The sequence below is a fragment of the Anoplopoma fimbria genome, chromosome 1 (assembly GCF_027596085.1).
Source record: "Anoplopoma fimbria isolate UVic2021 breed Golden Eagle Sablefish chromosome 1, Afim_UVic_2022, whole genome shotgun sequence".
NCBI classification, from domain to species: Eukaryota; Metazoa; Chordata; class Actinopteri; order Perciformes; family Anoplopomatidae; genus Anoplopoma; species Anoplopoma fimbria.
Window position 1 is genome coordinate 21,848,677 of NC_072449.1, and position 206,762 is coordinate 22,055,438.

At 39.2% G+C, this 206,762-nt stretch overlaps 10 protein-coding genes across 21 annotated transcripts; 4 read left to right on the forward strand and 6 right to left on the reverse strand.

The window, feature by feature from the left end:
* The first annotated feature begins 5,372 nt into the window (after nt 1-5,372).
* Nucleotides 5,373-24,700, forward strand: picalmb (phosphatidylinositol binding clathrin assembly protein b). Of its 8 annotated transcripts, XM_054596109.1 has the most exons (23): nt 5,373-5,967; nt 11,461-11,603; nt 11,699-11,774; nt 11,869-11,971; nt 12,891-12,984; nt 13,159-13,270; nt 13,370-13,476; nt 13,617-13,658; nt 14,786-14,871; nt 15,153-15,276; nt 15,369-15,502; nt 16,708-16,808; nt 16,984-17,136; nt 17,471-17,554; nt 18,069-18,161; nt 18,387-18,497; nt 19,754-19,870; nt 19,990-20,020; nt 20,216-20,315; nt 20,452-20,511; nt 21,353-21,505; nt 21,861-21,966; nt 23,234-24,700. In XM_054596109.1, exons 1-22 carry the CDS (start codon nt 5,838-5,840, stop codon nt 21,951-21,953), a joined length of 2,247 nt encoding a protein of 748 aa, XP_054452084.1. In that variant the 5' UTR covers nt 5,373-5,837; the 3' UTR covers nt 21,954-21,966; nt 23,234-24,700. The 8 variants fall into 8 exon arrangements, with proteins under 8 accessions (XP_054452084.1, XP_054452034.1, XP_054452050.1 ...); XM_054596059.1 differs by lacking the exons at nt 16,984-17,136; nt 17,471-17,554; XM_054596075.1 differs by lacking the exons at nt 16,984-17,136; nt 17,471-17,554 and having other exon boundaries at nt 21,353-21,457.
* A 21,082-nt stretch (nt 24,701-45,782) lies between these two features.
* si:dkey-4p15.5 (zona pellucida-like domain-containing protein 1) lies at nt 45,783-49,198 on the reverse strand. Its single transcript, XM_054604585.1, has 10 exons — nt 49,099-49,198; nt 48,781-49,007; nt 48,334-48,518; nt 48,172-48,244; nt 47,984-48,081; nt 47,819-47,899; nt 47,529-47,700; nt 47,309-47,408; nt 46,039-46,068; nt 45,783-45,919 (listed from the first exon to the last, which is right to left on the reverse strand). The coding sequence occupies exons 1-10, from the start codon at nt 49,196-49,198 to the stop codon at nt 45,783-45,785; spliced, it is 1,203 nt and encodes a 400-aa protein (XP_054460560.1).
* A 6,377-nt stretch (nt 49,199-55,575) lies between these two features.
* hspa8b (heat shock protein family A (Hsp70) member 8b) lies at nt 55,576-61,242 on the forward strand. The gene is made up of 9 exons (XM_054596907.1): nt 55,576-55,701; nt 57,690-57,899; nt 57,987-58,192; nt 58,320-58,472; nt 59,339-59,894; nt 60,007-60,209; nt 60,313-60,511; nt 60,604-60,836; nt 60,947-61,242. The coding sequence occupies exons 2-9, from the start codon at nt 57,695-57,697 to the stop codon at nt 61,154-61,156; spliced, it is 1,965 nt and encodes a 654-aa protein (XP_054452882.1). The 5' UTR covers nt 55,576-55,701; nt 57,690-57,694; the 3' UTR covers nt 61,157-61,242.
* A 1,427-nt stretch (nt 61,243-62,669) lies between these two features.
* On the reverse strand, nt 62,670-63,808 carry lim2.3 (lens intrinsic membrane protein 2.3). Its single transcript, XM_054604212.1, has 4 exons — nt 63,634-63,808; nt 63,062-63,211; nt 62,839-62,973; nt 62,670-62,753 (listed from the first exon to the last, which is right to left on the reverse strand). The coding sequence occupies exons 1-4, from the start codon at nt 63,806-63,808 to the stop codon at nt 62,692-62,694; spliced, it is 522 nt and encodes a 173-aa protein (XP_054460187.1). The 3' UTR covers nt 62,670-62,691.
* Nucleotides 63,809-69,885: 6,077 nt separating this feature from the next.
* zgc:77784 (uncharacterized protein LOC402947 homolog) lies at nt 69,886-118,096 on the reverse strand. 4 transcript variants are annotated; one of them, XM_054602449.1, is made up of 26 exons: nt 117,929-118,096; nt 108,057-108,383; nt 98,210-98,367; nt 96,751-96,871; nt 96,535-96,673; nt 94,793-94,920; nt 91,531-91,655; nt 89,690-89,861; nt 89,080-89,285; nt 86,855-86,936; nt 86,406-86,574; nt 83,931-84,097; nt 83,478-83,599; nt 83,120-83,336; nt 82,441-82,559; nt 80,031-80,208; nt 78,938-79,150; nt 77,091-77,133; nt 76,868-77,004; nt 76,489-76,773; nt 75,221-75,356; nt 73,638-73,969; nt 72,691-72,807; nt 71,907-72,086; nt 71,451-71,572; nt 69,886-70,309 (listed from the first exon to the last, which is right to left on the reverse strand). In XM_054602449.1, exons 1-26 carry the CDS (start codon nt 117,981-117,983, stop codon nt 70,298-70,300), a joined length of 4,062 nt encoding a protein of 1,353 aa, XP_054458424.1. In that variant the 5' UTR covers nt 117,984-118,096; the 3' UTR covers nt 69,886-70,297. The 4 variants fall into 4 exon arrangements, with proteins under 4 accessions (XP_054458424.1, XP_054458506.1, XP_054458588.1 ...); XM_054602531.1 differs by having other exon boundaries at nt 73,644-73,969; nt 76,489-76,776; XM_054602613.1 differs by having other exon boundaries at nt 71,907-72,068; nt 76,489-76,776.
* A 14,917-nt stretch (nt 118,097-133,013) lies between these two features.
* On the forward strand, nt 133,014-169,935 carry esamb (endothelial cell adhesion molecule b). Its single transcript, XM_054602739.1, has 7 exons — nt 133,014-133,218; nt 160,554-160,699; nt 161,901-162,102; nt 162,527-162,682; nt 167,469-167,591; nt 167,686-167,815; nt 168,788-169,935. The coding sequence occupies exons 1-7, from the start codon at nt 133,164-133,166 to the stop codon at nt 169,257-169,259; spliced, it is 1,284 nt and encodes a 427-aa protein (XP_054458714.1). The 5' UTR covers nt 133,014-133,163; the 3' UTR covers nt 169,260-169,935.
* Nucleotides 169,936-170,896: 961 nt separating this feature from the next.
* On the reverse strand, nt 170,897-175,368 carry acad8 (acyl-CoA dehydrogenase family, member 8). 2 transcript variants are annotated; one of them, XM_054600874.1, is made up of 11 exons: nt 175,238-175,368; nt 174,809-174,909; nt 174,397-174,566; nt 173,886-173,995; nt 173,623-173,699; nt 173,393-173,530; nt 173,137-173,272; nt 172,556-172,653; nt 172,295-172,447; nt 172,105-172,207; nt 170,897-171,957 (listed from the first exon to the last, which is right to left on the reverse strand). In XM_054600874.1, the coding sequence occupies exons 1-11, from the start codon at nt 175,353-175,355 to the stop codon at nt 171,902-171,904; spliced, it is 1,260 nt and encodes a 419-aa protein (XP_054456849.1). In that variant the 5' UTR covers nt 175,356-175,368; the 3' UTR covers nt 170,897-171,901. The 2 variants fall into 2 exon arrangements, with proteins under 2 accessions (XP_054456849.1, XP_054456850.1); XM_054600875.1 differs by lacking the exon at nt 175,238-175,368 and having other exon boundaries at nt 170,899-171,957; nt 174,397-174,592; nt 174,809-174,890.
* Nucleotides 175,369-176,283: 915 nt separating this feature from the next.
* thyn1 (thymocyte nuclear protein 1) lies at nt 176,284-180,090 on the forward strand. The gene is made up of 9 exons (XM_054602457.1): nt 176,284-176,321; nt 176,371-176,424; nt 178,323-178,381; nt 178,463-178,620; nt 178,720-178,788; nt 178,959-179,051; nt 179,505-179,600; nt 179,687-179,837; nt 179,931-180,090. The coding sequence occupies exons 3-9, from the start codon at nt 178,333-178,335 to the stop codon at nt 179,975-179,977; spliced, it is 663 nt and encodes a 220-aa protein (XP_054458432.1). The 5' UTR covers nt 176,284-176,321; nt 176,371-176,424; nt 178,323-178,332; the 3' UTR covers nt 179,978-180,090.
* Nucleotides 180,091-182,849: 2,759 nt separating this feature from the next.
* vps26b (VPS26, retromer complex component B) lies at nt 182,850-188,714 on the reverse strand. Its single transcript, XM_054597620.1, has 6 exons — nt 188,022-188,714; nt 186,716-186,872; nt 186,357-186,521; nt 185,209-185,384; nt 184,955-185,097; nt 182,850-183,964 (listed from the first exon to the last, which is right to left on the reverse strand). Exons 1-6 carry the CDS (start codon nt 188,242-188,244, stop codon nt 183,827-183,829), a joined length of 1,002 nt encoding a protein of 333 aa, XP_054453595.1. The 5' UTR covers nt 188,245-188,714; the 3' UTR covers nt 182,850-183,826.
* A 1,931-nt stretch (nt 188,715-190,645) lies between these two features.
* On the reverse strand, nt 190,646-199,940 carry jam3a (junctional adhesion molecule 3a). The gene is given in 10 exon segments (XM_054602904.1): nt 190,646-191,716; nt 191,831-191,882; nt 191,994-192,015; nt 192,018-192,122; nt 192,390-192,489; nt 192,979-193,181; nt 194,009-194,161; nt 194,370-194,483; nt 194,563-194,634; nt 199,795-199,940. Coding segments are annotated over 10 exon segments (906 nt in total). The 5' UTR covers nt 199,844-199,940; the 3' UTR covers nt 190,646-191,680.
* Between the last annotated feature and the right edge of the window lie 6,822 nt (nt 199,941-206,762).

The window sequence follows — 206,762 nt, forward strand, 5'->3', positions numbered from 1 at the left end:
TCTCAAGGTCCTCTAGTGGTTGCAGTGAAGGTCTGTTTATAAGCTTTTTCTTGAGCTTCGTATCACATTGTATGGTACCACACGTTCTTCCACTGCAGATGGAGTTTCAGAGTTTCTTTTTTCTTAATTGTCTTCATTCTCTTATGTAGTCTGAAAAACAGTTGTAACATTAGACATATCAGCAGGACCAAGGCTGAATTAAAAACCAAGCAAAATAGGCATCTCCCCCAAGGCCTCAAGCTGTCTGGATGACAAATACTTTTAGTAAATTTGTTTAGTTACAAATCTTTAGGTAATTTGCATTTGAGAAAACACATGACTGGAATGTTACAGGCCCTTATGAGGCTCCAGCTTTTTGCCTTTGTTTTTTTTTTTACCTTTTTAGTCTTTAATGCCCTGTCTCGTAGAGAGGCAACTACAATGATTTGTCAAGGTTAGGAAAATATTGTGGATAATCACAAATAATCACAAATTAACTAACACAGTAGAAAATCTGGGCCAAAAAACATGCCTTTATCACTGAAGACACTTTGGCATATACCAGTAGGAAGAATGCATGTGTAAATGATACAATTAATGATGGCTGAGCTGCGTTTAGCTGGTTCAGTTTCAGGTTCCTGGTTTTGTGAATGCTGCCCTTTCTATATACCTTTTTACATGCATTTTCAATTTTCACATAAAGAAATAAAAACCTCAGTGGAGAGCAGATGGAAAGTCGAAACAGACATAAATTATTAATTTAAGCACACGAAGCACGTGACTAAAACGTCACTCAGTGTTCCACTGAGACGAACTGCTGGGACTGTAACTAATACATTTCATATTTCATATTTCCTTAATGTTTTCCACATTGTTCTCCATTGTAAGATGTTTTACTGGCTCTTTTAATTACATCATCTGGTTGCATTGTCTTATAGCCAAACAACAACAGTGGATGCAATCAATTTGCAATTGTTTAAAGGAAAAGTGTGTAGGATTAAGGGGGTTTTATTGGCTGAAATGGAATGTAATATTCTTAAATTTGTTTTATTGGCGTATAATCACCTGAAACTAAGAGTTGCTGTGTTTTCGTTCCTCTTCACAGAGTCATGACATGTTGCACCTCAATGTTTCCACAGCAGCCCAGAACGGACAAACTAAACACTAGCTCTAGGGAGGGGCTTTCGTGTTTTAACGTTACCTTAAAGCCGCCGTAGTTTTCCAACACCCTTTGACAAGTTGGGGTGAGTAGAGGGGTACCAGTTGGATTTAATCTGCAACCTCACTGCTAGATGCCACTAAATCCTACACACTGCTCCTTTAAATTTTGTGTTAAATTTGAATGGAAACTTCTGTCATGGTTTACTAGGACGCTTAAATAGAACAATACCATTGTCTTTGCTATTAGTTTGTGCTTGTGCTTTTCACACTATGGCAAGTCCAAATGTCTGCAGTGATAAGGCCTATTATTGAGAAATAATGGTTTTATTTTGTAGCTCTGGGCAAAATGGTTTGGGGGAATGTTTGTGGGTGTGGGAAGCGCACAGCTCATTTGCCCTCGGGCCTTCCTGCGGATCGATCTGTACAATTGCATCTTTCTAAAAAAATGTTTTATCTGTGTATATTTATTAATAAAAAAGATATAATAGAGAACATAGGAAGAATATATGCTTGTATTGGTGTTCCATTCCCACCAATGATACAATTGCCTTTATCAAAAACATCATGTGTGTCATCAATCATCATGTTGCCGAGCAGATCTGGATTTGAAGCCAAACAGACACCTCATGGCCCTGCAGAGCTCTGAGAAACACAGCTGGCTGCAGGTGTTTGCTATTCACTGCTGCTGACCTGCCCCTCTGATGAGGTAGGGCTGAAATCAAATATGAAACGCTTACAAGCAGACAAGTGCCATTCGGAGCAAACAGGATCAGATGGCCACATACACATGAAATGAATACATATGGTGAACCCATTACCATCCTGCTTATTTTACACATCCCACCCAGCACGTGACCTATTTAGCCAATGTATAGCCTACTTTTGTGCTTGTGTTTCAGTCACATGATTTTCTTTTATATATAAGGTGAAATCATACACTTATGGGTCTGTGAAGAAAAGCATTTGCACATACACCCAAAACAATTGTCAATGTCTTGTGTATCATGTTGATTATCATAGTGGTTAATTTGTCATTCAAACTATTGCTAGATCCACTAGAAGCTCCCTTATTTCACCTTATGTTAGACTTCATCCCCCACTTGTCATGTTTTTAGGGAATAACTTTCTTTATCACACACCTCTGTTCAACCCTCCTGAGTTTTGTGAATGTTTCCCGCAGGTCGTTGTGCTCAGATACTTTTAATGGCTCAGGAGCGACCGCCACACTTAGATCTGTCTGATAGAGCCGTCTCTATCTGATCAGCCTGAGACATCCAGACTCAACAAACAGACATTCAAATCACACAATCTGGGCTGCATCACAAAACCCGTGAGAGTGCCAGCTGTAATATGACGCTCCAGTTTTAACATTGGCAGGAAAGTGAAGCCCTCATCAAAGGCTTCGCTGCGACTTGATCCTCAGTGCATAATGTTTCCAAAAGTGAGAAACCTCGATTTTAAGATTGTTTATTTGTTGCCCTATATGATACTTGTGGCACAGTTTATTAGACACAGATTATTAAAAGAACAGTGTTTGTTCTCAAGGTGATTTACATTAAATAAACTTGTTGCATTTTAAAGTGAGAGGATTTTTTTTCTTGAAGTCTCCGTCTGCATCTTTTGGCGGGCTGGAAACTTTGGAAAATTCCCAGGTGAGAAGGAAAAACAACAGACTGGCTCATTGTTTATGTATGAGACCTACCCCGTATTAATAAAGCGACAAATGAGGAGCACTGTTTTTCTTTAACTTGACCTTCAGAGGCAACTGTAGATATTTGTTATATTTCACACAGTTCACGTATCAACATGCATTGACTGAGGAATTCAAGATGAGTTTCAGAATAATAGATAAAGTATCCAAAAAGTAAACAAAATAAGTCAAGTGAAAACTGAATTTGGTTTAAATTAATATTCAAGCAGAAAATAAAGATCAAAATCAAAGAAATAACTGGAATGTTTTTAATTATTTAGTGTACATTCTCTTTCACATAATTTATTCTGAATTTGAGAGTCAGTTTCATTAATACATGAAGTTTGACAAGTTGATCCAATCCACAATACAGAAGTGAGCAAAATGACAGACTTTATGTTAGGAGATGATCGTGGCACTGTGCTGCCCCCCTGTGCTCACTGTGTCACGCTGCAGAACATCTGACAGCTTTCCCGGCTCAAATTAAGAATACACAATATAATCAAGTTATAAATGATGATGTATTATTATAGATTAGAATATAAAGTAGTTACAGTTAGCGCCACCTTTTCCAAATGAAACATTAAAGGTATGCTTACACATCAATGCATAAATAATAACAATCCAATGATTCTGAAATGGGTCATTCTGCATTGCAAGTACTTTAGTGACTTTAGGTACATTTTGAACACTATTGTAATTTGATGCAGAACTTTTACTTGTAACAGAGTAACTGCTCTTACTTTCGTTGAGATCTGAGTATTTTTTGCACTGGTTTCAAGTCAAACTGAATTTTATGTTTGGTGCCAACGGAAATTGTGTTTGCATTTTAAATGTTTTACATTATTGAGTTTATTGTAACCTGCTTATATAAAGGCTAAATCAATCTGATGTAAAATACAATGTATTTAGACATTCATTCAGCATTACAGTAATGTTTTTATTACAATTTTAAATGCCACTGCTCTGCTTCCATTTCCCATTTGCCTCATTTTGTTCTTATGGACTGTTCTAACTTAATGCATTAGAAGAATCAACATATTTTAAAACTTTTTTTTACTTGACAGTAAATCAAAGTAAATGTCAAAAATGTCTGTCCTGGAAGACTAGATATAGTTTTAATCTTGAATTATTTAGATCTTCACTATAATCTAAGGGTGACATTTTTCATATTAGGGTGTATGAGGCACCTGATATACTTTAAAAAACACATATCAAAACAATCAAATAACAGAGATGATTGGGTCTAAAGGAAGAGGTTTGATACATTTAAAATAGACACATGCATGGAATAGAAAGCCCACTAACATCAAAACCAAGCATAGAGACTCATATGCATCTACTTTCTATAGAATAAATTGTAGCTGTCTCAGAATCCTGGTTGTTTCCAAATGGTATTGTGTTTTTGGGAAGATTTTTATTTTCTTTGTTAATTTTCTAATTAACACTGTGATACAAGGAAGCATGAAGCATCTTATATAAGCAAACATACCCATGAACATATAAAATATCTGATTAACAGACATTGTCCACTCAGTCTGGAGTACTATTAGACTTCACTTTACTGAAAAAAAATGATGTCAAACATAATAGTACCACAAAAAACCCTCTTTGATTGCATATATTTTGGAAGGACACTGTATTATGGTAAAGGTTAGTCCCTATCTTTATTTAGCTTATAGTGTCATGTACGTAAGAAGTCTCAATATACTTTAACCTCCCCCCTATAGAACTTTCTTTAAATCGAACACCTGTCTTTCTCGTCGTTATAGACTTAAATGTCTCTGTTTAGGATCACCAGGACAGTTTTGATTAAGTTGTTCAGACATCATATATGTATCCACTACATCATTTTTTTTGTGTAAGGATTATTTTTCTTTGGACTATTGTGACACCAGGATGTATGAGCAGCTTTTTTTACCAGGAAACAAGGCTGCAAACATGTCGAAATTCTGGTTGATATTCTTTATTACAGTATTATTAGGGTGATTTCAAGGGGAATGTGAGATGCTTCAAATCCACATCACTATGAAGTAATATCAAAACATCCAATAAGTCTCATTGCTTCACTCTGTCAGGCCTGTTGCAGCCTGCTCTGACTTCATCATGTCTCCACTCCTCAATCAACACAGGCTTCATCCTCACATCCAGGCCTCTGGCGCTCCTGTGACTGAGCATTTGTGCATTTTTTCTCTCTCTCCCTCTCCCTCCAGCTGGCCTGCGGTCAGTTCGTGTACACCTGCACCACAACAGACTCAAGTGGCGCTCAGCGGTGTAACATCTGATTCAGGCTCTGCAGGGGCGGTGTTGTGTGTTGTGTGTTGTGTGTGCATCCCTCTCTCTCTCTCTCCTCCACCCAAAGAGCTCAGCATAGCAGGCCCGCCATTTCCCCTCTCCTCGGTGGTCTTTTCCCCCCTTTGGTAGCGCTTTAAAGCGGAGCAGCGGCGGCAGGAGGAGGAGGAGGAGGAGGAGGAGGAGGAAGAAGAAGAAGAAGAAGAAGAAGAAGAAGAAGAAGAAGAAGAAGAAGAAGCAGCGGCTGGCGACGACTGGCGGAGCGGCGGAGGTAGGCAGGCAGGAGGAGAGACGCAGGGATCCGGTGTGCCACATTCGGGGATGAGAGCTAGACACAGACCCGGGTCGGATGAGTCAGCGAGCGGACCCCGCAATCACGGCAGCGCCGAAATCTGACTGACGGAGCCGAGAGAGGCAACACAAAAAAAACCCCGAAACAATCTAACATTTTCTGATTGTTGTTGTCGGATTTCCGCTTCTCTTTATTCCGCCCTCCCCTGGTCCGCGTCTGCCATAGCCTAGTTTTGATTTTTCTTTATATATTTTCCACTAAGGTGGGGGAAAGAAGTGGGGCCAGTGGGGGTCCGACAAGGTTGCGGAGGAGGTGGAGGTTTTATTTTACTTTTATACAAGAGCTCGCACCCGAAAATAAACCAGGACTACATTTTTATTAAAGCTCTTTTGTTGCGTTGAGTGAGAGAGAGAGAGAGAGAAGATGTCGGGGCAGAGCATTACAGACAGGATAACTGCAGCCCAGCACAGTGTAACGGGATCCGCCGTGTCCAAAACAGTATGCAAGGCCACCACTCACGAAGTCATGGGCCCGAAGAAGAAACATTTGGATTGTGAGTATAAAAAAAACAAACCACAGAAACACAAGTGTTAAATCACCGCTGAAAACACCGCTGTGGCTGGCTGATGTGTAGCGGTGGAGGGGCTACAAGGCCTCAAAAGCCTCCTGAGAGGCTACATGCTACATGCTACCTCTGCTTCATGTCAGGGAGATTATATTGTTATAACATGCAGCTCAGGCCTTGTTGACACAGAGCTACTCACAGCTAAGAAGGGAGCTTCACCCTTTTATTGAGGCTTATAAATGATTTTCTTTACATGTTTTTTTTTTGTCATAAATAGCTGTCAAAGTAGCTTGTCTAGCTGTCTGGTTTTGTCCCCCCCCTCTTTCACTCTTGTCATTCTCACATCTACTCTTTGGTTTAGGGTTTGAATGTTTAGCCTATATAGCAACACAGCTGGATACATGTTTATTTGAGCCTTATGTAGCAATTACACCTTTTAAAATCAGTGTTAGCAAGTGGGCCTCTGCTTCTCACAGGCCCTGGTATTAACATTTACAGGAATCCAGTTTCATCTCCCATCTTGGTGCACCTGCAGCAGGACAAGTGTCAGTTTCAGGCCAGCGATAGAGTAATGTGATAACCTGCTGTGTCTCATGGTTGGGGTCATGATGCTTCTCACACTGGTGAAATCACTGTTTGTGGTTGAGATCTGTGAGTTTCCTTCCTCCAAACTCACACACTTGTGCATGTTGGCTGACGTAAGCATAAGGGCTTAAATCCTTGTGTGATCATTAATCAGATGCACTCACAGTTAGAGGAGTCACCGTCCTCCTGTACTTGGAGATGCATTGGTAGATTTCCTGCATATCGATCTGATAAGTGTTTTTTTTTTTTTTTTTTTTTATGAAGGCCCTGCATCATCATAAGAGTTCAATAATAGTCCAGGAAATAGGTGGACACTGTATTTTCAGACTCATTGTGGTTTTTGGAGTGTAAAAGAGCAAATATCTGATTTCCTAAATAGGAATGATGGTAACTTGTGGTGCATATTTTGAGTTTGATGTTAAAAGGTTGCAGGTTCCACACCTGTTGTGGTGTGCTGCTCAGGCGACTCCCCCGAGGTGAAATGAGTGAAAGTTGGCAGAGTGACACTCTGTTGGCTCATCCCAACACAGCCAGCTATCCAAAGTGACGGACGTGTCTCAGTACACAACAGAACAGAGGACGTATGTGTACATAGATAATAACACGGTGTCGTCCACTTTTATGTTAAAACATAATGACTCTTTGTTTTTTGTAGTTTATTGTATGCTTTTAGAAATATTTTTTTTTTTTTTTTATTCTTCAATGTATAATAATGTTTATTTATGGCCATTTTATGCCTTTAGTAGAGAGTTAGGAGTAGAGAGATGACATACTGTAAATGAAGAGAGTGAGAGAACAACCAGAGCTTAAAGAAAGTATTGGAAGTATAGGAATGCATAATTATAGTTGAATATGCTTAAAACGTTTTGATATTAGTGCCAGTACAACACATAAGTTCCTGTCCTTTTGTCATTATCTTTCTGTGGGAATTAGAAAAAGTGTTTTTTATTACTAACTTAACACTTCTTTCATTTAACAAAACAAGCTAAGATTCTCAAATGTAAAATGTTTTCTAAACAAAAGCAGTTGTACAAGACTTTTCAGGAATTGGCTAAATCTTTAAATCAGGAAAATGAATATAGTTCGTTAAATAATATTCAGATTTTTAAACTCTCAAATGTCAATATTGCAACAGCATCCTAAATCCTGTATTGGTCAGGCTAAAGGTCTACTACCTGCTGCATCTGACTTATTTTGAAGTTGGAATCCCAACCTTATGAATAATAAGGGCTGGGCAGTTATTCAGTATTATCAATCATATATAAACATAAATAGAATCCAGGGCTGCAACTAACGGTGATTGTTATTTATTAATAATCTGCCAAATACTTTCAGGATTTATCATTTGGACATAGGTGAAGGTAAAGTCTTTAAAATGTTTGCTTCTGTTAAACCCACAGTCTGAAACCTAAAGATGTTCAGTTTACCGTCCCATAAATCAAAGAAAAGCATTAATCCCTCAGATTTCAGAAGTTTGAACAAGGGAATATTTGTCATTTTTGCTTGAAAAATTTCTTCCAAGGTTAACCGATTTCTGTCTGCGTTTTGCTACCAATAACAAAACAATATTTGCATGTTACTTGACTTTGAAACACGTAAACACATTTTTGTAAAAAAAACTTTTTCTATTTAACAAAGGACGCCAAAGTTCTTTATTGTTAAAAGTTGTCTTTAATAGTTCTTTGAGAATTTAGCCAAAAAATGCTCCAAAATTGTCAACATTTTCATTGAAATTAGAGAAAAGTTTTCTTATGAACAAACAAAAGTTTCACTACATTTCCTTCCCTCATTTCCAAAGCCAATTTTTGGAAACATTTTTGATCCATCATTGTTTACATCGATGTTTACTAGCTTGCGGTATTCTTCTTCCCGTCCTTTCCTGGCACATTGCTGTGTATCTTCTCATGTTACCGCCACCTGTTACTGTTGATCCATGGAATAGTGTCAAAAACCCCACATGGACTTTCAAACTTTCTAAATAAGATTGTGAATAAGTGCTACAAATACATTTTGTTACCAAAACAGTATTACGGTTTGATACCCAGCCCTACACATATTTAGTGCTGCTGTGTGATAAATCCATATTTGATACTTTTATAAACTATTATATCAACTTTGAGATTAGAGTGGTATTATGACACTATGATCATACTACAGTATTTTTTGTCCATGAAATAATCTCTAGATCAATAATTTCAAGCAAATTAAAGAGACACAATGTTAGTTTTGGATCTAAAAAAGTGTTGTATTAATCAATGCTATGCAGTGCAACACATCATTACATTTAGTTTTACATGTATCATATATTTGAAAAATATTCCCTTGAAAAAATAACACATTTTCCAGAATTAATTTGAACACATTTTAATAATGACATCCTGAATGAATTAATTGTGCTGTATATTGATCCCCATTATAACCCAGCCTTAATGGCGATTAACACACATGAACACATTTGTGTCCCATGAATGAATTGCAATAGAAATCATTAATGTCAACCACTGTGAATATTTAGCGGGCTGATTGTAACATGACAGTGCTGTCAGTGAATCCTCGTCCTCGTCCTCCTCCTCATCCTAACTCCTACTTGTCTCCTCTCCGTCATCTTCTTCTCTGGGCAGTTCAGCCACCCATGCTAACTGCTGCTGCTGCTGCTGCTGCTCTGGAAGGTTGTCCTGTCCTACTTAAAGTCCCCCCCGCCTTTTGAAAAGTCAAATATAGGACAGAAAGGGAGGCCCAATTACCCCTTCAGTCTGATCACCGCTGTGAATGGCAGGGTCATTAGCACTTTGACTAACGTCATTCAAGCAGCACGGCGATGTAGGAGAGACGGTGGGGCAGAACATGTATGGTTAACATGTTAAAGCCCTGCTCTTCGTGTTGCTTTTCAAAAGCATGCTATGTTGCCGTTGACGATTAAAATGAATGATATCAGTATCTCCTTCTGCTACAGGGAACTTTGATTGCATTGATGGTGATTTGCTGTTTATTATGTTAATTTTATGCAGAAATTGTCCTTTCTTTAACACACTGTTGCAGCATTTTACTTTGAGTAGAATAATTGCTTTATTGTGACTCAAATATTTTATGTAGTAAGCAAGCACTAATGATAACGTTTATTGTCTTTTAATCTGTCGGTTATCTTTTTTTATTAGTAGATAAATCATTTAGACAATGAAATGTCAGAGAAAAGTGAATAATGGCCATTACAGCTACCTTTGGGAACACTGACGTCATGTCTGCTCTGCAGTAGTATTTTTAATACATTTTGGTGATTCATGATGACATGAAGAGTTAAATTCTATAATTACATACATATTACACATTTCAATTTTTTTTAACACATTACTCTAATTTTGTTTGATAGAGAAAAACTGTTAAATGAATAAATACAATTTGTAATATACTATATTAGTTTACAGTTGTATAAAATGGAGAAAAGCAGCAACTCCTCACATTTTATAACCTTTAAGCAACAAATGTTTGTCGTTACTTAAATAGTCAAAAGGTTTTCAAATTAGTTGCTGAATAATTTTCTGTTGATCGACTTATTAATTAATCAACTAATTGCCTCAGCCCTAAGTGCAGTTTCCAACTGAACTGATTGTGTTGTGAGGTAAAGATGTCCACAATTTTGTTTAGTAGATTGGAGCTACATTTTTGAATCCATTGAACATCCATTGTGAAATATCCAGTCAAAGATGGTAATGAAAAACGGTCTTTTGAGATTCTGTTGCTCCTGCTTACGGGTTACCAAACTGCACATATGTGACCTGTACTGGAGGTCACAAGCATGAGACACATCAGAGACCTTTTCTGTTCAGACTTCCAAAAATTGGTTTGTGCATCTGTGGTAGTTTTGTACTTTGTCAGCGTTAGCAGCAGGTGTTTGTCTGCTCACCTGCTCAACATGACATATCGACTCAAATTAAATTTATCTTGAATAAAGTTTAAATTTGTATCGCCCTAAAAAATACAGTATATCAGATAAATCTGCCTGCTTTGTCAGCTCTATACACAATGGTGCAAGGTTTGACGTTGACTCAACACCTCAATATTCATTACAAAAGGAGGTTTTAGCTATGACTGTTTGTGTTCCACACAATATCTGATCTGAACTAGGTTGGTGATTTAATAAAAGATCAATAAATCAGTCAAATCCCCAAAAGTAGGTGATCAAAGTTTATTATCAATGTTTAAACATTTAAATAACTTTGGATATCTAATGTCCCCCGATGCTTCAACAGTAAGATACCACATTCAAGTTACAGTATATCCTACCAAGATGACCAATATCCCAATAACATATTTGTATTATATATTTAGGGCTGCTGCTAACAATAATTAGCATTATCAATTCATCTGCTGAGAGTTTTCTTGATAAATCAGTTAATCATTTGTTTTATAACATGTTAGGAAAAAAAGGGAATAATGGCCACAATTTAGAACGGCGTAATTTTACACTTCAAATAGTTTGTTTTGTCAAAAGATTTAAAATGTTACAGAAGGCCAAAAAACAGTAAATATCGGAGTTGGGAATCTTGAAGTAGTACTTTTTGAGATTTTTTTCTTCTTAAAAAATGACTTAGATGATTACTTGATTATCCAACAAGTTGCTGATTAATACTTGATCAACTGATTAATTCACTAATTGTTCTATCATAATAAAAAAAAATTTTTCTAGCAGCAGCCCTGCATATGTTGAGTTTTATCAGCAGTTACATTAAAAATATTTGCAGCACGATATATCGAAGAAGAGCTGCGCATCTTATGACATTTTTATGCACTTGTTTTGCAGCACAGGACAATTAACACATTTATTATGATAGATTATTACAAATACACTGCCTTCTAAAGATCAGCTGGACCTCATGAACTTCTTCTCTTTTGCCTCAGATTTGATCCATTGCACCAACGAGATGAACGTGAACATTCCCCAACTGGCTGACTCGCTGTTTGAGAGGACCACCAACACCAGCTGGGTGGTTGTGTTTAAGTCACTTATCACCACACACCACCTCATGGTCTATGGCAACGAGGTGAGACGCTTCAGCAAATACCAGCAGATTGTTTAAACATTAATGTATTACTAATTAATAGTCTGGTGTTAACCATTCTTTCCCTTTTCTTGTAGCGTTTTGTCCAGTACTTGGCTTCAAGGAATACACTATTTAACCTCAGTAATTTTTTGGACAAAAGTGGGTTACAAGGTAAGAATGTTATGCCGGTTTTTGACTTCAGTTCCAAGTCATTCTTAATTTATGCACGGTGTAAAAAAGTTCATTTTTCCTTCTTCCGTTTTAGGATATGACATGTCAACATTTATCAGGAGGTATAGTCGATACCTGAACGAGAAAGCAGTTTCATACAGACAGGTTGCATTTGACTTCACAAAAGTTAAACGCGGGTAAGGAGTTATTATATTCTTCTTCTTATTATTATTATTATTATTATTATTCTACTGTATTATGTATTTCCCCTTTTTTATAAATCTGAAAAATGAAAGGTAATGTTTAAGCCTGCAACAAACTATCATGTGGATTATTGATAAACATCATCAGTAGTTTTATGATTCATCAGCTTATCGTTTAGCCTGAAAAATGTCAGAAAATAGTCAATTATATCAATTACAATTTTCAAGAGTCCAAGGTGATGTCTTTAAATTACTTGTTGTGTTTGACCAACTGTCCAATATCCAAAAATATTCAGTTTACAATGATAAATAACTGAGAAATGCAGAATATTTGAAGAGGCAGGAAACAGCATTTTAATTTCATTCACTTTGATAAATGACTTCAAAGATTGTCGGTTATCAAAATTGTCAAACATGTTTATTGTAGATAGGCTAATTGATTTATTATCTAATTTTAGCCCTTATATGTCCAAATATTTGTGTGACAAATGCCCAAATTTATAATTGCAAATAGCAAGTGGCATTTTGGTGATTTGTTTTTAGATTTAAATGCAAAAGATCAATTGATTAGAGCTGCAACGATTAATCGATAAATTATAGAAACAATTTTATTTATCAAATAGTCGTTTTAGCCTTTTTAGTAAGCAAAAATGCTTAACATATTCTGGTTCTTGCTTCTCAGATGTGAGGATTCGGTGCTGTTCTTATGTAAACTGAAAATCTTTTGTGGATTGGGACTGTTGTTCAGAATAAACCGGACACCTGAAGACGTTCAGGACATATAAGGGAACATTAATTCTGTTATTGTGTTTTCAGAGCTACACTGCTTGCTCATCCATCTCTGTTTCTCCTCTCTCTCTTCCCTCTCTCCTCGGTGCCCTCTCCTGCCCCCTCTCCCCATGTGTCCACACAGAGTGGACGGCGTAATGAGGACCATGAATACAGAGAAGCTGCTCAAAACTATCCCCATTATTCAGAACCAGATGGACGCACTCCTCGATTTCAATGTGAGTTTAAGGTGAAGCCTCCCGCAGCTCTGCAGCTCGTGTAGTAAAACAAGCTGCCAGTCTGGAGCGTTCTGATCGCACAGAGGCTGCATTATCCTAGTTCACAGGCTTCGTTTTTCTACGTCAACAAACCGCTGTGGAGAAACTGTAAGATAAATTATTGCTTTCCCTCAGGTCAATGCCAACGAGCTGACTAATGGAGTCATCAATGCAGCCTTCATGCTCCTCTTCAAAGACTCCATCAGGCTCTTCGCTGCTTATAATGAAGGCATTATCAACCTGCTTGGTAAGATCACTTTTCGCTTTCAGCCTTCTCTTTTTCTCTTTCATTTTGTCCCAATATTTCGTGGTTGGTCATTCCAATTTCTATTTTGTCACCAAATAGAGAAATACTTTGACATGAAGAAGACTCAGTGTAAAGAAGGTTTGGATATTTACAAGAAGTTTCTCACCAGAATGACCCGGATATCAGAGTTCCTCAAAGTAGCAGAGGTAAATTGGACTAAATGTTTGTTGTTTTTCACAGATACACCTGCTGTCATAAATAAATGATTCTCTCAGTCAGCAGTCAACTGTGCAGCTCAATGCTGCTGAGACACCATTGTAATTTGATTTTCTTTCTCGTTTAACAGCAGGTGGGCATCGATCGAGGAGACATTCCAGATCTGTCACAGGTAAGCACCGACACCGTCAAAACAATCTGAAATCACAGGTTGTCCCTCTCGTTATAGGAAGCCTTCACTTGCTCTCTTTCTCTTATTTCCAGCTTTAATTGCTCTTTTATCAGCAGTTGTCTTTGTCAAACTAGAGAGTAGTACACCCAACACAAATGCTCTTTAAGATAAGACACTTTGCATGATTTCCTTCTCAAGCGCATGTTTGCCAGAGGAGTTGTTCTTCTCCTGTTTCTTCTTCTTCTTCTTCTCCTTTTACTCCCTTTCTTCTTTCCCTTCGCTACTCCTCCCTCTTTCTACAGTAAATAAAGGTGTTGTCCACATTAAATGTATTAAAGTAATCCCAGTAATTGCAATCCACCCAGGAAATCTGCACAGTGTGACAGTTAGAAGTTTCCTACTTTAAAAATAAATTGCACATACCGGAGTTTGGTGCTGTGGGTAACAGAAATATTTTTCCATGGAGAACTGCAACTAAAACGCATTCCCCGTCTGACTGTCACCACCTTTATATTCTGTATTTTCCCCTTTTATCTTTCCACTTTAGTTCACAGTTTGTGTAAGTACTATCATTTCACTCTTCTTCTATGTCCGTGACTTGCTTCAGTGTTGTCTTTTTGCATGCCTCTGCTCTGACTCTGTCTCCTACATGATGGTGAAAAACAGTTGAAGGAAAAAACACTCGCTGTGGTAAACTCTGACCACATTGGTCACGTCATTGAGGTGTGAACCAGTGGAGCTCATCTTTTGTAAAAATGTGGCTGCCCCGTTGTGCGTAGACACGGCCGATTCAACAACGCCCAGGTTGTTGAAAGTGCCGTAGTGCAGTACGTCATCCCACACATAGTTTACTCTCATCCAAAGTAGCTTTTTTGGCTTGAATGCAATGCAGTAATCGATCAGTGGTGGGGAAACTGACAGTCCAAAGCTGGTCGTTTAACTTTGGGGAGCAAAATTGAACCTCCTATTGAAAGACATGAATTGTCTATCTGGTCTATGTCATAGTGTGTAGTGTTTTCTGCATTGTCTTGGTTACCCACCACTGTCCTTTATGGTCTTGATGTCCATGTAGACTACATTTTCTGTGTCTCAGGAAGTTGCTGACTGTGTGTTTTCTGTCACGGCAGGCTCCCAGTAGCCTACTTGAAGCTCTGGAGCAGCACTTGGCCTCGTTAGAGGGCAAGAAGGTCAAAGACTCAACTGCAGCTAGCAGGTACATCAATCCTCCCGTCACTATATATGAATTCCTGAATTTCTTGAATGTCAGAGAATGCCTTTCCATTTATATTGCTCAAACTTTTAAAGTTGTATTTGATCATGCTGCATCTAGTCAATAAATCAGTCAAACCCTTCTGACAAGCTGATGATGAGACAAACAGGAAAACAATTTGAGACTATTGCACGCAAGAGATAAAAAGGATGGAGATGTAATAATAAAAACCAATATAATGGATAAATCAATCAATCTAGAGTGAATTTGTGTCTTTCCTGCAGGGCCAGCACTCTGTCAAATGCAGTGTCATCACTGGCTAGCACGGGGATGTCTTTCACTAAAGTGGATGAGCGAGAGAAGCAGGCAGCTCTCGAAGAGGAACAGGCTCGACTCAAAGCTCTGAAGGTGGATTTGTTGTTTTAAATAAAGAGGCTGCACACTTAAAGATGCATTGATGTTTGTCTGTATCTTTGAATATGAGTTTCTATCTCACTCAGGAACAGCGGCTCAAAGAGCTTTCCAAGAGGCCCTCCTTCGCTACCACTGACACATCGCCGATCTCCACCACAGGGGGCACTATCAGCACCGCACCAGCCATCGACCTCTTCTCTACACCCAGCTGCTCTAACGGGTCCGCTTACATTTACATCTGCAGTATATCCCCTCTCTAGATATGAAATATGTTTTTCAATATCATTCTGAACTGTGTTATACCCATGCTCCTATTTTTTAGTCCCGTTACATCCATCTCCTTTTGATTATTGCTGCTTTAAGATTAGTAAATGTATCTTACCTGACACTGTCTGAAAGGTTAACATATACATTCTGTATTGGCTTGTTCCAGCTCTTCATTGAAGCTATATGATTTTTACTCACAGTGGAAACTAGGGCAGAAACCATCGATCAATTTCTCTAATTTGGTATTAAAACTTTGAAATCTGTCAAAACTGTCTGAGGAGTGCCTGCAAAACACAACAGTTAAAATATGTTAGTAAAAAATGTGGAAATTAAACATGCAGACAAGAAGAGCACCGATATGTAAACCATGTTTGTATCTCTGCAAATACATTTTAGTGTCTGTCAGAGTGCAGGCGAATCTGATTTGTTTCTCAAATCAGATCTTTAGGGCGGACTGTCTGCACTGTTATTTGCAAGTGATCAGATAGGATTTGTATGTCCAGACATTACCAACCTATCTACCTTGTTCTGTTGCTCTGGTAACAGTGTAGGCGCCAGTAACTATGTAGCTACGCTTGTGACACGCCTTTCTAATGAGGAAACATTTGCCCTTGAAAGGATCCGACTGTTAAGTAGCTGTGCAGAACATTTCGATGTAAGGAGGAAGCAGCAGAAAGTGACAGCAAAAGTAAAAAGGCCAGCAGACATTTGATTATATTCAGTTGTTGTCCTCCATGTTGTCCTCTGTTGCGCGTGCGTGAGCAGCAGCATGAATTCTGCTCAGCTTCCACACTTTGAAATCCAGTTTCAGCAGCTAGAATGTTTGGACTGACACACAAGTGTAGACATCCAATTGGAATCATATTTCAAACCTCTAGATGTGGTTTGGATCCTTTTGGCAAAAATCACATTTCATGTTTTGTATATTTTGCTGTCCGGACATTCCAAGATCAATCTAGATACAATCTTGATATGCGAAAAAACGGATTTGGGCTGGTAGTCTGAACAAGGCCTCTGACTTCTTTATTTTTTTTACCTTTAACCCCAAAGACTTTGTCACCATTTTACTTTGGATTTATTTTTCAGACTTTTGCACAAAAAAGGTCTGTGCTTGTAAAGGGGTTTAACAATTATTTGGCTTTCTTTTTCTGTCTACAGTGCAGTGAAGATGGAGAGCGACCTTTTTGACCTGCAGTCAACTTTCCAGCCCTCCATGCAGTCAGGCTCAACAGGGCTTCCAGTGGCAACAGCGTGGGCAGGTAAAGAGCTGCCCCCTCAACGCCTCCAGACAACATCTGTGTTCCTGGACTCTCTGGACCTTTTTCTGCATGCTCTCCTACTTTTGTTGTTGTCTGACTCTGATGCCCGCCTCTTCCTCTCCACTCTCTTCTGTCTTTGTCTTTTTCTCTGTCTCTCTTTCCTCTGCCTGCCTAGATCCTTTCACCTCTGCTGAAGCTGGGGATGAATCCATGCCAAACCTTAACCCTTTCCTCTCAAAAATCGTTGTCGATGCCACTCACTTACCTGTCGTGTCTTCAGACGGTGTTAGCTTTTCCTCTAGGACATCCGGTCATGAAATGTTTGGTGGTAACGACTCATTTTGTTTCTCCTCAAAAGTCTTGTCGCACTTGTTCATTTCTCTGTTGTCACTTATAAGCATGACTTAGCTTGCATGTTTACTGTGTGTGTTAAATCTCTGTCTGTTTCTACAATGATCCTCATTGCAGTTCATACCAAGCTAGAGCACCTCTTAACCTCCGATGCCCTCCATGTCCCACTATAGAGGCCATACAACCATTTTTGCTTCACAGCTCATCCTCTCTTTTAATGATTGTTGTTCTGATGTAATACAGACATGCCTTAGAGTTTTTTAAGTTGAAACCTGTTTCTACTTTTACCAACCTTATTTTTGATTCTCCAGATCGTTACAATCCCTTTATTGACACAAACTCATCCGTTTCAACCAATTACAAACGCACAGTGCGGATAGAACACTCCATCTCAGGTACTATGATGGATCACCATCTCAGCCTATGTTTCCTGAGCCCTGGCAAACATAGGATCCTATAAAATACCCCTAGGGCTCTTATTTTGATATGTATTGTAGAAATGTGATCATAAATTTATAGAAAGGAAAATGTTGACATTTTTGGAAGATACAGTTATTTTCTGTCTTGCCTAGAGTTAGAAGGGAAGATTAGTAACCCTTATATATGTTTTTTTTAAGCTAGTTAAAAATGTCCCAAAATGTCAAACTATTCCTTTAATCCCTTCCTCTTGGTAGCTACAATACTGTTCTGCACTATTTTATACTTCTACATTTCTTAACCTTAACTTAAAACACACAGAGTTTAACAACTACTAAAGTGTTAGACATGTTAGCTGTCTTCTTCCTGCCTGTATTGCATCATTTCCAACCTGTCACTCTGGCTCGGCCTTGAAACGCCTTTTACTTTTGCTCTCTTTCTTCCTCTCTCTCTCTCTTTGTCTACCTCATCCTGCTTCCTGTGGCGTGTCAGACTCCTTCTGTGGTCCAGTGTCCATTGCCCAGCACCTCCCACACCAGGCTCCCTTCCCCACTGAGCCCTCTACTGTAGCAGGTCTATTCAGAGGTACTGAAGGCTCACTCCAGCTCATTCAGCAGAAGATCGATTGCTAGTTTTCTGTTCTGTGAAGAAAGTGGTGGTATTCAACTCTGTTTAATTAAACAGTGATTGATATATAGACACTGTACTTACACGGGCCAGTGCAGAAACCAAAAGTCCCAAGCGGTGGTGAGTTTTGACCTCATGTAACTTCTGTAACTGCAACTGTCTTCTCTCTCATCTCTAATGAAGGATACTCGACGCCACAGGCTCCTCCACAACAGTCAGCAGGGGGACTCCAAGTGGACTTTGAGTCTGTTTTCGGAGCCAAAGCCGCAGGCAGCAACAGCCTCGATTCTGATGGTGAGGATATTGTATTTACATACAAGTGAACATGCAATACCTGTGCAATAAGTGTCTTGTGTTTAACCGCGGTATACGTAGTATGTGTACTGTGCAAATGATTAACCAGTCTTTCATGAAGCCTTGTTCCAATGTTTGACAAGAAACTACATCAAATAAAAGTCACTCAGCTGAGAAAAGGGAGAAAAAGAGTCATGCAGAAAAAAAGTCAAACATAAAAGCTTTTAAGAAACAAATTAATTTGGCCCAGTGATTTTATGACTGACGAAATAGCACAGATAGGTACACAACAATATGTTTCAAGGCGCTGTATCTTGTCCTGACATCAGATATAGCTGAAACATCTGCACTAGCGGCTCTGACTTGTAAGTCGCCACTACAAAAAAGGCTGTCATCCTCCCTGCACTATTTTTTACCACCTCTGCAAACAGCCCAAAATTATACAATGTCACCATTTAATGCTGACTAATCTCATCTCAAACCATTGTTGGATGGCAGAAGAATCTATAACAAGTTATTTAGTTGATTGTTGAACATTGCTAATAGAGCTTTCAGACTACACCTTGTCAACTCTGTTTCATTTACTTATGTCTCATTTCCTTACAAATAGAATTAAATAAACCTTGCTCACTTGCAAAGTAGCTCTCTAAACACTTTTGTTTTTGTAACATCCAGCTCTTGTTTAAATGCACTTATTGTAAGTCATTTTGAACAAAAGCCAAATTAATTTAATGTAATAGTGATATTATGCAACCATTCCAAAACAAAAAGGCATTTTTATTTATTTATTTATTTTGATATTGTAGCAGTATGCCTATTCCGTCTTCAAAATCTATGTCATTTTCTAGAAGACAAATCCTGAAACACAGGAACATCAGAGTTTCTTCCCCACTGACTGATTTTCTTTAGTTTTTAATAAAAGAAGTCTTGAAGAAGAAATATGAGACCAGTTAACTTATTAAAACTGATGTTTTTGCAGTGTAGCATTACAGACTGAGCACTGATATCCAAAACAGTCGAGGGGCGTTCACCATCACTCTCTCCCTTCATTTCTTGTCTCATCCAACAGTTGGTTATCTAATAAAGGCATAGAATGCGCAAAAGATAATACAATACAAAAAAACATACCAAACTCTGTCAGGGACAGAAAGATAAAGCCCTAGACATATTTCTATCTTTTTTTTTATTGTGAAACTACAACTGACAAAAATACCGAATGCCTTCAATAGGTTTATTATCTCTGTATGTCTTGTCAGATATTACCGGGGGCATCCTGAAACCGACTCTTGCCGGCTCCAACCAGGCGTCCGGTCAGCTGCCAGACAGGCTGGTGTCAGATGACCTTGACTCCTCTCTGGCCAACCTTGTCGGCAGTGAGTGTGATGCTCTGCTCTTTGTCTACACAAATTAAAGCACGTGTTTATTAAGGCACAAAAATGACAAAATATTTGAGGACAGGCAGCTAACACCTATATATTGTCCTTCCTTTTAGACCTCGGCATTGGGAACGGTACTATGAAAAAGTAAGTGATGCATTAGCGCTCTGTGGCTTAAAAACACACACACACGCGCACACACACACACACACACACACACACACACACACACGCGCACACACACACACACACACACACACTCTGCTGCACAGAAACAGCAGCAGCTTTGTGCTTTCAGGGCAGTCACAAGCTGGTGCTAACATCAACTGTCTTAATCTACAGTGACATGCACTGGAGCCAGCCGGGGGAGAAGAGGATGACCGGCGGCACCGGCTGGCAGCCCAAAGCAGCGCCGTCCACGACCTGGAACCCCGTTTCCATGGTGACACACATATTTCTAACTATAGTGCTCATGATTTCTACTATATTTCTGTCTAATTTTACTGCGAAATAATTGGCCTGCTGCTATTGTTTCAGAGGTCATTTGTGTTCTGACTGGACTGTTTGTGTCTCTTCAGCCATCGTCAGTTATGGCGTTCCCTGCTACCACACCCACAGGCATGATGGGATATGGCATGGTCAGTATGACGACAAATATATCTGTGTATAGTCTGTGTAGCTCATGTTCAGTCCTTATCTGTTTTGAAAAATAGTTCAGCTGATATTACATTGGGAATGTTGCTAAAACAGTTAATTTCAGATAAATGCGTTTAGTTTTTCACCTGCTCTTTTTTTATTTAGAGAATTAATAGAATGCCTTTAAACTGGGTCAAGTGAGCCGTTGTTTTGCTCTCATGAATATTCATTGAAGTTTTATAAATAAAATGAAAAGGTGGAATATTCTCAATAGTTTTTATTTAAAGCACATTCAGCTTATAAATATTACAATTAAGACAAGGTTGTCTTAATTATAATTTTGGGGGATTTTAAAATAACTTGTGGAAGGTAAACATATGCCTAATCACTTGGGACTAATAGTCATCAATGCTGCTTAAATGATGTTGATTGAAAAGCGAGTATGTGTAGAGTTTGAGTTTGAGAAACAAATGGTTGAGTTTGGTGCCCCCTAGTGGTCTATAAACATTTATAAATCAACAGATGAAGCTGAAACAATTAAGTACTTTTTTTCCATTCCAGCTTCACAAATTTGCCTTTTTTTTTTCTTATTCATCCTTAATAATACAGTGAATATTGTTGGGTTTAGGACAAAACAAGCAATTTAAATATGTAATCTTGGGCTCTGAGAAGAAATGATAAATCAATAAATCTCACAAATAATCAGCAGATTAATGATGGAACAGTTAAAATAATCTTTTCACATATAAATTCAACACATAGTGCCTTTACATTTGTAAAGCAATTGACTTGAATCCAGCATCACTGAAATGACGTCTTTCTTTTCATCTCAACACGCTGCAGCCTCCACAAATGGGCTCCATGGGGATGATGAATCCACCCACCATGATGTACTCCCAGCCTGTGATGAGGCCACCCAACCCCTTCGGCTCCGTGTCTAGTGCTCAGGTGGGTGCACGGCAGTCTGACCACGCCACCGAGCTGATGCACGATGAAGTCAGTATCTATTTGCGCAGTTATCGGGTTGGGTAAATAGGTGTTTCCATTGTGCTGTGACGTGTACCATAATTAGTCACTGTGTAAGCGTTGTTGTCGGTGTGAATACTGCTGAAGACGATGACAGTTTTAACAATGGACCCTTCACTCTCATGAGCTGAAAGGGACAAAACTGTGAATCACCTCCCTTGTCTTGACTCCCTGTCTCCCCATCCCCCAACAACTCCTTTTTTATTAACCCTTCTTTCATTCATAACAGCCTCTCCAAACTAATCTCATCCCTCCTTCAGTCTCTGTACTGACTCTCTGACTTTTCCTCTGGTCCTCCTACTTCCTTTATTTCTTCCCGAAATAGCCCTCCGCAGCCTCTAGTCCTTCCAGCCAGAGTCCTCTCCGAGCCCCTGGACAGGACCCGTTTGCACACCTCTCTCTCAAGGATTTCTTGTAGAGCATCTTTTTAGGTACAGCATGCTCATTGCTAGAGAGTGCACCTGCATGTGTTGCATGCCAAGTGCTAATACCCTTCTTTGTTTCTTTCTTGTCTTTATATACTCTTTCTTGTCTTTATATACTCTATTCTTTATATATGCCTACAACATCTGATTAGATGCTATGTATTTTTTCTCATTTATTCCGTTTTATTTTAACCTTCCTTGCTTGGATTTCTTGCTTGTTTTGACAGATCTGCTGCGTCTTGCTCATGGCCAGACTCATTCTGACCCCTTTTGTCTTCACTGTCATCATTCATTGTTCAAACCTGCTTCCTGCGAAACTTGTAGCCGTGGCTGAATTTAACTAATTGATTTTTTGCTAAGCTTTGTCAGTAAAGCTTTCTGCTCTCACATTGCACGTATGCGGTTTATTATGATAAAGATGGCTCTTTTTTTTTTTTTTCATAAAAAATAGGTTTAATATTTAAAACAAAGTAATGTGAAATTAAATGAAAACTGATGCGAACAGATTTTTATCAGTTATAGCTATCTATTTATATGTTCATTATCTCTGTGGCTGAAATATGTTAAGATTTTAGCTGACTCGTTTTAAAACAAGGAAAAAAAGGGTGTTGAATATGCACTTGATGGCTGCATGATACCATGATAGACGACAAAGGCTGAACCTAACAGATCCCAGGGAAAGATCCCAGTTGGGGGTCGCTGTAAAAAGAAACACCTCTGTTCTTGTATTGCAGTATTGATAGTCTATTATAGAATGATAGTAGAGACGACATTCCCTTTTGAAACAACATAGCTGGATGGTCAGAGTAGCAGCCATTTTTATGTATACCATTGCTTCTACAAAATGCACATTTTTAATTGTAATACAGGCAGATGTGTGTCTGTGATGAACATGATGGTAAAGAAAACTGTTAAGATTAAAAACGAAAGTTTCCGTCCAAAATTCCCGTCCAAAATCCAAGAAAGCAATAGGTTTCCTCTGAGCGCCGTTTTCTTGAACTAGCAAACATTTCAATGTCCGTTCTACTCTCATTCTAGTGCTATAGTAGAGCTAATTAGCCCTGAAAGTATGATGAGGAAACACAACACAACCTGCCGATGATCATCCCATGAACACCACTTCAACATACATTCAAAGCTGCCGTGCCTTGTTGTGGTTGCTAAAGCTGTGATTGTTTCTGGGGAAGAGTTTAACGAACTGTCAATTGAAGTTTTAATTATTTCTACTTACAGTTTAGCCTTTCATTAACGTAGCCTGTTGCTTCTCTTTCAGATGCAGTTCATGTAATTTGAAGAAAAGTGTCTCTCCTGAAAGATGAAGCACTTTGCAGCGAAGCTTTGTCCTCTTGCAGTCTAACTCTTCAGAGAAACATTCACACACACCCAAATACAGACACAAGAACACAACGGTGCAGCGACTGTCAGAAACCATGGTAACCATGTCCAAGTGACGTTTTGGCGATAGCTCACACCCATTATTCTGTAACTTGTCCGAGACGTGGAGTGATGCTGCTGTCTAAACCCCCCTAAAAGAGGATTCCTTATCCATTTTACAGTGTAATCTGTAAAGATAGATATGGGTGCCGAGAAACTTTGATGTTATGTATTTGGAAATGCTGTGGATGGATGTAAAAGGCTTGATGTTCAGCGGGGAGGGGGTGGAAGGAGAAAAGGAGAGCGGTCCCTCCCTTTCTTGATCCGATCATCAGTCATCCACTCCCTACAGTTATTTAACTGTCACTAAGTAGTGATGCTAATGGCGTTTACACCTGTTTAGTTTTTGTCTTTTTTACAGTGTTTACAGTAGACATTCCTTGTGTGTTGTTTGTATTTATTTATGATTATTGGTTTAAGATTGGGAGGATAAAAAAAATAATGTAAAATCTACCGTACATTGAACACCTGTGGGAGTGCTTCAGCATTAAACAAGGATCTCAGACTATCATTGAGAGGTAGAGTTAAAAATAGCTATTATATAAATTACACCTATTAAGCGGAATGATAGAGCACTAAATATTCTACGAGTTTTGTGTTAAGAAACTTTTTTACTAGAGGAAAGATTTCACAATCCCCATTGTACTTAAAGTGCAGGGGCTAGAGTACGAGTCAGTTACCAGTGTATAGTCGATTCTGTGCCTAGGGTTTTTTGCAATGGATCGGTCTCCTGTCTAGTTGAAAAAAACACTTCATCCACGAATCTGAAGCGTCACACCGGGTGGTGGGCTCCATTTGCTTTAAGCTTGGCATGCCGTTGACTCACTGACCGTATTCAAGGCTGCCTTTACTCTGAATGTGGAAGAGTTGTCTTCATGTTGCACACATCTTTCCACACTACAGTTCCTCAGCGGGAGTGGGAGCGGGTGGGTCGGGGTCGGGGGTTTGAGGAGACGGAGTATGTCTGCTTGTTGGTTAGCTGTCGCTACGCTAACGGGAAAAATGGTCAAAGATTTGATGTAAATTAATTGTATAAAAAGATCCAGAGGACCAGGGTGGAGTGGAGGAGCACTGTTGATCGGTGCTCCATGTATATAAAAAAAAAACTGACTGTTCTTCGAGTTACAAAAGTGAAAGATGTATGAAATATGAAAGCAATTCAATCAAATTTGACTCTACCTAAGTTTGATTCAGGATATTCTCTGCGTTTGTCTCCGCAGATATTTTCTTTATGTAATTAGAACGTGTAGCAGACAATGACTGAAGTCTTTTCTTTCTTTTACAAATAAAGAGCAGCTTCCACAAACCGTTGTTCAGTATTTTTATTTCTTTACTCAATGTGAATGTTAAATCGATTGAATTTGAACTGCAAACACTGCGGCAGAGAGGGAGTTTTGATAAATGATGAACCTGGACATTCTTTTTTCTTTGGTTTTGTAACTTTATAGACAATTTATAAACCAGTCACATTTAGAGCACACTACTAATCATTTAAGGAACTGTAAATACATGGTACTACATAAGGCACTTTTTGCCTTTGAATGTAGTTTTCAACTTTGGGGTTTGACATGGCTCTGTGGCCCTAGATCAAAAATGAGCTCTTGGGCCCCACCTAACCCCCCTCTGAGTGTACACTGAACATTCTTACTGAATACTGAATGGGTCCTGGTTTGTTGTGTGGTGATTAAATACAAAGTAATTCAGGAAACTGCACCTTGACAAATAGCTGAAATAACTCAAGCCTTAAAACTATCAAGACAAGACACGACCCACTTACAGGATCTCACCGAGTCATTTGATATTCTGCTGTAGTGGTGCAGATTGCCGTATCTTCCTAGACACAGCTAAAATGAATCAAATTAAAAAGTACCATACTTGGAGTTTATGAGGGCCCTTGGAGTCCTGGTTTGTTAATCCAGCCTTTCTGAGGAGTTACAAGATGATTACATTAATATATTTATATAGACTGGATTAATTGTGAGTTGTGTGGTATAACAACAGAAAACTATTAAAATTGCCAAATACAATTACCCAGAGCCCAAGGTTATGTATTTATTTTGTCCGACTTACAGAGCAAAACCCCAAAATGTGTTAAATGTACAATGTTAAGACAAGAAAAAGCAAAAACATTTGGAAGCTCACGCAAAACTAAGTTTAAAATTTCCCTTGAAAAATGATTAGGTTTATGAAAAAGAAAATCGCAGTTGACCAATCAATGCACTTCTACTACTTTCACCACCTCAAGCTTCTTAAAATCTAATGTAATAATCGGAGAGGAAAAATTCTCTCCTTGTAGTCCACATAAAGGACACGACATGTCCGTAGTACACAATGGTACTAATATGCGGTCACAAGCCAAAAATGATAAAGTTTTCATGTTTTTAACCACTTGCACAGTCAGCCAGCAGCATCATCCATGGTCCATTTATCCAACAACAAACCAAAAGGGAACAACCTGATGTTTAAACCATGTAGTTGCCCCGAGGGTCACACTGGGAATTTGATATTTCCCTTTTAAGAGCTTTGAACTTCTTGTTCTTTGTATTGTGAACGTGTTATTGCTGTTTGACACACGTCAGGTTCCTCTGGCCTTCCTGTGTCCACACCCTTTTGTCAAACACACACTGATGATGTCAAACATGGACTGTACAGAACGTCATCAACGCGTGGAAACTGAGGACACCTGCTGGACGCCGCCTGCCATTACAGCACAGAGGACACAAAAAAAACTATGTAACTGCTCAGCTGGCGGCACATGTCAGGTCCACCCCATCCACACACACACACACACACACACACACACACACACACACACACACACACACACACACACACACACACACAGAATCCATCCGTCTCTCTTCAGCTCCTGACAGGGGAGTCCAGCACATCCAACAGCAGCAGCAGTTCTTTAAACGAGGCCAACACTTCCACACCTATTCCACCTTTTTCCCTTTTTTGTTTGTTTGTTAACCGACACATCAGGATGGGGAGTTACTGGAGCTGTTAGTGAGAAGCCTGCAGGCGTCCTCTAAGGAAGGCGACACACTCTGACTCAAGGTATTTCTTTTTTTAACAAACGTTTCATTGTCGCATTATAAAGTATAATAACTATAATGTTTGTCTTATTTGTAACCGTTGCTTTTGTCAATACATTTACTAGAACCTAGTAGAAGTCTAACTATTATATATATTCCCTTTTATTTAAGGTAGAGATTTCAAATGTAACTCTTAAGAAACATAATAAATCGATTTAGCTCGCCACTTGTAAACATGGATACATAAAAAAAAAAAACAGAAGTCTTTATCTACTTGAATGGCTGACAGGTATGCTAAGGTGGAAGGTGAAATTGATAACTTGGTGCAAATCAATACGCTGAAAACAAATAAATATTTCAGCATGAAGGGAGACAGTGTGCGGGAGTGCTTCTTCTCATTGATTGAGAAAAGAAAAACATTAGCAGCAGTGTCCTGCAGCAGGGATCTGCAGCAGCCCAAAGACATGTTGGACTCAGACATTGTATCGTTTTTACAAGTATTTTATAAGTACTTCATAACAAAGTCAAAGTGTTGTTGCTTTCATAGAAGAAATGTCAGTGAGTGTGTCTCTGGAGCTCCTACCTGATGTGTCAACAAATAGATCCTTAAATAAACATGCAAAAGGAGTACACAAGATACATGTATGGTGTAAAAGTAGTGATTTTGGTAGTTTACATAATTCCTTCTGAAAAGATAAACAAAATAGACATTGCCTACTCAAGTAAAGTACCTCTAATTTGTACTTTTTCTTAAGTGAATGTTCTTATTTACTTTCCAATTCTGTTCCTAAACAGATTCAGATGCCACAGTGATCAACGGGTCACATTACAATCAGTTAGTGCTATTTTTCAGATATTGCAGATGTTTCTGATTCAAATAGAGCTGATTGATTAATTCTCCATCCTTAATTAGAGGCCTGTTGTTTGGAAGTCACTGTAGTGGTTGTGTAAGAATGGCATGCTGTGGTTTTGGTCACTTATTTTTTAGAAACAGCTCACCAAACAACAGTGAAAGTTAAGTAATTCATACCTTTATGATTTATTTATATTCATATTTACTGGACATTAACAACTTTAACAGATGTGACAATGTGAATTTGTTGCCCTGCGATTTGCCTGACAGCGACAGACTCAGCTGGTTGCTCCCTGCTTGCTGAGCGTTTCCACACCTGAAGGCAGAGAGAAGCGGGAGGAGGAACCATGATTGACCTGAGCTACCTGACGGAGGAGGAGCAAGGGGTGATAATGACGGTGCTGAGGAGGGACACCGAACTGAAGAAGGCTGAGGAGGAGAGAATCAGGTAGAAAAATATTTTTTTTTTTATGTGGTTAATGCTTCAGATGAAAATGGCATCCAACTCTGATTATTTTACATGAGCAGAAAGGTTTAGGCCAGCATTTAAGCTGATTTCATGTTATTCAGCTAATGTAATTTTAATGATTAAATAAGTACTCCAATCCATTGCCTGTTTGGTGAGAAGAGGCCTTTGTGGGACAGTCAAAATAATACTTCTCTGGCCATAATAGAATAACACAATAACAGCTTGGCTGGATACAGACGCCATTGCTGAGAAGCCTCCATGTGAGATGGGCAATTAGATTACAGCCAAGATGAAGTCCACACATGGGAGAGGGTCATGCTGCCCTGATGGACAAGAATAGCAACCCTCATAGGCCTCAGTGATGAAAGACACCTCAACTGTGAAGAGCGTGATGCCTCATATTGCCTCCTTTCAGAAAAACATTTAAAATCAGCTGTTAAGCTCTCCATTGAACCTTTGGGAGGGGTCAAACATTCCTCTCAGTGTATATTCAAGGCTTGTTAAGACAAACAAAAGGCCCAGTATTTTTTCTGATCCCTCCCATGTGTAGGAATAAAAGGAGAAACCTCTATTTTCCTATTAAAAATGCATTTATGCATGAGAACTGACAAAAAAAAGTCCTCTTTGAAGATGTGTTTAATTTATTTTACATGAGTCAAGAATATAATGGAACAATGTGCTTTTTCATTGGGAGTTTAATGGAGTTGGCCGGCCAACTTATTTTTCTTATATCAGCGGGAGGCTGAATGCTCGCTGTGTCTTTTTCGGTCTGCTGTAAAAGGATTAAGCCAACAGCCTGTAATAATGTGCTACCCTTTTTCCACATGACCGCTGTGTTTCTCCATGAAGAGGAAAGATAAGTTGGAGCGCTCATTTTCTCTTTGATTCGATTTGAACTTGATGGGAATGTTTTCCGAATTCTTTCCTTTATATAGATCATGTGCAACTGTAATTGCAGTGAAGCGGAGTAAACATCTTACCTTCTTAAACTGAGTCCATAATACCTCAGGAGATAAAAAAAAAAGCTGCATATGATTGAAAACAGTCATTGTTTATGCAATATGTTAATCCTAGTTGAGTGGCACGTCAATGAATGACCGTACAGAAAAACCTCTTGACTTAAGCATTTGTACATTTCTACTTTCTGTTTCCAATCCAGGAAAATGGAGAAAGTACTTGACAGCGGCTCGCAGTTAGACACCGAGCTGAAGTACCGGACTGGAGAGTGGTTTTATGAGGCCAAGTCCCGCAGACACATGGACAAGATCCACGGCTCGGAGATCATCCTGGCCTCCATGGATAAGAGGAGAGCTGGTTTAGGTGTGTTCGTCCTACACTGTTGACAAAGGGCTTGTTTTAAAGCACATGTTTTAGCTCCATTTGTGACCCCAGCACTCCTGACATCTTTTTTTTTTTACCTGTAATCCAGCAGCTGGTTCTATCTTCATTGGTATTTTCACAATCCCTCAGATGTCTTCTGTCTGCCTTGAAGGATCAAATGTTTTCCCAGAGCGAAACCAAAGTTTAAATCCAACCTTTTCAGATGCCTTTGTGTATATTATAGAAGGGAACAAGATCAGAGTAAAGTGACACAGTTAGTCAAAGTATTGGATTTAAACATTGTTTTTCCCCTTGCAAAAATGTATCCTTCAGTGCAGATTTTTGGCATCTGTGGGTTCACAAACACACTTTGGAGGATAAAACATTTTGATTTTCCCTCAAAGGTTTGCTAAGGTAGTAAAATACAGAGTGCTGGGGTCATAAATTGGGAAGAACTAAACCTAAACATCTGCTCTGTATCAACATACGGCATCATATCATTTAAAACTGAATATTTTCATTGTTGTTATTCATAAGCGGCTGTAAACCATTTCTGCTCATTTCTGTTGCAGATGGTTCTCTGAGAATTGAAAGATCGAAGACACCCAGCAGTCGAGGTTCAGACATCGCCGCTCCACCAAAACCAGCCAGATGTTTGGAAGCACTACAGCGGCAGGAGATCAAGTACAGACTCCTTTCTTATTCATAGATTTACCGATCTGCCTGTCTTTAACCTCTACATTTATTGTCTTCAGGTTTTTTTAAAAGAAATGACTCGATCAATTTAAAACACTGGAGCAGCTCCTCTCTCGCTCTCATTCTCACTCTGTCAGTGTATACACTATGTGTGTGTGTCTTGTGACTAAGGCTGTGCAAACATAGGTGGTGCTTACTGGGAATATGTCTGTTTTATAGCCCAGCAGCAGCTACTGCTCATAACATTGCTGGATGTGGTTTGACATATTGAGGGATTAACTCCATAGAGCTCTGAGCATAATGATAATGTATAAGAGGTTACAGGGGTTGTTATTTCTGGAATGAAATTCCACCAAAAAGATCAGGATGTTCATATCCATTATTATGCCAGGAGGGTTTTTTTGTCAAATATTTTAACAGTGTGAAACTTACTCCTGTGGAGGATAATTTGTATTCAACATGTTTCTATTACAAGTTAGGTCAATATTTGATTTTGCCAAGCTGTACTTCGTGGAGAGGGATACACATTCCCTAAACACACAATACACTCAAGAATGTAACTGCCTGACCTCTGTTTTTAGCCTGATAGTTCTACTGTAGTTTTTTTGGATGCATTTTAAATGCAATCAATCAATTACCTAAAGATTTGCCTTCCCGTAATACAAATCCTCTTATTCAGCCACATAATGCCAGAACTTATGGGATGCTCTCTTACTTTCGGTTGATATTCCAGTTGATTAGCTTGGCTAGAGTTCTTAGTCTTTGATACCAGCGATATTTACGAGTCAGCAAGCAAGAAATCTTTGCTGCTGAGACGTTTTTCAGCAGGCAGATCAAGTTAAATTGCACTGCATCTAATGCTTTATAGTGCTTTTATTTCCTTTAAGGTCACCTTCCTAACTTAATATTTTAATGTTTTTTTCCACAGTGATGCAGAAAAAGAGAATATAAATTCAGCGGTGCATTCTCCAAGAGCGGTAGGCATATGTGTTACAAAACAGATCAGCCTTTTTCTGTTTTTCCTTTCTTTGCAACCTTATTACCGTCACATTGAAACTATTGTAATGTCAATCATTAATTATATTTAATTTCCTTTAAGCCAAGGCACAACCCTTTCAACCGCACTTCCCTTATTGTTGTTGAGCCACCTGAAAATAATGATGACATGTCAACCAGTCGGGACCAGGAGTCATCTGAGACAGGTTTGAACTCAGACTTAAAACGCTTTTGTGAGGTTCTGAAATACAGATTGGCCACAATACAGAAACATCAATGTGCAAAGCGTTAGCAGAGCGATATTGAATGTATAATCTAGACTGGGCCTTTCTTCCGTTGTTTCCCTCAGAGCCTATATCTCCACTGAAGAGCCATCCAGTAGAGAGCAGTCATACTTCAGGGGGCTCCATCACATCAGAGGGCTCCTCTTTAGGTTACAGGCCAGTGCCAAAGAAGAGGACATTCCTCTCAAGACGTACCTCCAGTCAGTCAGACAGCAACAGCCTGACGTTAGACCTTCAGGGAGGGACAACTGGGATTGTTCCAACCCCAAGACGGAGCCTCCAGCGATGGTCCAGTGAGAGCTCTAACCAGTCTTACATGAAGGGTCAAGATGAAATACCGCAGAAAAATGTAGTTTCTTATCAAGAATCTCATTCAGCTCAGCCATCCAAACCTCTAGATGAAAACTCCAAGCAGCCACTCTGTGATGCATCTCAGCTTTCGTCTAATTCCAGTCTGAAGAGAGACAGAAACCCGCCTTCCACAACAAGAGACAGGTCAGTGGACGATTCCTCCAACAACTCTGACTCCAACATTTTAATCAAGCTCTCTCATGCTTTAACTGCATCTCACAACCTGCCTAATTTCAGACCTGCCACATACACCAGGAGTGATGCATCCACTGACAGAATCCCACAAAAGAGCGATGAACAAGATGAGGATGTCGTCCTGCACACAGGCAGCATTCAGGATTCAGACAGAGAAAACAAAAGCAGTGTGGGAACAGCAATGAGGCAGGAAGATCTGAGTCTGCCCCAAAGCACTGTGGGTGAGTTAAGTTACAAGGGATAACTCTAATTACTGTAGTTAAAGGTATGATTATTTGAACTAGTCATCAATTTTCAACTTAAGCAGTGGTTCCTAACCTTTGGATCTTAAAATGAAGCAACAGCTACTTGAGAGCTGTGAGATATTCAACTTCAGAGTAACTTTTTCTTCAGAGATTTTTATTGAAAGTTTTACAGAAATTTGCAGTATTCCAAAGAAAATGCAAGACTTTTGGTAACAAAATTTTGTTGTGACCCTTCTGAGAAGAATGGTGAGCGAGGAGTAAGCAGGCAGTCAATGGCATAAAAAACAGATAAGACAAGGTGTTTTGAGAAAGTGTGAGTCACCGCAACAATAAGGAGGTCCTTGAGCATCAGACAGATTTTGTTTTTAGTAAAATACACCTTGACATTGAAGTCAAAGGCCAGAGAATTAAGAAAAAAGCAACTGGTGGTGTTAGTAACTACAGCATCCACAGTTAGAGTCCTCATTGGAGACTAATAGCATTCACATTGGCCTAAGCTGTGTCTATTGCTAACTAGCAAATTGTAGCATGATGACAAACTAAACTAAGATCTGAATGTGGTAAACATAATTAAACATAATACCCCTAAACATCAGCATGTTACCATTCTGACGTTAGCGTTTAGTTTAAAGTACAGCTTCACAGAGCAGCTAGCATGGCTAACTCTTAGTCTTGTTAATAAAACAGCGGGCCCCTTGGAGAGCACAGACATCAGTACTTTCTCAATACATTAAGATGTATTTATACTTTTTATATACCTTTCTTTTCAGATCCAGATCCCCCAGTGTCTTATGATCTCAACTTCATTGATAAGTCTGATCAGCAAGAGCAGAAGAAATCAAATCAAAAACACGCATTTCAATTATCCACTCAGGCCACCAGTCCCACTGGTGACGAGGAGGACTCCATCGCTAAGGTGCTGGACTGGTTTAACCGCAGCACAGACAGCCTTGATTGGCCAAAGAAAGAAGATGGTCCAAAGGCCAATCAGAGCTTTGATAAACATACAGAAAGTAGCAAATCAAGAGGTGAAGGTTCATTTAGAAAAGATGCTGGGGATATTGTAAGTGACAGAAAGAATGAAACTCTTAAAATGAGAAGACAGTCCAATGAGGCTAAAGAGTTAAGAGCCACGGACAGAGACACACAAGAAACCCAAGAAGAGATAGAGAAGGATACCAGAACAAGAATGTGTTCACAGGAAGTTAAAGATAATTACGTTGAAAGCCAACCACCCCAAATATCTGATCTGAAGTCATTCTGGGAGAAAAACAACACGGGACATAAAATACTTATCAGCAACTTAATCACGCCCGGCGACAGAGGACAAAAACCTGATCATATCTCAGCGGAGAAGGACATGGACAAAGTAAACAAACCACACATGGCACCTGATTTTCCAACTGTGCCTGGAATTTACAACGGGAAGGGGATTTATGATGAGTCCACTTCAAATCCTGGGGATATAAGAGAACAACAGAAAGATACTGGACACAGTCAGGTGATGAATGCTTCAACTCAGAGGAACAACAATGACTCAAGAAGTACCTCAGATTTTTTGAAGTTAGCAGCCAGTCCCCAAGTAGCTGACGAAAGAGGTTCAGACACTGAATTTGTATCTGTAAGCAGACTTAGTCCAAAACCAAAGATACCCATCCAGTCCAGTGGACAACCTGACAGTATTTCACAATCTAGGGAAACCTCAATGCAAGACGACCTGTTTAAGACTATTCCTGTGTCTCACCTGGATACAGATCCAGACTCTGAGAAGCTCTATTTGTCCAGAAACAGCCCATTTATGGAAGACAAGCAAGGTATTAAGCAAATCACCCCTAAAACACAAATGCGTAGAGGTTCAAGTGAGGATGTACAGACCTGGGATGGTGAGGATAAAAGCATGCAATCGAGCATGTCTTCTAAACAAAAGGAGGATACGTCTAACAAAGACAGAAATAATAGCTCTCACGCAAACAGGCAAGGTCTACCACATCAAGAAAGTACTGCAGAGAAGATAAAGCAGCTGAAGTCGTTCTGGGAACAGGAGTGGAAAAAGCCTCCATTTTACACCGGCAAACCCAAACCTCTTGGTGATGGTAAAGTTGCTCGTGGTGCAAATCAAGCAAAACTGAATAAAAGATTTACAAAGTCGGAGTATGATCTGACGTCAATTGGAAATGATTCAGGCAGCGATGACGGACACTCTGACAGAAATTATCACAATTTTACTGTTCTTCCTTTGAATCAGACGATAGACAAGTTGTCCCCTACCCTAAGCACAAGCCGAGCACAATTTCATAATCTGCGTGAGTTCTGGGGCGAAGCCACGTCAGATGGCAAGGGATCGTCTTCCATCAATAAACCCAAAAGCCCCAAAAAGAAAGAGCCAATAAGTGCCCAGCTGTCATATCAGGAGTTAAAGTGCGGTAACCCTGAGATTAACTGCGTATCAGAGAAACAAAGACCTGCTGCCGGGAAATCATCTCCACCTCTTCAGAATCGATCACAGTCACCTCATGATAGACAGACAGGGTCAAAAGTAGCCAATGATGGCAAAAACAACCTGTCAAATTATACGACAGAGTCCAAAAAGAGTTCAAAAGACTCTAATAGAGAGGACAAATCCCCAAGCAGATCAGGAAAAGAGATTCGTTCTCCAAAGAACATAAAAGGCAGCTTTGGCAAATCGGGCAGTCGTGGAAGCTCCATGCGTCGCGCCACTAGCATGTTTTCTCTGAGTGATCCTGAAGAAAAAGAGCTTAAAAGGGACGTAAGTCTTGTCCGCTCCCAGAGCAGAAAGCAGAGGCAGAACGCCGAGAAAGGTGCCTCGCCAAGAAGATCACCTGATGAAACTGAGACTCAGACTCCACGTGCTCGGGCTTATGTTCCCAAAGACTACCGGCATTACCTGGGCATGACAGACGAGACTAGCGTTCACACCTCTCTCACCCCGTTTGTGAAGGGTGAAGGGTCAGAAGGAAAGTCTGGGTATGACTTTGATCTGGATGGGCCGATGAGAGCCAGCACACCGGTGAGCTTAGAAGAGCGTTACAGCAGAGGGGGCGCCAAGACGAGTCAGCGTCCCATGAGAGCAAACTACAGCAGTTCAGACGCAGGTCAGGAATCATCCGTGAGCTGCACGTCAGAACCATGGTCCAGTTCGAGGAACAGTTCAAACCGTGAGCACCAACTGCAATTTTTTATTAACAGGGCGAAACACAGTGACGGCGCCAAAGATTTTCTTTTGCTAGTGCTATGGGGTTGCTTGAATTCTGAGTGAGGGTGCTGGGAAATTTAGGGTTTTCCATGAATGTGCCTGTTTGCCACAGTTTAATTCCTACGTCAACACCCCTGACAGACGTACACACACGTGTGCATGCACACCCAGTCGTGTCAATGTCGTTCTTTGTAAAACACAAGGCAAGATATTCAGTTCAAGTGATAAAGATGAAACTTTCACAAGGCTACAATCCGTTTCTGTCCAGCAAGACAGTGTCCGAAATGAATCAGCAGTTTTTTGTTCCATAGACCATACGTTATACTAATAAGCATCACAGTGTTTGTGTCGCGTCTGACTGTGGTATTAAACCAGAGACAGAGACAGAGAGAGATAGAGAAAAAAGATAAGTCAGTTTTATAAAGATGTTGTTTTACAATGTAAATAGAAAAGATATTCTAAAAAGTAAAAACTTTCCAAGAACTACCACACAGAACCACGAAACAAGAAAGCGCATATTAAAAAAGCAGAAAGAATATTCCTTGAAATTCATATAATTTTACATAAATTTAAATGTATTTTTTGTGAAAAAGAAACCTTTAATGTTTTTTTTTAGTTGTTTTTTTTAAGTTGTTTCCCATCAGTAAATCTGTTTCATTTATTATTTATCAAGAATTAAGAAGCTGGGTATTAAAATACAGAATTATATTAAGTTCGGATAACAAAAAGCGGGTAGTAAATGCTGAGAACACAACAAGTTTAAGTCAAGAGCGAACAAACTTGTAGATCTCCTATATAGTCAACATCTAACAGAAATTTACGTTTGCATTTTCTCCGTTTTATAAAATTCAAACACATAATTTTAACAATGTCTTGAAAGTATATATTTTTTGAATTGAACTAAAGTAGTCCAACTCCTGTTGTCTGTTTGCAGACTCATGAAGGATTATTATCACTATGGGTTGTATCCAGCAGTATCCTTGATATCATGTCCTTGTGGAGTTATCCGTGTTGGCAGAAGCAAATACACTGTGTGTGCCTGCAGTCAGCTGCCCATGTTTAATTTGTGGGATGGGCAATATGTTCCTATTACTTCACTGACACAGAGAAAAATGAACCTTCAATTAAAGCAGCCTCATGTCAGCTTTCTTTAACAGTAGATTTAAAAGCTTGAGGCGAGGGCTGTACCTATATCCCTCAGACAAGTACATAAGTTTTCAACTGTCACAATTATTTGGCTATTATGCACAACATTTTATGTGAGCAAATGTCGAGACATTTTTACCAGAACACAAATAGCAACTTATATCTAACAACGTGAACTTTATAGTATACAAGTACCATTCATTATCTGCATTTTCCTTCAGTTCCTACCCTTGCTGCTAGGAATACCTTGACTTCTTATAGTTTTTACATTTATTAACTTATTATATATAGAGCTGCAATGATTATCCGATTAATCGATCAAATGAAAATGTATCTTCAATTATAAGTTATTTTTCTGCAAAAATCAGGATCCAGGATTTCAATCACTGGTCTTTGATTATTTATAGACAAACAAGTTGTGTGAGCAATAAACTTCCTTAAGGAAAATATTCTCTGCATTTAGATCAATGTATAGCTCAAAATTACAACTCGTTACTCAGATTTTTACCAAAAATAACTTTAAACAAATACTCATCAACCAATTTGAGCATGAAAACTGCCCATACTGTAAGCCTGTAAGTTGAATTTTCTTTCCAATACGTACTGTAGGTGAGAATGATGTTGAGAGCCAAAACCTTGTAAGGAAAGCATTGCGAAGAGCAGAAGCAAGGCCGAAAAATCTGGCTAAAAGTTTGGAGGACATCACAGCATCTTCTTCACCACGTAAGCATGTCCTAAACTTCCAAGTCAGATTGTCCATATATGCAGATAATTTTAGGGGACTGTGATTTCTTTGTTTTGTTTTTCACAGGACAAGAAACAAGGCAAGACCCAACTGCTGACATCAGACGTATTAGTGATGGTAAAAAAAAGCCTGATCTTTTCCATTATTGACATGTTTGCAAGATAAATTGGTTGAGATTTGGATCTTCTGCTTCCCAATCCACCACTCTTCAGCTTCATCCATCCCGTCGGCGTCCTCGTCCTTATTTTCGGATCCGGACCACCTGAAGAAGATGAGCAAATCGGTTCCTTCGTTTTTACAGAAGGAGGTAAAGCCACCCCTGCATGTTTATGTCCATTAGGTCAAAACCTGCTCTGCATCCCTGTGCACAGAGCTCTCTGTACCTGCTCTCTGTGTTTCAGGACGTTGGCAGAGACACTGAGTCCACCTTCGATGACAGTGACCAACCAGGAAGACGGTTGACGGGCAGCTCTTTGAATAACCTCAGCGGCTCCTCTGGCATGACGTCTTTGTCTTCTGTATGTTCACACTAATGCATGAGCATGCTTAACACCCCTCTCTTAAACTGCACTGCTCGTTGGCTTTTAAAATTAAATTGTGTCCGTCAGACATTGACATTAACCTAATTATTTGTTTTTTGTTATGAGTGGTATCACATGTTTGGCCGTTTTAAACGATGGGCTTCCTATCCCCATTAGACTCATGGTAGGGTTCAGATGGTCAGGCAAAACCATAAAAAAGAAGGGATAAAAAACGATGCTGAAGGAAATATTATCTTTTTTTATGCCCTGCATTGCTTTTAATTGACAAAACCAAGCACCTACATTGCCCAAAATGCAACTCAGCTACTGTCAGTTTGTTCGGGGATTCGGAAGTCTTATGCTAGTAGGAGCTAATGTTCCCTCAAGGGGGTCAGCTCCATGTTTCCTCAGCATCATCTTTGGCCCATGTAAAAATCTGTCTACTTTGTTGTGATTATAGTAACAATAATCACTAAGACACGAGCAGTGTGGCTAGAATCCTCTTTTGTTTAGGTTTAGGCATGACGAGTAAGATTGGTTATGTTAGGGTAGGAAATCTCAGGGTGAGCCAATCGGAGGCACAGTAGGGAAGGTCATGCCTTGCCATAGTAGAGAAAAAATGATTGTGACGTAGCCATTTGCTTCTGTTTGTTCTTTGGACCAATGGACCTTCAGAATACAGAGTGTTGGTTTTCAGTATAACAGGCTGTCGGACAAATGGGCTTTCGGTCCAAAGGGACATGTTTTGGACTATTGAGGCTTTGAAATAACAGGCCGTTGGAACAATGACATGGCATCGGCGGGGGTACTGATCCGAGGGAATGTAGACACACTCTTTCTTCAAGCTGTCAGCCTCAAGCAGAAAAGAGGAGCCGTCTACAGAGACCCTCCATTTGTTTTCATTTTCAAACGTAAAGTCTTCATTACAAATCAACGCTGCCTCAAGTGACATGGTTTGAGGCAATCAAATATCATGCAGACTTCATACAACGTATTTCATATTTGTACTAGTCCTCCCTAAGATATGAAAAATCGGTGGAGTTCCCCTTTAAAGTGGCACCAGTTAGCTCTGTCCTCAACTTTTATCTCAAGGAGATGGATTGGATTTTCAGAAAGCCAAAACCACAAACAATCCAATAAATAATATGTATGATTACATATGATTGATTATGTCAAATGTTTGCCTGCTTGTTTGTGTGTGCTCCTAGCTGAGTGGAAGTGTGATGACCATGGATTTTGGGAATGTGGAGGTTCAGGGAAATATCCAGTTCTCCATCAACTACGTCCAGAGGCTCAGAGAGTTTCACATCTTTGTGATTGAATGCCAAGACCTGGCTGCAGTCGACCCAAAGAGGGGCCGCTCTGATCCGTGAGTACTGTACTATTAGATATTCTATCGTCATATTTCTCTACTGTATGAACTGTTTATTATCTGCTAAATCAACCACTGAACCACTGAAAGTATTAAAGCTGCACTCTAGTATGCCCCTTTGATCATAGTCAGGATGTTTACATGAACAGAGCATAGAGTGAAACTTGGTGAAAATGTACTACATACAAGTATAAAACAAAAAGCCACAAACGTTGCCTATATTAGAAGCATAATTCCAGTTTAACATTACCCAGGTAGGTTTCTGGTTGTGTTGGCTTGTTGTTGTGTTTGTTAGTTTGTTTGTTTCTAACCCTTAATCAGCATTGTTTTCTCTATGCGTAACAAACTGGGCCCACTAAATAAGGAGGTAATCCTTTAATTAATGCAAGCTTTTTTCTACGATGTGTAAGCGCTATACCACTATACAGTAGAACTGAAAATGCGTGTGAATTAGAAAGTATATATATTATTTTCTACATGGTATTACATACTGAGGGTGTATATTTTTGTTTTTGAAGGTATGTCAAAAGCTACCTGGTTCCTGACAAAGGTAATCTGGGAAAGAGGAAAACATCTGTGAAAAAGAAGACACTAAATCCAACTTTCAACGAGATACTCCGAGTAAGAATCCACAGAAATAGTGCCAATATTACTAGACAAACACAGGCGCTTTCCCACACTGTGATGCATAATACTTGGAATTCATGATAATCAACAAACAAAAGCAGCTTACTCTTCCCTGTCCTTACAGTATCGAGTTCGCATGGAGTACCTCAGAACCCAGACGCTCATTCTCTCTGTTTGGCATCACGACACATTTAGCAGGAACAGTTTCCTGGGCGAAGTAGACGTGGACCTCTCCAAGTGGGACTTTGACCACGCCCAGATGAACTACTTAGCCCTGAAAGCAAGGGTAAAAAGAAAAAAACATGCTCACAGGCTTGCTTTATCCACAGCGGTTGTTTTCTCATCAAATAACAGCGGATTATCTAAGAATGTGGTCCGCCTCCCCAGAGTCTATTTGAGCTTGTGATATCACATGCACTTGTTTAACCTGTGCACAAAGGAATTTTTGGATCTACTGTTTATGTAATTAATACTCTGTTTAACTTTTCAGACCGCACCCACTCTGGCACCATCACATGGTCATGGAGAGATGAGACTAGCCATACGTTTCCTGCCAGAGATCATCCACAGTGAAGGTCTGCACACAGTTTTATTCTGTTATTTAAAAACAGGTTTCGTTTTCTGATGTACAATTTAGTTAACTGCAATCCCACCCATTGTATAAAAAAGGTTCTTTTAATATTTTGTGTATATTTTGTCATTTTTTCGTCAAAGGATTAGTTAAGGAGGGTCCAAACACCGGAGAAGTTCACATTTGGGTGAAAGAATGCAGGAACTTGCCTCCAATCAGGGCCACCATCGACCCATATGTTAAGTGGTATGCATATTACGTTCATATTAAGTTAAAGATATTGTTTGGCATTCTGGGAAAAACTCATGTTTTTCTCTCTTTTTTTTGCCAAGAGTTCCACCCAAGTTTATCTGTTAAGCATAAAGCTAAAACCAGCATCAGGTTAGCTTAGCTTAGCATAAAGACTGGAAGCTGGCTGTGACCAGGCACAGTGATATCTTGGTGTCTCCACTGAACTCTGGGTAAAACAACAGTCTTACACAAAATGTAGTATGTTAATTATTTCGCATTTTGTTGAGCCACCGTTTCATCCTGTTCCCACTCCTCATGCTAAGCTAAGCTAACTCTTTCCTAGCTGTGACATTTCATATTGAACATCCAGAAGTAAGATCAGTATTGATATCCTCATTTAACTCTCTGCCAGAAAGAGATTAGGTACTCTCTCAAAATGACTTCTTCCTCAGTTAAAGTACCTGGTTTAGCAGTAAAGATGTTTCCTCTTCCCCCTCACCCCTCAAGCTTTGTACTGCCGGACACAAGCAGGAAGAGTCGCCAGAAGACGCGTGTACTGCGGAGGACAGTAGACCCAGCATTTAACCACACGATGGTGTACGACGGCATCAGACAGGTTGATCTACCAGAAGCCTGCCTGGAGCTCACTGTCTGGGACCAAGACAGGCTGGCCAGCAACCTGCTGGGGGGCCTGAGGCTTGGATCTGGAAAAGGTACTGGTGACTAAACAAATCTGACTGGTGTTAAAGAAGTGATCATCAGCTGGAGCATTGATTTGTTATAGATATCAACTTGAAAACTGCACTTTCTGGAGCAAATACGCTGTCACTGCTGTGATATTAAAACAATATATATGAATGAAACTATATTATTTGGTACTATTTATTTTTCAGGCTTTTCTCTAACTTTAATCGTGAAAATATTGGATAATTTGAAGTCTTTGGGCCTCAAACACCAACTTAAATGAACCCACCTGAGAAATGCTTGTGTTTAAATTCTTGTGTTTCTATGTCTTCCCGTAGGCAGAAGTTATGGAGCAGTGGTGGAATGGATGGACTCAACTCCTTATGAGGCGGCCCTTTGGGAGCGCATGATGACCACCCCAAATGAATGGGTGGAGGACGTACTCCCATTAAGAGTGCTGAGCTCTGCAAAAACTAGCTTCAAATAACTAAAAGTACTGCAAAGACAGTATAAAAACATTGTCAATTACCAGTTTTAAAGATTTAAATTCAGTCAGGAAAAGCTTTCTACGCTTTTCAAATGCCTGCCTGTCCCTGTGCTTGCTTTTGTCTAGTGACAAGGATATGACAGACAAAAAGAAGCCCTGAGGCACACAGGAAAATGTCATCAGAAAACCATACATCAATTAAAGTACAATAAACCCATAATAAAAACATGAGACACATATAACCAGGCAAGTCTAGAAGACATTTGTTGATGCTTTAATTGATATGCACACAAGGATGTGAATAAAGGGTTAATACCCACAGTTGTACCAAAATCTAGAAAGTGTCCACCATTTTGATAGTTGCTCCCAATGTGTGATACCCATGTATACACCCTAAATATCTCATGAGCCAAATTATAAAGGTTGTTATGTAAGGCTAATATTAACCAAAATGTGTTAGCAAACAGCAGTAAAAATAAAAAAGGTAAACGTAATAATTCACTTCAGCAGCTGTATCTTGTCAAAATAACTCTTATTTCGACAGTATTGTTCTAAATTTAATTTGAAGGCACATGTGACATCATTCGATGAACTGTTGCACGTATTCATATTAAAAACAAGTGGGATTAAAGGAATTAAATACAGAAGTCCATTTTTTTTATCATTTGACATTATGATGATTAAATTCAAGGGGGATTTTGTGGAGCAAATGTCCTACAGATTGTCACTTTTTATTAAGTGCCATTATTGATTCAAGTGTTTGACAGATACATTAATTTATTAATCCCAGTAGAACATGTTACTTTAAAAAAAAAAAAAAATCAAGGGGATTAGAAGAAACAAAAAACACAGAAAGTTACAAAAGCGGAACTAATGGTGAACATGGTGAACAATATACCTGCTAAAGAATTATCATACTTGATCGATCATTTTGCCATCTGTACAATGTTCAAAACAATAATCCCCCAAAAAGCTATAATGTATGATCAATTCCACTTTCATTAGTAGTTGTTATTGTCTATGCTCTCTCATTTTAATACATATCCAGATAGTGAAATTTGGATCCTAGATCTGTGTTTATGGAACCTCTTCTCATGCGACCTCTTTCAAGCCAACCATGCTTGGTGTAAAAAAGTCATTTTTCATAAACATGACTCAAAAGCATGGCTGTCATTCTCTCTCCTCGCCTCTCAACTCTCATTTGAGGAGAGTTTGCACAAAATACTAACCTGCTGCATCCATGTGAAATAATATAAGAGCTTGTTTAGCTAATGGCCTTATCTGTTTTTATGCAGAATATGAACAGGCTTCCAGTCGTGATGCCTTGTAATTTAATTTGTAAAAGTAGGCTATTACAAAAATTGTCCATCTGATGGATTTATGGACATAAAGTCCCTTCACTGGATCTGACTATGTCAGCTTGCTTAAAAAAAAGAAATGTGGGTAGATGTGTAGGCCTTGTCTAAAGTATTTTAAACACTTGTTTTAAAAATAAAAAAAACACATTAATGCCTTTTTGCTCTTGTGGTTATGGTCATTTTCTTCAAAATAGGATCGGTTTTGTTGTTAGTTCAACAACAATAGTTTATTTCTGTATAAACATAGGATGCTTTTATCTTTTGGGCTCGACACTGTTAGGATTTGCTCATCAGAGTTATTGCTTTATACGTGATCTCTAAAACATTGTGAAATTAGATCATGAGGTTTGTGAAAACCGGCTCAAAATCAAGTAAATATCCACAAAACTGAGCGAAATAAGTTTTAGTGATAAAGCATAACTTTAAGTGTGAAGCGACTTTTGTGAAGTAACTCACAGGCATAAATCTGCTGAATGAGGACACCTCACATAGCCTGGTGACACAGTGCAGGTAGAAAGTGGAAACTGAATTATTGTGCTCCACGAATCTGAAGGCCTCAAAGGAGAAGTGTGCCTTCTGAGACTCCCTATTGAGCTCCACCTTCGTTTGTGTGTCACGTTCACACCTTGGGTGAAAAGTAGATGGGTAATGTGACTACACATTTGGATAAAATACAAAGAGGTAGCTTGGAGTTGAGTGTCAAAGGAAAAAACTCACTCTACAAAGAGGTCATGAGCATGGGATATGGATGTGTTGTTGTGTAGCATCTGCCAGCAGCACCTTGAACCTGCGAGGACAGACAGGTGGATCTTAAGTGTTATTTATTAATATTTTTGTGTTACTTATGGAAAACTGCATGCACACACAAAGTTCAAACATTTGGCAAATACAAGTAAAAATGAGAAGATCGATAACACTCTAGTATCATATGATTGTTTAAAACACAGCTAGAGTCAGCAGCCCGTTAGCTTAGCATAGCATAGACATACACAAGACTGGAAACAGCTAACTTGGCTCTAAAGGTGTGAGCTATCCACCTATCTCATTATTAAAAGATAATATCTTGTTTGATTTATTTCTACAACAAAAAAAAAAGAAGGAAAAAAACTTATTTTCTGTGTTTTCAGTCTCTAGGCTTAGCTAAACTAACAGGCTGCTGGCAATAGCCTCATATTTGTGGTATCTATCTTCTAATCAAACTCTCTGCAATAAAGTGAATAAGCATATCTCCCAAAAATTTCAAACTATTCCTTTTAATACCTGTCTGTTAGATCTGTAGCTTTAACTGCAACATAAATCCTGGTCTTGGGGTTGACTCCTGTTTGGGGGATAGTAAGTGTCTCTCTGTACAGTTCATCCTGTTTCACAGTTTAAGTAAGAACAAAAACAAAATGGGTTATTGCCATGATAAAATTAAAAACAAATATATGTATAAATTCTGAAAGCTAGATCAGGTCTTACTTTGTTCAGCTGCATACTCAGTGTGCTGACAAAGCTACCATTGTTGTCTTGTATGGCAAGAGTCCCACCTGAACTATATTGAATGAAAAGAAACTTGGATGAATCAAATTCATAATTTCACATGCGGCATAAGTGTCTATCAATAAAACAGTACTTTCACGCCCAGTTGAGTGTTGTTTATGAAATACTGCATGGGTAGAAGCAGGAGAACTTGGAGTGGATTATTCATTTAAAGTAGAGTAACATTCAAAATACTCAAGTAAAGTGCAAGTACCTCAAAATATTATTTAATTAGCCTACACTTCAGTAAACGTATTTGGTTACCCACCACTGCAGCAGACGGATACACTTAGGGACTGGTGAACATAGTCAAGTATTTGCTAAAGAGGCAAACTTCTTTAAGGAGTTGGTGGAGACCAAAAACGGAGCTAAAATGGTGAGAACCGCGTAAACATTTGACTTATATTTCAGGTGGCCAGAAACATGACTCCAAATGTGTTAATGTTGATCAGTAACTGCTGAATGTTGATAAATAAGCAACTGTTTGATAAAACGTTTGCCATATCACCTTAAAAGGTGATATAAAAATGTTCATAACTTTTTCCGCTGCCCCATCACTTAGTGCAGGTTTAAAGCTGTACCATGTAAAGTTTATGTTAACTGATATAGTAGAGGTCTTAAAACTTATAGATTTTGACTCGGAATGCCTCTCTATAAGAAAGGCTATCAAGATTGGGTAGAAATACAGGAGCTACCTCAGGGTCTTTACAATTACATTTTTTGTTGTGCTTAAATGGTGAATATTACCAACTAGTTTTGTAATTAATAAAATTACACAAAGTAAATGACACACAGATAACACAGAGCTTTGGGCTGAGCATGGGGAACACAGTCTTGTCTATATACAACAGTATATTAAAGGTATTGGCCATCTATACCAATTATATATATTAATGTAATTCAAAGTAATTGAAAACCGGGAAAGGAGTTCAGCAAAAACTGTTGTTTAGATCTGTACAATCTATATGCATTCAGCCAAACAGTAAGACACAGTCAGAATTTTTTCATTTTTAGTTTATTAATGTATTATCAAAGAATAAAGCATGAGTACTTTCTTCGTCATTCTTATTGAAAACATTGTAAAAGTAAACCACCTCTAACTGATTACTAAAGATACCACCATATATTAAATATTACAATATGACTCTGAGAACATGATTAAAACTAACACATAATTATAATACATAATTATAGTACACATTCTGTGCCCTTATCTCCACATTATTAAACTAAGTGATTTGTAATGATTATAAAATTGTGGGTACAGATTACAGCCAAACCACCTTGTTATAATGCTGTTTGTGAAATGGAAAATAATAGGAAGACAGTATGATATTTATTATTTGTCATGACTTGTTTTACTATCTCTGCAGCTACAGTAATGGCCATGCATTTTAGATGAGGATGCACTAAACTGTCAGTTTGGTAGACAAGTGAAGAGAATACATTCTCAGTCAGAGTATGTTACTGGATGATTGGTTTTCTTCTGCTGATGTACAACGTAAAGTACGCAGCCATGGCGACAAGGATAATAGCTAAGATGACAATGCAGACAATAACAGCCACCACTGGGCCGCTGTAGTTAGCCTCAGATGACAAGCCTGTGTGAGCAGAGAAAAAGAGAGGCTTGATGATATCACACAGTATTATCCCTTCTGGGTATATTAATTGATGTTGCTAATTACTGACTGAGAAAGTAGTGAACAACCAAGATTCTTACCGTTAGAAGCAGAGAGAGTTTGAGCTTCTCCTGAAAAATGTAACCAAAACTTTAGTTGATAAATGACAGGATTCACTTTTTTGTGTTATTATTGATCAATTAACTGAGTAAATTTTGACATTTTGAGGAAAACGCTAATTTACACGAATCAGAGGTGGAATTGATACCACTTTGATGTGTGCATGCAAAATATTAAGCTACCGTCAGCTAAGATTATCATAAAAAAGAGGGGGAAACAGCTAGCCTTAATAATGAACATGTTTGCAATATCTTCTTTGTACAAATGAATAAAAAAACTTTTTTTTTTCCATTTTCCAGTCTTTATGCTAGGCTAAGGTAACCGGCAACTGGCTTTTCTTATGTAGCGTACAGATGAGATAGGACAAATAGGACATTTTCTCATCTAACTCTTGGCAATGAAGCAAATGAGCACATTTCCCAAAATGTCTAGCTTTTCTTTTAAGAAAAGATACCACAAGGAAAGATGTTCATTATGGCCCTGGTTAATGTTGTGCGTCCTCCAAAGGAGAACAACAGTGTAAGTTGTTTCAGTAAGTGCCCTAAAAATTAAGGAGCAAAGGAGGAAGCAAGGTATTTTAAACAAAATGATGATAACATTTTTGTCATTTTGTACCTTAAACTAACTTAACAGCGTTTTGACATTATAAAACTTTTAAAACATTTCAACAATGCTTTTTAACGGTTTTGGAAGGCACAAATAAATGATATTGTCTTATTGATAGGTAACCTGACCCACCAGATGGTTTGATATAGAGAACAATCTGTGAAGCTGTCATTGGAAACTGTTTGGAAAAGGGCAGGCACTTTCAAGAATTACTTGGCAGGTGACTGGATGAACCATCTATCAATCAAATTTTTGCCGAAGACAGTTGCCAGAAGAGTGAAAACGTCTTTTCCATCAAGAAAAGACTTCAGTGCCATTCTTTGCTCCTCTTTCAATGATAAAATACTCCAGCTCTGTTAAACTGATGTATGTTGCTTAATTTGGAGGACTTGTTTACTTTAGATATCATATTTTACTAATAATATGGATTATCTAGTAAAAAGATACATAAAGTGTATACGTATAAAATTATTCATCATGTTTAAACAAGAATACCCCCTCAGATTGAATTAACCAAGTAAATACGCATTTGCACATTTTATGGTAATATACTTAACCATTTGTATATTTATTCACTATGTAAATTGTTATAGCGTTAGGATAAAGGATTATCTTTGATTGTTGAATTCTGCCCCAACTACGCACCAGTGCGTTGTTTCCTGACGACAATGATAGGCGAGGTGATTGTAGCGTTGGCCGACTCATCCGGTGCCTCTCTCTTTCTCCTCGCGGCCAATCCACAGTCCTGTTCAAAATTAATAAGGAAATACAAAAATGAATCAAAACTCTGAAGTATGAATTAAGTATGGTAACCACCTATTTGTGACATCAAAGGACTCTTTAAGGAACTCTTGTGTCTACTCACCGGCAGCAATTGGCTGCACGAGGACACCTCACAGAGCCTGGTGATGCAGTGCAGGTAGAAAGTGGAAACCGTCTGGTTTTTATGCTGCACAAATCTGAAGGCCTCAAAAGAGAAGTGTGCGTTCTGGGACTCCCCATTGAGTTCCACCTTAGTTTGAGCGTCACGTTCACAGCTTGCGTGAAAAGGAGAAAGGTAATGTTACTGCCCATGTGGAAGTACAAAGAGCTAGCCTTCAGTTGAGTGGAAGAGTGGAAGGTATTATATACTGTGGTTATATATATGAAACTTACCCTACAAAGAGGTCATAATGGGTGTTGAGCACGGGATATGGACTTGTTGTTGCATAACATCTGTCCAGCAGCACGTTGAACCTGAAAAGACAGACAGGTGGATTTTAAGTGTTGTTTCTTATTTATGTAACTTGTGGTAACTGTAAACTGTCAAAACTTAAATACCTGTCGGTAAGGTTGGTAGCCTTAACCGCAACATAAATCTTGGTCTTAAGGTTCAGTCCTGTTTGTGGGATAACAAGTTCCTCTAGGTAGAGCTCATCCTGTTCACAGAAAAGTATCAAAAAAGTTATAAAATGTAAAAAAACAAAAAACTGTCCAATCCTTAAAAGCCACTGTGGAGCAGGTCTTACTTGGTAGAGCTGCATACTCAGTGTGCTGATGAAGCTACCATTGTTGTCTCGTATGGCAAGATTCACACCTGATCTGTATTAAATGAAAAGAAACCTGGATGAATCAAAATGTTCAATCAATTCCACTTATTTCACATGCAGTGTTATTCATGGCATACTCACACAGCCAGTTGGGTGTTGTTCATGAGATACTGCATCGGGTAGAAGCAGGAGAACTTGTACAGGATCTGCGAGCGATAGGTGATCATAGCCACAGAGGGGTCTATAGAGGTAACAGTGCCAGAGATGTTGACGAACTGGACGTTTGAGAAGTCAGAAAACTCTCCAGTCCCGACCTTGTTTGTTATCTATTGAAAAACAGATATATTTCACTGAAATCACTTTAAATCAGTTTACCGATCAATTTGAGACATAATGACTTTCATTTCCTTGGTTTTCTTTTAATGCCATTCAATTTTATCCAAATGTACTAAAAGCAGAATTTTACTACAAGGCACTAAAATCCTCTTAACCGTCATAGCTTGATATCTACCAATAAAACATATTGATAAAGTACCTTAATTGATGTATTCTTTGAAAAAAAGTTGTTAAAGCTATTGTGAAGAATACCTTAAAGTTATTATTGCAGGATGAGATAGAACTGTCATTCAGGGGGAATCTGAATTTTAAAACTGGTGGGTCCACAGTCCAGTCAGGAGTCCCATAACACTCCGGTGTGGTTATCTGATCATTGAGGACCATCTGAGACTCATTATAAAGAGCTTGGTACATCGGACAAAGGTAGATGCTCAGGTCCATATACTCCGTGCCGCAAACCACGGTTATGTCAGAGTTTTCTGGGAGGGATAAAAAAATAATAATGAGGATATAAATGGAAGTGTGAAAATAACTGTAATTAAAGAACATATGAAAGAAAATGGCACAAACCTGGAGGTCTGTTTGTATCGCTAACAATGCATGCGTCTGGTATCTGGGCCTCGATCCTCAGAATGAAGCAAAGCTGGCATAAAATAATTACCAGTCTCATTGTTCTGTGAGTGGACCTGTGAGAAAACAGAAAGACAGTGAGATCAAAGGCATTCCCCATCGTCTTCCAAAGAAAAGTGCTTTGAAAAGATCTGAAAATTGAAACATGAAATTGCAAATATCCTTGAATTCAGTTGCATCTTTAAAAAAAAAAAAAATTAAGACACAATTATAAATATAATACAAAATACTAGCTGTACTTCCTTATTAACATAACCTGCATTGTGCATATCAAGATAATTTGAAATAATCTGCCATTACTGAAAACATAAAGAATAATATCTCATATATCAAATTTGATTTAAAGAACCAAATTAATCAAGAGACAAAATTACAGTATTTGAAAACTGCCTTTTAAAGTATAAAGTAATTAAGTATTGCCGTTTTCATACAATGCATTATAAATAAATAAAGCCTACACAATCGAACAACAAGGAAAAAGAGGTGATAAAGAAATTGCAGGGACTCACCTGTAGGTCTTCATTTTTTGTCCTGCTATCGGCTACCTGGTGGATCTCTCCATTTATACTGTCTCACCCACAGGGGCGTGTGAGGGAGTCTCAGACGATGGTGTAACACGAGTTGGGCTTCTTACGTCATTGATTTCTTTTTCTGAATATTTTACATGTATGTTGTATTTGGATAACAATGAATTTAAAATAAGCCTGTGTTTTTCACACAGTTAAAGATGTCACCTCTAGTTTATCTTCTGTTGATTTTAACTGGTAGTTTTTTATAGCTTTTTTTAAGGCCACGGCCAGCTCTCAGCCACAATTAACTGGTTTAAGGTTATTTGTGTTAATAATAAGAAATATTGTTTGTTTCTCTACATTCATAAGTAAAGCAGAATTTGTCTTAAGTCATTTGTCGCTTGTTGCAAACAGTTTTCTGAGATAAGGATTTCTTAAGTCATGGCATTTACAACAAATAATTTGTTTCTCGGATGTACAAAAGCAGAAATGGTACAATCCATAGTTATTATCTATTACCTATTATCATGTATAATGTACTGGAATAGGGATGTTTATCAGCAGGGTGACAGACTGATTCTGTCTTTGTCTCTTCTTGTTGCCACATTTACAGCAGTCAGCTTTAAACTTCCAGTAATGCATTAGCAACCATCTCACATTTATACTGGCATTAAATAGAACTTTATATGTAGGGCAATGCAAGGTTAATGGATGATATTGATGCTGTGCAATGGAAAACACTTGACTGCTGTCTTGGGTATGGGCAGGGTGAGCGTCGCACAGGAAACCATAATGTATACACATAAACAGAGTTTTATTATTCTTTTGACTATGAAAGAGCAGGATCAGTGATCTGATCACAAATTTTCTCTTTAGAGATCTTATGATGTGATAAAAGTCTCATTATTGTTCTTCCGAGAGCAAGTTTTGTAATGGATCAGTTTTTGTTATGGCCTCAGGCTGTAAACTGTAAATAGAAAATTTCAGTGCTGTTTTGTACAGTCTGCGGATAAAAGACACACCTATCTGAGAGAAATACAAAGTCTTTTGTGAAGCACCACGACACGAAAGGGACTCCTGAGTAATTTGGGTCCCTGAAGAACACCACCATAATACACCATGACGATACAGCCTGAAAAAGGTGCCTGTTAGATTACTTTAGATGTATCCAATGTCAAATGCCAGTTTTAATCTCCCCTTTGTTGTCCAAATAAGCATTTGTCTGCAAGCTGTGCCCTCAGTGTTACTGAGGGCACATTGCAAAACTCGGACCCGAGGCAGTAAATGTGGCCACCCTTGGGGAATAACTATAGTAACCTGGTACAAGCCTGTGGCAGATTTAGGTCAGGAGCCATAATCAAAAACACAAGTGTTTCATATTTAATGAAGACAGAATAAAGTTGTGTTTAATGAAGATTTGTTTCAATACAAAATTCTAAAATCTGACTCAAGACTTAGGCTGCATTTGAAAAACAATAACTTTGACTGTTTGAGGATTAATTTATCCTCAATTCGTACCTGAATTAGTAAAAAAATACACAAGATAGGATGACCCTGTACAGTATCCCTGTGTGGGTTGCTGGAAATAAAGTAAACCAGGAGCATGTATTGTTAGCTTTGCTGTGAGGCATGGAAGGTAAAGCCCGGCTCATCCCAGATGTATCAGTATCAGCAAATATGTCGGTCAATAAGTAACAAGAAATTGTAGTACAGCAATGACAAAGATATGTTTCAGGTAATTTAAGTGTATCCACTGTACACCCACTGTCCACTACTGGCTCAGCACCAAAAAGCAGACAGACACAGTTGGCAACAAGCTGGTGAACATAGTGGAGCATTTAGCAGCTAAAGAGACAGACATCTCCCTCATGTGTTGGTGGAGACCAAAAACAGAGCTAAAAGAGAGTGAATATTGGACTGGCATTCATTAGTTGGCCAGAAACAAGACTCAAACTGAATGATAATTTTGCTATGTAACTACAACAGCTCGATGTGTAAATAAACAAATGTTAGTTAGTCAGTCAGTTACTGTAGGCCTAATTAGTTAGATTTAAAGGGCACATTTTTAACCTTGTGGCTGTTTCCCCATTTTGTTTCCCCAAATACTTATAAATGATTTGTATCAATGCTTGCTTATGTAATGGTTTTGTGTTAAAAAAAAAATTACTCTCAAATAACAATACTGACATTGGTATAGGCCTCAAAGTTCAGGATCTGTGGGGTTTTGATGGATTCCACTATAACTAATTGTAAAGGTTATAATCAATATTTCTGTATTAACAATGATTCACATAATTAATTATCACACAACTAATCTGTAAGATAAGATAAGATAAGATAATCCTTTATTAGTCCTGCAGGGGGGGGATTTAAAGGATTACAGCAGCATAGAGACATAGTAAAAAAAAACTGTATTATAAATAAGTAATAAAAGTAATAAACAGGAAAGAATATTAAATAAGTTAAAAAAGTAAAAAAATCCACAATAACTAAAAATATTTTATATACAGACAGAATAATTACAGTATTGCACAGTGTATTTATATCGCACATTTATATTGTGTGTGTACTTGCTGTTTTTCCTTTACAACCATAAAGAAAAGAGGGATAAGTGTCTATATCATCAATTTTAAACACCAATAAGACTTTATTATCAACACAGTATATGTCCCATCCCCGTTGATAATGGTTGGGTAATGACTGAGCTTTACTTTCTTCAACATGCTTCCCTCACACTTTGCAACAATGCCAGGCCTCTGTACAAAACACTCTCATGTGTCCCTGAATGTGACTCACAGGCATGTGAATATTATACTCTCAATGGGAACAGAGGCATCTATGGATGTCTACATTGAAACAAGAACGGTGGTCACGTTAAGTGTCAGGGGATGAAAACAAGTGTTTTATCTATACGGCTTGTGACAATAAAGGCAATTCAATACACATTACAATAGAAAATTACATAACACAAGGCCACATTGAACACACAATGTTTTCATAACATCTGACATTTTTAATCAGGTTTTTGTTGGCACTTTAAACAATAAGCAATTGTCAGCAGCCTCATAGCCTGTGCAGGCCAAAACAACCTGAAAATGTTTGCAATAAAGAATAGTTTGGCAACTTGATTGCCAAAATAAATACTAGAAATGAATATGAAATATGCTTAATTTAATTTTGGTATGCATGTATGTCTTATTTGTATACAGTGTACTTGTTAGCTCCTTTGAACTTATCATTTCCTTCCTTTTCTTTTTTTTGTTGTATTTCACCTTTACAGAGTCAAATTAACCAGAGAGTATTGAATTATTTAGACTAACCTTACAATAGATATCCTTTCAACAACAGCTATTGAATGTAAGTGAATGCTGTACTCTGAGTCTCACTATCAAACACATGCAACACCTGATCAGTATCAAAACAAGTTATAAAAGGAACATAGGAGGAGCCCTTTTTAAAGTTGCATCAGGACACAATTCTTGCATGAACTGTACTGTAAATGAAAACCAATCCCTATGTAAGTTATAAAACTTGATGATCTGTGACCCACTTGCTTTTTCTTTGGGAGGGAATCTATAATATCAGTATCGGTTCTCAAATTAATATTTGATGATGTACTACAGATTCATTGTTTTAAGAGGTTACAATACCTTTTTTGTGTCTTTGATTCTTTAAGAGACAATTAATGGGTTTTAACCCGACACCTATAGGTGTGGTTAAGCTTTTCCGGTCTTTTTGTACTTGAACTGACTGCAAAGGGTTGTACAGTACTTGAACTTTCCTTCAGTGGTGGAAGAAGTACTCTTTTACATGCATTTAGAGGTCATAATACAGCAGAATGACCCCTATCAGTGCTATATATGCAGTATTATGGGATCACGATGACTGACACACACACACACACACACACACACACACACACACACACACACACACACACACACACACACACACACACACACACACACACACACACACACACACACACACATTATAAGGTTTTTATTAAGTAGATCTACTGAAGGTAAAACCAAGTCTCAGAATGTCAGAATGTGGAAGAAAGGGGATGTAAGTGATTTTGAACATGGCATGGTTGTTGGTGCCAGGGCGGGATGGTTTTAGTATTCCAGAAACTGTTGATCTCCTGGGATTTTCACAAAGAATCATCTCTTGGGTTTACAGAGAATGGTCATAAAAAGTGAAAATATCCAGTGAGCGGCAGGTGAAAATGCTTTGTTGATGGCAGAGGTCAGAAAGAATGGCCAGACTGGTTCTAGCTGATAGATAGGCAACAGTAACTCAAACAACCACTTGTTACCACCGAGGTATGCAGAAGAGCATCTCTGAACACATTAAACCTTGAAGCAGATAGACTACAGCAGCAGAAGGCCACAACGGCTGCCACTCCTGTCAACTAATAACAGGAAACTAAAACTGAAAATTGGAACAGGCTCTCTAAAACTGGACAATAGATGATTGTACAAATGTTGCCTGGGATGATGAGTCTCAACTTCTGCTGCAAAATCCAGATGGTAAAGTGAGAATTTGTCATAAACAACATGCAAGCATGGATTGATCCTACTCATTCATCATATTTTCTTGTCATACTTTGGGCTCCTTAATATCATTCGAGCACCTTTCCACCACATCCCAAAGGTGCTCTATTGTATTGAGATCCGGTAACTGGGGAGGCCATTGGAGTACAGTGAACTCATTTTCAGGTTCAGGAAACCAGTTTGAGATTATTTGAGCTTTGTTACATGATACGTTGTCCTGTTGGAGCAATCCACCAATTTACGGCAGAGAACCCTGGCCTTAGACCTGGAGGTAGTTACTCTTATCCCAGTCGCTTCACAATCCGGTGGGGCGGTTTGCAGCCATCTGACAAAGCCACATTATCTGCAAAGAGCAGGCAACGCTATGGCAATCTTTTGTTGCCCTATTTTAGAGAGCTTGGGCAATTGTAGCCTCCGTTGTCTGTCGTTAGCGGACAGGCGTTGCCTTCGACAGGTGCAGTTGTCACCTGTGGGAGGAAGAGAGCTCAGCATCCGGCAGCAGCGTCTCCTCCTCAGGTAAGAAACAGATCTTTGCTTTACTTCTTCTTGAATAATTATACTTAGTCGAAGTAGCACTGTCAATGCAGGGCCTTTACTTGTAATGGAGTATTTTAAAATGTAACATTAGCAGTGGTAAATGTAACTAAGTACATTTACTCAAGTAGGCTACTGTACTCAACTACAACTTTATACTTGATTATTTCCATTTTCTAATCATACTCAGACTCCACCGTTTTGGAAGTCAATTATTACTCCACTGAAACAGCTTTAGTTACTCGTTCATTTGCATATAATTAATATTTTTATTAATACAGAATATCAATTTTATCATAGCTTGTTATGTAATGTTATAGATTAAGCTACCCAGCAGCATATAAATAATTAAAAATCAGCCCTATATTATCAGCAGCAACATTAATGATACCTGTGCTACATATTATTGTATCACTAATTATAATCCAGTGATATATATGATTTGGCCATTTTGATTCTAATACGTATGCACTTTTATTTAAGTTGAATGCAGGACTTTTATTTGTAACATTGGATTTCTAAACTGTGGCACTTCTTCTTAAAAGATCTGAGTATTTCTTTCTCCACTGGAAATGACTAAGCAAAGGAACAGAACACCTCCTCCACCGCTCTAATCGACCAGTCCCTGGTAGTGATTGCTAGAAGATACTCGAATCTAATATATCTCGGTAGCAACTGCTGACGGAATCTGCATACCTTTTTTTTATTGGACGGTTTATAGAGGCTGTTCTGGAGGATGATTGGCCGCCGTCGCTCCTCCCGTGTTCTGGAGAGTTCTGAGGGGGAGTGAAGTGGAGGAGGCGCGGCCGCTCCAACGCACACTGACAGCGGCGACCAGGGGACCGATCCACCGACAGTCCCTCAGGGTGAATCCAGCCTGCAGTATTAACAACAACTACTTTAACTATACACCGATTAAAATACCCACTAAGAGTTTCACGCAGGTGAGTATCCACTAGGTGATTACTGTATTTTAGTTACTTTTACTGGTTATATTAGTTGCGTTTAACTATCGTTAACATTACGTCAATCAGTGTTAAGGGCTGCTCAATTTAACGTTACGTTGATAATACGGCAAAAAAAATAAAAAATTAGTTAACAATATTAAGCACTGTTATCCATTTGCCATTACTGAGATAAAGCTGCATATTATAACGAACAACAGGTATGAAATAATGCTGTAAAACTCGCTTGCAATGATTTGTTTTTTTGCAAAGTTGCTATTAAGCGTTGAAGTTATGCACGTCATCTGCAGAAGAGGTTACATAACGCCTTGTAAACTGTGGGCAAGTTGCAGAGAAGCTGAAGGAATGGTCCAGAAAGTTCTCAGCCTCCTGCACTGTGACACGACACGCCCTTCTGTGCTGCAGCCAGCGATGCTGTCCAACCTGCTCCTGCCCAGTGGCTGTTGATCTGTTTTCTTTCGTTTACCCTCCTTGCCCCGAAACCAAACTCCTTTAACGACAATGAGTGTTGTAGGAAAAACAGAATCTAGCTTATCTAGAACATGAACATGCATGTTTCTCTTTAGTTCCTAATATATATTGAGTTTGCTCAAAAGACGAGGCTTGACAGCTAAGTAGATTTCCTCCTATTCACGTGTTGGTCTTTTCCTCCCTGACAACAAATGTATTATTTTCATTATCATTAAAACTAGCGAACAAGTTCCCAGAGCCAAACATTTTTGCAGTCCAATGTCTTGTTTTGATTATTATTATTTCTTTATGATAATAATGCTTTTACTTTGTTAAACTAGGATTAAATCAGACAATTAAAATAAAACAGCAATACAATACCCAGCAATAAAATATAGAAGATTTATTATAAATAAAACAGATAAGATAAGTGGGAAAGCCAGAAAATCTATTTTTTTTAATTTTGCAAAAGTGATTAAAGCATTTAACTGATAGTTAAAATAGTTGCAGATTAATATTCTGATTACTTATAAATGATACAACTAATAGTATCAGACCTAATTTGCCTGTATTTTCTCCCTGTCATGTGCACCCGGTTTCAAGGGCCCTACATGGTGCCCCACTAGAGGAGCCTGCCCCTCCTAGTATGAGAAGCATTGCCTAGGTTTGTTGCAATGATCTCCCATGGGGCTTACCATTAGGCTTATATAATATTATATTGATACTCTGCTGCTGTGGCAACAGTAAACATCGGGCCTATTCCAGGAAGTTACAGCTAAGCTGAGTCATCTTGATAACTTTGTTTGCGCCAGCTAATTTTCCAGATTTGATATGGTGTAACTCAGCAAATTATCCCAGTAACTAGTAAACAAAGTACTAGGTGACTGTACTTTTTTTTTAAGTCAATTCACAAGAGAGTTAATACAAATATTATATAATAAAATGGCAAGTAGAACATCAGACAGCCCAGGTTGACATACTCTGATTGCTTGTTTTTTTTCTCAAACCCAAAGATATTAAGTTTCCAATCATGGAAGACAGATAACAGCAGAAAATCATCAAAGTTTGGCATTTTTTCTTGAAAAGAAATGACACAAACAATTCATTGATAATTTAAAAAGTGGGTGAATACTTTTCAGTTGATTAACTTATAAATCTAACAATAAAATAATTAGATATTTAATGAAATGGCAGTTAAGTGTGGTTGTCAAGCTACAGTAAACCTGCATCCAAAGGCCCTCTCCTCCCTGTTTCTCTTTTGTTGCCATAATAAAGGCAGCCCTTACCAACCTGTCAAACGTGGGAGGCTTGAAAACAGGTGCTGCGGACATTCACTTCACTGAGACAGTTTGTTTCCACTTCTGTTGGAGATGCTCAGACTCTGATTATAGCCACATTACACCATACTACAAATGTGCATCATGGTGGCGGCCAACAGTAACATTATCTGTCTTATACTCAGATGTTCAGTTTAGTGCCAATATATGATTAACAGCTGATAACTTCCATACTTTCAGGAACCATGTCTAAGGGACCAGCAGTCGGCATTGACCTGGGCACAACCTACTCCTGTGTAGGAGTGTTTCAGCATGGCAAAGTTGAGATCATTGCCAATGACCAGGGAAACAGGACCACACCCAGTTATGTTGCCTTCACTGACACTGAAAGGCTGATCGGGGACGCAGCCAAGAATCAGGTGGCCTTGAACCCCAACAACACAGTATTTGGTAGGAAACGCTTTTGTTAAACAAGTATGATAAGTTAACTTTGACGTTTCTGCTTATTTAATGCATTTATTTTGTTGTCCTTTTTAGATGCAAAGCGTCTTATTGGACGTCGGTTTGATGACGCGGTTGTCCAGTCGGACATGAAACATTGGCCATTTACAGTCATCAATGATGCAACACGCCCTAAAGTAAAAGTGGAGTACAAGGGAGAGACCAAGACCTTCTACCCAGAGGAGATCTCCTCCATGGTGCTAATTAAAATGAAGGAGATTGCAGAGGCATACCTTGGGAAGGTACACCTGTGTGTTGTGTTTTTACAAAATTAAAGTTCCTTGTAGTAACTTTAATATGATTAACTGTACTTGTTGAGAATTTATGTCTCATTAACTGCTGTAACTTGTAACCATGTTTTTCTGGCAGACTGTAACAAATGCCGTAGTGACTGTGCCTGCCTACTTCAATGACTCTCAGCGCCAAGCCACCAAAGATGCAGGGACCATTTCTGGGCTCAATGTCCTTCGTATTATCAACGAGCCGACTGCTGCTGCTATTGCTTATGGCCTGGACAAAAAGGTAAAATAATTATTCTGCTACAGCCGTCTTTAAGAAAATAATAATCTTTATTGTCCACAAATGTGGCAATGGGCCTTCACCTTCACAGGTTGGTTAAAACATCATAGTAAATAAAAAAAACATACAATAAATAGCACAATTTGCACTATACAGACAATAAATAACAATACATCCAACACACAGCACAAGTACATACATGAATCATCGTCCAGTGTGAATGGTTTTCACTTTTAATGTTCTTGGTTGCTGCGGCATGTCTATTGCGTCTTCCTGAGGGCAGTTTACTGAATTTTTAAAAAAGGAGATGAACAGGATCAGTCACAATTAGTCATGCTTATTGTTTAACCTGCATTTTATTTATACAACCCCGTTGTCTTTGCTCTTTCCCAATCATTTCACGTGCCGTATTTGTACTTCTGGAGAATCTTTTCTTTTTGTCTTATCCCCCAGTTGCTGATACCATGTACACCATACGTCAATTTTAGCGTAAAAGTTTGAGCGCAATCAACTCCTCAATTTGTTAAGAGATCCCACATTTGACAGTGTGATGTAGGGAGGAGAAAATCCAGTGGATCTCTGGTGTATGGAAGTAAGGCGGCTTCATGTCCACTGGTTGAGACACTATTCACAGAAAGCAGTAGCAGCACAGTGTTAATTTGCACACCAACAATTTGTAAGAACCATATTTAGAAATTGATCTTTTCTAATTCTCAAAAGGTTAGCGTCATCAACACGCTACACAAGATTAACAAAAAAATAACACCGACGTGAAGCACTGGTGGTCGCACCTAACCCCGGAAGCCTAAAAAGACACCAGTTAAGCCTTTTTCAATAAACTTTAATTACATTATGATTTCACACTACAGGTGGGAGCTGAGAGAAATGTCCTCATCTTTGACCTGGGCGGTGGCACATTTGATGTCTCCATCTTGACTATTGAAGATGGCATCTTTGAGGTCAAGTCCACAGCAGGCGACACACATTTGGGTGGAGAAGACTTCGATAACCGCATGGTCAACCACTTCATCTCCGAGTTCAAACGCAAGTACAAGAAAGACATCAGCGATAACAAGAGGGCGGTTCGTCGGCTGCGCACAGCGTGCGAGAGGGCCAAGCGCACTTTGTCATCGAGCACTCAGGCCAGCATTGAAATCGATTCTCTGTACGAGGGCATCGATTTCTACACCTCGATCACCAGGGCCCGGTTTGAGGAGCTGAATGCAGACCTGTTCCGAGGAACCCTGGACCCTGTGGAAAAGGCTCTCCGTGACGCCAAGATGGACAAGGCTCAAATCCACGACATTGTCTTAGTGGGAGGTTCAACTCGTATTCCCAAGATCCAGAAGCTGCTGCAGGACTTTTTCAACGGGAAGGAACTCAATAAGAGCATTAACCCTGACGAAGCAGTGGCCTATGGTGCAGGTAACCCCTTCATGTCCATAGATATAGCAGACACACATTTATACTAATTCGAAATCCTGACAAAGAGATTGAAGACATTAGCAGCAAGTGAAAAACGTCATTTGTTCTGCAGCTGTGCAGGCAGCCATCCTGTCAGGCGACAAATCAGAGAATGTTCAGGATCTGCTGCTGCTGGATGTGACCCCCTTGTCTCTGGGCATCGAGACTGCTGGAGGAGTCATGACTGTTCTGATAAAGAGGAACACCACTATTCCCACGAAGCAGACCCAGACTTTTACCACCTATTCAGACAACCAGCCTGGTGTGCTCATTCAGGTATGACCACCATATTAATCTAAAAATAACAATGATTATAGATTAATCGCTTTCATTTCAAATAAATATGAATTAATGAGTTGAACTGATGTTATATCCGCAGGTGTTTGAAGGTGAAAGGGCCATGACCAAAGACAACAACCTTTTGGGGAAATTTGAGCTGACTGGAATCCCCCCTGCACCCCGAGGGGTTCCTCAGATTGAGGTGACCTTTGATATTGACGCCAACGGCATCATGAATGTCTCCGCGGTTGACAAGAGCACCGGGAAGGAAAACAAGATCACAATCACTAACGACAAAGGTAAACTGAAGAAGAACTTTAAACACTTTATCTGAATTGTGAAGTTTGACGTACGATATTCAGCTTTGTGTTCTTTTCAAAAAATCCATCAGGTCGCTTGAGCAAGGAGGACATTGAGCGTATGGTCCAGGAAGCAGAGAAGTACAGGGGAGAGGATGATGTGCAGAGAGAGAAGGTGTCTGCCAAGAATGGTCTGGAGTCTTACGCCTTCAATATGAAGTCCACTGTGGAGGACGAGAAGCTGAAGGAGAAGATCAGCGACGAGGACAGACAGAAGATTGTGGAGAAGTGTAACGACGTCATCAGCTGGCTGGACAGGAACCAGGTGTGAATTTGAGGATTCTTTGTGTTTTTTTAACTTCATTGGCATAGGTGTAAAAGTATCTGTCAGGCTGGCATCAGAGGGATACTTTACTTCTTTTTACCTTTTCTCAGTATGCAGAAAAAGACGAGTTTGAGCATCAGCAGAAGGAGTTGGAGAAGGTGTGTAACCCCATCATGACCAAGCTGTACCAGAATGCAGGAGGGATGCCAGCTGGGATGCCAGGGGGAATGCCAGGAGGGATGCCAGGCGGCTTCAGCGGAGCTGGTGGTGCTCCTGGAGGGGGAGCATCCTCCGGCCCCACCATCGAGGAGGTTGACTAAACTAGAGGTTTACCAAACTTGCATGAGCTTGCTCTCTTTCCTTTTGTTGGAGGTTGGTGTGAAGGTTGATCACAGTCATAATATCTTTGAGTTATCTAAATCTAATACGTTTCCTTCAGAACCATTAAAGAAGCTTCTTTGGGATTGTTTTGATAATGTCTGAACACCAGGCTTAAGGCAACACTATCACTGTGGCTTTTCTGGTTGGCGGTCTTTTCAAGCGGCTGTGTTGCATCCAGTAATGTTTGTATTACCACAGTGTGTTTTTCTTTTAGAGTATGTTCCAAGTACTTTGCAAATGAAACAAAATAAAGTTTTTTTTATCTTTAAACTGACTCTTTTTTATAATCTTAATTATAAAAGCCACAATTGCAATTTACTCTAATGATTTTAGGTGTTACAGTATATATTGTACACACCTGTTCTACTAAATACCATTTTTCTCAGAAATTATCCAACTATAAAAGATACTGTGAGGAACTTTTAACTGGTTATGAACGTTCTCAATTTGATACTGATGCCTCTGTGTGACTTATATAAGAAAAGACAAGAGACCATTTCTTAATATTATTCTTAATACTTGTCTAGTAATCTGTACCACTGCATCAGATTCCTGCAAAATCATAAAGGTTCACCAAACCTCACCAGCTAAAAATCAAGCTGGGCCTCCGCCAGCATTCAGCCCGCCCCGGAGTGACCCAGATCTGGCTTTGCAGCCGTCTTCCACCTTCAGACGGCATTTTAGCTGCTCCTGCTCGCTGTTCCTCCAGTCCCCACTGGGAGCCAATGACAACGACACCACGCTGCCGGTGAAGACGAAGATCTGACTAAGCTGCAGGCTTCCACCTACAGCTGGAAGCTCCAGCGGGAGGAGGAGAGATCAGCGTATGACAGCGGCTACTCCTCCTCCAGCCAGGAGCTGAGCTTTGCCCCGGTGTTCTGCTGGTCCCAGCTGGGAGGCAGCACAGACACCACGCTGCTTGAAGACCAGAAAGGTATTGCTGGACCCGCAGGAGGGAAGAGAGGCAAAGGAGACAGATCCAGGAGGGAGTAGAGCAGACTGTCCCTGCTGCAGTAAAATTCGGGGTTTTCTAAAGGGAGTCTGGTGCTCAGAAAAACTTCCGCTTTCCTCCATAGAGACCGCCAAAATCAACACAAAGTTAAGCAACTTTAGTGGATTGTGTGATGTTGACTTCAAGTGTGCTTGGTTTTGAAAGTGGGCTTTTGGTGATTACATTTATCTGTGCATCAAATAGGTGTTTATACACACTCATCTCATGGTGAATTCATGTTTCCCTCTAAGCATTCTGTTATCAGCTCCAACCCTGGTGTACAACATTGTGCACCTCTTCTGAAATGAATTCCAAATCAATGTAGAGAGACAATAGACACAACATTCCTCTTTCTCATTTATTTTGCTTATTCATGAATATTCAGGTTAACAGGAAGTAGTTAGAAAGTTCATAGCAGTATTGGTTCTTCTTGGCCATATATCATGGACCAGTGCTGATGTGTGTGTTGAAGTCTTTGGTAGGTCAGCGTGAGTTAGAGTTTCTTGGGCATTCGTGCATCCGGTAGGCACACATGTAGAAGATACCTAGAAGAGAATAATCAGATTAATGAATAATATGAACAAAATAATGAGGAACATCAACGCGTTTTCAATGAGGTAGGATGCATACCTGAGAAGAATGTGAGCACCACTGACACCCAGCCCATTATATAGGACCAGGAGAATCGCCAGCTGCCATAGCGTTTACCGTAGTAGTTCACTGTCACTCCTGTATAGACAGCCATGGCCAGCAACACAAAGAAGCCTACACGAGACAAAACATTAGGGTTTAACAGGTGAAAGTTTGCACTACATGAGAGAGATTTGCATGAAGCCATAGTGGAGAAGCTTACAGGAGATGAAGAAGAGGATGCCAGCTGCAAATGTCTTGTCAAACCCGTCAAAGGAGGAGTAGTGGATGAAGGCCATAACGCCGATCACAATGCCAATGAAACAAGCCAGCAGGGAAAGAATCATGAAGGCCCGGGTGGCATCCCAGTACGCTGTGGGGGAGAGGAGACGAAACCAGACCTAAAAAGTTTGTTCAGCACTATATGCAGGATTCTGAATGTCTTTCTCTATTTTATACACACAACTTTTGTAGACACATCCATGTTATCTTCACAGTTATTCATAGTTTTCTTCTTCTATAGGAGATAGCTCTAGTTTGCCATCTAGTGTTTGGGAATGGATTTGCACCTAATTTGATGATAGATGACTGAAAATGACTTATTTTACCTAAAGTTTGTGATGTATGACTGGTGCAAATGAAAGTACAAACTATTTCTTAGTCAAAAACATAACCTGTCCACTACATGAAATACAGTATTGATTCGGGTTAGTATGAAGTTCACAGACTGGTTGTCAGCAAACTAATAAATAAAAATGAGGACACATGCAGTGGGAGATGCCCAGTGAACCTTACCGATGCTGTCTGTGTGTGTCATGCATTTCCCGGGAACACAGTACCGCCATAGGCCCTGGTGCATGTAATTGCTGGAGTGACGGTACTGCATCCAGTAGTCAGTTGCCGTGGAGACAATGAGGAGTATGTTCCCGACTCCAGCGCAGAACAACCCACCTCCCATGAAGCTGTACATCCTGCCAAAAAAACTGACTGACACATGGAGAGAAAAGAGAGCAGGTCAGGGACTCGCAAACATCTGTCCCCTCCTATACCAATTAAAGTAGGCACTTCCTGTTACAGAGCATGGGGTAACACAGAATATGAATAAAACAATATCTTAATACATTCAGCAGGATGTCACAAATGTTATACTGGAGCTTGACATGATTATAGAAACAGTAGTCACTAGGATGTGACAGAGGAAATGTACATGGTGAACAAGAAGCCAAGAAGTCTGACAGTCATTAACCTGATGGACTGAGAGGTGGGTCCATAAAAATTGTAAATGTTCAATTCATGGCAAGAATACTGGGTTTCCAAAGATATCTTACAAGTAATGCTTAACTATGGGACATTTTTTGGGGAATGATTAGTTAGAAATATATAATTGTTTTCTAAAATTCAATTCTGCATTCATAAATTAAGCCATCTTGAGTTGTAATAGTTCATGAAAACGGAGTTTCCCCAATCCCCAAGCTACTTAAAGCAATAATGGAAAGAAAATTTAGAGTTCAAACAGGTTAACTATCAATCGCAAGAATGAGGAGAACTTTTAACACACAAATACATCATTTCACACAATGTTTTGAGGTTAATGACCTACCTTAATCTCTCTTCCCTCAGAAAAAGTCAGAGATTCCAATATTTCGGGTTATCAAAGCACAGAGGAGCCCAATATTGCGCAGGGCAGGCAGGAAAGTTTTGTTTGTGCGTAGGAAACCAAGCGAACAAACGGGCCGATGGAACAATGGAGCATGCTGAGCCACAACCAATCACAGAGGATGAGTTTTGTGTTTTAGGGAATCTGCTGAAAATACAAAATTGTCAAAGCGCTGCACACAACTGATGACACAGGGCTTTTAATTCAAAATGCAGCACAACCACACACAGTAAACTCATGGCCTGCAATAGGCTTCCCCATGGCCATGGCTGGAAAAGTGCATTTAACAGAATAGACAGAATAATTTACCCAAAACACATTTCTAATCAAAATCAGGTCATTTCTGCCTTAAAGCATTCTCTATACCACCTTGTGTACAAATTATTATAATTCAAGTTGTGCAATTTGCTCATTTACATTTAATCAATCATTTTCAGGCATGCGGTATAAATGATCACTATACTTAAGCAGCTGCAATCACTACAGTGTGCATTTAATGTCTTTCCATCCCTCATATTAACAATGGAAAGACAAATTGAAATTATTATTATTACATTTTTTTTAAAAACTGCTCAAACATTCATAAAATAAAACACATGTTATATTAAACTTAATAAATAAATAAAATTCGCAGGACAAGATGCGTAAAGATGACGTGACAGAAGAGAGTAAGATGAACTGGATGGCGGGCAGCTATTAGATTTGGTTTATACAGTTTTATACAGTACATACAAGTGATACATTTGTTGCAGCACCTTGTAGAGAGTGGGAGTTGAAAGAGAGACCTGTGGGTGAGAAATTCAGTCTCTTTTTGATGGTGAAGTAAACTCCGTGGCATTTAAGGTGGAAACAATGGTTGGGCAACTACTATGACATTGCACAGATAAAAAATAAACAGAAAATAACAGGATTTAACATCTGACATTACGTTAATTCGCTGTTTAACAATTCCCACACAGGTGGTGTTACAACCAGCCTCAGAGGCATTAACATTAATGGGAGACCAGACGAGTGTTAAAGTAATAAAGAAGCACATTTGTTGAAAGGATAACCTTAACCAAACAAAACAAACATGGAGTCAGTAATCATGAATGTCAGCATGTGTGAAAATGTTTGAAAACAAAAAAGCAGCCATGTCAGCCAAGGAAGAGACCATCAATGTTCAGGTGGACAGACTTTAAAGCTGGAACCACAACAGACGCACAGCACAAAGAGGCATCCAAACTACAACCAATATCACACCAAGGAAGTGGGCTCACTCCCAATTTTGCCTAAGAACACAGCCATGAATAAAGAATGGTACCAAAACATCCTCCGAGAGCAACTTCTCCCAACCATCCAAGAACAGTTTGGTGACAAACAATGCCTTTTCCAGCATGATGGAGCACCTTGCCATAAGGCAAAAGTGATAACTAAGTGGCTCGGGGAACAAAACATCGACATTTTGGTTCCATGGCCAGGAAACTCCCCAGACCTTAATCCCATTGAGAACTTGAGGTCAATCCTCAAGAGGCGGGTGGACAAACAAAAACCTACAAATTCTGACAAACGCCAAGCTTTGATTATGCAAGAATGGGCTGCCATCAGTCAGGATGTGGCCCAGAAGTTAATCGACAGCATGCCAGGGCGAATTGCAGAGGTCTTGAAAAAGAAGGGTCAACACTGCAAATATTGACTCTTTGCATAAACTTAATGTAATTGTCAATAAAAGCCTTTGACACTTATGAAATGCTTTTAAGTATACTTCAGTATACCATAGTAACATCTGACAAAAAGATCTAAAAACACTGAAGCAGCAAACTTTGTGAAAACCAATACTTCTCAAAATGTTTGGCCACGGCTGTATATGAAGATGTGTTGCTCTTGAAACACTGAGGAAGGAATGGTAGATGACCTTTAATCAGGGTCATGATCAGAGTCATCAGTCGCTGGAATTATGAAAAGTTTGTTTTGGAATAAATCGGAAAAAACACTTGATTTACATCTAAGAGCAGCAACTGTTGCCCCTAAAAATATTTGTTTTTTCAAGCTTTTGTTAATTTCATTTAGAACCATCATCAGCTAATAAATTGCAGGTGTTCGCACTGATTGGCCTAAAATATGTAATGGCCAAATATGTTGAGACAGTTCTAAGTAAACTCAATATACTTTAAATTCCCAGGACAATATACAAATACAGACATACAACTAAACAAAGATATCAAGCTTAACAATGAACACATTTACACACAGCCTATAGCTATAAAGACACACTTTATTTAAATTGATCTGGTGCAAGGATATCATGTCCACAGGGCTAAACAGTTAAATAGACCGACAGCACAATGCTATCAACATCATGTAGTTAGTTCCTTGGAACTTTTAGACCACTGCTCAGAAAAGATTCATATCTGCTAATGACAAGTTAAGTGTTAGAAATAACAACTGTCCATTCCTGCAAGGACAAGTCTAACTGTTTTCTGTGAAAACAGATTTCTTTTAACCTGTTTCCAGCTGATGTTTACTTTACTGACACATCTTCCTGCTTCTGATGATGATTTGAGAATCAAAATAAAAGCTGGAAACTTGAGATGTCCTGATACGTTAAATTAAATTCCACCCAAAGTGCAGCAGCTTTAAGTTCTGGAGGGTTAACTGATAACAGACAAAATACAGCACATGTAATGGGGTCACTGGGCGTAACAGTCACCATGCGTGTCTCATTTATGACCACTAGATGGGGACTTTTATTCAGTCGTGCAGCAACGACTCATCATTAGTTGGATTTTGTCTCACATGAATTGGTGTGTTGCCAGTTTGCCATGATGATCATGATCTTAATTCACTGTGAGATTCTGATTTAAATGATTAGGTTTTTTACCTGCTCAGCCATATCATCTTCATATCTTACCAAGAAGTTTCCCAAATCCATTTTCTATCATCAGGCATCCCTGATCCAGAATGCTTACATAATCATCTGTCCTATGTGATCCAATGTAATAAAAACATTTTGTTTTTATTACATTGTATTTGGGACATTACTTGTACTTGGGACATACTTTTTATTACATTGTATTTGGGACATTACATGTACTTGGGACATACTTTTTATTACATTGTATTTGGGACATACTACAGCTTGTTTTTCACTTTTTATCTTTCCTGTTTGGTTATATTGCCTTTTATGTTGGATGGCTTTTTTATGTCTTATGTAAAGCATTTGAATTGTTTTGTTGTCAAAGGGGATTTACAAATAATCTCCTTTCCATAATGGTAATGACACCAGCAGCTCCTGCTTAGTTTTTAGATCCTACATGGTCAGATTGAAATGAACACCTGTAGAGCAGGTATAGATACACTTTAGCAGGATAATCCCCTACTGGCCCTGCGGCTTCAGTTTATAATGTATTGTGATCCTGAAAGTGTCAATGTTTAGGCATGGTTTCTCTAATTCAATATTGGTCCGGTTTGAATTTGCACCACTTATGTTTTATGGAGTAGTTTCTATTTTGACTTACGGACACCCCAGGGGGTCTGAGATCCACCCAAAATAGTCTCACAAAATCCTGTGGGAAACACTTGTTATATTTTCTCTTCACTTTCCACGAGAAGGCTGGTTTCACATTGATCTGCTGAAGAGGGTTTCACTTTAAGACATGCATTTATGAACTGATTTGTTGTTTGTCAATCACAACCTTTTGGGGGACCAATCTTTGTACAAAAAGCAATTTACAGTTTCATGTTGAAACTTTCAATTTTATTATTCTAAGCAGAGCACTTTCATATCTTCTGTCTTAAAAAATGTCTGGAGGGGATATTTGAAGTAAGATAGATGGCAGTTGAAATACAGCGATTCCAGGAAATACATTTCTATAGCAGAAGAAAAAAATCTTCCTGTTGATCCAGTTGAGTACATTGGTGAACATATGTGAAGTGGCATCAATAACAGACTGTGGCTGTCCGTTTGTGTGTGTGTGTGTGTGTGTGTGTGTGTGTGTGTGTGTGTGTGTGTGTGTGTGTGTGTGTGGGTACAGAGACCTTAATCCATGCTACAGGCCTAAAAGCATAAAATTGTAGAACCCTTCTAAATTGCATCGGATTACCATTATCCTTCTCCTAGCCTGGCGGGACCCAGTCAGTATTGCCTGAGGCAGTGGATTCCAACTCACTTTCCACACCATCCAACTTGCCTCCCTGCCACTGTAATACTTAAACCAATGAGATCTGCACAAAAGGTGCAGGCATGAAGAAAAAGCCTTTTTATATCCCATCATAATGTCACAATGCAAGAATTTTCACAGTCAGGTGAAGGTTACCTCCTTTCATTAAGTCATACTCACAAACATGTCTTCCTGAAATTCTGCAATCTGAAGAATGCATCAAATCACTCACAGTAGCTTGCGTTAGAAGAGCCATTTTACTGCAACACGAGATAACAAACCCCTCAGACCACTCTGATGGAAAAAATGTGAGCTCACTCCTTGGTCTTCTTTTTTTCCTCCCTTTCTCTCCATTTTCTCTTCATACTCCTGTAAGTCATCTGAATTATCCCACACAAAGAAAGAGATCTTGTTTATTTCACTCAAATGGTTTGTGGGAAGGCCTTCTAGAATTTTTTAAGGATAAATCTAAAGTGTGCCTTAGTATTTCCACAAATCTAACACTGGCTTACATCAACAAGAGTCATACTTTGGCATGTCTGTGCTTTTTGCTAAATGCTGACATAAGCATGCTCACAATAGACTGTATATAAGAAGTGCTAAGTCACGGTGATGTCACCCATTGGTTTCCAAACTGCTGATATGAAGCCTAGAGTTCGGCATTTTAGCCATCACCATCTTGTTTTCTTTGCCAAATTAGTAATGTGAACACAAATCATTCATTTGAGACCCCAGATTGTTAAAATGTGCTGATGAACTGATGAAGGTAAAAGATGAAAAAGGAAGAAAAAAAAAAAAAAAAAAAGGGCACCAAAGTTGTAACAATTCAAGGGACATGAGTGGCTCTACCAAATTTCATGGCATCTATTATATAGATTTTGAGGAATATCACTCAGGACCAAAGTGATGGACGAAACCAAAGGACCGACCAACTGCCAGGCCTAGAGCCATTGCGCAAATGTGGAAAGGCATTAGCCTTACATAATATTCTGTTTGATTCAGACATGCACAGAAATATTTTTTGTAATAAATGTTTTATTGATAATTTTAAAAATAATAATGAATCTTGACACAGCTAACACACTGGTGATCTACAGGGATACCACAGTACACAGTCACACAGCGATGAGAGATCAAAAAGAGAAACACACAAACACTACACCATGCACTGACACACACACACACACACACACACACGCACACGCGCACGCACGCACACACACACACAATGGTTTATCACCACATGTTCGGCCTTGTGTCATCTCCAGTTTTTCATCAAACACCCACATCATCATGGTTTCATGGTCAGGAATAAACAGAATATACATTCATTAATCTGCTGTACAATAATGTTAATGTTACATTTACTTCCCAATGGCTAAAAATACAGTATTTTTTAAACCCCAGATTCGTATTTGGTAGTCCATTATCTGATCACATTTTTTAGAAAATTGCAAAGATGGCTATATACATGGAGAAAGGGTGAACATTAAGATGAAATCATTAAGATAACACTAAGATAGTTTGTGAAAAGGCAGATGGCAAGCCTTGACGCTTTCCCTTTAGTCTTCAGTTTATCATAAGATACCATGGCAACAGATTGATGGTTCACAAAGACAGGAAACCGGGGAGCATAAGAGGATGTAATTTCATCGGCATCCATCTACATGAGGTTCTGAAAACAAACACAGAGAGCATTGAGACAGTGTAAGAGTCTGAGAGTTACATTTAAATACAGGTTACAAACAAAAACATGGAGATTAATAAACAGTATAAAGCCTGAATAGTACTGCTTTTTACATGCAATACCAATATCAATATTTTGGGGATATCTTTTGACTTTTTTTTTTAAATTAAGAACTAAAACATTTTTCTGAAATTGGGACTTATATACATTCTGACAGGGACATTTTAATGTTGAGAAATTAATTTCTCAATGGGGACAAACTATCAATTACTTTTTAACCACCTGTTTTCATGCACATTTTCTGCCCAAACTTTCACAAAAAAATGTTTTCTTCTAAGCTGAAGTGGAAAAGTTGGTGTATTGATAAAAACAAAAACACATAACTTGTACAACAGCGTTTAAGGGCCATTGTAGGTAAATAAAATTATAATAATTACGGAGATAGGGGAGGGGGTAATAGTCCGGAAAATGAACTCAATGTTTTTTGTCGGAATATAACTCCCCTCCCCCAGTTTCATATTTCCTTTTTCCTTTTCTTTTTTACCTTCAATGGCCCTAGTACGCCTTCGTAGACTTCAAAATCCACTGAAGCTTAAAGACTTGAAATATGGCTCATTACAGTCTCTGAGCAAACGACAAAGGTTTTACAGCCATCGTTCAAGCCTACAGGAAGTGAATTTCATTATCAAAGAACAAATTTTGAATGGACTACTTCAACTATTTACTTATTCTCTAACTATCAAAGCACATATATTAAAGCAAATCTGTAAATTGTACAGATTGTAAAGATCTCTGAGGCAAATATTTTGATTTGTAATATTGGGCTAAACAAATAAAATAGATTTGAATTGAAAATGAAATATCCTTTTTCTAAAACCACACTTTAACATGTAAACTTGCACAAAAAAAAACTTGAGCAGCACCCAAACTCAGACTTTTAGACTTTTTGTGACTCTCTATTTTAGATAACTCCTTTTTGCCCAAAATCCAGGGGAAATGTATACCATGTACTGTCACTAGGAATCTGACAAGCAGCTCAAAATGCCCTCAGTTTACTGTTGAACTGACTGTGACCCACACTATACAGACAGTGTTTGTTCAGCAGTTCCTGCTGTAAGTCTAGACATACCTCATCTCTCCTCCGGCCAGCGGTGGAGGGTCGTGAAAGGACTCCTCCATCCAGGGACCCGTATCCTGACATCTGATCCGTGGGCAGAAAGCTGGGCTGTCCGTATGGGATTACATTCTCATCTGTGGATGACAAACAAATCACTCCCAAGTTCCAGCTGTATTTATATAGGTTAAACCCTAAGTGATGGAGCAGACTGAAAATAGACCCCCTGCAGCTAAAAGCAGAGCTACTACTATGGGATGATAAGTGTGCATACACGGGTGGCAGTTGGTTCTTTCTAAGCTCAAAGGGATTTGTATGAAGCATCACAATAAGATTAATACACATCTATTTGGGTTCCAGCTGTTGAAGCAAATGGCATGTGCTGCTGGGACAGAAATCTATTCTTTTATCATCTATTGTTGACGGAAACAGAATGATGCTACAGAGCTGACTATCACATATTGTTCTTACCCTGTGATAACCACTTTGTAGCTCCTCTCCTTTGGGGTGAGAAATGTTCTCCCCTCTTCTTAAGAGTTGGCGAGTCGCTCTCCTCTTTTCTCTCAGTGTCTGTTCGGCTGCGGCTCAAAACATCAGCCAAGAGCTGCAAGGAGTCATCTGTAGGGGGAGCGGCTGGTGGAGGGGGAAGTTCTGCATATGATTGCAATGGTGATTAAAAACTACAGGCAGAAATACTGCTTTAAAGGAATGATGAGCAGTCGCATAGCTTAGCTTAGCATAAAGACTGGAAAAGGGGAACAGTTAGCCTGGCTCTGTCCAAAATTAACAAAGTTCACCTAATAGTACCTCTAAAGCGCACTGATTAACATATTCTATCTTGTTTACATAATCAGTACAAAAGACACAGAGTAAAGACAGCAATTGGCTGTTTTATGGGGGATTATGTGCCAAGCTAGTTCTACTGCGTATTAACAATTGCCAGGCAACCAGTAAAAGATCTTACTGGTTCTTGCCAAGAAAGAGTTTGGCACACAACACCCTGTTAAACCCGCGGCATGAGAACTTTTTCCAAAAAGTCCAACATATCCTTTAATTGTCTTTGAGATTAGCAATAACACGACATGCTTTACATTGTTACACCACAATCAATGCAAGCTGCATTTTACAACAGAGCCATGCTGCTAGTGAGGCTTTAAATGCTCACGAATGAATCGCATAATAATAGTATTATTCCTCTTTCTTTTTTCCCCAAACTAAAACAGAAGTTAGATGAGTTACAGACAGTGTGTCATACCTGCTTGGCTGTGTAGCTCTCGTCTGGTTTGTCCATCCTTGAGTGTTTTCTTCTTACTCCTGGATCTGTGTGCCTGGGCTGCAGGGTTGGACTCGGCAGCCGGAGCAGGAGATTGTCCTGACAAGAGAGCACACTGATGTCATCCTTTAGGAAACTTAGAGCAAACTAAGGAGCACTGAGCTGTGCTTTGAATAAATGTGACATGATTTTCACGTACAACTACTTTCTGCTGGGTAACATCATCGACTAAATTATACATGACACTGTGTGGTTGTGCGCTGCCACTTGGGAAGTCACTTCCAAAGATGGAAGGCTTTAAAGGTGCAATGTGTAAAATCTGTCCTGAATTTTTTTGTAAAACATTCAAAAAAATAAACATTAGCAACTCCCGTTGAAGTGACAGCGTTGATGTTATGTTAAATACATCTAGGTATTGTGTTGAAGATATGACTACTGAAGTGAGCATGTAAACCAGTTAGCCCCGTCCTGTCTTTTTGTACCACTTGTAGCGCGGGAGGAGATAGTGAGTCACTGTAGCGTTTGATCTGCCCTCAGTCCAACATGAGTGGACAAAGAAGTAAAGAAGCCCTAATAGCTTGTCAATCATGTTAAAGGTGCATGGTATGTTTTGATAGTTTATTTATTCGATTAAATACAAGGTGGCAGAAATGAAAAAACAACTCATATGTTTAGTTTTACCCGTCACCATGAGACTACTTCACCTGGAGTAGGGTGGGTGGCTGCTCCTGGAGCCGGACCTTCAGCTAGCGTCTAGCAGTTTGGTTGAATTTGCGTATTCTTGCCCGACTAGTTAGTTAGTATTTGGCTTTCTTTGGGTGATTTTAGATGTAGATTGTATGTACCCAGAAGAGGAGGTGAAATGCGGACCCCTGTTTTTTGGAGCATGTGGACAGACCTTTGCACTTTTAAACTGAATATGAACGGACCTTTACCGAGGTTCTCCCCCTTGAAATCTTCTGCCCATTGGCTGGGGTGGTGGATCTCCCCGGCAACCTGGGCCTTGGTGTTGGTAAACAGATCTGGGTTGGACTGGGAGACCTGGGAGCCTGAGTGAAGACGGGCCAATAGGTCAAAGTGCTGCAGCCGTGGACTGTTGCCGGGGTTGTGTGTCTCCCGCTGGGGGCTGGACATCAGTGTTGCTGCGTAGGACAGCTTGTCTGGTTTGGAGGGCAGGCTGGAGAGTTCCTCTCTGGAAATGTCCATCAGGTAGGTTCTGGCAGGCAGCGGGGGACACCAGTTGTCATCCTCCTCCCCAGAGCTAGAGCATGGACAGTGAGTAACAACATGAGTGTGTGTGTGTGTCTCAGAGAAACCTAATTAGATATAATAAATGTAAGAAAAAACAAGTTCAAGGCAATGCTAGCGGCTCTGTGAGGCTGTAAAGCGGTGCTTGAGCACAAACATCAATGTGAGTGAGTTTAGCGTATTAACATTCTAACATTTGTTTATTAGCACTAAACACAAAGGTATAGCTGAATTTGTATTTCAGGTCCTAATTCAGATTTAGGACCTGAATTAAACCTAAATATCTAAGTACCTAAATGCAAATTTAAAGGGGAACTTGCAGATTTTCAAGTGGTGTTGCAATGTGGATGGTATGTATCACCGGCGCTCGGAGCTCCCTGCTCACCCGCCGCCAGTTGTCCACTGGATGACACACAATGACATGTTTCACGACCTCTGGTGGACCCTCCGGCGAGTGAGTGGGGAGCTCCGGACGCCAGCAACACGGGGGGAAGCTGAACATTTGTTCATTTGCACAAACAACTAACAACACCGCTCATTTGCAACAATACAAAGCTGGTTGAAAATCAGCAACGTTTTCCTTTTTGATATCTAAGTCTGGACCAAATCGATGGACCAACACTGGCATTCATAGAGACATACCACTGACATAGCTATAATTACTAAATATAAGAAAAGATGTATATAATATAAAGGAGGAATTGTTAAAAAATAATCTATTTAAAAATTTAATGGAAAGGGGAAGGAACATAGAGTTGGAGAGAACCACCTCCGTGATTTGTGCTGTCACTTCAGTGCCGGCAGGGCTAATTTAATGATGAACGTGTCACTGAAAATGAAAAGTACTAATCCAGACTGTCAGATGGTGGCTAATGTCGTTACAAAAGACACGGCACAGTCAGAACAGCCGTCCGATCCCACCCCGTTATGTCCACAATCTAATCTGTCAGAACTAGTTAAAGGAGACACTCCCCTCAGAAGCCCCACAGCTCAATCTACTCGCTGCCTCCAGACACAACTGTTGTTAATTTGAAAACTCCCCAGACTCCAAACTTCACTCAAGATTTGTTTGACAGGCTTGGCAGTTACAGGGCAGGTTTGATCTCCATCTGCTTTAACTCTCTCTGTCATGTAGGTGAATCAGATGCCTTGCATGCTATAAATAAATTGAGAATTAAGACAGTATAAAACAGCAGTTGTGTTATTAGAGGAGGATAAAAAGCGCCTGGATGTACAACTTAAAATAAATCAAAATAAGTGTCACCTGTGTTCGTCCTCTTTGTCTGTCTTTGTGTGAACTCTGTCCTTGTTGGCAGGAAGAGGCAGCGACAAAACATCCACCCAGGTGAGAGGAGCCGACCTGGACGAGGACCCAGTGGACCTCTGTTTTACCAGTTTGTCTATAAACACAAAACACGATGTGTTATATTGTGTACAAGGTATAATCGCTGTGTTTTTATCCTCTCCACCCAGAGCCTGAGGTTGAAGTAGCTAGCCGTTTAAGGTGATAAATATGCTCAAGAACATACAAGCTTTCAAACCGTTTGTTTCTCCTGCCCTGCTTGTGAGTGCCTGAAGGACATTTCTTTTCATCAACCTTTTTTACATTCAAGAGCCCTTTATGGTTTCCTAGACTTTCTGCATATCCATCTGATTGGGCGTGCATGGTTTTACGTCCTTAGTCACTGTATGTGAGTTTTAGCTTTATGTTGTACTGTATGTGAGTTATGGCCTATTACTTATAACATAATTAACTTGAAGACAACATATAAAAGAAACACAAGCTAATACAAAAAGACATGCATAAATAGGATGAGAGAAATTAAATCTTGTTTTGGCTATTCATTTATTATTATTTTATATAATAATTAATTTGTCTAACATATGACCATATTTACATTACACAATGCTTTTCTAGATCAGAGGGAGGGTGCAATAAGTGGCAGTGTGAAGCTGATGCTGCTTTGTTGTTAACATCTCTGTTAATAGTGCTAATTCACCTTCATCAAATCTCCATTACCAATATGTCACCATTTCGACCTGCAACTTTCTGGCAATTCCTTGTGTTTTATTGTGCAAAAATTTGTTTTAGCCTTTTTCAGGTCTGGTTTCTGGTGTTTATTATATTTGTGTTTATGTTTTGTCTAAAAATGCAAGCAAGAAGGCAAACATGCTGTATATGTCTATGAGAATCAAGGCCACATTTAACAATACTGTTTAAAGTATTGCACTTTATCCTCATCCTTCAAAATGAAACCACAGTTTGAAATTATTGTGTAAAGGGTACTTAACTGCATGTTACCATGGCAACAATACTCAAGCTTCATGCGATAGTACACAGTCACTCCAGGATAAAACTAATTTGGCGTATAATCTAACAATATGGATGAGCACAGTTTCATAATTCCCTATGTTAAAATGATATTATATAAGAAATACAATTGCACACTCAAACTGTATCAGATCAGGTGAGATGAAAGCATATTTAATCACTGTTTTATGAAATTAAAAAAAATGGATTATATCTCTCACCGTTGCTTTTCTTAGTATACTGGAGCTTGGCATATTCAGACCCAGACTGACCGGACTGGATGGTCCACTGGTCCAGGTCTAACTCCAGACCCACAAGGCCATTGTTTGACAGCACTGGGTTGCTGCTGTACGGGTCTGGACCCTGGTTGTAGGAGGTACTGGAGTAGGTGTCGTAGTACGCCAGCAGGTCGTCCTCAGCGGCTGTGTTGATGGTGCTGTAGATGGGACTGTCGGTGGACGCCGTGCTGCGTTTCTCTGACTGGGTCGGGTAGTTCATGATGCCGACTGCTGAATGATGAAAGTTCATTTACAACAACAATTATATATTTTGAATTCTGAGAGTTATTTCATCAAACATTCAAAGTCAGAGAGCTCTTACTGTTATAATATCTGTCTGAGTCCAGTTTGCCAGAGCAGCAGTTGACGGAGTCTTTGCTGTTGTGAGTGAGGTTTGTGGTGGGCCAAGAGTCAGCCAGCCAGGGGTAGTTGCCCATGTTTGATCCTAACAAGGCAGGCCTGGAAAGAGGGGTGAGATTATATCCATACGTTGTACATCAAAAGCACAAAAATTATCTGAAATCAAATCATTATCATCAGCTTACCCTCCATTAATGATTCCAGATCCTTCACTGTGAGCAAAGCCAACTGAAAAAAACGAGCAAGCTCTCAGTTATTCATCTTGTTTTACAGCAGAAAAGATTTTTGTCTTAAGACAGAAAAGATTCACAGGAAGATATACAGTGGGTACGGAAAGTATTCAGACCCCTTTAAAATTTTCACCCTTTGTTTCATTGCAGCCATTTGCTAAAATCGAAAAAGTTCATTTTTCTTCACATTAATGTACACTCAGCAACCCATCTTGACAGAAAAAACCAGAAATGTAGAAATTTTTGCAAATTTATTAAAAAAGAAAAACTGAAATATCACATGGTCATAAGTATTCAGACCCTTTGCTCAGTATTGAGTAGAAGCACCCTTTTGAGCTAGTACAGCAACGATTGCTCAGTTTGGCTGGACGGCCAGGTCTAGGAAGAGTTCTGGTCATCCCATACTTCTTCCATTTAAGGATTATGGAGGCCACTGTGCTCTTAGGAACCTTGAGTGCTGCAGAAATTCTTTTGTAACCTTGGCCAGATCTGTGCCTTGCCACAATTCTGTCTCTGAGCTCCTTGGGCAGTTCCTTCGACCTCATGATTCTCATTTGTTCTGACATGCACTGTGAGCTGTAAGGTCTTATATAGACAGGTGTGTGCCTTTCCTAATCAAGTCCAATCAGTTTAATTAAACACAGCTGGACTCCAATGAAGGAGTAGAACCATCTCAAGGAGGATCAGAAGAAATGGACAGCATGTGAGTTAAATATGAGTGTCACAGCAAAGGGTCTGAATACTTATGACCATGTGATATTTCAGTTTTTCTTTTTTAATAAATTTGCAAAAATTTCTACATTTCTGTTTTTTTCTGTCAAGATGGGTTGCTGAGTGTACATTAATGTGAAAAAACTTTTTTTAGCAAATGGCTGCAATGAAACAACTTTGCTCCATTCCAAACAAAAATCTATATTTTATGAAGATATACTGATGACCTACATAAACACTCTGTATACATAATGCCTGCAATACATAAAAAATGCAAATGTTACTTGATGTATCGATGAAGCTGGTTCTTGAATGAGTCTGTGGCATCTAAACGAACAACATGATAATATATTCCGTACTAAAATGTGAAACAATATGATGTTTGGTCATTAGTGTGGCAATAATAGTCACTGTGAAATATTTAAGGGGAAAATTTAATTGCATATGTTTTTTCTTAAAGCTTTGGGCCGTCTATTGAGTATTTATGAACATGGACAAATATCTCTCAAAGTCAGAAAATGACTGATGTGTTTCCATGTTAATGTGCCAAGAGGCATAAAAATCTAGACTAAACTGCATGCATTTGTTACTGTTTACATATGCTTCAGTGTGTCTTCAGTGTTTTCCTTTATTCCTGTCATGAAAACTGCCCAGTGGGGATAAATAGATTTTAATTAACTGAATATGCAGTGCAAGTGCGTACAAACCAAAATTGAAAACATTCATCAGCACTGGAGATATCCTCCCAGCGGTCTATTAAGAACTTGACACCTAAAAGCTGACGGTTTGCTGTACAACAAAGGCCTTTTTTTCTCTGTGGCTTCTCCTTTTAATTGACAAGACATTTATAATGAACAAGGTGTCTGAAAACCATACTGGGGCATGTCATTGTAGTCTTATCTGCGTTTTTTCTACAGTTCTTTCATAACGGAGAAATATTCCTGACATCAAAAATTTAAAGCTGAAAATCTCCACGACCAGAAATGCAGCTTACTGATAGTTTCCAGTTAATACTTTGAACATCCAACACCTGTCATGATGCTAAAACTTAGTTAAGAAAGTAGAAGTCAAAGCTTTTCCCCCACACAAACCTGCCGGTGTGTATGCGAAGGATGTAGTGTAGTGTCCCAGCTGCTTCCTCCTGCGGTGTCGACAGTACAGCCAACCGCTGAAGCCCATCAGCACCAACCAAGCGGCCACACCGAGTCCTGCGATGAAGGCCGGCTGCCGGACGACGCTTGTGATCTGCTCTGATATGCTGAGGTTACCGCCTTTCTTCACAGGCGTCTTGCCCACAGGGAGAGCTAAAAGAGAAGCAGTAAAAAGGACATTGAGGAGAGTTGCTCCTTATTGTGTTTTTATGCCATGCTGTAGGAGGTTGTTTAACAACGATCTGGTGACGGTTTTATGGCAAAAGTTCCCTTTTCTTGTCAAGAGATAGATGAGGGGATTGATTGGTTGTTTCAGTATATAGCTGCTGTTTAGCTTACATTTGCGAAAAGACTAGACACAGGGGGAAACAGCAAGTCTTACTTTGTACAAAGGTAACAAAAGACAAGTTTGTGTTACCTGAAAAACCACAACAACAAATGATGTGGCTCTAGGTGTGTGGCACGTAGCCCTCTGTAAAATCACAATTCATTATTTTTTTCAGTTTGGTTTGTCGTTTGATGGTTAATCAAATTGGTGAGATTTACAGGTGCTGTTAGGTGGATTTTGTTACCTCTGGACACCAGGCTAGCTGTTTCCAGGCTTTATGCTGATCTAAACTTACTGGCTGGTGCTTCAAATTTACAGCACAGACATGAAAGTGGTATCAATTCTCCCATCTAATTCTTGGCAAGCAAGTGAATAAGCAAAATGTCACATTTTTCCTCAAAAGAAAACTGCAGCAGAATTAAAGCGGAGAAGAAAAAGACACAGGGATATGCTTACAACTCAACACCCCTGGGCTACAACTAGCTGACAAAACTTAAAATACAGCTTTAACAAACATCTTTGCTTCACTGTGAATTCCTTACTTTCACTCTCAGAACATAAATGTTGATGATGCCACCGTTGTAAAGTAATTCACACAGCGTACAGTAATCACATACAGATTTCATTTGCGATAAACTGAGCCCGCTGAGAGCACATCTTGCCGTATATCAATCTGTAGTGGCTGTAACAGTTTGAGTGACTCACTGAGAAGCAGGCTGACAGGTGGGCTTTGAGCGCCCACACCCAGACTGGTGAAAGCAGCCACCACCACGGAGTAGCGGACGTCAGGCAACAGGCCTGTCAGCAAGATGGACAGCACCGCTCCATCCACTGTTCGGTTTATCTGGTTTTCCTCCTCCAAGATGCTGCCCAGACACCAGACCTGATCCACACCAGACATGGAGGGTTAATGTTTGAATCTCAAAAACATGATGTGGCCTGTTATTGTAATAAGACACACACTGATAAAAACTTGCTTTTCATTTTTTATCACTGAAGCTTTTTTCTGGTAGCAAGCAGCGGAGAATGACAGCAAAGATACAGCAGGGATAAGAGAAAGAGAAAGGATGTCGATGCAATGACAGTTAAAAGCCAGATTAAAAACCCTGATAGTGCGCTTGCCTTTAGGTTTTCAGTTTATGTGGTGTACGTGTTTCTCTCCAATCAAATATCATACATGTTCGATTTCTAACAAAAAATCTGTAGATATGAGACAATTCTCCATGAATTCAAGATAATAATTAATAGACAAATCATTATCAATTATTCCTTTCAAATCATATTTTGAAACAACTTTGCAAATTATTATTATTATAAATGAGAATTTTTAATTTAGTGCTGACATTTTTTCTCAATAAATAATTGATTAACAGAGAGTTGATAAACAACTAATTACATCTTATTCTAAAGCTTTTATGGCTCATGTGCATCAGTCAACTGACCCAGTAATGTAACGATAAGATACAGGTCATACCAGACCAAGCAGAGTGTATCAAATAGAAATTTTCCAAACATTTCACTTCTTATGCATTCAATTATTTGTGAGACGAGGAATGTCTTTTGCTCTTCTGTTTAGTCTCGATTCGAACATACTGTACAAAATCAACAGCAAAATGAATTTAATGTTTCAAAGGAAAATAACTCAGCAGAATGTTAGTAGGGTTTGGATGTCGCAGCTGGTCAGGATGGAGCAAATTTTACCTGCTTTGTACACTGTTGGCTAAATTAATCAACAACAATGGATTATACATTTTTTAAATGATTATACATTTGGTTCTGTAGCTAAAATCTTTATCTAGAAATTACAAACTAATAAATACAGTGGACTAAAAGTACAACAGTTTTCTCAGTACAGCACTTGAGTAAATGTTCTTATTGTAGGTACTTACCACCTGCGGTATAATATGCATAATGGACAAGGAACTTTTTAATCAATCAAGTCTTTGTGATGAAAATGTATCCTGTTACACTGTACTGCCAACCCAACATTTAATTCATAACATTTAAGCCACAGAGAGGCTTGAACAAAACATTGTGTGCAGTTTCAGCAAATTGAATGTTTAAGGGGATTAAGTGTGATCCTTGCCTTCAGCGGCTGAGCCTCCACACACAAAAGGATCTGGTATTTCATGATCAGACTTGTGTGGTTTTTCTCACCAACTTTCTACACTTTGGCGCAGATGGGAAGAATAAATCAAAACAATAGAACAGCAAGTTCCTTTTTGTCTTTCTTGGAATAGCAGCCAGATGATTAGTAATCAGTGTTGTGCTCATACTAAGGGAGCGATAATCAGAACTCCATGTTTTTTCCGGGAGCAAACAGATGACAGGGACAGTCAGTGTTCAATCTGATGACAAAATGAAGTCTCTTTCGTCGTCAGCAGCACATGCACTGGCAGCAGATAAGAGGCATGAGTAATAACTAATTGTTAATTAAAATCAGTGTTTTTTTTCATAATAAGTATCTAAAGAACAAATTTGGACAACATTGAGTGTGTAAAAATATCATGGATTAAAAAAACATTTAGTTCCACTTCATTTTTGCAGATTTAGGATGCGTCACCAGTTGAAGGACTAAAAAGCAGAAATAAACATCAGACAATAAGACAGATGGTCAGGTGTAGTTAAATGCTGATAGCTGCAGTCAAGTCAGGTCAATTTTATTCATATTAGGGCTGTTCTGAACAGTTGGAAGCTTCAAAGCATAACCTTGACATTTCAATTCTAATTAAACATTTAAATGCTTCATAGCTGTTTATTATTTATTTTTCTGCATCTCTTTTTCATTCTGTTTAGGCCAGGTATTTCTGCACAGTTGCAGATAACAATCAAACCACACTAATACTAATAATGATTTTAATTTGATTCCAGTGGTGGCGTAGTAGTGATGTGCGGGTTCGCCCACAACCGGGTAAGCTTACTAGAAAATATCACGGTTTAGAGTGGGCTGGGTTTTTCGAATAAGTTATTAATGACTTAAAGAAACATTGCGTGATAAAGTCCAACCCCCCACATTCTCTCCTCCTCTCGGTTACTCTTCTCAAACACAAACACACATACACACAGAAAATTAGGAAAAATGGTAGAAACCTTGGGAAGAAGGTTGTAGTCTCACCTTGTACTCTTGAATGATGCCGCTCTGAGTATTATGAGGCGGAGGCTCCCAGGACACACTGATACTGGAGCTGTTGGTGAGCTGAACCACTGACACAGCCTGTGGTGGTGCACTTAAAACTGCAGAATGAGAAAAGAAGGAAAATTACATTTCTATTTTTATTAACTGATATCAGTGTTATGGTAGCGCTCGATTTTAAAGGTCCATAACTTCCTGATAATTTCCTAATTATGTCCAAGACGTTTCCTTGAAAGAACTCTGTAATTTGCTCCTTTTTTTTCCAGGAAAATAAGTGTCCTGGAAAGAAAGGCTCAGTTTAAATCCAATTAAATATTCATCCTCCATTAATTTATTATTGGAAACTTTATTCTCAATGTCACATTTTTGCATGTTCAGCTGACCTGTTACTCTTGAAAATGAACTAATTTAAAGTACCAATTTGATAACGTCTCTGTATAACTTGCTTAATCACATAGTCATTTCAAGGAAACGACTATGTTTTGGAAAGTAATAAGAACATATGAGTAAATTATGGACCATAAACACATATGTAACCTTCTCTACTTTATAGAATTCCTTCAAGTACAGTAATATCAAGTGTTACTCCAATAATTCCTCAGATTCGCTTGATAATTACAGTCCTATGCTATTGACAAAGTTATTGATCAGCGTTTCTTACCCTCCTCAGGCATGCGCAGAAGAACCATGAGGCTGTCATGTCCCTGTAACTCATTGAAGTAAGGGCGTATCTTGACCTCGTACTCTGTCCTGCTGTACAGATCTTCTAAGATGATGCTGTGGTCCGATGTTGCCTCCACATCCTTAACCAACCAGGAGCCGCCGATTGTCCGGTAAAATATCCGATAACCCTGAACGTAGCGAGACTGAAGGGCGACCTGAGAACAGAGTTTCACATTTACATCAGTAATGAAAAGCTGAACCAGCTGTGTGTGTATTTGAAGTTAATCGGTTTGTGTCACGTAATGTCTGAGGGAGTTTTTGAAGTTAATGTTAATGACTGTAAGTATTCAACTCACAGTCCAAGAAATCTTGGCCCTGGTAGGAGACAGAACCACAGGCTTCAGCAGGTAGACAGACACCTCCCCTAACTCTCTCTGCACCTGTCTGTGGTCCACACCCTGTTCTGTCGGACTCCCATCTGAAACAACAAATAAATACAGTCAGTCCAGGCCAAAAAGAAAAAGTGAACAGCTGAATAGCAACTATTCAGCAAAAAAAGCAAAGCTTTTAGATGAAATTCAACATTGCTCAGGGCAGAAGAGCTTCCCACAGAGAAAGCAATTAGTTTTGAGATTGCACATGAAAAGCTAAAGTTTTTCTAAACCATGCAGCATTATCTTGGTGCCAGCCTCAGTATCTCTGATTTATTTCTTTAGAAATATAAACTGAAATCAAGATTGTATAAAAGGACTCCTGTCAAGGACAAGAGTGTAATCAGAAAAAGATAAGTGTTTGCTTATATAACTCACCCTGCGTCCTGACAGGCTCGGAGATGGGGCTTGGGTCGCTGAGGCCATATGAGTTGACCGCTCTGACTATGAAGAGATAAACAGTGTTGGGGAAGAGTCCAACAACTGTGTGCGTCTCCTGCTTCACATGGTCCGCCACAGTTTGCCAGGTGCTGCCCACTGATTGGCTGAAGGAAAGGAAATAAAAACATTTCTTAAAATCTCTTTCTGTTGATAATGCTTGAACTATACCACTGTGGTCAGATTAAAAGACTGAATTTGATAATTATATAATTGTTAAAGATTTAGGTGAAAGTAAGATGATATTATCATGGTTGAAGGTCAAGATCTTAAATCAGGAGGATGTTGGAACACACAGTTTCAATCGTAAAATGTGCTTCCCTCTGTTTTAATTTCTGTTATCTTGAGCACGGCTTCATTATCATGTTATCTTGAGATAACAGTTGGTTTGACTTGGCTCTTGGCTTGTCTTTGATAGCCTGACAGACTGATGGATGTGGGGCAGGCACTGTCAGCTAGAGAGAGATCTAAATTTGACATATTCGGTAGATCACATAAAGAGTAATACTACAACTGGTTACTTTACTTAAGATATAAAAACATTCGTTGCAATCTTGTGATTATGAGAAAACAATATGTGGTTTATTAATGTATTGACATCAATAAGTTGGGATAAGGGCTGAAAACTATTATTTTTACTATAATTTCAGTTATCCAAAATTTTTACGTCAGTTAAAATGAAATAAAACACAGAAATCAGCCGACTCTCAGATTTGAGAGGCCAGAAATAGTCCCATTTTGTCTTGATTAATGACTTTGATGGTTTTTATGACTAATCAATTGATTGACTCATTTCAGTATTGGTGTGCATCTTAAAAGTAATAGGTAGGAATAATGCTTATTTACTTATTTGCTTTCTTGCATAGAGTTAGATGAGAAGAGTGGTATTGATTTTTGCAAAAAAGCAAACAAAAATTGTCAAACAAGTCCTATAAATACCAAGGACAGTGTCAGGCATGCAGAGCATTCTCACACAATGTTGATGGGTCTTAACGGCCATTATTGGATGAATGAATTTTACATCCGCTGACTTCTTGAATAGAAGAGATTCTGTTCATCTAAAAAACACATGGCTGGTCTCGGCGTGCGGACGGATACGACGACAATTTTTATTCTCTCTTTTTATTGCGCTGTGCAGAGATGGATGACTATCAAACAGCATGAGCACAATTTAACATTTCCCTCAACTCCATGGAGGGGAAAATGGCAAGGTAATTACAACAAGCAGGCCACAGCATTTTCCTATCATCAGTGTTTCTTCCTTTCCACCTTTCTCACCAAATGTTCTCCAGAGAAACTGTTTTTCCATTTAAATTGCATCTGTAAATGGGTTTGGAAACAGTGGCTGCTTTAACATTAATCCCCCCTTCAAGATTTCTTCTCCGTTAAATTACAAACAGAAATGTTAGTGCTGTTATTTACTGCGTAAAATAACTAACAGAAAAATACTGGTTTGCACGTCTTTCTTTGTTCCTGCTGATGCCTGAAAACAAACAATTTGTTGGTGGTGGAGCGTGTAGCAGTGAGTGGATCTTCATCATCAGCTCTGCGTGCAAGTCTGCCACACTGAGTTTTCTTTCTAACTTGACTTTTGTGTGTGTGTGTGTGTGTGTGTGTGTGTGGTGTGTGTGTGTGTGTGTGTGTGTGTGTGTGTGTGTGTGTGTGTGTGTGTGTGTGTGTGCGTGTGTGTGTGTGTGTGTGTGTGTGTGTGTGTGTACACTCGGCCTGTACTCTCTCTCCTGCTTCTGTAATGAGTGAACTGTCCAACCGGGCTAGCATCCCCTCCCTTCTTTTGCCCCAGGACAGGACAGGGCTGTCGAGCTGACCACTGCAGTAATTGTCTCTTCTTTCACTCACTGTCTGTCTCACTAAAGCCTCTGGTTGGTTGTTAGAGTTGCTACGGCTCTCCTCGGGATTGCCACGGCTAAATACTGATGCAGTGAGTGTCACGGTTTCACTTCAGGACGTCACTTAACAGAACTGTCTCTCCCTCAGGCGGAGATGAGTCATGTTCAAACTCTTAATGACTCTGAATGAAGAAGACCTCATTATATTGAAACAGGATGCTAACGAAATAATACAGAAACAGAGAAAGAGCGTGGATAGAGTTGAGATAGCTACAGATAGTTGCATGTAACTCCTTGTTAACATTTTGACATTACAGATTAAACTAACAAGATATGACGTGTTAATTAGTGAGTTTTAGAGCTGCTGGTATGTGGATTATGAAGAGAGCTAGGCTAGCTGTTCCCATCCGTTTCCACTCTCCATACTAAGCTAAGTTACCGAGCTGCAGTAGCTTCATATTTGAAGCTGGATTTATAAAACTCAAAGTCTGTAAAAAATATACCCATATACATTAAACAGTCTTAAAAAAACATAAAGGTGTTAGTTCATCCTGTATCAGTGTGTCACCTAAAGGCCTCGATGATGTAGGAAGTAACAGCGGCCCCTCCTTCGTGGGGGTTGGACTGCCAGGTAAGGGTGACAGTGTTTTTGGTCACCTCCGTCACTACCGGCTTCTGTGGAGGCCCCGGAAGCTGGATGAACTCAGATGCTCTGGATCCAGAGGAAACTCCTTCTTCTGTTACACAAACATTAGAATAGCACTGTTAAACCACAACAATAGATTGAATCTGATCAACATCTTTGCTGAAACTTGAGTGGGTTTACATTACATTTTACATTACATTACAGTCATTTAGCAGACGCTTTTATCCAAAGCGGTTTACTCCAGTTATGGCTACAGACGGTGCTCTTATGAACAGCGTGTGTAGTTTCTGGAGAACGGAGGTGTTGGGTGAGAGTGACAGAGTGTGAAGTGTAACAGAGAGACAGAGTGTGGAGAGTTCTGGTGTGAGTACCTCTGACAGTCAACATCCCACTCCAGCTCGACTCCCCTGTGGCGCTGGATACCTTGCACGTGTACATCCCCGAGTCAGTGTCCTGTTGAACAGCAGTTAACATTTGAGACAGATGTTGGGATAAAAAGGAAAGAACAAATGCTGCAAGCAGTTTTAAAAAATGTTCAAAGGATGGTTTGGATCTATTTCGATGAATGAAAGAATGTTTATTTCAAGATTCTGTACAGCGAAATAAACATAATCTCAATCTGTCTGGCAGTAGAAGAGTATTGTGCTTTCTGCATAAAATTTGAAGTAATTCCGTATTATGCAATTTTTTTCTTCTACTCCCCTTCATTTCAGAGGGAAATACTGCGTGTTTAACACCATTACATTTATCTGACAGGTAGAGGTACTAGATACTTTACAGATTTATTTTTAAGTAGTATAATGTAGCTACAGCATTAACATGATGCTTACAGGTTAATAAATCAAAAAACATAATACTTCTAATTATGCAAAATCATGTAAGTAAAGCTTTATGTTATGAGTGTAAATTCTAAATAATGTCCTTAGAACATCCAATTACATTTTTCAACAAAGAATTATGTTATTATGAAAAAAGAAAATATTGAAATAACGGACCTGTAAAATGAGGGAGCAGCGGAAATAAAGTGTAAATAACACTGATAAATGATCACCTCATGACGTTAATTTGGCAAACAGATACTTATTTACACATCAAGCATTTAAAAAGCAACATAAACATTCATTTGGAGTCGTGTTTCTGGCCACCTGATGAATGTAAGTCCAATAGTCACTCTGGTTTTAGATTTTTTTTTTGTCTCCACCAACTCCTGAGGGATATATCTGTCTCTTTAGCTGCCAAATGCTCCACTATGTTCACCAGTTAGACGCTTTCTTTGTCGGTCTGCTGTTTGGTGCCTTTTCACTGCAAACGGCTGCCTGATGCTGATGAGAGTGGTAGAGTAAACAAACCCAAAACAAAAAGGTTATGAAACCTTAACAATGAGCCGACAGACACGGAAAAACTCAGTAGAGAGGATGGGAACTCCAGAGTTGAACTATGATTCAGCTTTATGTAAAGGATCTGAATACCTCTTTGAACACTGGTATCTGGTGGTTTGCAATCATTATTTTCAAATGCAATCCAGGCATACCTAAACTCACTCAGTATTCTTCACCTCAACATCAGCAGCTCTATAAGCTCCATTGCTACAACCCCTGAGGCACTACTGTACTTGTCCTCCTGTTTACATTAAGACCTGTATATGCTTTCATGCTTCACTGACACTCCTGGTGTTCACTCCAGCCCCGTCCTGGCTGAGAGCCAGTCTGCTGGAACCATCATCAGACCATATGAGATCATCCACTGCAGTGTTGACCTCTGGCTGACAGACAGCACCACGTGTGGGCAGGTGAACTTCTTTGGATGACTTCAACTGCTGCTAAAATATTGATGGCTGGTTCGGGGCATCAGCAGGGTAAATATTTTTAGTCCTTCACTCGTCATCTCCATTCCCTCTCTCCTTTTTTCTCCCTTGTCATCCCCCTTGATGCCACACTAATGCATCTCTTCTGTTCCATTGAGCACATTGGCATGGCAGATTTCCCCAGCCTCAGTGGTGCACTGGACCAAAACGTAATGCTCCAAGTTTGCTGAGCATTATTGCCGGGGAAAGGGGATGACAGAGGAAGTGCATACGCATAGGCGGGGCAGGGGATGCAATTAAAAAAGCCGGTCAGATGATTAATCATCTATCGCCAGTCAATTAACGAAAGCGATGCTGCTTTAGCTCTGTCCTGCGTGCACTCACTGACCTCCAGGTGGGGTTATAGCACAAAGGGGCTGCTGACTGCTCTTCCATCAAAGCAGAACACATTAGCATTTACAAACAAGCACCTTCATTAACATTACAATTACACACCGCATGAGCACATCATTGCGCTGGAGAGATATGCTCTACCTTAGAGAGATTGGTCTTTGAAACTCAGTCTCACCTTAATTTTACAAATGAAAATGGGGTGTGTAATGGAAAAGGAGAAAAAAAATAGAAAGGTCAGAGATCAAACAGGAAGATTTACGGTATTCTGTGCGTTTTTTTGTAGTTTCCATCAGCCAGGCAGTTTTTCCTCCAGTTTAACAGCTAAACTCATCCTTTTTACGCCCTTCCAGTAAATTACACCCACTTTACGCAAACACACACACACACACACACCCACACCTTTATGTCTGTGATTTGCAAAGTGCCATTTTCCATCAAGGTCAGTCGAGGTTTATTTCCCAGAAGTCTCTCTCCATCCTTCTCCCAAGCAATCTTGACTGAGGGCCCTCCGATTACACGACAGTACAGCTGCACCGTTGCACCCTGAGAAACAGTCTGATTGGCTGGACCTTGGCGAATAATCGGCGGGACACGACCTGAAGGACCTACCAGTTTGAGGGGAGAGGAGGCAGAACATTATGTCTCTCTTATGATTAGATGCACAGGGGAGAAAACATACTTGCAAGGTGTAGAAAAGGCCTATACAAATGAGATTATGAAGAAGGGGGAAAAAGATTAGATGCTTAGTAGGCAGAAAATAATGGGCTGCATAAAAAGCAAAAACAAGCTTAGATCTGGTGCTTACAAGCAGCCTGAGGATGATCATCAAGCCTGAAATGCATTGCTCATCCAGCATGAGGTCTAAAACTGTGTTCTTTCATGGTCTTTATGAGCCTTATTGTTATGCACCTACTTAGTAATTAATTTGTTTTCTCCTCATTAGCTGATAGTACAGAATAAAGATTATCTCCCCCTGGTTTAAACCTGACTGTGTGAACTGAGGGCTCACCTCCCTCCACCTCCAGCAGCGCCTTGGTCAACACACTTCCTGCCACACTGATGGCCTGGCAGATGTAGAAGCCAGAGTCCTCGGAGTGGACATCAGTGATAGTGAGTTCTCCACTCATAGAGACAGAGTAACGACCAGACTGTGATGGTGGCTGGCCGGGGAACAGCAACATCTAAACATACACACAAACAGCAGAACAGAAAATAAATATTTAAATATAATAAATATAAGGCCCTGTCTACACATTTGCAGTTATTTCTAAAACTGATATTTTCCTCTACACTTTGGCCTATCACCCACACGAAAACTGAGTTTAAAAACTCTGGGTACTTTGTCCCTGTGTTGACGTGTAAAACACAGAGTTTGGGAAAAAATTAAGTTCTCACCTAGATTCGCACAGCCCAAAACTAAAACAGCAACAGCTGACTACTGTTTTTTTTACGTTTTTTTAGCACATCTCATCAACTTCTATACATAGCCCAACAAGCTGCTAGCAATGCTAATGGGATGCTTAGTAGGTATAATGTAAATGTAAAGTTCACCTTCTTAGCTTAGCATGTTAGCATTCTAACATACTGCACAGCAGTACAGCTGAGGCTGATGGTAATGATTTTAAGTGTTTTCTCATAAATATAGGACAAAATTAAATTTTAACTTGATTTTGGCACTAAAAGAAAAGTGAGCTCCAATGAATGTGTGTAGCAAATTTCATTCTGAAGCTTTGAGATAATTCACCACAAATATGAACCTCATGGTGGCAATCAAGGAAAACTCAGAAAATTGTCTTTACAAAAGTAGATAGATATTTCACTCTGGATCAAAATGGTGGACTGACGGACCGATACTAGCATGGCTCAACCAAACAGGAAGGATGTTTGTATGGTGTTTTTTGATGATGCCCACGAACAGTCCCATTCTGTTTTTATGTAAGTAAGATGGATGTGAACAAGCAGAAAGGGATCCATCAAACCATTCAGCCATACAATTCATTGCTCTAAGAGGCTTAAACTTTGGTGGAGGGACCTAGGTTATAAGGCTACAGATAATCCCCCAAATACATCAAAAAAGCTCCAAAAACAGCTAAGCTATGCCTCAACCATCCTGCAGACGGAAGCTTATTCACAAAATCTGTGCCTGAACTTCCTGTTGGCTTTCCGACAAGCTTCTGAAAACATCTGATGCTGCTCCTCCAAGTCACTGATCCCAGCTGCTGTTGAGCAACAAGGTATTTATAGTTGGGTACAATCTGGAAGGAGGACAGCGTTTGTCTGCAGGTTTGCCCTGAAGAAGCAGCTTTCACACCTGGTGTACTTCCTGCCACCTCTCCCTCTTTCATTTCTACTCCACCCTCATCACTACACTCTTACACTGCGGTCGCAAGCGGGAGAAACATTCCTCGCCAACACAATACCGCAATATCTTCCAACACTTTGTCTCTACTCATATCTCTTAGCCAAATGGAAATGTGCTACACTCTCTTGTTTGCCTCTCGCCCATTTCTCTTAGTAAAAAGTGTCTACATAAGTGTGAGCTAACTAGAAAAAAATGTGTCAGAAATCATAAGACGAAATCAGACAAAACCTGTTCATGTTGTGGTGAGTCTTTCTCGCCTTTAAAACAAAGACAAAGTGAGCTGTGCTTGTTGATATATAAAGAATGAATAGAGGATGAGTAAAAAAAATCCTCCCAAACCACACTTATTTAACAACCTGAGGCTTGTATGAGAACAAATGTATTCATACATACTCATCCAGTGATTCGTACACAGGAATTAACTGTACAGGATGGTGCTGCAGTATTCAGCATTAGAGGATCTCTTGTTCCCTGCACCAGCCCCCTACCTGGCTGCCCTCTTTCTGCCAGAAGATGGCAGGTGGAGGGTTTCCTGTGGTGCCGCATTGGAAGGTGATGCTCCTCCCTTGGGTGGCAATCTGGTCTCGGGGCTTCGTGGCAATCTGAGGTGGTACTGGAGGAGGGAGAGAGGTGTATGCACTCATTAAAACCCTTATATCTGTATGAAAACATGTCAAAGTCCTGCTTTGCTCTGTATGAAGAAGTATTAATTTCCTTCACTTGAATAAAAGTTCCAGCACAACGATGTAAAATGCTCCATTTCAAGTAAAGAAGTAAAGAAGTACAGACGTATTACCAGTAAAATAGCGTCAAAAGTAAAAGTACTTAAAAGCACTTATTCTACAGAAAATGACCTCTGTGAGTGATGTGTTATCATATATTACATAATTAGATTGTTTCTGACGCATCAGTGTGTAAGCAGCCTTTCACGGGTGTAGCTGGTCAGATGGAGCTATATTTAACTTAATAGTTTACAGAAGTGGTTCCCAACCATGGGGTCGGGCACTTCCAAAGGGTCACAGTATTGAATCTGAGGGGTCTTGGAATGATTAATGAGTTAGAAATAAATGAAATAAATAGGAAAATCTTGGACTTTTTCGCTGATCTTTGGTTTGTTTTTGTTAAATACTGATAATTTGACCTCTTTGGGCCTTGAACAGTTATTTAAGGTTTAGAGGGGGAATCACTCTTTGGTGGAAGTGATGACTTATAGACTGAAATGTTGCAAGGAACTAAATGCCAGAAGTAAATGTTGCTTTTTTTGCATTGACAGTTTGGAAACCCTGGTTTAATCTGCATAAAATACTTTTCATGTCAAATCTAAATTTCAAAAGTAACTACAGCGTCATTTGTATTATATTAAAGGTGTTGATTGCGGTTCAGGTTTGATAAAATGTACTCAGTTACTTTCCACTGCTTCTTTGAAGCCTGATCTGTATCGATGAAGCGCTCATCAGCTCCTAACAAGCAAAGATTTAAGAGTTGCCTCTTTAACCTTCTGAGCTTTTTGATCCATCACTACACTCTCCACCGCTCTCTCATCTTTAATGAGAGACATCACCTTGGTGTCCTCTGAAAATAACAAATCATCACGGCGCAGGGCGCCGGCGTTCAGATGACATTTACTCAGTTATTTTTGGAAAGGTCTGGGCAGAGCTCCCAATTTCCAGCTCGGGTCAGATCATTGCGTTAGCCACCTCATCACACCCTCTGTGGATTTACACTGACCACCGCCTTCTACCTTCCGTCTGAATAATTGGCTCATGCTGCCCGTTGCATGAGAAGCTTCTCCAGCCAGGATCATCCTCTTTACAAATCTCTACGCAGCTCATATTCACACACGAACACACATAACAGATTATGCAAACACATATTTGGCTCAGTACACAATGTATCTGAGTCACCTTTGTTGTGTTGTAATGTTCTCACTAGGAGCATGTTCCCAAACACTGAAGATGTCTCGCACTTTCATCGATATCAAAGTGTTGGGATTATGTTTTTGTGAATTTTCTTTTCTTGAGATGCTGTAATGCTCAAACAAATCCAAAGTGTTATTCTCATACACTTATGGTCTTATGATTAATAGCATTGGATTGGTTTAATCTATTAAGGTGTTTCATATGATTTTTGAATGGAATCTAATGATTTTCTTAATACATCATATTGTAATTTTGATCAGGGATACATTATGTGTTATCCGTTTTATGCTGGTAGTTTAGTTAGAAGTTAAAAGATCCTTTTATAATTTTTCGTTCCCAATTGGGGAGATATTAACAAAGAAAAGTGCCTATAGTGGGAATTATTTAAAGTCTCCACATACTTTGTGCCTAATTTATTGCTTCTCTGCTGTTTTGGGATTTTATCTGATAATTTTCAGATCGTTCAATACCTGCATTTATATATCCAAGTTCACTAATCTCTACTTTCTACTGGACAATATTTACTTTTTTATGTTTTCCTAAATCATTGTCGATTAAACATAATAAAAAAGATATGTATATTTTTGTAGCTGAAATTTGACAAATAATAATATTAATTTATTTATCTATTTTATATAATTTCTTCTGCAGCTTTAGAGGAGTTTATTTCAAGTCTGACACATTATCTTTTATGAGTCCCCACATGTTATGGAAGAGCAATTCAAAATGGCTGGAGTTCCCCTCTAATGATAACTATGTATTATTTTTTAGTATGGAAATGATTATAATTATATAACAATATCATAATTCTTTAATGGTAAACTGAGGTCAGATAATGTCTTTACTTACAAAACGGAGACCAAGACAAAGTTGTAATCAAAAACAAATTTTGATTGACTGCAGCAGCAAATGAGGGAGAGATTTACATGGTGTCACACTATCCTGACACACCCTGCTCTACAAAGCAGATGTGTGCGTTTGATAGGAGTCCTTAATCTGCTGTACATTAAGTCACTGCGTCCGAGGCTTACTTAGTGCTTACTTAGTATGCAGCAACAGGCATGTTGTCAACAACTGACTGCCTAATGGAAGAACTTATTAACACCATTAGGCACTGGCTGTTGTTTTAAAAACCATTAAGAATACCATACTGACTAGACCACTATTTCAGAAATAACTTAGCATTACACAAATGGCTTTTTTTTTTTGAGAAATATGAAATGGAAAGTGAACTTACGTAAAGGGCCGACTGGAATGATGATAGGGTTTGAAACAGGATGGAGAGAGATGGAAAATTAATGAGATGGGTGAAACGTTGAGCTACAAAACAAAACCGGTGACAGCAAAGAAAAGAGCCAAAAAAAAAGAAGAAATGGAAATCCGCTCGGTTTGGATTTCATTTACACCGATAAAAGCATTACTGGATAAGTTCGTCTATTTAAACCAAGACACACACAGAGAAAGAAAAAGGGCACAGAGAGAGCGAGGAGGCGAGAGGAGGGAGATAAAGAGACAGGAAGAGACAGGGAGGGAGTCATGTCTTATTAATACTGGGACTGCTCTCTGGCAGTGAGTTAAAGCACACATCCACCAAACATCTGTCCAATGGCGTAATCCATACGGTTTAGCATAAGCTCCTGGCATCACCGCTGGACAGGGACTCGCAAAGATACACTGATAAAAAAAACACAGGGCATTGGACATGAAATGGGAGCCGGCTTTGGCATAATTCCGTCGCCATGTGCCTGTATGCATGAACATGAGCTTTTTTTATGCATGCCTAAGTATGTGTCTGTGCGCGCATATACAATATGCATGACGTGTGACTTACCGTGGACCTGCAACATGGCCGAGGCCTCCGTCTTGCCCACACTGTTCTCAGATGTGCAGGTATACGTCCCTTCATCCTGCTCTTTCACGCGGAACAAATGGAGGCTGTTGCCGTTGCGGATTTCAAACCTGGGAATGAAAAAAACACAGATAATGAAAGATCTAACAGGGAAGGATAGCAAAACTAATTTCGCCGTACTAATCTACAAAAAGCGAAGAAAATCCGCCAGTTGTACAATATAATGTAATTTCATTCCTTGTCAATCAACCTGTTGCAGGGATTTATTTTCCAATCAAGTGACATTATCTTGAAAACAACTGGAACAATGTGCCTTATCTATCTTAGATAGATAAGGCAAAATTCTTGGAACAGCTGAAAATCAAACAAGTAAGTAAGTTTATCTTATATATCTTATCTTCCTATTTTAGGATTTTTCACTCGATTCTGGAAAAACAGCATTTTGACTCTTAACAGTAGATCAAATATGAAGTTTAGATGGATTTTGGAGAGAATTATTTATAATACCATATGCACCAAAAGAACAGAAGGCTAATTCAGCTCTCTTTGTCTATGCATGGGATACTATGAGTCAAACCGGTATAATTCACTTCATTCCATCGACTCATAAACCAAAGAAGGAAAAGATAAAAGAAATACAAGATTAAAGATAACAAGGAAAAGATGAGACAGAATATAATTTAGCTCTTTACAAACATGAAAAACAACCATTTCATGATTTGCCATCATCACAATTATCTGTTTTCAAAGTGGACAAATAAATTATCATGTCTACACAGTGATGCTGAAGCCCGGAGATGGTTAGCTTAGTTTAGCATAGAAACAGAGGAAACAATTAACCTGTAAAACCACATATTGACCATTTTTGCTCCATCTAAGGGTAACAAAATTAGCCTACCATCACCTTCAGCTCACTAATTATCACTTTAGGTTTTGTACGGTTTAACAAACACATTATGAAGTGTTACCTTTGAACAGAGCTACGCTAGCTGTTTTCCTTGTTTCCAGTCTTTATGCTAAGCTAAGCTAACCAACTCACGGCTGTAGCTCCATATTAACCCTAAAACTATGAGAGTTGTATCAATGTCTTCAGATAAAAAGCAAATAAGCCATTTCCCAAAATATTGTACTATTCTTTTAAATAATCTACTTTGTTTCACCTTTTTAACATTCAATAATCATTCATTTATTTTGACATTAAATCTGATATCAATGTCAGCACCATAATGGGACAATATATTCTAGCTGTTGTAGAGCAGTACTGCAGGGAGAAAATGCATTTATTAATCAAATAAATAAACACACTATAGAACACCTAGATGTATAATTTACAAGCTCAACATATTGTTGGCTGTACTGTAGGCCTATAAGTAATTAGCTCTATGTTAGTGTTATTTTTAGAGTTTTATAGTATTAAGTTTTATAGTGATATAATATTGCAAAGTGAAAAAAATCGAATAGTTATCTAATTGGTGTAGCTAAATATACATTATATTGAGATTAGACGGAAACAGGATGAAACCGGTCACAGGAGATTTATGCAAACTTTCTAATCCTCTTTGGTCTGATGAACAATTACTCCACATATTTCTGGGTCACGTGTTAATAATCAAATGCACTCTCTTCTGGTAAAGCTGTAATTTCTTATTCAGCCTCATAAGACGGTGTATGTGTATCACCCGTCTGACTCTCTATTGGTCTGTGCTTATGTCAGTCACCCTCACCTCCCACGGGGAAGCTCCCCTTCCTCTCGGCGCCATCGGACAGTGGGAGGGGGATCTCCATGGACCTCACACAGGAAGTCGACGGTGTCGTCCTCCATGACCACCTGGTTCACCGGCCTCCGTACCAGCACAGGGCGCTCTGCGGTAGAAGAAAAGACATCAAACATGTCCATCTAATGTTTTGTAAAGGACCCAATGCTGCTGCAATTTACTCACCGTATACCACCAGCTCTGCAGGATCGCTGTCCCTCTCTCCAACCATATTAGTGCCCACACACACATACATGCCAGCATCGCTCTTCCTGGTGTGGGAGATCATCAGTTTACCCCCACGCATCTGAAAAACAGCAGTGACAGGTCAAGAGATTAGTCTTCCAGGTGTCTTGAGGGAAGAAAACAGACAGAAACTACCAATTGCTATCATCACAGCCTTTAATGGACAAATAATACACATTCGGATACTCTATGTACTTTAAATCCTTCATATTCAAAGTACTAGTCATTTCTGGATAGTGGTCTGATGCAAATTAGTACATTTACTCAAGCATTGGAATTAAAAATACCCCAATATCTCAAAAGTATACCTATTTTATGTTTATGTTATACTTCTACTCCACTACAATTCACAGTGAAATATTGTACTTTCGGCTCTACTACATTTATTTCAGAGCTATGGTTACTTAGAAGTTTTGGATTTTACACACAAACTTATGAGAAAAAGCTACTTACACTTTAACTCATCAGTAATGATAACCAAATAATATACTTAATACTGTAACACTCACAGGGACCAATTTCCTTTTAATTTTGATTCTTTAAGTACCTTTTGCTGGAAATACATAAGTACTTTCACTTAAGCAAGTGGTATTTTTAGTTAAGCTAATCATAAGGTAAAATACTTCCTCCACCATTACTCCAATACTGATGCAAACATTGTCTTTCAAGAACTTCAGCTTGTGATATGTTCTTAAAATTCAAGAACAAAAAAGCTTTTCAAAAGCCACCAGAGATGGTGTCCGGCTGTTGATTTTACACAAGAGGAGAGAACAATAGTTACAGCAAAATACTAGACATATTCCAGTCCATAATAGAACAAAGGTGTCTGAATTGAATGATGGTCTATTGAAACTATTGTCACTGTAAATGAGTAGCTCTGCCTTTCCCCAGCACTGCTGAATGATGGAAATAAATGGTGGGTTTATAAAGAAGGTCTGAGGAAAAACATGTAGTCTTATCATTGATGTTTTAGATAACATTTCTTGTTAAATGTCATTTTTATTCAATTCAGCTATTGTTTGTATATGTACACTCCTGATTTTATCCTTAAAAGATAAGGACCGTGATATTCTATACTTCTATTATTGTCAAATAATCCTGTGAAAAGACAAAAGACAACAATGCGTCAGGCAATCCACAAGACTATTTGTTCCTAATGAAGGTAAATCTAACATGTAACATAGTTTCATAAAAGAAAAAAAAAGCTAAATTATATCCTAAAATTTACTTTAGCAATAGTAAAAACTAAATTGTGAATTTGTTGAGGGATTTCAGTCATGAATTGATACACAATTACTCTAGTGAGAATTTTTTGAACTTGGATTGAAACTTGGCGGAGGTTAGATGGCTGGGTTTTGAGAGCTGGACATGCTCAGTCCAGTGTTTATGTTGAACTCACAGAAATGCGGTCATCCTTGGTGCTGACTCGGACGTTGTTGCGTTTCCAGGACACGGTGGGCTCAGGGTGACCACGTGGAGGAACACACTCCATCACCGCTGGCTCACCAGCAGCCACCACCACATCGCTCGGGGCCTGCCGGAAATCATCTCTCAGGACTGAGAAGAAAACACAAAGAAATGTAATTAGCTTCAGACGCCCTGTCTATCTGATGTACTCAAAACAAAGCCTGTAAATCAAACCCACAGATCGGTGAGCAGCAGCACAGACACATGAACCATATCCTCAAAAGAAACACATTGTTCGCCTTGGAAATCGTTTCCACTTCTTTTTCTCGAATTAACCATTTTCCTGCAGAGGGTTGGCTGAAAACAAGCTTATCGAGAGAAAAGTCAATTATTGTGTTTGCATGTGCATGACTGCTCAAATCCTGGCAACGTCCTTGTTAGACTGCGCTCTGTTTTAATGTTTTCCCAGGCCTGTGTCCTACTCCGCTGCTGTCTCTCCTGTCAGAGCAGATGAATTATGCACATCTCTCAGTCCAACATGGAGTAAACAAATAACAGCACATCCATAATTTAGCCCATGTGTGAGGGAGAAAAAAATGGCCTCAGTATTAATGAAGGGATTGTGTCTCTAATTCCAAACGCTGTCTGACAAATCTGAAGCACTCAGACTCGAATAAAATCAGCTCCGAACTGAAAATCCATCCTCATGTCACCCCTGAAGTTTGCACTCTCGCAACCCTGCGGATGACGACAGGATGAGAGGACTTTGACACGGCGGCGTTTGATATCTTCTAATCTTCGACCGTGATTGACAGATGAAAGCCTCATTGTGAACTGTGAACTGGAGCCTTCTTATGAGACCTCCTGTACAATGGAAACTCATACTAGAGTGCTGACAGGATCTCATTTTCAAACACACCCAGACGGCTTTACTCTTCATGGTGGACCACATCCTGTATCTACAGCCTACAGGCTTTTTTCCTTTTCAACTAAAGAGAATAATTTCTGCATAATCCATCAATACAATATCCAATTACACCTTCATGAATATTTTAGCGATCGTTCACAGATACAAAGATGAAAGATCATCTGCTTTTCTGTCAATCTACAATCCATGGCCACGGACAAAAATTTGACACAATTTATCATCAATTGAGCAATCACTAAAACCCCACCACCAAAAAGCAGTAATCTAATCATAGCTCACCAACAATAACAAGGCTCGACAGGCCTGTCAAGTCAGGAGATTGGAGGATGGTAAAAAGTGTAAGGAATGTAATATTTGACTGTGAGTTCAGCTGCAAGCTACATTATCAGAAGTTAAAGTTATAGTATCTGCTCTGTCCTGCACTATTCTTGGTTTGAGGAAGTTTACACTTTATCCAAACTGGCATAACATTTGCCAAACTCATTGATTATTCTTCATCAACAAATCATTGATTATTCTTCATCAACAAATCATTTTCTCTTAACATATCAACATATGACAATATGAACACTACCACACACATTTAAACATTATTTTGCTAGTCCTATTACGTTTTCAATGGACGGATGCGCGATTAGCTGGGATAGAGAAAACACATTGCTACCATGCCATGATATCTTAATTATGGGCATTTCCAGTATTGATAAGTAAGTAAACCCTCTGGAAAATGAGTCAAAGTAGTGTTTAAAGGTCTATTTTATCACATGCCTGTCTAAGCTGCTGGCTAGCTAACATTCACATGTAAACTTTAGTGAGGAATGGCAGCTAGTAGTAATGATGCCAACCAAAACAACAGTACTGTCAAGATAACTCTACAGGTAGCAGGGAATTAACTGTGGATGTCCAATATGGGGTTAAAAGGACAGAAACCAGATCACACTAGTAACGTTAGCATTTAAAAAAAGTAACATTAGCATATTTGTATGAAATTTTCCCTCCCTCTGTATGCTAACCTTATGAGCACACCAACTTCAAAGTGCGTGTACCACCAAATCACATTTCGAACCAAATATTAAATATGAAGCACTTTTGCACTTCTGGTTCCCTTGTCTAAAAGTCAATGAAGTTTTTGGTTAGATGCCTGAAATAAGTTTAAGAAATTTGAATGTTTTATTCTACAATATAAAATACGTCACTAGTACCCCTCTTGCGAGTTTTGAAGCTTTTATGTGTCTTAAAAATGACAGTTGCTAACAAGTGCATAATGAAACAAACAAAATGACATCACGCCGACTAGTCCGCCTTTAAATCCTCGTTGGTGTAGTTCGCTAACAGTCTAACTTTAGCTACTAGCGACTATCTCTTCCCTGAAATACACAATGTTGTTTCTTTATTTCCATTGTCTATAGGATCATCAAATGGTGAGGATGTTGACTGCCAAAGGGACATGCAGTCGTTTAGCATTAAATCATGTATGCAACAACCAAGTGAATATTTCACATATTTTTTAGGGTTCTGGTTTGTCAGCAAACATTTTCTAAACAGCATTAGCATTAGTTTACACCAGCTATGCAGTTTAGAACATTTGTTAATGATAGCATTTCTATTTTAGCGCGCAAAATCCACGGCCATGGGCTAGATGAGAAGTTTTGTTTGATTTTATTTAGATTATGATTATTTTATTCATTATTTTAAATAATTGTAAACTATACATTTGTTGAGTGAGGGGAAAAAAGCTTGATTTGGCAAAAGGAAATGATCAATTGGTTAAATCTGTTGTTTTTATTCATTAGGATTTACCGATATTATTGCAATCCACTTTAAATCAACTAAACTAAGAATATTTTTTTATTCTAAGCCAATTATCCAGATTACATAATTAAATCCAAGCCATATTAATTATCTATCAGTACGTCTGACAGGTCTGTGTCAACATGGCTGCCTTGGCCTTTAATACAGCATCAATATTCAGATCCACTGGGTTTGAATAAAATCTCATCTGAAATGACTTCACATCAGCTGTTTAAAGACAGAAAATTATTCCTCACTCTAGTTCGACTGCCATAAATGTCTTGGGTAAGCCGCTATGATTTTACAAATCGAAGTGAAGCGGTTGACAGCTGTGAAGTAGACATCAGTCAATCTGTACATTATACAGGCTTTTCTTCAACTCACTCTGTGTTATGAATTCATAAATCTCCCATACCTGCCTTCTTACAGTTAACTGAACGTTATTGAAATGGATGTGGAAGGTTACTCTCTTCACCGAGTGGGATTCTTAATGCCATGACATTTAGGAAAAGGAAAAGTGAGAAGTCTTTACAAAACAAAGACTCGCTCAGAACTTCTAACCTCTTTTATTAATCTTTTTATTACGCCGCAGTGGTTTTTTAATTATTATTCATAGTCAAACACCAAGACAAAGGGGGAGGACCTTCACTGACAAGGTAGCTTGTAGAGAATATGGTGTGGACATCTGCAACAGAGAATTAAAACACCCTGAAGACCCTCACAAACCAGGAGAATTAAGGAGCCTTTGCAAGAGCTATAGCAAAAGCATGGGTGGACTAGAACCAGTAAGACACATGCTCTCCTCCCAAAGGTCTGTTCACCAAATAACCCGACCCTGTTCACTTGGCTGCCTGTTTCAAATGCTTTGCAGAGCTGAGGGGCTAATTGAAAGCACTGCATTATTTTTAGACCTCCGTCTGGTTATATGTGTGCACAGAGACCTTTGTTTCACTGCCATGGTGACTGAAGTGCAAAAGTTATGGGCAGAGAGCTAATCCCTGAGCTGCACGCACGCAGACATGAACACACATGCACGGACACACCTTTAGCATTTGAAACCCAGCGTCCCTGGGCACAGACGGAAAGTGGGACATTTGAGGGTTTGAAACGCATGCCAGGGAGCAGAATATATTCCTAACATCACTACCCCCAAACACTGTGCAACACACGCTCCGAAATTTTCTTTGAAGCTGTGTTCAAGTTAATGTGATCCGTCCTTGCTCCGACTTAAAAGCCATCCACGGCAAACAGAGTTTCTCACGGATGTTTATATGAGATGACGGTCCCACCACAGGACTGACCAATCTCCTGAGAAACACAAAGAAGAATCCCCCCCCCCGAGGGGCTACTGTCCCTAACTTAACTTCTCAGACATAATACGACTAGTTTACCAAATAATCTCCTAAAGCAGGCCCTGCGCTCTCGCTTCCTTCCGTCCGTCCACGCTGGGCTTAGATGGGGAGCGTGGTTACTGCAGGGCAGCTGAGGTTTGACCCTGCCTCTGCAGAGACAAATCCTAATTTCCCCCTAAAGCACTTCCTGTGAGCTTAAATAATGGCAAAGCAGGGCTAAATGACTTTCAGCGGTTTCATCAGTATTTCTCTGGGCGCTATTAGAGAGTGCACATTCATTTTCATAACTCTAATATTTCAGGGATATACAGATTAAGCGCTTTAATCTCCAGGAGAATATCCATCACTTGATTTTTAAGTGACATTTATCTATCTATCCGTAGTGTTTAGCCAAGAGGAACTCTAGGACCCACAGAAAGGCCATCTGTTGGTGTTTTTGTAGAAATGAACAGAGGGAGGAAGACATATTAATCACAAGAAGATTCTATGTATGGTATGTGCACTTTGCATTACATGCACAGGGCGGATTATTGCATGTTGTTGTATATTTGATAATAGCATGTGACTTCGTAAAAATCAAGCAGCCAGAGGGCAAATTTCTAAACAGTTCAAAGACCATCTACATACCCTGCGATAAAGAAACATGATGGATGAGTGTGACGGACAGCACAGGGGGAAAAAAAGGCTTTTGTGCTAAACGGGAGGTGACAGTGAGAGTGGGAAGCAGGCGGATCAGACGGCGTGGGCCGGACAGATGTGTGAACAGCTACCAGCCTCTGTGCTTTTTACAGCCGACAGGTAGGAGGGTGGACAGAGAGGTTAAAGGACATTATTGTGAGCGTGAGACGACCCACTGCATGGATCCTATTGTTCTTTTATTTTCGGAGAGTAGTAAACCCGTTAGGGAGGTGGTCTAATCCCATTGCCATGATACTGCCCTGTCACGGCTAATGGATGCTTTACCTACAGAGAAGAGAGATTGCTTTAATCCATCCATTGTCTGATTGTGATGATGGAGGAGGAGAAGAGACTCACAGGTTTCAATTAAGGAATAAAAACATTGTACGCACATTTTCCTTCATTAGCGAGGCTTGGCAGTGCTCATATAAACCATAGAAGAGGTGATTTGCATAGTTTCAGTCAACAATCAGCTGACAATTTTCTTGCAATTTAATAGTGATAAATTTAGAATTGCACATATAAACCGTATTCATCAGGGATAATATGTATCCGATATCCCCAGTGAAAGTGAACGTAGAGCAGAAGAAGCCAAGAAACAAGCTGCAACCAGAACTTTGATTCCTTCATAATCCCTCATCAGGAGTAAGAGGAACATCTGGCTCTAAAGCCTTTTAAACAAGTTTTATTTTTTTATTTGTCCTACTTTATTCTAATCCCGCGGCACCATGTGACCGTCTCTTTGCTGAGACTGGAAGACATTTACATTCATGATTTTGAAATAGACACCACTACTTTTCTACCCCCTTTCTGTTTTGTTTTAAAGCCCCAAAAATCCCAGTTTGGGAGACTGGAGGAATGGATTTCAGTCCACTCCCACTGTCTCATTATTCCGGCTTTTTCAACAGCCAGGCAAGTCAGCCGATCACTGGCAGCTTACAATAAAAAGGGAAGGAAAAAAAAGACTGAATAATGACTGCTGCTGGCATTTCCGAGCAAAAGCATGCTCTTTACTAGAAGGTACTCCAGAAGGGAGCGACAGCGGCAATACAAAAAACATTATTTTTTACCTCAGGCATGAAGCAAGTAGGGACTGACTGTACAGAACAAATACATCTAGTTCTTGAATTCTTTTTATGTTTTTACACAAACCTTGATGACTCAGCGGTGAAATCAGCATTTTTTCTATTTATTGAGATACACATCCACATTTCCACATATTTCCAGCCCACGATACCTCCCGGTTACTCCTTTGACTGAAGAGGCGTCTCAGAGAGTTAGCTGTATGCTTACAGGTGACTTCTCTGCTGGAAATAAATGACGTGGGAACACAACCTGTCACACCTCAATGTGATCATACGTCTGCCTTCTGCTATTGAGGGATAGTAAGACAACCTGAAAGTGGACAAAAAAGCTTAAAGGTAAAATGTTTTGCATTTCAGGGTCAAATTTCATTGTTTGCGGCTGCACCAACAATCTAGCTAATAGCTGCGTAACATTTATATTTAGTCAATATGAGTGACCAGCTGTTATTGGTCACATATGGCTGAATGCCTTTGGTTTTTGGACCGCTAAACGAACAAAACAAGACATTTGAATAAGTACACTTAGATAATATCTATAAAATAAATGTGTAGCTTTAACTACAATATGTTGAAAAGGTATTGTTCTTCTCAGCAATGGGGCAGTTTCCATCAGCTACTAGAAGAGGACAAATACAAATGAGCTGACTTGGCTCGTGGACAGTCAACAGTGTCCCACCTTCTTCACCAAAACACGGCCAACCTTATTATTTGTCACTGATGTGGAAGTGCTGATAAGCCTCAGAGCTTTTTACATTGTTCATTGCTTCTTCACTTTCTGTAGCATGAGTCAATATGATCACAATAATCCAATCAAGGTGTTTTGAATTGTTTTTCCACATTATTCATAAAGCTCTAGCGTACCATTAAAGCTGGAACTGTGATATACCGGCCTTACTTACGCAAACTTAAACCAATGTCGTTTGGACACGCTCAACTGTGTTTCCACAGTTCAACCATGTTTCTTTTACGTGTGTATAGATTGGGGGTTTAGCGCTTGTGTCCAGTATCAAGTTTAGCAAACCACAATGTTAAGAACACATCGGAGAAATCAGGGAATCAATTTCACCACAGTGACAGTGTGAACATACCACTACAAACCACTAGATTAATTTACGTTAATGGACAGGACAATGACAAGATGAGCAAAGATACTAAGTGCCCTAAAGAAGAAGAATTTTTTCTCTGCTCTGGCACTTTGCTGAAATGTACGCCCAAAACCCTGCAAGAATTAATACAGAAAACTTCTCGCCATGATGTTGGATCAACCAATCAGCTTGATTGGCATGCAGGTCCGGACTACTAATTGTCGAGATTTGGGAAGTGACTCATCCGCGATCCATTTGAAATCTGCGATTACCCATAACACCCTTTTCTGCGTCGCTTCAGTAAATCTCACAGACGCCAGTTCAGTGAAGAGTCGGTATCCTTTGGCTAAGACATACACGGCTAGAGCGAGTTAAGTGGAAATCTGTGAGTGTACTGCAGAGGAAGGTTTTTTCGTCATGTAGCACAATTCATTATGCAACATTCACTGGCAATTAATGTGTGACTAATGTGGTTAAAACCAGGTTAGTGTCAGCACTCCTGACAGCCACTAACAGTCGAACAGATGCATCAGTATTAATTACTGCTCAGTGGGAGTTTTAAGCTCTTCTTCGACCCACCTGTTGTCCCTCAGACTGCTGCCTTGCACACAGCCACACACACACACACACACACGCACACGCACACACTTCTGCAAGACCACCAGTTTAAAAACTGGCCTCTCATTAGCACTGCACAACCGCTCCCCCTCCCCCAACCCCCACCTCCCTGCCAGAGCTAATTGGGTCGCTATTCACCCCACAGTCAGCACAACCTCACGCAGTGGGGAGGGGGGAGTCTGAGACCACCACCCTGCTGTCCTAGCATATGCCCTCTCTAGCCGGAGGCAAGAAGATTAGGAGCTAACACAGGCACTTATTAATACCGTTAGTCACTCATAGCCTGCAGGTGAATCATCCGTTTACCAATATGACTGTACTGTAATCTCCAGCTGCACACAACACTTGATTTCATTATCAGCCATTTAAAAGAGGCAGTATGACAGTACATGCATCATATCTTCTCCCAGCTTGGATATTTGCATTAGTTGCATCTGCACGTCTCCCGATATGCAGTATATCTGAATCCCTATTTTTGGATGCGAGCTACACATGAGGTCAACTCGCCATGAGCACTTGCACACCCTCACCAGTAAGGAAGCCATGGTGGAAGATAAGACAGTGCTCAAATTGCTGTTTTGTGTTTTTTAACGAGGACAGTTCGACCTCGCTAATCTGTTATGCTTCTTCCCCATAATCAACCTAGTGACTAATCCATTTCCCCATGCCAAAGAGAAGCTGCAGTTCAGCCCGGGGCCGAGCCACACTGGCACAATTAGGAGGGAAGAAAGACAATGGCACGTGTCCTCGACCGAGGAGGGAAGATAATAGACACGGCTCCGAGAAGAGGAGCATTTTACTTCAGTGCACTTTCAACACGATAGGAGAAAGCTCACACTCCCCTGCTGCACTCAGCATCAGTAGACAACATACAAAGAGACACACAGCTATACGTGCATGCTCACACCAATTATCTTGTTGATGCACACAGAGAGAACTGCCAGGTGATTTGGTGATAATCTGTCTGGGCAACAGTTGTGTTACATTTCTCATTTCAACTAGCAGCTTGTTGTCTGTAGACACGAGCAAGCTGAAATGTGATGATGTGCTGCCATTATTTGACATATGACAGTTAGTTGGTTGGGTTTTGGACTATTGATCAGATATAATATAATACATTGGAAGACATCACTTTGTTTTTTTCCTTATTTTCTGACATTTCATAGACAAAACGGCAAAGAGCTTTCCGTGAAAGTTGATTGTAGATAAGAACTGAAGCATACTTGGAGCAGTACTTGGATGTTGACATAAAGGCCCGGCATGTAGATGCAATTTAATGGAAAACTTGAATTTTCGCAACCTGGGTGTTATCCTCATACGTTTATCCATAATAATATGTTATTCACCACATCCACTGTAAAGATTTTGTGGACTCAGTCTCTGATAAGAAAAACGATGATCAAGACCAGAATCACAAACCTCTTACAGCTTTTCAAAACACTTCAGTTTACCAGAAGTCATCTCAAACACCTATTTTAGCCTGACCGACAGTAATCACAGAAAGTAGTAGTGAGCTGCATAGCTTAACGGATGACACAAAGAAAAGTGTTGGAGGTAATATTTTTTTTTTGTTGAATTAAAGTGTTTTGGATGTTTGAGGAGGCTTGATTGTTACTGGTAGCAGATGCACCAGAATTTCCCTTAAACTTCTAAAGAAAACTTGTATAGTGTAATTTCAGAAAAAGGTTTCACTTTACAGCCTTTAATACCAGATGAGACATGTTTTAAGCAATTATTTAAATAATAAATTAGCCAAAATCTCAATAACTAAACTAAACATGTCATAGTATTAGCGATGCACAGATACTAGTATCGATATTAATATCAGGTATCACCCAAAGCCCAGGTATGGCTATCTGTATTGGAAGTTGGATCAGTGCATCCCTAGGTAGTATTGTTATTATATCCAATTTATGACTGTTTTGCTAAATTAGTAGTTAACTAGATACAATGCATAAGACATGTTTAAATTTCAAGCTGGAAATATACACTTAAGGGCTAAAGACGAAATAAATAATTGTCACACTAGTCTATACTTAGGAACAAATATACAGACTGTTACTTTTTACTAAATTTATCTCACACCACCATCTTTTTAGGAGTTGCTTCCCGCAGTCTGGTTGTTTCATATCATTATTCTTAAGCGCGGCCAGCTCTCCAGTGGACATCCATAAAGCTGCCAGACGGCTGCGAAAAGATCTGGGACACAACTGTGAAGCATCTGTACACTGTACACGCACACGCACACACACACACACACACACACACTACAAGGACTATGATCAATAATGTAGAGCCTTACTGGCGACATCCAGTGAAGCATTACGACTAATGGCCTCTCCCAGGTAGTTGCGTGCCACACAGGTGTAGACGCCCTCGTCTGGTTTGCTCCGGCGTCCGTGTACGATGCGTAGGAAGAAGAGCGAGCCGCTGGGCAGGAGCATGCGGTGAGACCGGGGGTCATCTTTGTCCGTCTCCACGCGCTCGCCATCCTTATACCACTCTATACTGGGAGCTGGTCTGCCCTCTGCCTTGCAGTTGAGGGTGGCAGGCTCCCCCTTGGAGACAATCAAATCCGAAGGGTCCTCCACAATCCGAGGTGCGTTGTCTTCAAACCGTGCCCGGGACCCTGTGAAGTGGAGATGAGGGCAGATGTTATCTATCCATCTGACCACCTACCATTCACGAAAAACATACAATCTCTTTGTGACAGAACGGATAGCAACATAGCCATTTCAAAGGGAGAAATATCTTCCCTTAAAGGTTGCTGGACAAAGACACGGGTTATGTGCTGGATAAATGTGTGTGTAGCGAAGCATGAAATCATGGGTAATCTGTCTTTGAAGGTCAACTCTGAATTCAGGGGAAGACATCACATTTTCCCCCAGAAAAACCTTGCAATCTGTGCTTTTCAGATCACTAAATTTGATATCCATTTGTTCTTGCTATATTCTGCAAATAGCAAAACACAGTATGTCCATATTGCCTTCTAAGAATACCTTTATATTTGTATATTTAGCAGTACTTTCACAGAAGACACTGGCTGTGCAGAGGATTCAATCAGCCGTGTGATATGGTAATGGCCAATCTCTGTGTCAATCAGGATTGTTGCAGAGGTGGAAACGATAGTAGTTGAAAGGCTGACAATAAGACACGCAGCTCTATGGATTTAAGGGGAGAAAGATGTTGAGAGAATGAGTCATAGATTACTCCCATATTCTTCTCTCTGGGCATCCATTACTATCTTCCCTTTGCTGCTAGAGAAAAGCTCACTGCTTCGAATCCTAAGGTGAGCTTTTAGACGAAGACCAAATGTCTCTAACAGTGTGTTACAGTTGGAGAAATGAATAATTCAAAATGCCACTGCTTTTAAGAACAGATGGCCTCTCCCTCGCTCTGAAAAAAAAAAAAAAAGAGAAAACGAAATGGTCAGTGTGCCACTGATTATTGTGCTGCTCTGTCGAGGCATTATTTTCAGCACATAATCTAGACTGCATGAAATCCTCCATTATCATTGGAGAGGAGCAGTCAGGAGTAACCCAATGACACGCATGTTGTTGCACATGCCTCTGTTACATTATACTTAAATCTGAGGCATGAGGATAAACCCTCACTTTTCAGCTGTAAGCAGATTTATGTCTTTTCATGAAATTATTTGATCCACGGGGGGCCAGGAGTTGCCAGCATGGCACAAACCTGAAGTAAACATCTAAAGAGCGATCCGAGCGCTCTCAGCTAAAGACCCCAGGGTCACAAACCGGGACGGCTCAAAACACTAATGCTGGATGTGGATGAATACTAATCTAGCCATTAAAATGCCAAAGTGTAAATAATTTCATGCTCTGTAATGTTAATCCTTTAAGATATTAAAATGTACTTTCCTTTAGATTATATCTATCACATCTGTATGGTATCCATGAAGAGTACATATTGACACATCTGACTGTGTTTGTCCACAGACAATTTGTTTTGACTTTGCAGAAGCGTCTCCACAGCTGAGTGATGTCCTGGTGCTGAACCTTGGTTTTAAAGCATGCAAAAGGATTCACTGGCGGTTTCAAATCCCAGCTCATGTGACACAGTTACATCACTCTGAACTCTTCCTCTTCTATCATAACTGGATATTATCACAAAAACAAATACTGCGAGAGAGTGGACTTCTTAAGAGATTACTTCCAGCAGTTTAATGCTGCAAATTCCAAGAAGATGGTATCTAAATCCATGCCGTTAAATCCAAAAATATCTGGTACTACAATTTAGGCAATGATCTTGAACAACAACCACTGGATTCTACCCTTTATGCAACTCAATGCCATCTTTCGTTATACCATCCCTGCCAGTTAAACACCCGGGTCTTTTGAACTCCACATACAATTTGTAGTGCAGACTTTCTGTTGTAAATCTGTTTGGTTATGCAGCAAAATGGGAGTAAAACTGCATTTTGTTGATAAACCCTTTTGTACAATGACAATAAAATAACCTTGTTACCTTGTAAGCCAAGGTGACACCAATAACACATCATGAGGGTAATTTCCTCAGACTTGGCAAAGCTCCTCAAAAGCCAAACAACAAATTATAGAGCTGTTGTCAGGCTAAGTAGCACTAGTCAAGGGAAGTAAACTGATAATCATGTCTTAATCCGGTGGAATGCCCCTTTATGTGGTTGTCAGCTAACAAATTATCATAATTACAGTTGTATATTTACACGTCCAGCAGTTAAAGAGCAAGATTCCATTAACTTGGAGTCGCATTCCATCCACCTGACCAACGTAAATCCAATATTGAGTCTCCTTGCAGCTCTGTTTTTGGTCTCCACCAACTCCTGAGGGAAATATCTGGCTCTTTAGTTGCTAAATGCTCCACTATGTTCCCCAGCTGGTCGCTAACTGTTACAACCGTTTGGTGCTGAACAGGCAGCATACAGTGGGTTACTAAAAGTGGTAGTTTTTAAGATTTTCATTAAAAATAAATGTCCGTTTAGTCACTATATCGCATAATGAGGTAACACAACAGTGACTGAGCCTATGGCCCTCTGATAAAAGTATTGCGAAATGTATACATTTGCAGTATTTCAAAATGAGTGTCTGTGGCGACATTCTCAGGAACTCTTTATCAGTTTACTGATGATGCAAATTTATCATTTCCTACTTCTGCAGCTTTACATAAAGTAATCACAGTAATCACTATGCAATGTGTTTGTCAGTGACCATGACACTGACCGCTATTGCTCAATAAAAAAAAAAAGGCATTTACAAAACAAGAAAAGGCAATTTTCATAATTTCAGTTTGAAATATCCCAGGAAGTAATGGTAGTAGAAGGAGCAGCCACAGTGAGCTGTTAGATGAAGTGCTGCACACCTCCAACTTTTCAGCAATGGTCACCAACTACCTTCATTTTTTGCTGTTCTCAGTCTCATGCTTTGTGCAGCTTTATATCAGAACACAGTTGCTCACAGAATGATGGAAAAATTACAATTATTGACTAACATCTTTAATGAAATAGACATAATTTGTTTTGCTGTCCCTACTGTTCTGGGACTGATGTTGCAAAATCAACCTGGACTGATATTTTAAGGATTATCGTTTTAAGCCTTTTTCAGCTGCCTGCTAAAAAAAAATGAGTGAGAATGAGAGCTGTAAGACTGAACCAAAACAGTGGACCATAAAAACCAAGAAAAAAAGCTGAAATACACCAAAACTCTCTGAAGAGAGGAGTGAGAGTACTTTGGAACATCAAATTCACATGCCACATCCATTGTTAACATGAAGAAATGAACAGTGCAGCTTTAATGTAATGTAAGAGGAACAAACACTCATTCCTCTGAGGGATTTTAAAGTTTTACTAGCTCATGTTTTTAATAATATATGTGATTATTTTTAATTACTGTGGCTGTGTTTGTTTGTGTCTGTGTTGATCTCAATGAGATTCCCATAATTGAACTATGCAACCATTTGTAGATTTGTATAAGGAAGTTTTGTCTTAACTTATCACTTTATAATCATATAAAACACCCATATGGCTCTGTCTTGAGACAACTGATTAAGTTTCAACTTCTAATGCATTTTAACTGTAATCTTAATTGGGGTTTTTTTGTCTCTTATTCTCATTGATTCCTCTTATAAGTACCTCATCGTTCCAACCACCAAATAAAACCATCAATCTGCCATTACCAACAACATTAACTATTAACAACGGGTAATTTTCCTCCTTCTATGATATGCATACAGGGGCTGTAGTCGAGGCTCTCTGTTTGGTAATGTTCTATCTCCAGCTTAATGAGATCCAGCTGTCCTTGTGCTCGGTGTGTCAGCACACACTGTGAAGTTCTGCTTGCTTTCATATGGTTTGAATGGCAGGAATATCACGATGACAAATACTTGTGTACTCATTGTCATGAGTGTGTATTTGATTGATACGCCTTTGAAAAATGTCAAAAGGAATTTTAACGCCCCAACTTGGCACTCCATTCCAGCATGAAAAGTGTATCAGAAACATATTATTTCACTGACATATAATGATTGTGGATTATTATTAATGATTAATGGGTACTAACAAGAGCTAAAGCTATATTGCAACAGTATCGCTGCGGTGCAATGTATTAAAGAGAAAATATAGTCTCGTCAAAAGAAAAATAGAAAAATAATTGCAAACAGCTTCAGGTGGCCAAAGTGACAAGCAACAACCTGCTCCTGACAAGTGTGCAATCAGTGAAAAGTCTGCGCCACCTTGAACATGACAGCAGCACATTTTTTCTCTGTAAGAAAGAATATCTTCACAGTAACGCTTGCATTGTGACAGGAAGATTGTGGTGCATCGGTTGAAAGCACCTTTTAGCGAAAATAAACTTTTTCCCGTTTGTGACACAGAAAAATAAACATCACAGGCGATAATGGGGACCTCTGTGAAGGTATGTTTTTTAGTCAGATCATAAACACGGCCCATTAGAGCTGGCAGTGGGTCCTCAGAGATATATCCCAGGGAGTATGGGAATTTGGAGTGCGACTTGATTTGTGTGAAAAATATTAATCAGGAGCATTGTGGTGTGAAATGACTTTCATGTTTACAAAAGATGAGCAAGTAAAAGAAGAAGGACATTGCCTACTGATGTTGTAGAATTTCAGAGCGAATTACATAAACACAGGAAAAAATGTTTCCCGATCCTAAAATTCACAGCTTTGATCGATATGTTGCAGCCAATTCCAGCGGGGGAATATTTTTCAATTAACTGTACATTGAACTTTATGAAAGTATTATGTTAGAGACATCAGAATAAGAGGTTAGAATCATGTCTGAGTGGTTTAAGCTGTTGCTCAGCAGCAAATAAAACAACAAAGCAGCGCTTTACAATGAACAAATACAGCTAGGTGTATTCAAAAACACACAGGAGATCAGCTCAACAATCCAGATTTCTTTTTTTAACCAAACAGGAGGTAAAATGTCAAATTCAACAGATATTGATTCTAAAGGCTTCCATTGAATGTTACAGAACAAATCAGTGTTAAAGCCCCGGTCGTTCCGAAAACACACATCATCTTTGTGCCAGAGCCCTGTCGGAGAGGACGGATCAATAAAAGCCTTTTAAACACATCTTAACTTCTAGGAACCTCACAGACTTTCAGCGCGAGGGGCAAAAGAGAGTCAGGATAATCCATAAGAGGGAAAAAGCAGTCAACCTTCAGCTGACGTCAAATAAGGAGTTTTGTGAATGAGGGTGCTCAGGGTGTCAAGAAAGGTTATCACTCTCTTATACAGTCTCAAGGCTATCCTGTGTACGACTGTGTCACGACGAGAGGCAGAGATGCTTCTCATGGAGGAATACAGTAAATATGATTCATTTTAACCACCATGATGTTATGGGTGAGGCCCCTTCCAATGTTTACTGACGCTACATTTAAGTTAAAGACATAATGCCCTTGTTGATATCAAGAACAACTTATATTTGTATTTTTGTAAATTTTCTTTGTTGACATGATTAATTGTGGAATCTTGTAATTATTAGTTTTCAAATCCCTCTCAATGTCCTTTTCTACCTTTAGACTATAGACTACATTGTGTAATATGGGACTGATTAGAGGGCAATATATTGTGATGTAAAGCTACTTTCTATTATACTGGTACTTTTACGATGTTTGTTCACAACTGGAGGAGTTCTGTATCTCATTTGTTTTCATATTTGAAGAGCTCATTTTTTGTTGGGTTTATTTGTTGGCCACTTACAAACGAGTTGTGAAAACAACAGCACTGACATATCATCACCTGTTAGCAAACATCAGCCATTAAAAGGAGCAACATTATCATTCATTTGGAGTCATCTTTAGCTGCTAAATGCTCCTCTATGTTTACCAGGATGTTGCTAATTTGTCTGTCTGCTGTTTGCTGCTGAACAATTAGTGTACGATGGGGTTTTAGAGCTTTTTGTTGTTGCTGAAAACAGCTGCCTGTTTTGGCAAAAAACACTATGAGAGAGGTGAGTGTGAACCAAAACAGTACATTTGTGCACAGCTAAAGAATGAGATGAAACTCACAATAAAGCCCTGTGAAACCGAGGGGAGCTAAATATTTGGGTGATGATTCTCTGTAGGTTCATCACTAGAAGTGACCTGTTTTACTTTGTCATTTAATACATTGCTACATTAAAATTATGGACTACAGCTATTTTAATTTGAATGTAAACCAGGAAGCGTTGTTGGCGTTTTTTGATTGGTATTACTGAAAGAAAATACAATGTATAGTGCTGTTTCCTACATGAACTTTATACAACCTAACTCATTGTGATCTGATCGTGTGTGTAAGTGTGATTACTAGATGTACTAATTGTCATGATTGCTTGTTATCTGTGAGAATTTCTTCACTTATTCACACACGATTCCAGAATAAGCAACCAACCGCAGTCAAATGATGCCCATTAGTAAAGAACGCAGCTCTGACTGACAAGCTATTGCAATTGTCCTAATTGCAAACTCACACACATGCCCATATGTTATGCTCACGGCGTCTATACGTTTCTGCCTCATCTAACACACATAGTTAGCAGGGTAAGTTTCTTGGGAGGGGTGATCGAGATCATGTCTTCAAAACCCTGTTGATTCAGGCTAAATTTGGCGTTTCTTGGCTTCTAGCGTTGGCGTTACATAACAAGGGGCGCTTTCATTTGTTAGTATTTCGAAATATCAACCTTGGATCCTCCCCAGGGGCAGAAGTGTACTGCTGTCACGCTAATGTGTGAAAAACAACAAAGCCGCAGAGGGCGCGTCTCTGTTTTGCCTCAGATCTCGGTGCCTTTTAGCGACAGCCAGGCTCAGAGCGAAACGCACACAAGAAGCTGGACCTGTCTGAGCTCACTGCTTGATATCTGGTGAAAAACACAACAGCCTATAGGCAGACTAACTTTACAAGTTAAAGTGAGACAGGAGCATAAGGGCTGGCAGCTTATCTGCTGGGCTGGTGGCTGTCTGCTGAGATTTACTCGTGTCTTTTTCAATTTCAATTCATTTACATACTTAAAAAGGCCAAAAACACTCAAGGAGCTCTTGTGACATTGCCAAGCAATCTCTGCGGGAGGCCGATAACGCGCCGCAGCAAACTGAATTTCAAAAGCGGAGAAGTCAGGTTTGATTTTCTTCTGGCAACAGTCTGGGCTTTTTGAGCCTTTGTTTGGCAACCCTCCTCCTCGGCCGTAATCTAATCCCTGAAATGATGTCATCGGCGACTGTACCAGAAGAGGGGCATCATCAACATCCAGCGAAATGACTCAAGCATGAGGCACATAGTGGTTTCATCATTCACGGTGGTTTCATCAAGAGGGACTGTGAGAGGCTTTAGTCAGCCTTCAGCCACATTTGTCACTAAGTAATGAGCAGGAGGAAGGAGTGGACACAAAGCACCAGCTAAGGGTTGTTTAGCATTGATTAGTTCCATGCCGAGCACGCCAACAAGCCGAGTCTGAATACAGCTCAAGATAACGGACAGTTCAATGAGACGCATTAGGGTCAACACTGATGCAGACTTAATTGAGGTTTGGTTTCTGTGTGACAGAAAGAGCTGCTATGTTGAATTGAGTGCAATTTGTAAAGGAGACTGTTGTTGCCTTAGCTCAAAATCACACAGAGGATTGAGAGAACGCAAACTGTTACCCCCACCGCGCATCTCCAGACCAACAGAGAAGTTATTTGCTGAAGCGGCACAAACCAAACATATCTCGCTATAACGCTCAAATTCCTTATTTCTTTGATATAAAAACAACAGGGGAAAAAAATCCTACCAGTGTGGTATCTATTACAAAGAAGCCCCCGCAGAGGTCACGAAGCCTGTTTGAATCCTCTTCTCTCAAGTAGTTTTTATGAAACTACAGATCACCCTATAGGTATGTGCAGTATAATAGAGGTGGGAATGATAGAAAATACCCACTCCACATTAATGGATGTAGGCAGATGGTGTGGGTGTTGAAAAGTGCCTTTAATGTTGAGAGGTGGCACCCGGTTTATAATAATCAGAGCGAGTGGCAAGAGGAGTCACAGAGGATTTATAGTGAAATTATAGTGTATCACTGAGGAAGATTTAGAATAGAGCTAGACTGATATATCAGCTGTTATTATCTTATTTCAGATAGATTGGTATTAACGTCTATGTTAGCCAATAAATGCAGTATTGAAATGCCACAGACATATTTAAGGTAATTTAGAAACACATAGTTTGTCCACAAAAGAAGACGAGCAAGTTTAGTTTTGAATGGTCACAATTCTTTTAAGCTGATATAATCAATATTTTTATATTAAGACTGGATCACAGGGTGACAGATACTCCCCCTCAGGAGTTAGTGGAGACTAAAATAAGCTGAAAGAGAGTGGATATTGGACTTACATTTGCAAATGGCAGCAGAACATGACTCAAATGAATGCTAATGTGGCTAATGTAGCTGCTGAATGTGAAGATAAGCAACTACAATATGCTAACAAGTTAGCCATGCAGTATAAACTTAAAGCTGATGACAATGTTGTGTTTACAGCTGGCCAAAAATCTGTTATTGCAGGTTTAAAATAAAACAAACAAATTTAAAAAGGTGCCATGTGGTGTTTTCTTGTGAACAAAAATAAGTTATGTTTTACATTCAGTGTATCTCACCACAACACAACACATTATGTTGTATCATTGAGGCTTAACAAACACGCTGAGTGCATTTCCATCCTTGTAGAACATTTGAAAAGACAATTGTCTTCATTACTGCCTTTGTTGGTGCGTTAATGACTTAGAAAAAGCTGATTGCTGTTTTCATATTTGTTCTCAAATATCGATATAAGTGTGGGATTCAAAAACACAGCATCGGTGGGGCTCTAATGTTATATAGCAGTGAAGATTTCTACCATTCAGACCTTTAATACACAACAAACTCTAAAGAGTTGCATCTATTACTCCGAGGTTGAAAAAAAAAAAAAACATCTGCACTTTCATAAATTGTTTTTCTGAGCCCCTGCTTTTATTTGGGGGTTTAGATGAAGGCTCAGAAATGTAATCTGTTATCAGAGCAATGGTTAAAAATATATAATCCCTTTCTCAAACGTAATCAAAACAAGCTTTTAAAAGCATTTCATAATCATACGTGTGCATCCTCAAAACCAATTTTTTTTTTTTGGGGGGGAGTTGGAGGCTTGTCAAACTATGACTGTGTCCCTGAGAGTTCAGTGATCACAGCTGAAGTAAAAGTGTCAGTTAAATGGTTTCACTTTGGCTACAGAGGAGCCTCCTTTGACCTCTCCTGCTGCCTAATGGAGTCCCTGTGCGACCACAAGGAGGGGGAGGGGGGGGGGCTCAGAGCACCGAGGCATCATCTTCTTGGCATTTGAATATTTCAAATGAATGCATGTGTGACATTTCCACTTTACGATTCATTTTTTCAGTTGGGAGGATGTTCCCACTCTGGTAAACGTGTTGTAAATCCAGCTAAACACAACATTTACATCCATCTGGAGGGACAGAAGACATGGTAAGTCAAATACACGATGAGGCAGTCACGCCATATGTGCAATGATGTGTGTGTGTGTGTGTGTGTGTGTGTGTGTGTGTGTGTGTGTGTGTGTGTGTGTGTGTGTGTGTGTGTGTGTGTGTGGGAGAGAGAGAGACAGAGACAGAGACAGAGAGAGAGCGAGGTGGCACCTTTAAAAGACATAATACCTTACCTGATGCGATGGTGATGAATGAGACAGTCACAAGAAGTATATTTCCAAAGTTCATCTCCACACTCTCCCGAGTCTGCAGCGTCTTGACAGTCCACTATCAATTCAATCAAACCAAAAATCACCCAGATTGTTTTTAAAAAAATACCAAAACCAGGTAGGACTGCACAGTTTAAGGGGTCTGAGCCTCAACTGGAATATTCAATCAGGTAAAATCATCCCCCCCCCCAAAAAAAAAAAACTTTCATGTCACTCCCAGAGAGCCATGACAAAAGCAGCAGGATCAGGATGAGGATGAGCAGTGAGAGCAGCAGAGGCAGCACCGCCCCGGAGGAACCCAGTAACAAAACTCAGCAGCAGCACTTCTTCATCCCCGCATGGTCACTCACTCACACACACACACACACACACACACACATACATACACATACATACACACACCGACTTCTTTCCAAGATGCTCTGCTGCTGCTGCTGAAAAAAAAAAAAAAAGAAAGAGGTTTAACTATATTTAGCCCGGTCAAAAATAAAATAATTCCCCTCTCTTCCTCTCTCTGCTGTGATCCGGGGGTTGCAGGTCGCAGCGTCAGTTTGAGCGAGAATGAAGCGCTGCACATGCCGAGCCGAGCTCCGTCCGCACTGCCTGCTATCCGCAACACATCCACACCAGCCTCCAGGAGTGAGTGCTTTAAAGAGACAGCGACATCTGCGTGTGTCAAACGTGTGCGTGTGTGTGCGTGCGTGTGTGTGTGTGTGTGTCAAATCACGAGTTAAATGAAGAAAAAGTCCTCACAGTAAAAATAGATCCGAAAAGGAAGAGTTATTTATGGATTAGGGTTATTATTTTAAGTTAAAATGAGCCTTGGATTTTTGGAGGTATCTTGGATAGAATAGATTTCGTGGTTTAGGGTTTGGGAAATTGAATTTGAGTTTAAAAAAAAACTTGCTTTTAGAATTTGAGTTAGAAACATTGAGGATCACATCCCTGGTTGTATTGCGCACTATAACAAAAAAAGACAAAAACATCTATTTCTTTGTATTTTCCAAATATTTTCTAAACGCAAAACAATATATGATGAATGCTTATATAAGCTAATTCTTACAACCAATTTCAACTAATAATATGACATACAGTCATTAATCAAACTGCAACTTTTAGCAAAAATCCGCTCAAATATTGCGTTTCATTTGGGGAATTCTTACTGGACAGAAGCTTAAGATGACCTAACTTCCTTTTCACTGGGACTTTAGGTGTTAAAGACAAAATTGTTAGCGCTGTAAGCACAGTTAGCTGTTAGCTGCCAGCTAAGCCGTTATTGTCTGTAATGGTCGTATGAGCATAAGTGCAGAGCGGTAGCCGCGAGCTAGCCAATGGGGCATGCTAACATGTACTACCATGCACTAAAAGGCACACGGTAGAGTGCATAAGTGTACATAAAATATTTGAGAGGTAAAAAAAACCAAAGTTACCCCGTTAATATTTGATCTAGACTTAACGGCAATTTTTAACTTAATAAAATGGTCTGAAAACCGAATGTTTTTGAGCCTCAAAACTCTAAACAGTGACAAGCGGTCACAAGTTGGTATTGTGTCATTTTAAGTGGCCACAAGCTAAGAAGGTTGAGAAGGCACTGGTTTAGAGGTTAAATGTTGGGTTTACATTTTTTTTAAATAAAGAAAAAGTCAAAGTTTTAACTCCTATTTGCAAACAACATCAACAAAGTCTAAAATGAATACTGTGTAGTCCTGGGAAAGACTGGGAACCCTGAATGTAAATGATATCAGCGTAAATGGACTGCACTTATGTAAGGCTTTTTTTCCTGGGGCACTTACACTAATGGCAGCTATAGCTTGCATACAATGTGCTATGTTTCTTTTCTTAATTTGTGAAGCTGCACTCTTCAGTTTATATCTGTATGTACTTTTTTTAAACCTAAATGTTTATTCCCATGATGTTGAATCAGAAGGAAGACCAACTGTAGTGTCAGTGAGGTAAGCAGTGTGAAAAAACATATCTCTTCTTTAAGTCTCATTATTCATATATTATTTTGTTGTGTTTTTTTCCATCACAAGCAGCCTTTTTTTACTCAATTTTCTGAATTCTCATATCATGTGTGAGGCTTTCGGTATCATATCTCTCTTCAACAATATCCAGCCACCAGTATCTGTATTTTCTTGTGATTTCCTTCTTGGTGGATTCTGTGACAAGTTATCGTTCCTCTATTTATTTTGTGTTTTTACATATCAAAACCTGTCTTTCATAATTTAGTAACTCTTTCAACTCTGTTTATACATCATCCCCAAATGTTCCCTTTCCCTAACACTAGAGTATGGGATTGGGATCTCTATTCTTAGTTTACCATGTATATTATGTTGGTATATGAACAAACATAGTATAAGATAAGCAATAAGTTACAGGACAAAAGGGAGAAATATTCCACTTGCTTGCCTTTGAGATCATCTTCTTTTTCCCTTCCCCAGTAAAGTGTAATGTATGAGTTTTAAAATTAACTAACTTGACCTTCTAAAGTGCTGACGACCGCCATTGTTTATGAATAATCACACCGCAAAGTAGCATCGACACCTCAACACAACCATCATCGCTCTCTCAGTGTCATCATCATTGTCACCATCATATCTGCCGCTGATGACGATGATGGAGAGTGTGCATGCTAACAGTTGCTCTGCATCCTCACCGCTCCAGATCGTTGCGGTCCTGCTGTTTAGCATCCATTCTCTGATTTATCAAGCAGCTGTTGGTTCACACCCACTCCTCCCTACACAATCTGGCCTCTCTGGTGCCCGGTCTCCATCCTCCTCCTGTGGACAAACACCGCTCCCTTGGGGGGTTATGATCTCTGTTTCACTCATTCCCCCTCCTCAAGCACAGGCCAGACCGGTTCCTCTGTCCCTTTACTTCTTCTCCCTCCACCTCATTGTCTCCGTGTCAAACTGCGAGAGTCCAACATGATGGAGAGTGACTTTTGGGACAGTCGGACGCCTGCTCTCCTTTGTCCTTCTTGAATGGGACTTGAAATTGGGCAACAGAAGAGGATTCCAGATGTCTGTTGCGAGGCGTGACACAAAGAGGGGCCCCACAATGGATTCAATCCTGGCTTCAGTGGAAGTGTGTAGCTTATTAAGGGCCACAAAGGCTAAACAGGCATAAAATAGAGGCATCTTAAAATGGGAGTCTCAGGGGTGTCAGATAGGAATGGGCTCTTTTTCAACTTCAAATATATACCTCAGAGAAGTCATCAGTAGACACTCTCACATCACTTTATTTTCCTCTGCTTGTCTGTTTTGACGTAGGAGGATGTTAAATTGTTTTGGAGCTCCAGTTCCCTATTCCTTTATATGTTTCAAAATGTCATCTTAACTCTCTGTTGTTTTTTCAATGAACCAAAAGTGAACTAGGTTTTCAAGAAATGATCAAAAAAATTGTCACAATCGGATACATTTAGATAGAAAACATCCCTGCTTGAAAACCCAGCAGGTTTGCAACATTTCTATTCAAGGAGCGGATGTTGTCAGTCAATCAGAGTATACTGTTTATTTTAGGTTACTCGTTGAAACACCTGAAGCTATCGTTCTTCTTTGGTGGACAGTCTCCGTATTTGCTTTTTCACTGATAGTTAGATGAGAAAATGTATTATCTCCCGATTAAATGGGAAGCCGGTGTCAGGGGAAGGTTAGCTTAGCTCAGCATGTAGTCTGGAAACAGGGGGAAAGAGCAAGCCTGGCTTTATCCAATGGATAAATATCTGTCTACCAGTACATTAAAAGTTCAAAACCGGAGTGTGAAAATATTAATGGTGGTGTTAGCGTTATGGGCCAGGCTTTTTCTTGGCCTGTTGCAGTGACCCCTGGAGTCTCTCAGCAAGAAGAAAAGATTCATATTTCCTAAAACTATAGTTTAAAGCATACACATTTGTAGAGCATTGTGAACAATCATGAAGTAATTTAAAGCTCAATCCAGCCTCAATATTTCTTTGTTTTTTTTTATGTTTGTGTCTGACTTTTACGATTTTACAGTATTTAAGGTATTTTTTTTTCTGCTTGCTGTAGGTGGATTATTGTGTGTGTGTGTGTGTGTGTGTGTGTGTGTGTGTGTGTGTGTGTGTGTGTGTGTGTGTGTGTGTGTGTGTGTGTGTGTGTGTGTGTGTGTGTGTGTTGACAGTACAGGGAGGTACAGATGGTGGGATGTGGCAGTCTGTCTGACTGCGGTGAAGAATGTGAGATTCAGCTGTTGGCCTCTCGCCCCCCCCGGCTCTGACCTTATGTGTCTCTGATCACCGTCTGGCTCCATCTCATTATGACAAACTCCATATTGCTTCTCTCTCACAGCACCAGTCGTAACAATTACTAAACAAAAAACTCCCAAACGTTTTACAGAGAGGCTCCCATAGCTGTGATACGTCAGCCTCTAATTGAGTTCCTGCTAACCTCTCTTTACACGGTCGAGGGTCTTAGCTGTTGACCTGCTAACATACCTTGTCAGCAGTTTCATTAGTCACAGGAGCGGGGCTTTTGTTTCCCCGTGGTTTGTGTGCATATGTGTTTGTGTGAGCAAGTGCAAAGGACCTTCAGATAGCCAGGAGGGCCGGGGAGTTTATTTATAGGCCGAGTGTCAAAGCAGCGCGGAGCCAACAGCAGCAAGTCATTTACATCCAATGCACAAGAGTGCGAAGGTAAGCAGCTACTATTGCTGCAACATTTGGCTTAAAGGGTAAGTTTAAAAAAAGTTTTTCCGGACCCTTGCCAGCAGAGGGAGCACACACTGCCCCTTCTGTCAGGCTCTTAAATGGCGGTGTCACATTGTCTAAGAGTTGTTTGTACTGATCCGTGTAGAGAGCTGGAAGAGCCCTGGAGGACCCCTTACTGATAAACCAATATAATGAGCCTGTATGAGGCTGCTTACAGTACAGCACGCTGTGGGATAAATATTACAGTTCCCCTCAACTCTTTTGACTTTTTTTTTTCTTCTTTCCCCAATATAGATTCATGATCCCAAGACAGTTCCCACCAGTAAAGGAACATTGTTTCAGAAGTGCTGCCTCTGCTGGTTTATTGTTCTCAATATTTTTGAGTATGAAAGACAATTTCTATAGAGTTAGTCATGAAAAATAGTTATTGAAAGTCAAAGTTATAAGATCAAAATCAAAACTTTAACTAAGTGAGGCAACATATCAAATGATCTCATAATATTGACTTTTTACCTCTTAATTATGACTTACTACCTCATCATTTTAACTTTTATCTCATGTGAACATTTTAGCTCATAGTTTTCACTTTGTAAGTCAAATTCTGACATCTTATACTGTATTTCTAATAATAATAATAATAATGGATTTTATTTATATAGCACACTTTAAAATACAAAGAAATCTCAAGGTGCTGCACAGGGTAGAACAATCACAATAATCAAATATAATAATAAAACGCTAAAAACAAACAAAAAATAAAATAAGAATTTAAATAAATGAATTAATTTAATCATAATGAAATCTAAGAATATCTATTAAAACTGAACAACCACCCAAACACAAGCAATCTAAATTACCAAGACCTTAGGGGAAGGCAGACTTCCTTTTCATAATTTGAATAATTTTTTTATATCTCTAAATTATTGTTCTTCTTATCTTTTCTTTTTGGCATAGTAAGCCAAATTTTGATTCCTCATTTCATAACTCTGATTCACAAAATTGTGATTGACAATGAACATTTGTTTTATCTTGACTTTTCTGGCAGAAATGGGCTTCCATACTTCAGTTTAGTAATGTCAAGCTTTTTGAAATGCTTGTCTCGTCATGATGCAGTAAGCAAAAGCAGGAATATCTAACACAATAAATCACAATTTACTTATGTATGAATGCATATTCACAACTTTAAATGACTTAATGAATCACCAACCCTCTCTGGGTCTTTCTGTCAAGTCAGGATGATCTGGCAACGTACTGCTAGGATACGTGTCTTTGTTATTTACATAATGATAATGTATTTTCAGACGCCTGTGTTTGCTGTTGATAGTTCTGTGTGTTGTTTCGGGAGTAAATGCATTTTAGGGGAAAGTAATTGTAATATAACTTGTTATATGGGATTGTGAAACACTGAGATTGGATGAGACAAGCTGCACTTTAAACGACATCACGCAGAAATGAAGAGAGAAAAAGAAAGACCTCTCAGTTTCCACATCTTCAGCCACTGATTGCTCAGTACAAATAGATCTCTCATGTAATTGCCACTCGTTCTCAAGAGCCCATTTATCTATTCTGCAGCATTGCGTCACAGGTCTGGCCTCTGCCTAATGTTTATGTGAGGAAAATATTGGACGTGTTTCACATTGAAACAGTCCTTGTGTTTTGTACTTATATGTAACATGTGCTGGTTTCATCTGTGGACATCAGCAGGGACTTGATCCAGCAATACTTATGAAAGGAGTATTGAAAAGAATGAATGACAGGAGGAAAAAAGGATAATTTTTGGAATCAGTTTTCAGAGCAGCGGCTGATTTCAGTCGAGGCTCAGGGGAGTCCTCTGCTGGTCTGATGTCATAACTGCATATATTTCCTGGGATATATCAGAGCTGCACAGGTCAGCAGAAGGGCCAGCACTGATACAGGTTTTAAAAATGAGTTGAAGGCCACCATGCTCACACCAGATGTCAAATGTCTGCTCCATAAAAATGCATCTAACAGTATAGAAGTTCAGTAACAATTATACACATTTAGACAAAATCAAGTGCATGAAAACATACAGGAAATATGAATCCAATTATTTTAATTAAAGATTCAATCAATAGGGCATAACACATTTTTAACACATCACAAATTTCCCAAAAGCCCTGCAATCTCGAAAATTTAAACTGATTGGAAATGTGCAGCCATAAAAACATGAAGGATTTGAATATTTTACTTGGTGCAATCATTACACAGATTCAAAAGAAAAATTCTCCAGAAATAACAAAAGAAGGTAAACTGAATTAAGCCGTTAATATCCCCATAGGGAAGGCTAACCCAGTGATTTTTTTTTTTGGTTGTTACAGTTTTTCCTTCTATGGACTAATCAATTCAAACCTGCCTTGCTTAGTATGAATAACACGTGTATTGTTTGAAAACAATTAATATCTTTGCTTGAATTATACCTGAATTTCAGTGTCAATACTAAAAAAAAAGCTGCTATGTTTGCGTTGTGCTCGCTTAAGTGAACTGTTTTAATTCACCACAACTGACTTATCGTTATTTGTTTTTACCTGTTGTTACCTTTACCAATAGTTAGTCTCAGCTCTACAGAACCATTAAAGATGAAAAAAAGACACAATTTGATCAGTATTTCCTTTTTCATGCATCTCTCCACTATCATCAATCAGAAACACAGATACCAGCAGACAGAGGACTCTGTAACAACACCTGATACACACAGAGGTTTGAATAAAAAGGTATTTAACTGAAGGCACACAAAGGTCCAAAATACTAGGCTAACCACATACTGAAAAAAGGTCAAATAAACATTAGGACACAAAAACAAGTATCTTACAGCTGATGAGCACAATAAAACATAAGACAAACTGGCATGGAAAAAGGGGAGTGCACTGACTAAATACACAATGAAGCGAGGGTGATAACAAGGGACAGGTGAAAACAATCAGGGCGGGGCATAAACTCACTAAGGAGGGAAACACACAAGGGCAGGAAGTGAAGTATCTGAAAAGCTGAGTATACCTAAATAAAGCAGGAAATACTGACTGAAAACTGAATTTGTAACCTTAGAGAGAGGGACATGACATAATCATCCTTAAAACTACAGCAGCTCAGGTGAATCCCCGCTGTGTTTTCACCAAACAACAAACGACCATTTCGGCCTCTTTAAAGCTGTTGCTGGAGTAACATCTGTGTTGCATCATTGTATCATATCATGCATTATTATATCAACATAAACAGCAAACATCTTTTTGTCCATATGTATCTGATTTTCTTTTTTCTCATTATCCCTCTCAGCTTGTCACCTTCTTCTGAATGAAATTCATGATTAGAGAGCGAGTTAGAGCACCCTTTCCGGGCTGTTGTTATTAAAAAAAATAAGAAGAATGAGTCTCGACTGAGCTGTACAATGATATTGGCGAGCCTCAGCTGTGATTTGTCATATCTTGAACATCTTTTCATACTTGTTTTGTTGTATGTAAATCCTGATTCAGTTGCAGAAAAGATAATTTTGCTCTCACCGAGACCTTGGTTCAGCTAGAGGATGGCGAGTCTCAGAATCATCAAATAAAACTCTTCGTGCTGAGCTACTAAAACAGTTGTCATATGCAGCATCAACATAGAGGGCATAAAACAGATGCATTGCTGGCGTGAAGCAAATTGGCAATTAGGAATTAAATCAGAATCCCTCCAAACAGGACGGGGACGGTGCAGAGTTACAGCTGATGGTCTTGCTGAGTCACATTACACAGCAGCCTGCAAGGATTGGTGTTTACTTATGACTAAAAACAATTGTTGAAAATGCAGTTCATAAATATGCAAGTGTCATAAGTGTTTTTGTGCTGCACAAGCAGAATTGCATTATCTACTCCTGGGGAAAAACAACAACAAATAAAACAAGCCAAGGTCATCTTCATATTCCTTATGCGGCTTATTTCAAATCTAATCTCCTTTGTAATGAAGGTAAAGAGTGATAAATGACAGAAGGCCCATCACACAGAGGGCTCATATCACCAAACACATGGCACACATCCAGCCTCACACACACACACACAAGTAGCCTCTGAGGTTATTTACCAGCCCGGCTGTCACGGGTCTCTGCTGCGAGTCTTCCTGCTGCACAATATGAGCGTGTCAGTGTGACTCCTACATTTTTAATGGAAACGCAGGAAGGAAGCAGTCAGTCCACAGCAAACTAATAGCTCCGATTTCACAGTGAGGACTCTTGACACCCATAAACGTTGATATTTCCCCAAGAGAACATTTAATTTAAATGATATGCAGGTCCTTCACTGTGCACAGAAATGATTCATGCTTTTATTTCTTTGGCATTTTGAAATCTCTAATTTACTTTTGTTTTATTTTTCCCTTTCATGCCACTGGTGGTTTTACGTGCGTAGGCGTCAAAGATGTCACAAGCAGGTTGAAATAAAAGCTTCAGGCCCAGCCGGCTGCTGTATTCACCAAGAGACATGATTTATTGAAGAGGTCACTGAAGTAACTGCATTTGCTCATATTTGGTGTAGGTGCATTTTGATGTCATTCATCCAAATGTCAACCTTCATCATTGCTGACATCCTTCGAAAAAATAAATGATTATGACCGTCATTCATGCTTTTCATATGAAGTGGAAGCAAGGTGAGGGGAGTTTCTCAGAAATCAATGAAAACCAGTAACGCTGTTACACAAAAATGTATATAAGATGTGTTGCCAATTCTTATTTGGTAAGGGAATCCAAATAAAGGCGTGATATGCACAGAATATAACACAGCACAACAGAATAAGTGAAAGACATAAAAATGTACTGTAAATGAGATTTAGCATAGATTCAGAGAGGACTACCGTCACCGTATTTGCTCTGATGTTGTCTTTTTGAGGTGATTTGTTTATGTAGAGCATTAAATGTTCTAGAAACATTAGACTCTGAAACATCTAATTGTCCCTTTATATTTCACATCAGGTAACTTATAAGACACATTTTTCACTCTTTGTACATGAGTTTCACAAACAGAACCTGTTTGTGCTTGTTTCTGCAATGTATTGAAGCTGCATAGTGGATGCTCACGGTGCACAAAAGGAAAGGTTTAAAGCTAAGACAGCACTTTGCTTACACTATAACTGTGCTGTAACATCAGATGAAAACATTGGAGACATGTTCCTCATTTTATACATTTTCCCAAAATGAAACCTTATATATTTGGTATTTTCAGCCATGACAAACCAATGACATTTCCATCAGCCTCATCTGTGGTTCGTGTTCTGTGCTAATTAGCAAATATTAGCACGCTAACATGCTTAGCTAAGATGGGGGACATGTTAAGGTAGACAGTACACCCGCCTAACCAAAGTATGTTAGTATCGCTATTATGTTAGCATTAGCTTTAAACACCACTTTGCCAAAGTACAGCCTCACAGAGCCACAAGCGTAGATGAGGACTCTCAACTGGAACAACTTCACATACTCAAAGTTTATGCTGGAGTTATGACCTCTTCAGTAATTTTTAGCAACATTATAATTTATTGCAAAAGTTGTGTTGGTTTCAACACCGAAAGACTTCACATCAAAAGTTTGCAATGTGGAGCCAACAGAGACAAGTGGCCACAATCGAGGAAATATTGCCACATTATTGGGCTTTTTATGGAGATGAGGCACCATTACGCAAGGTCGGCCCAGTTTAAATTCTTATCAGCAATTACATCCTCAGCACCATCATTTTCTATAAAGGTGGAACTGATTTTTGAGGTCACAGACAATAAATACTGATGGTTTTCTGCAGGCACAAACACAGAAACTGTGAGAGATGATAGTTGTTTTTTGGGATATCGACAAGGTTAAAAATATAGAATTACGGCGGCATTATCCCTTAAAAAGCAACATAAATAAATCAATCAATTCCTAATTACATGACTTTTCCTTGATAAAATGAAAGATCTAACCACCTCAGCATTTATAAAATATATTTTTTTTACATTAAGATCTTCTTTTTCTCTTTCTATCCTCTTCTCATTTTAAACAGTGATACCCTCTGGAAACATGGTTGCTGTCAATTAACAATAACGCCACATGTTTGATTCTCTGCTGTGGCCTTTTCTAAGAGGGCATTTCATGTTCTCGTTCTCTCACATGGATTTCCTCTGGGTGTTTCCTTCCTCTGTCCAAACCTACGCAGGTCAAGAAAGAAGACTAAAGCTGCCAACAGGTACACAAGCACGGGTGTCGATGAGTGTCTGTCATTCTGAATTAGCCCTGTGAGGGACTGCTGACCTGTTCACTGTTTTTACCTGCAGCCCACCAACCCCTAAAAATAGAAAAATAGAAAAGTAAGTAGAGCACCATTGATTCATGAGTCGACCACTAGATGGCACAAAAGAATACAAAAAAAAAGAAATCTTTGCACTTTGTACAAATAACAGTAATCCATCATGTTGATGTCTTCACACACTGTAAAATACAGTGGAGCAAAGTGCAACGAGGAGGAAATAGTCTCCACAAAGAATTCCAGTCATGCTATCTAGAGGTAGACTGTCAAGGCTAAGCTCATCTTCCTCCAGCTGGCAGCAAGATAACAGCATCTCCGTCAACTTTAACAATGAATGTATTCAGGAAAACTGCGGGGAGTGTTTTTCCCTCATATAGATAGCTGCTGAAAGTGACACAAATCACAGAGATACTGAAGAAGTCCACCACAGAGACATTTCTTATCGCTTTTGTGCAGTTGTAAATCATGTGCGTACTTGCATGACAGGGCAGGTGGTGGAGTAGTGTGTAACATTTCTGCTGAATTAATTTCGTAAAATATACCTGACCTACTGGAAATGTGTGTAACAGGATCGGAGAGGCTTCAACATGCAAGCTGTGCAAGTTGTGCTTCTTACACACTTAAGCAATCAATTATTCACACCTAGCAGTGACATCAAATTTCTAATGTATGAGATTTACACATTTTTCACATGCAAATATAGATGTAAAAGTCATATTTTGATAGGAAAATACGGACAGTTATACACAGAGGGGACCTACAGCTACTGTTTATGTTCTAGTTTTATTACTACTCACAAAACTGCTCCAGAATAGAAAATGGGTCTACAGTTTCAAGAGAGAGCCTATTGCACTTCCACTATGAAGGCTATAGAAAGCAGGAAGAAACATTCAGAGTGTTTGTTTTGCACCATTACTCCAGACCTCGACTTGATCACTGTGAAGCTCTGAGTAACTGGAGGTACTTTGACCTGACAGAAAAGAGTGTACAGGTCTTTATTTTCAATATTATTTCCATGCAAACCACTGCAGTCTAATACCACCGTCCTGCAATGTAATAGTTTGACATTGTTATTTACCAAGGGATTGTTTTTTCAACACTGTTACCCCTTTTTCCCATTTTCCTTCCCTAGTACCCAGTAATAATATTTAACTACACTCTACACAAATATAGGTATTCATTCATTATCTGTAAACGCTTATCCTGTTAAGGTCCACGGGGGTGCTGGAGCCGATCTCAGCTGTCATTGGGCGAAGGCAGGGTTCACCATGGCCAGGGTGCCAGACTATCATAGGGCAGACATATATAGACAGACAACCATTCACGCTCACATCCACACCTACAGGCAATTTAGAGTCTCCAATTAATTTAAGCTGCATGTCTTTGGACTGTGGGATGAAGCCGGAGAACCCGGAGAGAACCCACGCTGACACGGGGAGAACATGCAAACTCCACACAGAAGACATTCTGGCCCGGGAATTGAACCTGGGCCCGTCTTGCTGTGAGGCGACTGTGCTAGCCACCACACCACCGTGGGTATTCAGTAATTAAAAATATAGACAGCAAAATATTATTTCCTCTTAAACATAAAGTTGATACCCCTTTAATCCCATATGTCGTTCATACAAAATGGCACCCAGTAAGTATTTTATTATTATCCTTATTTGTTAAATAATTTGCGGGCCTTATTTTAAGCGTTACCGAAATGCACAGTTTGCTCATACATTTTAAAGTATTTTGGTACGTTCCAAGTGCAGTACATCATAAAAGGTTTCAGGACTCATTGGAGCGAGAGATACAGATTCATATTTGACTTGTTTTGAAGAAAAACTTTACAAGGTCTATAACTTTAAAATCTGACAACAATAGATGCAGATTCAAAAATATGAGAGCAACATAAATAAGTCAGGATTCTAGTCAGCCAGACAGTAACTCTATGAACTAAAAATAAAAACACAACAACAATACCTCTTCAAATGCTTAATTGTGAGCTTCAGTGCATGCAGAGGTGTAGGCAGTGCTCTCAGAAAACATGTGAAGCTTTAATATCATGTAAAAAAATCCATTATATTGCATTAAAAATACAACACATCGACCCACCGGCATTAATATTTCACCCGACGACCCATTTATTGTGAGCCGATCCGGGACCTGAGACTTGCATTACAATGTAAAATCCCACAGCAGCTCCTGTTCTCTTGTTTAAGTGGCTGCACAGTGTGTTCCTGTGAGACTTCTACCTGTGACTCTTGATCCTACTCTGAATTATACTTTGTAATATACCAGGTAATGCATGATAATTGAGTTGACATTACATTTATATGGAACTAAGTGCATTTCAGAGTGGGTCTGAATGAGTTTTTTTATTATTGTAATGTTTGTAGATGGAATAGCATCCAATATTTGACTTTAAAATAGTCAAAGTAAAGCCACCATCAACACAGATGAATAAGTTCACCTTGATGCTGACTTCAAAGTCACAGAGGAAACAGGCCACTACTTTTCTCACAGAAATTGAAGGAAGTTTAACCGTTTTCTAGAAGAGCGGGTCCAAGGCATTAAAATAAGGCCTCTGCAAGGCCCCTAAACAGGCAAATGAGAAAGGTCCCATATATTTTTTTGTAAAAAATGTAACCATTTAATCAGTACCGCCAGACTCCTCAGCTCAACAGAACTTGTTAGCGTTTTTCCCTTTCAGGGTTTAGGTTTTATGGCCCGCAACTTTACTGTTCTAGTTAAGTCTCACAACAGCCTTGTTCAAGAAGCAGCACAGTTTGGAAAAAAAGCTCCAAACACTCACTGTACACTACCCGCACAGCACCAAACAAAGGACAAAGTAAGAGACTAGCTATATATACTATACTGAATTTAAATACGTCAGGAGACCAGAAACACTCCACATCTTCCTTTACATCTGCTGGCAAGTGTTTGCTAACAAGTTTGCAATATCAGCCTAAAAGGTGTTGTTGATATGTCAGTTCTGTTTTTACGGACTGTTTCAGCTGCTCCCAAGTGGACAGCAAAATAACAAAAAGCAGGTTTAATAGATTAATAGTTATTAAACCTGACCTTAAGTCTTAACTTCACCCTGTTGCAATGATTTAGAAGTGTACACTCTCTATAAGAGCAACAGAGCCCTCTGTTATCCTTTTTCTGTTATTCTCTATCCAGTGCAGGGATGTTTGAGACTAGTACACAGGGAAAACACATAAACAAACAACATCTCACACACACACACGATTGGTCTTGGACTGAACTGGAAGACGACATAAGATATTTAAATTTTCTTTGGTTGTTTTTTCACATTGTAAAGCTAACTTTAAATCTGCAAACATATTGTAAAGAGGGAAAACAAGACAGTGTTACCTATTTAATTTTTTTTTTTGTGGTGATTCAACTCAGACATGAACTTCAGCTCAGGCTTAGCACCAAAGATCAGAAGTAAACAACTATTAATCTGAAACTTTTTCAAGATCATCATGTCATCAAAACAAGTCTTTTCTTTACTGTATTTTCTTTACGCAATTGTTGATATTTGTTAAAACATATGCAGTATACCTACACTTATGGAATACTGTAGTTTTACATAACAGATTTGTGTACTTACATCATTCACTGTATAAAAGAGACAAGACAGATCAAAGACACAATGCAAACTTTTTGTTTAATGTAATGACCATGTCTGTCATTATAATTGTCATAAAATAATGTACAACAAGAAAAAAAAAAAGGGGGCCCAAAACTCAACAATTACATTACAGAAAGTTTTTGGGGTTTTTTTTGGGGTCCAGTTTACGACTCTTATCTATTAATCTCGTTAACTGTTTACCAGTCTATTAACGGACGTGCAGTGGAGGTTTTGATGCCAGGGGGCGTCACCGAGCAGCCCGGGCAGCTCGGTAAGCTCCTACGGGTCACTGTGAGAGCAGCAGGGGAGGGGGAGCCACACGCACTCAGGCTGCCCGAGTGAAACAGGTCGGACTAAACATAGGAAAAAGGAAAGGAGGAAAAAAAAAAAAAAAAAATCAAACGTGAATGCTCCCCGAGGTTTGTAAAGTGAAGGCGAGCGGAGCTGCCGGTGCGCTCCGAGATGTCAGCCGCTGTCAGTAGGCGGGCTGTGCGGAGGAGAGGAAGCTCTATTATTTGCAGACGTTTCCGCGCCGGTTTGACTGCGCGACACTTAATTGCCACCTGAAGACAATTAAGGCAGCAGCTTGAGGAGCGAAGACAGTGTTGTTTTTTTTTTGGTGTCAACTTTGCTGCCGGTGGATGTGGCGCCATGGAGATACAGGCAAGACTCCGAGCCACGCTGATGTTAATATGGATTTTTCAAGGTAAGCTAATTAATCCACTATGAGGGCATTAGGGCCGCGGGCTGCTGCTGCTACCTGTGAGTGAACCCGGAGGGCAGTGGTAGTTCGTTGGCATCATGGGAAGTGGGGTTCAAAGAATATTTATATGGCAAACTGTAGTTTCTTCTGAAAGTCAAGAAAAATTAATCAAACGTGGTGAGCCAAAAAGGCAACAAAATCTCTCTTTTAACAACTTCCAGAAACAAGCGTGGTGTGAGTTTTAAGGGTTAATTTCGATGAATGAAGTCAGTAATGTACAATAAGTGGCCTACTTCATGTACTGTAGCTATATAGTATGACCTTTAACAGTCTGCATCAGCACCACATTAACATCCTGGTTTGTAAATGTATTATAGTGCATCAATCAGACATATTATTAACGGTAACAAGCAGCTATTAGACTGCTCAGATGCCAAACATGTCAATCTGAAAAAAGCCCTTCTCCTCCTCCTTTGAAATTTTGAATTCAAATGCAGGAACAAGGACGCTGACAATTCATGAAATATGTAACTTTTTATTGCCGTGGCTGCTGCTGCTGCTGCTTGTGGATTTACCAGAGGTCTCTTTTTAAGCACACTGAAGAGTACTCTACATCTTAAAAGGGCATAATGTTGTTGCATGGTTGAATGCTCAGACATGAATTTCAAAGAAAGTGTTGTTAGCTTTTTTTTTTATTGCCCCTTGTGAGGTTGGAAATAACATAAAAAGCACCAGTCTACATGAAATAGTTGGATGTCATATAAAAATAATCACATTTTGGGTCACTTGGGCCATGCAGGTTCAAAGTCCTTCACCCTGTATTGACCTTTACTGGTATGGCTTGCATGCATATGGTTGGCGTTGACTTCATTGATTGAACTGATAACTCATCGAATAACTCATTAATAACGCCACAAATTATAGATATTGTTCCAGCTTCCGTCATTTATGTGAGGATTTGTTTGGTATGGACTCAGCGTTCACTTTGGAGCAGCAATGGAAGAGACAGAGAAGGTAAAATAAATACTTATTTGCCTCTGCATGGAAACCAGTGTGGTGTGACATAACATAACATCAGCCGTCCTTTGATTTTAGTGCAACTGCTAAATGGAATGAAACGAATGAATGAACTCATTTTTGCGGCTTTATACGCTTCCTGTTCTGATGACCAAAAGGACTTTCCAATTTTGCATGATGGATTTCTTTTCACATTTCTGACAACAGCTAAGCCTGTTTGGGGGGAAAAAAAAACCCCCCAAACCAAAACAATCCCGCCTGTCAGAAACGTCATAATTAGCAAATCAAGAAACTGCTGCACAAAAACGTAACGCACGACCGACTTCAAATGAGCAGAGCAGACCCAGCTGGAATTGATGAAACAGAGCGGCTCACTGGCTTTCCATGAGAGGACCCATAGCTAATTGGCTACCGAACGCAAAATAAATCAGTTAAATATTTGGCCGTCTGCAGGATTCTTTCATTTCTGAGACGGATGCTTAACATTTTATAACTGACAGTCCTAAATGACATTCTAGTTGTACCACACAAACACACTGCTGCTGCCGATCAGATAGCTCAAATTGGCCGGAGGGCAGTGACAAGGTGATTTGGCTCCCATCAGTCTGAATGTTTAGTTCATGCCAACCCCCCTCCTTGTAAAAATGCCTTTCTCTTTGGCCGGGTTGTTAAAATGCTGTCGTGTCCTCAGCCGATTGTGTTCAGTGACGGCTGGTTTGTAATGAGACCATAGCCACCAGGCGCTGCTGTGTAAGCTGATATTTGCCAGCCAGCTATATCCCTTTTTACAGAATAACTCACAGAGCTTAGGGTAATTCTGATTAGCGCGTGATTAACTAAACAAGAAATTGTTCGGCGCTGGATGCAGCGTCGGAACAAACAGCGTTCCCGGCAGAGGGCTGCATGAGAATGAATAGTTATTGCAAAGCTTCTTTTTGACTGACTGGCCTCAGCAGCTACCAGAGTCAGGCAATAAAGAGTCTCAGTCATTCAGATCATCCAGAAGATATCTTGAGGAGCACAAGTCAAAGTCAAAGACTTTAACAGAATCCAGCTGCCTTTTGAGTTTTTACTTGTAGATACCAAAGTTTGGAAAAATCGTTGATAAATTAGAAAATAAACTGTTATTTCACTGCCTGACCCAAAAAAATGTTTTCACAAGATCCCGATTTGGTTTAAATCTTCCAGATTTTTCATCATCATACAGAGTTTGCTCGGTCATCATATAAACGGTTTTGTTGTAATTATGTTCCAGGTATCCAGGTGTGTAATTTTTCTCATTTTAATATTAATGAGTAATAACAAAGGTGGCCAAAAAACGACGGTAAAGAAGTGACGGGAAATGATGGGAGGGAGACGGAGTAAGTGGCCCTAAGCACATTTGTGTTTGCGATTCATTGCTCTTCAAATAGTCTAGTTGTACTTTTCCTTAAAAATGACCAATCTACAGCTTTATTTTGAAGGAGTGCATTGATTGCAGGAAAAAAAGCATTTACTGGGGAACACTTTGGTCATCTTTCTTCCCCGTCACTATAAAAATCTGCTGCTGGAAAAAAAACCTCCCGGCGGTGTACATCTTCTGAGTCTCTTTATTTATCTTCTCTGACTCCAACTGGTAAATTGCCACCAGTTTCCAGAGCAGTTACATTCGTTAGACTTCCTTCGTGTGTGGGAGCCTAATTGATCCGGTCCACCGTATGTGTCACAAACGCTCTGAAAGACCCCCGCAGAGGGCACGGAGGCAGAAAGAGCCGATGCAGCCTCAAAACGATTCTCTTATGTAAAACCAGGTGAAATTAATTGGCTCATGCTCGCCACGCTCACAAAATGATATATTTGTTTCTAAATGCAACAGCTGCTGCATGTTCAGCTCTATACCCAGCGACAGTTACAGTAGTGGATGTCGACAAGGTGTTGATTGGAGCTCTGCGTGCCGGCCCATTGAGTTAATATGACTTTGAGGCAGGTGATCAAAACAATCTGAATGTGCAGAGTTAACTTTGATGGCTGTGCGACCATATTAATGCTGATATTAACAGTCGGTTATATTTTTATAGTTGCAAGTTTTCCCATTGTCCTGGATTTCCCATCACAGTTAGAGTAAAAATAGAATTTATGATCGAATTATGTTTGTATCAGCAGGTTGTGTTTTCTTTGCTTTTATGAAGGTAAAATCGTTTTGCACATTTTAGCTTATGCACATTAAATGTCCCACATCAGACACACCAACCCATCAGCATTTTACTTGCTGAATGGCTCACTTTGATGTTCGGCGCTGTACTGCATTAGTCATTTGCTATACACACACACACACACACCATACTCTAACAGTCCAGTAGTACTCCGCATCATGCCTTTCCAGTAGGGAACCTTTTTGAAGCACTAATTTCGAACTCTGACTATGAAGAAAATGTGAATATCCAGAAAAGGAAGCATCATTTGTAAAAATCTTTCTCTGTAAAATCTTAAACACAGCAGGAGAGTTATTAATTCTGCCAATTACCCAGTCTCAAGCTTAATGTGTCATTTTAATGAGTTTAATTATCTGGGAAACAATTGATTTGATTAGTGAAGATGCATTGGAAAGCAGTTGAGCTATAGTGATGCATGATGCAAGGCAATCACTCAGAGGAGTATGCAGACCCTAAATTAATCTTGATTCAAAACACACAAATATTTCATGACTATGTGAAAGTTCCTTGTTGTGAGTATTTGTGTTAGGGGGGTGAGCCTGGAGCCGATCCCAGCTGACATTGGGCGAGAGGCGGGGTACAGCCTGTACAGGTCACCAGTCAATCACTGGGCCGACATGTATACGGACAACGATTCCCACCCACAGGCAATAAAGAGTCTCCGAATGACCTAGCCTCCATTTCTGAGTGGGAGGAAACCCACGCAGGCACCAGGAGAACAAACAAAACCCCACAAAAATCCACATTTGTTGTCTGTAGGAGCAGTTGTATCGCATCTGCAGGAGTTTGGAAATGTATGACAGGAGGAAATGACATTTCTTGAAGGAAAGCTCCTCCTAGGTGTTAAAATGGTATCTTCTTGTCGGTCATTCAGTAATATGATTACCTTCAGAATTCACCTCTTAAGATTGTTGTCACTTCTGGCAAAAAATTGACATTTAAATGTATAATCGGGCGAAGGACGAAGGAACTCAAATTATGTCCGTCAATCACCTCTGCTCCATTAAAAAAGATTCATACTGTCTGTATAATATGCAAAACCTTTAGATGAAGAATTTTACTCATCTCACATTAATATATTTGTCTGCATAATTAACTGACAACAGATGTCAAATGGAAAAGACCGTCTCCTGTCAAATACATTGAAAATAAATGTGACAGGATGTGAAAATCCATTGATCAAAACCAGCACAGTGACGGACATCTTTAAATACTGAATATGAAAGACACTCAAGTTGATTATACATGTGTACATCCAGCAGCAGTAGTAGTTACCAAGGGAGACCCATGTAGCACCTGCTGAGTAATTCTGTTTTAATTGTTGATTTTATGGTGAGTTACTGTTTCATGTATGGTCATCATATGGGTGGGTCGTCTCAAGTGAGGCGCTCAGCTGGTGAGCAATAAGCGCTTCTTCTTTTCATTACATTACATTACATTACAGTCATTTAGCAGACGCTTTTATCCAAAGCGACTTACAGGAGAAATGTAAAAGACACGGCACCGGGAATGAAATGTACATTAACACTCAGAGATTAACGCTTTATTTTCAGCAGTGCCGTGTTTCTCCTTGCGAAATGGTTCTGCAAAATCCGCTGGGAGGATGATGTAGGCGTATTTAGAATCTCCTTCAGTGTTTCAGGGAAAATATATAGTCACAGGACCAAAGAGATGGATCCTCCAAGCAGAAATCATAAAACGAAAGCTGCTAACTAAAACGTACTTCAATTGCGGTTTGTAAGAATATCAAGCACACTTTGTGACAGACAAAGGTTTGTTGAAAAGCTGTCGCTCTATATTCTTTTCATTTCGGTTGATTTAAATCCGTCTCAAACCTACCAGCCGGATGCAGTATAATTAAATGTAAATATACAAGCTGCTGGTGTGACAGGTGTGCTTCTGCTGTTGTCCCCTCTCCACCCCCGCTCCATCTTCATGTGGCTAATGATGTGGCCACCGGTGACCAGTCCGGTTCGACTACCGGGGACACTATCGGGACACTTTTTAAATCTTCCCACTCAGCCAATTAGTTTGTCATTTTGCGCTTTAGTCTCACAGTGTCTGAATCCAAAGCGTTCCGTAAAAGAACAAGGAAGTGTGTTTGTGTTTGCTAGACACAGGTTGACCCCCCCCCCCCCATAAATGATGTATCTGAGGAGTGTGTCGTTTACACCCCAGGCGTGGGGCGAGGGTCTTGATGATTTAGACGAAGTGCACCCTGGGAAAATGGCACACACTAATGAGGTACGTTCCTTCTTTAAATGAGACCACTGCTCCGGGTAGAAACCTGTGTGTGTGTGTGTGTGTGTGTGTGTGTGTGTGTGTGTGTGTGTGTGTGTGTGTGTGTGTGTGTGTGTGTGTGTGTGTGTGTGTGTGTGTGTGTGTGTGTGTGTGTGTGTGTGTGTGTGTGTGTGTGTGTGTGTGTGTGTGTGTGTGTGTGACTTCAGAGACCAGGCATACAAACGCACAACGCAGGGCCGCTAACCATCGTCACCAGCGACATTTATCTTGAGGTTTGAGACAAAGAAATCCTAGTAATGCTGGTGAAAGCAGAGGTAGCCTGCTGGAATTCATTTTCAGAGGACTCATCACAATTAATCTTTTATTCTAACTGAAAAGCAGCGTCAAAACTGTAATTGTAAGAGGTTGCTACACGCTGGCAGAGGCTCTTTTTCTTTCGAAATTAATATGACTGTTAAAGAAAAAAAAACTGTTTCATCAGCTTTTTAAAATGTTTGCTTTTATCCAAGAGAAAGATTGATTTTCAGGGCTAAAATGCGTGACAACTGCTCGCCTGTAAAGGAAAAAAATCCCTTTGATTCTTTTGGCTTTGTAGTGCAGGTAGGAACTGGGCTGCCTGGTGGCAGCAGATGAGTTTTGCTCTCAGACGCTAAAGGATTAGAGTCCTGTTTGGCTGTTATTGTGAAGCAAAAAGGGAAATCGTTTTTTTTCCTGTGGTGTCATAGGGCTGGATGGGTTTTCTGACAGGCCGTATTGGTGATGGGTTAGTTTAAAAATGGTAGGTGATAGCATATTTAACATGTTAAAGGACAGAATTGGAGTGCAGAGATGAGAGATTGGTATTCATTGAGGAGTGAGAGGCTTCCTTGGTCCTTCCTCTTGTTGCTCGACTGTCTCTCGCCAGATGGAGGGCAGGGTTTTTGTGTCCAGATTAATGCTGTCATCTGGTTTGAGGTGTAGCGTGGCCTTACAGGTTTAAGGCGTGGTCAAATGAGGCTCGGGTCAATCCTGCGGTGGCAAGGCAATTTGCCTGCACAGGCTGCTGTTATTTCTCCTCACAGATTAAAACAACGTTATGCTGTGCCTCTGTAATGTTCAAGGAAAGCTTGCACTTTGATTTACTTTTACTGAACAGTTTTCCTTAAAATCTTGTGACCTTGGAATCAGAAGATTCCTTCCTTCCTTCCTTCCATTGCCAAAATAACAGGCATCCTTAAGGCACTTTAAATATATTGCATATAACCTAAAAATCATATCTCATTGTTGTGTGTCAGTGTCGGTTGGTTTAACTGCTTTGGTTGGGACTGAAATGTATTAACAGTTCTTGAATAAAATTTTGTTTACACATTTGTGTAATCCATTTGTTTTCAATACAGCAGGGAAAACAAAACAAAAAAAAAAATAATTCTTTGTTTTCATTTATTTAAAGAATGTAAACCTTCAACAGTGTTTCATTGACTGTAACAGCTAAGGCACTGGAATCCTGGCCTATTGTCAATGAAAATAAATAAACCACAAAATAAATATCACAAATGGCAAAGGGATGCACTGATCCACCTTTTTTCCGTTATTGTCTACAATCGAGTGTTGTCGCATATACGCAGCGATAAACCCTCTACAGCAGCAGTTGCTTTGGATCGGTCTAAATCTGCAGTTGGAAGCTTCCTGAACGTTGTGGAGAGAGGGACTCGCCATCCAGTCCGTGTTGTGTTTGTTCCCCTTACTTCCACATTTGGATGATGCCGTCGCAAATGAAGTGACTGAAGTGTATCAGTAGAACGGCATACAGTTTGACACAGATCGTTGTCCATTGAGCCTGACTTATCAGACTAAGTCGACTGGTGCACTGCCAAACCTTTCAGCGGAGTTGGCATTTGCATCACTGTTATTCATGTTTCCAAACATTTTGAGCAACATTTGAAGATATTTTTTCTGCTTTTTTTAATTTTTTTTTAAGCCCAGTCACAGAGCAGTGAGGTGACAAAAATAAAGAGGTATAGAGGGAGAACTTGATGGGTTCTCCTGTGCTCATTCTGAGCTCTGAATGTTTCTTTAAAACGGGTAGAACCAAGTTAGAGAATCACTTCCTTATTTCAAGTCCAAACAAACCTACACAAAACTTTAATAAGCCGTTAAAGGTTCGTGTGCCATAAACAGTCAGACTATAAATGTAACGTCACGATTAATCTGCTGTGCCTGGACATCATGTGTTCGCCATGTATGTTAAGCCTACATCAAATCCTCACGCGGTGGCCTTTGTGGTTTCTTTAAATACCCTTGCTTCGTTTTCCAGCCCCCAAGTGTTTATTGCAGCCGTAACATCAATTTACTCTGGGCTTGTAGTCGCACTCTATCTGGCCCCTTTGGTGGTGAGGCAAATACCATTAAATAAAATGAATACCTTTGGGGATGTTGACGCTCAAAATGGAAAGAACCGACCGAGCAGAATACAAGGCCGAACTGTATTTTTCTTTTTAATCTCAGTGATCTGTTAAATCCTAGAATAATTGGCTCTTTGGGATAACTGAGCATTGAAGCTGGGCAAAGTAAGGATCTTCCTATCACTTGAGGTGAACCAGGTGGCTCCTGTTTCTAAGCCTCTCCAGATGTCATTAATGTGACCAGGGAGGGTTTGGTTAAAGGAAATTCTCCTCAGCATCATTCCGAATGTTAGCCTTCCTGAAATCTACAGTAGTCAAGGTGAGGATCATACTACTGTTTTTAATTTTTCTAACCTTTTGTTTTTTTTCCCCCCTCAAGTTCAGAATACATTTTCTTTTTCTTGATTTCCCTGTTAGTGATAAACAGAAGAATGTTACACGCCAACATTTTCACACAGAACAGATGATCAAAACAAACACAGAGGCTGCTGCGCAAGAGTTCAAACGAGAAGCATTTATAATAAATAAAAAAAGGGGTTCGCATTTTGCATCAAACAGTGTTTTCTACTAGTTTACAGATTATGTGGAAGTTCAGTGAAATATAGTCGGTTATTTATCCTGCAACTGTTATTCATGTTGTCACTGACACTTTCTTTGCCTGGGGTGTCCTTCCATAAAATTATTTAGCAAAATATATAGCTCCTAATTTCAAAATATTTTAAGAGTATTAGAATCTACAGAACTCATTTTACGTAGTTTAAACATGGTCCTTTCTTTCAAATGTTCAATCTCGTCCAGAGCAGCACGGTCAATGACTTCTTCCTCTCAACCACAGTTTTTGTTCCTGCCTCAATTATCTGCTGTTTCTCAGTTGTTGATGTTTCTTTTTTTTTGGATTCAGTGCAAATACAAAGATTTGTGCAGAAGTTGTCCTAGTTCCTGCAGCAAGAATTGTTTGAGAGAAATGTTGTTGTTTGAGTAGCTAGAAGTTTTAACAATTTGATCAGTTGGTCACCAACTTGATCAACAGCTACCTAGAAATATTCACATTTATTAATATACAAATGCACATTAAGCAGTACAAACCGTGCACTTCCAATACTTTCTTTAACCGTATCTATTTGGAAGTCTTCATGATTGATTTAGAACCATTAACGTCAATATATCATTCGTTTATCATGCGTATGTGTTTGATAACTAAGGTGCTTTCCTCATTTGCCATGTGGCAAAACTTTAGACTGCCCATCTATAGAGCTATGGTGTTCAATGATAAATGAATACATATGAACTAAATAATCACATGAATAAATATATTTATAGATTAAACAATAATGTGTGAAATTATTTAATGAATTATTTTACACTTAATTTACTGTAAAATGTTTTTCTTTTGTCTTATTTCATAACAACGGAGCTTTAAAGGACTTTTTTTTATTTCAGTAGAATTTTTGGTTTTTTTGACATATAATTTTTCAAATACAAATGTTAAAGCTATTCCATTAAAAAAACCTCGGAAGTGGTTTAGAAACCATTAGCGTACAACAGACATTGATTGTACAGAACATAAACACGTCATGATGTTTTCACAAACACAACTCCATTTTAATTCCATTACTTTCTCTGGCACAGAGTTTGCATACACGTCTGACTAAATCATTTGAGAGTGTGTTAACAGAAAATTTGCTTTCACAGAATAATGGGTTGCAAAGCTGTTTGAATCATCAGTTTTATAAACCAATCTGAAAAAGTCTGTGCTGAAAATAGCTTTTTAAAATAATGTCATATTTAGCAGTCCTGAAATTAACCCAAAACATGAACTGCTTTGTGAAGCACTCTCCTGTATCTCTGTCAGCAGCGTGGCAGCAGGCAGTCATGCATTAAGTTTCGTATGTTATGATCTATAGAGCGAGTCTCGCCTCACAGTTTTTTGCAGGAGAATTTTTTATCATTTCTATTTCCAGCCTAAAGGTTGGTTGGTCCTCTAAATTGATCTTGCGAACACAGCTGCTTCTAAGAAACCTGCTCGCACCTGATAAGCCCAGTAACCATGGCACCTTTTTACCGGCAAAGCTCAGACATCAAATATGCTTCATTTCAGGTGCGAAGGTGGAAGTCATAAACTTTCTCTGCTATCAAGTCTGCAGAGAATATCACAATTCTTTCTGAAACGTGTGAGAAGAAGGCGAAATGACAGCCCTGAAAACTGCACCTACAGAATGTATTGTCTTCAGCCTGTCTGTACTCTACAGGCAAGATATGAAAGTACCCACAACATGTTTAGTTTCAAAGTATTGTGGAAAAACAAACACCCACTGCTGTCGGAGAAACCTACGATAAATACAACCTTGACAAATGTCACAGCAGCAGGATAGTTTCCAGCCATCTAAGCACGGAGCATGTGAGGGTTGTCAGATGATTATTGTGGATGAGAAGGTCTCCAACACGGACTTCTCTTTGTAGCAGAGATACTGAGGTTTTCAAAGTAATAATGGACCAGGCGGTGCGCTGATTATGTTTACCAAGTTTAGATTCTGAACATTTAATAGATGAGGTGACAAGATCAGAAGAACCCCGCCCCCAAAACTTTCCAAGATGCTTATGTATTTGGAGTCTGGGCAGTCGTACTGAAACAACAAATAATGTTGTAAATGAATAAACCCATCCGGTTTCGTGGAATCAATGGCAAGCAATTAAAGCACCATTAATTGATAATCCGCCAGATCAACTGTAAGAGTTTTGATTTCCATACACTATATTAACTCTACTTTTAGCCCTGTTTTGGTCTCCACCGACTCCTGAGAGGAACATCAGGCGCTTTGGCTGCTAAATGCTGCATTATGTTCACCAGCAAGTCGCTATCCGTGTCCGTCTTCTGCTTGGTTCCGAGCAGGTAGTGCACAGAAGATTTACCTGGACCTTTTTTCTTTTTTTAAATGGAGAAAGAAAGTCAGCCAGAACAGCGAAGTCACGGTCGGTAAGCCAAAGCAGTGAGCTGAAAGACGCTAAAATGCTCTCTGTATGTTTATCACTAATAACCTTCATTTGATCCATTGTTGATATAAAAGTATTGATTAGTACAGCGTTAACCATATGAATCATTCATTTTATATTTTGGTCTTGTTGTTTTGTGTGGTTGGCTGTTAATTGCATTCAATTGTATTTCATATAAAGCTTTCTGATGGTACAATTTGACATACACAATGATGGATATAATCCTGAATATGGTTGTTTTGTAAATACAGACTACAGGATTGTTGTTTCTTCAGTTAATTACAGATATGCCCGCAGACGAGAGATAAAAGTGAAACGTTTTCATACCCTCTGTTTCAAAATGAGCTTTAGAGCCACACTAATGACCCGTAACAAAGCAGGCGTAAACGTTTTAAGAACTTGAAAAGAATAAAGTTGCTGCAAATAACTTTATCTCAGACATGTATCACAGCAGAAATGGCTCTTTTATGCCCTTAAAATTACCAGTGCTCCATTTTCATATTGTAGCAAGTCAGTTTGTGATTAATCAATGATTCAGAGTAAAACATCTCCTGGTTTAGTAGCATTTAAGACAGTATTTTATTATTCATGTGTTCTCCTCCACGCTGAAACCGACTAATTACCTAAAAAGAAGGACAAAGTCTGGACAGAGACCCTGCTGGAGTTTTCAGAAAAATACTGGCAACGACCGCTGTGCATTTATATCTTCTAATCAGTGCACTCGTGTGTCCTCACTGATTTGAAATGAGAAAATTAGTGTAACTGCTGCAGTCAGAGAAATTATAGAGCTACATGATTAAAGGACATTCAGCTTTCCCAGCAATACTTGAATTAGGGTTTTTTTGTGCAACACTAGTGTTTTTATTTGGAAATCATAGATCGAAGAGTCAAGTAAAATACAAAAAAATAAAGGTATATGGTTTTTGAAAAGAATTCAATGATTTTTATATACATTTTCAAGTTTCTGCACTGGCTGTGACTCTTTAAAATCAATTGACTCCTGTTTAAACTTCGGCTGGCATTGCTTGTTTCTCTCTCTGGACAACCATTCCACTTATAGAGAGCTAGATAATAATAACAGCCAAATGCAACATCTGTTTCACAAGTATAGCAGCCATTTAAAGTAAGAAGCATCTGATGTAGTAAAATATAAACTTGTCCATATATATATATATCTCCAGGTCATTTAAAATAGGAGAAGGTGAAGTAGGGTTGAAGTGGAGTAAGGCGTTAAGCTTTCTGTACTCAAAATATATACAAAAGGGAATTCTTCCATCAGTTACTGGTGTATTTATACTTCTTTTGAGAGAGCAGGGTGGGTTGACGGTACAGCAGCTGTGTACCAACACTTAGACTTAATTGGTTTAGCTGAAGGCAGGGACAATGGTTTGTTCCCTCAGGAGCTGGCTTCTCTTCTTAGAAGACTGCTTTCTTTGAAATGGCTTTAAAACAAAGGTGAGATGGACTGTTTTCACCAGGTTACTGTCTCATGGCACAAGATTTAGAGTCTTGGTTCTTCCAGTCCTAAATCAAATTCTAACCTTAAATGTTGGAGTTGGTAAAGGTCTCTCTTCGGGTCCTTATTAACCAGTACATGCTGCGCTTTGATAATGCATATGCAGGAGCATTATCCAAAAGTTACAACTTCTGCTCTTTAGGCTTCTGTGCAAAAAGAAAAGGCATAACCCAAATTCGAATTTATTAAAAGAAAAAATAAATAAATATCTGAAACAGTAAACCAGTTGCAATTGATTTTTCATATTTTGATTTTGCATTACTGCTTGTTTTTTTTTTTAAAATATCAGTAATTTTATAACAGACAATATGAAAAAGAAGTGTTACTATGAATATAAAGGTGCCTTTCAATGGACTACTTGTAGACGCTGTTTAACTCTCCATCTCCAAGTTAAAGAACATCATTTATTTCACATAAATGTCTTCATCTGAGGTGTCAAAGCAACGATACAGTATTATGAAGGGAAATGTTGTGATTTTATACAATAGTGCTTTATTGCATTATTGAACGATTTACAACCCTCATGACCAGACACAAAGTCACCATGCCCATTACTACCAGGTCTGTCTCTCTGCTACAGTATAATGCGATTGTCTCCCGAGTCATAGCACAGTGGTCACATTATGATGTCTTCTTGTGTGCGACTTTTGTCTATCCTGTCTCCCTCCCTGCTTAAGCCAGCTTGGGCTGATAATAAGATTAGAGCATAGCGAGGCGGCTTAGGGACCCGACCTAAGAAACGGTGATCGTTTATCCGTGATGCTGCTGCAGATGGACTCGACCGGGGAAAGGAGTCTCGGAGCAGAGAGTGGACGTGAGGCTGCCAAGGTCAAAGGGCAGCAGGCGACATTTGATCACGGCTCTACAGGCAACATTCCGACACCTGAACACTCCAGAGTGCATTTTACCTCACAGCTCACACATACATTAAACAACACAATGTAGGTTTTTATTTTATCATCACACAAACCCTCTGTTTACCTCGCCATCCAATATCATCTCCTCCACAACAGGCGCAACTCTCTCCTCCATCGGCGGCCTCATTAATCAACACTAATCAATGCTCTGTTGAACTGTGGCAGAAGTAAAGGCTTAACCCCTTATTGCCAACTGTCCACACAGATCTTAACAAGCAGAGATTTAGAGGAGGCACTCAAATACGTTTTGTGGAGCCTACGCCAAATACAGCAGCAAAAAAACACTGATAATTATCCTTCCAGGGTTCAGACAGTGTGGATCAATTATGAAATAAAAAGCTTGTCTGATAAAAGAGTTTTGGTGTTTTTAAAACCAGATAATCCACTCAGAGTAGCCCGAGGATGTTTTTGCCCTTCATCTGATTTATGTGATCAGTAAAGATGAAAAAAAAACAAAATAAAAATGCTTCATAAAAAAAGACACCAGAGGAGAGCGCCTGCAACCTTGATTTTTAAAGTTATTTCTCCATCCAACTTTGAAATCGGGCTCAGAATGAGATTCATCTATCCAGAGATATTATTTAACACAAACGTATGGCTGGAGGATGCATTTAATATATAGACATTTTATAGACTGAATGATTAATTGATTAATGCAGAAGATAATCAGCGGAATGATTGATGATGTTGTTTGAAGTTGTTCCAATACCAGTGTTGGAAATGCCTCTAATACTGCCTCAAATGCTGGATCGGCGGTTGCGAGTATGCGGGTCTACCCCCTGATCGTTATCGAGTTATTTCATTTATCAGCTCATTAACACTACACAGGAACAGCTACATGTGTCACTTGCCGCCTGATCCATACATCCTGCTGCATCGGTACTGCACAGATGCAACTCTCAGGAAAGATAAGTCAGAAGCGAGATGTTCTCACTTATTAGCTACTTCCATCATCAGCTCTGGGGAAAGATTGCTGTGTCGGAAATGGATAAAAGGAGAAGCTATTCTAGCACTGGTATCGACATCTCTTAAGTAAGTAATCATTAGTTGCAGCACTTTTGATGAATTGTGCAGCCCTACTCAGTACTTTCATATATCAGGGGCAGCGTATCATACCTTAATATGATTAAATGCACTTTAAATTACTGCTTATCAGACTGGAGCGTTTCATTCATTTATGTTATTTGTTTCTGGTCCTACACAAGTCATTAAGACACCAGCTTTTTATCTGATTGTAGATTAAAAAAAGCAAAGTAGCTCAACAGGATTACACAAAATAAATCTCTTTCATATGTCTTTGACCGCTCCACAGAGACGGCACACAGTCAGTCTCTGTGGAGCAACTATCTAAACACTGAAGGGAGCACTTTTACAAAAGCACTGCTTATAATGTATTCACAAGCAGACCCACGAGAGGCCTTTAAAAGCCTCACTCGCTAAATCCACCATGTCAGGTTGTGGGAGCCATCAAATCCCTTTTACACTTTGATATAATCCATGTTGATTACAGCCCTCTCACCTCGGTTAAATCACTGCAGCTCCTAATTGTGTTGAACGCAAGTAGACTCATCCCCACTGTTGTGTACCATCTCCTTTTCTCTTTCACTCTGCATTCATGTGTCTATTGGGCCTCATTTTATTTAATTTGTTTGAAATAGAAAGGGTGAAGGATTTATGGTTGCATAAATGATATGGTCCATATGAGTCTATTTGTTCTTTATTGGGAAACATGATAAAGTGGAAACAACAGACGTGAGGCTGCGTTTGGCAGCTTGTTGAGTTTAGTGACCGTCCTCCAACCAGCAGCCACCAGTTTAAGACCCCATGTCGGCAAACATCCTTCAACACGACACTGAATCTTTACCCGCATTCGGGTCTGCTCTGCCGTTACTGACCCTGCACTTACACCTCGCTGTGAAGAGAAAATTTCCCAACAGGGATCGATAAAGTGTCACATTAGCGTGGTAATGCACAGCAGGGGAGTGGGAGCAAGAGCGAAATGACTTGTACAATATCGCTGCGCCGCGTTAATCATTCCTGTGATATGCGAGCGTGCCAAACGGACGATTCCAACCCACTTGGCTCAGCGGTAAAATGTCACACATGACTGTAGCCGGCTGCTTACGTAGAAACCGCAGCACTGTACAGTAACGACTGCTGCTTGGATCTGCAAGTCTCCCTGTTAAGGATACATTTATTTGGAATACTCACATTGGCTTGTAGTTTTGTACCGTAAGCGCATAATAGTTACTCTTACGACTTCTCATGATTTATTTAGCTGCCAAACTAGATGTTTCAGACTCCCAAGTCTAAACATTGCAGAGAAAAACAGATATCTGCTTAACTGGTTGGAAAAGATATTTTTTATTTCACTTTTATTACGTAACCATGCAGCTGCGATTTTAGCTACGGTACAGTGTGTGTCTGTGTGTGTGCGTGTGTGTGTGTGTGTGTGTGTGTGTGTGTGTGTGTGTGTGTGAATGTGCAGTTTGTTGTGCTGAGGTTGCTGTACCATGTGTCATTTGGGTGAAAAAGGGACAAAGTGAAAGTAACCGTTTAAAGATCAAATGTAACTGGGACACTGTGTTCGGATTTCGGTTCAGATTAAGACACATTAAATTCAAACCAAACTGTCATTGGGGCTGAGGTCACATTCAGTCCAACAAAAGATGAAATGATTAACACAGTGTTAACTTACCAGAGCAATAAATCCTTTATCATAATATTATAATATTTTGGGGTCTCATAAGCTTTCAAAGTCATTGATCTCTCCGTCAAAATGGACTTTTGGCTGTACTGACCCACTTAATGTGTCCGAGGAGTAAAGTGGAGAGCAGAGCAGCAGCAGTAGGTGAACCGGGCTCAGGTGGGAGACGTGATGGGCTAAGTTATTTCCTCTGGTCTCTATGGGATCAAAGCTGCAGCTTTCACATTCGGCCAGGACCCCTTCAGCCAGGACCCCTTCAGCCAGGACCCCTTCAGCCAGGACCCCTTCAGCGATACTGTAGGTGGAACGTGTGGGTTCATTTGCATGTATCAGGCATGTTGGATATAATGTACAGCGGAGATGAGGTTCAGCAGGGCTCCACTGATCATCTGAGCCCTGACTCTCCTGATTTGCAAAGGCTTTTCTCCGTGTTCTATTAGAAGATGTAGAGTGAAGTCTATAATTAGGATTTTTTTTAAATATTGATTTCTCATATGTAATGGCTTCTGCACCAGGTAATGTAAATTATTAATAACCTAATTTCTGTTCTTAAGGTAAAGATGTAAGGTGCGGTGAACATGTACTTCACTGTAGTTTATATGTGAGAAAGACCTAAAGGGACAATGGACTCCAAAATTACTTTTTATAATATTATTCATTTGAAAAAATCTTTACACTGCTGTGTTTTACTTTCTGAATACATTTAAAACAGATTATTTTATCTAAATTGATTTTTTTTTTTTAGACAGATTTACTTTCTCAATGAAAACTGTTCTGAATATAGAAATAATTAGGAATAAGCAAGTTTGGTGATGCTAAAATATAAGAATAGGTCTTGTAAGCTCACAAATCCAGCCTTAAATGTATTGTCTTTAGAACACCTCATGAAGTCCTTTAGTTTGCACTCATGATAACGATAACACTGGATCAAATTACTGTGTGTGTTACGCCCCACACTTGGGCAACCCTTTGAGGCAAACAACATCCACAACTGACCCAAATCAACAACAGAAGACATCTTAAAAACAATCAAATCCATAGGATCTATTATTATTAAACATTTAAGACGAAACGAAATTGTAAGCTGAGATGCAGCAAGATCATCAGTCCCCACACCAGAGGCCTGTCCCTTCTGCTGCTCACACAGGAGCTTTTAAACACTCATTTAGCAAAGCAGTACACCTGGACAGAGATTCTAGAGAGGGAAGAAAGTGATGACAACAGCACAGGGAATATATATGTATGTGTATATATATATATATATATTTATGTATATAATATATATATATATATATATATGTATATATATATGTATATATATATATATATATATATATATATATATATATATATATATATATATATATATATATATATATATATATATATATATATGTATATATATATATATATATATATATATATATATATATATATATGTGCTGTATATATATATATATATATATATATGTGTGTTTCATTGTATAGCCGCAACACACCCACCCTTAAAACAATAAATAATACCACAATACTATTTATTTATGAAATGTACTTGGCAAATACGACTGACCAAGGCTTTGCATTTAGAGGGGATTTGCAGTAATATACCGCGTAAGACAGTCCACAAGACTCAGGACAAAAACACTCAGAATCTAAGCATGTAGACTAATCCAAATTACACTCCAACCAGGAACCTAACAATGTTGCTCAGAGTGCCCAACGCTACACTACACAAAACTCCTCTTCTAGCTTCAATATAAAGCAAATGATTTAAAAATAATTTAAAAAAGCATCGCTTGTGGTGACAAACCCAAAGAGATTTATCGTCTTTGGTCTGCTTTAGAATTTCCGCTTATTGTTTTTGTTTTTTCAGCCCACAACTTTATGCTTTTGGTTCATTCCCACCACATTCAGCAGCGTTGTTTTCATAAGACTGTTATCAAAGGCAAAGCTCGGAAAAACAGGTCTAAAACTGATGGCTCAATACATGAAAAGAACCCTGCTGAATCATATTGATTAGTAACCTCAAAGTAAGTTATATGGATTTCACTTTATAAAATCTATACCTGGGCTGAGTAGCTCTGGCTGTGGGAACTGATGATTTTTTACACAGAGCACAATACTTTAGAGTTTAGAGTGTCTGGTTAACGTTTCATTCAGGCCTTCTCTGTCCCTGTTAATGGCCTTAAATCAAAAGTTTGGATTTTTTTTTTTACATACTTATTTGCTTTAAGTTAGATGAGAAGATTTGATACTACTCTCATTATTGTAGGATAAATATGAAGCTTAGCTATACCCTTGGAAACAGGGAGAAACAGCTTGGCCAACTGTCCCAACAACAACAACTAAATATGCCTACTAGCAGCTCTAAAGCTCACTTGCATTTTATATCTTGTTTGTTTTGGTTGTAAAATAAAAAAACAAAAATTGATTATCTTTTGAAGTAATTCAGAATCAGTGTATCTGTTACATGTCCACCAAAGAGCACTGACAAGTAGATTTTTATGCTTCGTCGCAGTGCCACAGCTGTGGCTGGACGTCTGCCCATTTTTGTGAACACGATATTTCCACCTCGACGAAATCTTCTCATTTGACAAAAAAACGTCCAACTGGACTCAAGGCTGAACTGATTAGAATTTAGCAGTCAAAAGTCACTGTGATCTCACAAAACATTGGCCATAACTCAAAATGCTTATATTGACCATTTCACACAAATGTCCAATAGGATAAAATGATAAAAGGGTGACATTTTAGAGTGGATAGTTCTAGTTTGAACTGTAAGATGTCCAGCTGAGGGCAGCACGGGGGCTCTGGCATGTTCTCCCCGTGTCACCTTGGGTTCTCTAAGGGTTCTCTCCTCCCACAGTCCAGAGACATGCAGTTAAGGTTAATTGATGACTCTAAATTGCCAAAGTGTGAATGTGAGTGTGAATGGTTGTCTGTCTATACGTGTCAGCCCAGCTACAGTCTTGCTACAGGTTGTACCCTGCCAAATCAAAGGGTTTGTATCAATTATCGTCCATTTTAAAAATTGTACTACTCAGACTTTTTTAATCTTCAAAATAATGTTATTGTCATCAGTCTCAAAAGTTCAGTATCAGTCAGGATATGATTTGGACAGAACTAGGTAACTAGCTGTATCCTTATATGTCCTGTATCCTTTTATGTATTGGACGAATATGAGAGTAATATTGATTTATTACTGACTTGGCAAGAATAAAAAAGTCAAACTACTCTTTTTGTAAACAGGCACATAAGAGATTGTAGAACTGTTGTTGCAGATGTTGCATAATGATGCCAAACCACTCTTACCCAACACCTCTCCCATGATGAACTTGGGAAGCATTTGAGTGTTTGATGTTGTTGTACACAGATTATAAGCCTCATGCTGTATTTCCTCTCTGATGTGAGCTCAGTGAAAATCTGAAATCAGATCATTCAACTTCTTAATTACAGCCTCGCTGCATTGAGTCCCACAGGCAGTAAAGTGGCGAGGCAGTCGGGGGGGCCTCAGCCGCCTAATTTGACCCTGGACTTTTGCAGCAGCGGGCCCTATCGGCCCCTCACTCTGTCACTCTGTCGGCACAGCTCGCCGCGTGTATGCTAACACATGACAGATCTGGGAGATAAAACAGCCAACCCTTTGCCCCGCTGCCACACTAATGGTTTATAAATATCTCCTTCAAAGACCAGAGACGGCGTGAGGGGTGGCAGGGTGGTTATGGGCTCTGTTGTGGTGCAACATCGCAGACCCATTTAAGCTCTCAGTTCGCCTTTCATTCCCTGCCACAAGGACCCAAGAGCCGGGTGGAGGAGGAGGGGGGGGGGGGGAGGCGGGGCACTGGGGGACTTGTGATTGACAGCTGGGATGATAAGGCCATTGGCATCAAGTAGTCCGAGTCAGACTGACCGACACAACACAACCAAAAGAAGACATCAACTACTAGTTGTTCAGCCACTGTTTTTTCCACAGTGTTACATTAACACCCACACCTGTTCAGCTGTCAAACCTTTCCCCATATTTACCTCATTCATAGACCACAATAAGATCCCCTTTGTTTTCCTGCATAAACCCCCATATAATGCATGTGATCGAAGCCCACTTCTCCCTCCTTCCTTGCCTAATTAGAAACCTGTTTCTCTGTTTCCTATTTTCTGTTGGCTACGAGGTCATTGTGGTTAAATGAGCTGTAAAACATGTTAGGCATTCAGCGTAAACACAAGCATGCATGCCTCTGTCGCTTTGACTGCATAATCATGCATGTTAGAAAACACTGTAACGTAAGAAGAAAGGGCAAGAGCGTATAAAGGGTCAAAAAACGGTGAGGGGAAAGTACACAAGGCACATTCAGACAGTCATGCAGTGATTAAATGTGCGGTCTCTGCTTTGTTTGTTAAGAACGATGAGTTTAAGAGGTTGGGGCGGCAGTTATTGTATTTCTGATGATTTAATGTTCAGGAAATTAAGGTTATAAATAGTTTCAGCTATGAGAAACGTTTGCCTCAATCCTTTATATTTAGCCCGAGCCTCACCCATCCACTTTCGTGCAGGCAGAGACAACAACAAATGGTCAGAGTTAGTGAGGAAATTAAAAATCTTTAAAAAAAAAAAAAAAAAAATTGTTATTGTTTCCTTGTGTTGTGTTTCTAATGAGGATTTGTTTGTTTATAGTTGCTCTTCCCCATGGGTCTGCACCAGTCTCCTACCGATCGAAGGACAAGTGTAACAAGGCTGTTCTTTTTAAGTGGATATGATCGGTTATGATAACCATTGAAAATGCAGGTTGGTGGCTGAAACTCCGAGGCCATCTAGAGTGGGCTAGCATTGTTTTTATTGTTTATAATCAGCGTCTGTGTCATGAAAATTGGCAGCTTCAGGAGATTTTATATGCCCTTCAAAATAAGAGCTTTCTCTTTTTTTCATCCTCAGGTCACTCACAACTGTGTGTGAATCACTAACAGACAAGAAGCATTTATGTTCCCTTCGTATTCAGTACACCTTACCAGCCTTGATGCTAATGTATTAACTTATTTTTTCTTTACATCAGTCTCAAACTGAATCTTGGCCATAGAGTCAGTGAAGCACAGAAATCCTTCCTCTAAGTTCAGTTAAGTCAACTAGTTCCTACACTGATTTAAACTGACACGTTCCTGTCACGAGTGGGCTGGCAGATCTCCCGTGTCCTGAAGGTGACACTGTAAACAACAAATACAAATGAGGTGTGCCCTCACATGTATGTCCGTGTGAGAGTGAGAGTTGGTGAATTTGCAGCAAGAACCAGAGGGTGGTTGTGGGAGTTTGGAGCCATGTGGGTGAGGAGAATCAATTTAAACACAATCAAAAGTTAAGAGGGATTAAAGCTACTGTGATGAGATAGCACACTGAAAATGGTTTAAAATAGCTGCAGAGATTACACTAATGTAATCCAATTTAAAGGAGCCCCAAATATTTATTATTGAAGCACCATCTGTTTGAAGCCTGTAGGGTCATTCCAATAGGCGGTGTTAGTCCAACAAGGCTATTTTGTTGTCCTACATTCCTCCCCCTCCTGTCAAAAGTCAGACAATAACCCCCTTTTTTTTTATTTTTGGTTCAGTTGTAATCTTTGTAATCGTGTCTGTCCTAATTCTACATCAAAGAATCTGGAACACTTGTTTTTAACTCTGGTAAATTCCCTAATAAGAGTAAAACCGAAGGTCATCCAGATTTCATAAAGACTAATGAACGATTATAATGAGGAAAAGAAATCTGATGCTTAAATAATTTATTATATGTTGTCGGTTTTTGCACAGCTAGCCGCTTATGGGGTCATTTTTAGACTTTGTTGTCACTGCTCTGACACAGATCCCAGCTCAGCACAGGCAAAACATGCTGTAGAGATCAGACAATCATTGTTTCATGCACAGCAGCTGTGTTGCTAACAAGAACACAGGATTGGTCGATATCACAATATATATTCCATGAGATTATAGACAATTTTCAGTCTGTTATTTCAGCGATTCAGTTATTCTGTTTTTATCCATTCATCAATTGAGCAGTTGTAAAAATGAGTTCAGTCAGTCAACTCAAGTCCGCTACAACACCCCAAATGCATACTCCTCCACTTCCACCCCAGCATCCACCTGAAGGCTGTGGGGCTACATCCACACTAATACGTTGCCATTTAAAACCGGGGTTTTAAAACGAGAACGATCCCCGTCCACACGGGCGTTTCAGCATCGTTTTTCAAACGCTTTCCTGCCATACTAGCAGGAATATCACATGACTATCCACGTACACTGGACATACCTTCACCCTATGAGGAGAAGACTCTCCTCTCTGCTGACCTTGAATTTGACCTTTTTCAAGTGATGTCATGTGACTGAAAATTACATATGATAATAAATATGAGGTATGCAGAGGTATAAAAGGTGTTCACTCATGAAACATTCTTGTTAACTTCAAAGTTGAGACTTTTACAGCATCACTTGGACACTGAAAAGTGCACCCAGCTGCTGTTGAGACCTTTAACCTTATGTATGACCCCGTTGTTCACTTTAGATTATCAGGACATTTTTAAGGCGGCAGGCCCACCCTGTTGTATCGAAGGGGAAAAGTGGAGGAGCAGAGGTGTAAATGGAGGGTAAATCTGAGCCTCAGCTAAAGCTTAAACTCACATGAGAGAGAGAGAGAGACATGGGTAGAAGCAGAGATTACTTGGGGAGATAGAGTGGGGCTGGTTAAAGAGGATCAGTTTATCTTCACACAGGCTCCCCAAGGGCATTGAGAGAGGGACTGACTTTTTATCCTTCATTTTATCACAACAACACAGAATTAGATTGCCTTGTTAGACATGCACATCACATGCATTTCAGCAATAAACTAGACACCTGTTTATATTTATAAACACCTGCCCAGCCTGGTTTCCAAAATCTCATTTACACGGTCAGCCTGTGTTGCTTTAGTTTACACTTAATTTATACATTCGTTGAGTCGTTCAGAGATTATTGGTGATAAGGTTTCCACTGTGCTTTTATCTATGATCTGTTTTCTCATATGAATGTGCTGCCCCCTATGGGCGACTCACGGTACCACAACAAATTCACATTTGCTCTCTTAATTGTGCCCCAGCTCTAGACATGCATGACAGGGTTGACTCTTCTTTGATTAGTCTTTGTAGGTTTGTGCTCGTCCGGCAGCACTGCCGTTTTAATTGCTGTTGCAGCGGAGACTACGCCAATATCTCATAGCCGGGATGCCCTGCAGGAAAAAACAAACAATTAAAAAAAACAGTGTTTATTCTGAAGAGAAGAATCCAATTAGCAGATAGAAAGCGTGGCTAGGCTGAAAGATCGCCTTTGGCAAAATGTAATTAGGACAGTTTACTGATGCTACATATTTTATCTGCATCCCCTTTATTGGCAACTTTTCTTGATTTTTCTTATTTATATATATATATATATATATGTTTTGAAGGATTTAAATTGACTTCATTCCCATATCCACATCTTGAACCGCCTCTATCTGTCTGTGTTTGCAGCCAAACACACATACATCCCAGATGGAGACAGACAGCCTCGGATTAGTGAAGATTTTCCTTCATTTAATAAACAATTGAATGACACAGTTTTGAGGATAAACCCTGCTCAAAGAAGCACAAGAATAGTCTGGAGTGAGGATACTACAGGGCATTATCCGACTTCATCATGGAATATTATTCAGAATTACTCTCCCCATCCATTTGCTGCATTCACATTAAGAAGTCTCATCAACCTATAGAAAAACCTGATCCTTTCTGATTGTGTCACCGGTGCACAATGTATATTAATCGGCATGCAACCCCTGCACATCACTTTATAGCATTATACAGGGAGAGATTTTGTGTAGACACAATCGCAGCCTCATCCCAAACATGGCCCTTTTCTTAGTATTGTTACACAATTGTTACAGAGGACACACGCCGGTTCACAGCAATCACAATTGCTGCCGGAATGAAATGGGAGCACTAACAGGATTTGCGAGGCAAAAACTATGTTTCAAATCTAAAAAAAAAAGGGATGGGGCTTCTATGTATAATGCATGAAAAATTATGGTGATGATAAAGATATTAATCTCACACATGCATGTCTAATGGACGGCTTTACAGCTTGACAGTGACATGAGGAAATGCTGGAAATGAAGACATGTTTTATGATTAGAGGGGGAAAGATTTTTTTTGCATTAATGTATCTCGGGGTTTGACATCTTATCGCGTGTTAATGATAAAAGCATTGCCATGGATTTTCCCTGCGAGTAGCTGTCCCACTTTATGAATGGCAATGACGGTCCACCACTTTGGTTCAGACGGAATTATCTAATCTATCTGATGAAACTGTGCAAACATTCAAATCCCATTCAGGATGAATTGACATAACTTAGTTGATCCTCTGGCTTTTTAATGTTTCATGCTTATAATGTTTAATCATCAGACCTGAATTTTAATTTGTCCAATACATTGGTTTAAGACCAAATACCTGTAAAGCTTTTGATATTCCCATCAACCTCAGCCCTAAATTGTCTTCAGAGCTAATTAGCAAATGTTAGCATGCTAACACACTAAACTAGGTTATCATAATGCACATTACAGGGGAAATAAATCTCCACTATGCAAATTTGAGATCATAAAAATGACCTCTCAAAGGCCCTCAACATGGCGGCGGCGGCGGCTAAGGTTGCGATTAGAAGCTAACAGTGCTAACAGCACCAGTGCTGACAGAGCTAACGGTTTTTATCCGAGGGTGAACCGAATAGTTATTTTTTTGCTATATTAATGCTTTGAATATTAAATAGAGAACCTTTAACACTTTTATGGTGATAACATTTAGCTCAAAGTGTCACTGCTAAAGTACAGACTAGCATGGTTGTAGATTCAAAGTAACGCTGTTGATCTTAAAACATCCGTTTCTTAATTCACACATTTGTAAAGGTACAGTCAAAATAACATTGTCTCTAACAACAACAACAATGTGTTTCCTATTTCAGTGCGATTATCCTTGCCGTGTAAATTTATAGTCACACTACTGTGTTTAGAAAGGGAGAAGTTATTATTCTGATAATGTGCCATACACATGTTTTGTACAATATTAGACGAATACAAAAAGCAGCACAATTCTTAAACACTCTTTGTAGCCTGATCGCAAAAAAAAAATATTTATTACCCACAGTGTAACTATAAAATGACATCCACATGTTGGTTCTGAGTGCTGGGGCAGTATTGTAGGAATGAAGAGTAATTTGACTTTAAAGAAAAGTTTATTATTCAGGACCTACTGTATAATTTGTTAATTAAATTTTATTGATGGTCATCAAATGTTCCTAAGTGCATCTTTTGCTCACACGTTGGATGCCTCATTTCAAACTCGTACCACGCAGACTCCACAAACAGACACGGCTGGCGTTGCATGACATGAATGATTAAATGTAAAGCAGAGCGATCTGCTAATCTTAATTTATTGAATGTAAATGCTGTTGCCATGATGTTGATGATGATGATGATGGCAGTGACAGCAGCGTTTGTGGCTGAAGTGACCATGGGTCAGATCATATCCATGTCCTGCTGAGCTCTTTTGCTCACGTGAGGTGAGAGGATTTAGCCCGGGATTGTTCAGGGATTAGTCAGCAGGATTTACCAGATTCGGAGATTCAGAAATTAAGGGACCGGAGCGCCACAGCGGTGGGGTCACATTGTCCCGGGAGGAATAAGAAAGCACCAAGTCACTGCAGCAAACCCATATGTTTAAAAAAAACATTTTTTTCTTTACCTTCTTTTTTTTTTTTTTTTGCTCTAAATTCACAAACACGTACACACTTTTCTACTCTTCACATGTTCACCCCATAGCACAGCCCCACATCCAATCGCCTAATTCTCCTGCCTCTACATGCTGTCAGTGTGGAAAAGAAGGTAGGCGTGCCTGGCTGAACAGATGTGGAGATTTCAGCTGCCTAGCTGTCTATGGATCATAACCCTCCGTCGCTTTCTCTGTGTATTCTCCTTTATCTAAATATCTCTCCTCTCCATCCATTTGAGCACATGAGGGACATTTCTCACTGGTTTTCCTGCGGTAGAAGGATTTAGTGGCGAGAATACTATTTTCTTTGCCTGACTTTCTTTTCCACCAATCAAACTGGAGACACAAGTGGACACCGACTGCAGGGATCAGTTGATCCAGCTTCAACTGTCCGGTTCGGGTTATTGGACACCCTGTGAGTGGGACATCCTCCTTTTCTTCTTCCATTCATGCCTTCCTTTTTTGCTTACGTTTCCTATATGAAAATAATATTAAGCTTTTTCTTGTCAGTTGCTTTGTACTTTCTTGGAATTTGGCAGCATGAGCCCTTTAACCCGACATGATTTAGGTTGTTTTTTTTTCTCATAATCCATGCGCCTAAACTGCCCTTGCTTTACTTTTTGATTCTTAAAATTAGCTTAAGACTTTTTTTCTCAAATGCACTCATAAAATGAAATGTACTTGCTTTGTGTTTTGAGCTTTAATTGTTTCTGGAAAATAATTGAGAATGAAGTCACTTTGTGAACGGAATGGAACAAGCAACCCAATGTAGTTTGGGAATACTATACTGTGAAATCCTTTGGGAAAACTTTGTATCAGGTCAGTACCACATGTAGAGAGACCTGCACTGAAAACCATGTATTTCCCTATTGGTAATTTCACTTTTTCAGATACACAGAAGGATAAGGTTAAGAAACTTCTACATCCTTTGCAGCAACATAAACCATTTAGTACCCTATTGGACTATCTGTAAAATGCATCGATATGAAGCTGTACTTTATAAGATGATCTTAATTCAAATGCAGCTTTATTGAAATTTACAACTGAAGCACATGTCTTAAATTAGCTTTTGCCTGATTCCATAAGTTTGTCCTCCTTAGTTCGAGTAGCTGAATGTACAGAAGCCAAAAGAACAACATGTCAAGATGTCAAAGGGGGGTCTATGCAGGTTCTGGATCCACTGAGCCTGAGGTCATTGGTTATTATAAAAGATCAGATCAGCTGATGGCACAGTGAGAAATTTTATTTGGGTTTTTGTTTTTCTCCAATTTCCCCTTTATTTATTAAAATTATGTTTTTTATGTTTCTTCTCTCTGATAAGTTATGGACAAATTCCACCAACAAAGACATCTATAACATAGTAACCTCCCATGTCATTAATTCTGTTTGTTTAGCAATATTTCATTTGATTTGATTTTGTCAAAGGAAGAAATTACACACATATATATAAAATAAAACAAACTATGAATATCACATAACGCAAACAAAAAAATGTATGCATACAATTGAAACTTGACACAGGATGACATCATTAATGATAAACCGTTTCCAATGTTGTTGTTGTTCCAGGTGACACCAAGGAGGTGGAGATCCCCAGAGGAGAGATGGAGGTGGTCAAGGGCCAGATGGTGGTGTTACATGCCTGGTACAGCCCAATCTCAGACATTTCCAAAAACTCTGTAGTTTGGCTCTTCACGGGAAAAGAATCCAAGCAGGTGAGGAGGTCAATACACCAGTCTGCAATGACCTGCTGTAAAGCTGACCCTACACTGACCTCTGTGGGGTAAAGAAAGAGCCTTTTTAAAGGGATTAATATAAAGAACAGTGTGCTTGCTGATCCTACTACTACTATAATGGAAGTGTTATACCTTCAAAACAAAGACATCATGAGAGTTGAAACAATGAATGGGCAACTATTTTGACAATTGATTGATTGTTTAAGTTATTTTTCTAGAAAAATGCCAGATTTCTCTGCTTTATAAATGCAAAATCTTTAAAGGTCAGATAAAACACAATGATTTGAAACTGTAATTATCAATTATTTTTACCTGCCATTTTTTGGATGGATTAATTGAGAAAAGAATTGGCAGACAAACTAGTAAAGAAAATGATTGTTGGTTGCAGCCTTGCAAAGAATAGTAAACCTATTTAAGTTACCGTTTACGTACTTTATCAATAACAAAATGTATTTCAGGAATTCTTATTTAGGAACAAGACCGAGTACTACTAGTTCTATGTCACCTCTGGATTTTACGTGATAAGAGATAGCCTTTTTTTACTGCATGACATATTCAGTATATCTGCTGATAAACCCATCTAGTGATATTTAAAAGGATCTGTAGAGATTAAGCTTATTGCCAGCAACACTGCTGATGTCTACTTCATAGTGGTAGGAAAGACGAATGTTATTAAGCAAAATATGCCACTAATGACATTTCATCTCTTTTACTGCACCTCCTTAACGTGACACGAATTGCTGGTGAAACTGTACATATTTGCACGTGTGTGTGTGTGTGTGTGTGTGTGCGTGTGTGTGTGTCAGTCAGAGTGTGTTGGGTCTTTGCATGATTTATTTAATCTAAACAATTTCAGTGTGCGACGCCTGCAAGCTTATCTCATACAGAAAATCTGCCTAAAATTCAACATCCACCATCTGTACATGTCAGGATTATCCTCATGAAGGACATTTATTTCTGTTATATGGTTCATATGCTGCAGCCCCAAAAAAAATAAATATATATATATCTTTCACTCAAACGAGAGAAAAGTCTCTCTACTACCTTCTTTTAAAAATGTGTTGTATTTCATAGAAAGTCTCAGACTCAGAAATGTTGGTCTAATTATGAGTATTAATAATTAACAGGGCAATGATGCTATGTTCAGTGTTACCATGGGACGTGTTTTTTTTCTGTTCAGGTGATAAACTTTAGTGCAGGCGAAGTCGGGCGCGGCCAGAACGAGTTCACCAAAAGAGTGGGCTTCAGTGCTACGATGCCCTCGGCCAACCTCTCCATCTACATCAACAACACCCAGGAGTCTGACTCTGGGCAGTACTTATGCTCCGTCATCATCCCTGGCAGTTCTGGCATTTTCGGACAGATGCACCTAAATGTCAAAGGTAATGGACCACGGCGTCAGAGGAACTTCAAAGGTCAGATTTAATCAGAGCGGTCTGTGACACAGCTCACACAGTTCTTTGGATTTGGAAATTCAGGCAAAGTAAACATGGGACCAGTCTGGTAAAAGTCATGTATTTATGAGCGTAAGCACTGTCCAAATAATATTCATCTGCTGTTCAGGGATTCACTTTGCCCTGAGGTCATCATGTCATCCTCCAGCAGCAGATGGAAACAACGTGGGATCAAAATAATATCTTATTTTTATGCAATATGGATTCAGCCCCGAAAAAAATCTCCACTTTGTTTGCAGTGGATTAAAGCCTTACGTACAAGTTAATTATAAGCTCATTGATCCTGTGTTCTTATCTTAACACTCTGTCCATCTGTCTGTCTGTCTGTCTGTCTGTCTCTCTCTCTCCACAGTCCCTCCTTCTCCCCCAGTGTGCACCATGACAGGAAACCCAGTGGTGAATGGCAACGTGACTCTGAGCTGTAAGTCCAGTCATGGAAAACCCATCCCTCATTACAAATGGACCAAGGCTGCACCCATATCTGAGGTCTTCTTCGCCCCAATGCAGAGTGAGTATTTTCCAAGCACATAATCCGGATGTTAACTCTTATACTTCAACTGTCAGCTCCTACAAATCACAAAAAAAAAAATCACATTTACTTACTGTGCTTTGAGTAGTATTTATTGACATAGTTTTATTTTCCCTGCAGTCATCCACATTTAATGGCGGTTGGTGCTGCTTGCAGCATTGAAAATATGTAATTTAACTTTTCTTACTTTCCTCTATCATAGAAACAGTCCCTACAAAAAAAACAAAAAACTGCTCATTTAAAAAACCTCATTACCACACCATCACAGCAGTTAAGCTTAAGTAGCAGCAAGCTGTGGCATAGCACTTTTACCTCCTCTGCATACTTTTCAGGATGTAAAAAAACAGAATTTGATCTATATTTTTGTTCTATATTCTTTTATAATATGCGAGAATTGAGAATTCATCTATCATAGTATATCAGATGTCTATAATAAAAAGTGATGTTTTAAGTAGGGTTAGTGTAGTTGGAATGTAAATGTACATCACATTTTGTTGTTTTCGTCAGTTATTATACTAGCATTAGTGTGTAAAGCACTCTAACCAATTTCTTGACAAATTGTTATATTCTAGATTCATATAAATGCGTACGAAGGCATTTTTTGAAAAATTGCAATTTTCATTCATTTTTTGGGGGGTTGAAGAACGCTTGCACACAACTGAGGCAAATCATACACTGGCTCATTGTATCAAGTTTAGGAATCCATGTTCGTCACATTTTCACCTGTTAAATTGGGTCGTTTTGGAGAGAAAAGGTACATTTGTCTTTAGTCAGGTTATTGCCAGCCAGCCTCATTTCCTTGTTAACACAGATGTGTCAAACAGAAGCAAAAATGGTAGATCATTTATCTGTGAGCCTGTTTACGTGCAGGTCTAAATGTCATGCACCTTCCTGCTGTCCCTAGCACCTTACTTGGATGCTAAATCCTTTTTGTCAGGTCCCATTCTTGATCATAAGTCCGCAGCAGTGGAATTCTCCTGAAAGATGCTCCAGATGCCATACCATGCAGCACCAAATCCTCTAAACAGGATGAGACAACTCAAACCACAACATGCTCCTCTCAGAGTGGGCATGCTGTGCTCCTGTATGCTTCCATTGTTGCAATATTTGGTAGATGTTTGTTTCCAGATGACGCTGCACAGAGAGCACCATCTGCTTCTGAACAACAGGACTTAGCCTGATTGATTGAGTATTGACTAAACTGCTTTGCTCTTTGGCCCTTATCTGTTTAGAGCAGAAAAGTCCTCAGACTCATAACATGAAAACTACTCCCTCTGATTGACCCCGGGTTTTTGTTATGCAGTATGCACACTCGCGCCTTCATCACATGTGCGTCTGCACCCTCTTATCACCCATCCACACTTGAGTTCAAACCCATCTTTTTATCCACCCTCGCTGATGTATGCTCTCTCTATGACTCTCCATGACACTTATCTCTTTCTGCAATCTCTCTCTCTCTCTTTCTGTTTTCCCTTTTTGCTGATCCTCTCTCGGCTCTCCTCATTTCCTGTTGACCTTGGTACCTAATCTAACAAGCCCCATGTCATTACTTGATCAACCCCTCTAAGAGGCATAAGTTGGATTTGGGACTTCACTCCACCCCCTCCCCATCCGTTTGCGCCGCTCCTTCCTCCTACCTCTCATTAATGCTCACTCACTCACTCTCTCTTTGCCATCTTTCCTTCTGCAAAAGAATGGAGAGCCTGCCCCCAGCCCATGCTTGTCCTTGGGTTCATGGGTAAGGGTTTTCACTCACACATTTTCCACTCATTTCCCATCCCATCCCACCTCCTGACTGTGACATTACGAGGAGTCAAAAGGGCACTCCTCAAATCACAGCCATTAAGCTGTAGAAGAAAAACAAATCAACCCAATTTGTATGAATGCTTATAGGATTATTTTTTCAGAAAAGATTATGATTACCACCAAAGTAAAGAAGAAAAAAAAGAAGCTTAGCATAGGTAAACCAGGTAATCATCCCCAAATCTTAAACATTTACAATCTCCTTGCACATTCATTGATTAAAGAATGTGGATGTTAAAAGTATTGAGGGATAGCAGTAATTTACCCTCACTGTAATCTTGAACAGCTGTTTCATATTGGAAAAAAAATCCTTCGTGTATCCATAATGAGAATAATATCGTTACCTTCCTAAAATAATGGCCTAAGTCATTTTTTGACAAAAATGATTTTGTTGCCTAAATCATCTCCTCATGATGCTGGCCACCTCTGGTAAAATCGCCAACATCCTCAGTTGAACCTTCGTGTATCCATAATGAGAATAATATGAGACTTGAATATATTTCTATTTTGTAAAAGAAGGGTTGACTTTGTTCTTTAAATATTTGTGGTATGTGTCATGTGTTAGATGTAGCTGTCGTCCCATTTAGTCATCTTTTTGAACCAAAGGACACAATAACAATAAAAGTAAGAGTCCATAGTAGGGCTAAAATGATTAGTTGATTGGTGACAGAAAATGATAATTCAAAGGAATAGTTTGTCATTTTGGAAAATAGGCAAATTTCTTGCTGAGAGTTAACTGGTTAGATTAAAATTAGAATATCATTACCACTCATTTACATTATACAGCAAGCTAAATTAATGGCAAGTAGTAAATGAGAGTTACTGGTACTGCATTTGTTTTCTGCTGCCTTTCTGTTTGTGTGTGTGGTCTTTGACATTAATTGGGAAAACTAATCCACTGCAGCTTGGACGTTGAATGTCATGTTAGGCAGCAAACTATACCATGAGCTCATATACGTAAATCACGTGTCCTCTGTCGAGGCTTAAACAAATGTTGCTCGGTGACCTTGCAGCGTCGGCGGGGCAATATGAGTAACGCTGCTGTCATGATATGAGGCAGCACCTTCTGTAATGTCAGATCAGCCACTGGGAACTGATCGCTGCGCAGGCTTGAACTCGCTCCAAGCTCCCAGTCAGCTGATGTTCTGCTTATCTGTCACAATTGGGTTTGGTTCTTCACAGCTGGTTTTCAAGCCAGGGGGATTAAATAATCAGAGAGGGATAAGTGCATATCACACTCATCTGCCACTGTTTTATTTGGCACCCATTTTTTGTTTTGATTTCTGAGGCATTATTTTAATACTCACAATAAAAATGAAGTGATGATCTGCTTATGAATAACAGCTACTTCCACATGTAATCATTTTAGTGTGTCTGGTTTGTTGTTTGGTTGGGTGTGATCACATTTACCAACATTAACACCAGACCAACACAGACAGGTGATTGCTCATCAGCAGCAAATTATAACAGATCATTTCTGACTTTTTGATTGTTTTAGTTTAGTAAAATCTAAAGTTAAAGAAAGATTTATGGTACTTCTAGTGATGGCAGTGCTTTGTGTGTGTGTGTGTGTGTGCACCTGCCTACATTAACCTCGCTCCTGGTGGTGCGTGGCAGATGGTGCAGACAACACACGAAGCTCAATCCACCCAACATCCAAACTTTGGGAGGAACAAAAGAGACAATGACGTGAACCTTGACTTTTCGTCTTGGATGATTCACTCAGACTATGCCAGACGTGCATGAAACACCTATAAGACACCAACCCATCCAAACAACACATAATAAGGGTGATCCCACCAAAAAAAATTCCCTACGAAAGCAAAAACACATTTGATGAAGTCATGCTTGGATGTGCCGTCTAAAATTGGATTTCAGAGGATTTGTTGTGATAAGTCCCTCATGAAGCTTGTTTATTTTCCTTCTGCCTATGTTTGCATCAACACAACATTTTAAAGCCATGTGCTAAGAAGAACAGACTGTGTTGAATGGAAATACTCAGTTGAGACAGATGCACACACACTTACTGCAGTGACATAACCTTGGAGTGAGAAGATATTAAAACAAAAACTGCTGACAAACATCATTATGTAGCAGAATCCTCTGCAGAGCTGTCTGCTGCGGGATTGCACCAATCCCAAACTTTATACTGTAGATACTGGATATGGGCCAATACGTGGATTCAGTTCGGGATTATGAGCGGTAACTAATGCTTCAACGTCGCCATATGTTGCAAACATTGATGGTATAATGATACAGATAACTCTGTTATACACAAAGTCATTATATCTGTAAATGAATAGGAAAATATAATCATTTTTTCAATAAGTGAATTAGGAATGATTGTATTTATTTAATGCATTATATCACAGCCTGGCTCTTGTCCGGGACAAAAACGGGAGACAAACAAGTATACAAGCGAATATTGTCATTTATTAACCACAAAATGATGAAAAGAAGTCGAACCAATAGATGGGAGGGATTCAGGAAATCAAAAAGAGAAGAGAAAGGAACCAAAACGCCCATTACTCTCCAACAGATCTGGAGTCAGAGGGCAAACCAAACGCACCAAGCAGAGGGTTCATCACAATTATAAAGCTTTATAAAGTTTATTTAACAAACACACTAACATGCAGATATTAAAAAATATACATCTTAATCCCCAAAAAACAAAAAGAACTACCTGAACTCTCAGAAAGAAAAGTAAACTTTTAATTTAATTTCTGTCAATTTATTTATGTTAAATAATGGTACTGTTACCTTTTTATATACAAGATCTAAGGACATAATCTTCACAATACACTCTTGTAGTAGAGTTGTTTGTCACTTTTGCAAAAATAGTTCCCCAGTGTGTAATATTGTGGTGTAATCGACTTGTACTTTCTAGAATACCGAGCCCTCTTGCACAGATCACATTAATATATGATTGAGACTTGTGTGTAACTGTGCGGTTGTTTCCCAGATGAGCGACACGGCACCCTCAGGCTGAGCAACCTCACTAAAAGCATGTCGGGGAAGTACATATGCCGAGCCAGCAACACCGCCGGCTCCGACAGCTGCTCCATTAACCTGGAGGTTATCACCTGTAAGCACACAGTATTCATACTCCACTACACGTATTCATCACACAGCTGTGACTCCCACAAGGTGTTAACACTGATCTGTGATGCGTTTCCCAGCTTCCAAAGCAGGCATGATTGCAGCAGCTACACTGGGGTCGATAGTGGGACTGGTCGCCATGGTGCTCTTCCTCATCTTCATACTGAGAAGGAGAAGGGACTCCGAGGAGGAGATGGCCAACGAGATCAAGTGAGAGTTTCACTGAACATTGTCGTTTGTGTGTGTGTGTGTGTGTGTGTGCTTGATCAGGCTTTGAGGTACAGCTGAAAAAAGAAACCTAGTACAATTACTCAAGTACTGTATTTAAGTTTTGAGGTACTTGCACTTCACTTGAGTACGGCATTTGTATGTTTCTTTATACTTGCAGGCAAAAACAAAAGGGAGGAAAGTGGCTGTACTCTTTATTTCTTTAGGGCACCACCAGCCAGAAGCATCGATTTAATTTAATTCACTAATAAGTAGGGCGAATACGCACATTTTCTCCTTGCATTGTTCCCTTGTCTTTTTAAATCATAAGCAGCGGTCTATGCCTCTGCATTTAATAATTATGATATTGAGTTCATAAAAAATGCAAGGCAATACTTATTTCTGAATGCAATGGAACTTGATTATTCTGTTCCTCTACATTTCAGAAGGAAATACTGTAATTTTCATGTCACTATACTTATCTGACAGCTCTAGATTTTCTAATGGAATGTAATGTGCTGTTATGGATTAAATGAACCAGCAATTCACAAAGCCTGTAAAAGCAGCTACACCATGACCAGTTCAAACATCATGAACAGGGCTTATATTAATATATTTTACTATGAAGTACTAATACTTTGAGTATGAGTAATTTCACTTTTGATAATTCCTTGTGCCGATACGTTTGTATTTACATACATAACTTTTAATTGTATATTTACCGTGCCATCACGACTTTTACTTGTTTAAAGTATCTGAATATTTAGCCCTCTCATTGTATATTTTGTAATACATACTTTATAAAGTCATTTTTTAACATCTGCAATGTACAAGTACTTTTATGTCAGAACTCAGTGTGAGTGTAAAACACTGAAGCTGAATGTGTGTTGCCCTATTTCCTCTTTTTGTCATTTTGGATTTTTACTCATTTCCATTAATGGTGAGATTCTGCTTCCTCTGCTCTTTGTACCACAGGGAGGACGCTCAGGCCCCGAAGCGAGTGTCGTGGGCAAAGAGCAACACCGGCTCGGACATCATATCCAAGAATGGCACGCTGTCCTCCATAGCCACCAGTCCGCAACCCCGAGACCCCCACCAGCCCAACTTCCACTACCCATACTCCCCCATATCTGCTTCAGACACCGGCTCAGTGATAAACGCCTACCAGCTGCGACCCGGAGAAGCCAACACGCTACAGGGACTACCCGGTTACAACACGGGAGGCACCCCGTCACGCAAACAAAAGCGACCCCCCAGCTCCAACGGGGCCCCTCCGCAGCTTCTGAGGAGCCCTGTGGTCGCCATGCCCAACAGGACTGAGGGGGCTCAGCCTCAGGTGCCACCTCCACTCACTGTGTCCCCACAGATCAGCTCCTCCACCCTGACACGCATGGGGGCCGTAGCTGTGATGGTGCCCGCTCAGAGCCAAGCAGGCTCGCTGGTGTAGACCAGGAGGAGGACAGTGGTTTAACATGGAGGGAAAGTATGCCTTGATATGGAAAGCACTTTCTCCACGAACACCTGAAACGTTGTGAGAGAAGACGACGTCTGGCAGGTCCCTTCGGTTTGCTCATTTCAGTTTCTTTTTGTAAGAAATATATTTTTATCTCTTTGAAGAGATTTTCAAAATGATATCCAATAGCGTTATAATTTTTAGGCAATATAAATACAACTATGATCGCGAGGGAGTAGTTAGAACTTAATACAGTGTGTCTGGATACTGTAAAGCTATAACAAGCAGTTTGCAGTTCTTGCAAAATATAATGCTTTGGACATTTGTATAACAAATAAACTAAACATATACACTTTTATATTTCCATTTGTATGGCTGTGTAAGGATCACTTTTCAGTCACTTCTCTCAGGCTAACTGCACTAGTTCAAAATCACAGTTCAGGTATTTCGACTTTTATTTTGTCGCTTTCTTTGAGCCCCTTCTGTTCACGTAAGTGTTTTATTTAACCTACTGTAACAATGTCAGTACGGTTCCATGACATCTGTGTCTGCTGAGAGAACATTGCCTGTTATGGTAGCTGGAATGTAACCGAAATAGTGTTGAAGTTAATGGTTTATTACTATTGCGTTCAAAGGTGCTTTGTATAACATGATATAATTACTGTTAACATACAAGACCATTATTCGATGGGATAATATCAGACCATCCTTCCTGCTGATGGTCTTCTTTGTTTTCTTGTAAGTATACTAAACTCTGGAAATAATGTGAGTTATTGATGCTGAAAGGCTACATGTAGCACTTTTAATGCAGTTCTGATTGTTGATCATTTTTTAATAAAGTGTTCTGGAGTGTTTGAGTTTAGCAAGACTGACTTATCACTTCACTTATTACTCATGCAAACAATTTTTATAAAATATACAGAATTCACAGTTGAGTGGGATTAACAGTACCAATAAAAAAAAAGCTAATTCATTTGATGAAAGATGAGATTATTTAATTTGGAGTGTTACATTTCAAATACATAACCCACAATACACAACTCATATATTTCTATCTGTGGCAAAACACACACCATGTAGGGTAACAATACAGTAACCATGAATATAAATAAGGCCACTTTAGGCACAGAGATGCTGAGACTGCATGTCATATACAGTGGCGCAAAAAAGTATTTAGTCAGCCACCAATTGTGCAAGTTCTCCCACTTAAAAAGATGAGAGGCCTGTAATTTTCAGACAAACTGATACGAATACAGTAAGTGCAACAACTAATACGAATGCAATAAGTGCTACGAGGAAGGCTCAGGGTAGTACTTCTTGAAGAGGTGAGTTTTCAGCCTGCGCCTAAAGATGGGCAGCGACTCTGCTGTCCTGACGTCAGTGGGGAGTTCATTCCACCACTGAGGGGCCAGGACAGAAAAAGCTGTGACCGGGTGGATCGGCCGCAGGGACCTCTGAGCGACGGGGCAACCAGTCGCCCCGAGGCAGCAGAGCGAAGTGGTCGGGCGGGGGTGTAGGGCTTGACCAAGGCCTGGAGATAGGAAGGAGCTGTTCCTTTCACTGCCCTGTAGGCTAGCACCAGAGTCTTAAACTGGATGCGAGCTCTTACAGGGAGCCAGTGTAGAGAACGGAGAAGGGAAGTTGTGTGAGAGAACTTGGGGCGATTGAACACCAGACGTGCTGCAGCTTTCTGGACAAGCTCCAGGGGTCTGATGGCCGACGCCGGGGCTCCAGCAAGTAGTGAGTTGCAGTAGTCCAGGCGGGAGATGACCCGAGCCTGGATGAGCACCTGCGCCGTCTCGTCAGTGAGGAAGGGGCGAATCCTCCTGATGTTGTAGAGGAGGAATCTGCAGGAGCGTGTGACCGATGCAATGTTTGCTGAGAACGACAGTTGGTCGTCCAGGGTCACACCCAGATTCCTCACAGTCCGAGTTGGCGTCACCACGGCATCATCAATGGTGATGGACAGGTCTCGGTGCGGGCAGCCCTTCCCCGGGAGGAACAGTAGCTCGGTTTTGTCCAGGTTCAGCTTCAGGTGGTGTGTCGCCATCCACCTCGAGATGTCAGCCAAGCACGCAGCAATGCGTGCCTCCACTTGGGTGTCACCGGGAGGAAATGACAAGACCAGCTGGGTGTCATCGGCATAACAATGGTAGGAGAAGTCATGGGAGCGAATAACAGAACCCAGAGATGTTGTGTAGAGCAAGAAGAGAAGGGGGCCCAGAACTGAACCTTGTGGAACCCCCGTAGTCAGCGTGCGTGGTTCTGACACGCACGCACTAGATATGTAATATACAGGAGAGCAACCATTCCTTTTATTAACACTGACATTGTTAAATTATTTTAAGCTTTAATGGTTTGTATCCACACAGGCATCTTCAGATAAAAAAATCTAAACAAAACTTTTCTAAACTATTGTTAGATAATCACAACTGCTGGTGGTGATTTTGTGGATTTCCAGCTGTCAGTTTAGCTAAAACTGTAACAATTATTCACCCTAAAAAACTACGTTTACTTACTGCTTTACCCCAAATTCTACATTGCGGAGGGCATTTCAGGGAACCAGTCACACAGTAACCAACCAAAGAGGAAGACCATTACAATATGGTCACTAGAAGAACCAGAGGAGAGACTCATCATGACTCCGTCAGCAGACTTCGTGAAATGATCATCCTCATCACCTCATTCGTGCCTTTAGGGGAAACAAAATGAGAATAAAAATAGTCACACAAACTATAATTGTGACAAAACCAAGCATGACAGCTGCGTAAATGATAAGGGAATCATATTAAATCTGGTACACAAGACAGAGTGAGAGGACACCGTTATAAAGCCTCACCCTCTAGGATCTGATGCACTCTGATGTCTCGGACAAACTGCTGCACTGCGTAGTCTTTGAGGTAACCGTAACCACCGTGCATCTGAAGAGCCTGGTTGCAGATCTGTTGAGTAAGAAAAGGCAGTAATAAAGAAAAAGGGAAATAAAGACAAAAAAATAAATAAAACTACCATCGCTCAGTATTACTCACGTCAAAGCACTCATCTGTGGCAAAGAGTTTGGCCATGGAGCAGAGAGAAACGGCGTCAGGCCGGTTCTCCTGCAGCGCTGTGGCAGCTTCCCGCACAAGAAGGCGAGATGCAACCAACTTGGTGGCCATTTCTGCCAGTTTGAACTGAAGAAACTACACGCAGAGACCCAGACAGGGAGAGACGGAAGGATGAATTCAAGATAACTGGTGGCAACGGTGTCAAAATACTTTGAATCTAGGATCCTTGTAGGAGCGTCTCACCTGGTTGTTGGAGAGTGTCTCTCCAAACTGCTTGCGCACTAACAGATGATCCCTCGCTAGCTGTACAGAGGCATGGGCCGCCCCAAGAGAACAGGATGCTGTAGGAACAGAGTTTGTATAAGAACTTCTGATTGAGAAGCGGCTGATGATGGGCCCTCATGCAAAGCACGTAACTTTTTGCAACAACAGGTAACGTTATAACAGGTCAATCTTCATATAGTCATCACACTGACTAATGTTAGTGACACAGAAATGTATCTTAACTTTGTTTAGGTTAGCGAACATGAGCTGCCATAAGCCACTGCTCAGAGTAGACCAGTAAGGGTGATTGTATTGAATTAAGCAAAGATGCGTTTCACTACTTTTGAATGACATTTTTAATTTATAAAAAAAACGAAGAACTTGTAAATTTCTTACATGGTCTGACTTTAATGTCAGCTTCCTACAAACATTTCTCACATTCAAGCGCCTCAAGACTCCCACTTATAAAACAATATGCGCATACATTTTGCACAAATATGTTGCTCTTCCCCACCTGCTTACAGGGGTAACTACTGTAGTGAAAGTGGTTTCTTCCTCACCAATATTAATTCTGCCTCCGTTCAGGCCTTTCATGGCCATGCTGAATCCTTGCCCTTCTTCACCGAGCCGGTTGGTCACTGGAACGGCACAATCCTCAAATATCACCGCCCTGGTCGGCTGAGAGTTCCAACCCACCTGGAGAGCGGATTGAAAAATCAGCCGAGTGACCGTGACTTACTGCTGCCATCTACTGGTTATCTTTAAAAACACTAGCTGGAGAGCAAAACAATTTAATTCAACAATAATGAACTCTACCTTCTTTTCTTTTTTGCCAAAACTGAGGCCGGGGGTTCCTTTCTCTATCACCAAACAGGAGATGCCTTTTGCTCCTTTAGCTCCTGTTCTGCACATCACAACATAGATGTCTGTGTCTCCCCCTCCACTGATGAAGGCCTGAGGGGTCACAAAGACACAAGACATGGTTCTGGCCCACTGTTTAAAGAAAGTATTTACAGTAACATAGGCCTTAACCGGTTTGAAATTACCTTAGAACCATTCAAGATGTAATGGTCACCTTTCAGCTGTGCAGTGGTCAGAAGTGAAGCAGCATCACTGCCGCTGCCTAGAATCAGAGATCACAGGTTGAATAGGTCACAGTGCACACACGCAAAGAGAAACATACATGTGAGATGAATAACTAAGATAGCAAACTATGAATATACTACAGAGAAAAACAATATTTAATATGCAATGCATTTCAGAGTTTTTTTTCCTTTCCTTATTCAATCTTTTCCATTTACAGACTGACCTGGTTCAGTGAGACAATAGGAAGCAAACTTTTCCATCGTGCAGAGGTCTGGACAGAACTTCTCCCTCTGCTCAGTATTTCCAAAGGTGTCTATCATCCAGGCACACATGCTGCAAAGAAAGGAGCACACTGCGAATTTGCAGGCAACTACATAGAAAATATATATATCACAGCTATCATTATAGTGTAAATGGGCCACAATAGAGTTCAATAACCTATTTATTTTCACAAGAACAAAAAAAACTAAAAGAACCAAATACATCTGCAGAAAAAAAAGGTCTAACCGATCTTTGGTTTGAGATTGTTTGACGACAATCATCATCCGTACTAGATGTTTTCTATTATCAAAACTGGCAACTGATGTGGCAAATTAGGGCCATACACATCTAGCCTCAAGTCAAAATCAAAATTCATCCTCTTGATTTACAAGCAACCAAATAATTAATCTTTCCATCATATTTTAATTGCAGGTACCGGTACATGCCATTAATGCGATATGAGGGGTCTGTACTTGTGGATACTGATGTAAGCGGTGGTGCTGACACATCCTGTGGACAAGGCCTCAAAGATGACGGATGTGTCCAGCCGAGAAAGACCTGTTCCTCCAACATCCGGCTGAACGTAGATCCCGCCAAACCCCAACTGGGCTGCCTTCCGCATGGTCTCTACTGGAAATATTTCCTGGGGAGAAAAAAAAATGAACATACCTACAGTTGATGATGTTAAGCTAAAATTAGGTGAATTGGATGTATAAAGATCTAATATACCAAATCAGGATCATCCCCAAATGTTTTTATGACTGTTAGAGAGAAAGGTTGCTAAGACACACAGGTACTTCACAGTGATGTTGCAGAAGTGCCTCCTATCGAGCCAATCCCTTAAAAATGACAGTAACGATAGGTTAATATTGAGCTCAAACATACCTTTTGGTCCCACTCTGCCATATGTGGAGCCATTTCATTGGCTGCAAAGCTAAAAGCCACTTCCTGAAACTCCTTCTGTTCATCTGTGAGTCCATGAGCAGCTGTCAACGAAAAAAAAAAGAAATTCAGAGAACAATATGTTCCATGTGGATGATATAATAAGCATGCATGCCAACATTTTGATTGCTTTGGGTGAACAAGACACTTGAACAAATGCTGTGATGGTGCTCTTACTTTAAGGTTACTTCAGGTTTGTTAAAAAAATAATAAAAAAAATAATAAGAATAAGAATAAGAATAATAAAAAGAAATAAAACCCTCTGGTTGCTCTGATTTCCACGCCAAACTTTGTGACATGAAAGTCAGTTATCTAACAGGTTCAGATGCTTCCTTTGATAACATAAAGATGCTAATGCTAACTGTTACTTACGGTCGATACAAGAAGCTATCCCTCGTCTCTGTGGGCTTCTGCTGAGCATCAAACGGTGGTTCCTGCAGATGCTGGAGCCCAGTCTGGATATTCTTCGCAGAGGTCCGAGAGTCGCCATGTTTACCTCCACAGTGGCGTGTTGGTGAGGACTGTGTTTATAGGTTATATGAGCATTTGCAAATAACGTCGTGGTGCATAGGAGCCCCCAGTGGTGTGGAGGTACGATAGATAAAGATAGATGGATGGATGGATGGATAGATATAGATGGATATTAGATAGATAGATAGATAGATAGATAGATAGATAGATAGATAGATAGATAGATAGATAGATAGATAGATAGATAGATAGATAGATAGATAGATAGATAGATAGATCCTTCCTTCCTGCTGCTGTCAGGTTACACAACCAGCTCTGCTCCCAGCAGACCACATGACACATGACAATAAAAACACTGTGCAATAATAGTTAAAATAGTTTTTTTTTTCTGTCTGTAAATATTATATTTCAGTTATTGTGTTTTTCTACTGTTTTTATTGCTTATTTATAATACTTGTTTTTTATTTTTATTTTTTATTTTTTATTTTTATCTTGTCTTTCTTTACTATGTCTCTTGTGTGCACTTCAACTCTACGCTGCTGTAAGCCTGCAAATTTCCCCGCTGCGGGACTAATAAAGGATTATCTTATCTTATCTTATCTTATCTTATCTTAGATAGATAGATAGATAGATAGATAGATAGATAGATAGATAGATAGATAGATAGATAGTTTTTTTTCCATTCAACCTAAGGTCAACTGACATAGTTCAGTCTAGATAAAAAGAGATCTTGTTTGGGGAAGTGGGCATGTTGGGAGTGAAGACTGACTCCTTAAAGGAGAGTGAACACAGAAGCCAAGGTGCAGTAAGAACATCCTGGACTTGTCTGTGTCCAAGGACAGAGTCCACCAGGAGCTGAGTGAGATGCAGTGATGATCCAGACCAGAGTGAGGCAGCAAAACGAAAAGCGAGCCTTCCTCTGCCATAAAGCGAAGAAAGCTCAGGGCAGGCGACACGCATCAGCCGGCTGATGTCCACCTGATCTCCGCCGCCTCCCCGAGCGTCTCTCCTGGACGTTACCGGATGACATCATCCCAAACCTGTTGGGGTTCACTGTCGCTTTTTAACAACGCAGACGGGAGGAGAAGGTAAGCAAATCAAATGCACCAGGAACTTTGTTGACGTCCCACGCTGAAACAGCTTTTTCCCGCGGGTTTTTGGCGGCTGAACACTTAACCCAGGGGTGGGCAATTATTTTTCCCAGGGGGCCAAATGAGCAACTGAAAATATTTTGGAGGGCCGGGCCAAAATGCCGAACTCAATTATGCATAATATACATTTTATTTCTATATAAAAAGCAGTAAATGGCATTGTTTTGACCGCTGGTAAGAGTGTATGTTATTATTTGGCAATTAAAAGGTGAGGTTAGCTTTCAAAAATATCATTTATTCAAATAGAATTTCCAAAATGATAAACAAAATGTGAAACATTTGACTCATTTTCAGTCACATTAATAACAAAGGGCATTTTGAGTTTCATATACTATTGAAACAAGGATTTTCTTAGCTTTCTAAAGACATCACATCATCTTTGTAGCCAAAATAAACAAGACATGTCACTGAACTGTGTAACTGTGTAAAGAAAAGTGTCCCAGTTTTGTAGCCTTTTTGACTTTACATGCCTATATTAAACATTTAATGTCTTCAGAACTGTGCAAAAAAAAGAAAAGAAAATTGTCCTCTTTAAACAGGCGACATGCTCCCCACAAACCAAACACACAGGTTCACCCTTGACTTCAGTAAAGAAAACATTAGTAGTCCATATTTGTTTGAAAGTTCTGCTTTCGGCACCACTTTCCTCTTTTTGGCATGAGCCGACATGTTCGCATTTTTCAGGGGTGACAAGGAAGGTAGACAGGCTGTCAATCACACGCATTTCACGTGCACAGTTGACGTGCACGATTGCGTGCACTGTGAGAATAAATGGGCTTCAAAATAAAAGCAATGCGGTTTCAGTCCACCCATAAGATAATTAGAAAATATGTTTTATTTTCTAATTATCATGTAATCTTTCGCGTACAATGCCCAGGTCTGACTTAACCTGTGGAGCGCTGATGCAGGTACCTTTCTCTCTGCGTTGTGGATGACGTCTACTCACCAGAGCTGCTGGGCTTTGCCATCCATACGTAGTGATGCTTAGAGTAAAAGACTTTTCATCACAATTGAATGAAAAGTAGCAACATGTGGCTTGTTTCATTTTCTCGTTTTAGTATTGTTGTTTAATCACAGAGCTTTGGAAAAGTAACACATGACTCATGTGTCAAACAATGCTCTTATTCTTCTGCACGTATTATTAAACTTCGTATGTCATTCCTCTGATTTAAGAATGTCTACTGGAAAAATGTATAAAATGCCATCTTCCTGCCTCAATGTCAATATTTTCCTTATTTTTTTTTCTATGCTTTTATACTGAAAATATTTGGCTTTGTATTTGGGGAATGTTGGTCATAAAAAAAACCACGATATCTGAAAACATGAATTTGGACATTTACATTATTAATATCTTATCTTATCTTTTTTTTTTTTTTTAAAAAATATTATCTTAAAAATATATTTTTATATCTTATCTTAAAAATAATCAGAAATGTATTAAGGCAGCAAGTAAAAATCATTGTAAGTAGCAGCACTAGTGACTTGATGAAAAACATATTTTTGTAATTAATGGTTTATTTGTTTGCTATATGGATCACACTCTTCATCACAGTGTGTATGAATCTATATCGTCATATGGTATTTTTTTTTTTTTTAATTGACAAACTGTTAATGGATAAAATGACCGGACAGGAAAATCTTTAGGTTTTTTTCCAAGCCAGCCTAAAACAAATACCTGATGAATCAAAGTTCTGTAATACATTGATGCAAAAATATATCTAAAACATATAGAGATGTTAAGGATAGCTACCTCGGTATGAATAATATGACTGGTAGATACTTTTATATCATTAACCCTGTTATGGATTGGATGCTTTAAACATGTCTGTTCATAGATTGTGAGATATGCCACCAAAGACGAGGGCCGGAGTGAGTAAAAGAGCTGCGAATACAGGTGAGCAAATTAAGCTGCAGAGTAAAAACTTCTGGTCTGGTTTGTTTACTTTCTGAGGGACAATTATTGCTGTGACAACAGGCAAAGAGGATGATGGTGAAACAGTCGGCGGGAAGAGAAAAGCTGCAGCTCCTGTTGAGTCTGGAAAAAAACAGGTGAACTCAGAAGCTCCACGGTACTCTCACTGGCTGATGAAGTCTGAGCCAGAGAGCCGCTTTGAGAGTGGCATCGACGGCAAGGTACAGAGCCTCATACGCATTGTCTACATGTTTTTTTTTTTTTTTTGTCAAAATGTGAGTGGCGTGCACTCGTCTGATGCACCTGGTCTCATTCTGCAGTTTGGGATTGAGGATCTGAAGGCTTTGCCTGATCAGACTGATTGCTGGGATGGCGTCCGTAATTATCAGGTAAAGCCACAAAACTCACTCCTGTAATGAAGAGATGTTTCCGTGATATAATACATTACTCTGGAAAAAAAGCTTTTTGACATTTTATTTTTTATTCTCAACAGCCTTGTGCAAATTCTTTTTTTTTTCCTTTTCTTGTTTTGTTCCCCTGAATTATCCATCACCTGCAGGCACGCAATTTTATGAGGCAGATGAAAGACGGGCAGTTGGCTTTCTTTTACCACAGCAACTGCAAGGAACCGGGGATAGCGGGTATCATGAAAGTAAGTCACTCTGCTGATATTATACAATTCTGATGATTTAGTACTACCCTGAGCCTTCCTCGTAGCACTTATTGTATTCGTATTAGTTGTTGCACTTACTGTATTCGTATCAGTTCGCTGCACTTATTGAATTCGTATTTGTTTACTGCACTTATCCTATTCGTAGTAGTTTGTAGCACTTATTGTATTCGTATTAGTCTGTTGCAATTATTGTTTTCGTAGTAACTTGCCTCTGCACTATACTTTTGCTCTGGCTTATGCTTTAAGATGCTTGTTTAAGAAAGGAGATGCACTTATGACTTCTGGTGACTAGTAGTTCTCTTGAATACCTATGTTGAATACACTTCCTGTAAGTCGTTTTGGATAAAAGCGTCTGCTAAATGACTGTAATGTAATGTAATGTAAACAAAGCCACAGAGAGGCATCATTTTATGCTGTATTTCTTTTTTCTAGATTGTGAAAGAAGCTTATGTGGACCACACTCAGTTTGACAAGAAAGATATCCATTTCGATGCAAACAGTAAACCAGACAACCCCAAATGGAGCATGGTAAACTCACCCAGGATTTAAAAGTGGACTAACGGATAATTATCAAGCATGGGGGGGGGCGTTGATGTTGTATTCTTCTCTCTCAGGTAGATGTCCAGTATCAAAGAATGCTGAAGCGTTTTTTTCCTCTGTCTGAGCTGAAAAAGTACCACCTGCAGCATCGCGCCAAAGGAGGCCCTCTGAAGGACATGGCGCTCTTTACGAGTGCCCGGCTCTCAGTGCAACCCCTGACCCCTGGTAAGTGAAGACATTCTCACTTTGTGGCTTCTTTCAGTGAATAGTGGTGGATTGGTTCTGAACCCTCACTCTGTTTTTTTTTTCTCTCTGCAGAGGAGTTTGACTTTATCCTGAGTTTGGAAGATAAAGAGCCTTTGTGAGGATTTGGACCAGATGTTTTTTTGTGACACAGTGAAATCATGAAGCAGCGACCTTGTTCACACAACTGTATGGTTCATTTTGAAAAAATATTAAATGTGCTTTTTTCAAATAATGGCTCAGATCCAGTTTTTGCCTACACTTCTGAACGATACAGAGCAAGCTTGTTGGACACCTCAGGCCACTGCGTTCAAAATCTTTGAATTGCGGTGTATGGCAATGGCGGCATGTACATGCTGCGGCAGGTAGCTCCAGTGAACTTTGCTATTTTTTTTGTCTTTATTTATGTATTTTTTCGTGTTTATCGTGAATGGCATATGACAGAATACACTCATCAACGTCTGAAAAGGAAGTGTGGGGATTTGGTTAAGTGCAGCAGACTTTAAGACGATCCCCGCCCACAGCCGACCAACCAGACAAACCTGCTGGACCAAACCGGGAAGAAGGAAGAGTGACTCATAGCTCACTCTGGTGCAATTCACTTTATTTCTTAAAACTTTTTTATCTGACCCAATGAGTTCGTAGGGATAGTACACAGGTGGTTATATCATAGGCTAGAACTTAAGCATACTAGCAGCTATTAGCATTAGCATACCCGCACATGTAATTATTATCTCTCCAGCCTGCTTGACACTGGCTCTCTCCTAAACTACGTTGCTATAAACAGTCCCTCAATTCAGTCATACTTCAAACGCAGGTTACCAAACAAATATCCAAAACATATAACTGACTTTAGCCTACACAGAACCGGACTGTCTTTTAGCCCCCAGTTAGCAGAATTATTTCAGTCAGCTTTGCCATTTTACAACAGAAGCTCTGCAAAACTAATTCCTAGCTTCAATCAAATTCAATGTCCCTGCTTGTTACAGTTACAAAAATTTTACTCAAGTGTACTCGTATTGTCTATAACCAGGGTTTTGTACGTGTACATTTGTAGTTTACATGCTGAAATATGACAATACAGTCAGCGTTATCAACTGGTGCTAAATATAACCCATAGAGCGCCCTCTGCTGGCAATGCTGGGCTTAGCAGGAATACAGTAACCACACATCCCAGTGAAAGACCGTAAATGTAATGATAAAGGTAAGTGACAAATAAACAGTATCATGTTTCTATCACCTTTAGCTTTCACTGAATTAAAAAAGTATGGGGGGAGTGGGATAATAATTCCTTGTCTTCTCAAACACTCCACTACCAGGCCTGCTGCTGGCTGTCTGATGCCCGGTCGAAGAGAAATACGGTGGATGAAAGCAGCGGGAGGTCGGTGACTGTTGAGCCAACATCTTCACAGGGACCTGGCTCCATTGTTTATCCCGGATCAAGCTGCACTTGACAGGCGGACAGCAGGACAGAGTGCAGGACTCCGGTGGGACGAGAGCAGCAGTACATTAACTTTATGAGCATGTTGTGTTGTTTAAGGTTGCCCTTTGCCCTCAGAACATTTTAGGGCCTTTTTAATTGCAATTTTTCAACTTGTTATTTGTGTGTAGCAGCATAATAAACTATATTCTCCCAGTACATCACATTCTGCACTACATTAATATCCATAATAATGCCCAGTGATGATCTAGTGAGTGGGAAGATAGTAGATGTTTCATTCAGAACTCAAGGCAGCGTGTGGGAGAATTGTCTTTATATGGAACCCCACAGATCACCTTGTCGTATAAAATGGCCTCATATTATTTTTCCATTATGGATAGCAATGGTTCCCAACCTTTTGTTTTTATACAATTTTGTTATGGACTGGCTGACCAGATTTATCTGCCGTGTATTCATTGTGGTTATATATTAATTAAAGAAATACAGAAAATCCGTTCAGAAACATCGATTACCCTCACACAGATTTCATGTGAAAGTTGCTGATGACGGACAAACTTGCTGCCTCATTCACTGATGACTGAACTATAAAGTTATGGGGTTATTACAATTAAAAATATATATTTAAATGGCATGACAAATTCCTACTTTATGTAATTTCTGTTAGGTGCCATAAAATATTCGATCGGGTCCACTTTTAAATTCCAAAATACCATGTTGTTAACTTCAAACAATTATATTTTTGGGCACTTAAGCTTGCAAAAGTACTTTAATGACTGATTTAAAAAACAAATAGGCTGTGTGGACTGGCTGCTAATGATGAATTGAGAGCAGCTTGGTGCATTTCCCCTCTTGGCCAATCAGGGTGTGACGACAATCTTTCTTTAGAGCTTAAGATAGGTGGGGATTCACACATTCAGGCCTGCAGAACTAATTTTAGCAAATTCTACCAGACATGCTTAATGCTCCTTTGAAACTTCTTTGCTGTCTTTAGTTTTTTTTCATTGAGGGTGATTTGGGGCATTTTGGTTCTTCCTCAACTAAATGGAAAACTCATTTAAGCAGATACTGTTAGCCAGAAACTCTGGTCTTTAGGCCCTTTTGAGACTTCTTTGATGTCTTCAGCTTTTCTATTTGAGAGTGATTTGAAGCACAGTTCCTGAATCTGAATGAACGTCCACATGCTATTTTATCATTTTCATTGAAACCCATTTATAGACATTTCCTTGTCATTGTGAAGGCAGTTATGACATTTGTTTCGGCAAGAAAATATTTCACTATTGTGTTTGGGAACTGGTTCTTAGGCTTTGGAGAATCAGTGCGGCCAAATATCTGGAGACTTTTCATTGGAGACTGCCTTCATTACCTGTTCAAAGCTGTCTGAGTTAAAGCGCTCTCAGTGACAACACAACTTAGCCGTGTACTTTTAGTAGCAGTGTTATTATGATGTAGTCAGTGTTATTGGGTGTAATGTCTGATAATGTTTTTTTTTTATGTTTGTCAAAAACACTTTCACTCATTGCTGTAAAATAACCAAGTCTGAGCTCTTTTTTTCATTTGGCATCAATTTATTTGACTTTCAGGGACAAGGAATAATTAATTAGCATTTAGCAAAAGATAGTTCTACTGTAACTCTTTCTCTGGTTAAAAGACTAAAATCATGTTAAAGAGGCAGGAGGATTTCATATGCTTGATACACTTAGGCACAACTTTTAAAGTCTCTAATAAAGAGGATACAGTGGACTTCATACTATCAGACCTTAATACAAACACCCTTCCCTAACACCACTGGAATGCCGAGGCAAAGCGTATGAACATGTAAGGTCATCTTGTGGCACCGTGTACTGTATAATCAATGTACACAAGCTGGAACAGGATAAAATGTTTTAGCTGGTCTTATTTACAGATCAAAACAAAAAAAAAAGTGTGCGATAATACTTTAGCCCTTAAAAAGGGAAGTTTCTGTTTCAATTATTTTTTTTGTGCACACACAAACAAAGAGAAAATGTGTTCAGCATGATAAAGCAGTGCAAAGTTATCTCACATTTCTTGACCTTACAACAATGTTAGGAATGCATTCATTAAAAGGTGGAATGTTGGAGATACATTTCTGAAATTTCATGACTGTAGAGTTGCATTAATAAAGAGATCAGAAATGAATTTATCCTCAGAAAAGCGTTAATTTAAAGTAACCAACAGAATGCTTAAACGTTCAAGAATATCACACATGGAAGGGTTTAACACAGTGGACATTGTAAATGATTAGTTTGATTCCCACAAAGAAAAGAAAAATTGCATTAATGAGGAAGTACAAGACCAGCAGCCTGAAGCCACCTTGAATGCCTCATGCAAACTGTTGCATTGTTCACATACTGTATGTGTTACTGTATGTCGGTCTCCCTTCTTCCTCCCTTCCCCAGCAGCAGATACATAATAAAAACAGCTGCATCACCAGATGTTGTACGGGTGACGGGTACCTCCTGACGCAGACGCCGGTCGGTCTTGTGAGAGGAGACTGGCGGGCTGCAGCTCTCTACCCGCTCTCCTCCTTCGCCGCCTGCTCCAGTGCACTCTCTGAAGCAGCCGAGCCCTCGAACCTCTGAGAGGCGATGGCTGCCTGATGGGACATGCTCTTCCTCACCACGTCCCCTTTCCTCCACAGTGTGATTTCCTGCACAAGGAAGGGTTTGGAGTTTTTTTTTAAACTTAGTGTGCTTTATTTTTTTTATATGTATTGATGTTGCTATCTATTGACACCTTATCCACGAAAGCTCAAGACCATGTCAGTAATCCTGGTGTTGCTCTAGTAAGTGGTCACTTTAACGTTAGAAACGTTTGTATATCAGCAGCAAAATGCTCTCCTTTGCCGATAGCAAGAAACTCATACATGCTATGATTAACAAGAGAGGATTACTGTCAGCTATTGTTCATTTACAACAATTTATGTATATTTATGTCATAGCAGGAAAAGCAGGGCTGTTGCTAATAACATTAGGAGGGACAACAAGAGGGATTGGATCCACCGAGTATCCCAGTTAGGCAACATGAAGAAAACCAGCACCCTGGAACTGGCTCAGCTAACCAGAATACGCTCGTTATAAATGCAATCCTGTGATTTTCCTGCAATGACATGTCAAAATGTGTGCTACTAAAAATGCCTACAGGCAGCAATTGTTTTGTCCCAGTTCCACATAACATACTGCATACAGTTAGTACAACATTAATTACCATAGTATATATATATGTGTATGTTCCCAGAGTCAAAATGACATCTTCTTATTGCTGGTTTTCTCCAACCAAGAGTCCAAAAAACAAAGATACTCAATCTTTTGCTTTTTACCAACAATAAATGTATTGGCAAATGTTTTGTCGATTGTTCACTTCATGATAAACTACTATTGTCATCAAGGATCTCTCTGTTGATCAAATCCCACCTTAAATGTGTTTTTATGCTTTACGGTCCAAAACTCAAACCACATACTCAAAACTGATTACAGTTAGCATGTACTACATTAAAGACTTGGGAGACACCAAGCATTTGTCGAACAAATTTTCTGCACTTCATGTTTCTCTTTCTTATCTATTCCATCCAAACACTCAGGGAACCTTTACGCAGTATTATTATACATGGCCGACTATGGGGGTTTCTGCAGCAGCCTACCTGCTGTTTGAAGTAGCGTCTCTCCTCCTCGTCGATCAGAACCAGGTTCAGGTAGTAGCGCACAGAGAACTTCTTGTTGATGTCTCGCATCGTGGGAGTCAGATCATAACCAGCCAGAAATAACCGGATGGGAATGGACTCTCCTAAAATATGGAATACATTTTGTCAGGCTGGATAACATTAAGTAAATCTATACTGAGTTAGGCGACACTTTGTGATTAAAATGACTGAAACCATGGGTTAGTTTTGTTTACCCCTGACCGGAGCTCCGTCCATGATCTCGTACTTGGCGATCGTGTCGTTTTCGTGGTATACACTTGGGCCGGTGCCCGTCGTCTCACGTTTAATGATGTCAATCTCCATGTGTTTAATTTTAATCCTCACAAGCAGAAAATAGATTTTTCCCACAATGACATCTTTCAAATGATACCTGTCAGGACAAATGAAGACACAAGCAGAATGAGAATGAGGGGTGTAAATAAAAGGTAGCTTAGAAACTGAGCATAAAATCTTTTTCAAACTGTGTCTGGATGCTTTATTTGGCTATGGGACAGCATGAAATGATATTTGCTGGTTTTTCTTCACCTTCTATGATAGTAGCTGATAGTATTCTATTGGTTTGGACTGTTGGGCTCTGGGAACTTTGCTGACATGTAAAATATAAAGTGATAAGTTAATGAAATAATTCATCAATTATGTAGATAATTGTTAGTTGCAGCTCTTAACTCCATGGCTGAGGCTGTCGGAGTCTCTCTGCAGTATGTGCTTGACTTATTCACACTATTGTTCTACAACCTTAATATTTCCAAAAGGCATTTAGAGACGCTGCACGTATTAGGATGTCTTGGCTGGATATGGTACTTCATTTTTTGTAACTGAATTTGTAACCATTATAAAACCTTAGATTTATGGATTTCTTTTTTCAAAAGACATTTTGTAATTTCAGTTTTGAAAAGTGCAATAAAAATAATGCTTATTACTTGTTTGTTCACTTTAACTACTTGGGCAAATAAAATGATAATGTTGTCATGTGCAGTTGGTTCATCAATTGTTCAATCAATAGAAAATAACCTGACAGCAATTTTGATAGTTGATGTATTGTGAACTAATGCATCAAGTAAAAATGATTAAAAAGTTCCAGCTTCTCAAAAACAAGGTTCTGTTGCTTTTCTTTTTTTTTTTACATCATGATAAGGATGAAGTAAATATTTTTGTGTTTTGTTCAGGCAAAACAAGCAAACTGGAAACCTCACCATTAGCTCTCTGACATTGTGATGGACATATATTTTTACTTTTTTCTAGAATTATATAGATTAAAAAGTTGAATCACTGACAGAAAAAGATGTCTAGGGCTTAATCATTTATGAAAAATAATGTTTTGTTGCAGCCCTACAAGTCTTACTTGGATTTGTTGTACTCAAACTCAATGTGGAGACAATCCTCGATTCCAACTTCCATTTTAATGGAGGAGTTGAGTTCAGGGTAAGTGCTCAATGTGTGGACCACAATGTCCATCTCTTTACTGATGTCATTTAGTCGTCTGATCACCGTGGCCCGAAGAAAATATCTGCAAACAAACAGAGAATTAAAAATACAGTTCTGTTTCCACATTATAGCATCAAAGCCATAAAAACATACTGCAAGGTAAATGTTGGCAACACTGAGCGTCAACATGCTCAGTTTAAATGTTAAAGGTTAAAGAGTGACACTTTAAGTGACTAATTTCACCGCCTATAAAGCAGGGTGAATGATCAATCTTACCTTAGCTTGACGTTCTGGCCTGTGTACGACTCGTAGGGTTTTTCAACATGAGTGAACTCAAAGTCGAACGTCTGTGACTGAGTTATTTCACCCGGTCTTGCAAGATCTTTCACCAGGGAAACAAACTCATGATGGTTTCCTCTGTCGTAATACAGCTCTAGAAGAAAGAAGTTTTCAGCAAAAGCAAAATTAGAGTCATCCACTATAATAGGAACATTTCAAAATACTGATGTTACTGATCTAAGTTTGTACAAATTATAGAGATATACTTCGATTAAAACCCGGCATTTTGTTAACATTTTTTACCTTTGCCATGATTCTGGCAATTGCTAATTCCACTTATATTTGGTCTTTATTTAAATATATTCATGCTATCAACATATTAGGGTTTAAATTGGGAATATCACCTTACATTTTTGTTTCAATTTTAGTTGTTAATAGAAAAATGTATTGCATTATGCAATACATGTTCTTTTACTTTGAGATATTTTTGGGAGGGTGTTGATGTTTTTCTCTCAGTCAAGGAAGGGTCCAAGGATAATATTCATAATGTTGGGGAGTGCCTAGGCCCAGTTGGTGCTGCTCATGTATGACCATTAAATTCAAGTCTCAAGGTAGCATGCGCTTTTCCCAAAACGTTTTTTTAACAGAGTTCTCAAAGACTCTACTAACTATCCTGTTTGCAAAACAATAAAAATAATTGTTAACCTATTTCCGAGGCCGGAAATGTCATATCTCCTCGGTTAGTTTGGACTTTCTAATATGTTTCAAAATAGCTGCTTGTGTTTTACAAATATATGTCACTCTGGCTCCCTAGATTAGCAACTATGGTTGCATCTTTAGAAGCTGTTAAGTCTTTTTTTAATCGTTTAGCACATTGAATATTTTTTCATACTGATGATTGGAAGTGGAAAGATTTGGAGTCTTAAAGAGAATAGGACAATATATAAAAGTATTATTACCCGATTGAACCGGTTCAATTCATTTTGCCATTAATAACTGCAGGTGCACAAATAAGAATCTAGGGTTATGTGTTCCTATTGATCTAATAAACATAATGTTCAGCCCCCACTCCTAACAACCAATCATTGGTGTACAGTCCCTAATATAATATTGATTTTATTTATATGAACCATAATGCCAGAGGCTGGTGTGTTCTTTACATATATTTATGAACTCATTGGTGAACACATGTAACAAGTCTGCATTGGTGAACACATGTAACAAGTCTGCATTGTGTATATATATTTATATATATATATTATATTTATATATATATATATATATATGTATATTTATAACCTACCTATTTGGCCAACAAATTCAATTTTGATCCCCTGGTGTTCGAGCCTCTTCCCCGGGTTCTTCAGCGTGACGTTCACCTTCCCACTGACAGTCTCGCCATCGTAGAAAAGAAAGTATTTATCTTTCTTTCCATCTTCAGTCTTGTGTTCAGCCTTTTTCCTCGTTTCGGCATCATTCAGGACCACGTCAATCTCTGCACTTTGTCCAAAACTAAAGAAACTCATCTTGTGTGAACTCTTTTTTTTTTTTTTGTTACTGACTTGTTATCAAACTAAACCCTTTGATATTTCAAAGTAAAAAAGAAACACACAATAAGGCCTGCTGGTTGAGCTGCCTCAGTTCCCTTTAGAAACACCAAAAGCACTATTAAACGTAGAAAAAGTCAATATTCGGTATGTTACAGATAACTCCACATTAGCTACATGTCCATATCGACAAAGCAAAATAGCAATACGACGGCACAACGAAAACGCACAATAATATGTCCATCTGCAAATTAGCCTTTTCTTTCCTTCGTCGTCCGACCTTATACCTCCGGTAAATAGTCTACCGAGACACCGGACACCGACAAGCACGCTCCGTAACGCTCACAATCCTCGCTATTTGAATATATATTACATGTTTGTTTTCTGTAAGAAAAGACGGTGTATGTTGTCAAATAACCAGGATGTACGCCACCTGCGTTGGGCTAACTACTTCCGGGTGGAGTCTCTTCAAAATAAAACCCAGAAGACTTTTAAACTGAAGTTTGCAAACGACAGTCCAGGGTTACAACCCGGAAGTGAGAGCTTTTCACTGCTTTGTCTTTGATTGTAACCAAGTATGAGCAGTGGTGAAAACAGAGAACCAAATATGATGTACAGTACCAGTCAAAAGTTTGGACACACCTTCTCATTCAACTACTTTGAAGAAATAAATAAAACCATTGAATGAGAAGGTGTGTATAAACTTTTGACTGGTACTGTATATATATATATATATACAGTACCAGTCAAAAGTTTGGACACACCTTCTCATTCAACTACTTTGAAGAATCTAAAATATAAAACATATTCTGGTTTGTTGAGCATTTGTTTGTTTACCACATAATTCCATATGTGTTCCTTCATAGTTTGGATGTCTTCAATATTAATCTACAATGTAGAAAAAAATAAAAATAAAGAAAAACCATTGAATGAGAAGGTGTGTCCAAACTTTTGACTGGTACTGTATATGCTTATAATTATGACATTTGTTATCATTTAGTTATGGGGGCTTTTTGTTGTTCATTCTAGGAGGAACTGTGAAAACAACATTGATATAGTATTATGTTAATGAAAGAATGCTTGTGTAGCAACATCTATTGATAACTGAATGGGAAATAACATTTGTTTGAGTATTATTTTGAATTTTTATCATTAGCCACATTATTTTTAGAAAGCTGGTTTCTTTCAAAAAAATTACAAAGTACTTAAAAAGTAGCAAAACATATTCTGGTTTGTTGAGCATTTGTTTGTTTACCACATAATTCCATATGTGTTCCTTCATAGTTTGGATGTCTTCAATATTAATCTACAATGTAGAAAAAAACCATTGAATGAGAAGGTGTGTCCAAACTTTTGACTGGTACTGTATGTATTTAGAAAGCCACAGGGAGTACAGTAATTTGCTTAAGTGGGAGCAAGAGCAACGGAAATAAAAATACTCCATTATGGTTAATAGTCTCGCATTCAAGTTTTTTAACAGGCAAAAAAATGTTTTAAATTAAAAAGTACCAAGTATGAAACGTAAGAGTACTCTTTATACAGGAGAAAGGCACCTATTATATTATAATATTTGATTTTATTTCCAGATGTTTTTAAGCCAAAAAGGCAACTGTTCTTGAGTATAACTTTTTATGTAAGAAGTATTCAGGTTCTTTATAGTTTGTATTTAAAATTATGTATATTTCAGTAGCTAATCACAGGTTGTGTAAAATTACATCTTAATACATAGTTATAGGTAGCTGTCAAAAAATGTAGTCTAGTACTAGTTCCCTCTAAAAATGGAATGGAGGTATGAAGAAGCATAAAATAGAAAGTACCTCAACATTGCACTTAAGAACTTTTCTTTCTAAGTGTGTCATTGTTCTTCTACTTCTCTACTCCACAGTACATTTCAGAGGGATATATTGATATTGTACTGTAAACGTTACTTACATAAAAACATATGATCACCTATAATGTATACAAGTATAGTAAATACAAGTATACATAGTAGCGTTTTTTTCATATTCTGGTATTGCTACTTTTTCTTGGGACAAATATCTGAATACTTCACCACCGAGTAAGTTAAAATAAAATGCTTGAAGCTGTAACTACTGTGTAAATAAATGTGTTTAATAATTCTCATATGTAAGATCATTTAGCTGATAAACAATTTTTACAGTAGACTATCAAAAATAGCAGCTTAATGTCAAACCAGTTTAAAAAAGTTGTATATGTTGTTTCACATCTAACTTGTCTTGCCGCTGTATGATTATTTTCACGTCCTTTCTCAAAATCATTCTGACAATACACATGACCACAACATTAACAGTTCAAACGTATTTAATAGTAACAAAATAACATGAACACAGAGCAATAATATCAAATGAACAGTGGACATTTTACAACAGTTCCTGAGTTGTTACACAAATCATTGACACTAATGTTTGAAATGACAGGCTCAACACTGCAGATACACACTTAACAGTAAATACTGTAAATTTATTTCCGACAGACAGTTTTATTGCAGTATTTACAATAAGGTATGGAGTGCAATATATGCAAATGAAAAGACCAAAGATGTATGTATTTATGTACATAAAATACTGACTCAAAACTGGACAATATGTCCAATACTCACCAAATAATTAGTAAAGCACAGAAGGTCACTTTTACACAGAAACAGCACTCTAAAAATCATACTTTACCACCTTTATAGTACATATTGACTTTGCAGCATAGTGGGATATATATTGTTGTTCAAACTCACAAGTTACTCTGTACTTGTATAGACTTGTTATTATCTGGGAATATAAGAAAGGCTGATAAATTGTGCCTTATGAATCTGAGCTCATCAGTCTTTTACACTCTGCTGCTTATTGCCTGTATAACTACAGTATATACAAAAAAACGTTGCAACTTGAACAAAATAAGAACATGTTTATCTTATGAACAAATATAATGTTAATTAGTTTTGTCAAACAATTTCAGTGTACTCAGTAAAAAGTTCAAGATTTATAAAAGAAGATTTGTCCAAAAAACGGTGAAGGAATGTAGCTTCCAGCATCTTTGCGATGACACCGTGGGCCAAATATGAAATTCCACAGCTTTGTAATGGTTTTATTGTATAATAAAAATATTGTGGCGAAAGAGTTCAAATAAAAAAAATATGGAGTAAAAAATGTTTCAAACAGAATTTAATACTGACAGAGAAGAAAATTAAAAATGCTATTAGGCTATAAAAAACATCAAACAGTGCCGCAAAATGATATCAAAATTACTTTGGCAAGTTGGTTAAATAGATTTTGATGTGCATCAGAGAATAATGTGCCATGTAACACCTCAAACTTTACCATCTGGAGAATCATTGTAGCAGTTTAACCTCAACAGTTTTTTGCTTTTGTCATGGTTTCATCTTGTCCTTCCGTCTCCGCTGTCAAATGATAAAAGAGGACTTGTGGCGAAAATGGCCCTGTGAAAAACAGGAATTATAAAATTAGTATCCACAACCGATCCTTCAATAGTTTACTTTGTTCATAGTAAGACATGCAATATATACTGCGTATGCTCTGCAGATTTTGTTTACCTCATCTGCATCGGCATATTCAACCCCCTCATTCTGTGCTGGCCAATTGTAGCTGAAATAAACAAATCAAATATACATGATGAAATACAAAATCCTTGACGTAGTGTAGAGTTAAGGACACAATAACATGTTCCCTCTTTCGTTCTTCAGAGATTATACTCACTTATTTTCATTGAGACCTTTTTGTAGAAGCATCCACGTTTAAAGGAATGACAAATGGAAGCAGCCAAACAGAAGAAAACAGTCACTGCACCGAACGACTTGAGGAAAATCCCGAGGATGTCGACGTCATCTGCAACAGAGATGATTATTTCACAGAGTTAGGTGGCCTCAGAGATATCAAGTATTTATGATTTGTGCACTTGTATATTTTGATTATATGTATTTAACATGAGGCTGAAATCATCACTTGATTTTTCCTTTTCTTCTGATACCTCGAAAGCTCCATACCATTATGACACAAAAACCTCACTCATTACACAACACAAGTTGTGACAGCTTTAGATAAAACTGTCACATCTTGGATAAAAAATAGTGACTCAGACATTTTGACACTCACAGACTTCCATCATTTGTGAAGGACACTGTGCGTGTCCGGCTTCATTTTTTGCCTGGCAGTAGTACTCCCCTGCGTCCTCCTTCCTCACTCTTCGAAATTTCTGAGTAGACATTTTTAGAGATTTTTCAGTGCAATGACAGACAGCTGCATTGTCAACACAATTCTTAAAGATGCTTGGCCTGCAGATAAATTCTTATGACATTTTCTAAAGTCTGACTGTCTTAAAATGTTTTATGTAACATGGGTGTTATTATGTCGTTGAAGTAAACCATGAACACATCACCTTGCCTTTAAATATAATCCTTCTTTCACATGCTTGTTTTAGGTTTAGCTTCTTCTGTGGCTATCTTTACACGAATATATGTATTAAATCACATTTACATTACTGTAGATAAGCTGTAATTGTCCCATGCACAAACAGAACAGAATGTCAACTACTTCTTCCACATTTGACTGCGGCAGATTCTGTTAATTTCTAATACTGTACTAAAATCAATAGAAAAAACAGTTTGTTGCCATTTCTTCAGTGCTAGTTTTTTGCAGGCCGTGAGAACTAAAATAAACATGTCACACCCTGTGTCTTTCTTACCAAGCCTCCAGTGTCAGGGTTGATGCTGTAGGAAGAGTTGACCAACTTGGGGCTGTTTTTGGGTTCCTGAGGAAGCTCCTCGCTGTTGTGGAACCAGCGGTACAGAGGAGCAGGGAAGCCCTCGTTCTCCAGACATCGCAGCTCAGTTGAGGTTCCAACTGTGACCGCCTCTGGCACACTGCACCGTGGTACAACAGGTTTCACTGTACACAGACACAGACACACATCAATCTACTGCAACTGCTGACTGTTTTTGTTACTGATCAATTATATATATGTAATGTAATCAATCACTTGATGCATAACATGTCTAAATATGGCAAATAGTCATCATAGTTTAGCAGAGTCTGGAGTAATGACTTAAAGTAATGGTAAGACATTTTAGGAAATACCAAATACAAATTACAAAATGAACCCCTGTCCCTTACATATGATATCTATATATCTATATATATATATATATATATATATATATATATATATATATATAAAAAACATAAACAAAAAAAGCAAAACATCAGTAAAAGATCCCAAAAAAATATTTAAATTCTAATAGTAAATATAGGAAATAGGTAAAATATTCAAAACGTTCGGTCTCCCTTCATCTTAAGTAGATTTCCGAGAACATCCAGTAGGCACTGGTTATAGTCACCTGAGAGACTTTAAGTTCCTGTATGGACACAACAATTCAGGACCGTACTCAGGGCCTTCATCGTGTTGCCTGATAGTCGGGCTTGCTGTTTTCACCTGCTTCCAGCATTTAAGCTAAGCTAATCAGCTGCTGGCTGTAGTTTTATTCAGTTATCACTTAAGTCACAGTTTTTAGATTGCTGTTGGTTTTATCATCCATGTTTTGGCAGGAATGCAAAATCTGTCAAACTATCCCTTTAATATAAATGTAAAATGAATGATAATCCTTGAATATGAACTGAAGTTCACTATCATTTCCTTTTCATCATCCTAAAGAATGCAAATGAAGATGTGCATGAAGTCTTCAATCAGGAACCAATGTGGTACCAGCTCACCATACCTCTCACTGCAAGGCTAATAAGTATCTCATCAAAGTCCCTTTGATCATCGATGGCTGCCACCTCGCAGCGGTACTCTGCAGTGTCGGACCGAGTGGCGTTGAAGATCATGATGTTGGCCGGCTCTCTGAGCTGAGCTCTGTGCTCCAAGTCCCCTTTTAAGAGAGAAAAAAAAAATCACTTTACAATTGCTCATTCACATACACAGCGTGCCTTCACAGTCCAGAAAACAGAATTCAATGCCAAGTTCTTTCAAGGTACCATTCATTGGGCTAAGCTTTGAGCCCTGAGACATTGCTTTGAAATGCTGCAGTCCACTGGTTGATGGGGTTTAAAAAAAGGTAAAGTTTGCAAGCGGTTTACCTGCTATCCTGTTTTGAAAGTACACATAACTGGGGACACCGTTCTTAATCTTTTTCCATTCAATCCTCGGGTTGTTTGTGGAGATGGACTCTATTAAACAGGTCAGCTCGATGGCTGTGGGGGAAACAGAATGTATCAGGGAAAGAAAAGCTACTTTAGCTAAATAGGTTAGAGTGATTTTCCAACAACTTACGCTCAAACTCATTTGCCCACACAATCTTGTCTGTGGTTCGGAGGATTACCCCGAGTGATGATGGGATGTGACCTGTAAAAAAAAAAAAAAAAAAAGAAAGAAGCAAGACACTAAATGCTGAGTAACCCTGATGGCACACACAACACAGGCATTTTCATTAGCAGACATTATCATCTGGGCATGTTGCCTAATAAACAGTGGATTAAAGTGATAAATATAGAACCTCTCAGAAAGCCTTGGGATCTGATTTAGGGTAAACATTTCTTATTAATCACTACACATTTCTGTTAAGAGGATTAACACCTGGGGCCAAAATGTGTTTTCACGTGCATTTGTAATGAACGTGTGTGCTGAACAGTATAGGCTTAAGGAAAAAACTGTCTCTTCAGAAAAAAATATTCTGACATTATTTGATTTGGGTCCTTTATAATGGTTAAGTAGATAATAATTTGGCTGGTGATGAAACATCGAACAGGAGAGAAATTGCTGCAATAAAAAATGTGTTTATTGTTTTAGCTTTACTCTTTAAATAAGACACTGGCTAAAGTGAAAGTGCTGACTTTTAGCTTTTCAGCTTTTTGTTTGACACACCCTAGAGAGCCCATGTGGGAGGACTTTAATGCATAGTCCCTTCAGTTTTAGGACAATGCAGCAAAACAATAATTATAAGAATACAAGGAAAGGCAACCACAGAGTTTTTTAACGCCAAGATAAATCCCCTGACCCCAGTCTAACTGAGTATTTATTTCAATTAATGAAGACCAAGGCTGAGACAAGTCAAATCTCAAGATAGTTTTATGCAGCAATGTACAAATAAGGGTTTTCATACTATCTATGAGCCATTTATTTAGGGTTTATGTGTTTTTGTATCTTCGCATAACTTGATATGCTGCACAAACACAATGGTATCAATTTCTTTAACCACAGACATCCATATACTGAGAAGTAGAAAGGAAAACTGCCAAAAGAGGTAAAATAGAAACAATGCTCTATAACACAGATCGGATGTGGTTGTCGGACTTCTATCACAAACAAATGTGAAGTCAGAGAATGAACATCTGCGTCGCTAGTTCACTGGATCTCGCTTGTGTTTTGGAAACAGCGTCCCTCTGAGAAACAGCATGAATTGGTCAATGATGTGGCACTCATTAGAGCAGAAAGCCTAAAACATTACAAGATCTCGGATTTATTTAATTTTTTTCCAGTTAAGTGAGAGAGCTTCTTCGCTAAATTGTGACACTAATTAACACTGAGGTTTATAGGATAAATAATTTATCAAAATCCCTGAACAAAACAAATTTAGAGGCACAGAAATAACTTGACATCGGGAATGTGCTTATATTCAAAGCATATTTATTCAACCGTTCCCCGTCCCCCCCCCGGCACTACAACACATGAGATACACTTATGTTAAGCTCCTTGCTTGAGTGCACTCCTTAAAGCAATCAGTGTTATTTTATAAATGTCAAATTGTAATGGCAAGGGGCATAATTCACAAGTACTGTCAAACTTGGGCCAGCAGAATGCCAATTTAAGCGTAAGACAAATGAGCAAAGAGCGAGGGGTGTGCAACAACAAATTAGGAAAATGTAAAAATTACAATGTCAGATGTACCCATAATTCCACAGTTTGTCTAATTTAAAAGGCTGAGGATTTAGCAGTTGTTTCCACCTTCCACTGGTAACCCCACACTCAACCTATTGTGTCTGTGCCACTTCTAAATGCAATAATCGCTGGGTACACATGCGACTAACAGCCCCCATGCTGAGTAATGAAGGCATTATCGCTCCCAGTGGAGACAGTGTGAAGGGTTTCAAATGAAGGCTGAAATTAGATAACAATAATTATCTGAGCGGGCCTTGAATACTGCAAGACATCCCCTCCTGTTTATCAGAGTCACTGTGCACTCTGACTAACTGTCTATTTATTCAAAGCAGCCTCGTTACCACATTGAGCTGGCTAACATATATCCGACGCTCGGCCTGAAAGTGATGAAAATGTGGGTCCTGCCAAGGCGCAAGCACAGCTGGGGACACTGATGAGATCTGACTCCCAGGTCTCAGCTTCCGTCTCTGTTGCTGACTTTCCCACCCTGTACATCAAGAAGCTATTTATAGCCCAGCTGTGACTGGACATCCCATGAGACACAAGGCGAGCTCGTCCAACAAACGCTCCCTCGGCATATGTGAGACAGAGCGAAGAGTTGTCTTTTCTACAATAGAGGCGGAGGCTGCCGTCATACTGCAAGTTTATTAAAAAGGGGGACAAAGTGAAAACTACAGCACAAAGCTTTCCAATAGAGACACTTGATAGAATCTGCTACAACCACACTGCACAAGTATCACATTAGAAAATAATTTTTAATTAACCCCCATCATTTCATGGATTTCAACATAGCAGTATGTAATGTGTTATTCTAAGTTTACAGGATATTATCTTTGATAATTAAGTTTTGCTGAAGCACTCTGTAACACTGATAAATGATCCTTGGGGGTGACCTTTGTTGCATGTCATCCTCCCCCCTGCTCTCTTTGGCAAAACATTACCAGAAAAGAAACGGTTACATAAATACTGTTTTCAGTCCTTATTATTCACAGCAAATAATAACTCATACTGAGAGTAGGAATATGATGCATGCACACTTTAGTGACCAAATTTTGAATAAAGATATATATAGTGTACCAACTCCACAACCAGGCCAATTTCTGACACGATTCTTTTTTTTTTTTTTTTTTTTTAAAGTAGGCCGTGGGAAAGTATAACCACAGTCAATTAACATGACAATGTGTAGCTAATAAGAGCTTGGAATAAAAGCATTCACACAACAATGGTTGGTCCCCCGGTGACACAGCGTCGGCTGAGGAGACGACAATATTTTTGAATTCCGAAATTAATCTCACCGCTTGCTGGAAAGCAAACACGGGCTCATTCTTAATCCCTGTGTTTTTGTAATGCATAGACAAAGTAGGTCTATTGTCTGTTCTGAGAGAAATGTGCTATTAAATGGCCACATTCTGCAATCCTCTTACGCTCTAAATATCACATCAACTACCCATCCCCAACCCTGAAACAAACAAAATAAATGTTGAACCAGTGCATCTATAAAAAGCTTGTTTCCCAGACATTCCAGTGCCGTCGTTGCAAATATGCTGAAGGCCGAGTGAGCCAGCGACATGGAGGGGTGTATGGACCGTGGACCGCTGGGATTCACAGCACACTGGAGTGAATGTGTACTTTAACTAATCACTCCAGTAAATCAGTATTAAACAATCATGTTGTCATACTGGAGGAAATGTGTGAAAGGGGCACAAGAACTGTATTTTGCCCTCCACCGCAGGACCGTAGCGTGAATATACAACGAGATATCAACATGTTCCAAGATACTGAATATGTCTGACTATGCTGACTTTAAGAGAAATCTGACACCCAAAGCGTGGAGGTCAAGTTTTAAATGTTTCTTCAGTGTAGACTAGAGCTGCAAACGATTAATCGATTCATATATTTAGTAGACTCAGCAAATATTTTGATAACCGATTAATTGTTTTAGCAGAAATACTAACAATTCTCTGATTCCAGCTCCTCGATTTTAAAGGGTTGCTGCATTTATCTTCAGATTGTAAACTGAATAAAGATAAAACAAGCAATATAAAATACATATCCTTGATAGATTAATTGTTCTACAGAATGATTTACAGTGTTATAAATCATTCAACAGAACAATGAATCTATCAATCAAGACAATACTTGTTCATTTCAGCCCTAGTGTAACATTATATAGCTTCAATTCAGAGCAGGAACAATATGATGAAGTATATGATCCTGTCAGGGTGGAATAACATGATAATCTTAATGCAAAAACATGTATTTTCTCTTACTTTGAACAAAATTATTTAAATGTATGCAACCACATGTGCAAGATATATGAAGCATGAATTAAACATTAAAACTGATTCCTATGCATTATCTACACCTAAAGGCAGACTAACACTGGGATGCAGAACTTCAGACTATTAACATTTAATCTAAAAATGTGAATAATTTCTGCTGCTACTGTGTTAGTGAGCTACATTTAGAACCAAAACACACCGTCTAGAACATGATAAATGAAACATTGCTTTGTCAGTCGCCCAGTCATTTGATTCATACTTGCAGAGGAGCTGGGTCAATAGTTCAACACTTACTGACGTTATCTGCCATTCGGAGAATAACTCACTCCGCTGCCAAATTTTCATCCAACAGCAGGGTGACCTCACACCGAGTGCACAAACCAGGGGTGGATAGAATATACAACATATAACCCAGAATCGGTTATATATTGATCAGCTCCAAAGCTCCAGATGTTGTTGTTGGGCAGGGATGATGATGATGATGATGATGATGAGGTGGTTCATCTCCAACACACAATGTCTGACTCTTCATTTTCAACACACTAATAACACACCACTCTTCGTCATCAATCAGTGCGTGATCTCTAAAGGTCATCCCACACACACACACACACTCTTAGATAGGATTGATGCTGGTTAGAGAGATGGCATTTGGACACTAGATTGAACCAGTATGAACTCCATGTATGGCTCAGTGATTAATGCTGTTTACTCACAGTCTATGTGCTGCATGCTCAACACATACAGCACAGTAGATGCATGTTATTTGAGATGCTCTTGTGTGCCCTGGGACATCTGGTACCCTTTGTCTTTTTATGTTACCATGTGGTTGCTTTCTCTTTCACTAATAGCAACATTTTGCTTCTTTTTTTTAATTTTTTTTTAATTTTTTGCTAGAATTACCCACCAGTGACAATAATAAACACACGACCTGATGTGCAGACTTTGGTTAGTTTCTCCACATTAAAAAAACGAAATGTTGTTGTGTGTATCAAACGGCATCGTTGACATAAATGAAACGTGAACGATGCTCTCTGAACTACGTCATCTTCAGGTTAACACCACACAGCAGCAAACGTGACGTTCCTGTTAAGAGGGAAACATATGACACTGACAATGAAAAAGCTGCAGAAATACTACCGTGCGATACATGGCGTAACGAGCCGAGCTTGCTTGACAATCCACAACCTGTTCACGTCAGAGCTAACGTCAGTGGTCCACGGTTAGCACCGACAGCTCCGGTGCCGCTCTGGTTCAGCGCCGCACGGCTGCCGCACCTCGTTAAGCACGGCGACGGCGACGTTTTCTGGAAAAAGCATTGGTGGAGAAAGGCGGAATAACTTACCTAAACTGGTGCACAGAACAAAACAAGCCACGAGTCGCTGAATCGCCATCTTGCAGGGTCTGTTTTATCGGGTACAGCTGCACACACTCAGCACCTCTGAGAGGTATGAGGATGGGGGGCAGGACAGACTGGTGGATGTTGCCATCGACGAGTTTCCATAGCTACAAGCGTAAAGCAGGGGGGTTGCGCCCTCTACGGTGCCTGACAGGCAGTAGGCGGGGCCAAATGTGTACTCCTCTTTTTACAGTTTTTACAAAATACAACTTTGATTTTAGGCTCCCTCAAACAATGCTCATTAAATATATTAAAAAGAAAATCATGTTTTAAAAAAAAAAAAGGAATATAAGAACTGAAATAGTACAATTATAACATATAAAATATGAAATTATATGTATTTTTTTGTTTTATTTAAACATCAAGACAGACACAACACAGTAACGCTCCCTTACCAGTGACAACGAGGTAGTCCAATCATCAAGGCCTTCAAACCAGGTGGGATCTCAAGAGCAGATAATTAATCCATGTGTTGTTTTATGGTGTTAATACTGTGTAGAATATAAACAAATAAACTTGCAATGAATTCAATCATCACAACCTTCAAGGTGACCCTGGAGCCTTCAGGGGCCACAGGGCAGTTGTTGGCCAAACCCAGCTGGTAATCCAGCCTTGGATAGAGTGTTTTTTTATTCTTTAGAAACTAGAATATAAACAGATTTTAATCTTTTCATCATTTTATTTCCCTTTCTTATAAGATATAAATATTAGTTAGATGCTCTTTCCAGACCACTCGCTGTTATATGGAGGACGAAAAATGACATAAGTATAAATAAATAAATGCATAAATAATTGTATAAATAAATACAGTAATAAATAAATGCTTAAATAAATACTGAAATAGATAAATAAAAGTATAAATAAATAAGTAAATGCTGAAATAAATATAGAAATGACTACATTAATCTATAGATAAATAAATACATATCCTACATTTATTTCTACATTTCTTTTCACTTACATTTATTCATTTATTTATTCATTTCTGTATTTATACATTTATTATTGCATTTATTTATTTATTCCTGTTTTTATACAATTATCTTGCATTTATTTATTTAATGTATTTTACTGTCTGTACTCTTTTGTTGTGTTGTCGTGACTTAGTTTCCCCTTTATTTGTGGTATAGAATGTGTAGGCCTACATGACAAAAGTGTCTTTAAGATATTTTATTTTGGACTGAAAGTGGGCCATGTAATACGATGGATACCATATGTTAATGTGTACTTACTTTGTACAAGTTTCCCTAAGAATTATTTTGATCCAGGCTCTGCCTGTTTGACACCTAGAGGCTCCAATCTGGCTCCGCCTCCATACTGACCTAACCTGCCTGACGTCTCCAAACCGGATCTCCCGAGCCTCTGGGTCCCCTGGGCATTTAAAATACCCAACTATTGGCGGGTAGGCAAAATCAGGCCTGATTTGGCAGCCCACTACCGGGCCCGCTAAAAATCAGGAACCCCCATGGCATCGGACCACTTTTGCCCAGTCCCTGTCGTGGCAAAACAGAACTCCAGTTGGACAAGTAAGAAACAGTTTGCCATTTGGCGTGGCAAACAGGAAACTTTCTGCCATGGGGGACAGGACATTTTCCTTTGTCAAGCCCCATTCAAACGTATTCCAACTGGCAGGTTCCACTTTTAATGGGTATCATAAATGGCAAATTCTCAGAGGATAGTCTCAGACCCCAGAAAACCCAACATTTACATTGTTTCACAGATGCAAATATTCTGCTTTGTACTTTTTTTTGTGAGAACAGACTCAAGGGCCAAGTTTTTTTTACTGTAATTTCAAAGATAGAAGAATTGGTTTAAAACTGGGGAAAATCTTTGTAGGAAATGGTGATTTTCAGCTTGTTTGTCTCAAAGTCTCAAAGACCCCAGATATTGTAAATGCCCTTTTGCCCTCTGTGGCACCTAGAAAAAAAGTGTATCCTTCTTAAGGAACCCAGTTTAGGGTGCTGTGAGGACTGAAAGGAAGGAGTGAAGAGATGTATTTTTTAGACTTGTCGGAGGCCTAGGTTCATGACAGCTTTTCATATGGCCATCATTTCTCAGAAAACAGCTGAGACGGCCTGAAACTTGCACAGCCCTTCTCAGAACCTGAACCTTAAGTGCTGACTACGTAGACCCTTTGCAAAGATATCTTCCTTCAGCAACCTGCTGCGTCAGGGAGGACTAAGAGATGGCTCTATTATGACACCTATCGAAATATTATGATCAAACGTCATTTGCAAGTACTTTTACAGGGCTTAAGAAGCAACCCATTTCAGGCCAAGACCTGATCTTAAAGGTACAATGTGTTGGCAACGTCTAGAGGTGAGGTTGTAGACCGCAACAAAATAAAACTAGATGGGATAATTGGTGCAACTTTCAATCTTTTTCAGCTATTTTCTAGGAAAGGATGCAAATTTGACCAAATTGTTTCATGACTCATCACTTGCCAATTTAAAGTAAATTATCATTTGTCATAAGATATTTAAAATGTAAAAAAATATTACAACCGCTGAATTGGAGAACAAAATACATAAAACAGATAGGCCTATATAAACAGCCCTTTATATACCCATGTAAAGTCTGCACTACTCCCATAATGCTCTGCAAACTACAGTAACTAACTGTAAAGATGTTTTAGGTTTATTAAGAACAGTACTCAAGTAAATGTACTATGTACTATCTATCAATGGCAAAAGGTTGTTGCCTGGAAGACAATATTGAGGGCTTCAGCAGCATCATAAATCACTACAAGGGCATCAGTGCTGAAGATGTTCACAGAAAGGAAATGCCTGTACATCATAGTGCCAGGCATTGATCTCTAAATACCAATGTTTGCTCTGGACCGGTGCTCATTCCAAAAACTACTGATGGTGGGAAATGCAAAATCAAATTAAAATAGTTTTTTTATAATACCGGAATTTTGCAAAAAAAATTGCATAAGCCTCTTTTAGTAGGCCTATACTGCTGACCCTCCTAAGATTAAATTAATATAATTGATCTGCAAGTGTTCTCACTCTTTTAATTGCTTACTGTAGATGTAGCAGTTGTTTAATTTCCAACAAATACACAGCAGGTGGCAGTGTAACACCAGACATCATTGAGGCTGTCTTACAGATCCAACTCACTGCACCTTCTTATGTAAATGTTTAGGCAATAACGATGGTTATATTATTTGTAGTCGATTTTGTGTTTTCTTCAGAAACCTGTTAGAAATTGTTTATGTACAATTTTCCATTTTTTTTATCACAGAAAACACAAGTTGAATTTAAAACTATGTTACAGTAAACTAAACCAAAGTGTGTGCCCTTTACTCTGATTCACCCACTAGAACATAAAAAAGACCAAAAAATGGGCAAACCAAAACAAAAAAAATTGCTGCCTTGCTTGAATCCTCCTGCACCATCAGACCATCCTGCTCGCCCTCCGCTGTTGCAGTGTTCGGTAATATATGTTGCTAAGCAATCATTCCTTTGTTGCAAGGCCCCTTCTGGCTGCCCTTTGTTGCTTCTCATAGAAAACTACATATCCATTGTTTCACAGATGCAAATATTCTGCTTTGTACTGGTTTATTTTGTAAGAACAGACTCAAGGGCCTTGTTTTTTTTTACTGTAATTCCAATGTTAGAACATTTGGATAAAAAATGGGGAAAATCTTTGGAGGAAATAGAGATGTTCAGCTGGTTTGTATTTCAATCTAGTGAGGTGAATTTCATTCTGAGTCAGATTAATGACACCATCACTGTAAGTGTTGCTTATAGACACCTTCATTTCCTGTGGTATGTTGTTGTTTGTGCCTCTGTTCATCATTTAGCACTTTGAATGTATATCTTTCAAGATATGAAGACTGCGTCACTGTTGGTTTGGGATTTCATTTCCACTCATCTATCCGCTCTCAAACCCATGAGCCCTGTTCCCGTAAGCTTGACAGACAGATCTAACACCAACCAAGCTATTTAAGGTGTGCACTGTGTTGAAATAAGCGCAGGATATGAAAGCACAGCAGCCTGCATTATTATGCAAAATCTACAGTGAAATGAAACTCCAAATTTTCTTTTACAAAAACAGATTATATCACTGCAGGCTGAATATATGAAAGCCGTTTATTTTTTATATTCTTTCAATAAGTATTGACATCAACACTAGTTTACAGTATATTAGGAAACATAGTGCAGAGACTGCCAGTGTGTTGCAGTATTAATAAAACAACAGTTGTTTGGCTATATTTGTTCAGCATGTGGACAACTTCATAGACAGATAAGGTTGTATTCAACATTTTGGTTTTAAACAACTACGTACATATTGTATTTTACATACCAATCCTTTGTCTGACATTTATATTTTAATTCAAACAATTCAGTTGTGCTTATGTTTGCCCATTCTGCTTTACAGTCTAGCCACAATCCCACTTCCTCAAACACCTGCATCTAAATTAAGCTTTATTGCCATTCTCCATCTGATGCCCTCGGCCTTTCCATATCCAGGTCACCTGATTCCCACACCATCCTGCTCACCTGTAGCTCATTTCCCAATCACCATGCAGTATATATATATAAATATATATATATAGTCTGTAGCCTGGAACCTGGACCTGCCTCATTCCTGCTATCCTCTGGACTCTATAAGACCTCTGTTTGAACTTGCCAGCAAGCTCATTCACCTTTTCTATAAATTCCTGAACTGTTTCTGACTGCCAGTCTGTTGTGGGTCCTTCTTATTGCTGCCACCCGCCTGATGGTAAAAGCTTTTTTCAAAATTATTTAGTTAAATAAGATAATTATTCCCTCCTATTCCCATCTAGAAAATAAAAAGTCAATGGGCAGGCCTCTCATGCTGATATTTACCAATCTGTAGCTTTACATCTCTATAATTAGAGCAGGCTACAGAGCAAGCGATCTACAGTTGGTAACTTGGTAAATTAGTTTTTCTTATTGTAGAGTTCTGCAATGCACTCACAATAGCTATTTCTTGTATAACTCAATTCAAACATTAGGGGAGATGCTAAAGCAATCTGGCATTGCAGACAGACGATGCAGTGCTACATTAAACTCAGATACATTGGTCAGAACTGTCATCGTTTCTTTGACTGGTATTCTCTATGTAAGTAAACTTCTGAGAGTGTCACAAAACCTGCTCTTTGAAGGTTCACTTTGAGCTCCAAACCCTCTTCTTGTATGTAATATTACTGTGCATTATGTAAAGCGAAACATTTCTATTCCTGATAATATTTCTAATATTTGATCTTTGAGTTCTATTTTAAATATTGAAGATTGCTGCTGACACACATTCGTCTTGGGCTTTCATTTACAAAACTGCAACCAAAAAAGTGTTTTCGCAGCTCAAAGTTTCCAGACATGACGATCAGATGGGACAGGCTAAGGAACAAAGCAGGAGAGGACAAAGTTTCACATCATGGTGGCTGAGTGAGGGAGGCAGTGTTTCATAATTGTGGGATTCAGAGGAGTTTCTTTTTCAGCAGGGCTTGCAGCTTCTTTGAATTTACAGCATGTTTTTACTTAAAAATATTTTTTGAAAATTATCACAGAGAGAAATATATACATCGTACTCCATATACTTAAATATCCCCTACTGTTACTTTAAGTATAGTATCAGAATACTTCTTCCACCACTGTTATTTTTAAATTAAGTTATCCCCAAAGATTATTGCTTTTTGGTTGGCACATCCATTGCAAAGAAAAAACTGACTCTGCAATAACCTCAATTTAAACGCTGTTATTTCTCTTTTTAAATCAATTGATCAAGCTTCAGCAAAAGTCAAGCTTGCACACTCCTTTGCACAGTAATTATTTATCTACCGAAAACTGTCTCTTCCACTCTATATTTACTTGTAATGTGCAGCCAGCATGCAACTTGTCTCTGTATTGGTTTGTGCTCAGTGTGAAGCAGTGCTTATGTCAATAGGCCAAACTCAAAGAACAGAGAGCTGTTTTATGTAACATGTCATGACCAGCACTCAGTGGTGGAAGAAGGACTCATATCACATAATAGTACAACGCTATGCGTATACTCTATTACAAGTACAAGTCCTGCAGCCAACATTTTACTGAAGTAAAGTATTACTAACATGTGCTTCAACTGTCAAAAGAGAAGTACTCATTATGTGGAATGGAACCTGGTTATCTTATTTATTATGTTTTTCTGAGATCTATTTCCCTTTTCCCCTTTTCCTAAATCAACCTGAAGACAAACTGCTTCAATTGTTCTTGTTGTTGATGTAATATTATTATCAACCGGGTTATTGTTTTCTACAGCAGCTAGGGATGCAGAGGAGTAGGCTGTCTATCGGTGTATTAGCAGTGTATCTTATGTAATGCTGTTTTTGTATGTTTTAGTTTTATAATTTTACATTTGTGTCTATAGGCCCCCTTTAAAAATGAGATGCTACATCTCAAGGGGCTACAATTTCAATAATTTATATTTTATTATGGAATCATTAGATACGTGTGGTCAATGTGGAGTTATTTGTTGTCTAAAATAATACATCATGTTTCATCATTTTATAGGTAAAATCTGAAATGTAACCATCCATCCATCCATCCATTTTCCGTAACCTGCTTATCCAGTTAAGGGTCGCGGGGGTGCTGGAGCCGATCTCAGCTGTCAATGGGCGAAGGCAGGGTACACCCTGGACAGGTCGCCAACCAGTAGCTGTAAAATGTGCAATAAGTCTTTCTGTATTGTAGTGTATTAGAAGTAAAGTGTAATGTAAATACTTGAGTTAAGTAAAAGTACCTTGAATATGCACTTAAGTATCACTTGAGTATATGTCTTGACTTGACATCTGCCTTCCAATGTCATCCTGATGCATACAACATTTCTGATGCTGACTAATGTGCAATGATCAAACAGAGGAGCCCATCAATCATCTCCTTGGTTACCACCAGTTAAATAAGCAACCA

Coding starts and splice junctions, on each gene's coding strand:
- si:dkey-4p15.5 (XM_054604585.1), bottom strand. CDS start 49,198: ATGAGACTGGTAATTATTTTATGCCAGCTTTGCTTCATTCTGAGGATC. Junction 48,082..48,171: donor TGAGTATGCAGCTCTACCAA/GTAAGACCTGCT, acceptor TTCTGTGAACAG/GATGAGCTCTACCTAGAGGA. Junction 46,069..47,308: donor CGTCAGGAAACAACGCACTG/GTGCGTAGTTGG, acceptor TACATTTTTCAG/GAGAAGCTCAAACTCTCTCT.
- esamb (XM_054602739.1), top strand. CDS start 133,164: ATGGAGATACAGGCAAGACTCCGAGCCACGCTGATGTTAATATGGATT. Junction 133,219..160,553: donor GTTAATATGGATTTTTCAAG/GTAAGCTAATTA, acceptor TTGTTGTTCCAG/GTGACACCAAGGAGGTGGAG. Junction 167,592..167,685: donor TAACCTGGAGGTTATCACCT/GTAAGCACACAG, acceptor TGCGTTTCCCAG/CTTCCAAAGCAGGCATGATT.
- zgc:77784 (XM_054602365.1), bottom strand. CDS start 117,983: ATGAACTTTGGAAATATACTTCTTGTGACTGTCTCATTCATCACCATC. Junction 91,656..94,792: donor GGCCATGTTGCAGGTCCACG/GTAAGTCACACG, acceptor TCCCTCCTCCAG/TACCACCTCAGATTGCCACG. Junction 79,151..80,030: donor ACCTGTCAGCCTGCTTCTCA/GTGAGTCACTCA, acceptor CTTCTCTTTTAG/CTCTCCCTGTGGGCAAGACG.
- acad8 (XM_054600874.1), bottom strand. CDS start 175,355: ATGGCGACTCTCGGACCTCTGCGAAGAATATCCAGACTGGGCTCCAGC. Junction 174,567..174,808: donor TGGCAGAGTGGGACCAAAAG/GTATGTTTGAGC, acceptor TTTTCTCCCCAG/GAAATATTTCCAGTAGAGAC. Junction 172,208..172,294: donor CCACAGATGAGTGCTTTGAC/GTGAGTAATACT, acceptor CTTACTCAACAG/ATCTGCAACCAGGCTCTTCA.
- picalmb (XM_054596109.1), top strand. CDS start 5,838: ATGTCGGGGCAGAGCATTACAGACAGGATAACTGCAGCCCAGCACAGT. Junction 13,477..13,616: donor AGTTCCTCAAAGTAGCAGAG/GTAAATTGGACT, acceptor CTCGTTTAACAG/CAGGTGGGCATCGATCGAGG. Junction 18,162..18,386: donor TGTAGCAGGTCTATTCAGAG/GTACTGAAGGCT, acceptor TCTCTAATGAAG/GATACTCGACGCCACAGGCT.
- vps26b (XM_054597620.1), bottom strand. CDS start 188,244: ATGAGTTTCTTTAGTTTTGGACAAAGTGCAGAGATTGACGTGGTCCTG. Junction 185,385..186,356: donor TTTGAGTACAACAAATCCAA/GTAAGACTTGTA, acceptor TTGTCCTGACAG/GTATCATTTGAAAGATGTCA. Junction 185,098..185,208: donor GGACGGAGCTCCGGTCAGGG/GTAAACAAAACT, acceptor TCCATATTTTAG/GAGAGTCCATTCCCATCCGG.
- hspa8b (XM_054596907.1), top strand. CDS start 57,695: ATGTCTAAGGGACCAGCAGTCGGCATTGACCTGGGCACAACCTACTCC. Junction 58,193..58,319: donor CAGAGGCATACCTTGGGAAG/GTACACCTGTGT, acceptor TTTTTCTGGCAG/ACTGTAACAAATGCCGTAGT. Junction 58,473..59,338: donor CTTATGGCCTGGACAAAAAG/GTAAAATAATTA, acceptor TTCACACTACAG/GTGGGAGCTGAGAGAAATGT.
- lim2.3 (XM_054604212.1), bottom strand. CDS start 63,808: ATGTACAGCTTCATGGGAGGTGGGTTGTTCTGCGCTGGAGTCGGGAAC. Junction 62,974..63,061: donor CATCCTCTTCTTCATCTCCT/GTAAGCTTCTCC, acceptor TGTCTCGTGTAG/GCTTCTTTGTGTTGCTGGCC. Junction 62,754..62,838: donor GGTGCTCACATTCTTCTCAG/GTATGCATCCTA, acceptor ATTCTCTTCTAG/GTATCTTCTACATGTGTGCC.
- thyn1 (XM_054602457.1), top strand. CDS start 178,333: ATGCCACCAAAGACGAGGGCCGGAGTGAGTAAAAGAGCTGCGAATACA. Junction 178,382..178,462: donor TAAAAGAGCTGCGAATACAG/GTGAGCAAATTA, acceptor CTGTGACAACAG/GCAAAGAGGATGATGGTGAA. Junction 179,052..179,504: donor GGATAGCGGGTATCATGAAA/GTAAGTCACTCT, acceptor TCTTTTTTCTAG/ATTGTGAAAGAAGCTTATGT.